The sequence below is a fragment of the Rhinatrema bivittatum genome, chromosome 1, assembly GCF_901001135.1.
Source record: "Rhinatrema bivittatum chromosome 1, aRhiBiv1.1, whole genome shotgun sequence".
Taxonomy (NCBI): Eukaryota; Metazoa; Chordata; class Amphibia; order Gymnophiona; family Rhinatrematidae; genus Rhinatrema; species Rhinatrema bivittatum.
Genome location: NC_042615.1, coordinates 153,211,875 through 153,500,232, shown reverse-complemented (window position 1 = coordinate 153,500,232; position 288,358 = coordinate 153,211,875). Strand labels below are relative to the sequence as shown.

Genomic DNA, 288,358 nt, shown 5'->3' with positions numbered 1-288,358 from the left:
TAATTAGGCAATCTTAGTTGGTATCTGCATAGACTGACAATGACCTCCTCATTTTTTTTCAACCTGAAACTAGTTTTGCCAGCACCATTATAGTTCACTTCTATTCTGGAAAGTGCAGAGAAAGAATGTGCTTCTGAAGCTGTCATTGCTGAAAGAAAAACTTCAAAAAGGGTTCAGAAAAAGGAAAGGGCTAGGAGAATTTGAAAGTGAAGTGGGCTCAGTTTGCTGTTTTCTTTTGTGACACACTGCGTTGCTGTGTGTGAAAAATCTTCTTTCTGTTTTGTTTAGAAATACAGAGTTACCCTGTGCTGTCTCATAAAATGAACAGAAGGAGGAAAGAAGTGCTTCAGATAGTTTGTCTGTGTCTTTGTGTACTGGGCAGTTTTCTTTTCAGAGTGAGATTTATTTTAACTGCAGTGGCAGTGTCTTTGAGCAATCAGTGCTGCTACACAAAACAGCTTCAGTGTTTTTTGCTCTCTGTCAGGCTGATGCAAGTTAAAGGGTGGGGGGCCCGCCGCCATTAACATGGTCAAACCTCAAACTAGAGACAAATCTCCACTCGGCAGGGCAAATTCAATTTTTTGTAAGCCAATATATACCTACCACCTATTAAATATTCGTGGAACAAAACTGCTGCTTATTTAAATCAAAAAACTATTTGAAAGAGAATGGTGGAAGTTTCATATATATGCTGACTTTAATATTTATTGGTACCATCCAGGTTATCCAGCGTTATTCTGCCTATAATCATTAACAAACCGACATCGTCTGTTAACATTTTTTAAACTGCAGTGCCACCAATAGAAAATGTTTTTGAAAATGTTTACCTTCAGCTTCTTATATAAGTATATAAAATCACCATTAAATGGACGGCATCAGAAAGTGAATTGGAAAATTGTATTATATGGATTAATTTTTGGACAAACATCTTCGATTTACTGATCAATATGACAGATTTTCCATAGCATACTTGGATGTATTGGTAAGAATACAAGGATCAGTCATTGTAACAACTATTAACTGTAAACCAATGGACAGGAATAATCATCTATGATATCATAGTCATCATCCTACCTGAAAGCCAATTTTTTCAGATATATCGTATCTGTCCCACAATGGATGAATTTGAATCACAAGTTCGCAGTCTGTTTTAAAGGTTCAAGGAGAGAGGATATCCACCTATAGTCATTAAGCATGCTTACAAATATGCCAAATACAGTGATAGTCAGGATTTATTGACATACAAACCAAAAAAAGACAATGAATGCTTGGTATGTGTATTGCAACAAAGCACCTTGACTTCAGTGATCATAGCATCAATGAGAAAACATTGGCAAGGGTTAGCTAGCATTACATGGCATTTTGAAGAATTTCCTTTGATAGCCAGATCATAGGGATCTAATATATGTGATGGAGTAGTATATTCATATCTCACTTCTAATATCATTAAGCCAACAGGCATTCATTACAGAGATACCAACAATGTAGCATATGTGAAAATATGGTTAAAGAAGAGGTTTGGATTGATCCTGTAACAGATTTTCTTCTGACCTGATAGCCTATTACCAACTGTGAATCAAAAAATGTCATCTATGTGTTAATATGTCCTTGTCCTAAAGTTTATGTGGGATGCACTAACTAAGCCATTAGATTACGAATGACCGAACATCGGTCACATTTCAAGATCGCGACTATCACGGATCCTGTAGTGGCACACTGCATGGAAAAGCAACACACATTCAGCGAATTACACTGGACAGTGATTGAAAAAGTCAAACAGACTATTCGGGGAGGCAACTACCAGGCGAGGTTAAATTACTGGGAACAATTTTGAATTTATATTTTACAAACGGAATCACCAAGAGGATTGAATGAAAAGCAGGACTGGTTTTCATTGGTTTAAATCTAGGTGATATGTGATTGTTTCTGAGTCATATGATAACATATTTAAATAGGGAAGGTTTGTTTGAAAGTGCCTTTCGCCATTTTGAATCACGGGAGATGTGCGAGCAAGATTGGGATAACACAGTCAATATACTGATAAGAAGGAAACATACAAGGACGAAGGAGTCTTTCCAAAACCTGGCCAAGTCATGATTATAATAAGCGGACATTTAGTTAAGCTTAGTAATAAAGCATATATCAAGAAGGGAAGTGATTCTTTTTTGTGGCATTTAACGGCGATTTTATATACTTATATAAGAAGCTGAATGCAAAAAGTTAAAGGTAAAAACTTTCAAAAAAAACTTTTGTATTGGTGGCGCTGCAATTTAAAAAAGTTTAATGGAGTATGGTGGTTTGTTAATGATTATAAGCAGAATAATGCTGGGTAACCTGGATGGTACCACCAAATATTAAAGTCAGCGTATATATGAAACTACCACCATTTTCTTTCAAATAATTTTTCAATGTAAATAAGCAGCAGTTTTGTTCCATGATTATTTAATAGGTGGTGGGTATATATTGATTTACAAGTCATTAACTTGGTGCCAGGACTCGATTTTTACGCTGGGTGGGATGGGGTTAGGGGCGCTGCACCTTAGGGACTGTTGCAGCATTTGTAAACATTTTTTGAAATGCTGCACGGTTATTGGTCCCTGAGGGCAGCACGGGGTTTTTTCCTCCGTGATATCGGGCTTCAGAGTTCAGTGCGGCAGAGACAGGCACTGGGCGGCACTCTTTTTTCTTCTCGTTTTCTCATTTGCAGGTGGTACAATTGTGTTGGGCCATTCAAAACAAGACAGGGAATCAGCTGAGTCAAGTGGTCCTGCTTCCCCAGCACAGTTCTCTGTCCTTAGCCGGTTGGTCCCGTTGGGCCAGTTGGAGATGCGTTGCCCAGAGCTACCAGCTGGTGACAGTGTGGTGGCTTCTTCCTTGCAGTCCAGTACCGGGCCTTCGGCCCATGAAGTGTCCGGTCCCAATGGGCTTTCGGGTGTGGTGAGTTTGGGGTTTTCTGAGGCAGAGGGGCTTTCGAGGGAGCCGGTTCCTCTGTGCGGGGAGTTGAGTGAGAGTGGCCCTGAGTCTCTTTGAGGCGGCTTTTCCTTTAGTTTCTGTAAAGAAGGTGCGCCTTAGTGGCGGCTCCAGCAGTGTTGAGGGGGAGGAGGCAGAGGAGGATTTTTCCCTCCATGCATCTTGCGGTGATTGGCTCCTCAGCATTTCGCCCCATGGGCTAGAGATTGCGAGCCTGCTCCCAGGGGGGGCTATGGGGATTGGGGCTGTGCCTCTCCCTGCCCCCACTGGTCTTGATCCTCCTTCTGTAGGTGGCTGGGCTGTGGATGATTCAGTTGGCCATATTGCAGTTCTGGGCCTTGGTCTTAGTGGCCTTCCTCCAGTGGGGTCCCTCTTGGTTCCTCCATCTCAGGCCCTGGTAAGGGTGTGATTGAGGGTGGGAAGGGCAAAGGAAAGGCCCCCCCCATGTAAAACCTGAGGGGGGCAAGTTCACCCCCCATGTTAAGGGATGGATTCAATTTTGAGGCAAGAACATTAAGAGGGCTAGGGTCCCCTCAGACCTGGGCTTGGGCGTCAGCAGTCGCCCCTCTAGGTCCGATGGTCCTGATCAGCTGGAGGTGGATAGACAGGAGGATTACTTTAGGGGTCAAGTTCACAGGAGGGGGGAGAGTTACCCAATGGTCAGGGTGTTTCCCATCCTTATCCTTCTGACTGGATGGATGTGTGGTTAGCAGCTCTCTCTTGATTGCCAACCTTTTCCCCGGTGGGTCTGTGGGCGGTCAGTGGTATGCCTTGGGGTACTGCTAAGAAGGGATTTTGGGGTTGGAGCGGGTTTGGTGGGTGGCCGGTTGAGTATGGGAGTGAGTATGCAGGTAGGATGCACTTGATCCAGGGTCGAGGCAGTTTAGGAAGACATTGGGCTTCCTGTTTTGGGAAGTGTGTGGCTTCATTGCGGGGCAGTTTAGTGGGCTCTGTTGATCCTGTTTCAGGTGCGGCTAGAGGGGACACATGGTCAGGGCATCGCAGCAGGAGGCTTGGAGAGTGCAGGGGTCACAAGGGGAGAGAGTGGAGCAGAATCAAAGGAGAAACCAGCTGTCAGGTCTGAGGAAGTTGCTTCAGGTGCCAGCAGGGGCAACCAAGATCAGGTGAGTCAGGTTCAGTTTCCGGGGACAGTACTGAAGGCAATGTGAAGAAGAGAAAGTGGTCTCAGAGTGAAAATTTTAGGTTAATGTGTTGAAGAATGACACTTAAAAGTATAAGAACTGCTGGGAACATGGATCTTTAGATCCAGCATAACCAAGGACAAGAGGAAAACTGTATATAAATATCTACAAGCTATAGAGTTGGAAATGAGAATCAATCTCTCAATTTTCTGCCTGAGAGGTTAACCAGTTTGCTGATCTGTATTAGCAGTATCTAGTGAATGAGTGAGGGGCTACCGGACTGTATATTGAGCCAAGTAAAGTGAAGACATTTGGGACTCAGACATAGTAACATTTCCCCTCAGAATCACTTCATAACTGAGACATCGCTACACAGCGCTCTGAATTTAAGACTTTATTCATTGTGTAAGCAGCACTACAGCTCTGGTACTGAGAGACCTGTGGCCATGTCCATGATATGGGAGCTGTATTTGAAGGAATAAGACACTGTGATTTGTTTCCTTCCAAGATCCTCACTGCTCTAGTTTTGCTGATCCCTCTGCATTAAGTAGTTAGGGCTTGCTGCAACTATTTTGTATTTTTTTCTCCCTAAAATAAGCAAGCTCAATTAGATGGCGAAGGCACGCACTGAGTACAATATTAGCACTTGCGGAAGATGGTGTAGCCAGTTACACTCTGTTATTTAATTTAAAGCATAGGGAAGAATTTTCTTTCTTCAGGAGAGGAACAGCGTCTGAGGACAGTGTGCTTCAAGGTTAGTGAATGCCAGAGGAAGCAAGAGGCAGTGGAGACAAAGGATATCCTCAGTAGTTCAGTAGCACCAGCTTTAACTGCTGTCCAAGTCACTGGAAGGAGAGGACCATGCTTCTGTCTGTAATAGATAATTGGGTGCACTCACAGGGATACAAAAGTGTAGAGAAAGAGAAAAAAAAAGACAGACGTTTCAGAGAAAGCAAACCTATAGGTAAACCACAGAAAGGGCAGAGAACAATTTAGTATTCTTACAGGGAGTACTTTCTTTTCATCAGGTGAACCTTGATAACACTGATTTCATCTGGAGGCAAATGAGAAGGAAAATAATATACAAGTATCATATTCTTGGGTTTACCTGATAAATCGTGTACTCTTGCACATATTGCAGTGAACTGTGAAGGATGGTTATTGAGTGAATAATATAGATATTAGATACTTCTCTGAGAGAGTTTATTGTACTGTTCCTGTTTGATGAGACGTGAAGACCCTGAGATTTCATATATAATCTGTACAATACCTAGAAACTTGTATGATCAGGATAGAACAAAATTGTTACAGGTAAATTGTTTTTTTGTTGTTTCCTTCTGTTTAATCTTTTTTTATTTTAAACAATAAATCTTGTTGTTTACCAGTGGAAACTAATCATCTATTTATTAATCCCTGCTCCCCCCCCCCCCCCATCCTCTGGGAGCATCACTGACTGGGTGGGGTTTCCTAAACACAAAATGACCTGATTGGGAAAAGGGCAGCATGTAGAACCTCTGTGGGTTGCAGCCTTGACTCCAGTACTATCCGCAAAGCCCATCACCACTAGGAATACTTTAACCACCACAGCGGAGAGAACAGTCACATTATACCGGTTGCCTCTTGGAAGCGATACACAGAAAAGATCAAAATTCCAGCCCAAGCTAAAGAGAAACTTTATTATTATTATTATTATGGGGGGGAAACCATAGACACAGACTGAATCGAGCAAGAAAGAAACTGAAGCTGTGTTCATATAGTGCAAGGGCAGGAGAAGACAGAGGCAGTGGAGGTGCAGCATTGGCAGTGAAGGGGTAAAGGCAGGAGGAGCGGAGCAGCCAAATTCAGCACAGCATTCCTCCCTGATTCCTGCTGAGCAGTGTCTGCTGAATCTCCAATAAGAAAATCCTGATTTAGGTGACTCATGGGAAGACTTCTCAGACTCTGAGGATATAAAACTTTTAGCTGCTCAGAAGGGTTTAGGAAGTCTAGTTATATTGGCTTGCTGTGCTCTAGTGTGCAGGTACAGGAGGGAGAAAGTGATACTTCTGGGGCAAAGAACACTCCTCAGGAAGAAGAGGTAATGGAGACTGTGAGAGGTGTCCCTGGCATTTTACCTGCAGGTCCACCCTCTGCCCCAGTTCCAGCAGCAGCCGCAGCATGCAAGGACCCAGAGAGGAAGAGGAGGTCCCCTAAGAAAAAAAAAAAGGCATGGAAGCTATTCAGAGTTAGAGAAGGCCTGGGTTTTTCAGAATGAATTCATTGCAGAAAATGATTGTTCTGGGTGACCAGCTCTTACAGATGGTGGAAAAAATGGGATTAAAGTGGCTGCTGAACCTGTTAGTCCCCAATTACAAAGTGTCATCCTTAACAACATTCAGTAGACAGGTTATCCCCGTCCTTCACATTCAGTGTCATGCTACATGCAGGCAAATCTAGCCAAGGTAGGGAAGAAAGGCAGCATCCATTTCACCAGCAACATCTGGACCGGCCAAAAACCTACACGTTGCTATTTGTACACTGGTAGCAGCTAGGTGAGGCAGGGGCTGGCAGCAGATTACAAGTGGGCTATGTAGTGGGTGATGGATATCAGCCACATCTTGACTATCTTAGGGGCCAGATGGAAGATGGTGGAGGGCTGACAGCTTTTTAGGGTGAGAGCCAATGGGGACTTAACCTGGGTCAGTTATGGGGTTCAGGATGGGAGTCCTAACCCTCAGACCAGTTGGGAACCTGAAACAAAGGGACACAGCAGAAAAGAAGACTGCTTCAGGTAGTCCCCAAATCCAAACCTCCAGGTCTGCAGCAACCTGAAAGCTGACTTGCCCTCTCACTATTGGATTTTCTACATGCAAACCTTGAATGACCAGGTTCTTTGTGACTATGATTTCTGACCTGCAATTCCAGCCTGCTTCTACTTTCTGTTTCAGCCTTGCAACATGGTTGCTAATTCAAGTTCCTGGCCTGCAGCCAAGTTCCAGATTCAGTTTCACTCCAGCTCATATTCCTGCCGATTTCAAAATCCAAATCTCAGCCTACCTAAGTGAAACTGACTCCTGGGTATTTCCTAGCTGTGCCTGACCCAGCCTGCATGCCAACTTCTGAGGCTTGGTCCCCACCTCAGCCCTATAAGCTCCCAAAGGGCGGGAACCTGACCAGAGCAGTTTGCAGTGACAGGCTGATGTATCTGTGTTTTTCATGACAGACAGTGATAAAAGTATGAAAAAGGCGGTGGAAGACGTGGACTATGAGGGAATTCATTGCTTTGCAGCACAAATATCAGTTACATACTGTTATGTTTAGGGAAGGATGTGGACCCCCGGGCTGAGATGAGCGATGTCTCCGCCCACAGGGAGGAGCCCTGAGAGCCTCACCACCAGCAGGCGCAGTCTCAGTGGCGTGGCACACGGCTAGAAACAGAACCTTTATTAATATAGGAAGGAAGGTAATGTCCACAGTGTTTGTAATAAAAAGCACAGTCCTGGGCAATGGGAGTTACCCAGAGTGACACAGTGGAGAAGATCTGGTAGTGGCCCATGGAGCGGGGTACGCCGGGATCCCCTCTGGCGAGAGTAGGCACCTCAGGATACAGATCTGGTAGTGGCCCGCGGAGCAGGGTATGCCGAGGAAGTCTGTACAGTAGATGTTGGTAGGTATGCCAAACTCGGGTGCAGTCCTGTGCAGATGATGAGTAGGTATCCTGTAGTGTAGATTTGAAGACAGGCTTTCACTGAAGAAGGGCGGTAGTGGCCCGAGGACTGGGGTATGCCATGTAGGCTCCTCAGTGTTGTCCAGAAAGGATGATGTCTGTAGAAGTACTCACAGTAAGTGGTTCCTGGAGCAGTAGATCAGAGAAGTAGATCAGTAGCAGAAAGGCAGGAAGGCCCTCCGAGGAGCGGATAGCCGTGAACGCAGGGGAGCCCCCAAAGAGCGGATACTCAGAGCGTCCAATTGCCAAGCTGTAGCAGGAACAGGAAGTCCTTGAATGAGCAGAGTACAGCAAGATGGAACTCCTTGCTAACTCGAGGAAGGCAAGGGCTGGCTCCATTAAATACGCTAGTGGGTTGACGTCATCGGGTGGGGGCACCCCCCGAGGTTCCCGCCATGACGTATTCAAATAAGGCCCTTGTGCGCACGCTTGTGCCTAGGTAACTCCAGGTCCAAGCTGGCAGCTCCCACGCTGTCCTGGGAACGCCATTGAGGTCGGTGTGAACTGGCAGACACCGCCATTCTTCCTGGATGAGATGGAGCAGAAAAAAAAGAGGTGAGCAAGCATGAGAGGTCGCAGCCGTCTGCGACTGACAGGCGTAACACATACTCTCTTGCAGAGCCCATAGAGGACATGGCCACAGATCCATTGGTATATTGGTAGGGACCTTCGTTTTCAGATTTTTTTTTATAACATTTTTATTGAAAGTTTTTCACCACATTGCATAGATGAGAAATAAAGTCTCTCATGGTATAAAACATGGTTAAGGTTTAACATATAAAACAAAACAGAAGATCTGGTCCCTCTTGGGACTGTTATAAAAATTTAACTAGCAATAGCAATTACAATGCTAGAAAAACATAGGACTGTAAAAGACCAACAGACCAGAATTCCAAAACTGAACCCTTCTCTTCCCCCTATCCCTTCCCTTTCCTTCCCTCCCTCCCACCCTAGTTCTAGTCCCCTATTCTCCTAAGTTACTCTTGGGTAGGCTTACTGAAGCTGTATGTTCAACGGTTACAGAATTATGTGTGAAGGTTACAGAGAGGTTACAGAATTGTGTTTGAAACTCTTAGCCATAATAGGGAATTTTTGATTTCAAAAGGTAAAAATTAAAATACTTTTAAGGGTGCTTCTGAAGGTTCTTGAGCTGGTCTTGTGAGACATGGCATCTGTTCTCAAATCCTTGAAGCTATAGTTTAGAGCTCCCAACCTGTTTTAAAATAAAAGACCCTGAATGTATGAATTATACAAATAGATTGATCAAATAGTAAATGGTTATGCTGCAGTAGGGTAGCCTGGATATTTCAGGTGCTAGATTTGAGGGATACTCCTTAAGGTTTCGGCAGTTAAAGAGTTTTTGAAAGGTAGCCAGATCTGTCATGTCTCCTCTTTTCGTTTAGAGGTAGATAATAGCACCGACATAAATTCCATGGTTAAAAGTTTAAGCATTTCCCTTCCCAAACTGGGGGTTGAGAGCCTATCCAGCAGGCTAAAATAGATTGTTTTGCTGATAAGTTTTGGGGGGGTTCGGGAGGGTGGAGGAAGGTAAGGGTTTAGTTTTAAAGGGTCGGGGTGGGTTTAGGGGTTGTTTTGGTGTGCCGGTTTTCCCGCCCTCCCCCCAAATAACTCCCGTTAGTGGACACTAACCCATTAACGATTTTTCACGATAAATCGGGGGAATTTCTATTGTATCGCGCTCTCTAACGATTTTTGACGATTTTTTTAAATCGTCAAAAAATGATTCACATCCCTGGTCTGGAGTCATCAGGCTTTCAGATGCCCAGCCTGTGGGCTCTCTCTATCTGTAGAGATGCTCCCAACGAGTGTAGCTCCAAATCCTCAGGGATCCATGTTTCCAGCTGGTGGCTAGTTTTATCTCTGTGATGGACTCAGGGAGACCCTTGAAGCGCAGATTGTTGCGCCGGGATCTATTCTCCAGATCATCAAGTTTTTTGTGTATGATTTAAATTGATTTTCCATGGTAGCTAACTGCCTTGCAGCTGAGTTAGCATCGTTTTCTAGGACAGTCTTCCTTCTATGGTGTCCAATCGGGGGTATAACTCATCCAGCGAACTTTGCAAAGTGGAAATCTGGGAGGATAAATTGTCAAATTTAACATTCAGAGCCGACACTACTACCAATGTGACTTTTTCAGTCAGAGCTGCAAGCATGGCCTGTGAAGGCCCTGCTTCCACGGCATCACCACTTTCTGCTGCAGATCTCTCTGTCACAGGCCTCATTTTATCCTTTTTCCCTCCCTTAAGAGGAAAAAAAGGTGATTTATACATGTATTTGCCTATTGACATATGCTTTATAGTTTCTTGAAGTTATCAGAATTAGATATGTATGGATGGCTTTGGTAAAAGCAGATTGTAGGCTGCAGGTGCTTGGAGCTCAGGAAGACACATCTTCTTTAGCTCATCACATAACGTGACCTCCCGTTTTCAGTTTTTTTATTTTTTTCTGGGAATTTCTCAGTGTTTATTGTAACAAACAAAAATGGGAGGAAATTGGTGGGATAAAGATGACTCATTGTTTTCCACTGATTTTCTCTCATTTTTGTTTTATAATTAACATTAAGAAATTACCTGGAAAAATGAAATAAAAACTGAAAATGAAAGTCCTACATAATGGGCACACTAGGCTGCCAGGTGTTTCTCTTGTTGCTGCTATTGTACTGCCCAGCCTGCTCCTCGTGCCTTGTCTCTCCTCTGGTTCAATGCCTTGCTGTTTTCTTGTACCACTTTTGGGTCCTGGTCTGCTCCTCCCACTTTCGCTCTCTCCAGCTTATACTGGGGTGTTTTGTACCCAATAAAAAAAATTAAAAAAAAAAGTTTCCCTTCTCACCCACCTCTTTCTTAGTCTAGTGCCTTGCTGTGTTATTCTGTCACTGTTACTGCCTGGCCTGTTCCTGGCCCTCTCATAGTTTCTTGGGGAACTCCTGCCACTGCTGGTAGCATTTTGTCCCTTCATGGTGCTTTGGGAGATTTATGCTAATATTGTTGGTCCCATTTATGATGCCTTTGGGTTTTGATTCCACTGTGCTATTTTGCATATTCCACATTCTGTCTTTTGGGGGTTTTGATGCTTCTGTTCTGTTTGTCAGAGCCCTGACTATATCTCAGGGGTTTTGATGACACGGTGTTGGTTGCCAAACCTCTCACTCTATGCCTTGGGGTTGTGATGCCACAGTGCTGTTTGCCATAAACCTCCCTTTAAGCCTTGGCTGTTCATGCCACTGCTGATATTGCTTTGTTGCTCTTGTGATGTTCATGTCACTATTATTGGTGCCCTTTGCCCCTCTCATGTTAGTTTGTTGTGTTCATGCAACTCTTGCTGCTACTTCACCCATCTTACTATACCTTGGGGTATTCATCTCACTGCTGCTTTACCCCTCTAATTGGGCTTAGGGATGTTCATGCCACTATTTCTGCTGCTTTACCCCTCACTGTGCCTAAAAATATCCATGCCATTGTTGAGATTGCTTTGGTGTTCTTTAAGTAACATTTGGTGTCCATGCCACAAATGTTGGTGCCCTTTGCCCCTCTGTAGGTGCCATGTGGTTTTCATGACACTAATGACTCTGTTTCACCTCTCTCATTGTGTCTTGGGGTTTTCATCACAATATTGCTTTTGCTTCACCCCTTTCACTGTTCCTTGGAGTGTTCATGCCACTGTAAATGTTGCTTTGTTGATCTTTAGGTGCCTTCTGTTGGTCATGACATTATTGTTGGTACCCTATGCCTTAAGTGTTTTGTAGTGTTCCTGCCACTATTGTTGGTGCCCTTTACCCCTTTGTAAGTGTCTAGAGGGGTTTATGCCATTGTTGGTGGTGTTAGCTCTTTTGGTGACTTGTGATATTCATGCCTTTGTTTGGGCTATGTTGCACCCCTCACAGAGCCTTGGGACATTGATGACACTCTTCTTGCTGCATTGCTTTGCTCCAGTGGTTTGTGGTTTTAAATATCAGCATTCATGGTGCTCTGAGCTTCTCTTGATGCCTTTGGATCATGGGTGTTTGTCTCTGCTCCATGCTTTTGGGCTATCCAAGCCACTCTTGGTACCACTTTGACACAGTCTTGGTGTCTTGGAGTAAATTTTCCTCAGCTGCTGATGTTTGCTGCATGTTTCACTGAACTTGAATAGAAAATACCAATCTTGGAGCCCAAAATGCATTGTTTCTCCCATTAACCGTAATGGGAAAAAATAAATCACAAGAATAAACATAAAAGTATTTATTTGAAATGAACAAAATGAATTATGGAAGCATATGAAATTAATTAATGAATGAAATAAAAAATCTTTTATCCACACAGCCATATTAATTACCCTAGAATTTCCCTTAGAAACAAATATGTTTATTTTAAACTAATACAGAACAGTGCAGTTGAGGATAATTTCAAAAGGTTTTACCCGGATAAATAATTTCTTAGTGTTCAGTCAGATGAAGCCAGAACAAGTGGGTTACATACCTTTACCAGCAGATGGAGATGGAATAAACTGATGTCACAGTATATATATCCCTGCAGTGACATCAGCCTGCCAGAAGTCTCCATCTCCAGCAGATGTTGGACGTGCATATCCCCATTGGGGATTGCTTCATTTTAAAGAAAAGGAGAATTAAGGAAATACATTTGCCCCACTCTCCTGCGGTGACACCAAATGGCCCTCCCACAGTTGAGAATTCCTGAGGTGATTTCTGTGGTCCCTCAGTCTAGTGCCTTGGTCTGTTAGCTGTTAGCTGTTAGATGTTAGCCAGATAAGGCTGAGTGCCAGTAAGTTTAAAAAAAAAAAAGATTATACAGAAACTTAGAAGGAGGTTTTTTGTTGTGCAGGGCTTCCTCCTCTCCCGGTCTCCATGCTCAGCGTGCTGGTCCAATGTTTGTCCCACTCTGTGGGAGGTCAAGAGACGTGAGCAGACTGGCTAGTTGAGCAGCCTCCTTAGGCTAGGCCCCGCTCCGAGACTTTTCACTGCATGCCAATTGGTAGGCTGCAATGGCATTTTGCGCACTTTCTGAGACTGCCCTCTACAAGATTGTTGGTCCAGTTTGTGCATCTAGCTGTGTATCCAGGTTGTGCACCCAGTTAAGTGCTGCCATAGTGGTCACACACTTACCTCTGTGCTTAAATTTTTTGTGCGCTTATTTTTTGGGTGCCTAGGTGTGTGTCCCTAAGTCTTGGAAGCATAATTATTGGGTGCCTAGGTTGAGCACATAAAAAAAAAAAAAAAGAGCTAGATCACACCTCTGGCCACCACTCAGTGCTCTTTTGGCCTAATGGTGCCTGTACCTAAGAAGCCTAAGCATCTTTCTCTTTGCACAGCTTGTCATATTCGGGTATCTCAGCCAGAGGTGCTCGCTAATTTGTACCAGTGCTGTTTGGAGGCTCAGGGAGAATTGTCTTCCTCTGATTTCACTAAGCCTGGTTCTTCCCAGCTGGATGCGGGTCTGGGTAAAGATGGCTCAGGTGGGGTGCCTGATTTTGGAACTCCCCTAACTGGTTCCTCAGCAGGGGAAGGTAGCTCAGTGAGTACACCTCAGGTACCTCCTGGTCTGGATACTTCTACTTTTTCATGGGTATAATTTTTCCAGGGATTGCAATCTTTTTTCAGGTACAGTCCTCAGCCCTGTCCAATGTTCTTAGAGCAGAGGCACAAGTAGGAACCTTGCCTGGAATGTCTGTTAAGCCCCAGAGTACTCCTAGAGCAGCAGCGGGGCCTCTGGATAGCGATCCAGATGCCACAGATGATGATGCCAATCCTGACTGTTGCGCCCGTTAGTCACAGATGGTTGCCCTCTCTCTGTCTCACCTCTTTTCTTTCTCTTTCCTCTCCTCTGGGCAAGATGGCTGCCTCCGCCTCTCCTCACCGACTTCTCCTGCGTCACTGGACCAGCATGGGCGATTGCGTTCGCCATTCTTACACATCATGGCGGGAACCTCGGGGGCATCCCCATCGCATGATGTCACTACCTCTGGGTACTTAGTCTCCGATCTCCAATCCAGCTACGAGTTAGCAAGGATTCCGCTCCAGCTAATTTTGACCACTCAGAGGAGTCCCGTTCTGAGTTCTCGCTCCTACAACCCTTCGGGGTTACGCTGGCTAATCTAGGGTGTTCTAGGTACCCACTCCTCGGGTGCCTTATTCGCTCCTACTCACCCTCCGGGGTTACGCTGTTCCAGCAAGGACGCTCAAGGCACCCGCTCCTTGGGGGTCTTGCTTCGCTCCTGCCTACTCTACAGCTACCAGCTTCATCAAGACCTAGGTACCCACTCCCTGGGGCCTTGCTCATGTCTATCTACTTCCTGGGTTGACCTGCTTCTACAGAGGACATCTTGGCTCCGACGCTCTGGGCCTTGCCTCAGTTCTACCTTTGCTCTGCGGAGGTCACCTCTCCTATAGCTACCAGCCTTCGTAAATACTTTCACTCTTCAGTCTCTCTGCCTTGTCTCACCACAGAATAGATTCTCGGCATACTCTGCTCCATGGATCACTACCGGATCCCTCACTTCCCAGCTTCTGGTTAGACCTCCTCTGTACTTGATACAACACATCTGAGACAAACTCCACCGGCTGAGGAACGCAGCCCACTCCTCAGGCATTGCCAACTGCTGTATAAAAAAGCTTCTATTCTCTCTGTGGTCATTACTGAAGAGTCAGCCTATTGCTATATTTTCCCCACGGGGCTCCTCCCCGTGGGAGGAGTCATCAATACAGCAACCAAGGGTCCACAAACATGTCAAACCCACAACATTGACTCTCTTGAGGATGATGAAATTCCCCCCAAAGTAGAACCCTATAGAACTATGTTATGGTTCTTTCATAGAGGTGAACTACTAGCTCTAATTTCCCAGACCTTGACAATGCTTGGAGTTCCTGGACAGATTCACTGTCTGAGCCAAAGAGAAATCCCATTTTGGTTTCCTTGCATAAAGCCTCTTGGTTTTTTCTCCATGATGGAGGCCATTCAAGAATTGTTTGATCTTGAGTGGGGTACCCCAGAGGCTAATTTCAAAGGGAGAAGAGTTTTGGAAGGCCTGTATCCTCTAAATCCAGTGGTAAGAGAGTGCTTACATTTTCCAAAGGTAGATGCACTTTTGTGTGCAGTCTCCAAGCGGACCATTATTCCTGTGGAAGGAGGAGCAGCCTTGAAGGATGCTCATGATAAAAAGATTGAGACTATCCTTAAGCAAGCATTTGAAACAGGTGTGATGACCTTGAAGAACACTTCTTGTTGTTCCTTGGTGGCTTGCTCTTGTTTGCTTCTCTCCCAGGAAGTTGATGACTCTGGGATGAACTCCAGGGCAGTTATGGAACCAGCTGCTGCCTTCTTGGCAGATGCGGGCTGTAATTTGGTCCGCACTTCAGCCACAGGGGTGGGTTTGGTAGTAGCGGCCAGGTGTTAGTTATGGTTGAGGAATTGGGCGGCCAATGCGACCTCCAAGGCTAAGCTCACCAAATTACCCTTTAACGGCTCACTTTTGTTTGGCAGCGAGTTGGAGAAACTGGCCAGTAAGTGGGGTGAATCTCTGGTTCCTCATTTGCTGGAGCATAAGAAGCAGGATAAGAAGCTTCTTTAACATCAGAGGTCATGCTAAAGGATCAAAGCATTTTCAACCCTATAGAGGAGCGACCTTTCAGAGGATTCGACCCTTCAGTCCTTTCATCCCTGTCAATCCAGAAGAGGCACTGGGTTGGGTAGTGGAACCTCTCGAGTCTCCCTATGAAGGTTTGCTGACCCACCTCCAGGAACAGAAGATAGGGAGATGCCTCTCTCTTTTTTATCAGAGGTAGGTAAAAATCACATTGAATCAGTGGGTTCTGGAGATGATATGAGAAGGATATGAGACGGAGCTTTGCAGTGTTCCTTGGGACGTGTCAATAGATTCTCCCTGCCACTCCCCACAGAAGAAGCAGGCAGTGGAGGGTACATTGTCAAGGCTCCTCACTGAGGGCTGTGGTCCCAATGCCCACATCTCAAGAAAATATGACGTGATATTCCATTTATTTTGCTGTGCCAAAGAAGGAGGGCTCTTTTCACCCAATTCTAGACCTCAAGAGCATTAACCATCATTTGTGAGTGAAGCATTTTTGCATGGAAACATTGTGTTTGGTGATAATGGCCATGCAGTTAGGGGAATTTCTGAATTCTCTGGATCTATCCGAGGCATATCTCCACATTCCCATCTGACTAGAACATCAACATGTCCTGTGGTTTGCAGTTCTGGGACACCATCTTCAGTTTCAGGTGCTGCCTTTTGGTCTGGCTATTGTTCCCAGAACCTTTCCCAAGGTAATGGTGGTAGCTGCAGCAGAGTTGAGAAAGGATGGAATCCTACTACACTCGTATTTGGATGACTGGCTGATTCATGCCAAGTCACTGAAAGAGAGCTGCCCGGTGACTCGTAAGGTGATTTCCCTGTTGCAGGAGCTCAGCTGGGTGGTGAACCTTGCCAAGAGCAGTCTTCAGCCTACTCAATCACTAGAATACCTGTGGGTTCGGTTCAACATGAAGCAGGGCAAGGTGTTCCTGCCAGAAGCTCGAATTCAGAAGTTACTAGCTCAACTCCATCTGTTGTTGAACACTCTGCCCCAACCGTATGGTCTTACCTGCAGGTCCTTGGCTTAATGGCAGTGACTTTGGAAGTAGTACCATAGGCAAGGGTGCATATGCATCCTCTTCAGTGCTCCCTGATTTCTTGATGAAATCCTCAGTCTCAGGATTATTCAATTTGGCTCCACCTGCCGATGGAGGTCTCCTGCCAACTGCAGTGGTGGCTGCAGGTGGATCATCTAAGAAAGGGAGTTTCCCTATCCCCACCAGACTAGCTAGTACTGATGATGGATGCGAGTCTCCTTGGTTGGGGACCTCACTGTCAGGAGATGATAGCGCAAGGGTGCTGGAACATCAATTGGCTGGAAACCAGGATGGTCCAGTTGGCATGTTTACAGTTCAGCGACAGGCTGCTGGGTCAATCAGTCTGAATAATGTCATCAATGCAATGACTGTGGCTTACATCAGTCAGCAGGAAGGTACCAAGAGCCAACAAATATCGCAGGAAAGAGATCAACTTATGGAATGGGCAGAGGTTCATCTCCAGATGATCTCAGCCTCGCACATTATTTATTTATTTATTTATTTGACATTTTTATATACCGAGGTTCTGGTAACAATGTTACAAATCACTTCGGTTTACATATAACATTAGGATGACTTAACATATGAGTCTTACATAGAACAGGAAAATGAACTTGGAGAAAATTGAATTAAATAAGACATATTAAGACAACAAATAAATAACAGCAATCTTATAGACAGGCAATTAGAATGAATCAGTCGAGTATCTAGTATTTGAAACTTAACAAGATGGATTTGCAATTAATTCTGGTATTAATGAATAAAATGGTATGAAATGAAATTGTCCAGGTGGGAGGGTATTGTGAAGATCAGCTCAGGCATAGGCTTGGGTGAAAAGCCAAGTTTTAAGTCTTTTTTTTAATGTGATGGGGCATTGTTCAAGCCTAAGATCAGATGGTAGAGAGTTCTAGAGGATAGGACCTGCTGTGGATAGGGCTCTTTTGTTAGACGAAATTTTGAGTGGAGGGGTTTTTAGAGAGCCTTTTTGCAGGCAAAGACAATGCAAGAGTAGACTTTCTCAGCAGGGAGATTCTGGCCCCAGGAGATTGGACATTGTCAGACAAGGCATTTCAGCTGATTCAGGATCTCTGGATTCTCCTGTTTCTAGAGCTGTTGGTGACTTTGTGCAATGTTAAATTTCCATGATTCTTCAGCCACAAAAGAGATCCAAAGTCATTGGGGATTGATGCCCTAGTGCAGGAGTGACCAGAAGACACATTTCTGTATGCCTTTCCTCCATGGTCCATGTTGGGCAGATTGATTTTAAAGATTGAATACCAAAGGGGGCAACAGGGAACTGTTCTTCACAAAAATCCAACTCAATTATGTCTTATGGTATGGCCCTTGAAAGGGCTCATATGCTGTACCATGGATACTCTGTGGCAGTGATTTCCACCTTGCCAGAAACTAGAAAATTCTCCACTTCCTTGGCCTATGTGCAAGTTTGGAGAGTGTTTGAGACCTGGTGTGAGGATCAAGGTACTCTTCCTTCCTTGGTCAAGATTCCGCTCATTTTGGAATTTTTCTAGGGTAGCTTGAATAAAGGTTTGGCTCTTAATTCCTTAAAGGTACAAGTAGCGGCTCTCATCTGTTTCAGGGGGTCAGGTAAGTGCTGGATCATTGTCGGCTCATCCTGATGTGGTCCATTTTCTGAAAGAAGTGAAACATCTTCAGCCTCTGTGGTTTCTGATACCCCTATGCAGTCTTAATTTGTTTTTGAAAGCTTTTGGCAGGCCCTACATTTAGACCGCTAAGTAGTCTGTCCTTGCGGTCGCTGACCTTGAAAATGGTTTTCCTTGTGGCAATTTTTTCTGAGCATAGGTTTTCTGAACTTGCTGGGAGCCATTTCTCCAGGTGACTCCAGGCATGGTACAGCTGCATATGTGCCTTCCTTTTTACCGAAGGTTGTCACCAAGTTTCACTTAAATCAGTCCATCTCCCTGCCATCTCTGGACAGAAAGAAAGATGTAGAGGGGTATCATTTGTTGCGACTCTTGGATGTCAAGAGACATATTGTCAGGTATCTAGATGTTACTGAGCCTTTGTGGAAGTTGGATCACCTGTTTGTCCTTCACGGTGGTACTAGTCAGGGAGAGCCAGCCTTGCAGGCTACGATAGCTTGTTGGATTAAGGAGGTAGTCATGGCTAATTATGTGGATGCTGGGAAGCTGTTGCCTAGTTAGGCTAGGGCTCATTCCACTAGGGCTCAGGCAGTGTCAAGGGTAGAAATTAGATTGTTGTTTCCCGTTGACATTGGCTGAGCTGTGATGTGGTCTTCCTTATACACCTTTTCCAGGTAATATCAACTGGATGTTCAGGCCCAGGAAGATGTGGCCTTTGTGTATGTGGTTTTGACTGGACTACAGGCAGCTTCCATCCTATTTGGGAGTAGTTTGGGTACATCCCACTTGTTCTGGATTCATCTGACTAGATACTAAGAAATGAGAAATTACTACTTACCTGATAATTTCCTATTCTTTTTTTTTATTATTATTTATTTATGACTTTTCTACCTCTTGAAAAACAAATTATTACAAAGAAAATAACAATAAGAAATACAATTCTAGTGGATTATACTAAATCTTAATACAACTTCAGCAAGGGGGCAAATACTTAGAGGAGCATTTAAAAAAATTTAAAGGAAAAAGCATTATCCTAATAAAAGAGCTGTTCTTATCTTACCTAAACTGGGTCCCTATGGTGCAGCATGAGTATAAAATGAATCTAAATAAATTCTCAGCTGTTCTGAAGAATATATAGGAATCATTCTCTTTCTTTATGATACACTTACATGGGTATTGCAATAGGAATGTGGCTCCCAAAGATATTGCTTCCTGTCTCATATTCAAAAACCCTTTTCGTCTTTCCTGAGTAACCTTTGAAATGTCAGGAATCATACCAATCTTACTACCATGAAATAAGGAATTTAGATGTTTAAAATAACAAGACATTAATTTACTAATGTCTTGTTCTGATATGAGCGATACCAACAAAGTAGAACATTCAATTATCTCAATTGCTGAGGATTCTAAAAATGTAGTTAGGTTCTGAAAATTGAGTGGTGGGGCTCCCATATCATTTAAACAATGTTGGGCATTATTAACAGACACAAAGTAAACCTTATTAATCAAAGGAAACTGTGATTTAGGTAATTGAAGTACCTCAGTAAGTTATCTTTTAAAGGTAACTATCGGCAGTTCTCCCAGTACATGTGGAAAATTTATCAACCTCAAGTTCAGGCGATGGTTCCAGTTTTCTAACATTTCTAAATGCCGAGATAGGGTTGCTCTGTCTTTGATTGTTGCCACTTGAAGCTCTTAATTTGAAGGATATCAGATTTGACTTTAGCAACAGATGTCTGAACCAATGATAAGGAATTCTCTTGAGGTTGAGTTTTATGATTCACTTGAGAGGTAAGTAAATCCATGATACTGTTACATTCTTTCACAGTCACAGAAAGCTCAGCTGTTAACTCCCACAGGGACTCCAAGGTTATGATTGCTGGCCTTGCTGGGACCTCAGGACACTCACCCAATGTTATGGGGTTAATTTCGGAGGACACTGGAACTGTTGAACCACCGGGAGTTGTAGTACCGCCCCCTGCTGATTCTCTTCCATTTCCTGGTTGTGCCGCCATCCTCCTGCAGTCCCATGCCGCTGACCTCATCAGTCTGCGACTCCTGCGGGGTGTCTGGGATCGGTACTCCTCTGGCTGCCGGCGGTCGAACGTTGGTGGGGCTGAGGGAAACCTCTGCCCAGGCGAAGTTGCCTCTCCTCCATGTGTGTTCGCAGCGGGGAGCACCTCCCCAAAATTTACAGCTCCCTGAGACAGGAAGATGGTTATCAAAGCTTGTTCAGAAAGTTGCGTAGGGATTGAGGGAAAAACCCTCACCTTCCCCTTTCATTTCGGCGGCATCAGGAAGCACAAAAAACAGATTTCTTTGAAGAGGTAAGGAGCAGCTCTGGTTCCGTGTTTCACTCAGGACACCATCTTGCCCCAATTTCCTTTTCTTTAGGACAGGCAGATGAATCCAGCTTCCCTCCCTAGGCTGCTGAATGATTGTGTATTGATTCTCCTGTGTGCTAAGGTGTTAGAGGGATTACTGGCAAGTGTTACTGCAGTACCTAGACTAATGTTATTACATTCTTGTCGGAGCTAATTGTTGCTTGTTGGCTGAGTACTGAAATGGTTATCTGTCTTTAATCTGCTAGTCTGTCCACAGTTGCTTTTGAAGAAAATACTGGCAAGTTGATATCACTGCAGGGATATAAATACCGTGATATCAATTTAGGTCATTTATTTATTTATTTATTTTATTTGTTTATCGAGTTTTATATACCGTCATTCGGTTTCGCCATCACAACGGTTTACAAAGTTTCGATGTTGAACAGAGTGATCAAACATTCATTTGCTTGTTAACATAGTTATTGGAGGCGTTATTAACATGGTTTGGTTGATATATTGCACAGGTTAAAATACGTGCTTTGGATTGGACCTGAATGTTTATATGTGGCTGTAGTGAGGGGGGTTAGAGCATAGAGTTATTGGGTGTTCTGGTAGGCTTTGGTGAACATCCAAGTTTTTAGTTCTTTTTTGAATGTTTTTAAGTTTTGTTGTGTTCTCAGTTCGGTTGGGAGGGTGTTCCAGAGTTCGGGGCTTTCTAGAGAAATGGCTCTCTTCCAAGTTGAAGTAAGTTTTTGGCGCGTAGGTGGAATTTTTAGTAGCCCTTTGTTAGCTGATCGGAGATTTCGGTTTGGTAAGTGAGGTTTTATGGAAGCACTTAGCCAGTTTGTATGTTTTTCATATATTATTTTGTGTATTATGGATAGTATTTTGTAGTCTATCCTGTATTTTATTGGGAGCCAATGTAGTGATATGAGAGTTGGAGTGATGTGGTCGTACTTTTTTGTTCCTGTGAGTATTCTGGTGGCTGTATTTTGAAGGATCTGGAGTGGTCGGAGGGTGATGAGAGGTAAGTTGAATAGCAGGGAGTCGCAGTAATATAGGTTGGAGAAGATGAGTAGTTGGAGGATTGTTCTGAAGTCGTTGTGGGAGAGGAAAGGTTTTAGGTGTCGTAGAGTTAGGAGATTTTTGTGGTGATGTGGTTCTTGAAGGATAGTCCTTGTCAATTATGACTCCGAGGTTGCGTGCATGGGTGACCGGGGAGATTGCTGTCTTTTGATTCATTATGTTGAGTGGTGGTAGGTGCGGAGGGTTGTTCTTTCTATCCAGCAGGATTATTTCTGTCTTATCAATGTTTAGGATAAGTTTTATGTTGGTTAGTAGTTGCTTTATTTTGGTGAGGTAATTGGTTGTTTTTTTAAGGTGTCTTTGATAGAGTTGTGTATTGGGATAAGTATTTGGATGTCATCAGCATATATGAAGTGGGTCAGTTTAAGGTTTCAGAGGAAGTGACATAATGGTAGGAGATAAATGTTGAAGAGTGTCGCTGATAAAGCGGATCCTTGAGGAACTCCATGTTTATTTTCTTTGAGAAGGTGTCGTTGATTGACACCTGGTAAGTCTTTTGTGATAGATAGGATGAGAACCATTGTAGGGTTTTTCCATTTGCATCAATTTCTGAGAGCCGGTCAATCAGTATTGAATGGTTTTCCGTGTCGAAGGCTGCTGATAGGTCTAGTAGGACTAGAAGGTAGCTTTGGCCATTGTCAAAGCCTTTGAGTACAGAGTCGTTTAGTGATAGGAGTAGTGATTCAGTGTTTAGTTGTTTCCTGAAGCCAAATTGTGTGGAGAGTAGGATGTTGTTCTTTTCCAGGTGGTCACTGAGTTGGGAATGGACGATTTTTTCAATAATTTTGGCAATGAATGGTAGGTTAGTTCATCTCTATTTACTGGTAGAGGTGCATGACCCACTTGTTCTGACTGTCCTAAAGAAAAGGAAATTATCAGGTAAGTAGTAATTTCTCAGTTATCTAGGTAAAATTGTGGATGGAAAATTGCCCTCTCCCTCTGTAGGTAAAAGTATCCATGCTGTGCATGCCCCATAGCAATTTAAAAGATAGCTCCCTAGAAGAACAATGGTTTTACTGACAGTTGAGCATGGATTATGATCCAAGAGGTGGTAGCTTAATATGGATAATTCTGGGTGAGATCTGAAGTCAATTAAAGAAGAAAACTAGATAGCTAATTAAAGATAAACCCATCTCTCTTAACTTTACTGCCTCAAAATTGTTACATGAAGGAGAAAAGCTGTCCAGCATTACTTCTATGGTGATGGCCAACTGGTTTGCATTTCTAGCTAAGTATTATACTATGGTTGTTGGGAAAATTTGATTGGTTTGCAGCACTGAAAGGGTTAAAAAGTTGCTTAAATAGTATATTTGAAATATTTTAACAAATATTTTGACTATAATTCTCTGAAGGCCATTCAGATTAATCTATAAATCTTGAGATCTATAGCTAGTGATAAAAGTATATTATTATAAGGTATAGGAATTAGATTATAGCTATACTTTGTCAGTTACAGCTATATTTTATGTCAAAGGGAAAAAATTATATTTTTTTGTTTGGAAAAATGTAAGGAATCATTCTTGTTTGCTTTTGCTCCTATGACTTCTTATCATCCATGCTTATTCAGTGATGAGTTCCAAAATACTAGGGTACAAATTATATTAACATGACAGACATTAAATTGATGGAGAGATGGTACTATCTGTTAGGACGGCATAGATTGAAGCAGGATAAAAGCTTTATAGGAAACAAACTGCACTCTGGAATCCTTATGGATAAAAGCAGAATACTTGTGGATATTCTGCACCCATCTGGCTAGGTTGAAGAAACAGACTGTAAAATGCTAACGGAGTTAAGACATGTTAATAAAATTGGCAATGCAATATGAATGGGAAATTTCAATTGCTAGACACCAAAAGTGCAGAAAAGAATTTAGTCCAAACCACGTAGTTCAAAAAGCTCTACAGAGCGTAAACAGTTTTTATTCTTGAACGGCAACTCCACTGATTCACAAAATACCAATTTAGACCGCGTCCCCCGACACGGTCCCGTGTTTCGCCTAGGGCTGCATCGGGGGGGAGCAACAATTTTTACATGGCACTGAATGCACAGCAGTTTCAAAATTGGCAGGGAGCCAATTTGAAACTGCTGTGCATTCAGTGCCATGTAAAAATTGTTGCTCCCCCCCGATGCAGCCCTAGGCGAAACACGGGACCGTGTCGGGGGACGCGGTCTAAATTGGTATTTTGTGAATCAGTGGAGTTGCCGTTCAAGAATAAAAACTGTTTACGCTCTGTAGAGCTTTTTGAACTACGTGGTTTGGACTAAATTCTTTTCTGCACTTTTGGTGTCTGGATATTATTGAAGTGCAGTATTCTTTGCTCTGTGGTGTTTTGGGTCTGGAAATTTCAATTGCTCCAATATTGATTGGTAAATGTCAGATTGAGGAAATGCTAGGGAGGTAAAGTTCCTAGATGCTATAAATGACTACTTCATGCAGCAGCTAGTTATGATACCAATGAGAGGAGGATCTATTTTAAATTTAGTTCTCAGTGTAACATAGGACCTGGTGTATGGGATGAAGGTGGTAGATTCATTTGACAATAGTGATCATAACATTTAGCTTAACAAAATTAGTCTATAATAAAATGAGGAAATTAGAAAGAAAGAGTAGTTGCCGAGGTTAAAAGTTTTCATGAGGCAAGGACATTATTTAAAAATAAATTTTATCTGGGTTTCTAAGATGGTACTTCAGCTGAAGATAACCTTTATTTCTGTTTCTTTTGGAATTTTAACAAACAAACAAACAATATATATATATATATATATATATATATATATATATATCACACACACCCACCCATCTCTCTTAACTATATATGATTTCCTTTTTATTTGACTAACAATACATTTTGAGTCCATTCAGAGGCATTAGTCAAATAACTCATGTTATTAGGATAAATGCCAACTTTTTGTTATGTCGGTGGTGGACCCTTGGGCCGAGGTGGGGTTGATGCAACCCGTAGGTAAGGACCTACGGGTCCCCACCGTCAGCAGGCGGAATGGGCTGATAGACAGAGGCCGCTGGAGCTTCAACTATACCAGCCCTTGTTCCCCGCGGTTTGAGCCTTTAGGTGCCGGGGCCAGCAGAACTTAGGTGGGCCTCTGTATGTAGTTGCAGTAGGAGTTGGTTCTGCCCAGAGACAGCAGATGCGAAATGGTACAGTCTTACTCCGGACTGGATAATTTCCTGAAACTCGGGCACCAATGGAATGAAGGCAGACAGGGGGCGCTCGAGCAGAAGCAGGCCATAGCCTGAAGAAACCATGTTCAGGGAGTAAGCTGGAGAGGCATCCAAGGGCAGGCTTGCTGGTGGCAATCCAAAGGCAGTGGCAAACAAGGCTGAGATCTGATCACGGAGATAGTCAAGATCTGATCACGGAGATAGTCAAGAGCATAGTCAAGCAACGCAGAGGTCTGATCAGGGAGATAGTCAAGAGCGTAGTCAAGCAAGGTGAAGGTCTGATCACAGAGATAGTCAAGAGCGTAGTCAAGCAAGGCGAAGGTCTGGATCTGGAGATAGGCAATGCGTAGTCGGACGAAGCAGAGGTCTGGGTCTGGAGATAGGCAGTAGCGTAGTCAGGCGAAGCAGAGGTCTGGTGTAGGATTCGTGGACCCTTGGGCCGATCGGAGCCAGAAGAGGAGCTGCTGTAGATGTTTGTAGCAGCGACCCCGACCGGGAGGCGGAGCTGACAGACTAGTGGCAGGCCGAAGGTGGAATCCTGGGAGCTCTATGCGACCAAGAGCTCTGGCGAGGAAGGCGGTGAAGGAGGCGCTGGCACTGTGTTGAGAGAACCTTCGCCCTGGAAGCCGATCCTCCCCCGAGAGGAGCTCGTAGGAGTTCGGCCGCTGGGACTTAGGAGATTCACCCTGGAAGCCGGAGTCCCCCCAGGAGGAGCCCGTAGGAACCCGGCCGCTGGGACTTAGGAGAGCCCACGGGGGCCTGGTCAGCTGCAGTCCAAGGTAGAGTGCTGAAGGGTCTTTGCTCGCCAATCCGGAGTCAGGAACCGATGGAACACTGTCAGCCAGTCCGAGGTCAGAAGCCAGAGAATCCACGTAAGCCGGCCCGGGGTCGGAAGCCAGAGAATCCACGTAAGCCGGTCTGGGGTCGGAAGCCAGAGAATCCACGTAAGCCGGTCTGGGGTCGGAAGCCAGGGGGTCAACGGAAGCCGGTCCGAGGTCAGAAGCCAGAAGAAATCCAATTACCAGTCCGGGGTCAGAAGCCAAGAAGAAACGTATGCCAAACCGGGTCAGGAACCAAAAGGAAGACGAGACAGCAGGAACGCAGCAACTGGAGACAGGAGCAAGCCTGGGAACCTCGTTGCAAGGCACTGGAGGAGCGCAGCTGCAGGGCTTAAGTAGCCCTGCAGCGTCTGACGTCACCGGAGGGAGAAGGCAAGTTTCCCGCGCCTGGCCCTTTAAATCTCGGGCCGAGATGCGCGCGTGCCCCTAGGGGGCGGAGCCAGCCGCGGCGAGACGCCGGCTGCTCCGGCGGTGCAGAGGCAGCGTGGCAGAAGCAGGGGCAGGCCCGGGAGCCGCGCGGGAAGGCCGGGAGCGCGGCGGCAAGAGCCCCCGGAGGCCCGGGGAGGGCCGAGGAGACCCGGAAGCCCGCGGAGGTAGGCAGAGCGGCCGGGGCCGACCCGGAGCCGCAACAGTACCCCCTCCCGTACGCCCCCTCCCCGGGGGTCGTGGCTTGGCCGGATGCTGGAGGTGGAAGTGGCGAAGAAGGTCCTTGTCCAGGATGTGGGACGAAGGCTCCCACGAATTCTCCTCCGGACCATAACCCTCCCAAGACAGTAGATACTCCCAGCGGTGGCGACGGCACCGGACATCCAAGACCTCCTTTACCGTGTAAGTGACATCCGGATCCGAGGAAACATTGGAGGGCGCTGGCGGAGCTGGCCGAAACCGAGAGAGCACCAGCGGCTTGAGGAGGGACACGTGGAAGACATCATGGATCTTAAGCAAGGAGGGCAGCCGCAATCTGTACGAAACCGCCCCTACGCGTTCTGCCACTGGGAAAGGTCCAATGTAACGTGGTGCTAACCTCATGGAGGGAGTCCGCAATTGAATGTGCTTCGTGCTTAGCCATACCCTCGTCCCGGGGAGGAACACCGGGGCGGGTCGTCGAGACCGGTCTGCATACGCCTTGAAGCAAGCTGCAGTTTTGCGGAGCTTCTCCTGCGTGGCACTCCAAAGGTGATGAAGCTGGTTGGCTGTTAGTTGTGCTGCGGGGGACGCGACTTGTACTGGTAACGGCAGTGGAGGTCTTGGGATCCTCCCATAAACTAGCTGAAAGGGAGACTGACTTGTAGTGGAGTGCTTGTGGCGGTTGTAAGAAAATTCCGCCCAGGGAAGGAGAGAGACCCAGTTGTCTTGGAGCTCATCCACAAAAGTTCGGAGGAAGGTTTTCAGCGTCCGGTTGGTCCGCTCCACTTGGCCGTTACCCTGGGGATGAAAAGCCGTGGTAAAATCCAACTGTATACCAAACTTCTTGCATAATGCCCGCCAGTACTTGGCCGTAAATTGAGGACCGCGATCCGACGCGATATGCGAGGGCAGCCCATGTAATCGGAAAATATGCTGGACGAATAGGTCAGCCAGCTCAGGAGCCGTGGGGAGCTTGGGCAAGGGGATGAAATGTGCCATCTTAGAAAAGCGGTCGACAGTGACCCAAATTACTGTCTTCCCCTCAGAGCGAGGCAACTCCACCACAAAGTCTGTGGAAAGGTGGGACCACGGTTCTGCGGGAATGGGGAGCGGCTGGAGTAGGCCCCACGGACGTCCCGGTGGGGGTTTTTGCTGAGCGCATGTGGGACAGGACTGAACGTAGTGCCGAACATCCTCCCTCACTCGTGGCCACCAGTAAAACTCAGTGAGCAATTCAAGGGTTCGGGAAATCCCAGGATGGCCTGCCGTCAGGGAGTCGTGTGCCCATGCGAGAACCTTCCTCCGTGAACGAACCGGGACCACCGTCCTCCCCGCGGGCCCTAAGTCTGTGGCTGCCAGTAGGACTTTGGCTGGATCCAAAATATACTGAGGGGTCTCTGTAGTGTCGTCAACTTCGGTGGTGCGGGATAGGGCATCCGCCCGTACATTCTTGGCTGCGGGTCGGTAGCGAAGCGAGAAGTCGAACCGACTAAAAAAGAGGGACCAGCGGGCCTGCCGGGGATTGAGCCTCTGAGCATGAGACAAGTACTGCAGATTCTTATGGTCGGTATATACAATGATCGGATGTTGGGCTCCCTCCAACCACTGACGCCACTCCTCGAACGCCAGTTTTATGGCCAACAGCTCTTTGTCGCCAATCCCGTAATTCCTTTCTGCCGGCGAAAACTTGCGGGAGAAGTATGAGCAAGGCCAGGTTTTGCCAGTGGGAGAGGTTTGGAGTAGCACTGCCCCTACCGCGACAGCAGAAGCATCTACCTCTACTATAAACTGGCGTTGGGGGGTTAGGATGCCGAAGACAAGTGTCTTGAAGGAAAGCCTCTTTGAGATCCTGGAAGGCCTGCGTCGCAGCAGGGGGCCAGCTTCGTGCATCTGCACCCTTCCGCGTGAGGGCCGTCAGAGGAGCTACCAGGCTGGAGTAATGCGGAATGAAGTGGCGGTAGAAATTAGCGAATCCTAAGAACCGCTGAAGCGCCTTTAGTCCCGATGGTTGTGGCCTTTAGTCCCGATGGATGTGGCCAACCCTTGATGGCGCTCACCTTGTCCGGATCCATTCGGAAGCCCGTCGAGGAGACAATATATCTTAGGAAGGGTAATGATTCTTGCTCAAACTGGCATTTTTCTAGTTTTGCGTACAAGTGGTTCTCCCTCAGCTTCAGCAGGACTTGCCGCACGTGTTCTCGATGTGTCTTAAGATCCTGGGAGTATATTAATACGTCGTCCAGGTATACGATCACTGAAGCGTATAAGAAGTCGCGGAGGACCTCGTTCATAAGGTTTTGGAATACCGCTGGGGCGTTACAGAGACCAAACGGCATAACAAGGTACTCGTAATGGCCGTCTCTGGTGTTAAACGCGGTCTTCCACTCATCCCCAGGGCGTATACGAACGAGATTGTAAGCACCTCGGAGGTCTAACTTGGTGAAGACACGGGCCCCTTGGAGGCGGTCCAGGAGCTCTGGAATCAGAGGCAACGGGTAACGGTCCCGGCGGGTGATTTGATTCAAGCCCCGGTAATCAATACAGGGGCGGAGGGACCCGTCTTTCTTTCCTACAAAGAAGAACCCGGCCCCGGCCGGAGATTTGGACGGTCTGATGAAACCTCGGTCCAGGTTCTCCTTAATATAGGCGGACATAGCTTGGGTCTCTGGCAAAGACAGAGGGTAGACTCTCCCACGGGGCGGAGTGGTTCCTGGTAGCAAGTTGATTGCACAATCAAAGGGTCGGTGCTCCGGGAGTAGCTCTGCTTTTTCCTTTGAGAAGACATCCTGGAAGGCATGGTATTGTGGAGGTACTGTTAATGGAGCTGTGCAGAGTGCGATAGGTCGCAGCGGGCGTGCAGGAAGGCAATGCCGACGGCACGCAGGACTCCAGGAAGTAATCTGAAGGGTACCCCAATCAATTACCGGAGAGTGTTTCCGAAGCTAGGGTAGGCCCAGGATGACCGGATGGATGGATTTTTCGAGAATAAGAAACGAGATTTCCTCCTGGTGGAGGGCTCCAACCTGGAGCTTCAGAGAACTGGTGCGAGTGGATATTAAACCAGGAAGTGGGCTCCCTTGAATGGAAGAAACCCGCACAGGTGGGTCTTGCGGGCGGACCTTGAGCTGTAGTTGTTCGACTAGGTCCCTGAGGATGAAGTTCCCCCCGGACCCAGAGTCGAGTAAAGCGAGGGTATCAAAGCCTCCCTCCGGAAGACAAAGTCGTACCGGGACGGTACATGGGGAGCTGGGTGAAATGTTGCCTAGAGTCAACTCCCCGCTGAGCTCTAGGTTCGGGCGTTTCCCGGACGCTCGGTACAGCGGGCCAAAAAGTGCCCCTGACCCCCACAGTAGAGACACAGCCCCTGGGCACGTCGGCGTCTACGTTCCTCGGAGGATAGAGGACCACGGCCCAACTGCATGGGTTCCTCTGTAGCCGGAGCTGTGGCTGCAGGGGGAGAGGACCGGACCTGAGGCGGGGTGAATCGCCGAGCGGAGGATCCCTGGACGGGCCTTCGCTCTCGGAAGCGGCGCTGGATACGCCGGTCCACCCGCCCAGCAAGTTCTATGAGTTCTTGTAAATCGTCTGGAAGGTCCCTTGCCGCAAGTTCATCCTGGAGCCGAGAAGACAGGCCCTCCAGGAAGATCCCATGCAAACTGTCCTCGCCCCAGGCCAGTTCCGTAGCCAGGGTCTGGAATTCCATCGCAAATTCCTCAAGGGGACGATTACCCTGCTTCAGCTGGAGGAGCTCCGAGGCGGCTGTGGAGGCACGGGACGGTTCGTCAAAGATCCTCCGGAATGCTTTGACAAATTGTACCAGGTTATTCAAGCGGGAATCTTGGCGCTCCCACAGGGAGGAAGCCCAAGTCAAAGGTTTCCCATCCAGAAGCGAAATAATGTAAGTCGTTTTCGCCCGGTCAGAGGAGAACTGTGCAGGCAGGAGGTCGAACCGAATGTAACAGTGGTTGAGGAACCCCCGGCATGTCTTCGGATTCCCCGAGTACCTCGGGGGCGCAGGCATCTGTACAGGAACAGGAGAGGTCGGGTTGACCATAGATATGGATGCTGCGGAGTGAGCTGCGGAGGTCCCATCTACGCGATCCGCCAGGCGTTGGACGGCTGACATCAGCGTATCCAGGCAGGACTGCTGTTGCTGTAGTTTTTGGGCTATGCCGGGAATGGCCTTTAGACCGGCAAGGTCCGCCGGGTCCATGGCCTTGCAATCTGTAGGATTCGTGGACCCTTGGGCCGATCGGAGCCAGAAGAGGAGCTGCTGTAGATGTTTGTAGCAGCGACCCCGACCGGGAGGCGGAGCTGACAGACTAGTGGCAGGCCGAAGGTGGAATCCTGGGAGCTCTATGCGACCAAGAGCTCTGGCGAGGAAGGCGGTGAAGGAGGCGCTGGCACTGTGTTGAGAGAACCTTCGCCCTGGAAGCCGATCCTCCCCCGAGAGGAGCTCGTAGGAGTTCGGCCGCTGGGACTTAGGAGATTCACCCTGGAAGCCGGAGTCCCCCCAGGAGGAGCCCGTAGGAACCCGGCCGCTGGGACTTAGGAGAGCCCACGGGGGCCTGGTCAGCTGCAGTCCAAGGTAGAGTGCTGAAGGGTCTTTGCTCGCCAATCCGGAGTCAGGAACCGATGGAACACTGTCAGCCAGTCCGAGGTCAGAAGCCAGAGAATCCACGTAAGCCGGCCCGGGGTCGGAAGCCAGAGAATCCACGTAAGCCGGTCTGGGGTCGGAAGCCAGAGAATCCACGTAAGCCGGTCTGGGGTCGGAAGCCAGGGGGTCAACGGAAGCCGGTCCGAGGTCAGAAGCCAGAAGAAATCCAATTACCAGTCCGGGGTCAGAAGCCAAGAAGAAACGTATGCCAAACCGGGTCAGGAACCAAAAGGAAGACGAGACAGCAGGAACGCAGCAACTGGAGACAGGAGCAAGCCTGGGAACCTCGTTGCAAGGCACTGGAGGAGCGCAGCTGCAGGGCTTAAGTAGCCCTGCAGCGTCTGACGTCACCGGAGGGAGAAGGCAAGTTTCCCGCGCCTGGCCCTTTAAATCTCGGGCCGAGATGCGCGCGTGCCCCTAGGGGGCGGAGCCAGCCGCGGCGAGACGCCGGCTGCTCCGGCGGTGCAGAGGCAGCGTGGCAGAAGCAGGGGCAGGCCCGGGAGCCGCGCGGGAAGGCCGGGAGCGCGGCGGCAAGAGCCCCCGGAGGCCCGGGGAGGGCCGAGGAGACCCGGAAGCCCGCGGAGGTAGGCAGAGCGGCCGGGGCCGACCCGGAGCCGCAACATCTGGATCTGGAGATAGGCAGTAGCATAGTCGGACAAAGCAGAGGTCTGGGTCTGGAGATAGGCAGTAATGTAGTCAGGCGAAGGAGAGGTCTGGGTCTGGAGATGATCAATGGCAAAGTCAGGCAAAGCAAAGTCAAAGTCCGTGTAGTCAATCCTAAGCATAAAACAGTGTAGGAATGAAGAGACAGGACCAGGAACAACGAGGAACAGGATTGCAGGGATGAGACGAATCTCTAGGAGGCAACGAGTACTCGACCAGCAAGGAGACCTGTTGCAAGGCAGCGCTAGGGAGTGGAGCCTGAGCTTAAATACTGTAGTTAGGTTGACGTCATCATCGGGGCTGCAACTAGGATCCTGCCGCAGTCCCTACTTAAGAATCAATGGTGTGCGCAAGCATGCCTAGGGAGGGACACAGCGCGAGTAGCAGCGTCTCTCTGCGGGCCACACGGAGAGGCCCGACCAGAAGTGGAAGCAGGACCATGAATGCCGGGGACTTTGGCAGAGCCAGAGGCACCGGGGGAGGCCTGAGGATGGAGCTGATGGCCCACTGCCGCCAGCGAGGAGGAACCAGAGGCTGGAGTCACTATAGAAATGTGAGGGGAACGAGCCGCGGGTCTGCTGCGGATGACACGCGTAACAGTACCCCCCCTTTTTGCCCCACTCTTGGAGGTCGGAGTTTGCCCAGATGGGCATGATGAAAGTTCAGGAGGAAGATTTTGTCCAGGATGTTTTGAGCTGGTTCCCAAGAATTTTCTTCGGGTCCATAACCCTCCCAAGAAAAGAGGCATTCCCACCGGCGGACATTGAGGACTTCATGTACCTTGTACATCGTATCAATTTCAGCTACAAGTGGAGGTGGTTCAGGAGCCTTTCAGGCAGGCCAGGATAAGACCACAGGTTTTAAAAGAGATACGTGAAACGTATTATGTATTCCCAGCATAGGAGGCAGCCAAAGCTGGTATGTAACTGGTCCAATGCGTTGGGTGACTGTAAAAAGTCCAATGTATCTTGGAGCGAACCTTTGAGAAGGTATTCTGAGTCGGATATACTGAGTACTTAACCAGACTTTCTGGCCAGGAAGGAATTCAGGAGCCGAGCATCGGTGACTGTCAGCAGTTCTCTTGGCCCTGGAAGCGGCTTGACGAAAGCGAAGATTCGTCTGTTCCCATAAAGTCTTAAGGGCATCCGCAGTAGCCTGCACCACAGGGGACGGTACTGACAAAGGTATGGGCAGCGCTGGTTGTGGTTGCTTTCCATAAACGATGGAGAACCGTGATGTGCCTGTAGCAGTGGCAATATGGGAGTTGTGAGAAAACTCCGCCCAAAGGAGAAGTTCAGACCAATTGTCTTGGCAGTCGTTGATATAATCACGCTGGAAGGCCTTCAAAGAGCGATTCATTCGCTTGGCTTGTCCTTTGGGTTGGGGGTGATATTAATACCAAATTTTCGGGCAAAGAGTACGCCAATATCTAGCAATAAACTGTGGACCTCTATCAGAGACAATGTCCTTGGGTAGGCCATGCATTCTGAAGATGTGGCGGAAAAATAGGCATGCCAGTTCTGGAGCAGATAGTAGACCCAGTAGAGGGACGAAATGGGCCATTTTTGAAAATCGCTCTATGGTTACCCATATCATGGTATGACCCTTAAATGGAGGCAAATCCATGATGAAATCCATAGACAGATGGGTCCACGGTTCCTCGGGAGCTGGAAGTGGTTGCAGCAGACCCCAAGGTTGACCGACCAGGGGCTTTTGCTATGCACAAGTGTTACAGGATTCGACATATGCTTTAGCATCAGAGACCATAGTAGGCCACCAGAAGAACCGCTGGAGCAGTGTCAAGGTTCGTGCTCGCCCTTGGTGACCAGAAAACTTAGAATTATGTGCCCAGCAGAGGACTCTTTCTCAGAGTTATTGCGGCATGACAGTCTTCCTAGCAGGGACTGGGTGAGTAGCAGACAGACAGATACAAGCTGGGTCTATTATATGACTGGGTTCTTCCGGAGTGTCTTCAGGCTCGAAAGAGTGTGATAGGGCATCTTCCCAGAGGTTTTTATCAGCTGGACGGTAATGAAGCTCAAAATTGAACTTGGAAAAGAACAGGGCCATTGGGCCTGATGGGCGTTGAGATGCTGGGCATGGCTCAAATGTTTCAGGTTCTTATGATCAGTGAACACGATAAACTTATGTTGCATACCCTCTAACCATGGGTGCCATTCTTCAAGGGCTAATTTTATGGCAAGAAACTCGTGATCTCCAATACTGTAGTTCTGTTCTGCAGATGAGAACTTGTGGGAGTAGAATGAACAGGGTACTGCAGCACCAGAAGCAGTGCATTGACTCAGGACTGCCCCAGCTCCAATAGTTGAGGTGTCCACTTCCACTTGAAAAGGACGGTTCGGGTCTGGGTGATATAGACAAGACCCCATCTGGAAGGCTTCTTTGAGATGGTGGACGGCTGCGATGGCTTCTGGAGTCCAATTTCGAGTATCTTAGCCCTTATGAGTTAATGCTGTCAGAGGAGCAGACAAAGTGGAATAGTGTGGGATGAAATGGCGATAGTAGATTAGAAATCCCAGGAAGTGCTGGAGGGCTTTAAGACCCACGGGTTGCAGCAAATCCTGGATTCCTTTCAACTTGGCAGGGTCCATAGAAAATCCTCATTGGGAGATAATGTATCCGAGGAAAGGCCGACTGGATTTCTCAAATAAGCATTTGTCCAATTTTGCAAATTAGTGATTCTCACATTGGCGTTGGAAGACGGTATGGACATCAGTATGGTGTGTGGCCAGATCCTTAGAAAAGACAAGGATATCGTCTAGATATGCCACAACCTTGGTATACAGCAAATCTCTGAAAATTTTGTTCATCATTCGTTGGAAAACTGCAGGTGCATTATAGAGGCCGAAAGGCATCAGCAGGTACTCGTAATGCCTGTCTCAGGTGTTAAAGGCAGTCTTCCAAATGTTGACGGGAATGATCCGTACCAAATTATACGCTCTGGGGCGGATTTTAAGAGCCCTGCTCGCGTAAATCCGCCCAGATTTACGCGAGCAGGGCCTTGCGCGCCGGTGCGCCTATGTTCCATAGGCCTACTGGCGCGTGCAGAGCCCCGGGACTCGCGTAAGTCCCGGGGATTTTCGAGGGGGGCATGTCGAGGGCGTGTCGGGGGCGTGTCAGATCGGCGCGGCGTTTCGGGGGCGGGACGCGGCGTTTCGGGGGCGGGTCCGGGGCATGGTTTCGGCCCGGGACGGTCCGGGGGCATGGCTGCGCCCTCCGGAACCGCCCCCAGGTCCCGTCTCGGCGCGCTAGAGGCCCGCTAGCACGCGGGGATTTACTTCTCCCTCCGGGAGGCGTAAATCCCCTGACAAAGGTGGGGGGGGTCTAGATAGGGCCGGGGGGGTGGGTTAGATAGAGGAAGGGAGGGGAAGGTGAGGGGAGGGCGAAAGCGAGTTCCCTCTGAGGCCGCTCCGATTTCGGAGCGGCCTCGGAGGGAACGGCGGCAGGCTGCGCGGCTCGGCACGCGCCGGCTACACGAAATCGGCAGCCTTGTGCGCGCCGATCCAGGATTTTAGTGGCTACGCGCGTATCTACTAAAATCCAGCGTACTTTTTGAAAATCTACCCCCTTGTGTAAATCCAATTTCGTGAATATAGATGCTTCCTGTGCAAGCGATCGAATAATTCTGAGATCAGTGGCAGAAGATACTTGTCTTTGCGGGTGATGGAGTTTAGGCCATGGTAGTCAATACATGGCCTGAGCGACCCATCTTTCTTGGTCACAAAAAAGAATTCTGCCCCAGCAGAAGTTGAGGGGCGGATGAATCCCTTTGCAAAGTTTTTTTGGATACTCTGTCATAGCCTTTGTCTCTGGCAGAGACAGAGGGTAGGTGCAATCTTAGGGAGTCGTGGTCCCAGGAAGAAGGTCAATGGGACAACTGAACCTTCGAAGAGGCGGAAGAAGGCCTGCTTATTGCTTGGAAAACACAACTTCGAAATCTGCGTAAGGAGCTGGTATACGTGAAGAGGTGGCAGCCAGAGGAACCACGGATGGCGGTACCACTTTCAGAAGACAGGTCTGGTGGCAGGCGGAACCCCGCTCCACCAGTTGCAACAAATCCCAGTTAAATTGGGGAGAGTGCCTTTGAAGCCAGGGGAGTCCGAGGAATACTGGATGGATGGATTTCTCCAATACTAACAGTTAGAGTTCTTCTCTATGCAGGGTGCCAGTGCGCAGCTGGACTGGTTCCGTGGTAAGGAAGATTTGACTGGGTAACTGTTCTCCATAAATAGATGCTCTACATAAGGAGGTCTCAAGTGGACACCAGGAGGTGGCTAGATCCTTGAGAATGAAATTACCTCCTGCTCTGGAATCCACCAGAGCAAGAACTGGAAAGGACCGGGAGTCCCAGATCAAGGTGACCGGTACAGACAATTGAGGGGCTGGAGAAGTTGCACCCAAGTTCAGGACCCCTATTGAACTTAGGCTGGGAAGTTTCCCGGATGAACAGGACAGGTCTGTAGATGGTGGCCAGGTGCTCCACAATACAGACACAGACCGGTTTGTCTCTGCCGGAGGCGCTCTTCCGGTGTCAGCTGCCCATGACCCAACTGCATGGGCTCTTCCATTTTAGCCAGAGTAGTGACCCTGCTCAGGGCAGGGCTGGTAGTTGGTGGCGAATGGGATCAAACCCGAGAGGGCGTCTTGGGCATCCGACTCTCCTGGTGACGATCTTGGAGATGGTGGTCAATTCAGCCTGTCAAGTCTATAAGGTCCTCGAGAGAGGAAGGGAGCTCCCTTGCAGCCAGCTCATCCTTCAGCTGTGTGGGACATAAAAACACATCTTCATCTCTTGCTGATCCCAGGACACAGTCAGATGGGAGCATCTCTGCACATCCTGGGTCCCTCAAGCTCAATCAGAGGTGACAGAGCTCTGCAGCTGCTCATCAGGCAAATATTTGTATGAGGGGAACATGGAGAAGAAGCAGCCTCCGAGAAGGTAGAACAGCCTGGGACCATAGGGAGATTGAGACTAAATGGAGAAGTGGGAAGAAATGGCCTCCAAGGAGGGGCATCAACCCATCAGATGTGGCCAGAGAAGGGATTGGGGATCATATTTTTGTAATGATCCAGTGGGTAGAGTTAGGGGCTGCTTTCTGGATGCAAGGGTTTCTTTTTTTATCTGGGCAGGAGAGAAGGGATGAATCACCTGCTCCTGGAGCAGGGATGGCATGGCTAGATTTAAGTCTGTTATCCCTGCACTTAGGTTTAACTGGCCAAGTTAGGCAGCTAGCACTGATGATTTGTCTTATTTGCCTTTTCCCCTCAACTCAACCCTGCTAAATTTAGCTGCCTAGTGAAATTAGACTGTTAAATTGAACTGCTCAGCCTTGCTCAGCTTTCAGAGAGACCCATTTACCCATCTAACTTTCAATATTAGGTAGCTAGCTAACCCTTTTGAAACTTGACCCTGTATAGCTCTGTGCAGTAAGAGGATAACTTTATAATATGCAAACGCATGCCCATATATGCATGTATAGGGGTTGTGTGCTCATGCTCATGTATTTTATATTATGCATGCAAATGTGCGCACACTGTATAAAATATGCTTAAATCCACCCAACAAAAGGGTTGCATATCTAAAAGATACACAACATGAATTTCCAACATAGCTGGATAAGAAGCATTTTATCCCTTATTTGGCTATATTGCTTACCTGGATAAGCAGCAATTTTTGAGACATATCCAGCACTTACCCAGAGAAGTAAAAATTTACCCAAATAAGTGGTGCAGTTCTCCTTTATGTGAGTATATGTACTCCTAATATTAATCACGTACATGTGGAGATTTAACTTGCACATTTTTCTTACCACTTATCGGCTTTTACGTGTATAAGCCATCATATTTTGTAACATGCACGTGTGAAGAAAATTACCAATTTTACCAATTAGTCCACCAGTTTGCTCAGTCTATCTCTAGGCATGAAGACGCCCCTGGTTCTTCAGCCTGCCCCCCCCCCCCAAGTTTACCCTGACCCCTCACCCAGTCAGTATTAGGCTATACAACATTTTTATTCTCACTTACCCCAGATAATTAGCAGGTATAAATATACTCAAGTAACATCCGTATGCACGCATCGCTTGAGCAGGTTATAAAACAGCAACATATAAGAGTGAATGTTGGCCCCGCCCCAGCACACTCCTTTTTAATATGAGCAAATGTATTTGTCCACCATTACTTGCACATGTATGTTTGAGGTTTATAAATTAGCATTTACGCAAACATTTGCTATTTGTGCATGCATTTGCTACTTTTTACGTGCGTGACTCTTTGAAAATTCACCTTTTGGTGTTCAAGGCTGCTCTGTTACAATGGCTATTCTGTCCAGTAGGGATTACCTCTGCAGGGCAGACATCTCCTGTCCATCTTGGGGTCAAGTTCTTCATCTCAGCAAGCTGCCCCTTACCTGCTGATCTTGATGCACAATGGATAAGAGCATAGTCCTTCTGTATTGCACAATATTAGCTTTGAAAGATGGAAAGTGAAGAGAAAACCTTGCAGAAATAGAAAAAAAATATACCTTAACTTTTTTTTATGTTTACTTCATAGCACTCCCAAAGCTTTATGATTGCTCCTTGAAATCTCCACACTGATATCTTATAACAGTTGACATAAGAGCTGCTGCATATAGCTTTATACTATTTCAGTTCGGGCCTGCAGTGATAGTGGACTATTGCAAATAGTCTAAACTTGGTAATATTTTGTGTATCCTTAAACATTTCATGCACTCTACTGTACAAACACCCTTGACTTGTGGGGAAGACTGTAGCTCACTTCTGCTTCAAGATATCTGTATGATTTAAGACTAATCAAATACTTGTCTACTACTTAGCTTTGCCAGGTTAAAATGTCACCCCTTATTGTATTACTTTTGAAACTGAAAGAATGCTTTACATTTCTTTTAGTTCAAATATTTATAATTTCATAACTCAGGAGTTGACAGAAACATTCTTCACATTCTGCATGAGAATAGTCACCATATTTCTGGAATGGGAAACTTTGTGGATGATGACCAATTAGGTGTACTCACTACTCAGCTCTGGTGGGGGAAGTAAGAGAGAGAGAGTGGCTAGAGAAGGCTGTGCAGGAAGGATGAATGTCTCTTTCTTACTTTTCAATATACCGTAGAGATGTGAATCGGAACCAGAATCGGATCCGATATCAGTTCCGATTCACATCTCTATAGATGTGAATCGGAACCAGAATTGGATCCGATATCAGTTCCGATTCACATCTCTAATATACCGTATTTATAAATGATCTAGAAAGAAATACAAGTGAGGTAATCACATTTGCAGATGATACAAAATTGTTCAGAGTAGTTAAATCACAAGCAGATTGTGATAAATTATAGGAAGACCTTCTAAGACTGGAAAATTGAGCATCCAAATGACAGATGAAATTTAATGTGGATAAGTGCAAGGTGATGCATATAGGGAAAAATAACCCATGCTATAGTTACACAATGTTGGATTCCATATTAGGAGCTACCATCCCAAGAAAGAGATCTGGGCATCATAATGGTTAACACATTGAAATCATTAGTTCAGTGTGCTGCGGCAGTCAAGAAAGCAAACAGATTGTTGGGAATTATTAGAAAGGGAATGGTGAATAAAACAGAAAATGTCATAATGCCTCTGTATCGCTCCATGGTGAGACCGCACTTTGAATACTGTGTACAATTCTGATCGCCGCATTTCAAAAAAGAAATAGTTGCGATGGAGAAGGTACAGAGAAGGGCGACCAAAATGATAAAGGGAATGGAACAGCTCTCCTAATAGGAAAGACTAAAGAGGTTAGGACTTTTCAGCTTGGAGAAGAAACGGCTGAGGGGGGATATGATAGAGGTGTTTAAAATCATGAGAGGTCTAGAATGGGTTAATGTGAAACAGTTATTTACTCTTTCGGATAATAGAAAAACTAGGGGGCACTCCATGAAGTTAGTATGGGGCACATTTAAAACTAATCGGAGAAAGTTCTTTTTCACTCAATGCACAATTAAACTATGGAATTTGTTGCCAGAGGATATGGTTCATGCAGTTAGTGTAGCTGTGTTTAAAAAAGGATTGGATACAGTAAGTTCTTGGAGGAGAATTTTTAAGTACCTGGTGGTCCAGTGGGGGTCCCGGGAGCGTTCTCCCACTCTCGGGCCGTCGGCTGCCAGTAAAGAAAATGGCGCCGATGGCCCTTTGCCCTTAGCTTGTGACAGGGTATCCGTGCCATTGGCCGTGCCATTGGCCGGCCCCTGTCACATGGTAGGAGCAATGGCACGGCCATGCCATTGGCCCAATGGCATGGATACCCTGTCACATGCTAAGAGCAAAGGGCCATCGGCGCCATTTTGTTTACTGGCAACCGACGGCCCGAGAGTAGGAGAACGCTCCCGGGACACCCACTGGACCACCAGGTACTTAAAAGTTTTTTGGGGGGGTTGGAGGGGTACGGAGGGTGGGGGGATGCTAAAGAACTAATTTTAAAGGCTCGGGCTGTGTTTTTGGGTTATCAATTGGACCGCGGGAAAAATAATTTCCCGATGGTCCACGAATCCAAAACCAGAACCGATTCCGGTTCCGATTCACATCTCTACTATGTAGAGAGTTTCCCGTTGAAAATTTGCTTGCGTCTGTCCCCTGTCCCTCTAAGGTGCTACATTATATGCAAATACATACAAGGCAGCTCATTAATATTTAAATGAATTACACTCAATTGTGTTCAGCTACACAATTTATGAGAACATCTGCAAGCTAACATGCCTGTCATTCTCTTGGATCAGACCCTCCAGGACATAAAGGGTCTGCTAGGGTCCAAGACCCCCAGTCCCCAGTCCACCCCTTCTGGTGCCTCCAGGAACTGAGAAGGGTCTCCATGACTCCCTTCCCCTGAGATTAGGCAACGGGCTCCATGTCTCAGTGTAATGTCTCCCCAGCACACGTTTAGACATTAGGAATATGCCTTGATGACCTCCTCTTGCTCTGAGATCAGGCATGGGGCACAGTACACTGATCTCCTCCTCCTCTCAAGATCATGTAAAGAGTGTCATACCCTGATGCGGCCTGTCCTTCCACCATCCCTTCCTATCCTATCCAAGGTTATAAAAGGATGTTAGGGCAAGAGATATCTCCACTCCTCTTTGCCCCATTTTCTCCAATGATGAAAATGGCACCAGCTTACCCAATATTCTCCTTTGCCTTGCCTCTTTCCTGGTTTTGGGGTGGATCTCCTTGTTCAACATTGAGGGAGGTGTTGGAACCTACATCAGGGCCTTTTACCATGGCTGGTAATCAAGATGGATATGTATTACTGGCACACAGTTCTACCAGTTTAATGTGCTTTAATGTGGTATGCACTAAAGGATATACAGCTTTTACTGACTAGTGTGCTAAAAGAACTGTTTAATATAATGCATTATAAATTCACATTAACATGTTTTTCTAATGTGATATAAAGCAGTATTTACTAAAGGGCATAAAGATTTTAGTAAATACTACATTAATATGATTTTGCTGTGGCTGGAAAAGCATCTATGTTACCAGCCAGGGTAATGCACGGCCAAATCCTCCATCACTAAAGGGCTGTTTGATGCCTGCCAAGCTTAAGAACATAAGAACATGCCATACTGGGTCAGACCAAGGGTCCATCAAGCAGTGGCGTAGCCAGAATTGATTTTTTGGGTGGGCACAAGGTTAACATGGGTGGGCTGTAGGCATGCAGGTCTACTAGTTGTTTTTTTACTGATAAATAATGCCAAATTATGCAGCATAGCATTCACATCTACGCCTAAGTATGAGGTTTACTTAATGATACAAACATAATTCCCGGTGATTTGTGGTACTTTAGCCTTCTTATTATTATGATTTTATACACGGCTCCTACCTGTCCATAAATTTTGAGAGAGCGGCTGTGTTGCTTATATTTAAATTGCTAACATCTCAAAATATAGATATATATTTTTACCTTTGTTGTCTGATCTTTGTATTTTTCTAATCAGTTGGTCCTGGTCTCTTTTTCCCATTTTTTCCCTTATAGCTCATTTCCTAATTCCTTTTCAGTGTCTTTCTTCTATTACTGTCTTCTTCCCTTCCACACACACACACACACACACACACACACACACACATACACGCTTTCTCTCACAGACTCCCTCTCACACACTCAAACTCTCACTCTCATATGCTCTCCCCCCCCCACAAGCTCACATTCTCTGCAGACACACATACAAGTTCTCACTTTCTCACCCCTCCCCAGGCTTATATTCTTATGCACACACAGACGCACATCCAGGCACCCATTCTCACCCACACACATAAACCCAGACTCCCATTCTCACCCACAAACCCATGCTCCCAGTCTCACCCACACATATTCAAGCTCCCATTCTCATCCATACATATACACATTTAAGGTCCTATTCTCACCCACACATACAAGCACCCATTCTTATCCACATATTCAAGCTTCCATTCTCACCCACCCACACAAACCCAGGCTCTCATTCTCACCCATATATACACACATTCAAGCTCCCATTCTCACCCACCCACAAACCCAGGCTCCCATTCTCAACCACACATACACACATTCGAGCTCCCATTCACCCACATATTCAAGCTTCCATTCTCACCCACATACACACCCAGGCTCCAGTTTTCACCCACACACACTCCCATTCTCATCCACACATACACATTCAAGCACGTGCACAGCTTCCGCTTTCTCCCCCAGAGCAGGAAGATCAGCTGCCTCTCCTGCTGCCACCGGACTCCTGCTATCTTCGGGCATCGGGCCGTATGGCCCGCCGAACTTCCTGTCGGGGGGGGGGGAGCGGAAGCGCAGTGCACAACGTCCGCTTCCTCCCTCCCCCCCCAAGCAGGAAGATCGGCGGGCCATACGGCCCGACGCCCGAAGATAGCAGGAGGCCGGTGGAGCAGGAGAGGCAGCTGATCTTCCTGCTTTGGGGGAGAAAGCGGAAGCTGTGCACGGCGCTTCCGCTCCCCCACCCCCAAACAGGAAGTTCGGCGGGCCGTTTGGCCCGAAGATAGCAGAACGGGTGGCAGCAGGAGAGGCAGCTGATCTTCCTGCATTGGGGGGAGGAAGCGGAAGCTGCGCGCGGCGCTTCCGCTCCCCCCCCCCCGAACAGGAAGACCGGTTGGCCATACGGCCGCAGCAGCGCTTCCCCATGTGTGCCGTGATGGCGCGCGAGGCCTGGGTTCTCTTGTTCGCTGTCGCGGGGATGGGATCCCGCGACAGCCTTGCAGTTCCGGTGCCAGTTGGGTGGGCCTGGGTCTAAGTTGGGTGGACACCTGCCCACCCAGGCCCACCCGTGGCTACGCCACTGCCATCAAGCCCAGCATCCTGTTTCCAACAGTGGCCTATCCAGGCCATAAGAACCTGGCAAGTACCCAAAAACCAAGTCTATTCTATGTTACCATTGCTAGTAATAGCAGTGGCTATTTTCTAAGTCAACTTAATTAATAGCAGGTAATGACTTCTCCTCCAAGAACTTATCCAATCCTTTTTTGAACACAGCTATACTAACTGCATTAACCACATCCTCTGGCAACAAATTCCAGAGTTTAATTGTGCATTGAGTAAGAAAGAACTTTCTCCGATTAGTTTTAAATGTACTACATGCTAACTTCATGGAGTGCCCCCTAGTCTTTCTATTAGCTGAAAGAGTAAATAACCGATTCACATCTACCCGTTCTAGACCTCTCATGATTTTAAACACCTGGTCCTTGGACCAGGGGATAGCAAATCAGGTATCCCACCTCTGGGGGAGCCCAGACATAGATCTGTTCATGCCCCCCCCCCCCCCCCTGCAACAGGAAGGTGCCTTGGTTCTGCTCCCTTTACAGGTCAGATGGCAGACCAGCCTTGGATGCCCTTTCCTGGCATTGGGACAAGGGTCTTCTGTACGTGTATCCTCCAATTCCCTTAATAATGAGGACTCTCATGAAGATTCTTAAGGATTATGAACCTCATAGCCCCTTATTGGCCAAGACAGGTCTGGTCCCCGTTGACCTGCAATAAAGATTGGCTGTTTGCTGACTCATCAAAAATTTACTCAAACCTTCTGAAATTGGTGGACATTTTGAACTGTGTAAGATCAAATATAGCCATAGAGAGGTCACATTCTGGCTTTCTCTATCTAACACTCTAAATTATGGATGTGAAAAAACAAAGCAAGACCAGAGCCTTGCAAAGAAGATTTATCGATTCTTCTTGGAAAGAAGATTTATTAATCGATTATATACAGCCTACATAGATGAGACATTCCTAATTGTGGAGGATTAAATCTAAGGCCATTAACATGACTGCACTAATATCACTGGGTAAAGGAACCCTCCCTGCCAGGGAGACGGGAATGCAAGTCATAAGGCCTAACAGGATATTTGGTATTCCTGGGGGGGAGCATTAACCCAGTGGCAGAGCAGCAACAGGAGCTTTGATTACCATCCCTTCAAGGAGGAGTGTGGATCCAGTAACAGAGTTATAGTGGTATTTTAGTCCCCCCTAGAGTGGTTGTACCCAGCAGCAGAGTTTTGGTTCTGTCTTGGAAGGGATTGGATCCAGTGGTGGAACAGTAGCAGAAGATTTGGTCCTGCCCCTTCAGGAGGTATGTGGACCGAGTGGCAGAGTGGTGGTGCTGTTTTAATCCTGTTGGGAAAAACATGGACACTGCAGAAGAGCAATAGCAGAGCTTTGGTTTCCCTAGCAGGGGCATAGAACAAGCTATAGGGTAGTGGTGAAGCCATCGTCTCATCCAATAGTGATGACAACAGTTAAGGATTGGTCTAGATCTAATAGAGATAAAAATTCCTCCATATGATTTGCAGTACCCACTGGTCCAATTGCACTACTGCACATGGGTGAGACTTTGTAAAGTGCAGTAGGAAGGAAATCAGTGGGGGTAGAAAGGTAGCTATAGTAAAATAAAAAAGAATATAAGATGTTTCCTCTTCAAATAGTGATGGCTTGTAGGGATTAAAAGCCAAGTTTCTTAATAGAGTTTCCCTTTCCTGGAGGCTCACCTAGCCAGTCAGGTTTTCAGGATATCCATAATGAATATGCAGGAGATAGATTTGCATACCCGGAAGATCCAGGATATGCAACTCTATCTCATGTATATTCATTGTCGGTATCCTGAAAATGCGACTGGATAGGTGTACTTCCAGGAGAGGATTGGCGAACACTGTCTTAATGTACTGTTTAATCTCTTGTGGAAACTTGTAGCTGTGCAATTTAAAGAAATTTGTAGTTGCTGACAGGCCTATTGACAGTCCCCTCTGTTTTCAACGTTTTCCTGAGGAGAAGAGAATGGAATCTGGATTTTTAGATTTAATTACTCAGCTTTCTAAATCTAAGTTGAAGACAAATTGCATATTGGTAGATCCCTGCCATTAAGGGCTTACAATCTAAGGCCTGATTGATCAAGCATTTTCCCATGGATACAGAATGGGAAAAAAATTCATGCAGGCAAAATTTAAAACAAGTGTGCATGTACCCATATACATGTGTCTCTGCACATGAGCGGAGATGTGCTTGAATTTTAAATCATGTGTGAACTTGCGCACATATGATTTAAAATACACCTCCACATGTAAGTATGCTCCTAGTTTTAAGAGGTTACTCAAGCAAACCTACTGTATCTTGCGTTGGACTTTGCCAACTTTAATGTGCATATATATGCGGATTTTAAAATGTCGTGCAAGAGACATTCCCAGTTTTTCAAATAAGTTCACCAGTTTGCTCATTCACTCTCGAGGCTATCCAAACCACTCTGCTTTTTTATACTTCCTCTGACTTAATACTAAGGGGTGTATACCATCCGGTCCAGGTGATTTACTACTCTTCAGTTTGTCAATCAGGTTTACCACATCTTCTAGGTTCACCGTGATTTGGTTCAGCCCATCTGAATCATTACTCATGAAAACCTACTCCAGTACGGGTACCTCCCCAACATCCTCTTCAGTAAACACCGAAGCAAAGAAATCATTTAATCTTTCCATGATGGCCTTATCTTCTCTAAGTGCCCCTTTAACCCCTCGATCATCTAACGGTCCAACTGACTCCCTCACAGGCTTTCTGCTTCGGATATATTTAAAACAGTTTTTACTGTGAGTTTGTGCCTCTACAGCCAACTTCTTTTCAAATTCTCTCTTAGCCTGTCTTATCAATGCCTTATATTTAACTTGCCAACGCTTAAACATTATCCTATTTTCTTCTGTTGGATCCTTCTTCCAATTTTTGAATGAAGATCTTTTGGCTAAAATAGCTTCTTTCACCTCCCTTTTTAACCATGCCGGTAATCGTTTGCCTTCTTTCCACCTTTCTTAATGTGTGGAATACATCTGGACTGTGCTTCTAGAATGGTATTTTTAACAATGGCCATGCCTCTTGCACACCTTTTACTTTTGTAGCTGCTCCTTTCAGTTTTTTTTCTAACAATTTTTCTCATTTTATCAAAGTTTCCCTTTTGAAAGTTTAGCATGAGAGCTGTGGATTTGCTTACTGTTCTCCCAGTCATTAATTCAAATTTGATCATATTATGATCACTGTTGCCAAGTGGCCCCACCACTGTTACCTCTCTCACCAAATCCTGTGCTCCACTGAGAATTAGATCTAAAATTGCTCCCTCTCTCGTCAGTTCCTGAACCAATTGCTCCATAAAGCTATCATTTATTCCATCCAGGAACTGTATCTCTCTAGCATGTCCCGATGATACATTTACCCAGTCAATATTGGGGTAATTGAAGTCTAACAAAACATGAAGCAAAAACCTTGCACTTCGGCGAATATCACAAAAACAACGTGCAAGGAAACAATTGAGTCCTCCTTAATATTCAAAAACTATTCAGCGTTTATTTTTCAACATTCTTCAATGGCAACTCCATTCATTCAAAATAATCAGTAAATGTCCCCCGACACGGTCCCGTGTTTCGCTGGTGGCTGCATCGGGAGGGACCATAGAGTAGTATAATCTACAATACAAGAGTATAACATAGATAGAACTAACAACATGCGGCTATACAATTTTAATAAAGTTATTCTCAACTGTACATTCCTTGTGTGTAAATCATGGAGCGCATCGGCCCTCACTGCTATCGACTATTTAAAGAAGCGGATTGGCGCCAAAACTGGTTCTATCACGAGAGACTCGAAACAGACCCCGGCCACCTGTCCCTCATCCAAACAGGTGCCATTCTATTTCTTTATTTAGCCCTCTGGGATGGACTGTGGCTAGTGTAAAAATCCATTTTTGCTCCCTTCTACCCAATATTTCAGCGTAATTACCTCCCCTCAACGGGGGTAAGATAACTTCAAGTACTGAAAAACAAAGTTCTGTAATGGTATGCCCGCACTGAGCCCAATGCGATACCAATGGTTCATCCATCCTCAGGAGACGGATGTTTGAACAATGTTCAATTATGCGGGTTTTTACCATCCTCGAGGTTTTCCCTACATACAGAAGTGGACACGGGCATTGTATCACATATACAACACCCTTAGTTGTACAGTCCGATACCCCTCGGAGTTTAAAAATGTGACCGGTATTCGGATGAGTAAAGGAATCAAATGTTGAAGTGTGGCTGCACATGGTGCAGTGACCACACGGACTATGCTGCCCACTCCTCCGAGTGTCTATCTCATTCCTGGCAAACCTGGCATGCACCAGCTGGTCTCGGAGGTTACTGCCCCTCCGAAACGTAAAACGAAGAGAACCCTGAAAAAGGGAGGACAATGATAAATTCTCCCAGTGTCTACGTATCATTGATGCTAAAGACTTACTAACTGTAGAGAACGGTAGAATACAGTTGAAACAGTTTTCATCTACCTCCAATGAGGGGAGAAAAAGCCAGTCACGATTCGTATACAGCGCCCGTTTAAAGGCTTTTCTCACTACCCGGGAGGGATAGCCTCTATCTAAAAACCTCTGAGACATTAACTGAGCTTGATGTAAAAAATCATTCCGAGATGAACACACTCGCTTCAGTCTTAAAAATTGTCCAGTAGGAATATTGTCCCTAAGGGGTTTAGGGTGACAGCTAGAATATGCTAGCAGAGTGTTTCGGTCAGTATCTTTCCTAAAGAGTGTCGTGACATACTGGCCCTGTTCCACTGAAATTAAAATATCAAGAAAAGCAATTTGAGATCGGTGAATACAGTAATTAAATTGAATGTGAGGGTTCAAAGAATTTAACAAATCATAAAAAACAAAAAATTGGATATCTGATCCTGTCCAGATGATAAGAATATCGTCAATGTACCAAAGCCACAACGACACACGTGAGAACCATTCTGAAGGGTATATTAAGGATGATTCAAAGCGGTCCATGTATAAACAGGCGAGGGAGGGGGCCATAGTGGCCCCCATCGCCGTCCCTTTAATCTGCTGATAATAATTTTGATCAAATAAAAAGAAATTTTTTGTCAATGCCAACTTTGAGAGTTGTAACAGGAATGAGGTAGACACCCGATGAGGGGCAGGTTGACGATTCAAAGTATCTTCTATCACTTGTAACGCCTCTGGTTGGGGAATGTTCGAATACAATGAGATAACATCAAGTGTAACAAAGAAAAAATCTCCAGAGGGAACAATTAACTACGAAAGTATCGAGATCAAGTGAGAAGTATCCCTGACATAAGATCGAATCTCAGCTACAAACGGTTTTAGAAAAACATCAATAAATTTAGATAAGGGTTCCAGCAAAGAATTAATGCCGGAAACAATAGGACGACCCGGGGGGCGTGTCAACATTTTGTGAATCTTAGGCAGGGTATAAAAAAGAGGCATCACCGGGGTTGTGTTCACAAGAAATTTAGCCTCCCGGTTCGTGATCATCTTACAGTCAGAAGCCTCTTGAACCAAATCTTTAATAATCTTTAACAGGTCTTTGGTAGGATCTTCTAACAGTAATTTATAAAATGAAGTGTCACCTAACTGGCGCAATACCTCTGCTTCATAATCAGATTTTTCCAACACCACAATCCCCCCTCCCTTATCGGCAGGTTTTATCACAATAGATGTATCTTTTGACAATGTTCTAACTGCAGCCGCCTCCTGTTTAGTCAGGTTATACTGTATAAATTGTTTACGAGAGGCAATGGCATGAGCGTCCTCACTTACCAGCCGCTCAAATGCCCCTAACAGGGGGTTAATAGGGCCCGGGGGGGGGGTCCACCTCGATTTCTTAGACACCACTGAAATGTCCATTGTAGGAGGGGAATCTGCAAAGAATAATTTTAATTTTAACACACGAAAAAAAACGGTGTAAATGCACCTGTAAATCAAATGGGTCACATTTAATCGTTGGTACGAAAGATAAACCCCTCTGTAGAGCCCCTTTCTCTACGTCAGTCAGGTCCCGTGCGGATAAGTTAAAGATGGTCTCTGAGGTTACTGCCATGGGTCTAAAGGGGGGCGTAATGTTCGAGACGGTTTCTGCCCCGGTTGAGGCAGGATATTGGTAGGCCGGGACCGTGTACTGCGGGTTTCTCTGGGGGCTTGACCGGAATCTAAAAAAGAGGCTGCTATAGAGGAGTAGCGCGAAGAGGCAGAGACCGTGTGGTCACTGCACCATGTGCAGCCACACTTCAACATTTGATTCCTTTACTCATCCGAGGGGTATCGGACTGTACAACTAAGGGTGTTGTATATGTGATACAATGCCCGTGTCCACTTCTGTATGTAGGGAAAACCTCGAGGATGGTAAAAACCCGCATAATTGAACATTGTTCAAACATCCGTCTTCTGAGGATGGATGAACCGTTGGTATCGCATTGGGCTCAGTGCGGGCATACCATTGCAGAACTTTGTTTTTCAGTACTTGAAGTTATCTTACCCCCGTTGAGTGGAGGTGATTACGCTGAAATATTGGGTAGAAGGGAGCAAAAATGGATTTTTACACTAGCCACAGTCCATCCCAGAGGGCTAAATAAAGAAATAGAATGGCACCTGTTTGGATGAGGGGCAGGTGGGCACGGTCTGTTTCGAGTCTCTCGCGATAGAACCAGTTTTGGCGCCAATCCGCTTCTTTAAATAGTCGATAGCAGTGAGGGCCGATGCGCTCCACGATTTACACACAAGGTATGTACAGTTGAGAATAACTTTATTAAAATTGTGTAGCCGCATGTTGTTAGTTCTACCTATGTTATACTCTTGTATTGTAGATTATACTACTCTATGATCCCTCCCGATGCAGCCACCAGCGAAACACGGGACCGTGTCGGGGGACATTTACTGATTATTTTGAATGAATGGAGTTGCCATTGAAGAATGTTGAAAAATAAACGCTGAATAGGTTTTGAATATTAAGGAGGACTCATTAATTGTTTCCTTGCACGTTGTTTTTGTGGTAATTGAAGTCTCCCATTATTACTGCACTACCAATTTGGTTAGCTTCCCTAATTTCTCTTAGCATTTCACTGTCAGTCTCACCATCTTGACCAGGTGGACGGTAGTATGCTCCTATCACTATAGTCTTCCCCGACACACAAGGGATTTCTACCCATAAAGATTCAATTGTGCATTTAGTCTCATGCAGGATGTTTATCCTGTTGGACTCTATGCCATCCCGGACATAAAGCGCCACACCGCCTCCCGGGTGCTCCTCTGTCATTGCGCTGCAGTCTCTTCACTATATACGTGTATATCTCTTGGCCCCGGCCCAGAATGCCCATGACCTACCCCCATTGTGTGCGAGGTTTATAAAATAGGTCAGACATGGGCATGTGCACATCCGCGATTTTTGGCACACGCATCTCTTTTAAAATTCACCTTATAATGTGTGAGACTTGGCACATCTGTCGAATGCATTCACGACAGACCTACATGGTATTTAAGCTTCCGCTCCATAGTTAATAAAAAGCTAACTCCACATCTACTTATGCATGTAAATGCTTTACTGTGGATAGGTTTGAAAGTCAGGCTCCCTAGGTATAAATAAAAAGTCAAAACAAAATGTTAGTGCATTTTAAACTGAAAAATAAATAGGAATGATTTTTGTAGAGTAAATGCTTGGAGGACAGCTATAAAAGAGAAAAGGGAAAGAAAAGAAGTATTCTGACTTTTAACCATGAAGTCTGATAGAAGAAAATGGAGAACACTATTATTGGCACTTAAACATATTCTGTTTCCATGGCAACCTGAATTGCAGCTTGCCTGGTATAATACATAACTTTAATGATTTCTGGCTAAAGACTGTTCCCTAAATACTGGATATGTCAATAGTCCAAGCCTCTTTTTTATGTGTGTAATATTAATCCTTGATGTAGTTGAAGAGCTTGTCTATGTGAAATAAAAATGTGTTCTTCAATTCATATAAAATTGAGCATATATGTTTTGTCTCCTTTCTATTTCTACCTATAACAAAGATATATTTTAGAAAGGAAAAATAAAATATTAGATATATAAATAATGATGACATAGATATGGTAATCTTAAACTATATGTGATGAATATAGAATGAATACAATATTTTTACGTTTGTGGCTTGTAATCAAATATTAGTTATTAGCCGCTAACAGATGGTTGCACCTGTCTACTCCATTCCTAGGTAAGCTAATACAATGCACTGGATTTTTCTATGGCAAGACTGTAGAAACAGACCTACAGGCCCATCTAGTGTGCCCAGCTCCATTTCTGCTGCAGTGCTATAGACCACAATTGATCTGTGGCTTTCCTCTCACTTTTTCATATCCAAGAAGCCACCATGCTTGTCCAGTGCTTTCTTGAATTTTGTCACTCTTATTGTCTCTATAACCTCCCCCAGTAGGCCATTCTAAGTATCCACCACCTTGTCCAGGAAGACATTTTTTCTGATGCTGTTCCTGAGTATGAAAACTTGGAATCTCAGACTGTGATCTCTTGTTTCTAGAGGAGAGTCTCCAAATCTAGTCCTTGTGGGTCACAAACCAGTCTGATTTCCAGGATTGCTATGATGAATATGCATGAAATAGATGTGCATACAATTGAAGCAGCACATGCAAATCTTTCTCATGCATATTCATTGTGAAAATCCTGGAAGCCAGATTGATTTATGTCACTTGAGGACCACATTTGGGGAATTCTGTAATGTAAGCCTCCTGGGGGTGGGGTGATCACTTATACAGCCTCCTGGGCCCCTCCTGCTGCTGTGTCATGCACAGTGGGGTTTCATTTGGGGCAATACCAGATGGACGTATCAGGGAGCCTGATGCTCTTCCCCAGAAGTATATATAAGGGGAAGGGGTTGCCCCAATAATGTTATTCCTCTACAGGGTTACTTAAAATTTGAGAAATCCCATCTTGTTTCTCCTGCTAGGTTGGAGGATCAGTAGTGGGTATACTTGTACCTGTCTCATGAACCAGATAACAGGTATTAATTAACACAGATTTTATTGTTTTCTATGGAACTGAGAATGACACTCCAGTAAAGAAAATAATTCCTACAAGATAGCAGGTATTATGAACAATAGCTACTTTTCTTTTGTATTAACAATTTTACAATAACCAATGGTTAACTCTTTTTGCTTCCATAGTTTCATCTAAAACTCCTGAGCAAAGATTTATCATTCATGTAAGTTCTCTGGTTTACTTTACCTTTATTATCTTTCAGTTATCACAGGATAAAGGAATGGACAGTAACCACCTTTCTTTCTTTTACTCTGTTATCAAAGACATTAACTTGGGAACACATTTTGAAGGACATACAATAGTTAAGTGCCCTCTAGGATTCTCAACTAGCAAAAATACAAACTAGATTTTTAATGTAATTATGAAGAAAGTAGGGAGTATACAATTGATTTTATAAGCCATCTGGGGACCAATAGCCTCACTACATCTTCCAGTTTCTTTCATTTCTTCACTTCATCCCCTCTTACATCTCACAGCTCCTCTCACCTACTTCAGCCCTTTTTATATCTCTCCAGCTGATTCTCGCTCACCCTCCAGCCTTCTTATAACCCCAACCTGATCCTTTTGTCATTCCCTTTCACTCATCCTATCCCCCTTATAACTTCTTACCTTCTGCCTTCCAAACTTTCTCTCACACATCCCCAGCCGCTCTCCAGCCTGACTGTAATCTGCTGTAAGCGGAAACATTAGTAATGAAAGTCAGCACAGAGCCTGTGAGCTAGTGCAAGCTCACAGGCCCTGCTGTGACCTCAAGGCCTTATTCCCCTCCTTGCACAATGCTTCATATTACCACAAAACCTCATGCAAGGGCAGCGCCACTGCAGGACCTGTGAGTGCGTGCTGGCTCACAGGCCCCATACTGACTCCACTACTATTGTTGCTACTGTTGGCACCTGAAGAGCACAGCCATTTGAGACACTTATGACTCCAGCTGATGGTTTTGTGACCCCATTTTGGATCCTGAACAACAATTTGGGAAGCCCAGCTGTAACCTATTATTTAAAACAGCCAATGTGATGCCAATTTTTTAAAAAAGGGGTATTCTGGGAAAGTACAGAAGACCAGTGAGCCTGGTGTTGCTGCTGGGTAAAATGGTAGAAGCCATTCATAAAAACAAAATCACTGGCCATATAGATAAACATGACTTAATGGAGAAGAGTCAACATGGTTTTAGTATGAAGAAGTCTTTGCTTAGAAACTTTTAGAATTCTTTGAAGATGTAAATAAATATGTAGATAAAGGTGATGAGGTTGATATAATGTATTTGCATTTTCAGAAGGCATTTGACAAAGTCACCCAGGAGAGACTCCTCCGAAAATTATAAAGTCATGGGACAGGAGGCAGTGTTCTATTGTGGGTTGGTAAGTGGTTAAAGGGCCAGAAACGGAGGAGAAAATTCATTAGTGGAGTACCACAGGGATCAGTACTAGGATCCATGCTTCTTAACCTATTTATAAATGATTTGGAAAAGAGAACAATGATTGAGTTGATCAAATTTGCAGATGACACAAAATTATTCAAATTTGTTAAACGGCAGTGGATTGCGAGGAACTACAGAAGGATTTTGTCACACTAGGGGGCTGGACAACTGAATGGCAGTTGAAATTTAATGTAGAAAAGTGCAAAGTGATGCACATGGGAAAAATAATCCCAATTATAGGTACGCAATGCTGAGTTCTGTATTGGGAGTCACTATCCAGGAAAAGGATTATGGGGTCTTTGTGGTCAATATGATGAATTCTTGGCTCAATACATAGCAGGGGTCAAAAAAGCAAATATAATATTAGAAATGATCAGAAAAGGAATGGAGAATGAAATGGAGAATATCTGCCTCTATATCAAGCCATTGAGCTACAGTACCTTGAGTATTGTATGAAGTTCTGGTCACTCCATCTCGAGAAAGACATACCGAAGCTAGAAAAGGTGCAGAGGAAGGCGATAAAAATGAAATGATAAAAGGGATGGATCATATCTCCTGTGATGACAGGCTATGCAGGCTAGGGCTCTACAGCTTGGAAAAGAGAGCCGAGAGGGGACATGATAGAAATTTATAAAATCATGAGTGGGGTTAGAATGATGGGTATTTACTCTTTCAAATAATACTAAAACAACAGGACACTGCATGAAATTAACATCCAGCATATTCAAAACAAATAGTAGAAAATGCACAGAGTGAAAATGTACTATCAAGGTATGGAATCTGTTTCCAGGGAACTTGACCAAGGCAACTAGCAAAGTGGGGTTTAAAAGTTTCCGGAGGAAAAGTCCTTAACACATTATTTTCCAGGTAGAAAGCTATTGCTATCCCTGGGATTGAGTAACAGGAACTGGATCTACTTTATGGGATCTGCAAGGTACTTGTCACTTGGATTGACCACTGTTGGAGACAGGATGCTGGGCTCGAGGGACCTTGATTTGAACCAACATGGCAATTCATATGTTCTTAAGTGAGAAATTTCAAACTAACTGCCTGATTCACTAAGGCTTTTCTCCCATTCTGTGTCTATTGGAAAATACCTTGATGAATCAGGTCCTTAGGGAGTTATTTACTAAACCATAGTATTTTCCCTGAAGGAGGAAATCCTGCAATATTTTCCCTGGCATTAAAATCCCACCTAGAAAAACACCATGAGCCCCATAAATTGAATGAGATGGGTGCCCCTTAAGCAAAGTGATCTAAGAAAGCGTGAGGAGTGGTCAAAGGTTTGGCAGATAGGATTCAATGTGAAGATGTACTGAGTTATGCATTTAAGATGCAGAATTCCAAAAGAGCTGTTCATGATAGGAGGGGGTGAGAGACTGATATGCCCAGATCAGGAGATAGACCTTGGTGTGATGGAGTCTGATGATCTGAAAATAGCGAAGCACTGTGATAAGGTAGTTACTAGGATCAGAAGGATTTTGGCTACATAGAGAAAAACATAATTAGGAGTACTGTGTTCAGTTCTGGAGGCCAAATCTCAAAAGCATAGAGTCTACAGTCGGGAGAATTGCTGGACCAGAGGCAGCATGGATTCACCAGGGGAAGATCCTGTCAGACAAATCTGATCGACTTTTTTGACTGGGTAACCAAGGAATTGGATCAAGGAAGAGCACTCGATGTCATCTACTTGGATTTCAGCAAAGCTTTTGATATGGTCCCGCATAGGAGACTGATGAATAAAATGAGAAGCTTAGGAGTGAGTGCCGAGGTGGTGGCCTGGATTGCAAACTGGTTGACGGACAGAAGGCAATGTGTGATGGTAAATGGAACTCTCTCTGAAGAGAGAGCGGTTTTAAGTGGTGTACCGCAAGGATCGGTGTTGGGACCTGTCCTGTTCAATATCTTTGTGAGCGACATTGCGGACGGGATAGAAAGTAAGATTTGTCTTTTTGCGGATGACACTAAGATTTGCAACAGAGTGGACACGCCGGAAGGAGTGGAGAGAACGAGACGAGATTTAAGGAAGCTGGAAGAGTGGTCAAAGTTATGGCAGCTGAGATTCAATGCCAAGAAGTACAGAGTCATGCATATGGGGTGTGGAAATCTGAATGAACTATATTCGATGGGGGAGAAAGCCTGATGTGCACGGAGCAGGAGAGACCTTGGGGTGATGGTATCTAATGATCTGAAGTCAATGAAACAATGTGACAAGGCGATAGCTAAAGCCAGAAGAATGCTGGGCTGCATAGAGAGAGGAATATCGAGTAAGAAAAGGGACGTGATTATCCCCTTGTATAGGTCCTTGGTGAGGCCTCACCTGGAGTTCTGTGTTCAGTTCTGGAGACCATATCTCCAAAGAGATAGAGACAAAATGGAGGCGGTCCAGAGAAGGGCGACCAAAAAGGTGGAGGGTCTTCATCAAATGACTTATGAGGAGAGATTGAAGAATCTAAATATGTACACCCTGGAGGAAAGGAGAAGCAAAGGTGATATGATACAGACTTTCAGATACTTGAAAGGTTTTAATGATCCAAAGACAACGACAAACCTTTTCTGTCGGAAAAAAATCAACAGAACCAGAGGTCATGATTTGAAGCTCCAGGGAGGAAGACTCAGAACCAATGTCAGTATTTCTTCACGGAGAGGGTGGTGGATGCCTGGAGTGCCCTTCTGGAGGAAGTGGTGAAGACCAGAACTGTGAAGGACTTCAAAGGGGCGTGGGATAAACACTGTGGATCCATAAAGTCTAGAGGACGTGAATGAAGAGTGGGTGGCTCGTGGGAATGATGGCTACTGCCTGGAGATAATACCCTTATTCAATAAACATACACACGGTTAATACGACTCGAACATTGCTCTAAGCTTTAACGGCAAGAGGAAATGTGGAAAAAAAGGATTTGCATTCACAAAAAAGCAGGAAGTAGCTTGCTTGTTACAGTGGTTTCTACCCCAAACCAAATAAGCCTGATACTTCACTTTCAATACATATCCAGCATAGCTCTCTGCTTCTACGGCAGGGGAGAAAGACCGATACTTCACGCATATCCAGCATAGCTCTCTGCTTCTACGGCAGGGGAGAAAGTCCGATACTTCACGCATATCCAGCATAGCTCCCTGCTTCAACGGCAGGGGAGAAAGACCGATACTTCACGCATATCCAGCATAGCTCCCTGTTTCAACGGCAGGGGAGAAAGACCGATACTTCATGCATATCCAGCATAGCTCTCTGCTTCAACGGCAGGGGAGAAAGTTTGCTATTTCACTTTCAATGTATATCCAGCATAACTCTCTGCTTCAATGGCAGGGGAGAAAGTTTGCTACTTCACTTTCAATGCATATCCAGCATAACTCTCTGCTTCAACGGCAGGGGGAAAATGAAGAAAAGTGGATCTATATACAGACAACAACCAACAAGGACTGTATTACATAGTCTGGGTAAACAAATAAGCATGGGTGTAGCTTGCTTATTTCGGCGGTTACTACCCCTAACTAATTAAGCTAGATATTTCACTTAGATGCAGTTCCAACACTGCTCTCTATAATAATGGAGGGGGTGGAAGGGAAATAGAACAAAAGTTTACTAAGAGCCAAGAGAAACAGATAAGTATGAGAAAAAAAATAAAAAAGTACAAAACTTGCTGGGCAGACTGGATGGGCCGGTTGGTCTTCTTCTGCCGTCATTTCTATGTTTCTATGAGAGATATTTTTGAAGGTGATCAGGACCATGGACAGATCCCTTGTGGATCTTGTTCCGTATGCCCACATTTATTTTATTTATTTTATTTAAAGGCTTTTTCTATGCCGACATTCGTAAGGCACATCATGCCGGCTTACATTGAATACCGTGCATCTCAACCCACATGGGTTGAGATGCACGGTATTCCAACATCCCAATTTAAATTGACCGTACAGATTACCTGAGTTGTTTACATGCAACACTAGTGGGGTGATATATGTTATAAAATGTCCGTGTGTTATGATATATGTTGGACAGACTAGCAGACCAGTTAGATTGCATATTATTGAATACCGTAGTCGGGTAAAAGCTTTGAAGGAACATGCTCCGCTAGTAGATCACTGGACTGAGTTTCAACATTCATTGGATGATATAAAATTCTTTGTTATTAAGAAATTACGTTTGAGGAAAGGTGAGGATTTATCTGCTACATTAAGAAAAATGGAATAGCGGTTTATTTTTAATTGGTCTACGTCTGCCCCTAAAGGACTCAATGGGCCCATTGAGTGGAACACTTTTTTCTAGGACTGAAGGATGTGTATGCTAATGTGGTAATGTTGGTGGGTGAAGTCCCGCTAATAGATTGTTGTTGATTGGAGCAGGGGAGGAATACAGATGTAAACAATCATGAGAAGATTCTTTGATTGGTTTAGGGATATAAGGATTAGGTGGGAACCAGTACCTGGTTACGCATTCTGGATGACGAATTGTGTGTCAGCTCGGGTAAACATGAGTACAAGAGGTTGGTAGTCAGCGTCGGATATGGTGCGATGGTGAAGGTAATAGATATCTTAATTTTGTTCTCATGTGTTTGTAGGTATTGAATTCAAAGTTACTGAAGAAATGAATGTGTAAGCTTGTTATGAAGTCCTGCGGATAGCTATTTAAATATTTGGATTATTCGAGTGGTGGATTATATTTGGTGAGATTATATTATGAGTATATTGGTAAGTTTTGGTCTCTGTGGACAGTGAGTTGTGTTTATTTAAGGTACAGGGTGACTTGTATTAGTGATTTAATATGTTTTTGATTAGAGAAAATTATTGGAAGAAATTGAAGTTTTGAAGAAAGCGCTGTTTTCTGGGTTAGTCCCTGAGGAAGCCCTCATGAAAGAGGGTGAAACAAGGATATATTTCTTGGACTTTGCTCATGATTGAAGATTATTTCAAGCTCCTGCATTGGAAATAAGAATAACAAGCGGTTGAACAATATCAAGTGGTTGAAATACTGCCTTCACTTGGTTTATGATTGAAGATCATTTTAAGAATTTATATTGAATTTAAATAATAGTGGATGAATAACAATATATATTGTAATTTCTGGGATATTGGGAAATTAGTATGGTATTAATTAAGAACAATTATATATAACTGATTATGATTTTACATGGTATGAATGATGAATGTATGGGGATGTAAGTGATAGATAGTTTTTAATTGTCTAGATAGTTGTGATATTTGGTGTTTGAATAAACATATATAAAATCAAATTGTACAGTATACAGTTCTTCTGTGTGTGATGCTTATACGATAGACAAAGAAGATTGTTTGAATATTTCCATTTGTGTTGTGATACTGAAGATATAAATTGTGAGCATACTAGGGGAAATTTTAGAGTACAAGGTGTGAGGCCATTCATATTGCAGCCTATATGCTCAACTGCCAGTCGCCCCTTCTCAACTGTGCAAGCACTCGATCACTGCTGTCTGAAAGCTGTGTGTGTGCATAATTAATGCACACACACTGCCTGCTCTGGGGTATGGATTGCTGTAGCAAGGGAGGGACCTCCAAGTGCAACAGCAACCCAGACACAGAGATTGACAGAGACTAACACAGCACATCACAGGTTTTAATAGCTCCCAGTGGGAGGATAGGAACTGGGCCATTTTGAAAATGAGCACATTGAAAATGTAGGGTACCTGCTCACACACAAAGTTTAGGGCAGGTGCACTGTTTTCCCCTCAGAAGATTTGCAAGCCTCTGCAGCATGGGGAGAAAAAGCCAGGCCCTGGGCCAATGGCCTGCAGATGTAACTGTACAAGCCACTTGTCATGGCAGTGATGCTTATCCTCCCCCTCAGCCACCTCTCATGTCCATGCCGTTTGCCACAAACACATAGCCAGAGATGGAAAATAGAAAGAAGCATCTCTCTTACCAATGAGCCAACCATCACCATACAGGCCATCCTCAAAATTTTAAAAGAGGCCCAATTGCCTAAGTATAAAGGAATCATGCATGGTTCCCGGGTACCTGGCCATCACATTGAGGATGTGCATTCGAGTGTCACAGACCACTTGCACATTGATGTAGTGGAAGAGCTTTCTGTTGTGGAACATCTCCCTGTCACGGGGTGGAATGATGGCCACGTGAGTGCAGTCGATAGCTCCCAGAACATTGGGAAAGTTTGCGAAGGCATAAAAGTAGCTCTTCAAGTTCATCAAGTCCTGCCTGTCCTGAGGAAATGCTATGTATAGATTAATGCAGTTAGAGACTGCTATGATGACTTGGGCTAGGCAGCCGGGAAAAAGTGCTTTGGGACATTCCCCCCATGACCCGTACTGTCATTTGGAAGGAACCGCTTGCCATGAAATGCAGGGTAGCCAACAGTTTGGTGAGGCTAGAAACAGCGAGGGACCTTTGTGTGACCGGATCCAAATCCCCTCCGATATCTCCATATAAATCCAGGATAGCCCAAGAGATGAGGAGATACCTGCAAAGCACATAGTCCACTGGCATGCTCAGGAAGGATGTTCATGGAGGAAAGATGCACTCCATATATCTCCTCCACCATGAGAACATAAGCACATAAGAAAATGCCATACTGGGTCAGACCAAGGGTCTATCAAGCCCAGCATCCTGTTTCCAACAGTGGCCAATCCAGGCCATAAGAACCTGGCAAGTACCCAAAAACTAAGTCTATTCCATGTAAAAAACTAAGTCTATTCCATATGTATCATATAAAGAGCAGGTAGTAAAATACTGCACAGAGCGGCAGTAGCCACAGAGGCATTCACGGAGCGGGATGCCAGTGGCCAGTGGTAGGTGTCCACCTTCACGGAGCGGAAGGATGGAGGGCTGTCATCTCCCAATTAAATAAATAATAAAAAAACCCAGGGATGGGATCCATCAGTTCTAGAGGACGCATATAAAGAGCAGGTAGTAAAACACTGCATGGAGCGGCAGTAGCCACAGAGGCATTAACGGAGCGGGATGCCAGTGGCCGGTGGTAGGTGTCCACCTTCACAGAGTAGAAGGATGAAGGGCATCCATCTCCCAATTAAAAAAAGAAAAGAAAAAAAGAAAAAAAAACAGGGATGGGTTCATGGGCTTATAGGTATTACCAATTATTAGGCTTTTCAATATTTGATGATAGTTAATGTGACTTTCAAGGCATTCTTCACTTTCGGTGCATGTCCGGCATGACTCCTTGCTTCAATGACAGGGGAAAAGAAAAACTGATACTTCACACATTTCCAGCATTGCCCTCTGCTTCATGGCAGAGAGCTATGCTGCCGCTTACCCAACTAATCAAACTTAATATTTCACTTGGAAGCAGCTCCAGCACTGCTCTCTACATTAATGGTGGGGGTGAAAAGGGAATTAGAACATAAGGTTACTAAGAGCCAAGAGAAACAGTTAAGTATGAGAACAAATGTGTGAAGCTTGCTGGGCAGACTGGATGGACCGGTTGGTCTTCTTCTGCCGTCATTTCTATGTTTCTATATGTTTCTATGTAACCATTGCTAATGGCAGTGGCTATTCTCTAAGTGAACTTAATAGCAGGTAATGGACCTCTCCTCCAAGAACTTATCCAGTCCTTTTTTAAACACAGCTATACTAACTGCACTAACCACATTCTCTGGCAACAATTCCAGAGTTTAATTGTGCGTTGAGTAAAAAAGAACTTTCTCCAATTAGTTTTAAATGTGCCCCATGCTAACTTCATGGAGTGACCCCTAGTCTTTCTACTATCCGAAAGAGTAAATAACCGATTCACATCTATCCGTTCTAGACCTCTCATGATTTTAAACACCTCTATCATATCCCCCCTCAGTCGTCTCTTCTCCAAGCTGAAAAGTCCTAACCTCTTTAGTCTTTCCTCATAGGGGAGTTGTTCCATTCCCCTTATCATTTTGGTAGCCCTTCACCATACCTTCTCCATCGCAATTATATCTTTTTTGAGATGCGGCGACCAGAATTGTACACAGTATTCAAGGTGCGGTCTCACCATGGAGCAATACAGAGGCATTATGACATTTTCCGTTTTATTCACCATTCCTTTTCTAATAATTCCCAACATTCTGTTTGCTTTTTTGACTGCTGCAGCACACTGCACCGACGATTTCAGTGTGTTATCCACTATGACACCTAGATCTCTTTCTTGGGTTGTAGCACCTAATATGGAACCCAACATTGTGTAATTATAGCATGGGTTATTTTTCCCTATATGCATCACCTTGCACTTATCCACATTAAATTTCATCTGCCATTTGGATGCCCAATTTTCCAGTCTCATAAGGTCTTCCTGCAGGGCTGCTTGCGTGTCAGAAGCTGCCCTGGGCCCCGACCCTGCGGGGCCTATGGTTCTGCCTGTGGTGCTGGGACTTCCCTAGGAGTGCTTGGAACTGCCCTTGCCGTTCCTGAGGTTGTTGTTCTGCTTGTTGTCGTCTGCAGCAAGCCTCCTGAAGCATCCAGTATGTCCCAACAATTAAACTTGCCACAAACATTATGGCTTTAGGAAGCTAGAGCGGGTAAGAACAGGTGTTTTATTGGGGTAGGAAGGCCTGGTAGGTGTGTCCATTATTCCTCTTTTTATCACGCGTGATAATGGCTGCGATAATACCCGCAATCCGCAATATTGGCCATGATCACTGTAAGCAAAAAAAAAAAAAAAGGTGTAGTTATTACCGGTGTGAAATCCTATGATAGTGTATGTTACTTTATCGCACGTCATGCTAGTAGTCCCTCATTTCCATCTTCTCCACCCAAAGTCCTTCCATTCGAATACAAATTTTTAATTTGCATACGCATTTTGCAACACGGTGTTTATCATGCGCGTTAGACTATTATTGTTGTTTTAGGGCCCAAACGTATGCAATAATGGCCTAATGTGAAATAATAAATGACCCTGTTAGAGAGGTGAATAAAAGCCACATATTTTGATGAATGAATAAGCTTTTGGGGTGAGGCTGGAGGTAGAGCATCCCCTAAAAATGGAGATTATAAGCATGCTTTATCTCCTGAGGGCTCTGGAAATCTTTTCTCTGGTTCACCTGAATACATTTTGGATAAGTTTATTTTCCCCTTTTGTGACATTGATATTTGTGAAACCCTAATATTTGGCCACTGTTTGCCAAGTAAATGTCCAGTCTTTCAGGGTGGAATCAAGCGTTTTGCATAGCATAGAAACATCGATATCTTAAGGACAAAAGTGTATGTTCTGCAAACCTCAGAACATAAGATCCACAGCTGACTATTAAAATGGAAGCAAAAATATCTTTGTTCTTCATGTTCAAAACATGGCCATTGTTTGCCATATTTAATTTTTTAAAAGAAATATATAGTTATGAGATGTCAATAACCTGTGATTTATTGCAGTCAGTGCAATCAATATGGTTCATATTGTTTTTTCTTGACATGCTGTTTTCCATTGCTTTCGGATTTCTCACATCTGCTGTAATGTTACAGAACAAAATGATTATGGGGGTAATCTGTTCTGACTGCCACATGTCAGTATGAAAAATAATTTTTCAAAGCAGTCTGGGTATTTTCTCCATCTGTGTGATTCTGTATTCCAGCTATCTATTTCTGATAGCCTACTGTGTCTACTGTTTATTTTAAAGCATTATATTAAGGCAGCTGCTGTAAAAGGGGTCAAAAGAGATACAAATTGTTTCCCATTTTGTATCTCTAACAAAAATACTCAGTGAGTTAGGTCTTATTTATATATTTCTTTTACATATCCAGACCCTATCTTCTGGAGCTCCTCGAAGAGGCTTATTTAGATTCCCACTACTGGCACTATGGTACATACCTCCTGTATAGAAGAAAGATACACACCAGGAAAAAATATAAGTTGGACACATAGATGCAGAACATAATTACAGATTATGAAAGGCTGTATCAGTCTCTGATTGTTTTAGCTCCATACAATGCAAAATCAAAGTCTATAAATATGTTGTTATTGTTTTAAATTATGAAACTTTGTATTTTCAGGTTTCAACTATTCCCATAAAGTGCTTGCAATTGAAAAATTACTTTTAGAACTTTTCTACTCTACTTTTTTTTTTTCCTTCCAGTAGCATTTTTTGTAATGGTTTTACAACTCTGCTCACACAAAGAGATACAGTGATATGGGTCTGACTATATGTATGAGATCACTTCAGTAACCTCTTTGATCATCCAAAAATGTGTCAGTATGAACCTACCTTAGAGAATGTATCACAGTATGTAACTGAAATATGCTAAATCTGAATTCCAAGAAAACCCTATTGCAAAAAAAAGAGTAGAATATTAGGTGAAACCAGCAGATATTAACCAGCTTTTATTAGGAACACCAGGACCTGGTTAAGTGGGAAATGCACAACCAGAAAAGATAAGATAGGAACAAGAGCCATTCCATACAACTAGAGCTCCCCTGCCATATAAATAACACTCCTTCCTCCTAGCTAAAATATTCATCCAGTTTCAGGGGCTACCCACTATTGCACTGAGGTCGCCGCAGGCCTCTATGCTCAGTTAGTGGTTCTGAAGGCTGTATGCCAGTCTCATCCCTTGAAGAACCAAGAGCATCATCCTCATTCACTTGTGTTTCTGGCAGAGTAAGCCAGTCCAAGGCTAAAAGAGAAATCTGTGTCTCAGTGACAACCATGTGCTCAGCATTAAGAACTTCCATAGTATCATGAGACACTCGAGGACCAATGGCATATCATTTATCAATGTAGCAACAGCAGATTTGTCAGTCTGTGGTCTGGACCTTGTATAACAGAAGTCCAATGATCTTGAATATGGAAGCAGGGACCCATCTTGGTCCAGCCACCATAACCTCTAGCAACAAAGGATCGTATATATAAATGATTGAAAGATAGATGAGCCCAGGGAGGAATCTAGCTCCTTTTCCTGCCTGAGTTGTAATTCTACAGTGAGGTCTGGATTGAAATGGTCTAAGCATGTCTTAAGGTGGCATCCTATAAGCAGTTCTGACCCCCAGAGTTGAACATCAGAGGGCGCTGGGGAGGCCATAAACACGAAGCAGGGCCACCTACCCCTTTGGGCTACCCAAGTTGTCTCATTCTGACCAAGTTACTTATGCTAGATGTCTAGTCTGGGTCTGGATTGGCAATGGGCCATCCTGGTAAAATGCTAGAGGTAGAAGTGTTCTCAACTAGAGTGCCTAATGCAAGATCAATATAATCTTGCATAGACTCAAGCTGTGGCAGTCCTGTTTTGGGGTAATCTTTTTATGGCCCTGATAAACAGTTTGCCTCCAATGTGATTTCTGAGGCAGGATTAATTTGGGCCTTCAAGTTTCTATTCTCTCTGCTCAAATCAGAACAGGCTCCACAGATCTAGACCCTGTGCCACACCCAATGCTTCTTCATAAACTCTCATCAAGGTATGATCTTGACTATGTCTGCATGTAGAGGCCTCCTCTCTAGGTGACTTCATGATGAATGGAGGCTGCAATGGTTCATGGGTGCCCAGGCCTTCTTTGGGAGATGGATCCCTCCCTGCCAACACCTCACCAGATTATCCACTTCAACTATGACAGCAGCACCTGCCCCACTGCTCCACTTTCCAGTTCCACAGTAAGATTTTAGGAAGTTGGGCCACCCCTTTCCCAGTACTTGCCACACTACTCTGGGTTGCTCTACTCCCACAATTGCTGGGGTCATATTCTTTGTGAAGACACTGGCTTTCTCTCTTCACCAGTTCCTGTTTCTGCTGCCACTTCTGGCACTGCACCTTTGGGCAATGCTACTTGTAACTCTGCAACCAGTCCAAAGGCTGATAGAGACAGCAACACCGACTGAACTTCTGGCTCATATGAAGTCTCCTGGCAGTGTACACTCTGGAACATAATATAATAGGAGTCCTGAACTCGATGGCATTCTGGGAACTCAACCTGTGCCACCATTACCCCAGCCTCAATGGGGTAATGGTGGCACAGCCCTAGTCAGATTCTATTCTCTCATGCAATAAATAATTTCCACAAAGAGGCTTGGTTAGGCCAATTCACCAAATAATTCTTTGAGGTCTTCTCCCTCTATGTCCCAGGGTCCAACAGTATGATCTCATTCTCTGGTCCCTCAAGCAAATCTTTGCATCCATACCTGAGATACTCCCTTACAGACCCTTTTACTTCATGCTGTTAGTAAGATCCATCCTCATTGACCATGAAGGCTGATGTCCTTTCAGCTTAAATCCTTTCTCCGTGGTAAAGCATGCTTCACTATACTAGTGATCTTCCTCACTACAGCCCAGCAGTGGAAATGGCAGCCATTTTTAACTTCTCTACAGGAACTCACAATCTTCTGCAGTCTGCAGACAGTGTGAGTTCGGCAAAATAACACCCTCTGGTGAGAATGTGCCAGAGTTAATTTACTCTAGCAGACGGCTTTATTAGAAGAGAGAAGACCTAAAAAGAGGACCTCTGAGGCCTGGGCTCCATGTCAGGGTCTGATCCTAGGCTGAGGTCCAGGCATTGGGTTCCAGCCTCTAGGCCAGGCTCCAGCATCTGACCTGGGTTTGAGCTGAGGCCCCTTTGTTGGGATCCAGCCTCTGGGTCAGGTTGTGGTGTTGGGCTAGCGCCCAGGCCCTGGTGTCAGAAGTTGGCATCAAGCCAGGGCTGGGCCTAGACCCAGGCATCAGGAACCGGTGTCAGGCCTGGGTCTGGGCCTGGGCCTGGGCCTAGGCCTTGGCCTAGGCTCAGGCATCAGGACTCAGTCTCCGGGCTGGGCCCCGATGTTGAGCCTGGGTCTGGGCAAGGCTCCAGTGACAGGCCTGGGCCTGGGCTCTGGCCTAGGCCCAGGCATTGGGACCCGGCAGCCGAGCCCTTGTGTCGGACCTGGCCCTTGGCCTAGGATCAGGTGTCAGTACCCAGCTGCCAGATCAGTCCCTGGTGTGGGCTCCAGCTTAGGCCAAGGGCCAGGAGTCAGGACCCAGTCTCTGGACTGGTCCTTGGCATTGGGCCCGGGCTCTGGCCTAGGACAAAACCCTGGTGTTGGGACCCAGTTGAGCAACACTTTGGATACCCAATGGATCAGGTAAGTAATTTTTCAGGGGGTTCTGAGCCTTTGCTCAGGTCTGTGCCAAGGCTCCAGTATCAGTCAGGGTCTAAGCTGAGACCCTGGCGTTGCACATGGGCCTAGGCCACAGTTCTTGCTTTGGACCTTGGTGAGGCCCCAGCTTTGGGCCAAGTTGCCAACGTCATAGATGGGCATAAGTCACAGCCCTTCTTTTGGGCCTCTGCCTACACCCTAGGTGAGGCCCTGGCCTCAGTCCTAGGCCCAACCGGGTTTTAAATTAATTCAACAAATAAGATTAGTTTAATTCGGGGGGTTCCTCATTTCATGGGCCACAAATGAAACAAATTTCCCCTTATTTTTTGCATTTTGCAAATTAATTTAAAATGAATGCTCATCCCTACTATGCTCCTCTAGCATATTATTCTCTGAAAGCTCACTGAGCCTCAGGGCTCAGACTGGAGGACAAGCAGCCTTAGAGATCCTCCTCTAAATTCTATACCAGACTCTTCCCTGTGCTTGTGGAAACACCTTTGTCGCTGACCCTTCGGTTAGCTACTAGATGGCCCTAGGACTCTTACCATCAGGAATAAAAATAAGTTAGTGGGATTTCCATTCTGTTTTTAGTCTCTCCAGTGAGCTGACTGTGATTGACTATCCCAAGGGCATAAGGTTAGGGGAATGCTGTTTCAACAAGCCTTCCCCTAACCAAGGCCTGCATCAGCTATGTCACAGATCAGATACTAAGGCCTATTAAGTACTCGCCATCGCTGTATTTGTAATTAGTTACTGAGTTACCTTTCTCCCTCTGCTTTTTCCATCTCCCTAGTTTATTGTAACTTTTGTTTCTTGCATCCTCTTCTGGTTAAGGTTAATGTTATAACACTTCTGTTCCTTGTAAACCAATATGATAAGATCTGTATCATGAATGTCGGTATAAAAAAGTATTAAATAAATAAATAAATGTTATGTTCATGGACCCTTGGGCCGGCTGAGACTGCAGGTGTCATGCTGTGGATACCCACAGTGGGCGTCGCAGCCGGGAGGCGGCACTGAGGAGAGACTTTGAAGACGGCTTCACCACTGGAAGCCTGAGGTCCCCCCAGGAGGAGCCCATAGGGACCCGGGCCTCTTGGTCTTAGGTGGATCCTATGCGACCAAGGATCAGAAGAGCAGCCTGTTGAGGTAATCCAACGATGAGATGGCGCCCAGGAGGTCAGGAGAGACTTCACCCTTGGAAGCCCGCGGTCCCCCTCGGAGGAGCCCGTGAGGACCCGAGCCGCTGGGGCTTAGGAGAACCCTCCGGGCAGGGATGAACAAGTACCTGCGGCAGTGGGAAGAGACGAAACTGAAGTCCAGGAACAAGGCAAGGTTGGGAGCCAGAAGTCAGATATCGGATGCCAAAACCAGGGACGGAAGCAGGAGCCGGAGTCGAAGAACAAAGCAAGATCAGGAGCCAGGAATCAGACATCAGGAACAAGCAGTAACCGGGAAGCAGGAAGCATAACTAGCTACTTCGAAGAGTCAACCTTGTTGCAAGGCACTGGCTAGCTGTGGCTGCCGGGTTTAAATAACCCGGCAGCGTCTGACGTCAGCAGGGAGGCGTCCTCTGTTTTCCTGCGCTGGCCCCTTTAAATAGAGAGCCCCTGCGCACGCACGAGCACCTAGGGGGCAGGGCCAGCAGCTGATCGCTGGCAGCGTCTCCCTTGCAGGGGGGACGCCGCAGTAGGCCGCGTCTCAGGCCTGGGCGGCCGTGTCTTGGGTTTGGCGGGCCGGAGGGGGCTCCCACGGACAGAGCGGACCAGGTGGTGAGTGGAGATCCCGGGGCATGACCTGGGATTGCAACACTAAAGGTATAGAGGTAGATCTTAAAAAAGTACGCGTGCTTACTTTTGTTCGCACATCAGGTGCAAACAAAAGTACGCTGGATTTTATAAGATACACGCGTAGCCGCGAGTATCTTACAAAATCCGGGGTCGGCGTGCGCAAGGGGGTGCACATTTGTGCAACTTGCACGCGCCAAGCCCTGTGCTCGCTGCCCATTCCCTCCGAGGCCGCTCCGAAACTGGACACAGGCTGTGGGCAAGAGACAGAACTTTGAACTCAGATAGGATCTTTTCGTGCTTTGGGGTTCCCCAATAGGATTTCCCCCTACAGTTTGGGGCTTGTACACTGATGAATATAAAGTGGCAAGTTCACCCTCAGGACTTGGAGAGAAGGGTACAAGCTAATCCTGAGAGACACTATGTAATTAGTTCAAATCTACAGTTTCAGTTGTGGGAAGTATGCTGCACTATGATAGATATTTTGGAGATAATCAGTAAATTTTATTTGAATACCCAGTCTGTGTTTAGCCTCTCTGTCCCTGAGGAAAATTCTGTACTAGAGAGATACACACACTTAAGGAGAAACACTCCATCACTTGGGCCAAAAAGGATTTTCTGTCCTCCAACAGCAAAAACTCCTCCTCCGCCCCCCTCCCCACCCCAGGATCTAAAATGAGAGGAAATAGTCTGGAAAGAGTCGCCCCGAAGAAGAAATATTTTTATGGCCCTAGAGGAAACAGCAAATCCCCTGGCAAAGGGTTACACCTTTATTATTCTCCTCTAGAACACCCATCCCTTTTGGGGAAGGAACGCCCTTTCACTCATCAGTCTCAGCACGTCCTCCAGCAACTCCCTCTTCTGGAAAATTCTCATCATAAAACATAGATCATAAGCCTGTGGCTATAGTGGCCTTATTTATTTCTCAAAGTTTTGAAGATTTACAAACAGTAAAGAAAGAAGAATGTACAAAGGAAAAAACTTAAAATTAGATTGAAACAAGTCCACATAATCCAAGTGCAGAGAGAATACTTAAAAAGAAACCAAATAAAGAAAAAGGATACAAATTCTCCAAACTCCACCATATTACATTCATAAAACCTTCTATCCAGATGACAACCTAAAGCAAAATATAATCTTCAACGTTTATCACTAAGATTTTCTGATTGAGAAAGGTTAAAAAATGTATACTTGTTCCTCTGACAATTGACTAGACACTTGCATGGGACCTTCAAGAAAAATGAGGCTCCCACTGCAAATACCTTGGCCTTATTATTAATTTATTTTTAAATTTAAAATATATATTACCCATGCAATCATCATTCCCTGGCAGGTTACAGTAAAACAATCATAAAATCATACTAATATTGACTCATTACAACAAATTACTCTCTATTCTAATTCTACATATGGGTTCTAAATCTGATTCTGAGTCAAATTCTCTCTGTTTATTAAACTCTATTATCATCTCCAAACACCAGTCTGAAGAATGTTTTTTTAATTTTCTTTCTGAAAATCTTCTTCCTAAGCTGCATAGTCCCTGCAGAATATCATCATTTTCTGATAATATAAGAAAATATTTTTATTCTTGAAATACAGCTTCATTACCAAGTTCTTGTCCATCTCTGAGCATTTGGACACAAGCAAAGTAGCTCTAGTTGTAGTCTCGTGCTATGAGGATTTAAAAAATACTGATACATCTAGACTAGACTAGACTAGACTGTCTGAAGTGAGAACAGTATCCAAAATCCTTTCATCCATATTTTCATTTCATATCCCAATAATTTGAATACTCCAATTGTAACTTCACTGGGAATTTTGAGCACTTCCTTCAATTGCCTTTTAAAATTATGTATGTTGCGTTGTTTTCTGTGCACTTCCCCAACGCCGACAGAAATTAACGCCTACCTTTGGGTAGGTGCTAATTTCTTAAAGTAAAATGTGTGGCTTGCCTGCACATTTTACTTACTGTATCTCGCGGGAATGACTAATAGCGCCCGCAAGATGCATTTGCATCTTGCGGGTGCTATTAGTCTCGGGGGTGGGGGGGGGGGTTGGACGTGCATTTTCGACGCGCTATTACCCCTTACTGAATAAGGGGTAATGCTAGCGCATCGAAAATGTGCGTCCAAATACAGGTTAACAGTGCGCTCCACCGGAGCACACTGTACTGTATCGGCCTGTTAATGGCTTTAACTTGGGAAAAAGCACAAACTTATGTCCTGGTGACCATATTCCAGACATCTTCCAGGGTGATATCTTTCTTGGGAGTCACAGGAGCCCCACACTATTGAATACCTATCATCTCAGGGAGTATAACATCTGCAGGTCTCTCTTCTCTGATTGGGTCCCCAGTAGGAGAAGAAAGACCCAAACTAACCTGTGTAGGATTATCATCAACATTTGGATTGTCCTGCTTGAAACCATCATCCATAGTCAACATAGATTTGGCATTTGCCAAGTCCTCTGCTGCTCATGGTATCAAGACAAGTGCAGCCAGTAACTCCCTCAGCTGTATTCTCACCCTTTCTCAGCTCAGCATCTATGATAACTTGACCACAAGAGAAGCAATTGCTCCCTGAATGCTGTAAAAATCTTATCTTTTTGCCGTTTTCATTTCTCTCAGTGCTGCTGTTATATACACACTCCTGTGCCTCCCAACATCGACGATGTTTCGGTGGTCTCACCCACCTTCCTCAGGGGATTCCTCTTTCAGTACTCGGCCGCACCCGACTCCTGTCCCCAGCACTAGTTCAAAGATGGCGCCAGGAGTGTGTATATAACAGCGGCACTGAGAGAAATGAAAACGGCAAAAAGATTAGATTTTTACAGCATTAATGCATTTACTGTGAAGAAGACCTAGAGCAGTAGAATTTTTGGGAAAGCAGTGGAGCACATCGGTGTTGGGCAATAGTTTGGATAACTATTGTGAGAGTGTTTTTAAAGAGTGGATCACGCGATGGGGTTTTAAAAAATGAAAAAATGAGAAGAATAAAATAGCACTTGTTGGGAAAAAGTAAATGAGGTAACTGCTTGTGCTATATACACAATACTGGTTGCAGCCCTATGTGGGCAAGAGCCAGGCGACTGTGAGAGCACATTTATTCTGATACAATTTCCCAAAGAATAAAATTCTTGAAAAGATATTGGTTAAAGAGAGTTCCTCTTAGTTTGGAGGGTGTTGGATTATTTGATTGATATGCGGAGGACTTAGAAGCCCTTTGGAATTTATATTTTGTGTGAGTTCAGTACAAAGATTTTCTCAAGTTCCAGGCCCTGAAAAAGGGGAGGGATGGGGGGGGGGGGGATGGTCTGGGTGCGAGGGGCAGGGTGGGATAGGACAGCGGCCATTAGCCACTATTCTGGGGAGGCATGCACCGGCAGTCGGCTGGCATGCATAACTTGCTTCTGCTCCAAAGGAGCAGTAAGTGATAAAATAAAAAAGTAGGGAAAGTTAGGTTAGGTTTAGGGGGTGGGGAGGAGAGGGGAAGGGAGGAAGTGTAGGTAGGGGGGGTGTAGGAAAGTTCCCTCCTAGTCTGGTCCTTAATTGGAGCAGACTGGGAGGAAACTGGGGAAGGCTCGATTGTGTCGCCGCATTATATTTTACAAAAATTTGCCCCCCTGTTCGCGCCACCCGAACATGCATGTGTGGACTCTATAACAGCGTACCATCAAGCTAGGGCGAGATAACATAGTAGAAATTTCATATTTGTGAGACTTTCCTCACTCCAAATGACATCAAATCTTCACTGAGGTATACTGTGCTATTCATATGTCTTAGTTTGCATGTAAAACTGGCCCCTAAACCCTAAACCACCACCACCTCACCTCGAGCTATTAGCTGGCCCTCCTAAAGGCATATAAATAGTTGAATACAGTAGGGATGTGAATCGTTTTAGGACGATTAAAATTATCGTCCGATAATTTTAATATCGTCTTAAACAGTTATGGAACACAATACAATAGAGATTCTATCGATTTATCGTTATAAATCGTTAGAATCGTGAGCCGGCACACTAAAACCCCCTAAAACCCACCCCCGACCCTTTAAATTAAATCCCCCCCCCTCCCGAACCCCCCCCCCCCATGACTTAAATAACCTGCGGGTCCAGCGGCGCTCCGGAACGGCAGCGGTCCGGAACGGGCTCCTGCTACTGAATCTTGTTGTCTTCAGCCGGCGCCATTTTCCAAAATGGCGCCGAAAAATGGCGGCGGCCATAGACGAACACGATTGGACGGCAGGAGGTCCTTCCGGACCCCCGCTGGACTTTTGGCAAGTCTTGTGGGGGTCAGGAGGCCCCCCCCAAGCTGGCCAAAAGTTCCTGGAGGTCCAGCGGGGGTCAGGGAGCGATTTCCCGCCGCGAATCGTTTTCGTACGGAAAATGGTGCCGGCAGGAGATCGACTGCAGGAGGTCGTTCAGCGAGGGTTCCGGCGCCTCGCTGAACGACCTCCTGCAGTCGATCTCCTGCCGGCGCCATTTTCCGTACGAAAACGATTCGCGGCGGGAAATCGCTCCCTAACCCCCGCTGGACCTCCAGGAACTTTTGGCCAGCTTGGGGGGGGCCTCCTGACCCCCACAAGACTTGCCAAAAGTCCAGCGGGGGTCCGGAAGGACCTCCTGCCGTCCAATCATGTTCGTCTATGGCCGCCGCCATTTTTCGGCGCCATTTTGGAAAATGGCGCCGGCTGAAGACAACAAGATTCAGTAGCAGGAGCCCGTTCCGGACCGCTGCCGATCCGGACCGCCGCTGGACTCGCAGGTTATTTAAGTCATTTGGGGGGGGGGTTCGGGAGGGTGGGGGATTTAATTTAAAGGGTCGGGGTGGGTTTTAGGGGGTTTTAATGTGCCGGTTTTGCGATTTTACGTTTTTTTTGATTTTTCACGATTTTTCACGATTTTTCACGATATTTTACCCCCCCAAATGGCAACAATACGATTCCCTCCCCCTCCCAGCCGAAATCGATCGTTAAGACGATCGAGGACACGATTCACATCCCTAGAATACAGTGACAGCCTCCCCAGAGGTGCTCTCTCTCTCTCTCCAAAATGCAATTTGCAATCTGCAATCTTTAACACAAATTGCGTTTCAGGCACATCACACAGCTGAACACCTGGAAAAAAGGTGTAGTTATTTCCAGCATTAAAACCATGTGGAAGTTCCCCTCATTTTCATTAATCCCATCCAAAACCCCTCACTTTCAAAAAATTAGCATTTGCGCTGTGTGATAGTACAATTATTGCATGCGTTAACACCATAACCCATTTTGATGAATGACCCTATAAGTTTGCACTGAGGCATTGGAGAGTGAAATGACTTGCCCAAGGTCACAAGGAACATCAGTGGGATTTGAACCCTGGCTTCCTAGCCCAGTGGTATACTCACTAGGCTACTCCCCACAAATTTAGATCTATTGTTATATACATGCATTTTTCTTTCTCTTTCTCTTTTGTGCTCCCAGTTGATCAGATACACTGGGTCTATAGATAATTACGAAAAAGAAACAGAGTAAGTCAGGCATAAAATGTATTTTTAACCTAGACTGAGTCATAAACAATTTTTGTTGTGTAAGTTACATTAGCAGCTGATTCTATCTGGGACATACGTAACAGGACCAAGTCAACTGATACAAAGCTAAAATCAGCACTTTCCTTGAAATTTGCTGAAACACTTTCCCATAGATATGTAGTTTATATGGTGCTTTTTAACAAACAGATATTTTCTCAGCAATTTGTAGGTTAGTGCATCATGGTTTCTGTGCGTTTTTTTCACAAATGTCCTTACTAATTTATGTTGTACTCCTTAAATTTCTTCTTGCTAAGTTCTAGGTTGACTCTGAAGCTTCTAGAGATATTTTGCTACATTCTCCCAAGACTTATAAATATATGCATGTGTGTGGGAGGGGATGGGGGAGCTGCTTCTGGTTGCTTACACTTCTGTCTATCCTATCTGTGAGAGATGGGTAGATTGGCAGATCTGGATGGAGATGTTAACTTTTGCTTGTTTAGTTTTTGGGTTTGAAATGGGTAATCACCAAATATTTTATTTGCTTCTTTTTGTGGAAGATGAAAATTCAAAATACAATTTTCTTTGGTATACCTTGTACCATTATCCATAGAAAAAGGAGATGGCAAGTAGAGGTTTACTGCTTTTTCTATAGGGCAGAGCTGGGCTTGGCAGGGTGAGCCTTCCAGGTTATTTACAGCAGGGGTTCCCAACCCTTTTGGGACCATGGATCCCTTTTCAACCTCCAAAATCTTTTGAGACCCCCCACATATTTCTCTTTAATTTTTATATTCGGTTATATACCATACATGGAAAAGTTATTAGTGTAATAACAAAGAAATAATGATATGCACGCCAGATTTATTCATATTATGTAAAACCTATTAAATAATACTTATTGACATAAACAGAATACATATAATTGCAGAGCATAGCAGTAAATGTGTGTAGTAATATTGAGTAACGTATGTAGAATAAATGCAGGAAATCACGGAGCTGGATCTGTCTGGTAGGCTGCAGTCCTAGTGGGAACGCAGATGCTCATGTAACTTGGTTTGTTTGGCAGGCTATGTAATCCTCATGTTGACTGGATTGGTGTGGCAGATTGTTAGTGGCAGGGTACTTTCAAGAAATGCTGCAGGGAGCTAGGAGGCCGGATGTTCAGGCAATGGCCACACTAGTGTTGATGGCTGTTTGGATTATTGTGGAGCTTTGTGAATTGCTGGATATGAACTGTATGGGGATCTCCGCAGGATAGTGGCAAACAAATGAGATGATAAAAACTGTTCTGGAAAAAGCTTGATCACACAGGTGATCACATTGTATGATGGCAGCTGAGACATCTCATCAGTGTGGATAGTAATAAATAAATAAATAAATAAATAAATAAATAAATAAATAGGAAATAGGTCTTTTATGCTGTCGTCTACAATGTTGCTAATAAGATGGCAGTCTCATTGCTTTCAAAGCCCAGTTATCTGGTTTGATTGATGATAGCCATAATTTTAGATCTGGTTCCATATGTGGTATACTCTGGTCCCTTAATTTCAGCAGTGTTTTCCTTCTAGAAAAATTGTGTCGCTACTCACATGTAGGATGCATTGTAGGTTTTGTTTTGAGGGATCACAAGGCAAATCAAGTCAGTGGAGAAAAAAGGTGCTACTACTCAATACACACAAGTACCTCCTGCTTTTCAGTACCTAAATTAAGGTTAGTGGAATCAATGATCAAGAAATTAAAACTTGTAGCAAGTCAGATGTTGTTAGCTGACCGAGCTAATGAGATGGCTGGTGCTGTTTCATTGACTTCAAATCCAGGATATCTTATTGGATTGCTGAAAGGATTAATCTTAAATCTGATTTCACATCCAGTCTACTCCGGTATTTTGATTTCAGCAAAACAAGTGCAGAAAATCCACTTTTACAGGATTATGTTGTGACAAAAGACATTAGGTACTTCACTGTCTTGTCAGATAATTCTGGGTATTCAGAATGAACATATTGCCAGAAGTCAGTCAGGTGGCTTTATCTGAAAATCAACTTTAAAGAGTTGTCACATGAAAATCCTGTTAGGATGTCTTACTCTTTTGATGTGAAATTTTTGGGTAGTTCACTATCAATGTTCTAATCTACTCTTTTTAAATTGGGGACAGGAAAGTACTTGCACAGCTGTACATGGAGGTCTTGCAGATGTTCTGTGATGTCATCTTTTACTTTTTCTGGAAGCTGCATTTCTGATGCTTTAAGAAAATCCAGAAGACTTGGGAATGATTCAAAGTTTGACTGAGCAAGATGATGAGACCATAGTTTTAATTTCTTGATCATTGTTTCCTCTTTGTCCTGGACCTGGAAGAGAGTCATGGCCTTTCCCTGCATGTTTATGTTGAGCTTATTTAGGTAATTGAAAACATCAGCCAATTAGGCTAATTTAGCTAATCAGGAGAAATCACTGACATAATCTGAATACTGAAACTTGAAGTCCAGTAGAAAAACTCTCACTTCATCATGCAGCTCAAACAGACATGTCAATACTTTCCCCCGAGTAAGCCAGTGGACTTCAGTATGCAGAAGTAGTTGTCAGTGTCACTAACCATCTCATCACACAGAGCAGCAAATATTCATGAATTCAAAGGATGGGCTTTGATGCAATTAACTTTTTCACAGATTCCTCCAAAACAGTCTTCAGGTCAGCAGGCATTTCTTTTGTAGCTAATGCCTCTCTGTGGATGCTACAATGTGTTGATTTGCCTGAAGAAGCCATAGCTATAATTCAGGCAACAACTCCAGTGTGTTGTCCTATCATAGCTGGAGCTTCATCTGTGCTAATTCCACCACATTTTGACCAATTGATTCCATTTTCTTGTGTGAAATTTTTCAGAACCTCAAAAATAGCCTCTGCTGATACATGGGTATAGGTATTGACTTGCAAAACAGAAAATCCTCCTGCATCTCTCTGTTTTATTCATACCTGATGAATGTGAGAAGATTTGAAAGATTTGCGATATCGGTTGAGTAATCCATTTGCAGGGCATAGTAATGACTTTTGTATATTCATGACATCAGCTGCTTTTTCACCTGGTCAGCCATTTCTCCTATCCTGCGTGAAACTTTGTTTGTCAGTGATATTAAATTTATTAGCTTGCAGGCCTTCTCGCCTAGCATGGTACACACCATTTTGTTTCCAGCCCATAGCAATAACTCCTCCCCAGTCGTATGAAGCTTTCCTATCTTTGCAATCAGTAAAGACACCCAATAAGATGCATCCACAGCCTTTGCAATGTCACTGCCTGTGTCCATACACAACATTTGTTTCTTGCTTTCATTGATTTCCTTCAGTTTGTTTTTGAAAAACTCAAGTGACTTGCTCACAAACTCAGCTTGTTTTGTTTCTAAATGACGACAAAGGTTAGATGGCTTCAAGCTTTCATTTGACAGAACTTTGTAGCACAAGACTCATAATGGTTGTGTCTCTTCTTCAGTACCAGTTAAAGTAAATCCCAATCCTAAATATGTGTCATGCTATTTTTCCATTTTTCGTCTGCCTTGCTTTTGCTGCAAAGTGTCATTTGACATTTCACTGTCACTTGGATCATTTTCACTAGTTTCCTCTTTAATGAGCCTGTTTTAATCCACCGATCCATATCTATTCCTTTCCTGATTACACTGTGTAGCTGCTGCTGCTGAAGCAATCTGAAATGCCAGAAAATAACTAAATATGTTTTCAAATCCTTCTGTATTTGACTTTTGTTTTTCTCTTTGTTTTGTGGTCCATTTTCAAAATCCCACAGCATTTATTAGCTTCACCTAACTGCAAAATCACATTCCTTTCCCTAGTCCTCCTACCCCTCCCTAGCATAATCACCTCTCTTTCCCTTTTCTTATTCCAGAGAGTGAGATTTACCACCCCAATGACAGGTCGATACAGTTATGCCGCGTTAGAAAGAGTGCGGCAGTGCCAGGCGCACCCTCGTTCCCCGCACGCACAGTTTTCTTCACCTACCGCTCGATATTCTCTTCAAATTGCATGCAAATGCATGCCGTGTCTGCGAAGCGTTAGGCGAAGGTTAGGCCCGCGCAACCCATTTTACTGTATAGAGCGCCTATACAGTATCCTGGGTGCGCGGGCCTAACGCTTCACGGCCACTCTGGTATCTGTCATTTCAAATGTCAAAGGTCATTTCAAATGACATTTGAAATGACAGGTACAAGGAAGTGGACAGTTATGTTCTCCGATGCTCGGCAAACTTTCCCCCAGCCCCCGCTCACCTGCCCTGGCCGCGTCCGGTCTCCGGTGCAGCCCCAGTCCTGTCCCCTCCTCCCGAAGCAAAAAAAAAACAAACCGAAAAAGTAGCAAGAGAGCGAGGGGAGAGACGGGCGATCCTAGGCTCGGGCCTGCTAGCCCCTTCTCCTCTACTCCCGAAGCAGGGCGCGAAAAGCAGCCTTGCTCCAGGAGGAGAGGGGGGCAGTTTAAAGCGACGAAGCGACTTACTTTTGCAGCCCCCCCGCCGGACATCGGCGACGACTGCGGCTCCTGCCTCCAGCCTCCAGCTGTCAGACAGACGCATCGCATGTGGGAAAACGGCTCCTATGCGTGCAATTGGCTGCTCAAGACGTGACGTCACGACGTTTGGCGTCACGGCATGTGACGCCAAATCCCACAAGAAAAATACTAGGGCCTTTTTTCTCTCACTACCATCTTAGGTCCTCCCCTTGCCCTCAGCTACATTCTAGATCTTTCCCTGCCCTCCCCCACCTCCATTCTAGGTCCTTTCCCAATAACAGATTTTACATAAACAAGGACATTCAAAGTCTAGCCTTCTGAGGTAAAAATATTGCTTCAATAACATGTTGGCTGTGATGCCAACCAGAAAACCCTACAAAATAGCTAAAAAGACACTTGGAATGCATATGATATTAGGCCTATTGTAATGAACGTTAAATGTGGTCTTGGCCTTCAGCAAGCTATGGTTACACTTAATTACAATATAGTAAACCTTCCATACCAAAACAACACTAACTACCACCATTCAAACAGTAAAAATCCTACCTATGAAAAATGCAACACCACAAATATTACACCAGGGTCTAACATACCAGTACACCTTATATACCTCCTATAAAGAAAACAGTACAAGTCAGGTTCCTATAGAGCCCTATACAGAAACTAAATGCCAGCAGAATACTTCATCTTGGTCACAGAGTCAGAACACAGATAGACCCTCTTACTAAGTACAGAATAAGACATCCAGAAAGTATAAATATATATGTGCAGACAAAAACTGAACTGGAAACCGCAACAAGCCAGACTATGTATCCAGTGCAATAACGGCAAAACAGAAACATTACCATTGCTCATAAACCAAATAATAAAATCAAGAAATATAAATTCTAATAGAAAACCTATCTTATAAAAATAAAATTTCAGAATAGCTGATGTACAGAATATCCTTAAAGTCTCAAAAATTTTTAAAATTTTCCAAAACACCAACACAATATTTCCCAACAGCAGATACCATCAAACACCACCAAATAATAAAAACTAATAAGGATACAAAAATTCCCCCACTCTGCATACCTGGGAATTTTTTATTATTTCCATTCACCTTGACATTTTCACTCTCAGTATCTCTCACCCCCTCCTCAAAGTCCCCAGCGGACTCATTCTTAGCTCTCATTCCCCCCAAGACCCTAAGACCCCAGCAGCCCCTGTCTGAGTGCCTCCCCTTCTGTCCTCTGTCCCTTTACTCTCCCTTTTGTCTTTTCCCATGTCAATTTTTCCTGCCTTTCCCCTTTGTGTCCCCATTGTTTTCCCTCCTGACATCACACAATGCCCTTCCCTTCTGCCCAGCTTCTCCCCACTCATTACCACTTGCTGAGTGCTGCCCCCTCTTGTTTTCTGTCCCAACCTCTCCCTCCTGCCCTCTCCCCATGGCCCCCTTCCAGCTTCAACAATACCTTCCCACGGCCTTCCCCCCTCCTCCCCTCTATGCCCCATAATGATTCCGCCCCCCCCCCCCCACACTTCTCACCATCCTGCCCTCAATCTATGGTCCCTTCCAGTGCTGGCCATCTTCCCCAATATTAAAATTTGGTAAAATTACATCCATAGCCCTTCTCCTCCATCCCTATTCTCACAGCAGGACTGGGCTTCTCTACCAGGCTTCTCCACATGGCACAATCTGTGTCTCTGTGGCAAACCCTGCACTTCACTCTTCTCAGTAGGGGTCCATCCAGGCAACAGCGGTCCACCCGCTCCTTCGAGCCTGAGCTGAAATGGATTGCAGTCAGTCCTTCTAGGGCAGCAGTGCATTGTTCCTCTTCATTGCCTTCACTTTTCGCCGTGCTCCTGTATGTTTGTCTTGATTAGACTTTAAGATCTGCTGTACGGCAAGTGACTCTTGTGTTTTTGTATAACGCTGAATATATCAAGTAGGACCGTAGACGTGCTAATATAGGGCAAACTAAAACTTCTAAGTATATAGGGGCAGATTTTAAAAGAGTTACGCGCCGAGCCTATTTTGCATAGGCCCAGCAACGCGCACAAAGCCCCGGGACGCGCGTATGTCCTGGGGCTTTGTGAAAGGGGTTGGGGCGGGACCGAGGCCTCCGGCACAGCAGCCGTGCCAGGGGATTGTGCGCCGGCAGCTGGCTGGCACGTGCAAGTTATGTCTGCCAGAGGCAGGCGTAATTTACAAAATAAAGGTGGGGGGATTTAGGTAGAGCTGGGGGGCGGATTAGATAGGGGAAGGGAAGGGAAGGGAGGGGAAGGTGGGGGGGGGGGCAAAGGAAAGTTCCCTTTGAGGCCGCTCCGATTTCGAAGCGGCCTCGGAGGGAATGGGAAAAGCCATCAGGGCTCCCCTAGGGCTCGGCGCGTGCAGGGTGCACTAGTGTGCACCCCCTTGTGCGCGCCGACCCCGGATTTTATAACATGCGTGCGGCTGCGTGCGCATGTTATAAAATCGGGCGTACATTTGTATGCACCGGGTAACACGCACAAATGTAGGCCGCGCGCGTAGGTTTAAAAATCTGGCCCATAATGTTTAGAAAATATTGATTTTGGATCAAAATCAATTGAACTTTGTCCAATTTATTAAGATTTGCTAATTTCTTTATTAATGGGTTTTTACCAACTAAACACAATGGATATTCTGCAAATATGTATCAGTTGTTTCAGGTGATACAATATAGTTAGAGGTCAATATTCAAAGCAAGTAAGTCAGATAACTTACAAGTTATCTATCTAAATAGCAAGTTTTTGAATACTGAGCCACTTATCTGGCTAGATTTTCTCCTGATAAATCATTATCCAGCTAAAATCTAGAAGCATCCTTGCATGTGCTGGTAGTGGTTAAGTACTTTCCTCACTCCCGGCATGGCTTTTTAGTGTTTGGGGGGGTTAGAATTGGGGGTTGGCATGGGACATTGGGACTATGAGTGGGTGAGAGGGTCTGGTGGTAGGGACACCGGATTTTAATATCTACCGGGAAAAGGAGTGAGGGGCCTGACCTGCAAACCCAGAACATTATATTCAAATTTAGGAGGAGTTTGGGGGTGAGAAGGTTCATGGACCCATTAGGGCCATATTTGAAATTTGGATGGGGGGAGGGAGGAAACTAGACCACAGACCCCCTTATACATTGTTTTTCTCTTTACTGCCATTATCTTGATATCTTTGAATATATTTGGTTAAGTAACAAGTTATTCGGCCATATTCAAACATAGCCTGTTAGGTTTTTTTGTATTTAATCTTTATTAACACATTTTTCATTCACTAATACAGAAGTCATCACTGAAGAAACAAGACAAAGGAATAATGCCAATGCAGGTCTATCAGTTTCCTGCCAATATCTTAACAAAACCTCCAATAAATCCATCTCTAACAGTTAGGTGTTTAAATTATCCAGTTCTATGTAGCTGGATAACTTTAGGCAAGTATATTCAATGGAATGTTTATCATGCTGAAAATGCGGTACACGTTATCCAGCTAACTATGGACAGATAACTTGTCTATTCATTGGCTTACTGAATATGAACCTCTTAGATGCACTTTTACAATTTCTAAATTAGTAACAGATCATTTAGTAGTAAACTTGCACATATCTCATCAGTATATATATAACCCCATCCCCAGGTGTGGACTGCTACCTGTTGAGGCTATAAAAATAATTGTTGTGCTCCTTGGGGCAGGACCTTCACAGGCTAGCTATGCATGGTCTCTTTGTTTCAGGCCCTGGATCCTTTATCGAGTGTGTGTGTGTGTGTGTGTTTGTGTGTGTATGTGTGTGTTTGTGCGTGTGCGTGATTCCCAAGGACCCAAGTGATAAAGGTGGCTGCTTGGGTCTTTGTCCCAATGTGTACTGGGTGTGCCAAATAAATGACTGGAGTCGCTGTGTTAGTCTCCAAAAACTATTCTTTACCGATGGTAATGTATGAAAATGCCACAAATCTTGATCCACAGCGGCATATGCAGTCCTTTGATCTTCTTTTCGAATCCCTGATGGAAGGGATCCCCTGAAACAGCTCTTTCTGAGCTTCAGCCAGGAAGGGGGAGGGGGGCAGTCAGAACCTCCTCCTGGATCTTGAAACTTAATTTCTTAAAAAACTGAGAATAACACTGGAGTGTATACTTACAGCAGGTCACCACTACTTCTGGGGCAGGTCTTCCCTAACCTGCCCAGGCCCAGACCCAGGGTTCCCCCTTCCCTGGGCCCAGGAACTGAACAGGATCCAGTAAGACTTCTACTAAGTAAATGTCCAAATTTTCCCAAAAAAAATGTTCCCAGAGGGAAAAATCCAGACCAGCCAGCTAGATCCCTCCTGACCCTGCTCAGGACCACCAAACAGGGCTTGTTTGGCTCCTCTGACTGGGCCTGCAAAATAACTAAAAATAAGCACGTATCTGCCTCTGAACTCTTGGTCAGCCTAAAAGGACTGCCTTCCGAGCTGAGGCACGGGAACTGTTATATACTCTTACAAGTGGGACGGCCATTCCAGACCCTGCAGAAGGAGGTGCTATATTCAAATAAAACCTCCCCATACTTCATTCTGCACTAGCTAGCTGATCTCTAACACCCAGGGTTTACTGGTAACCTGTAAAGGTGACCGGGTTACATACAAATCCTACCTGTTAACTAACCCCAGATCAGTTAGAATCAATTATCTGACATTTGCAACACTATTAGGAGGTATAATCTGTTTTGTTTTTTTTTACCTCACTGACAAACAGTGATTGAAGCAGGATGTGGCTTTCTTCCTCTTTGCTGCTGAACAGGATCTCAATGTCATGTACAGGGACTTCAGAGTCGGCTGTCTTTTGGCTGGTAACAGGATATAAAGCAAGAGAAGCAGGTTGGTCACAGGGAAGTTGAGAATATAAGATATGAGAATCAGATAGGAAGGAGATGGGTGATATTTAAAGAGAGGAGAAGAGATGTTTGGAAGGTAAGAAAGCTGTTTTATCTGTATTTGAGTCTTAAGTTATATTGTATGTGGTAATGTGTGTGTGTGTGTGTGTGCGTGTGTTATTGTGTGGTGGGGAAAGGGATGATCAAAATTTCAAAATAGAACTTGTATGTCTGTCTGTGTGCAAGAGACATACACAGGATATGCATATAAATATGTTCCAGATGGTGTGTGTGTGTGTATGAAAATATTGCTTTCTTCCTAAAGCTAGTGGGCTAAACCTATGACTATAACTCAAATATTATACAATTAGACATCAACTCTTCTATTGATAAATTATTATTAACTTTCTTCATTATCACTGTGAGAAGTGTAAACAAAAGAGCAGATGTAACAGAGAAAGGTAAAAACAATTTGCTTCTGCATTAATTTGCAGTTTTTATTTTTAAATTACATCACATGTCACAATCTGTGAGCTATACTCATGCAGCTCAAGCTTAAACTTACTAAATAAAAAAGGCAATGCGATGAGTAAGTGCACTTTATCCAGTAAAAAGAAATATAAAAATTGAGTGAAACTAAAAAAGCAGTTTATGAAATGATTGGGTAAAAAACCGTCTAAATCAAAAGTTATCCAAAACAAATCTAATAGAGATAGTGTCTGTCCAAAGCAAAAACTTAAAAAGCATGCAAGTGTTCAATACACATTTAGATGAAGAGATGTCAGTAAGCTGGAAATTTTAAACTCCTACGTTATGACCAAACACGGTCTATGGTGGAAAACCTGGGCTACTCAATCATTCATCCCAGTAGTCTAAAAAGTCTCCTAATATATAATTTTTCACATTTTTCTTTTGCAAATAAAATTATAAGTGTATATGCTGTGAACATTTAACCAGACACACATGTAAAAAGGTGAACAGGTATCTAACTATGGTGTTGCGTGGGCTAAACTCTATCCCACGTTGCCAAGGACAATATAAAAAAGCACATCAATAGCTGATGCTTCAGCAAATCCCTGCGTCGGGGTACACATTCTGCAAGCACTTATCTGACAAATATGCTTCTGTCCGGACCCAGGTGCCTCATCCATCTGTTCAATGGACAGATGAGATGTCTACTGTGATGAATGATTGAATAGCCTGGGTTGTCTACCACATACCTTATTTGGTCATAATGTAGGGCTTAAAAATTCCTGGCTTGCTGACATCCCTTCATCTAAATGTATTTTGAACACTTACATGCTTTTACATTTTTGCTTTAGACTATCTCTATTATATTTGTTTTGGATAGCTATGTGAGAGAGGTTTTCACTCTCAGTTGGTTTGATAAATCAAAAGTTAAACAAAATTATAGCAATACAAATATGAAAAAAGAAGAACAAATGACCATACATAAAGGATCATAAAAATGCATTAAAGTAAGGTCATAAACAAGCAAACGAAGTGCTACTTGAATCAAAAATTTCTTATGTGAAAATATTTGTGTAACAATATTAATGTTATATCCTAAAAGATATTACAGGGGTACTGACATCACTAGCTCTAGAAAGCTCTTAGGCTCATGATATTCCAAGTATAAAAGACCAGCGGAGCAGGTCAGTCCGGCGCTGCAGGTATAACATTGGAAAAACAGCGCGAAGAAGGTAGGCCAGGGATCGGGGGGGGGGGGGGGGGGGGGGGGGGAAGGTGGGGGATGAGCGACGAGAGGCATGTTGCATTACCTGGATGATTTTATGTTTATCAGTACCAGGGAGTCTCTCGGATGTCAGCAGTTGTTAGAGGGATTTTTGCAGGTGGCAGCACAGTTAGGGGTGCCGATAGCGATGGAAAAGACGGAGGGTCTTGCCACTCAAATCACTTTCTTGGGAATAGAATTGGATACGGTTGAAATGGTATCTAGGTTATCGGAGGACAAGGTTTGGCAGTTATGACAGTTAGTGCATGAGGCGAAGAAGGCGACCAAGTTGACACTTAGGAAGATGCAGTCATTGATCGGTTCTTTGAACTTCGCGTGTAGGGTGATTCCCATGGGGACAGCGTTCATTAGGCGTTTTATCAGCAGCCACTGCAGGGGTAAGGGTGGGTCACCATTTCATTCGTGTCACTAGGAGAATTAAGGAGAATTGGCAGTATGGGAGGGTTTTCTAGAAACATTTAACGGTGTGGAATTGATTCTGGGGAAGGAAATTTCGAATCAAGAATTGGAGCTATTCACGGACGCGGCAGTTCGGAATATATTTTCAGGGCAAATGGTGCGCACAGTCTTGGCCAGATGACTGGGTGCGGCAAGGCATGACACAAAACATTACATTTCTGGAGTTATTCCCGATAGTGGTGGCATTGATAATTTGGGGAGAACAGTTGGAAAACCAAAGAGTACTATGTCGGCACATTGGTCAAAGGTGTCAGAGCTTTTATGGGAATTGATGTGGCTAATCCTGGCAGCCAATATTAATATCAGGGCTAAACACGTACCGGGTGTACAAAATGTGGTGGCTGATACGTTGTCTCATTTTCAATAGAAGGTTTTCTGGCGGCGGGCACTGAGAGCTCAGAGCGAGGCGGAACCATTCCCAGAATATTTATGGAACCTGGGGAGGACGATGAATGGGCATTGATCCAGCATTCTGTGGCACCAGCCACTTGGACTGTTTATATAAAGGGAAGTAATGTGGTGATAAGTTTCCTCCAAATGTACGGGTGGCATGGTGGGCCAGTACAGGAGGGTAGTTTAGTTCAGTTCATCATGTGGGCAAAGCAAGCAAGTGAGAACTCAGGTGGCAGGATTCGCTTTCTTCCAGAAGGTGAGGGGTTGGGGAAACCCGATGAGTAGCTTTAGGGTGCAACATGTAGTTGGGGGATGGCAGAGAGGAAGAGGGGAGTTGCAGAGCGGTTGGGGATGCGGTGTCCGACAGGGTGTTCCTGGATCGTGGGCCACTCATACATTCACAGGGCGCAGACAAGAGCGCTGAAACACCCTTATGGAGAGCACCTCGATCTAGAGCGTGTGGGTTGGCAACTGGCATGGTTTAGTAAGAGGGGCATGGGTTGGGATGAACTCTTCCCCTTTCTGCAAGAGAGAGTAGACATGTGGGGAGCTCCCAACATTCTACTTATACATATGGGTGGTAATGATATAGGCTCCAAATCAATCTAATAACTTGTATGAAGAAAGATTGTCCCAAGTAATGATTAAGTGGCTGCGGGTGAGGTTAGGGTGGTCTGACGTTATAGTCTGTTTAAAAAATAAAGGGGAGGCACTGTGGAATAATGGAGTTAAGAAGTTGAACCAGCAGATGGGAAAGTGGATGGGGTGGGAAGGGGGAATGTTGGGTGAGGCATCAGTGGGCATAGGAAGTTGAGGCGGGAATGTTTAGTGGGGATAGGGTCCATTTGACGGATGTGGAGATGGACCTGCTTAATAATTCCCTGCAGGAAGGGTTGGAGAAGGAGATCAGCAGGTGGTAGGAGGCCGCAGTGGTGGAACAAGTCCACATAGGTCTTCTTGTCTGTGGCGGAAACCCGAGCCCAGGTTATATTGGAATGCCTTGGGGTATTGGAGTTGGGGGGGGGAGTGTCTCGTGTAGTTTGGGGGGGGGCTGCTACACTGGATGGCTGGTGAATTACGGGGCTAAAGTTCACGGTCAAAGCTTGCTCTCGCTAGTTTGAGGCAGAGTAGGTGGCATTGGGGGAGGGGCAGCGCTTAACCACTAGGGCAAGGTGGTGGAAGATAAAAAGGAGGGGGGGGGGGGGAAGGGGCGGAAAGAGAAGGGGCATGTTGTTTATGTTAATAAAGTTATTGATTGTAACGGCTCGGGTTAGGTTAATAAACTGCAGCCTATTTTCAATGCCAAATATGTATTATGTGTTTTTTTGGGGGAAAGGGAACGACGAGTCAAGCGCATGTATTGCCTCCACATGTTATAATATACTAGGAATGTGAATCGTGTGATCGATCGTCTTAACGATCGATTTTGGCTGGGGGGGAGGGAAATCTGATCGTCATGTTTTTTTTTAATTAAAAAATCGTAAATCGGGGGAGGGCGGGAAAACCGGCACACCAAAACAACACTAAAACCCACCCCGACCCTTTAAAACAAATCCCCCACCCTCCCGAACCCCCCAAAATTTTTTTAAATTACCTGGGGTCCAGTGGGGGGGTCCTGGCACAATCTCCCGCTCTCGGGCCACGGCTGCATTAATAGAAATGGCACTGGTGGCCCTTTGCCCTTACCATATGACAGGGCAAAGGTAGCGCCGGTGCCATTTTGGTTCCTGTCACCCGACGTCACGAGTGCAGGAGATCGCTCCCGGACACCCGCTGGACCCCTAGGGACTTTTGGCCAGCTTGGGGGGGGCCTCCTGACCCCCACAAGACGTCAAAAGTCCAGCGGGGGTCCGGGAGCGACCTCCTGCACTCGGGCCGTATTGCCAATATTCAAAATGGCGCCGGCACTACTTTTGCCCTCACTATCTCATACGGGTCGTATGAGATAGTGAGGGCCTCGGAGGGAACTTTCCTTCCATCCCCCCGCACTTTCCCCTCCCTTCCCCTACCTAACCCACCCTCCTGGCCCTATCTAAACCCTTCCCCTACCTTTATTCCAAAAGTTACTACTGCCTCCGGGCAGTAGTAACTTACGCGCGCCGGCTATCTTCTGGCGTGGCAGGCCCCGACACAGGCCGCTGTGTCGGGGCACTCGGCCACACCCCCGGACCGCCGCCACGCCCCCGACCGCCCCTTTTTGCAAGCCCCGGGACTTACGCGCGTCCCGGGGCTTGTGCGCGGCACCGAGCCTATGCAAAATAGGCTCGGCGCGCAGGTTTTTTTTTTAAGGGTTACGCTCTTAGGGGCGGATTTTAAAAGCCCTGCTCGCGTAAATCCAGGTGGATTTACGCGAGGGCCTTGCGCGCTGGTGCGCCTATGTTCCATAGGCTTACCGGCGCGCGCAGAGCCCCAGGACTCGCGTAAGTCTCGGGGTTTTTCGAGGGGGGCGTGTCGGGGGGCGTGTCAGATTGGCGCGACATTTTAGGGGTGGGACGTGGTGTTTCGGGGGTGGGCCCAGGGGCGTGGTTTCGGCCCGGGGCGGTCCAGGGGCGTGGCTGCGCCCTCCGGAACCACCCCCAGGTTGCGTCTCGGCGCGCTAGCGGCCCGCTGGCACGCGGGGATTTACTTCTCCTTCCGGGAGGCGTGAATCCCCCGACAAAGGTGGGGGGGGGGTCTAGATAGGGCCGGGGGAGTGGGTTAGATAGAGGAAGGGAGGGGAAGGTGAGGGGAGGGCGAAAGCGAGTTCTCTCCGAGGCCGCTCCGATTTCGGAGCAGCCTTGGAGGGAACGGCGGCAGGCTGCGCGGCTCGGCGCGCGCCGGCTACACGACATCGGCAGCCTTGCGCGCGCCGATCCTGGATTTTAGCTGATACGCACGGCTACGCGCGTATCTACTAAAATCAAGCGTACTTTTGTTTGCGCCTGGTGCGCCAACAAAAGTACGCGAAGGCGCACTTTCTTAAAATCTACCCCTTAAGCGCGTAACCCTTTTAAAATCCGGCCCTAAGTATAATTGATTAATAGCCATTAATGGACTACTCCTTCAAGAACTTATCCAAACCCTTTTTGAACGCAGCTACAATAACTGTACGAACCACATCCTCTGGCAACAAATTCTAGAGCTTTATTGTGCGTTGCGTGAAAAAGAATTTTCTCCGATTAGTCTTAAATGTGCTACTTGCTAACTTCATGGAATGCCACCTAGTCCTTCTATTATTTGAAAGTATAAATAACTGAGTCACATCTACTCATTCAAGACCTCTCATGATCTTAAAGCCCTCTATCATATCCCCCCTCAGCTGTCTCTTCTCCAAGCTGAACAGCCCTAACCTCTTCAGCCTTTACTCATAGGGGAGCTGTTCCATCCCCTTTATCATTTTGGTTGCCCTTCTCTGTACCTTCTCCATCGCAACTATATCTTTTTTGAGATGCAGCGACCAGAATTGTACACAGTATTCAAAGTGCGGTCTCACCATGGAGCGATACAGAGGCATTATGACATTTTCCGTTATATTAACCATTCCCTTCCTAATAATTCCTAACATTCTATTTGCTTTTTTGACTGTTTCAGCACACTGAGCCGACGATTTTAAAGTATTATCCACTATGATGCCTAGATCTTTTTCCTGGGTGGTAGCTCCTAATATGGAACCTAACATCGTGTAACTACAGCAAGGGTTATTTTTTACCTATATGCAACACCTTGCACTTGTCCACATTAAATTTCATCTGCCATTTGGATGCCCAATCTTCCAGTCTTGCAAGGTCCTCCTGTAATGTATCACAGTCTGCTTGTGATTTAACTACTCTGAATAATTTTGTATCATCTGCAAATTTGATAACCTCACTCGTCGTATTCCTTTCCAGATCATTTATATATATATTGAAAAGCACCGGTCCAAGTACAGATCCCTGAGGCACTCCACTGTTTACCCTTTTCCACTGAGAAAATTGACCATTTAATCCTACTCTCTGTTTCCTGTCTTTTAACCAGTTTGTAATCCACGAAAGGACATCGCTTCCTATCCCATGACTTTTTAGTTTTCTTAGAAGCCTCTCACGAGGGACTTTGTCAAATGCCTTCTGAAAATCCAAATACACTACATCTACCAGTTCACCTTTATCCACATGTTTATTAACCCCTTCTAAAAAATGAAGCAGATTTGTTAGGCTAGACTTCCCTTGGGTAAATTCATGTTGGCTGTGTCCCATTAAATCATGTCTTTCCATATGCTCTACGATTTTGATCTTAAGAATCATTTCCACTATTTTTCCCGGCACTGAAGTCAGGCTCACTGGTCTATAGTTACCCGGATTGCCCCTGGAGCCTTTTTTAAATATTGGCTTACATTGGCCACCCTCCAGTCTTCAGGTACAAGGGATGATTTTAATGATAGGTTACAAATTTTAACTAATAGATCAGACATTTCATTTTTTAGTTCCTTCAGAACCCTAGGATGCATACATCTGGTCCAGGTGATTTACTTTGTCAATCTGGCCTACTACATCTTCCAGGTTCACAGTGATTTCGTTCAGTTCATCTGACTCATCACCCCTGAAAACCATCTCTGGAACTGGTATCTCCCCAACATCCTCATTAGTAAACACGGAGGCAAAGAATTCATTTAGTCTTTCTGCAATGGCCTTATCTTCCCTAAGAGCCCTTTTAACCCCTCTGTCATCTAATTGTCCAACCGACTCCCTCACAGGTTTCTTGCTTTGGATATATTTTAAAAAGTTTTTATTATGAGTTTTTGCCTCTATGGCCAACTTCATTTCAAATTCTCTCTTCGCCTGTCTTATCAATGTTTTACACTTACCTTGACAATGCTTATGTTTTATCCTATTTTCTTCAGATGGATCCTTCTTCCAAGTTTTGAAGGATGTTTTTTTGGCTAAAATAGCCTCTTTCACCTCTCCTTTTAACCATGACGGTAATCGTTTTGCCTTCCTTCCACCTTTCTTAATGCGCAGAATACATATGGACTGCGCCTCTAGGATTACATTTTTAAACAATGTCCAAGCCTGTTGAACACTTTTAACCTTTGCAGCTGCACCTTTCAGTTTTTTTCTAATTTCCTCATTTTATCAAAGTTTCCCTTTTTAAAATTTAGTGTTAGAGCTGCAGATTTACTTATTGTCCCCCTTCCAGTTATTAGTGTAAATATGATCACGTTATTTATTTATTTATTTTTAATTTTATATACCGATGTTCCTGTATATGATATATATCGCACCAGTTTACATATAAACTGAACAATCGCCGTGAGGCAGATACAAAGAACATGAGGTAATGAACAAAAAAAGGCAACAAAGAACATTTGGTACAAAAGAAGAATACTGAGGTATAATAAACATAGGGCTATAAAGGATGAAACCTCAAAATAATACTGAGGTATAATATAAACATAGGGCTATATAGGATGAAACCTCAAAATGTCGGTATACAAAAACTTTCAAATAAATAAATAAATAAAATGCACTTGGGGGAATGCCATGCTAATGGGAAATACTGGAGTAGCTGATGGATAACCGGTAGAGCTGAATCAGCTAGCGGGCAGTAATAGTGGGAGGATAATCTCTCCACGAAGGCCTGGCTGAATAGCCATATTTCAGCTTCTTTTTAAAACCAGGGGGCAGGGTTCTTGGTGGAGGTCCGGAGGGAGGGAGTTCCAAAGGGGGGGACCAGCTGTGGACAGGGCACGCTTCCTTAATGAAGTTTTAGCAGGAGGGGTGTAAAGAGTGTCTTTGTATGCTCTTCTGATCGGTCTGTTTGAGATGTGTGGCCGTAGTTGGAAAGTTAGATTGAGGGGGGGCGATATTGTGAAGGGCTTTATGGATCATCATGAGGGCTTTGAAGAGAATCCTGAATTTGACTGGTAACCAGTGAAGGTTCTGCAGGATGGGGGTGATGTTATGATCACTGTTGCCAAGTGGCCCCACCACCGTTACATCTCTCACCAAATCTTGCGTTCCACTAAGAATTAAATCTAAAATAGCTCCCTATCTTGTTGGTTCCTGAACCAATTGCTCCATGAAGCAATCATTTATTACATCCAGGAACTTTATGTCTTTAGCAAGTCCTGATGTTACATTTACCCATTCAATATTGGGGTAATTGAAATCTCCCATTATTATTGCACTGCCAAATTGGTTTGCTTCCCTGATTTCTCTTAGCATTTCATCATCTGTCTGACCATTTTGTCCAGGTGGACTGTAGTATACTCCTATCACTATACTCTTACCCAACACACATGGGATTTCTACCCATATAGATTCTACTGAGCATTTACTCTCTTGTATGATCTTTATCCTGTTGGACTCTATACTCTCCCGGACATAAAGTGCCACACCCCCACCAAGTTGATCCTCCCTATCATTGCGATATAATTTGTACCCTGATATAGCACTGTCCCATTGGTTATCCTCCTTCCACCAAGTCTCTGTGATGCCAATTATGTCAATCTCATCATTTGCTGCTATACACTTTAACTCTCCCATCTTACTTCTTAAACTTCTGGCATTGGCATACAGACATTTCAAAGTGTGGTTTTTGCTTGTTTTAACAACCTGCTTTTAAGTTGTTTGGGATAATTCAGAAATCATTAGCTTTGGTGATTTTTTACATATAGGCATATGAATTATGTTTGCTTTTAATGGAACCTCTCTGTTGGGATGCCCTAACTCTCCTGTTTCATTAGTATCCTTCAAGGATACATTTCTCTGAACAATGCACTGCTGAGTGACTGTCGGCTTTCCCCCTTGTTCTAATTTAAAAGCTTCTCTATCTCCACGCCGCGACCGGAGACCTGTGCGACTGGCGCCGGAGCCCCACCGGGGGAAGGTCAGGTCAGTACACGGCCTCCCCACCCGGGGGACCCCAACGCCAGCCGCGTGCGCCGAGGCCCAAAGCCATAGGAGGAAACGCGGCGAAAAACGAATAAAACAAACCCGCGAAACGCGACAAGGCCCGCCCTCAACCAGAAGCCAGCCAACCAGCTACAGCCCGGCTGGGCTTTAAAGCTAGGCTGCAGGCGCCATTTCGCCCCTTGTCCACGCCGCGACCGGAGACCTGCGCGACCGGCGCCGGAGCCCCACCGGGGGAAGGTCAGGTCAGTACACGGCCTCCCCACCCGGGGGACCCCAACGCCAGCCGCGTGCGCCGAGGCCCAAAGCCATAGGAGGAAACGCGGCGAAAAACGAATAAAACAAACCCGCGAAACGCGACAAGGCCCGCCCTCAACCAGAAGCCAGCCAACCAGCTACAGCCCGGCTGGGCTTTAAAGCTAGGCTGCAGGCGCCATTTCGCCCCTTGTCCACGCCTGCATCCTAGAGTGCTTCACACAAAGGGCCTGCCCCTTTGTGTGCCCCTTCGTGCGCACCTGAATAGCAGCAGAACCACGATTCTCGTATTGGCAGCCATTATACTCCTCCTGCCCCACCATCCCACGATACTCCCTCAGCCCAGGTCGGCCTCCCTGCGCAGTCGGCGTCGGCCCCTGGAATCTCGCAACTAAGGGGCCATAGAAGCAACCGTCGCTACTTTCCATCAACTACCCCACCCTCTCCTTATAAGCGCTAACCCATTCCAGCTTCTATCCTTTACCCAGCCACTCCAGCATTCATCCAGTCACCCAGCATCCAGCCTCTCCAGCATCCAGCATTCATCCAGCCTCTCCAGCATCCAGCCTCTCCAGCATCCAGCATTCATCCAGTCACCCCAGCATCCAGCCTCTCCAGCATCCAGCATTCATCCAGCCTCTCCAGCATCCAGCCTCTCCAGCATCCAGCATTCATCCAGTCACCCCAGCATCCAGCCTCTCCAGCATCCAGCATTCATCCAGCCTCTCCAGCATCCAGCCTCTCCAGCATCCAGCATTCATCCAGCATCCAGCATTCATCCAGTCACCCCAGCATCCAGCCTCTCCAGCATCCAGCATTCATCCAGTCACCCCAGCATCCAGCCTCTCCAGCATCCAGCATTCATCCAGCCTCTCCAGCATCCAGCCTCTCCAGCATCCAGCATTCATCCAGCATCCAGCATTCATTCAGTCACCCCAGCATCCAGCCTCTCCAGCATCCAGCATTCATCCAGTCACCCCAGCATCCAGCATTCATTCAGTCACCCCAGCATCCAGCCTCTCCAGCATCCAGCATTCATTCAGTCACCCCAGCATCCAGCCTCGCCAGCATCCAGCATTCATCCAGTCACCCCAGCATCCAGCCTCTCCAGCATCCAGCATTCATCCAGTCACCCCAGCATCCAGCCTCTCCAGCATCCAGCATTCATTCAGTCACTCCAGCATCCAGCCTCTCCAGCATCCAGCATTCATCCAGTCACCCCAGCATCCAGCCTCTCCAGCATTCATCCAGCCTCTCCAGCATCCAGCATTCATTCAGTCACCCCAGCATCCAGCCTCTCCAGCATCCAGCATTCATCCAGTCACCCCAGCATCAAGCCTCTCCAGCATCCAGCATTCATCCAGCCTCTCCAGCATCCAGCATTCATTCAGTCACCCCAGCATCCAGCCTCTCCAGCATCCAGCATTCATTCAGTCACCCCAGCATCCAGCCTCTCCAGCATCCAGCATTCATCCAGCCACTCCAGCATCCAGCATCAACCTACATCCAAAAAAGACATTAACATGCTACAAACCTTCTCCATTCCGATTATCCCTCGCTCAATCCCCACCAGAGCTAACGCACCATTACTCAATCTACGCTCAAAGAGATCTCTGATTCCAATCATGATCTCCCCAATAACACAATTCCTAGGTCTATCCTTAATAACCTTAAGCCTTCTAAACTCACAGTCACTCTCAAAAAAATCTCACTTGCTCAACGACCATCTCCTAGACTCTCAACCGGACATTTGTGCCATTACCGAAACATGGCTGAAAAACACTGATACAGCCATAATCAACCAACTACCAATACAACAATATGACGTCTTCTCTATCCCCAGACCTAAAAAAAGAGGGGGTGGAATAATGTTAATCACAAAAAAAGAATTAAGACTAACTCAACAAGCCTTCAAATCTACGACTAAATTAGAAATCGGATTATTCAAATCCTCCCAACTCCAAATCTGCCTTATTTACGCCCCCCCAGGGCTCCTAGAAGCCGACCCCTCTCCACTCATCGAAATTATAGCCAAACATATCGACTCCATCTTACCCGCTATCATTTTAGGAGATTTCAACATCCATGTTGATTCTCCCTCCCCATCTTCCAATTGCGAAGCCCTACTTTCCTCCTTCCAGGCTATGGGATTCAATCAAATCATAAATAATCCCACCCACAAGGCAGGCCACACGCTTGACCTGATATTCACTAATGAAACCATCTCGCCCATCTCCCCACCTTCCTGCTCCCCCATCCCCTGGTCAGACCACTCGTTGATAGTTACAAAACTAGCCATTAATCAAAAACAGACCCCTGTTGCTTCCAAATCCTCCATCCAATTCAGGAAACCTTGTTCAATGGACGCACTCAACAACAGCCTTGCCAAAGACCTATCCAAACTGGACTTCACAGATGCTGATACCGCAATTAATTCCTGGCAAACAATCACACACGCAGTAGCAAACTCAATTTGCCCATTATCCTCAAAAATTATCAACCCAGCACGCTCGAACAAAAAACCCTGGTTCTCTACGGAATTAAGAAAACTCAAACAAGACCTACAACACAAGGAACTACGCTGGCGGAAAGACCCCTCCCCCACATCATTGGCTACTTACAAAACAGCAATGAGCTTCTACAGAACATCGATCACCCGCACCAAACGAGATTTTTATGCCAAAAAAATACACGGTTTCCTATACGACCCGAAAACGCTCTTCTCATATGTGGCAGCCCTCACCACTCCCACTTCCCCTACCTTCTCAGAAGAAGAAGCCCAAAACAAATCTACAGAGTTGGCGATTTTCTTTGACAACAAAGTCAAAAACCTACTTGGCCCACTGGCAACATCCAACAAATCATCAATAGCCTTACAACCCCCCAGCCAACTCCTAGCCAAAATCCATCCTCTACTATTCTTAAACAGACGCTAGTATCTCTTGAACCTACATCATCCCTGGAAATAGAATCGATTATCAAGAAAATGAAACCCTCATCTCACCCTCTAGACCAAATACCAACCAAACTTCTCCTCACCATTCCTAACACCATTGCCAGATCTCTGGCAGACATCATAAATTGTTCCCTCAATCAAGGATCTGTCCCTGACTCCTTAAAAATTGCTTCGCTGAAACCCTTACTAAAAAAACCCAATCTGGACCCAGCCAACCCAGCAAATTTCCGCCCCATCGCAAACCTACCTTTTATAGCTAAAATAATGGAAAAACTTGTCAACTTCCGTCTCACCGACTACTTGGACTCCCACAATATCTTATACCCTTCTCAATTCGGTTTCAGGAAACGCCTAAACACAGAATCCCTCCTTCTTTCTTTAACGGACACCATCCTGATGGGCCTTGACAAGGGACAATCTTACCTCCTAGCCCTACTCGATATTTCTGCGGCGTTTGACACGGTAAATCACGACATCCTCATCAGCCGTCTAATGGAAATAGGCATCTCTGGCTCTGCACTGCTCTGGTTTAAATCCTTTCTGAACAACAGGCACTACAAAGTTAAAATAAACGACAAAGAATCCCACCCCGTCCCATCAAAACAAGGAGTACCACAGGGCTCTTCTCTGTCCCCTACCCTGTTTAACATATACCTACTTCCTTTATGCCAGCTGCTCAATAGCCTCAACCTCACCCATTTTATATACGCAGACGATGTGCAAATCATAATCCCCATCTCGGACCCCATCTCCTCAACTCTAAATTTCTGGAACGACTGCCTACATGCCATCAACCAGCTTCTCACGAATCTCAACCTGGTCCTAAATACGTCCAAAACGGAACTCCTGGTTATCTCCCCTAGCGATAACCACCCCTTCACTAATAACACAATAACCCCACTAGCAAGCCATGTCAGAGACCTTGGGGCCACCCTTGACTCCAGAATGAATTTCAAAAAATTCATTAACGTTACAACTAAAGAATGTTTCTTCAAGCTACAGGTCCTGAAGCATCTAAGACCGCTCTTACACTTCCAGGATTTCCGTTCTGTGCTTCAGGCAATACTGTTTTCAAAGATTGACTATTGCAACGCTCTTCTACTCGGTCTCCCCGCCTCTTCGACCAAACCTCTACAGATGCTGCAAAACGCAGCAGCCAGGATCCTTACAAACACACGGCGCAAGGACCACATCACACCTATCCTAAAAATCTTACATTGGCTTCCTATTCAACATAGAATACTGTTCAAAGCTCTCACTATCATCCACAAATCGGTCTACCAACAATCCTCTCTCCAACTCACCTTCCCTCTGGAACTACTTACATCTTCAAGACCAATAAGAACTGCCTACAAAAGTAAGCTCAAGGCCCCTCCCAACAAATCATCAGTTCACAACTCCATCCACAAGCGAGCTTTTTCAACAGCAGGTCCCCTACATTGGAATTCGCTTCCTCAAGACTTACGCCAGGAACAATGCCATTTAACCTTCAGAAAAAAACTTAAAACCTGGCTGTTCACACAAGCCTATCGTTGAAGGATTCCATATTAACCAACTCTCTCTCACCCTCCAACCCACCCTTCTCCCTCCCCGCACTCCCAAACTTTTTTCACTTTTTTCCCTTTTCCACTCGCAACCTCAACCCACCCTTTTCCCTCACCCCCGCCATTCCCCCCATCTGACATAACATGTATATTCCAGCTGTATATATTCCATATATATATATTTCCATGTATATTTCCGCTGATTATAATCCATGTTTTCTGTATTATTAATTTATTGTTTTATGTTAATTTATAGTTTGTAATTTTGTTAACTTATTGTTCAATTACTTAATTCTGTCCTATCTTCCGACATCCATGTTTTTACTCTCCCTGTTTTAATGTAACTTCTCTTTTCCACTTATACGTTAATTGATTTTCCCCTTGTTCTAATGTAAACCGGTACGATAAGACCTGGTCTTGAGTGTCGGTATAGTAAAAAGAAGTTAAATAAAATAAAAAATAAAATCTCCTTTTTGAAAGTTAGTGCCAGCAGCTTGGTTCCACTCTGGTTAAGGTGGAGCCCATCCTTTCGGAAAAGTCTCCCCTTTCCCCAAAAGTTTCCCCAGTTCCTTACAAAGCTGAATCCCTCTTCCCTGCACCATCGTCTCATACACGCATTGAAACTCTGGAGCTCTGCCTGCCTCTGGGGACCTGCACGTGGAACAGGAAGCATTTCAGAGAATGCCACCCTGGAGGTTCTGGATTTCAGCTTCCTACCTAAAATCCTAAATTTGGCTTCCAGAACCTCTCTCCCACATTTTCCTATGTCATTGGTGCCCTCATGTACCATGACAGCTGGCTCCTCCCCAGCACTGTCTATAATCCTATCTAGGTGACGCGTGAGATCTGCCACCTTCGCACCAGGCAGGCAAGTTACCAGGCGGTCCTCACGTCCACCTGCCACCCTGCTATCTACATTTCTAATAATCGAATCACCAACTATGATGGCCGGCCTAACCCTTCCCTCCTGGGCAGTAGCCCTGGGAGATTTGTCCTCAATGCGAGAGGACAATATATCACCTGGAGAGCAGGTCCTTGCTACAGGATCACTTCCTGCTACAGCAGGGTGATGTTCTCCTACTGGGAGACCTTTCTGATCCAAGGCAGCACTGGGGCAATAAAAATCAATTGTATGTCTCAAACATTTTTCTATAGTCATATTAGACTAGAATCATTCACATATCTGTTCCTGCAGCCAATTGATTTTCAATGAGTACCAAATAATAAAACAGAAAACCACTTTGGCAGAAAAATCAGTCAAGCCCAGTATGGTTTTTGTATTATTGTAAAATAAGGTGGCTGTTTCTGGCATTCATAGTAACTGGATTCAGCAGAAAACTCCTCTCCAGAGTTATCCAGTTCATTGTAAAACCCGACACTAGCATTTCTGCAAAAAACGCCTTCTTCAGGGGAACTATTCCCAATATCAGATGTCTTTTAATATAAAAGGAAAAATTCAAATTGTAAATAGAATAAGTGTTTATCTAGGAAATCTGAACAATAAATTCATACTCTGAATACTCTATCAGAAAAAAGATGTCTCTCAGATGCCTTTTATCAGAAGTAGCTCACAACCCCATGTGACTTTATATATGACTCATACCTAGAAGCTCCAACCCTTAAAGCTGAATACCCAATCACAAAAATAAAATAAATTGACATCCTTGTTTAGTCAATCATGTTCTATGGTTTCTAAATTAGAAATCCATTTCTGTTCATGTTGTAAGAGAACCCTACCAAAACTGCCTCCTCACAGATTTGTGGATGGCTTCTCATGAACAGTGAAAGTTTATGATTCAAAAGTATGCTGTACTGCTGCACTGTTCCACCAGCGGTGCCTCAGTCCTATTGCAGTTAATGTAGCTGCAGTGCAAAGTCTGTATAGTTTTGCCCACATAAATAAAAGGACAGGAGCACCAAATTGCATGAACAACCCCATAAGAATTACATGTTCTTGAAACATGTAGTCTCTAAGAATGAAAAAGAGGGAAATGGTAATATTTCCTCATCAAACAATTCTGGGCAAACCATGTATTGACCAACATAGATGATGGTCTTTAATAAGAATCCCATCACTAGGCATCAATATTTGTGTATAACACGAGTGGACAGATTTGTTGTATCTTATAAGTAATCAGATAGAAACATAGTAGACACATATCGTTCCATGAGTTTGCTACAGGTTTCTGTGGTTTCAAGAGCAATTTGCGATTAGCCCATCTTGACTGGGTATATGCCCTTTTAAATCATTTTGCAAGGTATACCCTTTCTAAAAAACAATTTCTCATATTGCTGGTGTACTGCTTAAAATCATCTATAGTGGAGCACAATCTGCACAGCCTCAAAAATTGGCCAACAGGTAAATTCTTTTTTAATTTAAGAGGCTGATAGCTCCCTACTGCAGTAAGGTCTTTCTATCGGTAGGATTTCTGTAGATTGAAAATGGAAAAAAGCCATCTACCAATGAAACAGAAACATTTTAAAAAAATTAAAATAAAGAACTTGGTTTAAATGAACAACTGTTATTTATAAAATAATCAGGAAATAAGTCATACGAAATTTACAGAATAAACAAATTAACACATTTGTATAAATTTAATTAAATATAATGACACACCACAACTAAAAACATTTATAGCACAGCTCAAATGATTAAAAAAAAAAAATCAAGCCACCATCTAAATACAAAACCAAATCAAAATCTCACTGATGAGGGCCCAATACAGAAACAGAACATATAAACAAAAACACCACACAAACAACTCACAAAATAACAAAGACACAACAACATCTATATGTTTCTTCTTTACAAAAAAAATACAACATACAAAAAGACTGATGAGAATCAATAACCAAATATCAAAAAGGCCTCACACCCCCAAAAACCTGCTAGAACATAGATGATACAGGTGATAAATGGCAAATTAGCTTAAAGATCAATAACCTAAAAATAAAATAAGATATGGAGAAAATGTAAAAAAACACCCCTTCACATCCACAAACACTAATCATAACAGCAATAGGCCAAACAATGCAAGACCAAACAATGCAAGGCCAAAAGGTTTGAAGTCTGTAGCATAAAAATCAATGGGATATAAAAGACTTCAAAAAGTTCATCTTGGACTAATGAGCATCACTGAATTATGGGGAAACACAACTTTATCATTAGACTATGGTAGTTCAGCAGTCACATCACAAACCCATGTTTCACCTAATGGCTTTATCAGGAGTATTCACATGGCATGGTGGAACATCTGCATCACTTTTTTTTGTTAATGACTCTTACCAACATCATCAATAAAATATAATAAGCAAACCTTGTCACCATCTTGGAAGATATATATAGTTTGAGATGTGTTTGCCAAATTACCATCATCTAACAGTAAAGTTGCATTTCTTCAACCTCTACTAGGGGACAGCCTCACTGCCAACCTGCTTAGGATATCTAACTCTCCTCATCTCTGCCTTCTCTTCTACAGGTGATGGAGAATATTCACTCAAAACCTGGCTTATGATCCTGCTGGCACACACACAGACTGCAGCAGATGACTATTACAATAGAGCCCAATCTCAGAACAGGGCAGTAATTGAGATAACTTTTGGCATACTCAAAACACATTTCTGCTGCCTTAGCATAACATATCAGGGGGATGTCTTCTCTACAACTCACCAAATGTCAGTGTCATATTTCTAGCCTATTGCATGCTTCATGATCTGGCCACAACATGAAGACTATCTCCTCCAGAAGGTCAAGATGCTCATCTAGCAATGTTGTTGAGAAGAGGAGACAGAATTTGAACTAAGGAAGAATTGCAGGAGATACATCTTCAGACTCACCAATATACTGTAGAGGAAAGAAACACACTGATACAGAGACATTTTCAAAGTTTGATTTATTTATTTACAGCTGAAAGGTGATATTTGTGAAGTAGGGGATTAGGTACCTTGGATTTTCTAGGTCTGCTGCTTCTCCACAGAGATGTTTGGTCTCTACTGATAGTCAAAAAGCACCAAAGAGAGGGAAATAGAATACAATCCTATTACCAACCAATTTAAACAAGAGACAATATCATAGACAATCGCTCAAAAATTGTAATCTACTGTCTCTCGCCCGCTATTGGCTCAGGCAGTCGTCAGCCTTCTGATTAGTTTTTTTGTAATCATTTATTGTCTCTTGTCTTCTGCTACTAAGATAAATAAATAAATAGATTATTCAATTTTTTAACAAACCTTTATTAATGCATCTGTTAAAATAGTATCAATCTAATGTCTCTATCTTATAACCGGAATACTTAGCCAATTCAGATGCTCATCAGTCACTGGTTTTTGACTGGAACAAGTTCTCAAATTTTTCACCCAATTCTTGAATATTCACCCGACATAGGCCATGTTTCAACTATTATAGTCTTCTTCAGGGGAAATAATTATTAACCACCATTGGCACAATATTCTCTTGACCTAAAAACAAGAATATACAATAAAACTCACACACACTTTTCCAAAGGTGAGTCCATCTCATTCATAACAAATCTCTATCTCAAACCTCCAATTCTAGATTAACATTGTCCTAACACATGTCCAACCTCATTTGCAATAAATTGCTATATTAATTTCTACTTAGTATCATAGAAATAATCGCTTACCCAGACACTCAAATAATGTCTCTTCAAAGTCAATGCTGCAACGTGGCATCTCGGTGTATCAGCTCATTCAAAGTCCAAAAAGTCAAGTTTAAATATCCGTCCCTCTCTAACATCACCGGAAATGATCACTCCCTCCGCAAAACAGGGACTACAAAGCCCATAATTCAAATGTCAAGTCTAATTTAAAACGAAACACAACATCTCATCATTCAGAAAACAGACCAGTCTATTTCTTTATTTAACCCTTTTGGAGTCACTGTGTCAAAATATTGAATCCATTTTTGTTCCCTCTGTAACAAATAATTATCAATATCACCGCCCCGATTGCATGGTCTCGGTTTCTCAATCACTGCAAAAGTTAAATCCAAGAATACTTGACCTTTTTCTAAACATGTTGAATTAGGGGTGCCTCCAGTTTGTTTCTAACTATAGCACTTTGATGTTCTATCAAGCAGGTCTTCAAACTACGTTTTGTCTTTCCTATATATAGCAGCAGGCAAGGACACCAGATGTCATACACAACTCCTTAGAATCACAGCTAGTCAATGCCATCAGATTAAATTTGCCATTACCAAAAAACGGTAATCTGTCTCCTGAAAATGATTGAGTACCACAGAGCATTTCCCAAAGGCATAATGTCCCCGGTTAGGGGTCTCTCCATAACTCTGTCTGTTATCTTCATCTGCAAAATCAGAATGGATAATAATATCCCTTATTTTCTTTCCATGTTTCAATGCAAATTTAAGAATCTTTTGTAATCCTTCATGTAACTTTAGGATATGCCAAAATTTCTTGATACTCTTTTGTACTCTATAAATCTGTGAGGAGAAGGGTAAAACACATAGGGGCAGATTTTCAAAGGGGTACGCGCGTAAGATACATGCGTACCCCCCCAAAAACCTGCCCCAAGTTCCCCCTGCGTGTGCTGAGCCTATGTTGAATAGGCTCGGCGGCATGCGCAAGCCCCGGGATGTGCATAAATCCCAGGGCTTTCCTGGGGGGGCGTGTCGGGGGCAAGCCGGGGGGGGGGGGCGTGTTGGGGCGGTGCGTCATTCAGGGGCGGGGCCGCCGGTGTGGTTCAGGCCCAGGGGCATTTCGGGAGCATGGCTGAGGCCTTCGAAACAGCTCCTGGGCTGGGGAATTGTGTACCGGCCGTCCGGCGTGCGCGAGTTACGCCTCCCTCTGGCAAGTGTAACTTTTAAAACAAAGGTAGGGGGGTTTAGATAGGGCTGGGGGGTGGGTTAGGTAGGGGAAGGTGCGGGGGGTGGGAATTTTGGAGCAGCCTCGGAGGGAACGAAGGCAGGCTGCGCGGCTCGGTGTGCGCAGGCTGCCGATTTTGGGCAGCCTTGCACGCGTCGACCCCGGATTTTAAAGGATACGTGCAGCTACATGCGTATCTATTAAAATCCAGCGTACTTTTGTTTGCGCCTGGTGCGCGAACAAAAGTTCGTGCAGGCGTACTTTTATAAAATCTACCCCATACTGTTCTATCCAAATCATCTCCTTTTTGAGGGGGCATAAACAAAAAATCTCTATTTACCCAGCAGGCTCTTTTATAAGCTTTTTTTTATGATCTAAATAGGATACCCTCTTTGTACAAAAGATCTCATCATTTCTTGAGCTTTTAGCTTATATTCAAAAATGTCTGAGCACAGGCGTCTTAGCCTTAAGAATTGGCCAAAGGGTAAATTGGTACGCAGATGTAATGGATGACAACTATCATTTCTTAGAATTGTGTTCTTATCTGTTGGTTTCTGATAAATTGAGAAACTAAACCCCTCCTCTTTCAGAGATATCGAAATATCCAAATATGACACATTCCTCTTATGGGCGGATTTTAAAAGCCCTGCTCGCGTAAATCCGCCCGGATTTACGCGAGCAGGGCCTTGCGCGCTGGCACGCCTATTTTTCATAGGCCGCTGGCGTGCACAGAGCCCCGGGACGTGCGTAGGTCCCGGGGTTTTTCGAAGGGGGCGTGTCGGGGGCGTGTCGGGGGGATGGGACCCGATGACGTTGCGTTTCGGGGGCGGGATGCAGTGTTTCGGGGGCAGGACGGGGGCGTGGCGCCGACCCGGGGGCGTGGTCCAGGCCTCCAGACCAGCCCCCAGGTTGGAGGACGGCACGCCAGCAGTCCGCTGGCGTGCGTAGATTTACGTCTGCTTCTCGCAGACGTAAATCTAGGAACAAAGGTAAGGGGGGGTTTAGATAGGGCCGGGGGGGTGGGTTAGGTAGGGGAAGGGAGGGGAAGGTGAGGGGAGGGCGAAAGGAAGTTCCCTCCGAGGCCGCTCCGATTTCGGAGCGGCCTCGGAGGGAACGGAGGCAGGCTGCGTGGCTCGGCGCGCGCAGGCTGCCCAAAATCAGCAGCCTTGCGCGCGCCGATCCAGGATTTTAGAGGATACGCGCGGCTATGCACGTATCTTATAAAATCCAGCATACTTTTGTTTGCGCCTGCTGCGCAAACAAAAGTACGCGATCGCGCTTTTTAAAAAAATCTACCCCTTATTGAATACAAAGGTAAAATTCAAATTAGGATCACATCCATTCAGCCACTGCATACATTTTTCAAAGACATCGTCTTCTCCTTCCCACAGATTCAGGATGTCATCAATATATCGCTTCCACAATTTAATACAATCTCCTCAAAATCTCCCATATACAGGTTTGCGACATCCAGCGCCATTGTGGCGCCCATTGCCACTCCTTTCGTTTGAAGAAAAAATGTATTATTGAACTTGAAATAGTTATTGCATAAAGTAATCTGTGCTAATGTACTAATAAAAGATGGAATATGAGTAGTCTGTGATTCTTCGTGAATTCTAGCATTAACAATATTGAAAGCTTCTAATTGCGTAATATTTGTATAGAGCGCCACGACATCAATGGTGGCCAATGCTAAAGTCTTATTTGGGAACAAATGGTTACTCAAACTCTCTAATTTGGTTATCAAATCTCACACATAAGAATCTCACACATAAGAAGATAACTTCTTAACTGCAGGTGACAAAAATCTGTCAACAAATATTGATAATGGCTCCAGCAAGGAGCCTCTTGTAGATACAATTGGTCTCCCTGGGGGCTTCTCCAACAATTTGTGTACATTTGGCAACATGTACAAGACAGGTAATTTAGGATAATCAACAATCAAGAACCGTCTCTCTCTAGATGTAATCCAAGATCTTTCGTAGGCGTCATCTATTAACAAGTCTATCATCTTCTTTAATTCACTTGTGGGATCTTCCGAATGTTTTTTCTAATAAGTAATAAGTACCGTCATTAACTTGAGGCAATACCTCCTCACAATAGTCATTTTGATCCATGACGACCACAGCGCCACCTTTGTCCGCAGCTTTTAAATTGGACTTGATGTTTGAATTATGGGCTTTGTAGTCCCTGTTTTGCAGAGGGAGTGATCATTTCTGGTGACGTTAGAAAGGAACAGATAGTTAAAATTGACTTTTTGGACTTTGAATGAGCTGATACGCCGAGACGCCACGTTGCGGCATTGACTTTGAAGAGATGTTATTTGAGTGTCTGGGTAAGCAATTATTTCTATGATTCTAAGTAGATATTAATATAGCAATTTATTGCAAATGAGGTTGGACATGTGTTAGGACAATGTTTATCTAGAATTGGAGGTTTGAGATAGAGATTTGTTATGAGTGAGATGGACTCACCTTTGGAAAAGTGTGTGTGAGTTTGATTGTATATTCTGGTTTTTAGGTCAAGAGAATATTGTGCTGATGGTGGTTAATAATTATTTCCTCTGAAGAAGACTGTAATAGTTGAAACATGGCCCATGTTGGGTGAATATTCAAGAATTGGGTGAAAAATTTGAGAACTCATTCCAGTCAAAAACCAGTGACTGATGAGCGTCTGAATTGGCTAAGTATTCTGGTTACAAGATAGAGACATTAGGTTGATACTATTTTAACAGATGCGTTAATAAAGCTTTGTTAAATAATTGAATACTCTATTTCTTAGTAGCAGAAGACAAGAGACAATAAATGATTACAAAAAAACTGCTCAGAAGGCTGAAGACTGCCTGAGGCCCATAGCAAGCGAGAGACAGTAGATTACAATTTTTGAGCGATTGTCTATGATATTGTCTCTTGTTTAAATTGGTTGGTAATAGGATTGTATTCTATTTCCCTCTCTTTGGTGCTTTTTGACTATCAATATTGAGAGGAATTGGCTTCTGTTTTTTGTGATTTGGTGTCTACTGATTGCATCTTCAGAGATCACTGACACATATGACAGTAGCAATGGGTAATAGCTGCAGGAGGGCATCATAGGTAAGAGATGTTCAAATGGTGTGAAAGATGAGGCCATCCCTGTACTAGAAGAGACAGCTGGAGACATCGGGGGGGGGGGGGGGAGGAGGAGAGAGACCTTCCTCTAATATGGAGGCATGGGTGGATGAGGCATCTTTGGAAGTAGTGGAGCTGTAAGAGCAGAAGGTATCATTGAAGGTTTTGTACATGCAGGTGGAACTACAGCAGATAAAATCTGATATCAATTGCCTCTAGCTACTGAACAACTTTATAGTCTAGCATGTGCTAGGATATCTATGCTAACATAATGTACTTTTATCAAAGACCAACAAGCAAGAACAGAAAGGCTGACAGTAGGGTGAGGCCCATGACTGTAGGGCCTAGCTGCCTGTTTGACCATAGACTATCTGAAAATATGTAAATATATATGTAATCGCCTGATAAAATAATTGGGAGAAATTCTCTTTTATTTAAAGTTCATCCCTTCCATCTTTTGTGCGGGCTGTTCAAATTGCCTCATGCAGATGGTGAATTTGACCTGAGGAGGGAGGGAGGGACAGCATATTTCAAGCACCACTGTCCTTTGCTCATTATTCTATGGACAGGAAGGAGGTCCTCTCACCTTCCTCCATTATCTCTGACTCCATCCATAAAATCAGACTGGCTCAATAATGAACACTGGCACATTGTTTCAAATTCCAAAAAAGCAAAGCAAAACAAAACAAAATAAAACAAAATAAAAAAAACCCAAATGGCAACTTTTTTCTCTGGTATATAGAACCAGACAAGAACTATTACATGTATACAAGGATGTTTCAAAAGAAGATACTGAATGTCAGAAAAATCATGGGCTTCCATACGGTGAATATTACAATTGCAGCTGACAATAAGGAGTCAACATATTATCCATTACTGCCTTTTCTCTCCTTCATCCATTTGGAAGGGCTGATTCGTTCAAATTTACCCCATAACAAAATTCTTATCCAATGGGCACACAAATACATATGCTCAAAAAATTCCATGACAGCAGAATACACAACCACTTTCCCAAAGTACTGCTCACTTTTCACCATAGTCATTGACCTCTTTACCCAAATCTCCATATTGTCATTCTTCTGTGCTGGTTTCCCTGCACACAACACTAACAAGGATATCTTGGGGCAAAACCTCAGTGCTATTAATCTATTTTGCACCATCAATTCCCCTCTTTGAGCATCCTACTATGCACCTCTTTATTAGGTCCTTGGGATGAGGACAACACCACTCCATACTCCAGCCACTGACCTCTCCGCTTCACCTCTATGGCAAGCTTATCTGAGGGAGGAGGAAACCTCTCTTCTCCAACTTACTAGGTTCCCCGGACCCTACACAGCCAGATTCATTCAGGGCAATTAAGCATTGGGCTAACTCATCCCACTCCTCCACTTCTCCTTGTGAGCTATATAGAGGTTCCTCTGGGAGGGAAAAATTCTCCTTGCCACTCTGCTTCAGTCCAGCCATTAATGGGAACACACTATATTCCACTTCTTCTCAGACTTGGGCCACTCCCCTTGAGGGTCCCTAATTCCCACCCTATGTGTTAGAGGGCAGGGAAGGAAACGCCAAAATTCTGCCAAAACCTTCTCCTTATATACTGCCTACTTCTCTCTCAGAATCCAATCAAAAAAGAAAATCCCCAAACTGTTAAGGGAACATACACATTACTTTCCCGAAAGCACTTAAACAATTTACATCATGACTCATTCTCCTAAAATGCCATCCAGTGGTCATTTCATGGTACTATATAACTATTTAACACATTTATTAATCAGTAGGGATGTGAATCGTGTGCCCGGTCATTTTAATGATCGGGTTCGGCTGGGGGGGGGGGGGGAAATCTGATTGTTAGAGATGTGAATTGGGATCGGTTCCGATTCCAATTCACATCACTAATTTTTTTAGTGAGGCCCGTGCCAATAAAAAAACCCCACCCCGACCCTTTAAAATTACCCCCTTAGCCTCCCCCACTCTCCCGACCCCCTCCCCCAAAACTTTTTATACATACCTGGTGGTCTGGGGGAGCCGCGGTGAGCAATCTCCCATTCCCAGGCCATCAGCTGCGCTAAAAAAAAAATGGCGCCGATGGCCCTTTGCCCTTACCATATGACAGGGTATCCGTGCCATTGGCCGGTCCCTGTCACATGGTAGGAGCACTGGATGGCCATCGAGTGCTCCTACCATGTGACAGGGACCGGCCAATGGCACGGATACCCTGTCACATGGTAAGGGCAAAGGGCCATCGGCGCCATCTTTATGGGTGGCAGCCGATGGCCCGGGAGCGGGAGATCACTCCCCGCGCCTCCCCCGGACCACCAGGTAATTTTAAAAGGTTTTTTTGGGGGGGTCAGGAGGGTGGGGGAGGCTAAGGGGGTCGGTTTAAAGGATCAGGTAGGTTAATCGGGCCATCGGCGCCATTTATATTAGTGGCAGCCAAAATGGCGCCGATGGCCCGAGAGCGGGAGATCGCGCTGGGACCCCCCCACTGGACCACCAGGTAATTTAACATTTTGGGGGGGTTCGGGTAAGGGATTGGTTTTAAAGGGTCGGGGTGGGTTTAGGGGTTGTTTTAGTGTGCCAGTTTTCCTGCCCTCCCCCCAAATTATTCCCGTGCCCGATTTAACGATTTTTGACGATAAATCGGGGGAATTTGTATTGTATCGCGCACTCTAATGATTTTTGACGATTTAAAAAATATCGACAATTTTTTTAAATCATCAAAAAATGATTCACATCCCTATTAATCAGTCAAGAAATGATGATGGCAGGGTCTCCCCCTCCCCCTAGATGGTTTTGTATATTTTGACACAAAATAAAAGGGTTCAACTTTAGTGGGTTGCCACATATATTTATGGTTAGATAAAGAATAGGTCCTGTATACAAATACCGTAATGTTTTTCTTACAAAGACTGCTCACCATGTCTCACTTATGAGCGTGAGGTATCCTGCTCACCACCCCCTCTTACTGCAGTCTCTGATATGGTGCTCAGCACCATCCATTCTGCTTGGGTGAAGCTTAAGTGGATTGTGGGCCCCTCTGCCCTCCTTCTTGCATGTTTGTCCTTGACCTTGTGTCTAAGGTCCTGCCACTTGTGGCCGTGGTCTTGCATATTTCTGATGTTGTGGAAGACTGCATTAAGTTAATGGAGAATTTTCTCCCAGGTCTGTTCCTTTCCGTGGGATTCTGCTTTCCTGGCCTCCTTCCCATACAGGATGTTCTGGACCTTCATGACTTCCCTGATGGGAAGGTCCACCCTCCATGCCTGGAAGCTTGGCTTCCTAAGCAGGCATTTATTTCATCCAGGCATGGTTCAGTTAGGAAGATAATCAATCTGCACTTAATAATCCTATTCATGCACAATTGATTACATAACTATTTGTATACAAGGGCAAGTTTTATGCACAGAAATTTAATGCATACACTTTAAAAAAACACTTAGCAATTTTTAGCATAGAACCCATAAATGTGTACATTTATATGCTGTACATATATCCAGAGCCTCTTTTTATGTTTTATGTGCTTCTTTACAGTTCTTATAGTGCCTCTTTTTATGTTCTTATATTTGTGTGTAGAGTTGGCTAAAATGCTAAATATTTGATGTAAAGACTCCAAGGCATATGTGGATGATGAATTCATTACCTGAAGCATTTTCCTTTTATTTTATTGACCATAGCTCTTCAACTCAATAGCTGATATTTTATCGGAGACAGTAAAGGCCCTCTACCACAATACACTCTTCTTTGTAACTGTTCGCCCCCTTGCATATTAGAGGACTTCAGGATGTTTGTTTTCAGAGAATATCCTTTGTTCTTTGTAACTTGTATACTCCATTTTGGATTATTTATGTCAAGAAGAGAAGCTGCTCAGAGAACTGTCAGTTGTGACTTTGCTTCAGGTGATTTATTTATTTGTATTTTTATATTCCTCAAATCTCTGTGATTCAATGTGAATTAGAGATAATATACATAGTCATATAGAAAACAAATTAAAATAAAATATCATGCAATTCATACAGCAACAAGTAATAAAACATCATTATAAACATAAATAACATCATGTAAAATACCACTTTAAATTTGGAAAAATTATAAAAATAAATTTATAGGGGAAATACAAGTGCCTTAACCTAGACTAAAATTAGTCTAATTCTTTTCATAAAATACTCCCTTTATAATGAGACAAAGTCATAGATTCAAGTTATTCATTTAAAAACTTGATTAGAAAGGAAGGCTTTTACCTTATTCCTAAATCTTAAATAATCTAATTGTGTTTTCACTTCAAGTGGGATAGCATTCCATAACTGAGAACCCAACACTGATAACGATTTGGCCCTAAATCTTTGCAAAGGATATTCAGACACTGTAGGAATATCAATGCGCAACAACGAAGAAAAGCATAAAGTGCATGTTGGTTTATACATTGATAAGTTCACAGATAGTGATTTTTCTCACAGAATGCTTTAAAGATAAAAAAGTTAACTCTTTTTTTTTTTTAATCAGAAACGAATGCAGCTGCTTCAAGTGAGGTGTAATAATTCCCCAAGGAAATTTAAAAATCATTCTAACAGAAACATTTTGCACTAATTCATTATTTGTAACAGATATTTTTGTCCTTTTAAATATAGAGAATTACAATAATCTAGATGGGACTGGTCTACTTGTACTACTGCATGAAATTCCTGCAATGGGAGTAATTCTCTCAAACAAATTTACTGCACATAACTTAAAAAATGCTGAGTGAGCTACTTTTTTCACTTGAGTGTGAAAAGAACAATTGGCATCCGATAATTCTCTTTAATTCCTTGCTTTCACACAAGGGCTTATACTTATCTCACCCACCTTCACAACAAAGTTATTGTCTAACTTCTTTTCCAACCATAAAATAGTAGTCTCCCCACAATTAAAACTAACTCATTTCTACCCATCCAATTGTTAATGGATGTAATAAACACCACAGAAAACTTCTTTATGGGGAAAACACTCTCATGCTCACGCGGTATATAAAATTGTACTTCATCAGCATACATTTTATAAAATAAACCAAAGGAGGCAAAAACTCATCTAAAGGTTACAAAAAGATATTGAACAATACCACAGATAAAGATGATCACTGTGGAACATCTGACAGGTTATAATACCATTTAGAACCATCTCCATGTATACGTTGCATACAATGTTTCAAAAAGATTGAAACCAATGTAAGAGCGTGCTTTCAATGACTATCAATCTTAACCTCTCCATTAACCTAGCATGACAAATAGTATCAAAGGCCAATTATATATCAATATGCACAATTATTCCTGTTCTCTGTTTATCTAAACTCCAATAAATATCATCTAAAACAATAGTAACAGGGCTTCAGAATCCCTATCCTGCCTAAAGCCAAACTGATCTTTATTCAATAAATGGTAATCTTCTAAATAATCTTTTAGCTGTTCTAACATCCTTTTTCCAACAATTTGGCTAGAGAATACAAATTTGATATAGGCCAAAAATATGTTTATCAGCTCTAGAATCCTTGGTATCTTTTAAAATCTATCAATTAATTTATTTTTTTCAACTTTTGGGGTACTACTCCTTCTGATAAGGATATATTAATAATCAGACTGAGATAATCTGCAAATATATCTAAGGACTGCTCAATTAATAGAAAAGAACAAGGATCTAAACAATTGTTAGTTATTTTAATATTGGTGAAAAACAACTCAAGTTCATGCTTATTTATCAGCTGAAATGAATCCCATCTCATTCTTAACATGGTCAAGTCTACTACATCATCTACCTGTAATCTTTTATTATCTGAGTGCTTCAGTTGTTCTACCTTTTTTATGAAAAAGTTTTGCAAGTACCTCAAAGTTTGGAAATTTGCAAAACTGTGTTTAGAGGGGACAAGAATGGTATTAACAATTGAAAATAATTGCAATGGTTTATTAATATCATTTCTAAGGGGTCAATTTTAAAAGCAATGTTCATGCAAAAATGCCCACATATGCACCTACGTGGGCCACACACAAGCAACACAGATTTTAAAAACCGTGATTTATGCGCAAATATGTGTATATGCCCAAAATAAGGGGGCGGGATAGGGCAGGGTCAATACTTGCGTGCATAACTCTATGTTTTAAAACCAGAGGCCGCAGCATGTGTTGGCTTGTTAGCTGCATAACTTTACTGTTGCTCCTGATGAAGAGAAACTCTATAGATGTAGTGTTTTAGGGTTTACATGACAGGGTGAGGGGTCTGGGTCAACTGGGGAGTGTGGAGAATGAAGAACAGAGAGGTCTGGAAGACCTCAAGATTGGCCAAACTGGTAGACTAATTGAAAAAACTGGGATTGTCTCTGTGTGAGCATGTTTTAAAATCCGCTTACATTCGAGTGTAAAAGCCGGCAAAGACCTATCGAAGAAACATGTAGTAGGTTTGATCAAGTAATCTCTTAAAATTAGGAGCATACTTAATGTGGTAGGTGTATTTTAAAACATGCACACGTAAGTGTGCACATGATTTAAAATCCCAGCGTATCTCTGCTTGTGCGTTGATATGCATGGGTATGGGTATATGTGTGCTTGTTTTAAAATTAGCCTGTAAAGGTTGAAAATGTTGCTTTTTATTTTCTTGTAGCAAAGTTCTATAAATTGTAGAGATGTGCATCTGGTGTCTGATCATTTCCGCTTTCGGTTTCGTGTAGCCAATGCCACGGGAAACGTTCGTATTCCCGCGGATCGGCATTTTTTTTTCATATAGAATTGTTTTCGGTTTAGCGAATAAATAAGCATGAACTTGAGTAGTTTTTCACTAATATTAAAATAACTAGCGCGCACTAAAGTGCACGCTAATTCCCGTTAGTGCGCACTAACATAAACCCATTAGCTCGCACCCCGATCCTTATCGTTTAATTATTTACAATCCCCCACCCTCCTGACCCCCCCCAAAAAAAATTTGCCTAAAGTCCCTGGTGGTCCAGCGAGGGTCCCGGGAGTGATCTCCCACTCTCGGGCCATCGGCTGCCAGTAAACAAAATGGCGCCAGTGGCCCTTTACCCTTACCATGTGACGGGGCTATTGGTGCCATTGGCCAGTCCCTGTCACATGGTAGGAGCAATGGATGGCCGGCACATCTTAAAAAATGGGAACGCAGAACTATACCTCGAGCAACAAACTTTTTATCATTTGACACTTTTTAAGTTAAAAGCCGTCATAGTGAGGGCAAAGGCGATCGGCGCCATTTTGAGTATTGGCGGGACGGCGATTTAGAGTCTCAAAATGGCGGCAATCGGCGCCATTTTGAGTATTGGGATCAGACGGACGGCGTGAAAGGAGGTTGTTCCCAGACCCCCGCTGGACTTTTGGCAAGACTTGTGGGGGTCAGGAGGCCCCCCCAAGCTGGCCAAAAGTTCCGGTTGGGTCCAACGAGGGTCCCGGAGCGACCTCCTGCCACATGACCTGTCACGTGGTAGGAGCACAAGATGGCGCCGGTGACCATGTGACAGGGGCTGACCAATGGCACCAGCAGCCCCTGTGACACAGGCTATCGGCGCTGTGAGGAAACCACAAACGAGTGCATGGATGGCTTCCTGACTCCCTGCTGGACCACCAGGGAGTTTTGGTAAGTCTTGGGGGGGGGGGGGGTCAGGAGGGTGGGGGGTTGTAGTTAATTTAGTAGAAACGTATTTACAGATCGACAAATTATTGAACTCGCCATACGTTCGCATTGAATGGAATTGACCCCCCCACGAATATGTATCGCGTTCGCAACGAAAACTTTTTGCCTGCACATCTCTAGTAGACAAGATGTATTCCTCTATATGGAATACCAATAATTGTGGCTTGGCTGCACACACATCTCTGAGACTTTGGCAGCTGGCTTCTAGGTAGGAATTAACTTATCACTACCACCACACTGCAACTAACATCCTATTATTGTCTCCTTCATATCTAGGTGGGCTGATAGAATTGGGCCAAGAGGACCGCTAGAACCATGTCCTGTGAACTGCTCTACTGCCCAGCCCTAAGGCCTATCTAACTTTGCTCTTCTCTGCCTTCTCCCCTACATGTCATTTAGGCTATTCACATAGGGGCAGATTTTCAAAGACCTACGCGTGCCTGGCCTATTTTCAAAAGGCCCGGTGGCGCGCATAAAGCACCTGGACGTGCATATGCCCTGGGGCTTTTCTGAATGGATAGTCAGAGGGCGGGATGGGGGTGAGGCAGGCGGTCCAGGGGCATGGCTGGGCAGTCCGGGAGGCATGGCCGAGGACTCCAGCACAGGGTGATCGCGAGCTGGCAGTTGGCTGGCAGGCATAACTTCCAAAACAAAGGTATGGGGGAGGGGGGGGGGTTCTTTAGGGCTGGGGGCAGGACAGGGAGGGGAAGGGAGGGGAAGGTTGGGGGCAGGGAATGAGGAAAGCCAGCGGGGTTCCCCGAGGGCTCAGCACGCGCAATTTGCACTAGTGTGCACCCCTTTGTGCGTGCTGACCCCTGATTTTATAACATGCGTGCGGCTGCGCGCGCATGTTATAAAATCGAGCATACGTTTGTGCACTCCGGGTTGCACGCACAAATTTATGTCCTTGCATATGTTTTAAAATCTGCCCCTTAAAGCCTGGCTCATTATCCCACAGACTGCTGCAGAGGCTCACTACAACAGGGCCCACCGGCAGACCAGGCCTGCCAACAAGAGAACCCTTGGCCTACTCAAAACACGTTTCCACTGTCTGGGCCGATCTGGTGGATGCTTTCTTTTCAAATCCCTTAAGGTTTATGAGATCTTTCAGGCCTGCTGTATGCTACATAATCTGGCCAAAACCAGATGCATGCCTCCTCCAGAAGGACTGAAAGATAATCCAGATGAAGAGGAGGAGGAGGAAAAGAAAGATGAGTTGAATCAGGAGATACATCGCATGACTCAACGGCAGGCTATAGAGGAAAGGAACACCAATACAAAGACATTTTATAATGTAAATGTGCATTTATTTACAGATGTGCTCAATGTGATGACTAACAAATAACATAAAGCTATTGATTCCTTGGCTGCTTTCTTTTTTGGGGTGTAGGAAGCTCTGATGCCTTTGCTTGCCCAATTATGGTGATCCTGTGCAGCAGTGTCATGTTGAAGAACCTGGAGGCAGTAGTACATTATCATAACTGCTGGAGGGTCCTGCAGGGCTTTGAGTGAGAGAAGACAGGCTGACAGCTGTGGTGGGCTTTGTATCCTCAGCTACCTGTTCTCTCAGAAGAGGTAAGATCATCTCTCTCTGGGCATAGCAGTGCTGATGCTTCAGGCTCCATGGGTGGTAGTGGTGGTGGTGATGGCATTAGAGGAGGTGGTAGCAAAATGGGAGGTGGTGGAGGAATAGGTGGAGCAGACAATGGCTTAGGGGGAGCTCTAGCCTGGGGAGGGGCCATCCAGCCTGGTGATGCAGCAAAGGTTGGTAGTGGCTGCATCCAGTGGGGCAACACATAGAAGGAAGCTGGTGGAGGCTGCAGCTGCCAGAGGGGCATCGTCTGCAGTATCTAATGCCACACTGCAGTCTAGGCATCCTTTGCCTGAGGAATGTCCTGTAGCTCATGCTACATGCCCTGCATCTCCTTCCTTACAACATCCATGAGGCTCTGTATTTCCTTCCTCAGAGCACCCTGGAAGGCCATGCATCTTCATGCTGAGTTCCACAATCTCTTCCACCACCCTGGAATTGATATTATGAATTTGCCTCTCTACAGGAGTAACCTGCACCTCCTCTTTTGGAGGAGAGATGAACTGTTCCTCTGCTGAGCTGTTCTTTTGCTAGTCATCTGCAAGCTGCCTGAGATCGGATGACTGTGACAGAGGAGAGGCTGGCTGGATCTCCTCCTCCTCCTCCATGGGCTGTTGTTGCTCCTCTGTTTGTCCCTTTTCTGCCTCCATGTCCTGAATGCTAGCAGGCAGCAACCGTGAATGCTGCCTTCCCCGCCTGTGGTCATTTGATTCTGGTCCATCTGGCTTATTGCCAGACTGCTCCCCTGTAACATTACATTAAATATACATACAGTGTGGGTATTTCTCTGTACACTTAGTTAACCTTCCTTTCTGCCTACCAGAACAGCTCCATGATCTATAATATAGCACCTCCTGCAACACCACAAACTGTATTGAAAGCATTTCTGTGGTACAGATACATATCCTGGAAACACTTGTAAAGCATGAGCATGCAATGCCAGGGTGAGGACACAGTAAATGGTGTGGATCTTGAAAAGGGTTGCTTAATGGTTCTAGATACAGAGAATAAGATAGCAGTTAACATTCATTTACTGGTGGGGGGAAGGGGGAGGAGCAGCTAGGGTAGAAGTGTTACCTGTTTCAAATACCTGTCCAATGTTGTGGGTCTGGAGGTGACAGGAAAGCGGGTTCTAGTAGTTTCTGTGTGCATACATAATCTGCAGCAACAAGATACAGAAAAGGTTCCCGGTTACACAGTTATTTCAAAGCCATGAATCAGAGTGTTTTATTGGAGAGTTTGACAAAGGAGATGGAAAAGTCTCAGTGCTTACAAGAGCATTATGGTTAATACAATACTCAGATTTTTATCCTGTCCAGAAATCCCAGAAGGTCAGAAGGCCTAAAGGTGCTCATTGGCCCTCCCTGTGTGCCCAAGTGCCCAAGACCTTCACAGGATGAGGCTATGTTTATCAAAATTCGGTACAATACACATTAGAATTCACACCATACACACTTATTACCTGACTTTCTTATATACAACAGGGATGGGCATTTGGGAGAAACAAAATAGCAAATGAGAAAAAAATTTCCTATTTCATTTCAAATTCTTTTTAAAACACAAAGAGTTAAAATTCAGATTAAATTTTGTCGGAATCTATTGTCTTTTGAAAACCTATTTACAATATTTTTTAAAAAGTCACCAGTTGGGCCTAGGCCTGAGGCCAGCGCCATGCCTAGGGAGAAAGAAGGCCGAGACCCAAAGCAGGGGTCCCGGCCTATGCCTGAGTGTGATTCTGGCACCTAGGCCTATGCCAGAGTACGATGCTGGAGTCTTTGCCTAGCACCTGGCCAGATGCCGGGGCCTAGGCCAGATCCAAACAAAGGCCCAGGGCCAAGAAATTTCCTGATGACCCCCAGGCTTTGGATCCAGGCCTCCAAGCCTTGATCTTGCATAGGCCTAGGCCATGGTAGGATCCATACAACCTAGGCCCCTTAAAAGGCCCAGGCTTAGGTCAGGGCCTAGGCCTCATCTGCGGATCCCCCCCGGACCAGTAGTGGTGGCTGGGAAGGATTCTGGTCCTGGAATTTTTCCAGGTTGGAGACCCTTTTCTCCCCCCCCCCCCATTTTTTAGGACATGCTTTCAATGTTTGCTTTTTTTTTTAACTAAAGAAAAAAACCCCCATTAAACAAAACAAAAGTTTGGGGGAAAAAGTATCCCAAAAACAAAACGCAAAACAAAAAAAAAATTTCTCCCTTTCCACCCGTACTATACAATACTCATCTTGCTGGCATTCTGGATGGGAGGTGTCCAATCGGCCATCCCCTCGCACAGCAACATCTAAAATTATGCTCAGCACCATGCATTTACCGCCTGTGAAGCTGACCTGGCTGTCAGGCCTCTCGGCTCTCATCCTGACCTGCTTCCTTTCGACCAGATGTTGGAGGTCCCATCAGTGTGGCTCAGGTCTTTCACACTGCAAATAGATAGACTACATTCAGCCTGTGGTAGATCTTCTCCCATATCATCTCCTTCCCATAGGATCCCATTCTCCTGAACTGGGCACCATACAGGCGATGCTGGACCTTCAGGACCTGATGGGCAAGAAGGTTCACCTCCCTGGGTAGAAAGTTGGACTTCACAAGTAATCCAGTCCTTTGGGACATGGTGAGACTAGAAAGACATGCACAAGAGCCAACCCTTTATATCTGCATATAAGTGTAAATTGCACATATCTGTAGATATAAATCGGGAGTCACATATGCACGTAAATCCTACACAATTATATAATTAAAAGAGATGTGGTTGTTATTACCTGTGTATATAGCAGTAACATTTGTGTGTATACTCTTTGAAGCTGTGGTACACATGTATATTGTACACTGTTGGTATACAGTGCAGTATACTTCTGAGTGCAGTAGATCTACACAAGGGATAAGGATGTGATCCATCGGCTCAGGGAATTCAGTAGCCTGGCCAGTGTCTCTCCCTATTATTTGCTATGTGAGTAAGACCAGGACTGGACCTGAAACTCCTTGAATCCATAGAGCCAGCTACTATTACACCTCCACAAGGTATTTATAGGATGTTAGGATAGCACTAATTTAATAATCATCCAGCAGAGGTCTGGATGATTATTAAATTATGCTTGCCCACATTTCTTGTGAACCAGGGAAATAGACCTTATGGGGCAGATTTTCAAAGACCTACGCGTGTAAATCCAGGAGGATTTACGCGTGTAGGGGGGTTACGTGCGCCGGGCCTATTTTCAAAAGACCCGGCGGCGAGCGTAAAGCCCCGGGACGCCTTAAGCCCCGGGGCTTGAAAAAAGGGGTGGGGCATGGGCAGGGGCATGGCCAGAGGCCTCCACATGGCCGCTGTGCCGGGGGATCGCACGCCGGCAATCAGCCGGTGCGCGCAAGTTACGCCTGCCTCTGCGTGCACATGTTATACAATTGGGTGTACATTTGTGTGCGCCGGGTAGCGCGCACCCATGTACGCTGCGCGCGTACCTTTTAAAATCTGCCCCTAAATTTGGCAGTATGTGTCTCATAGTCTTTTATATGTGTCCTTTATTAGGGATGTGCAGAGCAAAATTTTATGTTCATATTTTTTATGTCCGAAAGGGGGTCCCACTTGCGGCCAATATGGACATAAAAAAAATCCAATGAGTTGGGTATATGTACATATGTGCAAAAAAAAAAATTTAAACCCCCTCACCCTCCTTAATCCCCCCCCAGACTTACCACAACTCCCTGGTGATGGAGCGAGGAGTGAGGACGTCATTTCTGCAATCCTTGGCGAGAAGCATGTGACGTCGGTGGCACGTCGAGTGACGCGGCGTCACGTGATTCCCGGCTCGTTCGCGCCGGACGGCTCGTTCGGCCCAAAAAGAACTTTTGGCCAGCTTGGGGGGGCCTCCTGACCCCCTCAAGCTGGCCAAAAGTTCTTTTTGGGCCGAACGAGCCGTCCGGCGCGAACGAGCCGGGAATCACGTGATGCCGACGTCACGTGATTCCCGGCAAATTCGCGCCGGACGGCTCGTTCGGCCCAAAAAGAACTTTTGGCCAGCTTGGGGGGGGGGCCTCCTGACCCCCTCAAGCTGGCCAAAAGTTCTTTTTGGGCCGAACGAGCCGTCCGGCGCGAACTTGCCGGGAATCACGTGACGTCGCGTCTGAGTGACGCGGCGCCACGTGATTCCCGGCTCGTTCGCGCCGGACGGCTCGTTCGGCCCAAAAAGAACTTTTGGCCAGCTTGGGGGGGCCTCCTGACCCCCCCAAGCTGGCCAAAAGTTCTTTTTGGGCCGAACGAGCCGTCCGGCGCGAACGAGCCGGGAATCACGTGACGCCGGCGTCACTCGACGTGCCGCCGACGTCACATGCTTCTCGCCAAGGATTGCAGAAATGGCGTCCTCACTCCTCGCTCCATCACCAGGGAGTTGTGGTAAGTCGGGGGGGGGGGGATTAAGGAGGGTGAGGGGGTTTATATTTTTATTTTGGCTCAACAATCGCGATTTCCCACATATCGAACATATCTATGTTCGATATGTGGGAAATCCGATCGTTTATGTCGAATCAATTTTTTAAGTAAAAAAAAAATATGAGTTGCGTTTTACTAATGCGGTCAATCCGAATGCACACCCCTATCCTTTATCTTACAATATATATGGCACAGATTTTCTATTCAGAATCTATAGTTTCTTCTACCCTTCCAACCATTTGTCCTCTTAATTCAGGATAAATGGGAAATAGCTGATGACAATAACACTTCAGACCAAGCTCCATTTGCTAGATAAGCTCTGATAAATTCCCTTAAATCATTTCAGTGTTCTAGTCCATTCCATTTACCAGTGATGGAAATGAGTGAGGAGGCCAGCTAATTTAATCACCAAGCAGTGATTGCTAGGGATGTGCAGACAAAAAGTTTATGTTCATAAGTCCATAAGTCGAAAGGGGGGGTCAATTTCGGTCAATATGGACATATGTAGAATTCCATAAGTTGAGTCTATGTCCATACGTGCACCGATTCCCTAAATAAAAATTTAAACCCCTCACCCTCCTTAATCCCCCCCCCAAGACTTACCAAAACTCCCTGGTGGTCCAGCGGAGAGTCAGGACGCCATTCCTGTATTCCTTTGCGAGGAGCCCCCCCAAGCTGGCCAAAAGTTCCGTTTGGGTCCAACGAGGGTCCCAGAGCGGACGCGCGGTGAATCACGTGACGTTGGCGTCACTCCGACGTGACGCCGACGTCACGTGCTTCTCGCAAAGGAATACAGGAATGGCGTCCTGACTCCCCGGGAGTTTTGGTAAGTCTTGGGGGGGGGGGGGGATTAAGGAGGGTGAGGGGTTTAAATTTTTATTTAGGATCAACGATCGCAATTTCCAACTTATTCAGCATAGCTATGTTGAATAAGTTGGAAATCCGATCGTTTTCGCCTCATCACTTTTTTAAGTTAAAAAAAAAAAAGTTGCGTTTTACATATGCGGTCAAAACGAATGCACACCCCTAGTGATTGCTGTCAGCTGGGAGCTATGGTCTAAGAGCTCTTAAAAAGCACATGATCCTGAACGTCTTATAGGCTAACAGTCTTTTAGTAGGCAGATGTCCTTTGAAAGGTAGGTGTTAGAGAGCTATATGTTTAGTCTTTGAAGGGATTTGCAGATGTGAGTTGAGATCCTTCAATAAAAAAGCAGGGCCTTATCTGTAAGGATAGCCAGTGTGAATATGGAGAGGAGCAGGCTGGTTGATGGTCATGAATCTGACACCTGTTTTAACACTTGTAGGCATTCCAACTCTCTAGTATTAGAAATATAACATTTCTTTTCTGTTGCACCTGAAGTCTCTGGTAGATCGAGGTTACTTAACAGGCCTGTCAGCAGCAGCCTGCTTCAGGTGAATGCAGCTTGTACCAGACAGTCTGTATCACATCTCTTCTCTGTTGTCAAGTATAGGGATTCAGAAAGGGTTATCTGATGCGTGCTCCTTATCTCCATATGCTGTGATTTTATTTAAGTGTATATATAACATATTAGAAACTTTGGGGTCAGTATTCAAACATTACCCAGATATCTAAGTTAGCCAAATAGACTTATCCAGCTAATTTAGATGGGATATTCAGCAGCAAGGCTATGTACCTAAAGATCCCAGTATTTGGTGCTACTTAGCCAGATATTCATATCCATCTAAGTTTAGACCTGCTATTAAACAGGTCTAACTTACCCCCTCATTTATCAAAATGTGCTAAGGTGTTATCGCATGCAAAAAGCACCGTTAATGCATGCGAACATGTCTTTAATGCATGCGATAGCACCATATTGTATGGTGTGATGCAAATCTGAAAAACAGGAGGAGTTAGGGGCAGGCTGGCTAGCCAGTCTGTGATGTACTATTGCACAGACTTAACTATACCTTTTTCATTAGCTTTAAGCTGTGCAATAGCTTGTGTTATGGGGCAGTAAGGTTTTATTGTATATTGTGATGTCTCCTGAAAGGCCTGTTTTAGTAGATTTAAAGGAGAGAGAGGGAGAGAGAAACTAGCTATGATGTCTTCTCCCTAGATAGGTATTTGTATCCCTATGGTAGGCCCACCTAGTAACTCGAGGTGAGGTTTAGGTATTAGTGTAGGGGGTTAGGGGTCACTTTGACATTCAACGTGAGACGAACGAACAGAACAGTGGTCTCCTGTGAAGATTTGATGGCCTTCGGAGTGAGGAAGCTCACCCAAAGATGAGATTTGTGCAATGTTTTCTCTACCTAGCTTGATGTTACCCAGGTAGAGAGTCCATCAAGCTAGGTTGAGAGAACATTGGCCGCGGACTTTACTGTATCGGCCCGTTAGTTGGATACGTGACTCATCTAGCTAAATGGTGGCCACTGATCATAGCTTGATATTCTGTGGCTGCCACTTAGCCAGATACGTTCTAATTATCCAGCTAAGTGGCAGCTGCTGAATATCAGGCTATGTTAGTGGGGTGGGGAGGGAGAGGGGGAGGGGGCAGTATGTGTAACTGGGTTGTGCTACTTATCTGCAAAACTTAGCTGAATAAATAGTGATTTCCAGACTTATCCGGTTAAGTTAACCAGATAAATTAGATCTGCTCCATAGCTGGGAAGGGTCTTGAACCTGACTTTTTTTTTCTGTTTCTTTTGTTTTCCTTTCCTTTTCTTTTTCCATTTACAAACCAAATTAAATAAAAAGAAAACAAAATTTAAAAATTCAGTTCATACCCCTCGTGCAGAACTGTCTCTTGGCACTGACACTTCTGTTAGTAATGCTGTCCATGCGTTCTTCACTGTGTGATCAAGCAGATGGTATCGTGGACAATGGTAGGAACATCACTAACTGTGAAGAATGACCAGTCTTCTTTCTGGCAATTTCTAACTCCCTAGTCAGATTAGGGAATAGTTCCAGACCATACTTCAGGTACATTTTCAAACTGAGCTGACTTTATTTACACTGAAAATGTTTATTCCAGCTCCATTTTACAGGAAACAGTGAAGGACGTTCTGTAAATCTGTATCAAGCAGTGAAGTGAGTGGCTTCCATATTTTAGAAGACACATCTTAGCATAGACTAAACTGATCTTTCATTCTTCCCACAGGAACATTGTAGAATTTTGAATGTTGGGCTGAGTCCCTGTCCCCAAGAGCAGATGTGCCCTTTTAATGCACATAACTCCTCTTTGCCCCAGTTCTCTGCTGGGGATTAAACCATGGATGGAAAAACTATCATTCACATATCTAGGATTTGTCTTAGGACAGGTCATTCAGAAGGAAGATTCTTCTTAAATGTCCAGCATAAACCTCTCTAGGAGCAATAGGATGATTAACTAGCAATGGAAATCGGATCACCTTTTCCATGCGATGTGTTTTGTACTCTGGTACAGCAGATTTTCTCTACACTTCTGCTTCTTTACTCTCTGCCTCACTTTCACTTCTGCTGACTTCTGACTCACTGAAAGCCAGAGTATGTTCAGATATATTATGGCTATAACATTAGAGCATCTTCAAACCCACAGGGTGTCCTATGTTATCATACAAAGGCCTTTCTCATAGGGATTGCCTAAATATCTAAGTAAGCGCTTCGTTTGCATGAAATTTTACAGAGCCCTCAAGAAACTATGCCAGGAGCTGCTCAAGATTGAACTAGTTTATGCAATTTGAGTGTGCATAGCCTTGTTAGCAGTCAGCAGAAGATCATTGCAGCTTAATTCAGTCATTAAAAAAAACGCCTCAAAAGGAGCAATCATCCTAAGGAGGACTGGATAGAATCACTTTTTGTCTATTTTTCAAGATGCCTGATAGTTTCTTATTGCTTGCTAAAATTTGCTTTGAGTTGTGTTTTGGATCTTTCCTATAATATTGGACTTGTAGGAATTAGTCCAAGTTATATAATCTGCCTGTGTTTTACCATGCAAAATTGTGTTTTGACTGTCTTTTTTCTTTAACAAGTTTTCACACTTGTACTTATATTATAAAAGCAATAAATATAAAGTAAAAAAGAAGCCATGCCAGCTTTCTCTGCTGCTTATTATTTACCTTTTGTTAAGGATAAATGTTCTATAACTGTAGAGAAACTGGGTCTGGAAATGTCTTTCACATGCTTAATTTAACACTAGAGTTAGATGTAGCTGAAAAAGACATTGAGAAGTGTCAAGATGGCTACTTGAGCTTTCACTTTGGGAGCCACTAATTTTCCTCATAATAGTAGGAGTGGCCAAGTCAGAGTCATCAAAAGTTTTGAACACTAATATCTTCTCAAGAATAAAATAAAAATCTAAATAAAATACAACAAGGTCACTGAGATTGTCTTAACTTTCAATATGAATTATTTATAAAAAATAAAAAAATGGTTTCCTTAGCTTTGGTGATGTAATTGCAGCCAGATGAATCGTGTAAAACATCACACATTAGAGAATCTTATATTACTCCTGAATAACCTGAAGCATTCTGTCAGCTCATGGAGCTCTGGGTGGGAGGTGAGAGAGGAATTTTATCAGTTTTCTGTGGTGACAAATGAATGCACTTCAAGCTGCAAATCTCCCTATAATTTCTTTTAATGGGTAGACATTGTTTTTAAGCTGAGTCCCCAGTTCTGGTGTCTACTGCTCAGCCAAAAGCATTTAATTTTTCTCAGCATACAGCACCTGTGAGATTTAGAGCTTCCTGACTCAGATGTAACTGATTATTACAATTTTGTTAACACCAAAATATGTACCCACTTAATTAAAGTCTCAAATTTTTTAATCTAAACGTTTTGATTTTAATCATAAAATCTGCAGATTATTGCTGTGCACAAATTACTTTATTTATTTTGGGCTTGATTCCTTCAGAATAAATTTGGTCTCCAAAGAGCAAATACTGAAAATACCTAAACATCTACAGTCATACAAGTGGATGTTGTACTTGTTGTACACCACACCGACCAGGGTTTTCCTGCATGAGTGGTTAGTAAGAATGAATAAATGTTTGTGAAACATAGATATATCAGAAATAGAACATAGACTACAGAATCATCATTGGAACAACAGTTTTGTTAAACAATTACAAAGTATCCTTTCTTGTGGACTGTGATTCAACTGTATCCCTTTTTTAATGAAGGTACATAAGAACATAAGAAATTGCCATGCTGGGTCAGACCAAGGGTCCATCAAGCCCAGCATCCTGTTTCCAACAGAGGCCAAAACCAGGCCACAAGAACCTGGCAATTACCCAAACACTAAGAAGATCCCATGCTACTGATGCAATTAATAGCAGGGGCTATTCCCTTAGGGCCTCATTTTCTAAAGTATCGCAGGCCTGCGATACTTTAGGGAATGAGGGGTGGGGGGCCGAAAAGGGGGGTGGGCCTATACTAGCCGGCAGCAATCGCACCGTCGCGGTGCGATCGCTGCCGGTTTCGCACCCAATAGCGCCACCATAGGAGGTGTAGCTATTGGGTGCGAACTTGGACGCGAAAAGGGCCTTACCTTTTCGTCGTCCGCGGCGTCTTCGCGGAGTCGGCCCCGGTGACGCCCCGACTCCTCCTCTTCCAGGGAGGCCGACTCCGCCCCCATTTTGGTATTGCGTGCGATCCTTATCGTGTGCGATCCGTTTAGAAAATAAGGCCCTAAGTAAACTTGATTAATAACAGTTAATGGAATTCTCCTCCAAGAACTTATCCAAACCTTTTTTGAACCCAGCTACACTAACTGCACTAACCACATTCTCTAGCAACAAATTCTAGAGCTTTATTGCGCATTGAGTGAAAAAGAATTTTCTCTGATTAGACTTAAATGTGCTACTTGCTAACTTCATGGAATGCCCCCTAGATCTTCTATTATTCGAAAGTGTAAATAATCGATTCACATCTACTTGTTCAAGACCTCTCATGATCTTAAAGAACTCTATCATATCCCCCCTTAGCCGTCTCTTTTCCAAGCTGAACAGCCCTAACCGCTGTGACTCATTTGCAATTCACAAAGTATCTTTCATGAAGTCCAGCTCTATTGTTTCATTGCAAGCACTCTGTATATATTTTGTCAATGTTTTATGTTGATATTTATATGTTATAAATGCATAACACTAAAGAGAGTTTAGAAGCAGTGTAATGATTGATTAGGGCAATTGATAAATATATATGTGTATTTTTGTGCCAGTTTTATTTTTTGAATAGTTTTGATAGTCTTTGCTATTGTGTAATAAAGCTTGCAAATTTAAGCATCTTTTAAAACATTAGTGGTGTTACTTACCCAATTTTAGCGTTCTCTGATGGTAATACCATTTTAGGTACCCACATATCATTTTTATTTTATTTAGGGGTAGATTTTAAAAGAAGCGTGATCAGCCTACTTTTGCTTGCGCATCAGACTCAAGCAAAAGTACGCTGGATTTTAGTAGATACGCGCGGAGCCGCGCGTAGCCACTAAAATCCTGGATTGGCGCGCGCAAGGCTATCGATTTTGTATAGCCTGCGCGCGCCGAGCCGCGCTGCCTCCACGCGTTCCCTCCAAGGCCGCTCCGAAATCGGAGCAGCCTCGGAGGGAACTTTCCTTTGCCCTCCCCTCACCTTCCCCTCCCTTCCCCTACCTAACCCACCCACCCGGCCCTGTCTACACCCCCCCCTTACCTTTGTCGGGGGATTTACGCCTCCCGGAGGGAGACGTAAATCCCCGCGCGCCAGCGGGCCTGCTGCGCGCCGGGCCGCGACCTGGGGGCGGGTACGGAGGGCGCAGCCACGCCCCCGGGCCGTAGCCACGCCCCGTACCCGCCCCCAAAACGCTGCCGACACGCCCCCGCAACGCCGCGCGCTCCGGCCCCGCCCCCCGACACGCCCCCCTCCGAGAACCCCGGGACGTACGCGAGTCCCGGGGCTCTGCGCGCGCCGGGAGGCCTAAGTAAAATAGGCTTCCCGGCGCGCAGGGCCCTGCTCGCGTAAATCCGCCCGGTTTTGGGCGGATTTACGCAAGCAGGGCTCTGAAAATCCGCCCCTTTAAGCGTAGATCCAATATACTATATATATATTTAGATATATATATCTTTGGGGTGTGAAGGAGGAGAAGTCATAATAGACACTCATAGAAACATGTCATCAGAAAAAGACCATATGGCCTATCTAGGTTGACTATTCCCTATCAACTACTTTGCTTTACAGTACCTATCGCTCTTTCAGAGACAGTCTGGAGCCAATGTAATAAACCGCGCTGATCCTACCATGGGTATTTACTCCAGTTTTAGCACAGTTTTTTTGGCACTAACTTTACTCAGGTATATAATATGGGTTGTAATGTTGAAAAGCCCCATGCTATGAAACCCACAGTGTGCTTAGTGTGGGTACATGCAAATCACATATTAAAGAGGGTATTATAAATTACAGGGAAATGTAGAGAACTACGTTAGCAGGCAGACATTAAAGCGCTTGCTTTTTACAGAGGAAGTTTAACGCCTGGGTCAGGGCAGGAGTAAAAGTTAAGTCACATTTCTGATAGGCAGTTTTGTGTATTGTGGTGGTGTATGTGAGTGATTTTCTGTGGCAAATGTGTATTATGAACATTTTATTTTTTTTTAATGCTTTGGTACATTTTGTGGGTGGGCCGAAGAATTAGAGCAGCAGAAGTGTTAGAGCAAAGAAGAGAGAGGATAAAGAAAAAGAAGACGATTTATTGCTGAAGGAGGGTCTGAGAGGACCAGGCTGTGCTGGCTCAGGCTGTTTGCAGAAGGTCATGCAGGCAGTGAATATTTTGCCTGAGGACAACACTGCTGGTGTTACTGGAGATGGATGTAATAAGGACATTTAGAATGAAATCCAGGGTAATTCTTTCTCTCTCTGAAGAATTCAGAGATGATATTGATTCTCTAACCAATCATGGACATGCCATGCTAGGCTTGGTCAAGCTTCTTGGTACCTTGCATTTTCTTGCCATTGGCTTTTTCCAGAATACAGTGTTTTTAGTGGCTGGTATGACCAATCAATGTTTTCAAGGCATTTCAGAAAGGTGCTTAGGTCCATGATGATATGGGTCAGGGAGTTGTTGTGCAGGAGGTGGATCTTTGGGCTGAGGTGGGGTTGATGCTACCATTAGGGGAGGCCCTATGGGTCCCCACCATCGATAGGCAGAGCTGGCTGATTGACGGAAGATGACTGGAGCTTCACCAATACCAGCCCTTATTCCCCGCGGGTGCCAGGGCCGGATGGAGATAGGTGGGCCTCCATTCGAGGTCTTCTGATAGATCAGGAGAGGGTCAGCCAGGGGTCAGCAATGGTAGTAATGGAGAGTCTGTACTGGACGAGGTGGAGTCCTGGAGACCCGGGCACCAAAAGGAACGAGAGTCAGACAGGGGGCCCTGGATAAAAGCAGGCTGAAGCCTGAAAGGCCAAGTCCAGGGTAGAGACTGTAGGGGCATTGTAGAAGAGGTTGAAGTCAGGGCAGTTGGCAAGCAAGAAGCAATGGCAAGGCAAGGTCAGGTCCAGGAGATGATCAGTAGCGTGGTCGGGCAAAGCAGAGGTCAGGTCCGGGAAATGATCAGTAGTGTGGTCGGGCAAAGCAGAGGTCACGTCCGGGAGATGATCAGTAGCATGGTCGGGCAAAGCAGAGATTAGGTCCAGGAGATGATGAGCAGCATGGTCAGGCAAAGCAGAGGTCGGGTCCGGGAGATGATCAGTAGCGTGGTCGGGCAAAGCAGAGATCAAGTCCGGGGGATGATCAGTAGTGTGGTCAGGCAAAGCAGAGGTTCAGGTCCGGGAGATGATCAGTAGCATGGTTGGGCAAAGCAGAAGTCAGGTCCAGGAGATGATCAATAGCGTGGTTGGGCAAAGCAGAGGTCGAGTCCAAGAGTCAGTCCGTAAATCAAGTAGAGTAAACACAAGGCATAGGACTAGGAGAAGTAACGAAACCAGGATCAGGAACAAGGAAAGAACAGGAACCAGGAACACGAGGAAATCCCCAGAGGAGGCATCGAAGTATACATCCAGCATGGAGACCTGTTGCAAAGGTAACTAACTGAGGCTGGGCCCAGCCTTATACACTGGAGCCCAGTGATGTCATCATCTGGGGCCACGGGTTGGTTTCCCGCCGCGGCCCCTTTACAAGGAAAGGAGATGCGCGTGCGCTCCTAGGGAGGAGCGCGGCACAGGACGGTGGCATCTCTCCGCGGACCATGCAGGGAGGCCTGCCACGGAGCATAGGTGTCCACCATGGACTCAGGAGTACCGGGGGTGGCCTGAGGTCGAAGATGGCGGCCCAAAGCTGCAAGAGAAGTGGAGCCAGATGCTGGAACAGGCAGAAGAGGGTAAGAGGGCCTGGCTGAGGGGGCCTGCCACGGCCGGCACACGCAACATCAAAGCATAAGCTAAATGTCAAAATGTAAGCTCTCTGGGGTGGGTGGGTACTGAAAATGGAATAGTGCACCTTTCTGGTGCATGATGCCATAAGCACGTACTATTCCACAATACAATCAATGATGCTGTCTGGGGTAGGTATATGCAAGTTCTCTAGGGGGTTATCAAAGGCAGAATAGTACATGTTTTTTGGTACATGGTACCAAATTGAATACTATTCTGTTATACATATAAGCTCTCTGGGGAAAGTGCTGAAAGCGTTAGCTGAAAATTAAACATGTTAGCTCTCTGGGATGGATACTGAAAACAGAATAGTGCACACTTTCTGGTTCATGGTGCCAAAAGCATGTATTATTCTGCTATAAAATCAGATGTTACCTCCTATCTCATGACTTTTTAATTTCCTGATGAGTCTTTCATGAAGATCTTTGCCAAATGTCTTCTGAAAATCCTTGTCTAAATTATTGCTAACCTGTTCAAAAAAATCTAACAGATTTGCAAGACAGACTACACTTTTTTTAAATCCATCTTGACTCTGCCCCATTTGTCTGTGTCTAACTAGATAGCCAGTAATTTTGTTCAAACAATTCTGAATCCTGTGCTTGGTGCAACCAATTGGTCACATGTAATAGTGTTAATACAATGGGAGCAATTCCCACAAGATATGAGAACTTTCACTGGTGACGTTTAAACAGATAGGGTCATTTATCAAAATGCGATAAGGCATTTTCGCATGCAAAAAGCGCTGTTAACGCATGTCATAGTACCATATTGTATGGTGCGATGCAAATCTGAAAAACAGGAGGAGTTGGGATTTACCATTTTGTGAAGCCCTATTGCATGGCTTTAACTACACCTGTTTCAGTAGTGTTAAACTGTGTGATAGCTTTATTGTGTTTAGGGATGTGTTCTCAAATGCCTATTTTAGTGAGAGAAAGAGAGAAAGAGACTAGCTGTAATGCCCTAACCCTAGATAGGTATTTATATCTCTATGGGAGGCCCACCTAGTAACTTGAGGTGAGGTTTAGGTATTAGTGTAGGGGTTAGGGGCCACTTTGACATTCAAAGTGAGACATACCACCAGAACAGTGCTTTCTTGTGAAGATTTGATGACCCTCGGAGTGAGTAAAATCACTCAGAAATGAGATTTGTGCAATGTTCTCTCAACCTAGCTTGATGTTACCCATGTAGAGAGTCCATCCAGCTAGGTTGAGAGAACATTGCACAAATCTAATACCTAAACCTCACCTTGAGTTACTAGGTGGGCCTCCCATAGAGATATAAATACCTATCTAGGGTTAGGGCATTATGGCTAGGTTCTCTCTCTCTCTCTCTCATCATAAACATGCCCCCTCCCCAGTGGTTGCATGAAGGAAATACCACATCCTGGCACTCACCATAAAACATGCCCCTTTTTCTATCGCAGGCAATATTTAGTGCATTTTGATAAATCCACGCCAGAGTTTGCCGATCAGCCAATTTCTACATCTTCATAGATTATGTACTAACATTGATGATTTTAAAAAACAAGTAGCAGATATGAAAATGAGATTTTTACAACGTGGATATCCTTGGTGGGTGATATCAAAATGAGTGTTATACACCAACAAACATCTTCTGTTTCAATACCAGGGGTCTGATCAGGACAATCGGTTGAAATATGTTATGTGATGTTCCAAGAGGTCACCTCAAATTATATTGTTTATTAGGAAAAATTGGCACATCTTACAGTGGCATGATATTTTTAAAGAGGACCCGTGTTTTTCATTTTCACAGAGTAGGAACATCAAAGAAAATGTCACTAAGGCATTATTGCCTAATTATAGTTCTGATCTTTTGACCAAGGGTCATTCAACTTGTGGAAATTGCTCCCATTGTATACCACTATTAAGTGTGATCAATGGGTTGCACCAAGCACAGGATTCAGAATTGATCTACAACATGAAACATCATGCGCATCCTTATTAGTGATATATGTTTTGATATGCCCATTTAATTTTCTATATGTGGGAAGTACAAAAAGACCTATAAGACAACAATTGAATGAACATCGGAGTTGCATAGCAACATTAAAAATGTCTGCCCCAGTGGAACAACATTGCATGGACAACAATCATTTGTTTAGTCAAATATGCTGGTTGGTTATAGATTGCGTTCCCATTCTTAGCTGTGATGGTGATTGGTTAGTGATCCTGAATGAATGTCAACAATATTGGGACTACACATTGAGAACTTGTTACGCTCGTTGGTTGCAGACGGCTGCAACCGCTGTTGTTCACCTCTTGCTTGACTACACTGACTACTCTGGGTCAACTTGTGGCCTCCGCCAGCTATCGCCAACCTACACGCCTTGGTTTCCGGGCCCCCCTGGATGGTATGGACACTGTCACATGGTAGGAGCACAAGATGGCGCCGGCCATCCATTGCTCCTATCATGTGACAGGGGCCGACCAATGGCACTGGTATCCCCTGTGACATAGTAAGGTCAAAGGCTATCGGCGCCATTTTGAATACCGGCAGCTGATGGCATGAGTGCAGTAGATGGCTCCCGGACCCCCGCTGGACCACCAGGGAGTTTTGGTAAGTCTTGGGTGGGGGGGGGAGTCAGGAGGGTGGGGGGTTATAGTTAATTAAATTTTAGCCGGTAAACGAATAAGAATGGAATGCAAGAACGGATCGGGGCCCTCCCTTGCCGAATGCAACGTATCTGCCCCCCCACGAATACAAATACCGAATGTAATGTATGTGGTCCCTCTGTACATCCCTAGAATTCTGCAAATTTTAGCTAGAAAAGGTCATTTCTGTGATTCTTCAGTGCAGACTGCAGTAAAATGATTCATGAATTGTCTTTCTGGTGATCTGAGCTTTTGGATTACATTCTTCTAAAACCTTGGGATTGAAATTGATTTAGTTTTTTTTGTTTTTTATTTTACTTAAACTAATGCACATCTATATATTTAACTTTAATAGTGTTTAACTCTCCTTTATTGGATTTGAAAGGAACAGCATCATTAGGCTGCCCTCTCTAATGAAATCATGCTCATGAATCAATTGGGTCTAAACTTATTATCCAGTTAGGTAGGTACTTTTGATTTGGCTGAACTATAAGCCACATTGAATTCCTATCAGGATAGGTCTTCCCAAACATGGTGTGCATAATGCAAAATGTAATAAAAAGCTATTCTCTGTCCTCTTTATGCAGCTGTGTACATAATTCCACAGACAAGTTCATTAATTATGCATCTTTCAGTTGGGTAGAATTCTTTCACTCATGAAAATAAAATACCTCTAATGCTTTTTCACAAAAGAAATGAATGATCCTGTCATTACTAACCTTCTGGGTATATTTGAAAATTGACTGGTTTTCAGTTAAACTGTTGTAATTTTATTTCAAAGTTTCAACTTCTAATTGCTTGGTATTATAAAGCTGTTCATGAGTACTTCACTATTACTATTTACCACCTAGAGATGTATAAAATGTGAAAATAATTAATTAAAATTAAGTTCTTAAGAATTGTTCTTAAGACTTGCCATACTGGGTCAGACTGATGGTCCATCAAGCCCAGTATCCTGTTTCCAACAGTGGCAAATCCAGGTCACAATTACTTAATAGGATCCCAAACATTAGATAGATCCCATGCTGCTAACCTCCAAGGATACGCAGTGGCTTTTCCCAGATATGTCTGGTTAATAACAGTTTATGGACTTCTACTCCAAGAACTTGTCCAAACCTTTTTTAAACTTATCCATGCTAACTGCCTTTATCTCATTCTCCAGCAATGAATTCCAGAGCTTAATTGTGCATGGAGTAAAAAAGAATTTTCTCTGATGAGTTTTAAATGAGTTACTTGCTAACTTCATGGAATATCTAATGGCGCTGTCCCCCCCCACACACACACCCTCTGGCCCATCCCTTTTAACAGATACAGCACTTCTGCGCATATCGGGGGCTATGCGTCTGGCTGTTTTTGTTCTAAACGGCGCGGTGCGCACAAGGCCCAGCCACACACATAACCCCTGATTTTTACGCTCGCAAGGCTTTAAAAATTCGGGTTTTAGTGCATATGCTACTAGAGCCTAGAGCACATGGTACATTATGCAAATCTGCCATTATTAAAGTAGCTACCTCACATGCACCTGCACATAAGAGCACTATTTACACAGTACTCAAATGTTTATATATCTGCCTGTTTGCTTGAAATTAAAAGCACAGTTAATTAAAAAAATGTATGGATTGATCTGCAATATCAGATTGAAATTATTGCAGGTAAGTACAAGCAGATGGTTAATGTATTTCAGGTTTCTTCATTTAAGATATTGCCTATTGCTTTGCAAATCAGTAAGTTAATGGTTTTACTGCTGACATTAAAATGAATGAGATACATCTTTGTCATGTATCCCCCTTAAAAAGGCACACTGTACAAAAGTGCCCTTTTCAACAAATGTAGAAATCAGAAGGCTTTTAAGTTATTACCATATGGCTGAGTTTTGCAAAATTATAACTTATAAAAGCATTTGAAAATTGATGTTTTTTAAAAGGTCTGTTAGGTACATACTGTAGGGCAGAATCACAGCTTTTTCTATACTTTGATTTAATATGTCATGCTTTGGTTTCCTATTTTCCTTCAGCACTGATATGACAGTACCAGAAGGAAAGAGTAATCTGTATGACACTTTAATTTTTTAAAGTGCGGTGGGTAATCATTAGTCTTAATACCCATCAGTGCGCACTATTTTGGCATCCCCTTTATTTCCAATGGGCCTATTTACTAAATATGGCCTGGATTCATCAAATTGCTATAAATATAGCAGAAATAGCACTGGTGCAAAAAGAATGGGCATGGTTAGACTAATTTCCTTTGTATCTATTTTTTAACATTTTAGCTGTTACTATTTTTGATTATATGTATTGTATTTCTTCTTATTTTATATGATTGTAAACCTTTGTGAAGGCCTTGCTGATGTAACAGTATATAAAAAATAATAAACCATAAACCATAAATCATTATCAAGTTGTGCATTGTGTCAGCATGTAGCACATCATTTTATGCGGTATGCATTGATTTGTGCATGGCATATTATTTTTTTTGTTGATATATCCCGACTTCATGCAGCTGCCTCTTTGAAGGTGTATCAGGTGTTAGAGAGAGGAAAGGAGAGTTGGTGAGTGGATTAATAAGAGTAGGAGCGGGAAATAAATGTTTTTAAATAAATAAATATAGATTTTTATTTCCTGAGTGCGTTTTCTGTTCTCATCTGTTTCCCTTTAGCTTGGTCTTTTGTCTTTTTGTGAGTGAAAGTTTTATTTTATTTGTCTGTGTATGTGTCTGGAGGAGGAATGGTGAGGTCTGGTGAGGCAGAGGAAGAGTGGTGAGTCATGATAGTGAGGCGGAGGAAGAGTGGTGAGGGAGGAGGAGTTGAGTGGTGAGGAAGAGTATTGAGGTACGGTGGTGTTGAGTGGAGAGGATGGAACATAAGAGGCAGGGGGAGAGAGGAGAGGTGAGAGGAAAGGAGGAGGGAGGACAAGGAAAGGAGTGCTAGGGAAGGAGGAGTATTTGGAGTAGGGACATGGTCAGGAGTAGAAAGAGGGAAGGTGGAAGGGATATGAAGGGGAAGTGCATAGGCAGGTGAGTCCAGTTGGAGGAAGACAAAAGGATAGGGAAAGACAGAGAGGGCAGAAGGGAGGGGAGTTGGTAGGGCAGATTCAGAAGGAGGAGAGGAAGGGAGGAGAGAAAGGAGTGGGAGCAAGAGTGGGGAAAGGGAGGACACATTTCCAAAAGTGGATGTGGTACCCCCTTCAGGCTGCTAGGCAGCAGGGTGCATTTGTCTTAGGGACTGAATTTCAGCCCAGAGGATAACAAGATGATCATTGCTAGGGTCTCGGAACATTATTCCATGCTCTTTGGCAACCATGTGGCCAAGACCTCGAGGGCAGCCAAGGGTCAGATCTGGTGCATCATCTCCCAGGCAATCTCAAGGCACAGCAACATGAGATGCAGTGGAGAGTAGGTAGCCCACAGGTACTGGAATATAAAGGCCCAGTTGAAGACCACGGTGGCGAACCGCAACAAGTACATCTGGCAGACTGGTGGAGGAGCCACTTGTACAATTGTGCTGATGCCCATGGAGGAGAAACTTGTCCAACACCTGGGACCAGATGTATTCAAGGGCATGACTGAGCGGCTGGACACCACACGAGCCGGAGCCGGTAAGTTCACCTCAACTGTAAATGTCAAGGTTTCTACTGTTGTGCATATTATTTGGCATAAGATGCTCACATTGATTGACATGAAAAGTGCACATCTCATGCCAAATGGTCCATGTGTGTATCTCTTGGCTTTGGTAGATATGTGTTCTGTGTTTCCACAGCTCTCGCCCAAGACTCTGCTCATCCCAGCCGTCCAGTCCCTGGGACCAGCAAGAAGCTCCAGGGACCAGCAATGAAAAACCAGGGACCAGCCGTGCAGCAGTACGTTTCCATGCCCCCTTGCTTATGTATGCTCAGACACAGTTCAGCGAGGTAGAGGAGGAGGAGGAGCAGCAGCAGCCTCCTGAGCTCAGCCAGATCCTGCAAACCTTTGGCTCAGCAAGCCCACTGAATGTGAGCTTAAATATTTCAAACTTCATGGAGGAACCCAACCTGCAGTGGCACACAGTTGAGCCTGCACAACTTCACTCCAGCACATTACGTGACCAGCATATGGCAGCAGATACCAAATCAGAGCCCTCATGCCACTTCTGGAGGCACAATCCTCCACATTGCCTACGACCCCAGCCTCAACACCAACTCTGGCACCACCACCGGCACTGACCGAGGCACCAATGCACGAGCAGCTGGAAAGGAGCCATGGTGTCCACCTCCATCACATATGGGCAGAGCTAGTGCACCTGAGGAGGGAAGCAGACCCAGGCCCTCTGTGACCAGATTGCAGCCCACACACAAGCTTTCACCACAGTGGCTACCTCATTAAATAACATCTCCAGCATCCTCACCCAGATTCTTCAAAGAATGTCAGAGCCTTCACCAGTGCCTTCTCTAGCATCCCAAGGCTCTATGCTATGCAGCAGTCCCCAGCCCGACAGATGACCCAGGCTAGGCCTCCCAAAGACATGCCACTTCCAAGTGGCAAGCCACAGCATGGCAAAGGGCCATGAAGGTTCACAACTGATGCTCTGTAATGTCTATAAACAAGACTTGTTGAACAAGCCTGGCTGGGCCTCTGTAGAGATTTCTTGTGCCAGTCAGATGGAAGAAGACTGCTGGGCCTATCCTCACTACAGAGTTCCTGTGCCAGCTAGATGGAAGAAGAATGCTGGGCCCGTCTTCACTACAGAGTTCCTGTGCCAGCTAGATGAAAGAAAAATACTGGGCCTGTCCTCACTACAGAGTTCCTGTGCCGGCTTGCTGAAGAGGATGGTCTACTGTCTGCCACTGTTGTCCTGCTGCCTAATTCTAAAGCCTTCCTCGATGCTCTGCCCATACTCCAGCCTCCTTGATGAAGTCTCCAGTCATGGTCCAGCTGCTGCCTCTTCTCTTCATGTCTCATCTCCTGCTCCTGATGCTGGTGTCTATCTGATTCATCTCATCCTGCTGCTGCCTCCATGCTGGTGTCTCATTACATCTAATCTCATCCTGCTGCTGCCTCCATGATGGTGTCTCATCTCATCTCATGCTGCTGCTGCTACCTCCATGCTGCGGTGTCTTTTCCTGGGGCTGCTACATCCATGCCGTGGTGTCTTCTCCTGAGACTCCTGCCTCCATGCTGCGTTGTCTTTGCCTGGTCCTCCCTTCCATGGAAGGGGATGAGGTAGTTGAGGTCTAACAGGCAAAGTAGCATTCTATGAGACTTTGCCAAAGCTAACTGCCACTGAGCATGTTGTCCTCAGCTTGTGAGGGTGCACATAGGGGATCTGGGGGTAGATCCAGAAGTATATCCTTTAGTATCCCATAGCGTAGAGTGAGATTATGAAATACACAGCAGAGCATCACTACATCTCCTACTTTGGGTGGAACATACATTAATGTTCTACCTGTTTCATCCAAACAGTAAAATCTACTTTTGAGAACTCCAAAGGTACGTTCTATGACACAGCGGGTAGAACTTAAGGCCTCGTTGTACCTTATTTCTGCTGGCATGTTGGGAATAGCAATGGGGTTGAGAAGCCATGTCTTGCAACCATATCCAGAATCTCCCACAGCAAAGACAGAATGGAGGCATTAATCACACCACAGTCACTTTGAGATCTGGTGGCCAAACCACAGCATGCTATAAGACAGTACAAGCTAGCCTCTAGCTTATCCTGAGCCTTAAAAGATTATTTCCCTACCCCAAGTGCATGCCACCTTTTTCTGGGACACTATATGACCAGTATAGCATTAGCTGAATCTAGATTAGATCTTCCTGACTAATAAACTGTGTCTAGGAGTTCCACTAAATGTGTGGCAGCCCCTCCCAACCAAACTAAGTCTACTTGTTCGCAGCAGTCATCAAACCCTGAAGCAGTATATCAGAGTTGCCATACATATCCTAGCAGAAAAACCTCTACCTCATGTTATGAATGTGTAAGTCCTAGGCTGTTCTGTAGTAGTTCCTCCAGAGATACAACATTGTCCGCCCTGACACAGGGAATATGCTAGCTCTCAAAATGCACAGGCCGCTGCTTCTGGTTTACCTGTGTGATGGGCAAGACAAACTGTGTCTGACATCCTGGCTGAGCCATCATTAACAGGCAACACCTGATCTGCGAGAACCAGCAGTGTGGACACTTAGATGTTGTGATTAACCAATGAGATTTCAACTGCTCCAAATAGGAAGATTGGAAAAGGCCACTTTTTAAAGTGACCCCATAGAAAGTGTTAGTGCCTGCTCACAAATCAAGCTTTATGGCAAGTGCATTGTTTGGCCTCACAAGATCAGCAGGCTTCTCGAGCATGGGGAGAGAAAGCCTGGCCCTGGTGCAATAGCATGCAGATCTAACTTCACAAGCCACTTGTCATGTCAGCGATGCAGTTACATCCTCCTTAGCCTCCCCCCCCCCATTTCCATGCTGTTAGCTGCAAACACATAGCCAGAAAAGGAATAGAGAATTAAGCATCTCTCTTACCTACCAGCCAACCGTCACCGTAGAGGCCATTCTCAAAATTTTCATACAGGCCTGATTGCCTAAGTATAAAGGAATCATGCGTGGCTCCCAGGTACCTGGCTACCACATTGAGGATGTACATTTGAAAATCACAAACCACTTGCAGGTTGATGGAGTGGACGAGCTTTCTGTTGGGGTGGGATGGGGTGGGATGATGGCTACGTGAGTGCAGTCAATAGTGCCCAGAACATTGGGAAAGTTTTCAATGGTATAAAAGCCTCTCTTTAATTCCATCAGATCCTACCTCTCCTGAGGAAATACCTTGTAGTGATTCATGTGGTCACATACAGCTGTTATGACCTGGTCCAGACAGCGGGAAAAAGTGGTTTGGGACATTCCCCCCACTACCCCTACCATCATTTAGAAGGAGCTGCTTGCCATGAAATGGAGGGTGGCCAATACTTTGGTGAGGCCTGGCATAGCATGGGACCTTTCTGTGACTGGATCCAGATCCCCTCGGATCTCTTCATATAATTCCAGGATAGTCCTAGAGCTGCTAACCACATAATCCTCTGGCATGCCCAGCAATGAGGCTCATGGAGGAAAGATGCATTCCCTGTGTCTCCTCCGCCATGGCCACCTGCATGCCAGGTGCTGCAGTGGGCTCTGACCCTCTCCCTGCAGGGCCAATGGCTCAGGCTCTGGTGAAGGGACTTTCTTAGGTGGGATTGGAACTTGGTGACAACTCTGGCACCTCCTTTAGTGGTGATAACAGCCCCAGCACAGTATACCCATCTCTCCCACACACACTTCTCTCCCCTTTGCCCAGCCCCTTGGTGGTCTCCCATCCAAGTACTAACTAACCAGGCCCAACGCTGCTTACCTTCCAAGATGAGACAAGATCAGCACATCTTCTCTCTCTCTCTCTCTCTCATATTTCTTGCTCGCCAGCATTCCCCTCTTTATTTTGCCTCCCCTCTTCCTCTTCCCTGCAAGCTGATTCTTTACTTACCAGCATAAACAGAAGCTTCCTTCTTCCTGCACAGCATTCCTGAGTCTCCTGCCTGCACACATCATATGGAATGGTGCAGGAGGAAGGGCACAGAGCACCCCCTTGAGCATGGTGCCCTATGCAGCTATACAGGTCATACATCCCAAAAGCTGGCCCCGCCTTTGATCCTGACACCTCAGTTAATTGTGCTCATCTCTGTTACTTGAGATTCTATGCTATCTGTTTTTAAAATTCCTTGGCCAAGCAATTCCTGTGCTGAATTTAACAGATAATTGCTAGAACTTTGTCTGTGACTTGAGATTCCAAATGTCAGGAGCCCAAGAAGAAATTCCAACAAATGTACTAGTGTAAGGAGTGGTGAGAATACTCTCACCACTCCAATCTTTTATGAAAGGTGGGGGAAGAGACGTGAAGTACAGAGAAAGATGGTTTGTGCTCCCACTATTCCAGTCTACCACAGGGAGTAGAAGGGTGTGAGATGTATACTGAATCACTTGCAACTCCTCTCTCCTAGTCAAGTGCATCAGATTAGGTTTCTTGGATGGGCCCCAGGTCAATGAAATAAAAAATAAGTAGATGCGGATATGCCAATGGCTGGATGTCCCTTATTGGTGGTACTGAAGTTTACAATAAAACAGCATGTCACGGGCAGCAGGAACTAAATAAGTCTATCACAATGTGTAAAAATGCAACAAGCATCAGATTTATCAGTAAAACATTATCTATAATCCAGCTGGATATAAAACATAAGAAGTGTTTTATATCAAAGAAGCATAGGTAGGGCATTTTATGTCAGAGAAGCATAGGTAGGGCATTGAGCTAATCCAAAGTTCTTCCCAGGATGGAAATAAACTTCTGACAAGGAATGCAGACCTCAAACACTCAAAAACAGTACTGCACAACAATCTACATTCAAAAGAAAGTAGTAGACAAAATAAAAATGTTCCCCGATACCTACTTTTCTCACAGGAAATCCCCAGAGTAAGGTACTTCAGAATCCCATCTTCCAGAGAAGACACTGGCATTTCTCTACAGATTACTGCACTAAAATGTTTGTATCTCAATTTCATATATCCTAAAAGGTAGTTATCAAGTTCATTCTTCCCTGGATTCTCTCTAGCCCTAAATTAGGCTTCCCAGACTACCTATATTATTATTTTGTACATATATTTTTCAAAGTTTTCACTAAATTCACTAATCTTGCCCAATAGTCTTCTTTCTGGGATTTATCTTAGCTCTTATAATATCTGTATACTTGAAGCCTCTACTGGCTAGCTGTCCACAGAGTCAATTAAATGTCTCAATATATTTGTATAACATTGGTCTACTCTAAACAAAAAATTAAGAGGAAGGGACTATGAAGCTGAGCAGGAGATGTGGATGGACAAACTGGATAGGCCAAAGGGCCATCTGACCTTTATCTGTTTTAAAATTCTGTGCTTCCAAATTTCTATGAAAAACACGTAGGACATAGTTTTACAATAGGTCATCATCACTTCTCTGAAATATTGATTCACTCTTAAAAGTACAGGCTTTAACACATGTCACAATTGTGCTGAGTCTATCATATTCATTCAGGGCCTGCTAAATTTCTTAGAAAGATCACATCTCCCCAGACTAGAAACCCCATTACAGGACTGCAAAAACAGCAACCACCCGAACAATCATTATCACCATACAATATATTATTATCCATAATACTGTCAGACTTTATTGAATGCTAGCACCCCCAATATGGACAAGATGTCAAACTAAGGGTCTAATTTGCTAAGCATTTGCCACATAGACTCAGAATAGGAGAAAAGCATTAGTAAATCAGGCCCTAACAAAGCATAACCTTCTTGAGACTGAGCAACATTTCATTCAGACTATCTTCCCAACGGGTTGTTAGGAAATGAGGCGGGGGGTATACTTTTGTGGTTTGGGGGTCAAATCTATGGGGACCTGAAGCATTGCCTCAGATTCAGTTCGGGTAAAATCCAAGCCCTTTTAATTAAGATGGGAGTTTTGCCAACTGATTTTGTTCCATCTTTAATTGTAACATGTAAGCCAAGAGATTCTAGTAGTGATGCCTGGGATCCTTTAGGATTCCTTATGTTAAGCACTATGAAGCCTATGCACTAAAACTTGGAGAATCTTCTCCACAAAGCATGTCAACACAGTGGCTGATCTCTTCGCTTCTCCAGAATGTCAAATACCCCAGACTATCACAATAAAGGTTTTGGACAGAGACCAATCCTTTGGAGGATGGACCTAGAAAACCAACCAACAACCACTACACATCCCTGGGCACTCCCATTGCAGGAAAGTTCCTAAATTTATGGTGAAGCCTAGTAGGATTTACACATGAATGCTGAGCAGCTTTAAGTGTACATGTTAGGCTTTAGTGAATAAGCCCCTATATGTTGACTAAGGCCTCCAATTCTCCAGAATTTCTGAACCACATGAAGAACTGTCTGGAGACATTTGGCCCAGTGAATTTTTCTCATGCTGCAGAAGAGATATTTGGACCAGTTAGTGGGGTCAGCTAGGTCAAGTGGAAATTTAATTCTGTACATCATTTTTGACCCCCATGTGCCCCAGAGGAGTAGATTGCCTCAACTGACAGCCCTAGCCTTAGCGTTGGCACAGGGGTACATGGTACATGGAACAGGGGCTGTCATTTATGTGTATCTATATAGTGCTATGTGTGCATGTCTAGTAGCACTTTAGAAAAGACAAGGAGTAGTATATAAGATTTCTGTAAATGTTTCAGAATGTGTTGTAATATACAATAAGATCCACCAGGTGGCTCTCTACAGAAGAAATAGAAAGATATATAGGTAGGGATAGCAACTTTTAACAGGCATACGAGCACGCATGTGCGCGCATTTGCCGGGTGCATTCAGAGCTACATTCATTTTATAACATGCACGCATGTTATAAAATAACCTGGACATGCGAACGTGTGCGCACAATTTTAAATGAACACGCACATGTGCATGCAAATGCCACTTCTACCGTGTAAGTAGGGGAATTTTTTAAGGGACGCAAACCAACACCATTTGCCATTCTCCCAGTTCATTCCCAGTTTGCCCAGTTAAGGGATAGGACTTCCAAACCCCCCAAATTTAATAGACACCCTTCCCCCCCATTAACCACAGCCCTTAAAAACCCTCTGACTAGCCTAGATGTTTTTGTTTTATTACTTACACGCCATCCATATCAGTAGTAAAGTTGCACAGCAAGGCACCCCGGCACACGCCTGTGTGCATAAGTATTTACACGTACATCTCTTAGCCTTCCCCTGATATGCCCTGCCCACCACGCCCATGCCCCACCCTTTTAAAGACTCTTTTCACTTGTGCATGCAGCGGGAGATACGCTCGGCGCGCGCCAGTACAACTTGTGCGTGTATCTCCAGGTCTTGGCCCAGGCAGGGCTTTTAAAATTCACCTTTAAGAGTTCAGTTCAGTATTGTCCTATAATTTAATTCAGTGCAGCAGGGACTTCAGCCAGAGACTCTAAATTGTTGCTAGTGAAGATAAAATTTGAAGTAATAGATGCAGCTGGCCTTGCTTCATCTCTTATTTTAAACTAGTGATTCTCAGGGATCTATAGACTGGAAAACTAAACTGCCAAAGACAGATAAGCTGCTATCCCAACTCTTGATCTCTCAGGCAGCTGCAGTAGTGCATCCAGACCACATCAAGGAGACCAGGGCTGCTGCTCAGTCTGAGAAAAACAGAAAGAAAACAGACTGAAACAATACGTAGGAAAAAGCAGTTTTAGAAGAACCAAAAATCCAGAGAAAGAATTCTGAGAGTAAGACAGGAGATACATCAAAAGGAATGGAGGATAAAATAAAACAAAACCAGAAACAGAGCACGAAAGAGAGAAATACAGCGTTCCTACGTAGGTGTTAATTTGTCTAGGTGGGATCATAAAACAAGATTCTATGGAGCTGTAAAATAAGGAAATGCTGTTTGGTTTGTTTCGTTTCAATTAGTGCACGCTATATCAAATGAATGGGCTCTAAATTAAAATAGCGTGCTCTAATTTGATTTAGTGGTTACTAAAATGAAATGGCAAAATGAAATGAAAAAAAAAAACCCCAACCCCTACCGAAATACAAAACCAATGAAAACCCCTTTGATATAAAATGAACTGTAAGAATAACTACTTTATTTCTGAAAAATAATGCTGGAAAACATATTAGCCTTATTGTTATTCCAATTAACCTATTCTTAGTCAGTAAAAACATCCTTTCAAGACTAATTCACCATCTAGGACAAACCAGGGCCAGCGGAAGCACTAGGCAGACCAGGCAGTCACCTAGAGCGCCCGAAGATGGTGGGGCAGTGTAGTCAGAGGTCAGGGCGGCTGTTTTGAACAGAGGGATGAGACACGGGGAGGAACGGCGATGGGGAGGATTGTGGTGTGTGGTATGTGGTGCTCGGTTTGGTGTGGGGGGGGGGGGGGGGGGGAGAGAGAGACATGACGTCACATGATGACCACATGGGGCGGCAGCAAACCCTTCCACTGGCACTGGGAAAAAGCCATAATGATTCCTGGAGAGAAAACAAAGCTTTTAAAATGTAAGGCTGAATTTTTTTTTTTTTTTTAAGGCAATTTACATCCATAGCCTGGAACATGTCAGAACCCTGAAAAATTCACAAAAGTTGCAAAATCACTTCCCCGAACCGGCCTGAAATGATAGGTGTGGTTAGCAGGAGGGACGTCCTCCTTCCCGACCCTCCCCCCCCCCCTAAAGAATGTATGGACCCTTTCAACATCAGAAGTCCCCTCCTCCCATCCCACTGTAGCTAAGACAAAAACCCTTCTGAGGGTTCTGAGTTGCCCCTTCCTCTGCAGCAAAGAAACCCCTCTCTGGCTCAGCTCACCCCAGGCCCTGTTCTCCACAGCAAGGCCAAATTCCCCACTGGGGCACCGTCCAGTGATGTAACCCCCTCCTGTGGCTCCTCACGATTCCTATCCCATTGGAAGGGCTGCTTAGCACTGTGAAGAAGCTCTTTCTTCACAGGCAGGAGGAACTGCGGGATCCGCCTGCTGACCTGGCAGCCCCAGTGCCAGTGACACTGTCTAGGGGGGCTTCATTACACGTCAAGCAGTGCTTTGCCTTTGCAATGGGGTCTGGGAGCAGTAGGGGGCTTGTGATGCTGGGATTTTTTATTATGGTAGGGGGCTCTGGGGGGGAGGAAATCTCCCTTGCTAATGTTTTGGCTTTATTATGCACCTCAAAAATGTAAAACTTCATCTGAAGCAAGTGTTACTTTTCTGGCCTTTAGTGAATCCATGGAAAATAATGAGTGTGGACCATAGCATGCTATTTCCCATGGGCTCAGAAAGCCTTATTTGCATAGAATGCTGCTCATTTAAATATGTCTACTAATTTTAGTGCAACCTCATTAACACCATGCAGGAGGGTCTTAACATGCATGCTAAGGCCTTACTGCACTGAATGCTAATTTTAAGGTGTTTAAAAGGACCTTAATATTGTGTTAAACTTTATTACACAGACCGTTTCCTTCCATTACTTTAGTATATTTTGTCTTGGTAAACAGCAGTAAATAATTCAACAAATTACTCTTTCTGCAGTCTTAAAATACAAGAGATATATATCAAGTCATTTAATCATTAGTAGTTCAGATTTCTGAATGCTTGATAAAGAAAATAATAGCAATGTCTCAGTCAGAGTAAAATCATTTTTCTTTTTTCTTAGAATTTTGGCCAGATTATGGGGGTCTGTGCAATAAACCTCAGGTTATTGAAAAGCCTCTTAACAAGTGATGCAAAAAAAAAATTAGCAAGTTTGTGATAATTTCAGAAATAGCAGACATATAATACATTAACCTATTCTTAGTCAGTAAAAACATCCTTTCAAGACTAATTCACCATCTAGGACAAACCAGGGCCAGCGGAAGCACTAGGCAGACCAGGCAGTCACCTAGAGCGCCCGAAGATGGTGGGGCAGTGTAGTCAGAGGTCAGGGCGGCTGTTTTGAACAGAGGGATGAGACACGGGGAGGAACGGCGATGGGGAGGATTGTGGTGTGTGGTATGTGGTGCTCGGTTTGGTGTGGGGGGGGGGGGGGGAGAGAGAGACATGACGTCACATGATGACCACATGGGGCGGCAGCAAACCCTTCCACTGGCACTGGGAAAAAGCCATAATGATTCCTGGAGAGAAAACAAAGCTTTTAAAATGTAAGGCTGAATTTTTTTTTTTTTTTAAGGCAATTTACATCCATAGCCTGGAACATGTCAGAACCCTGAAAAATTCACAAAAGTTGCAAAATCACTTCCCCGAACCGGCCTGAAATGATAGGTGTGGTTAGCAGGAGGGACGTCCTCCTTCCCGACCCTCCCCCCCCCCCTAAAGAATGTATGGACCCTTTCCACATCAGAAGTCCCCCTCCTCCCATCCCACTGTAGCTAAGACAAAAAACCCTTCTGAGGGTTCTGAGTTGCCCCTTCCTCTGCAGCAAAGAAACCCCTCTCTGGCTCAGCTCACCCCAGGCCCTGTTCTCCACAGCAAGGCCAAATTCCCCACTGGGGCACCGTCCAGTGATGTAACCCCCTCCTGTGGCTCCTCACGATTCCTATCCCATTGGAAGGGCTGCTTAGCACTGTGAAGAAGCTCTTTCTTCACAGGCAGGAGGAACTGCGGGATCCGCCTGCTGACCTGGCAGCCCCAGTGCCAGTGACACTGTCTAGGGGGGCTTCATTACACGTCAAGCAGTGCTTTGCCTTTGCAATGGGGTCTGGGAGCAGTAGGGGGCTTGTGATGCTGGGATTTTTTATTATGGTAGGGGGCTCTGGGGGGGAGGAAATCTCCCTTGCTAATGTTTTGGCTTTATTATGCACCTCAAAAATGTAAAACTTCATCTGAAGCAAGTGTTACTTTTCTGGCCTTTAGTGAATCCATGGAAAATAATGAGTGTGGACCATAGCATGCTATTTCCCATGGGCTCAGAAAGCCTTATTTGCATAGAATGCTGCTCATTTAAATATGTCTACTAATTTTAGTGCAACCTCATTAACACCATGCAGGAGGGTCTTAACATGCATGCTAAGGCCTTACTGCACTGAATGCTAATTTTAAGGTGTTTAAAAGGACCTTAATATTGTGTTAAACTTTATTACACAGACCGTTTCCTTCCATTACTTTAGTATATTTTGTCTTGGTAAACAGCAGTAAATAATTCAACAAATTACTCTTTCTGCAGTCTTAAAATACAAGAGATGTATATCAAGTCATTTAATCATTAGTAGTTCAGATTTCTGAATGCTTGATAAAGAAAATAATAGCAATGTCTCAGTCAGAGTAAAATCATTTTTCTTTTTTCTTAGAATTTTGGCCAGATTATGGGGGTCTGTGCAATAAACCTCAGGTTATTGAAAAGCCTCTTAACAAGTGATGCAAAAAAAAAATTAGCAAGTTTGTGATAATTTCAGAAATAGCAGACATATAATACATTGGCTAAATAGTATGAACTTGCAACTTTCTGAGGGCATGCTAAACTGAGAATGCTCAGTTTTCTTTTCCTTTTGGTTCCTGCTGCTAGTTTTCAAGGAGTACACAACTACGTGGCTGCTTGACAATGCAGAGGAAGGAAGTGAGAGAGCTAGAAAACTCCAGGTGAGGAAAACAAAGGAGAGCGGAGAGTTCTAGGAGAGGAGAAAACTGACAAGTTTAGAACCCTCTGTCTTATGTATCAGTGCAGATTTCAGAGAGCATTGTGAGAGGATTTAGTTGGGCACTGAAGGAAGTATGGTGCAAGGGGGAGATCCAGGGAAGAATCTGATGCCTGTAAGGGCAAAAAAAATAAAAAGGCACTGGCTGGCCTTGAACTAGTGATGGCTGGGATAAGGGCTTAGAGCTGCGTCCAAGAGCCACTTGATAGTTCTAAGCAGCAAGAATGTAACAAACCAGACGGGTTTCCTTACAGCCTGAAGCCTGGACTTGCACCTCTGCCTCTGAGGAACAAAATTAGTCCTTAGGAGTCACAAAAGGGATTGCTGGGATCATATCATATTCCAGGTAATTTGAGGGCTAAAAAGCGTGGATTGGAGCACTTAGGGGCAGGTCCAGACTTTGGCATAGGCAACATAAGCAGGTACCTAAGGTGCCAAGGTGCCCAAAAGCGGGGACTCCTCCTGCCATGCTACATTTTCTAGGGTCGAAACCCTCCATCCTCAGTCCTCTGCCTTATGGGCACTATAATCATAAATCCAACCCTGCTTAGGGGAGATCTGTGAATAGAGAATTTAGAAGTAGTGGCTTGTGCCTTTATATATTCCCACAAGTTTAATAAAGGACATCTCTTTAGTTTCTTTTGAGCCTCTGCCTTGATAAAGCTCTGGTTGAAAGCTGGCATGAAACTGGCTTATTGTCAGAAGACCGTAATAACTTGAATGTAAACCTAAATCAGAAGAGCACTGGCATCTGACGATTCCCCTTTTTACAACCACGCTGCGGCTGCTGTAGGCACCACACAGTTTGCTCCTGCCTCAAAATTTACACTGCACTCAAAGGAAAGCAACTGGTCAACTGAAAAAAAAAGCTTTTGAAGCTCAGATTATTGTACAAGCTCAAGCCTCTGAAAGCCTCAGTGGCCTTTGGCTACACTTACAATCAGGTGTATCCAGTAACGAGCGGTAGGAAGAGCTGCGTTAGTGCCTGCGGCACCTGCGGTTACCGCACGCACAGTGCAGCTCACCTACCGCTCGATCCTGAACACTAATTTTATGTAAATGTAAACCGTGTCTAAGAAGGGCCCGTGAAGCCTTAGGCCCGCGCAACCCATTTTACTGGATAGAGCGCCTATACAGTATCCTGGGTGCGCGGGCCTAACGCTTCACGCCACGCTGGTATCTGTCATTTCAAATGACATTTGAAATGACAGATACCAGGAAGTCGGGACTGCCAATCCCCCCTCCCCTCCTCCCGAAGCAGGGCGCGAAAAGCAGCCTTGCTCCGGGAGGAGGGGAGACTGACAGCGGCGAAGCAAAAAAAAAAAAAGCGAAAAAAAACCAAAAGCAAAAGCAAAAAGTAAGTCGCTTCGCCGCTGTCACTTCTCCCCTCCTCCTGGAGCAGGGCGCGAAAAGCAGCCTTGCTCCGGGAGGAGGGGAGACTGACAGCGGCGAAGCAAAAAAAAAAAAAAGCGAAAAAAAACAAAAGCAAAAGCAAAAAGTAACTTACTTTTGCATCCCCGATCTGACTTCTCCTGCCTAAACTTACTTTTTTGCAGCCTTCCGGCCATCTGAAGAAGGTATGGTGGCTCCCCTCTGCCTCCCGGGGAAGATGGATGCCAGCACGGGGGAAAGCGGCCCCTGTGCATTCAATTGGCTGCTCAAGACGTGATGTCACATGCCGTGACGCCAAACGTCGTGACGTCACGTCTTGAGCAGCCAATTGAATGCACAGGGGCCGCTTTCCCCCGTGCTGGCATCCATCTTCCCCGGGGAGGGGAAGATACCTTCTTCAGATGGACCGGACGGCTGAAAAAAAAGTAAGTTTAGGCAGGAGAAGTCCGATCGGGGATGCAAAAGTAAGTTGCTTCGCCGTGAAGCGGCGAAGCGACTTACTATTTGCTTTTGCTTTTGGTTTTTTTCGCTTTTTTTTTTTGCTTCGCCGCTGTCAGTCTCCCCTCCTCCCGGAGCAAGGCTGCTTTTCGCGCCCTGCTCCGGGAGGAGGGGAGAAGTGACAGCAGCGAAGCGACTTACTTTTTGCTTTTGGTTTTTTTCGCTTTTTTTTGCTTCGGGAGGAGGGAGAGGACTGGGGCTGCCCCGGAGACCGGCACCCATGATTGCAGCCGGGGCAGGTGAGCGGGGGCCGGGGGAAAGCTTGCCACCTACCCTTACCCCTGCCTCTACCGCAGGGTCAGGGTAGGCGGTAAGTTAGCAGGTTAAACGCGTGACAAAACGGCAGGGAAAGATAGCGATAGTCGGGGCTCGGGTTACGGGATGCTAGGGAATAGCTAATTCGCTCGTTTGCATGCAATATCCATGCCGCGTGCGGAAGGGGTTGGCCGGGGATTTTAGGACGCGGTAGGAGTAGGTTAAAGTGGATTCGGGATCGCAGGAAGGGATAATGCGGCCGGAAAGTGAGTAAAACGCGACTTAGGAGCAGGGTAAACGCGGCCGCACTTTACAGGATAGACCTGAATGTAAGTAACAGCAAAGACCTTTGTCCACTGGGAACCTATTGCTTGGAAATACAATTGAATACCGCGGGGACAGTGCTTGCAAATATATCTCATGCATATTCATGTTCTCCAAACCCTGATTTTTTTCTAACCTTGATTATTGTAACGTGCTCTTTCTTGGTCTGGCTGCGAGCTCATTGAGAATATTACAACTATTACAGAATGCGACTGCCTGAGTTCTAACCGGCAGAAAAAAATTGATCATATAACCCCTACTTTGATTGGCTTACACTGGCTCCCAATTAAATTCAGAATCGACTATAAAAATCTTATGTTTATTGTATAAATCAATTAATAACAAAAAAATAGAATAGTTAACGCCTCCTTACATTTACATATCCCAGAAAGGGATTTAAGATCTGCTAATAAAGGCTTGCTATCTGTTCCATTGGTCAAATCTGCACATTTGACTGAGGTGAGAGAAAGAGCTATCTTGATTGCAGGCCCTAAACTGTGGATCTCTCTCCCTACTGAGCTGAGATTGCAAAAGGATTTCCTGATATTCAAGAAGAACTTAAAAGACCTGGCTGTTCAAGCAAGCATAGGAGAGTTGACTAACGAAACCTTATTTAAGGCTCACGGTTTACGCTGAAGCAAAGTATAAGATGACTTTCTTAATTGTTTGTTTTAGAAGCTTTTAAAAATTTTTTTAGAATTTTAATTTTTTAATTGCATTAATATTTGTGTGTAGCTGTTCCAGTTTTATCTGTTTAGCTGTTTATTTTATAACTGTAAACCGTTATGATTGAATACAAAAGGATGGCATAGAAATGTAATAATAAATAAATTATGGATATGCTGAAAAACCAGACCTAGTTGCAGCACTTGACTGGAGTTGCCTACCCCTGTTATAGGGGTCAAGTCTGGTTTTCAAACTCTCATTTAGATGGGGGGGGGGGGGGGGGGGGGGGGGGGGGGAGAGTGCAGCAGTGATTGTAAAAGCAGCTTTCAGTCTTATCGAGCTCGGCACACCTTTATCTACTATCTAAAGTATGACACTCAACTCACAAAGGAGGTCTTTCTTTTCTCATTTTATGTCTCCAATTTCTTTCTTACTAACTTGCTCACATTACTCCCTGTCTTGGCATTTCCTGCACTGCACTATCTATTTTCCCTGCTTTCTGTCTCACCCCATCAGTTACCAATTCACTCACAAATTAAACTAAACTTTGCTTAAATTACATGCATTACATTCATTGTATACAACTACCACTTATTTAATCCATGGCTCGTATAAATTATGCAGGTATCTCCCAGTGTACAGTCACATCACATATAAATGTTACTGTCTTACTAAGTGCACAGATAGAAACTGACTAGCACTTTCCCACTCTTGTTCATATATTCAGTTACTATGCAGTAAAATTGAGCTAGGAACTTCTGGATATATTTTTCCACAGATCTAAGATCCTTAGAAAAAGTCTATCCTACTGCCTGAAGTCAGCTGCCGAAAAAGTTATCCACATCTTTACATTTTGTCACACTAGTATCTTCAATGGACTCCTGGTCGAGCATCATAATTATATTTAAAACAGTTAAAATAACTTTTGCCATTTGATATAGGTTTTCGAATAAAATTATTATAAATTACAATCATTTTAAACAGAACAAAAATACATCTTTGAGTTTTCAGATTTCTTATTCTTCATCATTTAAGAATAATCAACAGTTTCCCCCAAATAATTCCCATGAAAAAAATTAGACACCTAATTACTGATAATTACTGTATGTTTACATAAATGTTGTCTTTTACCATCCAAGAAAAATGCCATTCAAAGACTCTGCTGAATTAATTCTTTCCTTCAGAGATAGTATAAAAAAAAGACTACAAAATTGAACTCAGTTTTAAAATTGGTGCCTGTTCCTTTTGCTAAGTTATTTTGTCTTTCTTTGTGTGTGTCATTTCCCTGCACTTGGGTGGCTATAAAAGCACACAATAGGTCTTTAAAATTTAATTGGCGATATCATTTTGCAGGTTTTAGTTTAAAGGTAACCATAGTACTCTTGTATTCATTATTAATTGCAGAGCTGCGCTGCACAGGAGGTTCTCCCCGAGCTCTCCCTTCCTTCTCTTTTGACATTTGGTTCCCTATGGGTACTGCTGCCTCCACCAATAGCTCTGATATTATTACACCGAGTGTCAAAAATTGGCAAATAAGGTTACAGCCTAAGCCAGAACAATGTAAGCCATTTTGTTTTTTTCTCAATGGATGGGACAATGATTAAACAAGAGGTGAAGGCTGAAGGGGAACGGCAGCAGAGGAAAGTTCGCTTTCGGATCGCCTCCTCGCACAGCGGGAGAGTGCTGAAGGAGGTGTACGCCGACGGAGACGCTGCAGACTCCTTGGATTCGGAATGTGCCAGCAGCTCTGAGACCGATCAGACCAGCAGGCAGAGCGAGGCGGAAGGGTATCACAACGGGTGCTTAGAATCGGAGTACGACGAAAGTGAAAACGAGCCAGATGAGTTGCTGGTGCTAGCCAGAGCTACCAAGGACAGGGGTTTTGGCACGAAACGAATCACCATTCTCAGCAAAAATGGGACTGTCCGAGGGGTCAAACACAAAGTTAGTGCTGGCCAAGCACTTTTTGACAATTTGGCAAAAGTGTTCCAGGTAAGCAATTTAAGTAATTATAAATAAAAAAAAAAAAGAGATTCTTTTTGCTCGCTTCCTACCATTTAACCTTTTATCTCTTGCTATGGATTTTAATATCTAATGATGGTACACAGCTTTGGGTAGTCTTTTCTGGAAAAAAAAACAATAAATGGAATGAATTTAAATCATGAGTCAACTCATAGAGGACTTACCCCTATGGAAGAGAGCCATTGCTCATAGTGGCACAGCATGTGACACTTCCACATTGGTAAAATAGAACCTTTCCTTGAGGGTTCTGATTCCCAGGGAAATTAGAAACTTTTCATTGGGCTGGCAGTTTCCTCCTGTTCTTTTGGGCTTGCTGGACTGCATTTGCTATGAGCCCAAAAGTTTGCAGCTACCCTGGGATTTTTTTCCCCCCTTTTTTAAATATCTGCTCACAACTCCCTCATTACAGCAACAGTCCTCTGCCAGGGGTCAAGCACCAGGCCTTCTTCTAGAACCTTGCAATTGTGGGCCCTGAATCCAGCCCCTACTTATTGATGTTATATGATGACGGGAACTCCCCTCTCCCACCTGGGCTGTGAACAAACACTGCCTGGGCAACATCCCTAGCCCCCAACTTGCCTAAAGAGCAGAGTGCTACTCTGGGAACCGAGCCAAGTCCTGCACAGCACATGGCAGTACGCAGCATTGCCTCTGGCCCACAGGGCTGGCCCAAAATGGCAAATCTTGACTGGTTTGCAAAGTGGTAGAAGTAGGACAAGAAGGCAGTATTGATTTTTTAGCTTCATTTTCTAGCTAGGAGTAGAATTACAGGACAGAAATGGTCACTCTTACCACTTTAGTTCCTTTAATATCACACGAAAGTGTCTTCTGGAAAAGAATATTTGTGCATAGGTACATCCTTGGATTTTACTTAATTCTTACCAAATTAAAAAAAAATGATGGTGGGGGTCACAGCTTGATAGTAGAAGCACATTTGGAAGTTTAATAGTTAAATAACAATATAACTCATTTGTTGTCTTTGATACGTATTTAACCAAAAGTTGTCCTTAATTTTTCTCATACCGGAAACATTCCTCTGATGTGATCCTGTTGTGTGTACAACTAAGAGTCATATTGCTTTACCTTTTAGCTTCCTTATGATATTATACAAGAAATGCTAAAAAAAAATAAATAAAAAATCATTAAGCAATTGTTGTGGCAGCAGGTGAAACTGCTGGATAGTTGCTTGCATCTGAAGTTACATATGTGCAGAGGCAAAAAGAGACTGCTAATGCTTTCATTGTGATAAAGCCGTAGACAAACCTACATGATTCTGAATGCTTCTATGGTTAGACGATGCCTGCAGGATCTCAATACCTGCAGCCTAATGGTGGAATGTTTCATATCTTATTGTATCCTTAAAACATTCAATTATAATTACAATTGCAGTTGTATCAGCTATTCCCTACCCTCTATACTACACCTCCTCATTATAGATACAGACAAAACTGTTATTGTCATGTCCCACACACAGCAGTTTTCAAATTGTGTATTTTATTTGGAAGAAGATTACAGAAAAACTCATAAAGATTACCAGTGGGGATCCTACAAATAATCAACAGTCAAAGTACATGGGGACATGTGTTACTGACAGTAACTTGATTTATCAGACTACCGACAGGATACTATGGACAATTGTGGTATATTTAATAAATATAACCCTACTGCAGAGTCAATGGGTCTGATTTTCTAAGGCTTTTCGACTACTCTGTGTCTATGTAAAAAACTTAGTAAACCAAGCCCAGTGCTTTCTTTTTCTTTAGAAGCAGACATCCTAGTGTCAAGTTAACCAAATTAGATACTGGTATCTTTTGTTAGTATTTACTATTACCACTATTACTACAACTAATAATACTTCTTTAGTGCTACCTGATGTACACAGCACTGTAGAAAACCACACATGAGAGAGTTCCTGATCAGTAGACCTTACACTCTAATGAAGATAAACAAACTGGGCAAAATAGACTTTGGGAATTTTATTTATTAAGACAGTGGTTAAACTTAAGAAGGCTGTAAGCAGGATAATCAGGTGATAATTGGGTTAAGATTTAAAAACAGCCTGAAAAAGGTGGGTTTTTAGACTGGATCTGAAGTCAGCAAGAGAGGGAGCATCATGCACCAACCCAGGAAGACTATTCCATGCATACATCACAACCAGGTGGAAAGCACAGTGGCAAATGAGAAGGGCATAGATAGGAGTGATGTGCCTGATGAGCGGAGTTCACCAGGAGTTGTGAAGGGACAGATAAGAGAGGGGAGGCAGTGAAAAGGTGCAGAGTGAAGGCTCTTGTAGGTGAGTAAGAGGAGCTTGAACTGTATGCAGAAATGGATTGGGAGCCAATGTAGTGACTTGAGAAGTGGGATTATATGGGTGTAGTGACTTTGGTGAATGATAAATCATGTAGCTGAATTTAGGACAGATTGCAGTGGAGAGAGATGAGTCATTGGGAGACTCTTGAGGAGCAGTTTGTAGTAGTCTAAGCAGAAGGTGATGAGAGAGTGGATAAGGGTTCTGGTTTGTGTTCAGAAAGGAAGGGGCAGATTTTGGTGATGTTGTAAAGAGACGACCCATATTAGCAATGTTTTGGATATGAGTAGAGAAAGAAATTATACCTATCAAGCACTGTGCAAAACATTTGAAAGTCCTTATGAAATGAATTATTACTGTTACTGTTTGTGATAGAAGGAAAGAGAGGTTTACAAGTGTTAACAATAACCATAGTTAAAAAGCCCAATGTATTAAAGTGCACTATATTAAGGGGAACATTTTCAAAGGGATTTAGCCTCCTAAGTAAAGATTTAGCCAACTAGATCAAAGTCTTCCAAATTTTATTGGGCTGAGAGTCTAAATTCTGAGCAGGCCCAGGGTGAGGTTAGGTTAGCTGGAGAAAGTAAGGTTTGAGAAAGTTAGGCAGCTTGCACTGATTTTCAGTATTGGCTGCCGGATAGCTGCAAAAGCAGGCCTACATCTGCTTGGGCACTCTGCCTTTCGCTCAACTGTAATTTAAAAAAAAAAAAAAGTATTCACTGCTCGATCTCCTCTCCCATCCTGCTGTCAAAAATGAAAAGATTTCTGCCAGGAATCTCCTTCCTTCCTGGTGAAAAGAGGATAAAGTAGGGGCTGGAGATCACTGCTCCCTCCTGTCCAAAAAATATTTTGTAGATTAGACTTGTAAATACTTTTCCCTCTGTAAAGTTGCCTGGACTGTTGCCTAGGGTTGGCTCCCCAAAAGGAGTTTAAGGATGGTTTCCTTGGATTAATTCTCAGTCTGTGGTACCCTGGAGAATTATCCATTCACACAGAGGTCTGCTTTAATCAGTATATGTTTCACCCCTTGGACTGCTACATCATCTGATTGACCACTTACTACATTAGAGCCCTAAAATCCAAGTCAAGGCTATACTCCTATCACCAGTTACATCCATTATATTAGACTGTGTAGATGCCTGTTTCTTAGTTGCCTGTTGCTCCCTGGAGAGTTATCCAGGGAACTCTCCAGGAGTAGTAAATGTTTCATCCCCTGGTCTGCTACAACATCTGACTGACCACTCACCACATTAGAACCCTAAAGTCAAAGGAGTAGATTTTCAAAGGGCCACGTGAGTAAACCCCGGTATGCGCATTAAGTGCTGGGCCTCTTTGAAGGGTCGGGTCGGGGTGGGCTGGCTGGGACAGCATCATTGATCGCTGTCCTGGAGCCTTGTGCGTTGGCTGGCTGCCGGTGTGTGCAACCTACTTCAGGTCGGGCCCTGAAGTAAGTTGGAAAACAACAACAAAAAAAGCAAAAAGGTAGGATTTAGGGGATGGGGAAGAGAGAGGAAGGGGAAGGGAGGTTAGGGTAGAGGGTAGGGAAGTTCCCTCCAGTCAGCTCCTTAATTGGAGTGGTCTGGGAGGGAATTGGGGAAGGCAGGGAAGCGTCACTGAGTGGAAATTGCATTAGTACCCCCCCCCCTCCTCCTTGTGTGCGTGGATTATAAAATCCAGCATACATGTGAATACGGCCTCCAGATTTTATAACATGCACACGCTTACCTTTGAAAATCTACCCTAAAGTCAAGGTGATATCCCTAACACTAGTTACATCCATTACATTGTGCTGTGTGGATGCCTGTTTCTCCGGTTGCCTGTTTTCCTAGGTGCATCTACCTGTTTCAATTATGGGGTATATATATATACCCATTCACACCATTTCCTGAATCTTCATTGTATCAGTATTCAGCCCTTCTACTATCAGTGAAAATCAATGGCAAAAGACATGGGCATAATGGACTGTGGTGTGAACACATTACCATTGACTGAGGATATAGTATCCAGTGTATTGGCACAACTGAAAGTAAGCAAGACTTTGGAACTGGATGGGACACATCCCAGAAATCATGAACTATAACAGGTTCTAACTGTATCCCTTGCATCTCTGATCAGCTTTTCATTTGAAACAAGAGGTATTCTAAGAGATTGGAAAAGAGTAGATGTACTGAACCTCAAGGGTGAGAACAAGGAGGAAGTAGAAAACTACAGACCTAATAGTTTACCATCAGTGGTGGGGAAGGTAATGGAAGCACTACTGAATGATAGAATAGTGTATTACCTTGAATCCAGGATCACAGGCAACATGGTTTCATAATGGTAAAATCTTTCGAAACTTACTTGATTTCTTTGAAGTGATTAGAGTAGTAAATTGAAAGGGTGCATTAGATGTGGTTTATCTGAATATCAGTAAAGTCTTTGACACTGTTCTGCATTAAAACTAACTTGCCTGGGAGTTGAAAGAAAAATTACAAACTAGTTAAAAAGTTGACTGAGGAACAGGATTCAGAATGTGGTAATCAATGCAGTCCATGTTAATGAAGGGAAATTGAGCAGCTTTGTGTAATGAGGATCAGTGCTAAACCCAGTCTTCTTCAATGTTTTTACAAATGACATTGGGGAAGGGTTAGAAGGGAAAATATGCCTATTTGCAGATGATATAAACATTTACAACAGAGCAGAAATGCTAGAGGAAGTACATAAGATGAATGATGAATGTAAAAGCTGAAAAATAGTGAAAGATATGCCAACTATGTTTAAATCCAAAAATTACAAAATTATGCTTTTGGGATACAGAAATCCAAGGACAAAATATTTTTTTAGAGGGGAAGAATTAGCGGTCACTGAATAAGAAAGAGACCTTAGGATCATCATCTCTGATGACCTCAATATAGTCAATCAGTGTGACAGGCAGGGTCAGTGGAAGCACTAGGCAGACCATACAGCCACCTAGGGCGCCACAGGTTTGGGGCATCCGCCTAGTGCTTCCTCCAGTCCTGATAGGTCGTATTGCTTTTGCTCCTTTAGGCCACTGCTCTGACTCCATTGAAAGGAGAAGGCCCAGCCAACATTGCCCGAAGGCAGGGCCGGTGCGTCCCAACAGGCGAACTAGGTGGTCACCAGGGCGCCAGCCATTAGAGGGCTGCAAAGAGCAGCCATGCAGGGCTATGAGTGGAGCATATCCTGCTCGCAGCTGAGAGGATTAGAAACTCAGCGGGCTGCAAGTGGCAGAGACTCGGCGGGCCACGAGCAGTGCCAATCCTGCTCGCGACCAAGAGTAACAGAGTCTTTGTATGTGTGAGCGTGTGTGAGTGAGAGAGATTGTATGTGATAGAGAGGGAAAGAGCCTGTGTAAGGGAGCATGTGTGAATGAGACAAGGAACCTAAGGGCGTGTAAGAGAGGGGGCCTGTCAGAGTGAATGATGTTAGGGCCAGAGCTGGGGCCTGGACCGGGGGGGGGGGGGGGGGGCAGGAGGGCAGGCGTAAGGCAGAAGGTTCACCAGGGCGCCTAATACCCTTGCATCAGCCCTGCCCAAAGGAGCAGAAGCAGCAGCAGCAGCAGCAGCAGCAGCAGCAGGCTGTGCAACCAAAGAAAGAAGCAGCAAAGGGTAGAAGAAAGGAGGTGGAGCATCAATGATGACCACGCGATCCTGAGAAGCAGCAGGAGTGTTGGCTAGGCCCAAAGGGCTAAAAAGAGGAAGGAAGCAGTACAGCAGGCTAGCATCCGTGGGGCTGGCCACCACACAGAAGAAGCAGCAGTAGCAGCAGCATCAGTTAGGTCCGAACGGCCCAAAGAAAATAGGCCTCAGGAAGCAGAATGTGTTGGCTGGGCTGCGCAGCCTGAGAAACAGAAGTGGTAACATCATTAGCCAAGCGCACAGCTGAAGGCAGGAACTGCATTGCCCTCACTGGAGCAACAGAGATGTCCCATAGCGGAAGGTACCCAAGGAGGAGGCTACTGCTGCTTGTTCTGGAAGGGGAAAAGAGTAAGCATGTGTGTGAATGAGTGCGTGTGTGTGTGTGTAGGCATGTGTTTGTGAATGAGCATCTTTGTGTCTGTGTATGTGTGAGTGCAATTGTGAAAGAATGTGTGTGAGTCCAATGAGCATCTGTGTGTTTGTGAACAAGTGTGTGAATAAATATATGCATGTGAATATGTATGTGAATGAGTATCTATGGGTGTGTGTGTGAATGTGTGTGTGTATATGTGTGTTTGTGTGTATGTGTCAAATGTGCATGTGTGAGCATGTGTGTGAATGAGTATATGTGTGTCTGGGCATGTGTGTGAATGAGTATATGTGTGTCTGTGAGCATGTGTGTGAATGAGTATATATGTGTCTGTGAGCATGTGTGTGAATGAGTATATGTGTGTCTGGGCATGTGTGTGAATGAATATATGTGTGTCTGTGAGCATGTGTGTGAATGAGTATATGTGTGTCTGGGCATGTGTGTGAATGAGTATATGTGTGTCTGTGAGCATGTGTGTGAATGAGTATATGTGTGTCTGGGCATGTGTATGAATGAGTATATGTGTGTCTGTGAGCATGTGTGTGAATGAGTATATGTGTGCCTGGACATGTGTGTGTACGAATAAGCAGCAGAATGGAGTGGGCTACTGCGGTCATGGCCATACCAACTTTTTATCCCACTTGCATCAGCAAGTAGAGCATTTGGGGAGGCAGGGTCGGCAGTTGGTTTATTTGGGCCCTCCAACCAAAAAGTTGTTTTGTTTCCTCTGAATGTACATGTGTGTTTATGTGAGTTTGAGTGTGCATGAGTGTTAGGAAGTATGTGTATATGAGAGAGAGGAGAACGTTTATGGCCTTTCCCCCCACTAATCCATGATAATTGCAGAGTGTCTGGAAATCTAAATTTCCCAGATATGGCGTGGGGGATTTTTTATTCTTATTAGTTTTAATGGTTAGATGTTATTTGATGTCTGCTTTTTAAAGCATTTTATTGCTGTTTGGAAAAGTTTAAAATATTTATATATGAGTTTTTAATTATTGGATGTTCTACTCATCAGTTTTCAAATATTTATTTTTATCAGTATGGTTCCACTACTATGATTAATGTTTTATATTCCTTGATTTATTCTTTGATGTTTCATGAGGAATGGTAATAGTCCTGTTTTTCCATTGTTGCAATGCATATTGAATCTTTCGTCCTGTAGTTTCCAGTTTAGGTTTTGTTTGTACTTTATCGTCTCCTTATTCTGTATTTGGTGAGGGTCTGTGTTTTGCATGTGTGATGGAGGTAAAATATTCTGCTAGCGCATACTTTCTGTGTGGGGCTCTATAGCAACCTGGCTTGTTCTCTTTTCTTAATAGGAGGCGTATTGGTGTTTTAGGGCTTTGGGTAATATTTGCAGTATTGCCTTTTCAAAGGTAGGGCTGTTATTGTTTATAGCTAGTGTTATTTTGGTATGAGAGGTTTATTATATTATAATTGTAATTCAGGTTACTCACGGCTTTCTGAGAGTAATAGGCCTAATACCACATTGGTTCAAAGCATCCTTTCTGTACCACAGTACTGCATGCAAATATAATATACATGATGTAAGAGCTAGCTTTACCTCAGAATGTCCTTTTCAATAAAATTTGTTTTTGTACATGAATAATTTTTTATTGTGTGTCTTGGAGTTGGGGGGTGGGGGTGGGGGGGAGCAGGTGCGGCAAAGCTGTAAGATTCACCTAGGGCACCTAATACCCTTGCATGTGTTCTGAAGACAAGACAATCACGAAAGCATAAAGAGAATTATCACTAACAGAAAGAAAGAAGTATTATTATTAGGGATGTGCAGTTTCAAAAAAAAATTGTTTCTCATTTGTTCATTGCATGGACACCTTGATTTGTTTCATTAGTTTTGTAATGAAAAATAAATTCTCTAATTCATTCCATTTGTTTTTTTATTTTAAATTGAAGTCAATGGTGGAAAGCCCCATTGACTTCACTATAAAAGAAAAATGGTCTTGGGCCTAGGCTGGGTCCTGTTACTGAGACCCAAAGCCGACATCAGGCCTGGCCTAAGGCCATGTCCCATTGTCAAGGCCCCGGCTTGGACCTGGGCCTATGCCGAACCCAGCAGCAGGGTATGTCATGTCATGATTCCAGGTCTGATCACCGAGGCTCAGACATAGACTTGAGGTCTAGGCCTCGGTCTGACACCAGTGCCAGGCCAATGCTGAATCTAGTCACCAAGATTAGGGACTGGGCCTGGGCTCTAGGCCTGATACTGGGGCCTAGCCCAAGGCTGGGTCTTTTTGAGGCCCAGGCATGGGTGCAACACTGGGACCTGGCTTAGGCCAGGTCTCATCACAGAGGCCCAGGCCTAAGCCTAGGTCTGATGCTAGGGTCCAGCCTAAGGCTGGATCCTGGAAGTTAGGCCTAGGCCCAGGGGCTTGGGTAAGGCTGGGTCCCTTGCTAAAGCCTGCACCTGGACCTAGGCTGAGGCCTGATGCTGAGGCCTGGTCACGAAGGCCCAGGCCTGGGCTTGGATTGACACCAAGGCCTGGGCCTAGGTCTGATGTAGATGCCTGACCTGAGGCCTGGTCCCATTTATTGGTGTCCAGAACTAGATCCAAGAACAATGCTGGGACCCAGCAATGCCTAGTGCTAATTTTGGACCTAGACTGAGGCATAGGCCTGGGCTTGTTACTAGGGCCCAGCCAAGGCTGGTACACATTGCTGAGACCTAGGCCTAGGCCAAAGCCCAGAGCCGAGACCTAGGCTAAGGCCTAGATCTGTGCCTGAGACCTAGGCCCTGAGGCCTGGGAGCAGGCCTTCTGGTGACTTATTTTCTTTATCCAGTGACTTAAAATGATGTCCTCCATCCAGAGAATGTCTCACAGTGACATTAAACTGGAGCTTTCTTTCAGGGTGAATGGCATCATTTTGTTATATGGACGGAAAGAGAATGAGGGGAAAAAGTGAATGAGGGAATGTGAGGGGATAGGAGAAATTAAGGGGTGAATTTAAAAAGAGTTGCTTGAGTTAAAAGGCTCACATCTGTGAATATATAGACCAAGCACGAGTAACTCTTATTTTAAAGCCTGCAAATTAAGTGCATAAATGTGCATGTGCAAGCAACAGAACACGCAAAAAATGGGGAGGCTTTGGGGCGAATCGGAGCGTTCCGAGGCGGGGCCAACATTTCCGTGCGTAAATACCTATTTTAAAACCAGTGAACACAGCACACGTTGGGCTGTTACCTGTGTATATTTACATCTGCTTTGGTTCAGGTGTAAGTATGAAAAAATCTTGTAGCCAAAAATTGACTGGGTGAGGAATCTAGGTAAACTGGGAGGAGTGCAGGCTGAAGAACCAGAGGCATCTTGATGACCTAGATATAGACTGGGCAAACTGATGGACTAAGTGGTCAAGCTGGTTATTTCCTTCTTGCGCACATGTTTTAAAATTTGCTCACTTGCATGTATAAAAACCGCCAAGTCCTAAGGAAAGATTTATGAAGAATGTTTCCTCATATAACTGCTTAAAATTAGGAGCATACACATGCACGTTAGGTGTATTTTAATCATACACACCAACTTGTGCAGATGATTTATTATTCCATCGTTTTATGCTCGCACCCACATAGATACATGTATGGGTGCACGTGTGCTCGTTTTAAAGTTATCGTCCCAATGAAAGATATTGAGTGAGGGGGATCTTGGGGCTGAATAGAAGAGTGACAGAGGGGAAGAATGAGTGAGAGAAAAAAGGGACAGAGAGATTGTGGAGGCATGGGAGCGAGGGCCATTTTGAAAGTGAGGGAGGATATGGCGGAGAGATTGAGGAGATTGGAGTGGGTGCGGAGAGTGAAAGAGTGGATCACCATGGGTGCAAATGGAATGAGGAGATTGGAAGGGGATGTAGGATGTGAATGAGAGCTTTGGAAAGCTATTGGATTGTGTGGGAATCAAAGAGGCTTTGGAAAGGGCAGAAGGGAGAGGGGATGGGGTGAGATTGGAGGCCCATCTCAATCTTCCCTCCTCCTCCTCCACCATCCCCAGTTCTCTTTCTCTTCTTCATCCTGATTTTTCCTCCTTCTCTTTCACCCCATCCACAATACTCCCTCTCTTCCCACCTCCTCTTTCCATTCCTTTTCCCTCCCCTCCCCTCATTCCCTTTCCTTATCCTCTCTCATTCCACCATCTTCTCTTCCCTCTGTGCCCCTAGCCTCCTCCATCCTTTATCCCTCTACCCCTCCTGACTGATTCCTTCTTCATTTTCATTCTTTTCCATCTCCTTTTCCTCATCTCCTCTCTTCTCTCTTCCCATTCCAAAATCCCTTCTCCTTCTTCCTCTCCATCCCTTTACCCCTAATATAGAACCAAATAAATTAACTGGACGTAGATATGTCAGAAAACAACTATTTCTATAAAGTAGAAAAGTGTAAATATATGTAAATTTGCCATATAATTGCCACATTATTTTGAAAAATCTGCCACAGAATATCATAACCTTTTTGCAGAATCTTGAAAAGATGCAGGAAACCAAGGGCTCTTATGATAAGGTTTACAACCTACACAGCAGCAGCCATGCTAAAGAAATAGCAGGCATGGTTAGCCAGGGACACACAAGGCACACAAGAGAAACCCCCAGGGAACTGAACCAACAGAAACAGAAGTGGTAATACTGCTTTAAGAACAGAGAAGGCTCTGGGGAATGGAATCTGATGAATAGGGAGGGCAAGGACTCCAGGCCCACTCCTTAAGCAGGAAACAAAAAAGGAGTGGGAGGATAAGAAAGGGATCAGAGATGGGATTCAACAGGTAGAACCCAAGTGAGAAATATGAGGAAATGTACACTGAGGAGGATTCTGGATCCAGAGCCCTATGTCCCATTGAAACTCGGAAGGATAGGACAGAGAGTCTTGACAGGAGGTACTGAGTGTGGAAGTGGGATAAAGGAGAGAAGGAATGGGTGATTTTATATTTGGAGGTTTAGCATATGTAGCCTGGCTCGATTACACTTAGGAACCAATGAACCTTGTTTATAAGCCATTCTGACTGAGTTAGATTTTGTTTTGGATTGCTTAACCCATTTGTACAGATCATTGTAAATGACTCTCGCCCTTTTTCTCCTTTTGAGAGAGAAAGAAGCTGTTGTAGAAAGGTTGATGTTTCATCTGAGACAGCTTTGCCAGATAGGGAAGATAAAATTTAGTTCCTAGCCTGTTACTTGAGATCACACTCATGTGAATGGTTCAACACAGGCCTTATTCTTAGACAGCAGGATTAACACAAACAGTGCACAGGTTATTTTCACCTTCAAGGACGAAAACAAACTATACACTCCTGCTGAGCTTAGAGCGTCCACAGTTCCTAGTAAGAAGTCCAAAGAACCAAGGCAGAATCCGTTCATATTACTCACACCAGGTCTGGTTTTAAGATCAAGGTATCCAGGTACACTTCCATGTATAATTCAACAGATGCATGCAGTACTTCAGGGCAGCTTACTTCAAGGGTCACAGATCTCCTCATCTGGGCTTAATACAGTACGGCTAAGCAGCCCTCAAGTTTCTGGTAACAAGATGTTGTTCCCATCAAGGCCCAATTCCCTTCCTCCAGGGTGCAACCACTGATCCTTGCAACAGGTTCAATATCAAGTCTTTTCCCTTATATTGTGCTGACTCTGCAGTGCTATTGTGTGACTCTGGAAGTGGAGTTTCAGTTTCTTACCCAATAAACCCCTGGTTCAAGACCCCCCAGAGCCTTTTTGCCCTTGTAGAGGAAGAAGAACAGTTCAAGTAAGGTCTGTGGCAGCACAGTAAGCAGGAACGAGCATACTAGATAGACCAAGTAGTCCTTTTCTTCTCTGTGCTCATGGAGGATTTATCATGTGCAGAATATGTTCCATTGGCTTCAATGTGGAGGAATAGCCTGGTGGTTAGAGCAGTGGGCTACAAACCATGGAAATCAGCATTCAAATCCCACTGCTACTCTTTGTAACACTGGGCCAGTCACTTTACTCTCCATTACCTCAGTATAAACTTAAGCCTGCTTTACAAATCATTTTCCTCATAGACACAGAATGAGAAAAAAGTTTTAGTAAATAACCCACTTAGATTGTAAGCCCTATGGGGATAGGGAAATACCCATAATACTTGAATGTAATTTGCTTTGAAAAGCTGAATATTTATTTATTTTATTTATTTATTTAAAAACGTTTCTATACCGTCGTTAAATTAGGTCCCATCACAACGGTTTACAATAAGGCACAAATATTAATGTTGGAAAAAATAATGAATTCTATCCACTAAACAGGTGCCAACAATTTACGGTAACATAGTTTTTTAAAATTACTCATAGGTGGGTGTGATGCATCATGTCCATTTTTATCAGTGACAGATTTAAAATAGAGAACTTATAGTATCTTATTCTTTGGTGGTGAGCGAAAATGTATAAAAATAAAAATACATACCTGTGTAGATTGGGGTAGTGTGCGTGGGTGTTCTGCAGATCGCCTCCCATTTTCCTGAGGGTTTCCTGAGGATTCAAGATGGCCACTGCTGAGAAGTTCACGTGAGCCACGGCATTTATTCTCTTTTACTTCGGAGTTGCATTTACCGTACTAATGCCACATTTGGCCCAAAAATATAGGGCAAAAGAAAGCCTGCAGTCCTTCCAGATTTGCCTGTTTGAGTCCTATGGATGCTCATGTCTAGTGCAGGGTTCAGTCGGGAGCATTGTCCTTGGGGGGAAGAGGCTCATGGGGTGTTGCCTGCCTCTCCCCTGGACTTGTCGACCTCTCTTTCCCCGATTGTTAGGGTTCCACCAGTGACCCCATTTGCTTTCAGAGACCAGTACGCCCTGTTGTGAGGGGCTTGTGCTGGAGATGTCGCAGCCCCATGGCCCTTTGCAGGGTCAGGACGCCCTGAAGATGCTGGAAAAGATGCTGAAGATGGCTTCATTGGGGGTAATGCTGGCTCACCAATAGATGGAGGTTTCTCAATCACGGTTGAACTTGTGTCTACCCCTACTGCAAGTCCTTTGAACAATTTCTCTGTTTCTGCCCTGGTAAAATCTCAACTGATTACTCTAAATTCTATTTAGGAGGTTATAGTTGTTGTGTTTCCCGGTCGTGGCAGGCCCGCGACTGGCTCTACTCATCCCCGACGACCGTGTTCCAGACCTGGCCCTTCCGCTTTGGCAGCGGTAGGCAGTCGCCTATGCGCTCGTGCTCCTGCTAGGCTCCCAGACTCTTCTGGCAGCTCTGGGGCCTCCTCCGGTCCCAGTCGGGTCTCCCCACGTGCGTCGAGGGGAGACGCTGCCATCACCTAGTTCCAGTCTGTTTGCTTTAAGTGTGTGCGCACGCACTTTCACTGACTTTAAAGGGAACTTTTTTTTAAGCATGTGCACCTTGCATGCGCCGAGCCCTAGTGAACTCTCCTTTCGCTCCCCCCACCTTCCCCTCCCTTCCCCTCCCTTCCCCTATCTAACCCACCCCCCAGCCCTACCTAAATCCCCCCTCCTTACCTTTGTTCTCTAAGTTATGCCTGCCCGAGGGGGGGGGGGTTTAAAGGGTTGCGAGCATATATTACGAGTGTAACCCTTTGAAAATCTACCCCAATATGTATATTTTCTTTCTTCTTTTCTTTCCTATGTCAAGATTTTGTTGTATTTAATGTAAAATGCATAAATAAAAATTTTTAAAAAAGCAGAATATAAATATTAAAAAACCATCTCTATTGCATCCTTTCTATAATGAAACAATTGAAAGTTGATATTGTAATGATTATTTGATAGAAAAAAAATATCCAGTCAACTGCTGGATTATGTCATTTGATTTTAGTAATAAAATATATCATTTCCAGTAAGATGTATTGTTAAAATAACTAACTGATGAATAGTTATTTTCTTTTGGTAGCAGAGGCAGAGCAGAACCTCATAATGGAAAGTATCATTCTTGTAAGTATGGAAGATCATTTTTCAGTCCCTTCTAAAGAACTTTTTGAAAATTTAAAAATACACTGAATAATAACATACTAAACATAGTAACATAATAATGATGGCAGAAAAGGACTAAATGATCCATCCAGTCTGCCCCGCAAGCTTCATATGATAGTATTTGCTGCACCAGGTGACCTCCATGTTTCTCTTAAAGGTAGCATGGCAGACCTTTCCAGTCTGACCACCAGATGTCACTGTCCCTGTCATTAGAACACACTTTGTAAAGAGCATTCCATACCCCCCCAGTCCATCCAACCAGCCTGAAGACTATTTAGCCTGAAGACTATTTAGCCCAGCCATTATAGAACACTGGGGGTTCAGTTTGAGGAAGCAGTCAAGGAGTACATTTGCATTTTTTCCACACTCTGGTGGGGCCTCCCAATTTCACCAAAAGGAGTTTATTTTAGAAGTGACTCCTCCCAGTGCACTCCATGCCTGAGGGTCCTTCTTATAATTTGCAGAGAGATAGACTTTAAAGCCTGATATCCTTTATGGGAAAAAGGGCTCTCACCAGGGGATCAAAAACCTGTGAACCTACTCTAAACTCTAGGTGGGCAAGCACGGGTGATGGATCCTGTTGAAGAGACAGGTATATTTTAAAAGCATTGCTCGCGCAAAAATGTCCCCATACACACGTATGTGGGCCACGTGCGAGCAACACATATTTTAAGAAGCCGGGAAGTATGCATCAAGAATAAGGAGGCAGAAAAGGGGCGGGGAATGGGCATTCTGGGGTGGGGCCAAGACTTACGAAGTAACTCTCAAATTTTGCATGGCTGACCATGGCAACACATGCTATGTTACCTGTGTAACTTTACTACTGGTCCTGATGAGGTGAAAATCTGGAAAATTTGGCCCAGAATGATCCTGAACACTGGGGGGGGGGGGGAGAGACAATCTAACACTTTATATATTTCCCACTGTAAGAGGGGAGCTTTCAATTCAGGATGGGTTGGGGGGGGGGCAGTGTTACATTGGTCTGCCAAGGGTGCAAGGGTCTGTAGACCTTTGTAACACTGCCCCCCAAAAAAACTCACCCTGAGTTGAAAATGCCCCTCTTACATTGGAAGATATATAGAGTGTCAGATTATCTCCCTAACAGTGTGTCTCTCCACCCCTCCCCCCCCTCGGCCACTTGTGAGCACACATGTAAAGGCTCCACACATACACACAGTAGGGATATTTTAAATGAAACTCATGTACATGCATGCACAATATAAAATTAAGTGTATTTTTGCTCCTGTGCCCAATAAATGTGTTTATGGGCAAACACACGTTCCTTTTAAAATTTACTTGAGTGAAGGCAGAAGAGATATCCAGTTTAAGCTTTAAAGTATTTTTTGGACTTAAGAAGAGTGGGAAGGATTTTGGATCCCCCTTCCCCACTGGGATTTCAGAGCTGAGAACTAGTCTGATCCCAAAGACGTTTCCTTAAGAGAAGTCCCCCAGAAAAATCAGGGCCGGATTTTAAATGCCCTGCGCCCGTAAATCCGGCCGGATTTACACGCGCAGGGCCCTCGCGCGCCAGCGCGCCTATTTTGCATAGGCCGCCGGCGCGCGCACAGCACCGGGATGCGCGTAAGTCCCAGGGCTTAGTAAAAGGGGAGGGGAGGGGGCGTGTCCGGGGGTATTTCCGGGGTCAGGGGGTGCTTTGGGGCGGGACCGGGGGCATGGCGCTGGCCCGGGGGCGTGGTCGAGGCCTCCGGACCAGCCCCTGGGTCGGGTGATGGCGCACCAGCAGCCCACTGGCGCGCGCAGATTTACGTCTGCTTTCAGCAGGCGTAAATCTGCCAACAAAAGGTAGGGGGGGTTTAGATAGGGCCGGGGGGGTGGGTTAGGTAGGGGAAGGGAGGGGAAGGTGCGGGAGGGTGGAAAGAAAGTTCCCTCCGAGGCCGCTCCAATTTCGGAGCGTCCTCGGAGGGAACAGGCAGGCGCGCCAGGCTCGGCGCGTGCAGGTTGCACAAATGTGCACCCCCTTGCGCGCGCCGACCCCATATCTTATAAAATCCAGCGTACTTTGTTCGCGTCTGGTGCGCGAACAAAAGTACGCCCTTGCACAAATTTATAAAATCTACCCCTCAATGAATAAAGGATGAAAGAATTACTAAGGAAGGAAGAACAAGAACAGGAGACCAGGACAGGCTGGGTATTCGAGTAAATGATATTAACAAGTTGGATTTTTTCTGTAAAGTTGGGGACACCTCCACTAGGATTCCTGCACAGTCGCTGGGAGAGTTTGTACAATTAAGATCACCATGGGCTCTACCCAGAAGTGTGGTAAAAGAACACCTACCTACCCAGAATTATACCTGTACCCACAGTCAGATGTAAATTCACACTTTTGGATAATGGATTTTAATTTATGAATATTAATCAGTACATTTTTATTTAACACCCAGACCTGGTCCTGCCTGAGTTATTACAGCCTATACATTTACATTTATTAAAATTCATGAATTGCCTAACACTAGCAATAGGTCTAGGCAATGTTTAAAAGAACATACATACAATTAAACAAAACATAAGAAACATAAAATAAATATAATAAAAATACAAAAATAAAATAACTATAATAAAAATTCAGAAGTAATAAAAATAGGGTGGGTTAGCTGTATAAAATCATACTAAATAAGAAAATTAAATCAGGTTATAAAAACTTAAAAATAGGCCAATTTAAACAAAAAATTCTTTAAAAGTCCTCTAAAAGTTCTGACCGAGTCACACAGATGACGTTCTGTTGGGAAAGAATCCCAGCCTCCCAGCTCTTGCGAGGCACCAAATGACTACTTACACACTGAGGGTTTTTTCTCATTATCTGGGCCACAAGTGAGAGCTTACCCCCATAAAAAGAATCCCCTCCCCCCAAGGGATTGGGAGTCAAGCATGGGTGATGAGCCTTCTTGAAAATTCAGACAGTGCTGATATGTTTTGCTTATGGACGGCCTTAGAAGCAATTCCGTTTTTTTTTCCTTATGTCTGCACATCAGTATCCCAGACTGTAAAAAAAATCAGGGCTCATATTGGTTGTCTCTGAATCCAGTTCCTAAACATAGTACTCCTGGTGAGGCCTCACCAAGGACCTGTACAAAGGCATTATTACTAGGGGTGTGCATTCGTTTGCAACGTATTGGCAATCCTCAAAGTATAGGGCCATTTTCATTGTATTCGTGGGGAAGCGAAATGTATCGCGATTCCCACGAATACAACGAATCTTCACTGAATTATTTGGCCATCTAAAGGAACAAATTTAAACAAAACCCCCACCCTCCTGACCCACCCAAGACTTGCCAAAAGTCCCTGGTGGTCCAGCGGGGGTCCGGGAGCGATCTCCTGCACTCAGGCCATCGGCTGCCAGTATTCAGAATGCCATTTCTTTATCTGTCTTTATCTGTCTTTATATCTTGCACCTTGTCACCTTTCAATTTCACTATACCACTTTGGGCCTTCCTTCTTTCTTTGATATATCTGAAAAATATTTTGTCATCTCTCTTTACGGCTTTGGCAAACATTTCTTTTGCTTGACCTTTTGCTTTCCTGATTTCTTTCTTCATCTCCTTCAGTTTCTCCCTCAATTTCCTTGTGTTCCTCTTTTTGGGATCCTTTACATTTCCTAAACACTTTTCTTTTTGCTTTTCTTTTTTCAGCCACCTCCTTTGAGAACCAAATCAGTTTCTTTTTCCATGTACATTTGTTACTTTTCCAACATATAGTTTTGTTGCCTTTGTAATACTCCTTTTAATTTGGCCACCTGATGTTCCACCTCACCCATTTTCTCCCAGTCTTCTAGTTCTTCCTCCATGTTCATCCTGTCAAAGTCTGTATTTTTGAAATTCAGAACTCGGGTCTTCATGTGACTTCTCTGTTTCTTATTTGGATATCAAACCATATCATCTGATGATCACTAGTGTTCAGGAGGGCACCTGTCCTGACATTATTTATTTATTTATTTATTTCGGATTTTTATATACCGACATTCTCAATACAAGTATCGAATCAGGTCGGTTTACATTAGGGATGTGCAGAGCAAAATTTTATGTTCATATTTTTTATGTCCGAAAGGGGGTCCCACTTGCGGCCAATATGGACATAAAAAAAATCCAATGAGTTGGGTATATGTACATATGTGCAAAAAAAAAATTTAAACCCCCTCACCCTCCTTAATCCCCCCCCCAGACTTACCACAACTCCCTGGTGATCGAGCGAGGAGTGAGGACGTCATTTCTGCAATCCTTGGCGAGAAGCATGTGACGTCGGTGGCACGTCGAGTGACGCGGCGTCACGTGATTCCCGACTCGTTCGCGCCGGACGGCTCGTTCGGCCCAAAAAGAACTTTTGGCCAGCTTGGGGGGGTCAGGAGGCCCCCCAAGCTTGCCAAACTTGCCGGGAATCACGTGACGTCGCGTCTGAGTGACGCGGCGCCACGTGATTCCCGGCTCGTTCGCGCCGGACGGCTCGTTCGGCCCAAAAAGAACTTTTGGCCAGCTTGGGGGGGCCTCCTGACCCCCTCAAGCTGGCCAAAAGTTCTTTTTGGGCCGAACGAGCCGTCTGGCGCGAACGAGCCGGGAATCACGTGACGCCGGCGTCACTCGACGTGCCGCCGATGTCACATGCTTCTCGCCAAGGATTGCAGAAATGGCGTCCTCACTTCTCGCTCCATCACCAGGGAGTTGTGGTAAGTCGGGGGGGGGATTAAGGAGGGTGAGGGGGTTTATATTTTTATTTTGGCTCAACAATCGCGATTTCCAACATATCGAACATATCTATGTTCGATATGTGGGAAATCCGATCGTTTATGTCGAATCAATTTTTTAAGTAAAAAAAAAATATGAGTTGCGTTTTACTAATGCGGTCAATCCGAATGCACACCCCTAGTTTACATAGAACATTAACTGTCGCAATAAAGGCGTTACATTAAACAGCGTTTCTTAACATATATTTTCTTAACATATCACATATAAATATAACTATAAATACAACTTAAATATAAGTATAAATACAGTTTAACTTAAATATAAATACAACTTGAATATTACATAAACAATAATAATACTGATGATAATAATAACTCATCAACAGGACGAAGATCAATATCAGGAAAGTTTAAAGCGTGAATAAATATCTTGAATAATTGGAGGGACAGTCTAAATTGTGATGTGAGGGTACATATACCTTGTTGAAATGCAAAAACCGAGTTATGCATGAATTAAAGAAGACTGATGAATCAGAGAAGTAGTCTTAAACAGGTGAGTTGTTCAGGTCTGGCGTGGTTGGTTCTTGAGGGGAATATGGGTGATCGATGATCTGATGTTGGACTATTTTCCTCTTTGACCGGTGTCTGAGTGATCTTGTGACTCTGAATAAGCTTGCCTGAAAAGCCACGTTTTTAGGTTTTTCTTAAAAGTTAGATGACAGGTCTCTTGGCGTAGATCCGGCGGTAATGAGTTCCAGAGGGTGGGCCCAGCTGTGGAGAGTGCTCGTTTTGTTAGTGTAGATTTGATCGGGGGAGCATATAAGGAACCTTTGTAGTTGTATCTGATGGGTCTTTGTGATGTGTGAGGGCGGATTTGTGTGATTAGATTTAGGTGAGCGATGCCCATGATATCCTTGTGGATCATTGATAATGTCTTGTAGGAGATTCTAGCTTTTATAGGAAGCCAGTGGAGGCTGTGAAGAATAGGTGTTATGTGGGCTCTTTTATTTGTGTTAGTGAGTAGCCTCGCTGCGGCATTCTGCACCATCTGTAATGGTCTTGTGGATAAGGCTGGAAGACCTAGCAGTAGAGAGTTGCAGTAATCCATTAGAGCCATTATCCCAATTAGTGAGCTCTAGGTTGAGTATAACACTCTCCCTTGTGGGTTCCATTACTATTTGTTTGAGCAGAGCCCCTTGAAGGTTTTCCACTATCTTTCTACTACTTGCAGATTTGGCAGAAGGGATATTCCAATCTACATCCAGCAGACTAAAATCTCCAATGATTAACACTTCTTCCTTCTTTCCCACCTTTGGATGTCTTTCACCAGATCTTGATCCAGGACTTAAGTTTGGCTTGGAGGCCTGTAGACCATGCTAGTATAAATGGAAAAAACATCATCTTGTTTTAGGATAGTCCATAATGCTTCCTCCCTACCCTACATCCTTTGCATTTTGGTTGCATTGATATTGTTTTTGACATAAAGTGCTATTCTTTCCCCTTTTCTGTCCTCTCTGTCCTTCCTTAACAAATTATAGCCCAGGATGGCTGTGTCCCAGTTATGAGACTCTGTGAATCATGTCTCCATAATGGCAACAATGTCCAAGTCTGCCTCCACCATTAGGGCCTACAGATCTGAGATTTTATTGTCCAGGCTACGAGCATTTGTGGTCATAACTTTCCAGATTTCATACTTTGGTTTGTTTATCTTCATAGTCACCTTTTCTGCTCCTTTGCTTAAGCATGGAAAGTAGAGCTGATTGATTTTGTTATTATCTTTCGCTTCCTATATTGCTTGAGGGTGGCTTTCCATTTTCATTGGCCACCTTCTGCCACCCCCATCTTGTAATTTAAATGCCACAGAGATCAATATTCAAAGAGTTGGTCTGGCTAATTTTAGGCGCTAAATGGAGAAAACTCGAGATTTGAATATTTCCCCTCTGCTCTTCAGCTAAATTTTATCTGGGCAACTCGTTGCCCACACAAAATTAACCCAGGTAAAATGAGTATTCCCAGAGTTGTCCAAAGTTAGCTTGGTAAGTCTGGTCAGACAAATACCCATCTTAAAGTTATCTGAATAACGTTATCTGGGTATATTCAGTGGAACACATATTTGGGGCTGTTATAGAGGCTATGACGGTAACTTTAAAACAGCTGTGTGGGCGTACATGAATGTGCATATGCTAGCTCATGCCCAGGGAAGCAGCCATTTTATAACATGCGCGTGTATATGTGTGCATTTTATAAAATTGGTTGGGCGCACCGTTTTATATGAATGCGCACATATGCCACTTCTACCGCATAAGTACGGGGGATTTTAATATTCCCACACGCAGATGCAATTACCAGTTAAACCAGTTCATTCCCACTTTGCCCAGTTACAGGACAGGACTTCATAACCCCCCTAGTTAACTAAGCACTCTTTTACCCAACCTACCCCAACACTTAAGACTCACTGACTAGCCTAGTTTTTTTTGTTTTATAACTTACATGCCATCTATAGCAGAAGTAAAGTCACAGATAGGGTACCCCGGCGTCACATGCTTGTGCGTGTAAATACTTATGTGCTGGTTTCCATTTAAATTCCCAGAATGCTCATGACTTGCCCAGACCATGCCCACACCCCACCCATTTTTTTGATTTTTTTCTTTTGTCTGCATACCAGGAGATACTCTTGTCCATGGAAGCTTCTTAAAATACACACACTGGTCCGAGAGATGCACGTATCTCCCTGATTTGGCGCATGTAGGGCTTTTAAAATCTACCCCTATGGTGTTAGGAAAAGGATAGATGGCACATACCTAAATCTCAAAGACAAATTGAAAGTAATTGGATTGTCTTCTCAGGCTTTTCAGTTTTCTAGAAGAACTAGATAGAACTGGTTTTTTTCCTCATTGTTATTCGGAATAGCTAGGGAATCTCTTGCAATATGTATTAGGGACAATGAGGATATCAAGAACATTATGGAAACTGAGGGACACGAACACAAAATAGCCTTATTTGCAGGCAATCCCCTTTTATATATACATAAGCAAGTATCTAACCTCTCTTAAAGTACTAATGAGTGTTTTGAAAAGATTTGGGAAGGTCTTGGGGTACGAAATCGGAAATCTTGCTTCTCAACTCTGGAGCTAGAACAAGAGGCATGATTAACACAGTCTGTACATTCAGGTGATGCCAGGGACTCCTGCAATATCTGAGGGTTAATATAGTTTAGGATTTAGGTGGTTTCTTTTCCTTTAATTATTCTCCTCTACTTTCAAAAATTAAACAAGATTTTAGGGTCTGGCTGCACTGGCAGATGTCGTAGTTGGAAAGGATTGTAACAATCAGAATGAATATTCTCCCCAGAGTAAATTTTTTACTCATGAGATTACCAGTTTGTGTCCCTAAGAATTTCATTGTTGACATGAATAAGAGCATTGGCAAATTTATCTGAAACTGAATGAAATCCAGTGTAGCAAGTGATACATTCAAATGTAACAAGCAGGAGGGAGGTCTGGCAGTTCCAGATTTCAAATATTATTGGGCTATTTGAAAGGGAATTTTGGATTGGTGCTAAGAGGTGCAAGAGAAACAGGTTAGTAGGGAAAAAGTGGTATTATGCATAAGAGATTTTATTCAACTGCTTTGATTTCCCAGGAGTTTTGCAAAATTAGTCTCTGATCACCCTTAAATAGCAATGGGACTACAACCATGGAAGAGAATTGTTATCAAATTAATTTTTATTTCTTTTCTACTCCTTTAACGCCTCTGTGGGGAAACTCATATCTGCTTGAAGTCTTTTCTACCTCAACTTTTGACATGAGTAGGGCAAGTATTGCTAGAGCAGGCCAAGTATTCCATAATGGCTTGGTCTTAGGCTATCAAAGCTGAAGGAAAAATAGGGCCTTCCTAACATTTAGATATTTAAATGCTTGCAATTAAAGGGGTTGTTGTTTAAACCTCCTTTCAGAGAAAATTGTGGTAGAGTGCTTACGACATTTAAGCACGTTTTTAAAAAGTATTCCCTGTAGTAAAGGTCGTATATCTACACTATACATTTTATTGCAAGCATCCCTGGGAAAGAGACTCTGGACATGCAATTCCAGAAGAAGAGTGGATGGAAGTTTATAAAAGACTGTGAAGACGTAATGCCATCAGCGTAAAAGTGCAAGAGATTAATTATAATTTGGTATATGGATGGTACTATAAGCCAATGAAACTTAGAAAGATGGATATTAAAGATTTAGATTCTTTTTGGAATAAGTGTAGAGAAAAAGAGTCCTTTCATATGTGATGGCAATGCCCAGTAATTCAAACTTCCTGGGTTGAAGTGATATCTTGGATCCACCACCTGACAAGTACCTTGGGCAGACTCTGTGGTAATTTTATTGGGTTCACTGGAAGGGCAGATTAATTTTAAATTAAAGAAGGATATATCCTTAATAAATCACATTAGTGGCAACTAAACAGGTTATTGTAAGTCAATGGAATAGCCCTACTAAACCCTCATAGAACGCTCGGAGTCAACTTTTATGGAAAAATTGACACAGGTTTAAAAATATAAGTATCCAAATGTGTCAGAGATATGGAACCCATTCATTTCTTGGAACACTAGTCAGGGGTTCTGAGAACAACCTCTCCAGCCCAAAGAACCAATTCCATGTATTTATAACATGATCTTAGTTCTTCTCCAAGTAACATAATGTGATGCTTGTGCATTTCTCTTTTTTTTCCCCCTAATCTCGTTTATATATCAATAAGCTTTCTTCCTACTAATGTGGGGGTGGGGGTTCAGATATAAGATTCTCCTTGTATGAAGACTGTCATACTTATTGTTGCTAATCAACAAAGGAAAATCCACTAATGGTGTTATAAATATGTGTTTTTCATGAGGCAAAACCTGAACCAGTCATACAAAAATTGTGTTAAATGTCCATCATAATGGGTAGCCTGATCTGGCAAGCAACAATGAGAGAATGTATCGGTTCCCCCTCTATTATGGGTAACCACCATATTGTGCAGATGAGTAAACCATACATGTGTCCACTGTTCCAATCACCTGGTCTGTTTATAATTTCTTCAAAAATGAAAGTGCTACTCAATATTTATCCTGAGGTGTAACTTAAATCCATAAACACAGAATAAATCACTTGTATTTCAAAAATCTCAATGATTTAGTGAACATCATCCAGTTCAGCAGTCTTTACATAATTATGGTCACATCACAAACCCGACATAGCACCATATTTTGAGCATCAGGGTGTTTGATGGTGGCTCATGTTTGTTTTGTTAATATTTATTAGAGATGTGTATTGTGTGATCGATCGTCTTAACAATCGATTTAGGCTGGGGGGGGGAATCTAATCGTTGCGGTTTTGTTTCTGTAAATATCGTGTAAATCGTAAATCGGGGAGGGAGGGAAAACCGGCACACTAAAACATCCCTAAAACCCACCCCAACCCTTTAAAATAAATCCCCCACCCTCCCGAACCCCCCCCAAATGTCTTAAATTACCTGGGGTCCAGTGGGGGGGGTCCCGTTGTGATCTTCCACTCTCGCGCCACGGGTGCGTTGATAGAAAAATGGCGCCGGCGTCATTTTGGTTCCTATCCCCCGACGTCATGAGCGTAGGAGATCGCTCCCGGACCCCCGCTGGACCCCCAGGGACTTTTGGCCAGCTTGGGGGGGCCTCCTGACCTCCACAAGACTTGCCAAAAGTCCAGCGGGGGTCCGGGAACGACCTCCTGCACTCGAATCGTGTTGCCGTACGGCCGGCGCCATTTTGCCGTACGGCAATGGAATAGCCCTACTAAGCCGTACGGCAATATGGCGCCGGCCGTACGGCAACACGATTCGAGTGCAGGAGGTCGTTCCCGGACCCCCGCTGGACTTTTGGCAAGTCTTGTGGGGGTCAGGAGGCCCCCCCAAACTGGCCAAAAGTCCCTGGGGGTCCAGCGGGGGTCCGGGAGCGATCTCCTACGCTCATGACGTCGGGGGATAGGAACCAAAATGGCGCCGGCGCTACCTTTGCCCTGTCATATGACAGGGCAAAGGTAGCGCTGGCGCCATTTTTCTATCAACGCACCTGTGGCCCGAGAGTGGAAGATCACAACGGGACCCCCCCACTGGACCCCAGGTAATTTAAGACATTTGGGGGGGGGGGGTTCGGGAGGGTGGGGGATTTATTTTAAAGGGTCGGAGTGGGTTTTAGGGATGTTTTAGTGTGCCGGTTTTCCCACCCTCCCCCTTCCCCTCCCCCTTCCCCTGATTTACGATTTTTGACGATAAATCGGGGGAATTCCTATTAAATATCGACTAACGATTTTTGACGATTTAAAATATATCGGACGATATTTTAAATCGTCAAAAAACGATTCACATCCCTAATATTTATTGTTGCTACATTTATGATGCAGCAGTGATGACTAGCACCTTGATAAACCTATATCTTAAATCCACCACTCCAGGTGATACTATATGAATATAAATCCAAAAAAGATACCGGACTGCTACAATCACCTAACAACCCATATGTGAATATGAATTAAACAAAATTCTTCAACTATTTATTTTGTTATAAGCTATTCACTCTTTTGCTAACCTTTTACTAAATTATTTCAAAATTGAAGCCATTTTTGGCACTTCAATACATTTTATAAGAAAGGGGTTGTTGGTTTCATCTAAACGCACTTGTTCCACAGCAATGAGCTTGCAATGAGCTTGCTCCACGGCAATGAACCAAACTGAAGTGCATAAAATTTGGTGACAATTTTTTTAAGTATCTTAAAATTGTTTTTTCGTATATTTTTTCAAATATTTTAAAGTGAATGGTGTATAAATTTGGTTATAATATAACCTTTGCAATGAATGACTTTAAATTAAACTTTCCCTTTCTAGCACAAGATGTTGTGCATCCTGGCTGCGCTGGTGCCACGACGGGGCCTACTCACCTCGGGCTTCCCTCCACGGGCTCTGTTCTGTCTTCCCTAGCTGCAGCAGCCAGCTCTCGGCGTCCCCAGCGCCTGTCCCGAACGCCTTCGGCTTCACAGGCTTTACAACGGAGCTCCCGCAGGGGTTCCGTGTCCTCAGTGTCCTCGGCCCCGCCCCAGGTGCATGTGCAGCCTATGCTACCTCATTTAAAGGGCCCAGGGCAGGAACCTTGGCCCGGACGCCTCCTGATGACGTCACGTAGGCACAGTTTATAAGGCGAGGCCCTTCCCTCAGTTCCTCGCCTTGGCAAATGGGTCATCACACTTGTGTGAAGCTAGTTGCCATCCTGTGTTCCTGCTTTCCTTGTTCCTGTGCTTATTCCAGTGTTCCTGCATTCCTGTGATTGTTCCCAGTGCTTCTGCGTTCCTGTGTTCCTGTGGTTCCTCCTGTGTCCCAGCGTCTGTTCCTGATTCCTGTTCCACATTCCGCTACCCAGGTTGTACCTCCTCAGACTGATACATGGTACTGACCTCGACTGTCTCTGACCACGCTTGGACTGATACCCAGTACTGACCTCTGCTTGCCTCTGACTATGTTTGGACTGCTGCCTGGAACTGACCTCTGCTTGCCACTGACCACACTCGAACTGATACCTGGAACTGACCTCTGCTTGCCACTGACCACGCTCAAACTGATACCTGGAACTGACCTCTGCTTGCCACTGACCACGTTCAAACTGATACCTGGAACTGACCCTTGCTTTGGCTGACCATCCTCGGACGGATACCCTGGCTTTGACACTTGCACTCCATTCAGACACTCTCTTTGCTACTCCTGTGACCACCAGGTCTGCCTGCTCTGACATTGCCCGCGGCCTTCCTCAGGCTAGACCACTAAGTGCTGCCTATCCTACCCGGAGGACCTTCAGTTCCTGCCTTGTACCCATGGTCTCCCTTACTCTTGATTCCAGTCTAGCTCGCCTGTTCATTGACAGCCGTGCACCTCTACTCTTGGTGGGCACACCTTTCCGTCATCTCTCCAGGAGACCCCCAGAGGCCCACCTAAGCCCAGGCAGTCTGGGATTCCAAGGGCTCAATCCGCGGAGCCCCCGGACCGTTATTGGTGAAGCTCCAGTCAGCCTCTGTCTCCTTGTGTGCTCCGCCTCCTGGCGGCAGGCGCCCTCTGGGATCCCTCAGAGGGCTGTACCAATCCTGCGCCAGGCCAAGGGTCCACCTCCAGCGCAACACAAGAAACAAAATAAACAATTTACTGCCCTCCCCAATGTGGCCGCATTTCAGACAGAAAGTCCTTCCTCAGGGGATATCAAATTTTCTTCTAGTCGGAAGGTCTTTTGCATGAAATGAATTATCTCGTGCCTTTCTTGCATTAATCTGAACTGATGTTTGACCGCCTCCGCCATTCACTTACTCTTACTTGGTGACATCACCATTTATATATGTCACCAAAAACTTCTGAACCAACCAATAAGAAACAGGAGGATTTGAATAGTCAATCTGCTCCTATTAGAATACAAAGATGTGTCCCTTCATCTAAGGCTTATAATACTGATGTTAAATTCAATTCCTCATTCATCCCTTAAGCCTTACGGTATCGAAGTGTTGAGCATGTAAATCCAAAAGGCTTAGCAATAATTCAAGCAGGCCTCCGTATTGCCTCCCTGAGATGACCTCTGTATTTGTTCAATAATGGTCCATTTTACATCTATAAAACTGTGTACCATAGATGATGTTAATTTATCCGTGTTGAACCTGGATTTGTGTTCTACCAGTCTCACTCTTATTGATCGTGTTGTGCGTCGTCCCACATAAAGTTTGGGACACAGCCAGAGTATGGCATTTATGACATTAGCAGAAAGAGAAATGGTGTAAGTTTTTATAACTATTTTATATCCCATAGTAGGCTCTTGCCATTCCTTTTCTGTTATGGTATATTGATACCACTTACATTTTCTGCATTCAAAATGCCCCTGTTGACTATTGGGAAAAATGATTTTCTGCAATTGCACATGAACAACTTTATCCCAAATATTGAGACCTCTAGTGATAGCTATCAAAGGTGGCTCCCTAAATATCTCATGTAACGCCAACATTTGCCAATGTCTTTTAATTGGGGCAGCTATGGTTTTACTGCTGTAGTCTGTTTTAATACACAATTCATAAGGGATTGCTCCTTCCTTGGTTTATATTGCAATAATTGTTGCCTATCACTGTATTTGGCACATTTATATGCTCTCTGTACGGCTTTATTAGGATACCGTCTCTCATGGAATCTCTCCTTCAATATCTCAGCCTCTTTCTCAAATTCAAATGTGTTGGAACATATCCTTCTAATCCAAAAAAATTGATTGACAGTTGATAAGGCACACTGATGCCCACCCCAGGCCAGACAGAGAAGGGCTACCAAAATGATAAGGGGAATGGAACAGCTCCCCTATGAGGAAAGACTAAAGAGGTTAGGACTTTTCAGCTTGGAGAAGAGAAGGCTGAGGGGGGATATGATAGAGATGTTTAAAATCATGAGAGGTCTAGAACGGGTAGATGTGAATCGGTTATTTACTCTTTCGGATAGTAGAAAGACTAGGGGGCACTCCATAAAGTTAGCATGGGGCACATTTAAAACTAATCGGAGAAAGTTCTTTTTTACTCAACGCACAATTAAACTCTGGAATTTGTTGCCATAGGATGTGGTTAGTGCAGTTAGTATAGCTGTGTTTAAAAAAGGATTGGATAAGTTCTTGGAGAAGTCCATTACCTGCTATTAAGTTCACTTAGAGAATAGCCACTGCCATTAGCAATGGTAACATGGAATGGACTTAGTTTTTGGTACTTGCCAGGTTCTTATGGCCTGGATTGGCCACTGTTGGAAACAGGATGCTGGGCTTGATGGACCCTTGGTCTGACCCAGTATAGCATTTTCTTATGTTCTTATGTTCTTATGCAGTTACCTGCCATGCCCCTCCCAATAGCCCTGGCTCTCCTCTTTTTCCACACCCTGCCCAGCTTCCATCTGACTGAACTCCCTCTCTCCCCTATATTTCCAATCTAGAAAGCCTGAGAGAGGGTCGCATCTCAAAATTCTTGTTTTTCAGTCATATGGCAACAACACATTTTCTGGTGTGCTATCAACATTTGAGGATTATAAGGGAAAATAAAGAAATTCTGGCAGTTCCAAAGGCCAAACTTTTCAGTGCTTCTTTAGCGTTGGAGTATTTCTGAAGCACTGGAGACAGGCAGATATGGTTGCTTTTACAAAAGTATCAAGTTAAGAAGGATGAGATTTATAGGTCATTTAGTCTGAAATCTGTGGTGAGTAAATTAATGGAATCACTTAGGGGTGTGCATCCGTTTTCAACGTATTTGTAATCCGCAACTTATTTTGTCTTTTCTGTTAAATACGTGGGGAGGCGAAACGCATCGTGACTCCCCACGTATTTAACAGATTTCTGTTTTATTCGGCCTCCTAAATAAAAATTTAAACCCCCCACCCTCCTGACCCCCCCAAGACTTACCAAAACTCCCTGGTGGTCCCGCAGGGAGTCCAGAAGCCATCCCTGCATTCTCACACCCTCGTTTGCCGGTTTCATCATGGCGCCGATAGCCTGTGTCACAGGGGCTACCGGTGCCATTGGTCAGCCCCTGTCACATGGTCACCGGTGCCATCTTGTGCTCCTACCATGTGACAGGGGCTGACCAATGGCACCGGTTGCCCCTGTGACATAGTATGGGCAAAGGCGATCTGCGCCATTTTGAGTATTGGCATCGGCCGGCCGGCGTGCAGGAGGTCGCTCCCGGACCCCCGCTGGACTTTTGGCAAGTTTTGTGGGGGTCAGGAGGCCCCCCCAAGCTGGCCAAAAGTCCCTGTGGGTCCAACGGGTCCCAAAGCGACCTCCTGCACACCGGCCCTCCGATGCCAGGACTCAAAATGGCGCCGATAGCTTTTGCCCATACTATGTCACAGGGGCTACCGGTGCCATTGGTCAGCCCCTGACACATGGTAGGAGCACAAGATGGCGCCGGTGACCATGTGACAGGGGCTGACCAATGGCACCGGTAGCCCCTGTGACACAGGCTATCGGCGCCATGATGAAACCAGCAAACGAGGGTGTGAGAATGCAGGGATGGCTTCTGGACTCCCCGCTGGACCACCTGGGAGTTTTGGTAAGTCTTGTGGGGGTCGGGGGGGGGGGGGGTGTTGTAGTTAATTTTAATTTTAGCTAGGACACGAATTTAACTCGCCGTATTAACGCATCGGGGCACCATACGGCCGAATGTAATGCATTTGCGCCCCGACAAATCCAAATCACGAATGCAACGAAAACTTTTTGGCTGCACATCCCTAGAATCACTACTAAAACAGGGGATAGTGTAGTTTCTGGAATCCAATGGATTACAAGATCCTAGGCAGCAGAGTTTTACCAGAGGTAGGTCTTGTCAGATGAATCTGATCAATTTTTTGGAATATGTGGCCTGAGAGTTGGATCAGTGGAGAACATTAAATATAGTGTACTTGGATTTCAATAAGGCCTTTGACATGGGTTCTGCATAGGTGACATAAATAAACTGAGAATCTTTGGTATGGGCCCTAAAATGACTGATTGGATTAGAAACTGTTTGAGTGGGATGTGAGAAAGAGTAGTGCTAAATAGAGTCTACTCCAAGGATAGGGGAATTATTAGTGGTGCGCCACAGGGATTGGTCCTTAGATCAGTTCTTCCCAACAGTTTGTAAGCAATTATTCTAGAAGGTCTATCAGGAAAGGTTTGTCTTTTTGTGGTTGATAGCAAAATGTGCAACAGGGTAGAGACCCAGGAAGGTATAGAAAACATAATGCGGGATCTAGTGAAGCTTGAGGAATGGTCTATAGTCTGGCAGCTAAGATTTAATGCTAACAAATGTAAGGTCATATATTTGGGTTGCAAAACCCAATCGATGGTACAGTATAGGGGTGAAATTCTTCGAAGTATGGATTGTGAAACAAAGGCAAGATCATGGCATGACCATATTTGATGATCTCAAAGTGGCCAAATAGGTGGATAAGTCAGTAGAAAAAAATAGAGATGATATTGCCTCTGTATAAGTCTCTGAGGATACCACATTTGGAATATTGCATTCAATTCTGGAAGCTGTACCTTCACAAGGATATAAACTGGTTGGAATTAGTCTAGAGGGTTGCTACTAAAATGCTCAGAGGCCAATATTCAGCATTACCTTGCAGCATAAATAGGGAATAATCTGGCTAAGTGGTGGCTGCTGACTATCTGGTTACATTCAACAGTCACCACTTAGGGCCTCATTTACCAATATCGCATTGGTAACGCATTAAGGGGCGTTTCCCATGCAAATGAGGCTTTTTTCATGCAGCGGGAAAACTTTGCATGCCATGATGTTTTCGCCATTCGCGAAAATTGCGAAGTTTCCCCGGTGCGTGATAAAACACCCAAAGAATCAATGCACGATATTTCCTGTGTCAGTATCTGAGAGAGGTTTATTGTGGTTCACAATGTTGAGAGAGAGAGAGAACCTTGCTATAGTGTCTCTTCCCTAGACAGGTATTTGTATCCCTATGAGAGGCCCACCTAGTAACTCGAGGTGGGGATTAGGTATTAGTGTAGGGGGTTGGGGGCCACTTTCACATTCAACGTGAGACATATGAACAGAACAGTGGTCTCTTGTGAAGATTTGATGGCCTTTGGAGTGGGGAAACTCACTCCAAGATGAGATTTGGACGATGTTCTCTCCACCTAGCTTGTTGTTGCCCAGGTAGAGTGTCCATCAAGCTAGGTGGAGAGAACATTGCCCAAATCTCATCTTGGAGTGAGTTTCCTCACTCCGAAGGCCATCAAATCTTCACAAGAGACCACTGTTCTGTTCGTACGTCTCACGTTGAATGTGAAAGTGGCCCCCAACCCCCTACACTAATACCTAATCCCCACCTCGAGTTACTAGGTGGGCCTCTCATAGGGATACAAATACCTGTCTAGGGAAGAGACACTATAGCAAGGCGCTCTCTCTCTCTCTCTCTCTCTCTCTCTCTCTCTCTCTCTCTCTCTCTCTCTCTCTCTCTCTCTCTCTCTCTCTCTCTCTCTCTCTCTCTCTCTCTCTCTCTCTCTCTCTCTCTCAATGTACCACAAATGAAAGGGTTGTAGCTATTAGCCATGCTAACACTGCAGCTGTTTCGCCGCACACGATAACTCTTTCTTACTTTACATATGCTCCGCCCCTGAATACAAAATTAGAAATTCACAAATCGCGTTAACGGCTGTTAGCGCGATTTGCGGAATTATCTCCTGCGGTAACTCCTTGGAAAATGACCCCCTTAGTCAGAAGTAAGCTGTGTGTGCTGGCCAACTGCCAGCATACGATGCCCTGCACAGTGGCAAATGGCCTCTATGCCAGGAGCCTCTGACCCTGCCCCTTTAGTAAAGCTCTGGAACTTACACGCGTCCCGGGGCTTTATGCGCATCGCCGGGCCTTTTGAAAATAGGCCCGGCTCACGTAACTCTTTGAAAATCCGGCCCTATGTGTGTAAATGTAAACCATGTCCCAACTCTACCCCCAGGAATGCCTCTGCTTAGACAGGAAAATCTTACGCATGAACATGACATATGCGCATCAGTTTACCCACATAATGGGCAGGCTTCTTTGTAAAAGGTCACTTTTGCAGATAAATTACTGTTTAACCCACAGAAGTCTCTTTGAAAATTACCCCTTCATGGTTATGTTTCTGGTTACATGGTATGGTCATGGAAAAGAATTTCACCAGTAATACTGTTAATGGATTCCAGGCTGTGAAGTAGACTTTGTTGCTTTATGTTCAGGAACTTTTTGTTGGATGAGGACTGTGCTGGCAAAATGAGTTCAAAATGAACCCATAGGCCTTTGGGTCTTTAACCTTTGACAACAAGGGCAAGCTCTTATTCTGGCCCTTTGGCGTGAGGTCATATTCATTTATGGAGATCTTATGGGATTTCCACTAGAAATTTTGGCCTAGTTTTAGGACAAAGTAGTAAAGGAGTAGAGGAATATATCATCTTGCCACAGCAACTCCACTGGAGGTTGCTACAATGGTAGATTCCTGCCTGCATATTAGCAGATGAGTCCTGAAGTTCAACGTAGCATTTTGAGTTGAGAGTTGTATGAGAAGGACTGATTTTTTTTAATAGTTACCCTATCCTTATTTGGTTTTGGTTCAAAAGCTTTGTTGAGTAGGCTATGAAATAAGAAATATGCATTTTGTGACTCATACCCTTTGGTTAGATAATGGATCTCATTGTTTTTAGTGTTTTGGGATATATGGGGATTTTATTTGAGAAGAAGATTTTTTGGTCCAATCTTCTTACCTGGGAAAGAGGTGTGGGAAAAAAGAAGTGTTTTTCCCTGGTTTCAGTATTTTTGGATCTTTCAGATTGAAAACTCTCCATGCCATCTAGGAGAACTGTGAGAAAAAGAACTGGAGATCAATTGGAATCCAGAGCTGAGAGGAGAGAGGAGGATAGTGAGACCCTATATTAGAACTTCAGCTGGGAGAGCAGGAGTTTTTGGAGAAATCAGGATTAAGCAGTGGACCCTAGGCATCATGTAAGGGGGATCCTTAAAGGATAGGAGATCACAATTCAGTGCTCCCCAGGTAGTTTATATTCCACTCATAGGAACCCTGGGGAAAATATCAAGGGATTACAGACACAGATCAAGTTGGATTTAATTTATGGCAGTAATTATGGATGTAGTAAGAAGAAAATGTGTTTGGTGTCAATTGATTACCATTGAACAAGTCAATCAGTAAACTTTAATTTTTGGAACATTCTAGTGTCCAGCCTGTTTATTGGTGCTGGGAATTACCAAAACACAGAAGTTAGGCCTTGAGTTGTCACCCACAGAAGGAGACATTCTATGCCTTAGACCCTAGTGGTCTATACTCTCCCCATTCAGAGAATCCATGGCAGGGTTTAGTAGGACTTTGCAAGGTCTAAGACCTGGGACTGAGTGTGACTCCTGCTCTCATAGCAACCGCTAGAAGATGGGCTGCAGATTTAAAGTAGCCCTAGTAAAACAAAAAAAAATCAACCTACTTGTTTTTGGAAGGTCATGCACAAAAAATGATGCAGTCACAACATAAATGTAAGACCACAGGTCTCATTGATCAATGAGTGTAAACTCATTATATTAAAATGTGTGATATCCAGAGACACATAAATTGTACCTGCAAACATGCGCAAAGTCTGCAAGTTTCTGGCTTTCCCATAATGTTTGTTGCTTTCCTCAGTTTTCTTGCTTGATAATCTGTCTTTACTTCCATTTTTTTGTTTTAACAAATTTTGACATTTCATTAGACATCTGCTTTGCTGTGCCTCAAAGGCAGGCAGAAAACTGAAGCAATTTAGACTTTCATCAGCTGTGTGCAGCAAACACAAAAATAAGAAAGTAGGAGGAGGTGTTAAAGAGTGTCAGGGAGAAAGAGGAGATAAAATATTTCATCTAACATCCCTTTCTAGGTTTAAAACTTAAACTAAAATGTTAGCAATTTCCATTAACTTTTAACTGATGTAAAACACCTATTCAATATAATTAAAAGAACTGATATATTAAAATGTACACGTGACATTATAGTGAATTGGGCAATTTTTTCTAATGTTAGTTTTCTTTTTTTCCTAAAAGCTCACAATGAGCTCACAATGAGCTTTTAGGTCCTGAATAACTTCAATCCTAAAATAGCTGGCAAATGATAGTAGTGAAATCACTCCACAATTTATCTGGAAAACTGGACATTTTCAGCATCTTTAATAGTAGCAGATTTAAAACAAATTAAAGAATGTATGTTTTTATAGGCAATGCACAATTAAGCTATGGAATTTGTTGCCAGAGAATGTGGTTAAGGCTAATATTATAGAAGTCGATAATCAAGGAATTTGTCTAGCTAACTTTTGCAGTTAGTAAGACAAAACTCGAGATTTGAAGCTTTTCCCAGGACCACCCAGTAAAATTTTGTCTGGGCTACCATTGCATGCAAAAAATTTACTCGGTTAAAAAGAGGCTGTGTTGGGGATGTTTCAGGGGCACGGTTGTGCTTGGTCTGGACAGCTCTGATATTCAGGACTGCCCTAAGTTAGCTGGGTACATTTGGTCAAATACCTGTCTTAAAGTTCTCCAGGTAACTTTATCCAGATATATTCAGCCAAACATGTATCTAAGTTTCACTGATTATCTGGTGAATGCTATCCAGGTAAATGAACCCATATTAGTTTTCCCTGCTTGCTGGCTTATTCAATTATGGCTTTGTAGTTGAGTTTACAAAAGGTCTGAACAAATTTCTGGAGGACAGGGCCATATAATATTAGCCAGTTAGACTTGGGTGTCTGTCACTTACTTCTGGGGTAAGTAATTTGGAAATGTTAGGAGCTGCTATCTGTTGGGAGTAGCAATCAGATAGGAGTTAGCAATCTGTTGGGAGTTAACTATCTGTTGTTATTTACAAGAGTTGTGGGTGGATCCTTGGAACATGGGAGATGACTATGCCCCAGGGGAAGATCCTGAGAGGGACTACCGGTCAGGCTCAGAGTTAGGAGACAGACACACACTAGTTCTTTTATTAGACAGTATACTGAACCACCAGAGGTGGCAGTAGTGAGCTGGAATGCCCGGCTGGGCTGCAGTCCCTCAGAATGGAACAGCGATCCCTGGAGGCTGAGCTGTAGAGAAACTGAAATATAGTGAGTAGGCAGGGTATGCAGAGTTCATGTACTGAACCTGATGGTAACACTCACACAATGTCTCATAGAAGCCCAGGAGCTGGAATGTATAGGCCCTTGAGGAGCGAGTACCTGGTTCCAGGGAAAGCTCTGAGAGAGCAACGGTAACTCACTGATATAGTTGGCAGTGATGACTTCCAGGCAGAACAGAATACGGAGCAAGTCTGGGAACAAGGGCCCTCGAGGAGCGAATACCGGTTCCAGACTGTCACCTGAAAAACAAAGGAGAGAGCGAGGCCCCCGAGGAGCGGGTACCCATGGTAAGTCTGAGGAGGCAGAGTAGCTTAGGTAGAGTAACTTGAACCCTTGCTTACTCCATCTGTTAGCAAATTCTAAGACCTTATATATCCGTCGCGGGTGACATCATCTCAGGGGGACGCCACTGAGATTCGCGCCATCGCCGGTACTTCAATCGGGGCCGAGCGCATGCCCCTAGGCCTCCAGGAAACCTGGCAGGTTGCAGCGTCTAGCCGGTCCGGGGATGCCGGAGGACTTCGGCAGGAGGATGCTGCGGCAGCCAATCTTCCCGCGGTCAAAGAGGGAGGCGCCAAAGAGGTAAGGAGGGCAGAGAGAGGTGGTCGGGAACCGACGGACCCAAAAAGGAAAGCACTATAATAATAATATATTAGTTATACCCCCGACCAATCAGTCCCAATGGATTGCATTAAGTAGTTTATAACAGATTAAAATTGAATTACAAAAAATTACAATTCATAAATATACAAAATTCAACATTTACAAAATATATACAAAACAAAAAAAAATTAAAAATCAACATATGCTGAATAGTAATAATAATAATTTCTACACACAGATGAAACTCAACCCTTATTATGTGATTATTTATTTATTTATTTATTTATTTATATTCCACCAGGGAAGAAACCAGTGTTGGCCTAATAAATTATACAAACTTAATTTAACTTAAATTACTAAACATCCCAATCACCGATCTCCAGTAATTGAGTCAAATTTCACACATACATTAACCATTTCTTCCCCACTCCACAAAACTGTCAAATGCACAAGATTTCTGTACCCAGGACTGGCCAAATTTTCTATTTATTCAATCCCTATCCAACCCTAGGATAATTTAATCTAATATTGGGTTAAAAAAATCCAAATAAACTAAACCCAATACCTCCTAAAGCACTCCTTAAGGAGCTCCCTAAAGGCAACTACTTTTGGGTCACCCATTTGGAGGCAATCCACCCCTGCAGCAGGCCACCATTTGAGGTCAACTTGTGATGATGGTGGCAGAAGGGAACAGAATCAGGCATTGCTGGCCACAGCCCAAACAGTGGTAGTCAGCACTGGACATCCTTCAGCAGGGAGAGGAGTTCAATGGCAAAGGTCTTCTCCTCCAACATGGCCTTTCCATCTCTTGCTGTCTTCTCTCCTCACTCAGTAGGCTGATTACTTCCAAGTAACCTGATCTGGTTACTGTTGGAGACAAGCTGCTGGGCTTGATGGACCATTGATCTGATCTACATTTCTTATGCTCTTAAAAATATCTGAAGATTTCCAGTGTGCCAGGAGAGAAACTAGGAATTTATATGACAGAGTGGATGAGATTATAAAAATAATTGTCCTTGTTAGTGTCTATATATACACTAACAACGCTGCCAAAAATGTGCTCATACTAAAACTCCACAAAACAAAAATATAGCAGATTTTCAATGTCTCTTATAAAAAAAAAAAGATTTAATTTTTTAGGGAGGTCTGCCTTTGAATAAGAAAAAATAAAAACATTTATCCAGCTTATAAAAAAGATACTGACTAATTTCTTAATTTTCTCCCTCCAAGACAAGCATTTTCAAAATGCCATTTACTTGTGTGCCCAATAAATGAAAATTTATAGACTATTACCCAGCATGTTTCAGCTCCAAAGAAAACCTGCATTAGAGGTAAAATCATCTCCAAAAGTGCTGAGTTAAAAGAAATAGTAAAACTATTATAATATTTGTTTATTGTGCTATCCTGAAGCTCTTCGTAGCTGGTCACTGATAGACTTTACAATTCATACGGTCCAGGAGCTCACCCAATAAATGAAAGTCATGAGTCAGGGATGTGAATTTATTTGCAATGAATGCAAAAGCACAACAAATGAGGCAATTTTCGGTTTGTACAAATGAAACAAACTAGAAATAAACCAGACAAAAATACACAAAATTAATTTATATTAAAAAAAAATAAATTCAGATCTCCAGAGCAACTAGACCTCAGCCTAGTCCCATTGTCAGGGTCCAGACTTCGAACTAGGCCTAGACCCAAGTCTGGGTCCCGGCCCGAGGCTGGGTCTCAGCCCTGTTCACCAAGACCTAGGTCTAGGAATGGGTCTAAAGTCAAGGACTGGCCAAAGCCAAGTTCTAGTCAGCTAGGCCCAAGGCTTAGGCTCAGTTCTAACACTTTAGCCCGGCCAAGATGAGATACTATCTCTGAAGCCCCAGCATCAGCCTAAACCTGATGCTGGGGCAGGCCCAAGTCTGGGTCTTGATCACCGAGGCCCATGCCTAGCCCAAAGCATAAGCCCAAGGCTCAGGCCCGGATTCAACTCCAGGGCCCCGCCAAGACCTGGTTCTGGTCACCAAGGCCTGGGCTTGGCCATGGACAAAGGCTTGATGCCAGTGCCCAGTCTGAGGCTGAGTACCTGTCACCAATGCCCAATCTAGGCCTGGATCTAAAGCCAGTGTCCAGCTGAGGCCAGGTCCTGGTCACCGAGGTCCAAACCTAGAGCCTAGACCTTGCCTGGTACTGTCGCTGGGGCCCAACTATGGCTAGGTCCCATTCCCAGGGCCTGGACCTAACTAGAACCAGGCCCATGGTGCCATTTTGTTATATGGCTGTACAACAAAATGGCATTGTCCACCTTGGAAGAAGGCACCAGAGTAACACCAATGCAGTGCGTTCTCCGGATAAAGGATGTCATTTGTAGTCACCAGATGAAGCAAAGATGTTGTTGGAAGGCCTGCTCCCGGGCCTAGGCCTAACCAAGAACCGGCCTTGGGACAAGCCCCAGCATTGTGCCTAGGTGCAGGTCCAATGATTTGTGCAAAGAAGTTGTGGAATATAAGATTTGAATAAATTAAATAAGGCATAGGCCTCAGCAACTGGGACCTAGCCTCAACTAGGTGCCAGCAAGAGGCCTGGACATAAATCCAGGCTCAGGTCTTGGTGACTGTCATCTAACCTCAGCCGGGCTCTGGCATAAGTCTCAGGCCTCAGCGACTGGGACCCAGCCTTAGCTGGGACCCAGCATTGGACCTAGGCCTAGTCTTTGGGCTTAGGCCTGGGCATCTCTTTTTCTTTTACAGTGAAGTCAATGAGCCCTCTCCCCACTGACTTCAATGTAAAATGAAGAGAAAATAGATTGAAAAAACAAACATTTTTTTATTACAAAACTAATGAAACAAATTTGAGGCACCCATGAAATGATCCAATAAGCCAAAACAAAATTTTCAAGACTGTACATCCCTACCATGCACCTTTCTTTTTAGCTTTTACAATCTCTTCTCCCATTTATACAGTGGAAGCATCTGGGAATTTTTTTATGTATTTTCATGACATTTCAAGATCTTATATAAGGAGAAGGTGGTGTGAAGGTTATAAGAAGAGCGGCACAAAAAAATAAAGATACAGGGAAAATAGATGGGCATGGAAGAAATAAATAATGGCAACAAGAAGAATAAATCATCCTGGGAACACTTATGCCTCATTATAAGTATGTGGTAAGTAACGCAGCAGAATTCACAGATTTTGTAGTAATTCAACAGAGGTTGCAACATGAATGCTTCTGCTAAGATCTCTTGAATTAGAATAAGACCACCAACTTATTTCACATGCATCACCTTATTAAGTCCCTGTTGAGCTGAGGATGAGGTGAAGAGAAGGAGATGCACAGGTAAGATTCTGGAACCCTCTTTTATATACTTACAAACTGTTAAGCCCGTAACAACGAGCTACATTAAAACATTTTTTTTTTGGTTTGGTTATCGGAAACGGCACTCTTCCTCATTTCTTCTCCCTCACTCCCCCTTCCCCTCTCTCATTCACCTTGGTCACTCATCCTCCTTCCCCTCAGTCACTCACCCCCCTTCCTCCACTCACCTCCCTTCCCTCCCCTGCCCCCCACTCAAACTCCTTTCCCTCAGTCTTATTCACCCTCTTTCTCCCACTGCCTCCCTCCCCTTTCACTGAAACCCCCTTCCTTCACTCTCACCTCCGCTTCCCTCATTCTCACTCCCTCCCCTCCTCAGTCACTCCCCACCATCTCCCAATCCCATCCCTCACTCTCATCCCCTCCCGTCCCCTCTCAGTCACTATGCTATGTGACTCACTCCTTCCCTTGTGGCACGGCAGTCTGTTACTCTTGGCCCTTATTGTAAACTTTTTGTTTCTAATTTTCTTCCCCTCTGCCACTGATGCAGAGAGCAGTGCTGGAGCTGCATCAAAGTAAAGGCTTGCTTTGCTCTCTTTCTGGGAGACCTGTGCCTTTAAGAAATCCGCTCAGGGACTTGAGAGGGAGGAGGGAGCAGGGCTCTGGCTTTCACTTTTGTTGCTCTGCTTTGTGGGGAGTGGGGGTGGAGGGATGCCCATGTAAACTCTTCCCCTGGTGGCTGAGACCCCCCCCCCCCGGGTTGATAGCACTGCTCCCCCTCCCCCCTCCTGCAGTTGCTGAATGTTTAGTTGGCTTTTCCTTATCTGCGGGACTCAGGGGGCAGGGGGCGGGCTGACTCAGATCTTCTCCATTGGTTCTGTTGTCTTCGCTGTGCTCCTGCTGCAGCTACTTCTAATCTGTTCAGCTGGAGGCTGGAGGTAAGGAGCAAGGCCCCTTCACAGCACATGGGTCTCTGCATTTGCTGGCGACTCTTCTTTCCTCCTCCTGTCCCTGTTCGTGACGGTCCCTCCCTATTCCTCCCCCCCAGCGGTGGAGGAGGGACGGGCTCAGGCTGTTAACATATTGGAGCGGCAGCTCCCTGCCCTTTCCTCCTCCCCTCTGTCGCTCAGAGTTCTCTGTGCCGCACATGCGCTGTAGAGCTGCTCTCTACTCCGCATTTGCGGCACGTCGGTCAAGCTTCATTTATCTAGTTAGAAAAATGCAAACAGTTAATTACCTTTTTCTCTTCCACCATAATTCTCATTCAAGATGTGATTTGTGATGTCCTGACAGTACGAAATGGCAGTTATAAACAAACGAATAAAAACGAATAAAAATAATAAATGAACATTTATAATGAATATTTGTGATGAGCCATAATAGGCTCTTTCATTACATATTAGCAGGCATCTAGTTACTGAATCTGCAATTACTGAGGAAGCATTGATGTAACTAACAATGGTGTGCCACTCCTATGCACAGTCAGGAAATTAAAGCTTTTTCAAAGATAAATAACATGCATTTGTAAATAGAATCAAGTGGAGCTGCCTTGAAGCAACAATTCTGGACTCTAAATTACTACTCATACAAATGAGTGCATTGTAAACACAACTGTAGGAACAGCACAAGTCTTTGTTAACTGTTGAATATTTTTAAACTAAGACAAACGTGTTAAAGTTCCTTTTCTTACCTGTCCCTCTATTCCATATTTTGACTTCTCAATCCATTGCCCAAATGGTCAGGCAATGGCTATGTTGGTATTGGTAGCTATTTAGACTATTTCAAAGCTTCTGATTAAACATGTCTAAAATATTATCGCCCACAGTCTACCGGAAGAAAAATTCTTTTTCCCCGCTCAAACCCCGCCCTAACTCTACCCCTTTCCCTAATTTTAATCTTACTGCTGCGATGCCGTAGTTATCGTGTGCAGTAGGGCGTTATCGTAATAGGGCCACATCACATTTTAAAGAATGACCCTGAATATTTGCAAATAGCGTGCACTAAATACAAAGAGCATGCACTATTTACATTTACTGTGTGCTATTTAAAAATAGGAAAAAAATGAAATACATTTAAAAAATATTAAAATGAAACATAGAAAGGAATCCTCCTCAAAACAAAATGACTAAAATCAGCCTACACATCCCTAGTAAGTGGTGATGCTTTGTGACTGGCAGTTAGAATATGTTCGTAGCAATATTGATAGAATAACTGGCCAGAGTGGATGAGCTGCTTGGTGGTTTTTTTTCCTGATATCATTCTACTGTGTTACTATGTAATTACAATCACTTATGCACCCATTTGAAACTCATTATTGTACATTGTTCCGTGTGTGCCCCATGCTAATCTTCAATCACTCTTTCCACTTTACTTACCATCCCATCAATTATGATCAGCTAACACATTAATCTTTCCCTTATCATCTTATCCATTTGGCCCATCTCAATTTTTTTTTCCTTTTCTGGTCTCATCCCCATCCTAAGGACTCAGTTTCCTTTCAGCACTCAACCTAAGCCTTGCCACTTCATTATCACACTTTGACAGATTAGCTAAACTACATATTCTGCCTCCTGATGCTTTCCTTCTGAATCATTCTAGTCTAATTTTTAACTATGTCTTGTTTCCTGGTAACTTTCCTTCTAATGTATTGTACTTATTTATGATATGAATTTAGAATTAAATGTGCTTAATAAATGCATAATAGAAAAAAATAAAAGGCACTGCTGATCTTGGTCTCAAGGAGCAAAGTGAAGTTTTGGAAGTCATTTCTACACAACCAGAGATGCTTTGCAATCTTAGGACAGGATATACTAAGCACTGTTCCCATAGAGACCAAGGGGACAATTTTCAATAAGCTTTATTGAGCTGCAATTTAGTTGACTAAATTTACGTACATTTTCATTCACAATTTAGCTGGCTAATTTTCCTAAAATTAACCAACTGTAAAGTAGCCAGTTTGATTTAGGATAGCTATCTTGACATAGAGGGGAACATTCTTTAGGAGTGGTAGAAGGTTTTTTTCAGCAACTCTGTCCATCTCAGGATTTAGCTATGGAGACCAGGGAGGCCTTGTCAGCAACAGTGGTCTTGCAGCAGTAATGGCGGGATCTCTTATCCTCCAGTCCCACGGTTTAAGTGAAAGGGGAATTGAGGTCCAGACTGGCCTTCCTCCTGAGGCCCAGTTGAGCCCCTGTCCTACAGTATGTTATTTTTTCTCGCTTCTACTCTTCATGCTTGATAGCAGCATGCTAATATTTCTCTGCCTGGAAGGCTCCTCCTTCAATGCAAAGACACAGAGCAAAGAGATGGTGCTCTTATGATTTCTGTTCTAGTGAGGATCCTAATTGTCAGGGCACAAGTTTCACTTCATCCACTACGTCCTCTTCCACCAAAAGCCAAACTGAAAACAGTTCATTCAGTGTACCTCCCGAAAGCTTTTTTGTGGGCTATGCCAGGAAAAGCATGGGGGTTCCATGCCACAAAGAATCTGTGGAATTGCTGTTACCTGCCCAGAACTGAAAGAATGGCCTGATAGAGGTTTTTAGGCAGCAGTGGCAATTACAAGAAAATTCAGAAAGGGGCTTGTGAGCTGATGTGTACTCCCAGGTCCTGCAGTGATCCTTCATCCTCCTCCTGTAGGGCGTTCTGATACCAAGGAAACTCTGTGAGGAATGGGGTGACTACAGGGCCTGTCAGTATGCACTGAAGACCTCCACTGGACCTGCAGAAAAAATAATGCCCCACATCCCAAGCCGCCATCTTTTAAAGGGACCATGCAGGCTCAGACTACCAGCCCCATATGGCCAAATCCCTATAGGTCTTTGAAGATCTCCACTCCCTCCACCCCAGCAGTACTTCACAGTAGGAAAAGTTTAAAAAATAAAAATCAAGTGGTCCTGGTGCTGAGCCTGGCCCCGCCCCCAGTAGCCAAGTCTCACCTTGTTTGTAGCCCAAACATTTCCCCCTGCCCCTGGTCTCCCATTTCCCCTTCCCAGGTCCTCTAAAAACCTATAGTAAATCTCTGCTAAGCCAGCAATGACTGTAGCACTCCCTAGGGCTCTGGCCCTAGCCATACCATTTTCTAAATGGTGCCAGCCAGACTCATGTGCACATTTGGCCCTTTCAGATGATAGATCCCCAGCGATTTCAAAACCTTTGGCTGGCCCTTTAAAGAAAGAACCTTGGAGAATCGGGATACATATTAGCATTCCGATGCTCCCAGGGGGAAGTTAATTACATCTTTTGAGGTGCAGTTAACTTTAATGAAATAATGTGACTTGTGAACTTTAAGGCAAACTGCATTATTTGATTTCTAAATATTTTCCATTATATCATAAAGGAAGGGTGAGTTAGGGGATCACAGTAACACCACTGGGGTTAGCCACTTTAAGAAAATTATGCGCCGCTCCACTGCCACCAATGAGGCTTCTCCCGTTGTCAGTGGCCCTTCCTCGTTCTGATGCCTATGAGTGGAAAAAGCAGCAAGGCCCCGCCAGAATCATCAGTGTGGCCAGTGAGCCGCACTGCTTTTACACTTACTGAGGTCCCCACATGGGGGCGCTATGATGCCTTCCGGTAGTGGCGCCTATGGCCGTGGCCATGCTACGGCTCTGGTTTTAGTCTTCACTTGCTCTAGTTCCACAAGTCTGATGGCGGACTCTCCCTGCATGTCCAACACCTCCTATGATGCCTCATCTGCCTGCAGCTCTACCATCTCCAAGGATGCCTCCTCCATCCATGCATCCACTGCCTCAGAGGAAAGCTCTCCCCCCCCCCCCCCCCGATGTCACAGTTGTCTCCACCTGTTTCTGCTGGTATGGGGATGGCCTCACCTTGAACAAACTCGGAAGAGAAGCAGCATACCTGTGCTGCTAGGCCTTCATCCTTTGCCCCCCCCCAAAAAAAAAATGTCAGGTCTCAGGATCAGGGCTTAATTTGTGGGCAAAGGGGGTGGAACTCAATTCTGGCACTTCTTTTCAGGTTTAAGAGGCAGAGCAGTAGGGGTGTTCTGCTCCATCACTCCCCTCTTGTCCCCCATCCCCCCCCCTCTTGTATTGCAGGGAACAGAAAGGAAGAGTTATACTGAAGCAGACACTGCAGAGCAAAGAAGAGACACAAAGAAAAGTTTGAATTAGTGCAGGTTTGAAAGTTCTAGGCAGAATTGCCACTTGTCAAGCTTCAACCCTGGGTTTGATGCATAGCTCTGTTGCTCTCAAACTTATGCTAACTCGTCCCTTTTTGTGTCTGCTACCCAGGGATTAATTTCTGGTAGAACAAACCAGAACGGCGTTCTGCCACCTTATTTCTGGGAGCTGAGAAAGCAGAGCAGAGCCCGCAGTATATATCGGTTCTGGCTCCCCTGAGGAAACAGAACAGGGCCAGTCACTGCATAGATTATGGCCCCCCGGCCCTTGCAGGAAGCAAAGAACAGAGTGTGTTGAAGCTGCTTACCCTGAGACAAGGCTAGTCACATTGCTTTGATTTGGGTATATATGTATGTGTGTGTGTGTGTCTGTCTGTATGTGTCTGTGTGAGACAGAGAGATTACACCTGATTTTGGTCCTGCCTCTCTACACAGATGAAATCTGATCCTGATCCCACCCAACTCACCCATCCACAGGTCAGCTTCCTTTCCATCTACAAAATAAGCCCTGCTGAAGAGCCTCTCTCATCTCTGGTGCCCTCCTGCAGCTATCACCCCTTGCCATAGCCTTATGTACCTGTGACATCTTATTTATTTATAAATGTTTATATACCGACATTCGTGGGAACATCACGCCGGTTTACAAATAACTAAAAAAGAATGGAAAAATACAATGAACAGGGAAAAAGGGGATAGAGGAGCAGGCTAGAAGTGAGGAGATAGGGTAGCAGTGGGAAAATAAAGAATAAGAGAGAGAACAGATAGGAGCAATGCCATTAAGAGATACAGGTGGTGAATAACCTTATTATGGGAACAAAAATAAACCATGGGATATGTACAATAATAATATCTGAAGGCACTGTTGGTAGTGAATGAATACCAGTGGAGAAGCACTAGACTTGGGCAGTCCAAGGTACCTGATCAGCCTCCCTCCCCTCAAAGGAGAGAATGACGCAGGAAAAAGTAATGGATATACAATGCATAATTATCACCTTTCAACTATAAATAAATGCACCTTCACCTTTACAAATTTCTTTGCATCAGAGTATTTCTTTCTTCTACAGCCTGCTGATGAGTCTGGTGAAGTATCCCCTGTAATTTCTCCTCACTCAGGTTGTGTCCCTCTTTCTCCTCTTCATCATTGGGCCCTGTAAGATGAGCATTTTGTCCCTCAGGAGGAGGCAGGCCTCAGCTTTTGCCAAGGTTATGGAGCATGCAGCAGACAGAAAAGAAGTTACAGACCTTTGCTGGGTTGTAGGGAAGACATCCTGCTGATCTGTCGAGGCAGCGGACACATGTTTGAGTAGGCCAAAAGTTCACTCAGTGACTGCTCTGGTCAGCCAGTTGATTCTGTTGTAGTGGACATCTGCTGCTGTTTGTGGATATGCCAGCGGGATCGTGAACCAAGTTTTGAGTGGATATCCTCTCTCACCTAGAGAAGAGAAGGCAGAGGAGAGTGAGATATCCCTAGCTGTTAGGCAGCGAGGCTGTCCACTGGTAGCAAACCTTCTGATGCAAAGGCCACCTGGAAACAGAGGGTGAAAACAGAGCAGAGGTTAGTTTCTGTGTCATTGTAGGGAGTAGAGCGTACCTACCTAGAATCCAACCTAAATTGATGAGACCATCATGAAAGCGGTCGTGAATGTCTGACGGTGAGAGGATGTGGGCATTGTGTCAGGACCCTGGAAACCTGGGCACGATGTCCATGACGATCCCCTTGGCATTGCAGACCACCTGCATGTTGAGGGAGTGGAAGCATTTGCAGTTGCGGAAAGTGACCTTGCTGTCTGCAGATAGCCTTATAGAGATCTATCTGAGTGCAACAAATAGCTCCCAGAAATGAGTCATAATTACTTGTTATTGCTGCTATCTGCTCTGAGGGAAAGATACATATATATAATATATATACTGCTGTGTTTTCCTGAAAAAATGCAGCCACAAACTGATGTATGCATATTGAGGGAGATGACTGACTTATTGCAACTGTGACCCCTAGAGGTGCCTGGAAGGTTCGGGTACCTAAAAAAGCAAGGGCCAGCGTGAACTGGAGATGTACTGTAAAGGCGTGGCCTCGCTGAGTGGAAGGACACAGGTCCTGCTCTCACTGCTGCAAATAGCATGGTTTCCTTGTTGAACTGGAATCTTCACAAGATTTTGCATCTCAGACAAATCCAGAAACTGTGCCTTGATCTTGTATTCACTCTGTAAGTGGTACCTCCTCCTCCTCCTCCTCTGATCTCTCTCCCTCTTCAATACCACTCACACATCTACCTCACTTAGCCCCAGTCAGCCCCAGTGACCCTCACGTGTAAGGCTGGCTTTGCATTCTTACCAAACTTTTCAGTTGCTAGGAGATTTTTTAACCTTTTTGGATACTTCCCAGTTGTTTAAACATTCCCCCTGGTTTTGAGATTGGCTAAGCTCCTCTTTATAAACTTGGCTGAGCACAAGGAAGGTGTGCTTGGATGTAGTTTTTGGTTTGAGATGGAAGGTTCTGTTCTTAATGGATCCCAGTAGGCCCGCTGCCTGCATCAGTGGAGTAAACAATTCGATTTTTTTACTTTTGAGAGAGCTGGTTTGTTTTCTGACCTTCTCCCAGTTCGGCAGGAAACCCCCCTGAGGGGACATGTTTGATTGCTGTTTGCTCTGCTGCCAGTCAAGATGCAGTCCGCAGTTGCCCAGGTTGTCTGGGTGCTACTTTGCCCTGCATCTAGCAAAAGTGGGTACTGTAGTAACTTAGAAGGAGAAGGTATAAGAACTTATTTTTTTGTAGAAGTTTTTGTGTCAACTTTTTAAAGAAGGGCGTTGTTTTTCCACCACCATCTCCCTGCCTATAATTTTAAGAAGATAGTTTTTTTCTTTCCCATCTCTGGAAAGTAGCTTTGGAGACTTGGATACTTATTCAGAGGCTGAGCCTGGAGGGATACATTTTGGGTCTTGGAGCTATCAGCTTGTTTTTATCTTTTGATGATTTCATTTTTTTGCTTGGAATCCATTTTTGTAAGTTGCAGAAAACTATTTTTTGTTGAACATCACTTCAAGTCTCTGCTTTTTTTTTTTTTTTTTACACCCTAAGAACCAGCCTGCTGCACTGAAGAGATCTGCCTAAGTGAGTAGAAGTGGAAAAGAGACTGGCTGTGAGACACTGTACAAGGTACCTATCCCCAGGAGCTTAGGGCTCCGTGAATAGGCACCTTGTCCTCTCCCCTTCGGTTGAACCCTGGCCCCCTTGATGGCTTACTGCAGTGTTGTGGATGGTGCAAGCGAGAGAGAAAAGAAATCTGGGAGACAGTGGCTCCAGGAACATCTACTGTGACCCCCTATGTTAGGGATGTTTAAACCAATGCAGTGCCATCCACTGAAAGGTTCACCAAAAGAATGGAAGCAAACCTGAGATTAGACAAGATATAATGGCAAAAAATAAGTTACATGAGACACCAAACAAACTTATAGCAAGGACAATTCCCCAGTTAATTCCCCCACACTCCTCTCCTGCTATTCCTTGCAAGCTATCCTTTCTACTCATTGGTAGAAGCCAGTATGCCGAACACTAGGTTGAAAGAGAAGATAAAAGTTAGAATTTGGCATGTTTAATAGCAGGTGTAAAAGCATTCATGCATTCTTGATGATGTTTGCACATACATTCATGATAAAACACCAAAGCACATGCGAACATCCAAACCATGCTCCGACACACCTCAAACATGACCACTTTGCTTTTGTTTACTTTCACACATGAACACGTGAGTATGCGTGTTCTGCTTTTAAAATTGCTTGTGCCCGTGTACATCGAATGTACAGGTGTACAAGGTGTTTTTAAGTGTAAACCCCCCTTTGAAAATGCATGCCTCTTTGTACCTGAGGCAATGGAGTGTGACGTGACTTCTCAAGGTCACAAGCTGAGTCAGTGGGAAAAGCAGGATTCTCTCCGTGGTTTCCCTGGTTCTCAGCCTGCTGCTCTAATCACTTAGGCTGTGTCGCACTCCATTTTCTGGCCCCGTTAACCTTTCACAACCCTATCCTTTTACTTTACAACTCTTTGCAGCTTTGAAAACAAATACCGATATTGTAATCCAGCCTTCAATTTACTTGTATATTCAGGTACATCCTTAGCTCATTTTTCACAAACCTGTTAAAAGGGGCATATCTCCTGAAACATAGTCACAAATATACTTTATAAGTCTAACAAAACAGTATTACTTAAAAATTAAGTAATTTATTTATTTATTTAAAAGTTTTTGTATACCGCTTATACATGGTTGTGGTTTAAGCGGTTTACAAACTGAAATCAGAAATCACATTCATAAAAGTCAATGTAAAACACCAAAATAAAATGTAATGCATACAATCAAGTCAAAAATATAATAGAAATGGGTTAAAAGGCTTAAAATTAGAGATAATTATGGTATAAAGCAAAGAAATATATAAAACAGAGAGGGGGAGTGATATTGTTAATCTGTGTATGTTAAGTTAAATGCAATACAACAGAGAGATACATTTTCAGATTTTCTTACATTTATTTGGATTAGATATGATTCTGAGGGTAGTTGGGAGAGAATTCCAAAGTAAAGGACCTGCCACTGAGAAAGCACGTTTCCTAGTCATTTCTAGTCTCGCAATTTTAACTGTTGGGACCTCGAGGAGATTTTTATCTAATGATCATAAATGCCACTAGGACTGATAAAGACGAAGAGTAGTACATAACCAAATAGTTGAAGGATTGTGGATTAAATTAAATATTCGTGAAGATATAACAAAATAAATTAAATATAGTGAAGATATAACAAAATAAGTGATATATGATCTTTTAGTCTAGAACCTGTTAAGAGGTGGGCAGCAGAATTTTGGATGTTGGAAAGGGCGGAGTGTTCAGTCTGGAAGACCATTATATAAAGAGTTACAGTAATCCAGACCAGAGAGAATGAGTGCTTCTTTTTATCCTTTATTTCTATACATCTAGATGGACTAACATTACTTTATTTATTGACATCAGAATTCCTTGAGTTTTTCTCTGTGGCATAGATTCCCAAACCTGTCCTGGGGGACCCCCAGCCACTTGTGTTTTCAGGATATCCATAATGAATATGCTTGTGGTAAAATTTGCATACAATGGAGGCAGTGCATGTACATTTATCTCATGCATATTCATTGTGAATGTCCTGAAAATCTGACTGGCTGGGGGTCTTTCAGGACAGTTTTGGGAACCATGGCTCTATGAGGTAGATATTCAAAGATGAACAGCTAAGTAAGTTAGCCGGGTAAAACTTATCTGACTAACTTACAAAGGATATTGAGCAGCACAGCTATGCCATTGAATATCCCCAAATACATTGCTGGTTAGTCAGGTAAGTCTTACCCAGCTAACTTTAGACCTAATATTTAGCAGGTCTAACTTATCTCTTATCTTTGAATAGCACTACTTATCCAGTTAACAGGGTCATTAATCATTTCACGTTAGGGTGTTAACACTAATGTGAAATTATAAATTACCCTGTATTAAAGCCCTAATGCATGTGGTAAATAGTACTCTCTACCTAACTGCAATCAAGCTAGGTAGAGAGGTCATTGTACAAATCAACTCCTTTTTTTATCTTTCATCACTCCAAATGACAGAAAATCTTCACTGATGGCACCTTTGCTGTTCATACTTCTGCCTGTATATGTAAAACTGCCCCCCAAAACCTACCCTACCACTCAAACCTCACTCCGATGTAATAGTGCCCCCCTTACAATGGTATAAATAGTAGAGTGACATATTGGTCACAGGGAAATTAGCCTAACCATGCCCCCCCTTTTTTTTTTTATCGCATTTTGCATTTTTTTTATAGCATTTTGATGAATCTAGGACTCAATTAGCTGATCAAGTAGCTACTCCCTAGAATGCCCATATCCCACCCACAACTTATCCGACTAACTACTTATCCAACAAGCACTTATCCAACTAAGTGGTGGCCACTGAATGGTACCAAATATTTAGCCACCACCACTTAGCCAAATAAATCCATACTTATCTGGCTAAATAGTGCTGAATTATCGCCCTCTCTATGATTACAAACAGGCACCTCCGGGGCATGATACACTGGGAGCTTGGTCACAGCCACAAAGGTTTTGTGTCACAAAGCCATTAAAAAAAGAGTACAATATTGTCATAGTTTCAGTGATGATCATCACATAACACCCTATGCTGACACTTCACTTGGCAAAGTAGAGCTCTTCAATGACTTAAATTTAATCATATATTTTATTTTATTTAATATTCTTTAACCATGAAAAGTTTGATAAGACACAAATCTCATTTTCATTTCTGTTCAAGGGGAACATTTGTACTTTTTACCATTTATATTTTCTATCTTTCCATATGACAAATAAATTATCACCCTCCAACACTACATCTGCTATGGCAATATGATACAATACAATGAACTCAGATAACACATAGCATGCTAACATGACTGCCAGAGAGACTGCCACTGCTGGCATCATTTTTTCAAATTCCTCATCTTTTATGCTGTATTCAAGCTTTGAATTCTTGTCACATTTGGACTGCATTTACCAGTAAGGGTACCAAAATCAACTATTAGCTCTATCTATGTTATTCAAGTGGGGCTTCTGTGCTCATGCTTCCCTGTACCTTCTGTAATACCATTTGTGGTAAATTATGTTGAAATATACAACAACTAAGATTGTTAAAATATACAAACTATAAGATAAAGCCTTCAAGAGGGTGCAATTTATTGTAAGACCACCTGTGGCACTGTTCTGTTTTAGGGGTTGAATTATTGGGCCTTAGTTACCTTCTATTCAGTTACAGTTCTCACTGATCTTTTTCTGAGGAGATTCTAGTCTACTCACTCCTTCTCAAAAGCTATAAAAAGATGAAAAGCCCTGTATACAAAATACAGTTCTATTTTAAATTCCTACTGCATATTATTCTTGAGAATGCTGACATATGCCTACTCTAATAGATTACAGGCTTTCTTTACTTCAGGTTATTTTTCCTTCTCTTTACTCCATGTCTGCTGGTTCCAGTTAGCAGCTGTTACTTTTACCAGCTTGCGGGTCGCCTCCACGAGCCACTGTACTCCTCTTCATGGCAGCAAGAATGCCGCCAGCATGCTCGCCCCAGGATTCCCCATAGGTGCGTGGTGCCCATTTGCTCTTAAAGGCCCTGCGGCGGGAACCCCTGCAACCAGTGCTCAGAGATGATATCATGTGGCTGGGTAGTTAAACCTCAATCGCAATGAACAGACACCTCAGTAGCGAGTTGCCTACATCGTGTGTGTAGCATGAGTTGCTGCTTCTTCCAGCTTCCTGTTCCTGTGCCTGCCTCATTTCTCCAACCCAGCCTGCCTTGTCTTATCCTGCCCTTGCATTCCTTCCTGCACTTCCATGTCGTTCCTTCTGCTTGTCTCCTCCGCCTGCTCTCAGACTAACTTCTGGATCTGACCTTTGCCTGGACTTTGACCATTCTTGCCTGCAGCCTGCCTCAGACCGTTGCTTGGACACTGACCCTTCTAGTCTGCCACCTGCCTCCAACCCTAGCTGATACTGGACCTACACTCTTGCCTCATCCTTAGAGACTCTTGCCTAGGACCTCCTGGTCACCGGAACCCAAAGGCTCTTCCCAGCATACATCTGCCCACTGTTTGCAAGGACCTTGTAGGTTGGCAAGGACTTTGTAGGTTGAGCCAACCATACCACAACCCAAGGGTTCACAAATCTTATAGCAGCTTTGACTAATGAACTATTTCTATCATCCAGTGCTGGATGCATTCCAATTAACTCATTTTTCCTGAGAGTTTGTCATCTGTCTTAACCCTCTTTCATTTGACTGGATCAACAGAAACTAACCCTGACTGGCTAGTGTATTTAACTTCTGCTGCAGGCTGAGCTTTTGGCTGAAGCAACAATTTGGATTTTTTTCCCTAGCTTTGGTGTCCAGTTCTAGCTCTTGTTTGTTCTTGGCCTGTAAGTACCTGTCTGTTTCTCGTTCTCTCCTGGACATTTTTCCTGCTGTGATCCTGGCTTTAGTGCTATTCCTGATCCATCTATTCCTGTGGCCTGCCTTGGATATGATGCTAGCTTCAATCTCATCCAGAACTTGACTTTGCATTCCGAAATATCTTGTCATACTTAGGCACTATTCTCATCTAGTCTGCTGTTTCAGAACTGTCTGTTTTCATGTTGACTCCCTATACTTCAGCCCTAAGCATAACAGCTCAGGGAGGTTATCATTCACGCTCAGAATCAGAGCTGGTGCTGCTTGTTTTGCCACCTTGTGTGAAAGATTGCTAAGCTGCCCCCTCCAGCAATGGTTGTAGTGCTGGCAACAGAAGTCACAATGTATGGTGCTTGTGAGGCAACACATGCTCACAGGCTCCGCAGTTGTCCTATCTCAGCCCTCCTGCATGGGTTTCCTAATTGAACAGGTAGCCCATGCATGTGGCAGGAGCTGGACCCTTGAGGGACCTGTAAGTGACTGGTAAATGACTGCAGCTACCAAAAGAGAAGTTGATGAGCAGAATGGGACTGCTTTCCAAGCTGCTGCCCTGATTGGAACACTTGGCCATGATGGCTCAAGATAAGCAGGTGCCCTGAGCCACTTGCCCAGGCCTGGAGCAACTAGAGAGGGAGACACTTCAAACCAATATGGATATAGTAATTTATATAAAGTAGCATGGAAATTCCTCCTCTCTTCTTTTCCTTTCTCTTATCCCATTTCCTCCTCTCATCTACTCTTTTGACTGTCTCTTTCACTTCCTTTCCTCCCCTTTGCTCTACCCCTCCTCTTGTCCTCTCTCCTCTTCTCAATACAGCCTGGGTTTATCCTGGTAATGGCCATTCCCCAGACCTATTGGTATCCTTCTAGGACTATGGTGACAGTAGCACCCCAGATGATTTTGGTATTTTGATTGAGAGATTTCCATTTTTGATTGAGAAAAGGTGTTTATCACACTCCTCTTCTTTTGGAAACTGGGCAGTGTGTCTGATCTCTCTCAGTGATAGACTTTTTTCACTGACAGGTCCAAATAAAGGGTTCAAGCTTAGAGAAAGGAGAATGAAGATCGAGTTGGAGACCCACTACTGAATCTCCCCCTTGGGACACAGATACAGACTGGGTGAAAGGAAAATAACTGTAGTCTCAAGTAGGACTATTCTATTTTCAAGGGCATCCTGTGCAAAGGAAAGGAAGAATGGCAGTCTATGCCAGTCACTGCTGACCTCCCTGGTGTTCCTGGGATGGCGCGGGTGCTGTCGACTGCCATCTTGCTTCTGGAGACACTTAGGTGCGCGCACGTGTGTGCGCATGGGCTACCTATATACATGTCATGGCAGGAACCTCGGGGGCGTCCCCTCCGCATGACATCATCTCGCTACCTGTACTTAAAGAGACTGGCCCAATGTTCCTACGAGTTAGCAAGGAGTTCTTCTCGTTGTTGAATCCGCTTCTCCTTGGATTTCCAGTTCCTGTTCCTGTCTCGGTGTGTGAACGCTCTGAGTACCCGCTCCCTGGGGGCTCTTCCGCGTTCCTAGGCTATCTGTTCCTCGGAGGGCCTTCCTACCTTGATCTCTGGGAACCATTCCTCGTGAATACCACTTTGCTTCATCTCTGCCAAGCCTTGCTGGAATTCCCTGTGGTGTACCCTGTGCCTCGGGCCACTACCGTGTCCTCACCAGCAGGATTCGCTATACCTTACCCTGCACTGCAGGATATTTATTTATTTTATTTATTTCAGGTTTTTTTATACTGGCATTCATGAAGAGCTCACATCATGTCGGTTTACATAGAACAGGGGTGCAATGGATATAACAACGATAACAACAATGAAGATATTGTTTCTTCATCCTCAAGCACCTTCTGAGCTCTAGGACCTCAGACTACCTCAACACAATCATCACCGTACAGTCATCTTCGGCATACCCCATGCTGCGGGCCACTACCAGATCTGCATACCTGAAGTATTTGCTACACTACTGAGAAAGACTGTCTGGCGTACCCTGCTCTGTGGGCCACTACTGGATTGTCACATCTGAGGTATTACCCTGGGAATACCCTCAGCTCGAGAACTGTACTTTGACTGCATTACCCGCTCCATGGGTTCTGCTCAAGAATTGCACCTTTAACTGCATTCCCCGCTCCATGGTTTATGCTCTCTCTCTCCTCCCTAATAAAGTCTATCTTACAGCTGTGTCCTAGCTACTTAGACCGCGCCTGCTGGCGGTGAGGCCCACAGGGCTCCTCCTTGCAGGTGTAGACATCTCTCACCTCGGCCCAGGGTTCACATCCATACCAAAACATAACAGGAACATCAGATTGTAGATTTGAGATTCATAGTTTTGGAGAAAGTAGTGCCATTGGTTAGACTGAGAGATTTCAATAGATATTTAATACAGAAAGAACAATCGTATATTTTTAAATGGAGGACTGTCATTCCAGAAGGTAAATTAAGGAGGTAGATTGGAGTGCCGTTTTTTAACCTTTTCTCAAGCCTTTTTAAGGTCTGCTGAGCCTTGATTACTGGCAAGTCCCTCGGTAAGTGGGATGCTTTGTTTAAAGCTTCAAAGGTTATGTGTAACTGTGGCGCTTAATGGTGTATTAGATTTAGGAGTTGACCACCGTTTGATCGTCTGTTTCTGCAGTTGTTTTGCTTAATCAAAGTGATTAGAAACTTTTGGTCAATTGTATGTTAACAACTATTTATTTATATAAGGTTTGTGTAATGCCCCTTTGACTGCTTACCTTGCACGGCATTCCTGGGTCCATGACCAACCTGGCAGGAGCCCCCTAGGGCAGACTCCGTTGGTTCTCACATTCTTGGTGTCTGGTGCCCTCATCTATGGAAGAAGGCGTTAGTGTGTGGGATTTCCCTGCCTTCACCTCAGGAAAACAAATGGGATTGTGAACAAGGCTAGCAGTATGTACAAATATATACAGGTTTATTAGACTATACAAGTATATACATTTCTACATGACTAGGTACCTTGCTAATTCAATGTGAAGCAACACACATCTACTTGTGGTTTGTAGTCTCAGTCTATACAACTATATACGTTTCTACAAGGTAGCAAAAACTTTTAATATTTGGCAATTTGTGGCTGTTGGTCCCCACAGTATACCACTCTATAGAATAGAAGGGACCTCTTGTGTTCATGCTTACTCAAGAATTATTATTATCCTCCCCCTTTTATCCCATCTTACCTATGTAAACAGATGCAACTGGGATTGTAAGCAGTGTTGGCCTGGTGGGTCTGCTATATCTAAACCATCTCCTTCTACGCCACTGAAAGGTCTGTGACAATGCTGGGGTCTGTGCCCTCCTGGGGGATCTGACTCTGCCTCTCAGTCTGTTGCTGGGGTCCATGCCCTCCTGGGGGATCAGACTCCACCTCCCAGACTTCTGCTGGTATCCATGCCCTCCTAGGGGACCTGACCACCTCCCAGGCTGCCACTGGGGTTCTCACCCTCCTGGGGGACCTGGCCCCACCTCCAGGTCTGCCACTGGGGTTCCCACCTTCCTGTGGACCCCGATTCTACCTCCAGGTCTGCCACTGGGGTTTCTGCTCTCCTGGGGGACCTGACTCTACCTCCAGATCTGTTACTGGGGTTACCACCTTCCTGGAGGCCCTGGCTCCACCTTCTGGTATGCCGCTGGGGTCCACACCCTCCTGGGGGACTCGACTCCACCTTTAGGTCTGCCACTGGGGTTCCTGCCTTCCTGGGGGCCCCAATTCCACCTCCCATTTTGCCAGTGGGGTCCCTGACCTCCTGGGAGACCTGACTCCACCTCCCAAACTGCTGCTGGGGTCCCCTTGCTCAAAGGAGGACCACTTGATCTCCATATCTGCTGCTGGGGTCCCCTTACTGAAGGGGAGGGGCACTCCACTTCCAGGCCTGTTACTGTTCTTTAGTTCTCCTCCCTCGGTAAGAAAGTTTTCCTTGGCATGGGTTTATAGTCCCACTAAGCCCATGGATATTTTAGTATTCAGTGGTTCTGGCCCTTCACAGTCTCAGCATTTAGTGAGTTTAGCTCTGCTAAGTTCATGGCTAGTCATATGCTGTTACCAAGCTTGGAAAAGTCACCTTCTCTCAGCCTGGCTTTTCCTTTATTTGCTGTCTGACCCTGTGTGGGTCACCTCTCAGTCAAAAGGCAAAGACCCAGGCAGGACCACAGAGAGAGACCATGCACACACCCCTCTATCCTGCCCAACCTTTCCCCCTGTTGTCTGGGATCTAGGTACCCATGTGTCTGAATACCCTTGTTAATCAGGGTGAAAATCATTTTGCTTTCTAGGACTGATTTCCAGTACATTTCTCTAATAAATCTCTTTCCCAGTCATAGTTCTATAATTTAGGAGTTTGAATCCTCTGATGTTTTAGTGATACTTCCTACAAAATTAACAGCAAATGTCTTGGGGGCTGTGACATGCAAATCCCCTACCTGAATATCTGACTAATCTATTCAATGGCCAGTTAAGTACCTTCACACTAAGGGTTTGATAATATTTTCAATTTCATTCTGTGTTTCCTGGGCTGGCAGCTCATGTTACACAGCTGCATTGTTCTTCCCTTTTTTTGTCTCCTATAGTTTGCTTAAATGGTAGCATGTGTGGGGGTTTCATTTGTATTTGGGGTATCATTTGGGTTTCAGTGTCTGTTTTCTTTAAGGTCCATAATCACAGAGTTTTTGAAATGGGGTGATGGAAAGCAGTGTTAGAAGGCTGTTTCCTATTCAGGTTCTCCTAGCTAGAATGTTTAGTGAGCGTTTCAACATCAGTTTTCTTTCATGTCCACTTGTAGAATGAATAGGACAAGAGGGGTGTGTTCTTACACAGTAAAGTCTAAGATTTATGGATCTTTTAATTGGGCAAGGGAAATTTAAATTTCCATCATGTTTCTTAGCCCTTTAATTGCCTTTTTATGCCAGGCCGGTTGGTTTGCACATCATTGGAGAAAGGAGGTAAGTAATGGATTATACAGTTTCTAAAGATATTCTAAGTTTTTACTATATATGTTTGTTATTTTTCTATACTTTTGTAAAATACATGATAACTCCCCTGACGCAGGCACAGTTGTGCTGAAACGCTGCAGTGCTGGGAATTTGGGAATCCTTTGAAGGGATCTGTGAGATCGTGACTGACAATTGATTATGGCTTCCTGAAATTGGGATGAGAAACAGACTGGGAGACATCTGAGAGTGAGAAGGATAATGCAAGGAGTCCTCTCACAGATAAGGTGAACAGGAGTTCTTTGAAGGTGTTTTTGAGTATGTGACTGATTATTGATAAGTTACATCATTAACATGAAGACATTCAATATGCCATTTCAGGTTCTTTTGGGAACAATAGGAGTTTTTTGCAAGCCCTTTTGAGAACATGATTGACAGTTGATAAGTTGCATCATTATTATGAAGAAATTCAATACACCATCAAAGAAAATGAGGGGTCCACTATGATTATCAAAGAAATTGACACATCAGCGAAAGAACTTTTAGTTTCACAACTGTGGATATTTTATGTCTCTGGACTGTTCTTTAGTAATTTATAGAACTATCTACATTGTTTTCACATTCCTAGTTAATTTTCCAGTAATATGATTAATTTTAAAGGGGAATGATGCATAATATGGTAGAGGTATAAGGGAATGTGAGAGGAGGGTTAGAAAGTCTGAAATTGTAATTGCTTTGTAGTGATATTTTGATGTCTATTTATAACAAGATAAATACTTTGTTAGATCATTTATTATAATGCTGTAAAATGGAGTCAGAATATATTTTGAGTGTAACAAATATGTAAAAATATGTAAAGAATATTCAATGATAGTGTCTAATGACCTGAAGTTGGCAAAGCAATGCGACAGGGTGATAGCTAAAGCCAGAAGAATGCTGGGCTATATATAGAGAGGAATATCTAGTAAGAAAACGGAAGTGATAATTCCCTTGTACAGGTCCTTGGTGAGGCCTCACCTGGAGTACAGTTCTGGAGACCGTATCTCAAAAGGGACAGAGACAAGATGGAGGCGGTCCAGAGAAGGGCAACCAAAATGGTGGGTGGTCTCCATCAAATGACTTATGAGGAGAGGTTGAAGAACCTAAATATGTATACCCTGGAGGAGAGGAAGAGCAGGAGTGATATAATACAGACCTTCAGATACTTAAAAGGTGTAAATGATTCATGGTCAACAACAGACTTTTTCCATTGGAAACAATTTGGTAGAACTAGGGGTCATGATTTGAAACTCCAGGGAGGAAGACTTAGAACCAATGTCAGAGAATATTTCTTCTCAGAGAGGGTGGTGGATGCCTGGAATGACCTTCCGGAGGAAGTGGTGAAGACTAAAACTGTGCATGGGATGAACTCTGTAGATCACTGAATGCTAGAGGATGAGAATGAATGAAAAAAAGCATGGGGGTAGGGGGCCTGGGGGTAACCTGCATGGAGCAGCAGTTACTACTCTTAACAGAATCATGAAGTAACTTGCATAGAGCGGCATTTACTACCATGGGAAGCTTGCTGGGCAGACTGGATGGACCATTTGGTCTTTTTCTAATGTCATTCCTATGTTACTATGTTACCATATAATTATAGATTTTTTAGAGTTATAATAATAGATTGTTCTTTCTTTAGTTTTGTGTTAAAATAAAATTTACAGATTCATTAAAGTCCAAATTGATGAGTGTACATCTGTGTAGGTAGATACCCTTATTACAGACCTCTAGGAAAAGCCCATGGTGATTTTAAATGTGCTTTCTCTTAGGGATGTGAATCGTTTTAGGACGATTAAAATTATCGTCCGATAATTTTAATATCGTCTTAAACCGTTATGGAACACAATACAATAGAGATTCTAACGATTTATCGTTATAAATCGTTAGAATCGTGAGCCGGCACACTAAAACCCCCTAAAACCCACCCCCGACCCTTTAAATTAAATCCCCCACCCTCCCGAACCCCCCCCCCCCAATGACTTAAATAACTTGCGGGTCCAGCGGCGGTCCGGAACGGCAGCGGTCCGGAACGGGCTCCTGCTACTGCGCCGGAACCCTCGCTGAACGACCTCCTGCAGTCGATCTCCTGCAGTCGATCTCCTGCCGGCGCCATTTTCCGTACGAAAACGATTCGCGGCGGGAAATCGCTCCCTGACCCCCGCTGGACCTCCAGGAACTTTTGGCCAGCTTGGGGGGGGCCTCCTGACCCCCACAAGACTTGCCAAAAGTCCAGCGGGGGTCCGGAAGGACCTCCTGCCGTCCAATCGTGTTCGTCTATGGCCGCCGCCATTTTTCGGCGCCATTTTGGAAAATGGCGCCGGCTGAAGACAACAAGATTCAGTAGCAGGAGCCCGTTCCGGACCGCTGCCGTTCCGGACCGCCGCTGGACCCGCAGGTTATTTAAGTCATTTGGGGGGGGGGGGTACGGGAGGGTGGGGGATTTAATTTAAAGGGTCGGGGGTGGGTTTTAGGGGGTTTTAAATCTTCTTTTCATAGTTTATTAGATGTGCCCTCTGTTAAGCTCATTAGACTGTCAGTCATGAGCAATTTGGAATTGCTGGTCCACTCCTATGAAATGCTCTCCCAGAGGATCTCAAGGATGAATCCTCTTTTTTATAATTCAGAAAGATGCTTAAAGCTCACCTATTTTTACGAGCTTTTAACGATTAACCTTCAGAACCTGTTATACACTAAAGGCCTGATTTTTAATCCCCTGCGCACGGGGAAAATGGGGGTTACACTCATGTCTGGGCCTTGCACGTGCTGCTCGCATTTTAGAAGAGGCTCAGCCACATGTGTAATCCCCGTTATGTGTACAAGAGCCAGGCCTCTTCCAAGAGGCGGTCCCGGGAGGGTGGGGAGGGACGGTCCAGGGGGCGGGGTGGGGCGGAGCTGGAGGCTGCCGGTACAGCTGGCATAAGATTGAAAACAAGAAAACAACTAAAAGGTAAGGCCTTCAAAAGGGTTGTGGAAGAGAGGGGAAGAGGGAGGGAGGGTAGGTAGGGGGCTAGAAAAGTTCCCTCCCAGTCCGCTCCCTAATTGGAGTGGAGTGGGAGGGAACTGGGGGAGGCCCGATCATGTCACCATGAGTAAACTGGGAAAATCTACCCCCCCTGCATGCACACGCGTATTTTTTAAAAATCTACCCGTAAGTACTGTCAGGACCGTATTTTTAATTTGGTGTATGAATGGATAGTGGCAGTTAATTTTTAAGGGATTTCATTATATTGGATGAGCATTTTAGCATTTGGTTTATATTACAATAGTTTTGCAGTGTGCTAATGTTTTAGGATCATATGTTTTCTATTTGTTTGATTTTGGTTATGTTTATTTGGATATGTTTGTTTATTCTTTGATTTATTGTCATAATTTATGATTGTAAGCCTGTTACCCACTGAGAACTGGTGACAGTACGAGATACAAATATAAATAAATAAATACATTGTAAGAGGCAAAAATTACAATTCAAGGAAATATCAATTATGAAAAAGAATTCTCTATCCATATAGCATAATGCGAAGTCATACCAGCATAATATAATTTAATTATCAAAAAGAATAATCTGTTCATATATCATAAAGCGATTTCATACCAGTATTATATGATTTAATTTAATTATCAAAAAGAATGCTCTGTCCATATAGCATAACAAGAAATCATACCAGCATAATCTAATTTAATTTAATTACCAAAAATAATGCTCTGTAAATATAGCCTAACAAGAAGTCATGCCTGCCTAATCTAATTTAATTTAATTATCAAAAAGAATACTCTGCCCATATAGCATAACGAGAAGTCATACCAGGTTAATATAGTTTTAGGATCCTTCATTTTTAGTTTAAACCAATTTTTACCCATAAATTCCAACATTTTTCCAAAGCTGATGTGGCACCCCTATGGGTTGACCACTAGATGTTACCTAGTCCTGGTAGAAAAACAACTAGCTAGAGGGAATATCATTTTACAGCTCCTCCTCTATGAAGTAGATGAATTACTTGACCCTGCTATAACTAGGGGACTACAGCTAGATTCAGGAGGAGTTGAGGAGAGATGAGCCCTATTGGATTGGATCTCCAGCTTCACCCCAGATACATTTGGGAAAAAACACCTACCTGCACACTCCCTGTCAGGATAGGTTCAGATATAGAGAAATCAAGGGAGTTTATGAGGATTTGGACTGTGCTAAGTATTATTTTGCCTGTGTTGCAGCCTGGAGCTCTGAGTAAAGATTACCCCCTCTGGATTCAGAGGACAGATCACCAAGTCCAGTTAGTGTTCTTCAAAAGTTAAGGAAGGGCTGCAGGGACAGTGGTCCCAGAAGATATTAGAACAGTTAGTGAGATACCTTGTTTTTGGCAAAGGGGAAGTGTTGTTTACCCTCTCTTTCTTTTGTTGAGACTTAACACCTTCCCTTCTGGAAGGCTCAGAAGAAGAAAAACTACCAATAAGAGGCTGAAGAGCATCAAGGAAGACCCTTTACACTAGGATCCTTGAATGGGACACAGGTGCAGATTGGGTCACTGTGTGACGTTCGCTGGATCCAGGTAGGACTGTGAGAATTCAAAGGAAACCTATTGCAGTCTGGGATCTTGCAGGAGTAGGGAGTCTACTATGGATGTGAATCATTTTTTGACGATTTAAAATATCGTCCGATATATTTTAAATCGTCAAAAATCGTTAGAAGCGCGATACAATAGGAATTCCCCCGATTTATCGTCAAAAATCGTAAATCGGGGGAAGGGGGAGGGGAAGGGGGAGGGCGGAAAAACCGGCATACTAAAACAACCCTAAAACCCACCCCGACCCTTTAAAATAAATCCTCCACCCTCCCGAACCCCCCCAAAATGCCTTAAATTACCTGGGGTCCAGAGCGGGGGTCCCGGTGTGATCTTTTACTCTCGGGCCTGCGGTGCGTTGTAGAAATGTTTTTGTCCCCCGACATCAGGAGCGTAGGAGATCGCTCCTGGACCCCCGCTGGACCCCCAGGGACTTTTGGCCAGCTTGGGGGGGCCTCCTGACCCCCACAAGACTTGCCAAAAGTCCAGCGGGGGTCCGGGAGCGACCTCCTGCACTCGAATCGTTTTGCCGTACAAAATGGCGCCGGCCATACAGCGTATGGCCGGCGCCAGTTTGTATGGCAAAATGACATCAGGAGCGTAGGAGATCGCTCCCGGACCCCCGCTGGACCCCCAGGGACTTTTGACCAGCTTGGGGGGGCCTCCTGACCCCCACAAGACTTGCCAAAAGTCCAGCGGGGGTCCGGGAACGACCTCCTGCAGTCAAATCGTGTTGCCGTACGGCCGGCGCCATTTTGCGCAAAATGGCGCCGGCCGTACGGCAAAACGATTCAAGTGCAGGAGGTCGCTCCTGGACCCCTGCACACCACCCACCATGCCGGCCAGCCAGTGCTCCTACCATGTGACAGGGGCCGGCCAATGGCACGGGTACCCTGTCATATGGTAAGGGCAAAGGGCCATCGGCGCCATCTTTATGAGTGGCAGCCGATGATCTGAGAACGGGAGATCGCTCCCGGGACCACCACTAGACCACCAGGTAATTTTAAAATGTTTTGGGGGGGATCGGGAGGGTGGGGGAAGTTAAGGGGTCGTTTTTAAAGGGTCGGGTGGGGTTTTTTTTTATCGGGCCATTGGCGCCATTTTTGAGTGGCAGCCAAAATGGGCGCCATGGACCGAGAGCAGGAGATCGGTCCCCGCGCCCCCACTGGACCACCAGGTACTCGTAAAAGGCTTTGGGGGGGTTCGGGAGGGTGGGGGAAGGTAAGGGATTCATTTTATTGGGTCGGGGTGGGTTTAGGGGCTTTTTTGGTGTGCCGGTTTTCCCCGCCCTCCCCCGATTTACGACGATAAATCGGGGGAATTTCTATTGTATCACGACTCAACGATTTTTGACGATTTAAAATATATCTGACGATTGTTTTAAATCGTCAAAAAATGATTCACATCCCTATTATTTAGTGTGTTTGTGCTTTTAATAGTAAGGTAGCGAATAAACAAGTTAGACCGTTTGTATTTTTAAATAGTCAGTCAGTAAGGCAGCTAGTAAGCAGTAGTTAGTGTGTTTATTTTTAAAAGTCTGTAAGGCAGCTAGTAAGCAGAACTGAGTGTTTGTATTAAAAAAAAAGTAGCCAGAAGCTAGAATTAAGCTAGGAGCAGTGTATACCTAAGTAAAAAAGCTAGGAGCAGTGTATACCTAAGTAAAAAGGTTGAAAAGTTCAGTTCAGTTACTCACCTTGGAAAGGTGTTGAGGTAGTGTGATTTGGTTTGAATAGGTACCAACAATTGTTAATCAAGAGAGCAGTGAGTCACTCTAGCTGACTAACTGAAGTTAGACTGTTTGTATTCCAGTCTTTGTGTCCTTCATGTTCAGAGTTCCATGCCAACATTTATTATTATTGTGCCATAATCTAAGCGGAAAAATGCCTCATTCCCTCTGTGCAGGGTGCAACCCTGATTCTACTGCAACAGTATAAAACTTTTCTTTCAGCTAGCACTGAAAGCCATCAGGATTTATCTTCTCTTCAAAAAGGCTATTTTGCTCAGTGTATTCATGCAACTCTTAATAAAGGCCAGTGTCCACACCAGTTGAATTGTTTCATCTTGCTGACTTTGACATTATGGCAAGATTTTATTACACTGACATATATCATGGATGATAACACTTGACACTGAAACAGATATCAGTTTGCCGTTTGATTCAGATAGTATAAAGTTTTACTATCCCTACCATGATCTCAACTTCACAATAAATCTACATAGAATTACAGATTTTACAAAACTGTCTAAGAGTTAGTTCACAGTTTAAATCACTTTCTGTCTTTCTTCTTTGTATTCCCATAAATGTAGTCTTCAGTAGGGGTGTGCATTCGTTTTGAACTTAAATGGAAAAATGCAACTTATTTTTTTTTTTAACTTAAAAAAATGATGAGGCGTAAACGATCGGATTTCCAACGTATTCAACATAGCTATATTGAATACGTTGGAAATCGCGATTGTTGATCTAAATAAAAATTTAAACCCCTCACCCTCCTTAATCCCCCCCCCCCAAGACTTACCAAAACCGGCACATTAAAACCCCCTAAAACCCACCCCCGACCCTTTAAATTAAATCCCCCACCCTCCCGAACCCCCCCCAAATGACTTAAATAACCTGCGGGTCCAGCGGCGGTCCGGAACGGCAGCGGTCCGGAACGGGCTCCTGCTCCTCAATCTTGTTGTCTTCAGCCGGCGCCATTTTCCAAAATGGCGGCGAAAAATGGCGGCGGCCATAGACGAACACGATTGGATGGCAGGAGGTCCTTCCGGCCCCCCGCTGGACTTTTGGCAAGTCTCGTGTGGGTCAGGAGGCCCCCCACAAGCTGGCCAAAAGTTCCTGGAGGTCCAGCGGGGGTCAGGGAGTGATTTCCCGCCGCGAATCGTTTTCGTACGGAAAATGGCGCCGGCAGGAGATCGACTGCAGGAGGTTGTTCAGCGAGGCGCCGGAACCCTCGCTGAACGACCTCCTGCAGTCGATCTCCTGCCGGCGCCATTTTCCGTACGAAAATGATTCGCGGCGGGAAATCGCTCCCTGACCCCCGCTGGACCTCCAGGAACTTTTGGCCAGCTTGTGGGGGGCCTCCTGACCCCCACAAGACTTGCCAAAAGTCCAGCGGGGGTCCGGAAGGACATCCTGCCGTCCAATCGTGTTCGTCTATGGCCGCCGCCATTTTTCGCCGCCATTTTTGGAAAATGGTGCCGGCTGAAGACAACAAGATTGAGGAGCAGGAGCCCGTTCCGGACCGCTGCCGTTCCGGACCGCCGCTGGACCCGCAGGTTATTTAAGTCATTTGGGGGGGGGGTTCGGGAGGGTGGGGGATTTAATTTATAGGGTCGGGGGTGGGTTTTAGGGGGTAATGTGCCGGTTTTGCGATTTTTCGATTTTTCGATTTTTTCACGATTTTTCACGATTTTTCACGATATTTTACCCCCCCAAATGGCAACAATACGATTCCCTCCCCCTCCCAGCCGAAATCGATCGTTAAGACGATCGAGGACACGATTCACATCCCTAATATTTTGCTTCTGTTCCTTTGTAGAAATTAAATAAACATTAAACAAAACATAAAACCAAAAACTTAAAAAAATCCAAAATGGGACCTCCCTGGGCTTCCACACTTCTTCACCCTCCCCAAAATAGTTCCAGTGCCAGGAATTATCCAGCTCTTACTTACCCCATTCAAGGGGTTCCAGAGGGGTAGGAGTATGTCCACTCACCTCTTGTCCCTCAGGAATTCTTCAGACTGCCTAGGTTGGTCTTTTCTCTTTTTTTTTTTTAAACGAAATGTAAGTAAACCAACAAAATGTTGTTGATTTTTCTTTTATTTCCATTTGAAAACATTATGAAATAAAATAGGAAATGTTGACATTGCTGATTTCATTTCAAACAAATGCATGTCCTTACTGATAACGTCACCTGCAGATTTTTTCTTCTTCAACTCCTTCTCACAGTTTCACTCATATTCTGTGCTGGAGCATGTCCAGTTGCCTTAGACTGGACCAAATTTACCTTCCACATGGGGATGACTGGATTATGCCAAAGAGGTTTAGTAAAAGTGAGTTACAAACACATTCACAAGTCTATTTTAAAAGTGTTGCTCATGCAGTCTATTTTAAAAGTGTTGCTTATGCAGATTTTAAAAAGTCACAAAGGGACATTGCTAGTAAGCATCAAAGAAGATGGCATCCTGATCTATCAGCACTTCAAGACTCTCACTACTTTAACCATATTGCAGTAGTTTATCCCTGTGATACCGTTGGAGTGGTCTAAGACTAGGGAAAGCTGGAGAACAGACCAGTCTGGAGTCTGTTCTGCTTTTCATCAGGTTTATTGAAAAAGTCCAACAAGACAGAAGTAAAATGGCTGCTTACCTCAGCAGACTCACAATGCAAGAACACTTTCAAAAGGACACAGCATTACAGCTTCCTTCTTTTCCCTGGGGCCTGTCTAACTCTCTCATGGCCTCACCTTTGTATCCCTTGTCTCAGGGAAATGCCCCCACCCGAGGATCCCTTTCCTGCCTGCCTGTCTTAAGGTGGACCAGGCCAGATAGCTGGAGCCAGTCCGTTAAGGCAGTCTGCGGCTCTCTGTCATATACTCTATCACAGGCAGCCTGAGGCTCTCTGTCATATACTCTATCACATTCCCTCCCCCTCGGCTCAATCTTCCTTAGTTGAGCACCTGCCTGTTCAAGGGAGACTTCCCTAGAAAGGAAGTCTGCATTTATATTTGCCTTCCCTGCTCTGTGTCGAACTTTAAAGTCAAAGGGTTGCAGTGCCAGAAACCACCTCATTACTTGTCCATTGTACTCCTTATTCTGAGAGACCCAGACAAGAGGCTGGTGATCTGTTACCAGCGTGAACTTGCGGCCCAGCAGATAATAACGAAAAGCTCCAAGGCCCATTTGACAGCTAATGTCTCTTTTTCTATTGTTGAATAGTGTCTCTCTCGAGGTAGTAGCTTCCTGCTAATGAAGGCTACTGGATGTTCTTCGTCTTCTTTCTCTTGTGTGAGGATAGCTCCTAGCCCCACCTCTGATGTGTCTGTCTGTACTATAAAGGGCTTAGTAAAGTCTGGATTTAGCAGAACAGGTGTTATTAATCTGTTGCAAGGAGTTAGCACTCTGATATTATTTAGGAGAGTTGTGGGTGGATCCTTGGATCGGTGGCAGATGACCATGCCCCCGGGGGGGTGATCCCGAGAGGGACCACCGGTCAGGCTCAGAGTTAGGAGACAGACACACACTAGTTCTTTTATTAGACAGTATTATGAACCACCAGAGGTGGCAGTAGTGAGCTGGAATGCCCGGCTGGGCTGTAGTCCCTCAGATACTGGAACAGCGATCCCTGGAGGCTGAGCTGTAGAGAAACTGAAATATAATGAGTAGGCAGGGTATGCAGAGTTCATGGATAGAATCTGATGGTAACACTCACACAATGTCTCATAGAAGCCCAGGAGCTGGAATGAAGTAGGCCCTCGAGGAGCGAGTACCTGGTTCCATGGAAAGCTCTGAGAGTGTGATAGTAACTCACAGATGTAGTAGGCAGCGATGACTTCCAGGCAGAAGTGAATTCCGAAGAAGTCTGGGAACGAGGACCCTCGAGGAGCGAGTGCCGGTTCCAGACTTCAACCTACAAAAAAGAGAGAGAGCGAGGCCCCCGAGGAGCGGGTACCCCTGGTAAGTCCAAGGAGGCAGAGTAGCTTGGAAAGATGTAGCGAGTTCGTTGCAATTCCCTGCTAGCTCGAGTTGTTAGCAATTCAAAGACCTTTAAATATCTGAAGCAGATGATATCATCTCAGGGGGACACCCCTGAGGTTCGCGCCACTTCTGGTACTTGAGGCAGGGCCGCGCTGCGGCTCTGCCTCAAGACTGCCTCAAGACTGTGGAAAATGCCTGGATTTATGTGAGGATGCCAATTCAGAACTTCGTGCTGTAACATCCAAGATAGCAGTGCTTCAATGAGACATTGAAGACCTCTCCAATTGTAACAGGAAGAATAATTTGAGGATCCAGGTCATCTCTGAGGGGAAAGAAGCTATAAATATTCTTTCCTATTTAAAAAAAATCATCCCCATGTGCCTCCAAATTAGATTCGAGCCTCCGCTTGAGATTGAGCATGCACACAGGGTGCCTTCTTGATCTCTTTCTCATTCTAAATACCTTTGATTAGTTATTCTTAAGGTCCTACAATACCAGCAAGCTTTAAATATATTGCCTACAGCCAAGGTTAAGTGGCCAATACATTTTGAATTGATGTGGATGATCTTTGTACCTGATCTTGCTCAATCCCTGGCTCACTGCAAAAAAAACAGATTCTTGCGCTATGACCATGACTAAGGGGGTCATTTTTCAAAGTGATCACACGCGAAAAGGGACTTTTCGCACGCAAAAAGTCCCTTTTTGTGTGCGATCACTAAAAAGGAGCGGCATCAAGACCGGAACAGGAGGAGTCGGGGCGGCACCGGGACAGATGCAGCGAAGATATGGCGGACAGTGAAAAGGTAAGAACCCTTTTTGCTGTGTATTTTGCGCCCAATAGCGCCACCTTTTATGATGGCGCTATTGGGTGTGAAAGCCGGCAGCGATCGCACCGCAGAGGTGTAATCGCTGCCGGCTTTCGCAGGCCCACCCCCCGCTTCGCCACCCGCCCCCCCTGTACCACGTGATTCATGACGCCTCAGTGTCTTAGAAAATCTAGGCCAAAGAAAGATCAATGCGAAATATGGCCTTCTATACTCATCCCGCAGGAGAGTTACCCACAAGAACGTGACCATAACTTATGACTCACCGAATGATCTACAGTCATTTTTGGATTCTTTGAAATCTTCTTCCGATATGGATACTTTAATTTTTGTGACTCCACATATGGAAACTTCTTATTGCTCGGCTGAAATACTTTCTCCCACCAGTGAACAGAAAACCCGCTCCTGAACCTAGTGGATGAGTTCATTTTAATTTTTTTAGTTTGTGGCCAATTGCCCAAGTTTTGTTATACCAGAAGTATTTTCAGCTTATGTGGCATATCTATAGCACTGTCTGAATGCACTAGATAGTGTTTATACAGTTTTTTCTTTATTGATTATCCATTAACAATATTTTTCAGGAAGACTACTGTGTAACCACAAGATCTGAATGTTAACTGGAGTTTATGAGCTGCCTATTACTTCAACTCACAGAGCCCTTTTCCTTCCCCTTGGTGTATTATTTTCTTTTTTACATGCACCTCATATGTTTTGTTTTTCCTTTTCCTTTTTTTTCCAGTTCTTTTCAGAAGTAATGTACTTTACTTATCAAGATCTATATTTCTTAAAGGGCATTTTATCATTTTGTGTCTTTTCTGATGTCACTCATTTAACTCTGATGGAGTGTGTGAATATTCTCTCTCTTTTTCTCAGTTTCATGGCTACTGACCTTAAAGTTTATTCCTTAAACTTCAATGGTTTAAATCACTATATAAATGAAAAAAGGTGTTATCCAGTTTTAAACCCCTGCATCAGACTTAGACTTTTTACTAGAGATCCATTTGTCATATACCGAATTTCTGAAAATAAAAAAGGATTGGGTTAGGCAAGTGGCTTATACTTTGACGTATCATAAAAAAAGGGGGGTAGCTATTGTGATTAATAAATGGCTTCCATTCTCTATACTATAACAAGAGGAGGACCCAGATGGCAGATGGATTGCAGTCAAGGTTATGATTCATGATGTACCTCTCCTACTCCTTAACGTTTATGTTCCGAGCATGAATGTTTCTCACTTTTTTTTCAGCCCATCTCTGCAATTCTGTTTAAACATGCAGATATCCCAGCCATTATCGGGGGTGATTTTAGCCAACCATTAGATCTAATAATGGACTGGCAAGCTTCCTGTCCAGGTAGAACTTCTCCCTCCCATACTGCGATACATATTATAACTAATCATTGAAAGGCTGATCCTTCGTGGATTCTACAGCTGACCAATAAGGAGTTTACCTTTAACTCCTTTCCTCACCAACCATACACCAGTTGTTGGATTTTCTACTTTCCTTAGCAATTCAGTTCATTTTTGCAAATTGGAAAATTGTAGCCTTGTTAAATGTATAGTTTTGGTGGAATTCTGTTTGTTTATACTATAAATATGAAAGGGCAGTGGCCATCCACTTCAGCAGACTCTTCACTGGCTATTGGTCTGAAAGCCAGTTGATCATTTTGATTGATTTACTATGACTTATGTAAACATTTTCTTATCTGATTTGTGCTTTATCTGAACCTATAACACGTCTTTAATTTGAACCCTACATTTTCTTCTTTTCTTTCTGCTCTTGATGCTGTTTATTTTTACTTTCTTAGCAAATGCCTTCAATTGCTAATGGTTGATATCCAAATTTGTTGTTCATTATATGTCTATCTCCTGAAGTTTGTTATTTGTGCATCTGTTTATTAAAGAAAAAGATTTGAACTGACAAAATAAGTCATAAAATACGCATGTATTTACCCGTGCATGCATGAGGAATAAATGGTTGGGGCATGGGTTTTCTGGGGTGGGGCCAAGACTTACATATATAACTCAAAATTTTAAAAATGAAATCCACAGCATGCATACACTAGTTTTCTGTGAAACTTTATTACTGCTCCTGATGAAGAGCAAGTCTGTAGATACCAAGTTTTAGGGGTTATAGGAAAGGGTGAGGGGTTTGGGTCAACTGGCAGCATGCAAGATGAAGAACCAGATGGGACTGAAAGACCTCGCTATCAATTAAACAAACTGGTGGACTAATTGGAAAACTGGGAATGTGCCTTGTTTGAGCATGTTTTAAAATTCGCTGACATACGCGCGTAAAAGCCAACATGGTCTTATGGAAGACACACGCATGCTAGCTGCGTTCAAGTAACCTCTTATAATTAAGAGCATACTTACACACAGTTTGTGCATTTAAAAACATACTTGCGTAAGTGCATGCACGATTAAAAATCCTCACTCTCTCACCTATATGCGCATGTATGGGTGCACATGCACTCATTTTAAAATTGACCTCACAATTTTGTTTCAAATCTCAGTGCATTATTCTCTGTCAAAATTTTGCCTGCACTGAAAGCAAGTGAAAAAGATCCATAAGCACTTTGTTCCTGCAGCAATTTCCATAGTGCATTTTCTGCTGCTTTCCTTGTTCCTCCTGCCTTGATGACATCATTTCTGGGCTGGCCGAGGTGAAATGCCAGCCCGAAGAAAGGGGCTTCATCCCTTGGTGAATCTATTGCTGAAGGTAAATATTAAGTAAGATTACTGAGATGACGGAACCTTGTGACATCCCCACTGGAATAGCCACAAGTCAGAGTGGGCATCCTCATTGGATATGAACTGCTGTCTACCAGATAGGAAAAAGTTAAGCCATTTCAGTACAATGTTTCTGATATCAATCTGTCTTAAACAGTAGACCATTATGGTGTGACTGATCATTTTGAATGCTGTTGAAAGGCTTAGCAATTCTATCATCAAATTCCTTCCTTTATCTATGTCTAAAGAAAGGTCATCTAGGGGAAGTAGAGAGGGCATCCAAGCAAAACTTAAAGGAGAATAGCCACTGCTATTAATTGCATCAGTGGTATGGGATCTTCTTAGTGTTTGGGTAATTGCCAGGTTCTTGTGGCCTGGTTTGGCCTCTGTTAGAAACAGGATGCTGGGCTTGATGGACCCTTGGTCTGACCCAGCATGGCAATTTCTTATGTTCTTATGTTCTTATATCCTAAGGACAACTAATCTTTTTGTTAGGAATGTAAATGAAGGGAAGAGGGAAAAAGGCCATTATGGATTTCTAAAGAAGGAGCTGAAATGGTAAAGGAGAGCAGCTTAGCATTTATAAACTACAAGAGATCTCTGAAAGAGGAAGACAGGCAACAATATCTGGACATTTTAAGAGAAGCTGGGAAAGTATTCAGGAATGCAAAAATTCAAATAGAAAAATAAAATAAGAAATACGGTAAAACAGGGGGACAAGACATGTTTAAATATGTTAGTGACAGAAGGAAGTGTAAAAGTGGCATTGTGAAACTCAAAGGTGAAAGGGAGGAATATGTAGAGTCTAATGATGAAAAAGCAAAATTGCTTAACAAATATTTCTTTTCGGTGTTCACTGTAGAAGAGCCTGGAGCAGGATTACATAAAACATAAGAACATAAGAACATAAGAAAATGCCATACTGGGTCAGACCAAGGGTCCATCAAGCCCAGCATCCTGTTTCCAACAGTGGCCAATCCAGGCCACAAGAACCTGGCAAGTACCCAAAAACTAAGTCTATTCCATGTAACCATTGCTAATGGCAGTGGCTATTCTCTAAGGGGCGGATTTTAAAAGGCGCGCGAATAGCCTACTTTTGTTTGCGCTGCAGGCGCAAACAAAAGTACGCTGGATTTTAGTAGATACGCGCGGAGCCGCGCGTATCTGCTAAAAACCTGGATCGGCGCGCGCAAGGCTATGGATTTTGTATAGCCGGCGCGCGCCGAGCCGCGCAGCCTACCCCCGTTCCCTCCAAGGCCGCTCCGAAATCGGAGCGGCCTCGGAGGGAACTTTCCTTTGCCCTCCCCTCACCTTCCCCTCCCTTCCCCTACCTAACCCACCCGCCCGGCCCTGTCTAAACCCCCCCCTTACCTTTGTCGGGGGATTTACGCCTCCCAGAGGGAGGCGTAAATCCCCGCGCGCCAGCGGGCCTCCTGCGCGCCGGGCCGCGACCTGGGGGCGGGTACGGAGGGCGCAGCCATGCCCCCGGACCGCCCCAGGCCGTAGCCACGCCCCCGTACCCGCCCCCAAAACGCTGCCGACACGCCCCCGAAACACCACGACGACCGGGCCCGCCCCCGACACGCCCCCTGACACGCCCACCTCGGAGAACCCCGGGACTTACGCGAGTCCCGGGGCTCTGCACGCGCCGGGAGGCCTATGTAAAATAGGCTTCCAGGCGCGCAGGGCCCTGCTCGCGTAAATCCGCCCGGTTTTGGGCGGATTTACGCGAGCAGGGCTCTGAAAATCCGCCCCTAAGTGAACTTAATAGCAGGTAATGGACTTCTCCTCCAAGAACTTATCCAATCCTTTTTTAAACAAGGCTATACCAACTGCACGAACCACATTCTCTGGCAACAAATTCCAGAGTTTAATTGTGCGTTGAGTAAAAAAGAACTTTCTCCGATTAGTTTTAAATGTGCCCCATGCTAACTTCATGGAGTGCCCCCTAGTCTTTCTATTATCCAAAAGAGTAAATAACCGATTCACATCTACCCATTCTAGACCTCTCATGATTTTAAACACCTCTATCATATCCCCCCTCAGTCGTCTCTTCTCCAAGCTGAAAAGTCCTAACCTCTTTAGTCTTTCCTCATAGGGGAGTTGTTCCATTCCCTTTATCATTTTGGTAGCCCTTCTCTGTACCTTCTCCATCGCAATTATATCTTTTTTGAGATGCGGCGACCAGAATTGTACACAGTATTCAAGGTGCGGTCTCACCATGGAGCGATACAGAGGCATTATGACAAACAAATAAGATTCAAAGTGAGGAGTAGTATATAGAGCCTAGCAAATGTCAAACCTTCGTTTTTGACAGGTGGCCATGCCCACTTCTGGTTCAATTCCCACCCCTTTCCCACCCTCAGATAATAAGTGTTCACTTCTGGGTTATGCCCCGCCCATAGGTCCTACTTCTTAGTCAATCAGCATTCATTTCTAGGGTAAGCCCTGTCCCTTTCTCTGCCTTAGCCCTGCCCCTTTGACATTTGGTCTAGCTCTGCCCAAGCCTCACCCCTTTTTTGCCCATGCAGCAGCCATCTTGGTGGCCTGGGGGCCAACATACTAGATAACATCATGGCTAACAGGGGTCAACCATCTTGAATGACATCACCAGAAATGACATTACTGCTAAAATGGGAGGTGACATGTTTGGTGAATGACAACACAGCAGTGCTCCTCCTCACCATACATAGGGGCAGGTCTAGGCACACCTTTCAGGAACAGTAGGGGGAGTAGAAAAATTCAGGGCTAAATGCAGTTCTTGAGGGGTAATAATGATGATAATAATAAATGGAGTATTGCATTTCTGATATTTAAAGGCGAACCACCACATTTTTTTTAATTCACAGGTTTAATATGTAACATAGAAACATAGAAATGATGGCAAAAGAAGACCAAATGGTCCATCCAGTCTGCCCAGCAAGCTTTGCACTTTTTTTTTTCTCATACTTCTGTTACTCTTGGCTCTTAGTAACCTTTTGGTTCTATTTCCCTTCCACCCCCACCATTAATGTAGAGAGCAGTGTTGGAACTGCATCTAAGTGAATATCTAGCTTAGTTAAGGGTAGTAACCACCGCAATAAGCAAGTTACACCCATGCTTGTTTACCCAGACTATGTAATTCAGTCCTTGTTGGTTGTTGTCTGTATATAGATCCACTTTTCTTCATTCCCCCTGCTGTTGAAGCAGAGAGTTATGCTGGATATGCATTGAAAGTGAAGTATCAGACTTTCTCCCCTGCCATTGAAGCAGCGAGCTATGCTGGATACGCGTGAAGTATCAGTCTTTCTCCCCTGCTGTTGAAGCAGAGAGCTATGCTGGATATGTATTGAAAGTGAAGTATCAGGCTTATTTAGTTTGGGGTAGTAACTGCCGTAACAAGCAAGCTACTCCCTGCTTTTTTGTGACTGCAAATCCTTTTTTCCACATTTCCTCTTGCTGTTGAAGCTTAGAGCAATGTTGGAGTCGCATTAACTGTGTGTATGTTTATTGAATAAGGGTATTATCTCCAGGTAGTAGCCATCATTCCCGCAAGCCACCCACTCTTCATTCACATCCTCTAGACTTTATGGATCCACAGTGTTTATCCCACGCCCCTTTGAAGTCCTTCACAGTTCTGGTCTTCACCATTTCCTCTGGAAGGGCATTCCAGGCATCCACCACCCTCTCCGTGAAGAAATACTTCCTGACATTGGTTCTGAGTCTTCCTCCCTGGAGCTTCAAATCGTGACCCCTGGTTCTGCTGATTTTTTTTCCGACAGAAAAGGTTTGTCATTGTCTATGGATCGTTAAAACCTTTCAAGTATCTGAAAGTCTGTATGATATCACCTCTGCTCCTCCTTTCTTCCAGAATTAGGAGCTTCCCCTTACTATTCACAATGCAAAAAAGAATATTCTCATTAACAGTGAAACAAAACCACAGCCTGCATTCCCATAGCTCTGTAACACTGCACAGAATATTCAAATTCAGGTGTCTTCCCTGCATACTTTGTTTTAAATCTAGAAATCCCCTTGTCTACAGATTATGTTTTTTAGAATATGTGGAAGTCATTTATTTTGATCCTACATCCAAATGATAATAATTTGAATAATACATTTCTTAACAAGATATTTAAAGGCAAACCACCACATTTATTTTTAAATTCACAGGTTTGACATGTAACCACAGAGCAGAATTAAGGGCTTCCCCTTACTATTCACTATTCATGCAAAAAAGAATATTCTCATTAACAGTGACATAATACCACAGCCTGCACCCCCACAGCTCTGTAACCCTGCATACTTTCTTGTTTTACATCTAAAAAAGGGGGAGTAGACACACTGCCATCCATCCCTCCTTGCAGGATTAAGGTGAAAAAAGGGGCAAGGCTCACCCTGGAAGTGAACAGTGATTGGCTGGGAGGTGGGATCTGTGGGCAGGGCTTAACCCTGAAGTGAATGCTGATTGGCTAAGGGTGGGGAAAGGGGTGGGGCTTAAACCAGAAGTGGGCATGGTCACCTGTCTAACAAAGCTTTGAAGTTTGCTAGGCCCTATAAACTACTGTGAAGTAAACCTCAATTGATTTTCAGAACAGTGTGCTTGTGAGAAGATAACTTAAAGTAAATAAGGCCATGGGCCAAATGGGATACATCTGAGGATTCTAAGGAAAAATAGAGATGTTCTGACAGCTCCACTGGCTGACCTTTTCATTGCTTCCTTAAAGTCTGGAATAGTTATGGAAGACTGGAAAAGGGCAGATGTGGCTCCTATTCATAAAAGTGTAATAAAGGAGGAGGTGGGAACTATAGGCCAGTTAGTCTGACCTCTGTGGTGAGCAAACTAATGGAATCACTGCTAAAACAGAGGATAATGCAATTCTTGAAATCCAATGGCTTACAAGAACCGAGTGTTAAAAATTGTCAGATGAATCTTATCAATTTCTTTGATTCTGTGACCAAAGATTTCCATCAAGGGAGAACGCTAGACTTGGATTTCACTTAGGCCTTTGACACAATTCTACACAGAAGACTTATAAAGAAATTGTGTGCCCTTGGTATGGATCCTAGAGTGTCTGACTGGGTTAGAAACTAGCTGAGTGGGAGGCGACAAAGGGTAGTGGTAAATGGATTTTTTTCTGAGGAGTGGATTGTTACTAGTGGTGTGTCTCAGCGACCAGTAATGTTTGTGAGTGACATAACAGAAAGGTTGTTGGGAAAAGTTGTTGATGATAGTAAATCTGTAACAGGGTGGACAGCCAGGAAGGAGTGGAAAACATGAGGAGGGATCTAGCGAAGCTCAAGGAATGGTCTAAGGTCTGGCAGCTAAGATTTAATGCTAAAAAATGAAGAGTAATGCATTTAGGTCACAAAAACCCAAGGGAAAAGAACACTATTGGAGGTGAAATTCTTCTAAGCACAAAGGAAGAACACGATCTGAGGGTAATTGTATCTGATGATCTCAAGATGGCTAAACAGGTGGCAAAGCGACAGTAAAAGCTAAAAAGATACTTAGTTGCATAGGGAGAGGAATGGCCAGCAGAAAAAGGGAGTTGATAATATTGCCCCTGTATAGGTCCCTGGTGAGACCTCACTTGGAATACTGCGTACAATTCTGGAGACTGCACCATCAAAAGGAGATAAACAGAATGGAGTCGGTTCAGGGGATGCCTACTAAAATGGTTGGTGGTCTTCATTCTGAAGCATATGGGGATAGACTTAAAGATCTAAACATGTATACCCTAGAGGAAAGGAGATATTGGGGGGGGAGGGGGTATTATAGAGAGATTCAAATATCTCAAAGGTTTCCATGCACAGGAGGTGAGCCTTTGTCAATGGAAAGGAGGACCTAGAAAGAAGGATGATGAGATGAGGGCGAAAGAGGTAGATTTAGGAGTAATCTTAGGAAATATTTCTTTATCGAGAGAGTGGTGGATACATGAAACAGTCTCCCAGTGGAGGTGGCAGAGATAAAAACAATATCTAGATTCAAGAAAGCATGGGATAAATACAGGAGATCTCTAAGTAAGTGATGAGAATTATAATGCTAAATTAATTGGAGGGATGGGCAGACTGGATGGGCCTATATGGTCTTTTTCTGCCTCATGTTTCTATGTTTCTATCCATCAGAGCAATCAGTGCTGTCTGTGTCCCATGTCTTTCCTTGAACCTGGAATACAAGCTATCCCAAAGCTGATAAATAAATGTGTCATTGTAACATTTGAATAACAGCAAACATGTTGAAGTTGAACTATTCTAAATCGAGATTTTGGAGGTAGGCAGATCAGGAAACAATTTTTGACTGATTTTACAGTACTTGAGGGCTTAAAAGTCTTTTTGAAACCACATATGTGTGGACCAGGAGTAAACCTAGATATCAGGATTATAGTGAAGCTACATATTAGTCATATTTGTAGGATATGTTTGCACAATTAAAACTTACACGCTATGGGGCAGATTTTTAAAAAATACGCGAGCGCGTACTTTTGTTCGCGCACCAGGCGCGAACAAAAGTATGCTGGATTTTATAAGATACGCGCGCAGCTGCGCGTATCTTATAAAATCCGGGGTCGGCGCACGCAAGGGGGTGCACATTTGTGCAACCTGCGCACGCCGAGCCCAGCGCGAGCTGCATGTTCCCTCCGAGGCCGCTACGATTTCGGAGTGGCCTCGGAGGGAACTTTTCTTCGCCTTCCCCCCACCTTCCCCCCACCTTCCCCCCACCTTCCCCTACCTAACCCACCCCCCCCGGCCCTATCTAAACCCCCCCCTTATCTTTGCGTGCGTCGCCAGCAGCCCTGTTCCGTCCTCCGGTCCCGGGGGCGTGGTCCGGAGGCCTCGACCACCCCGGGCCCGCCCCCGAAAAGCCAGGGCACGCCCCCGAAATGCCGCGTCGTTTTGGGGACGCCCCTGGACACGCCCCCTCCCGCCCCTTTTCGAAAGCCCCGGGACTTACGCGCGTCCCGGGGCTTTACGCGCGCCGGCGGCCTATGCAAAATAGGCGCGCCGGTGCGCGAGGGCCCTGCGCGCGTAAATCCGGAAGGATTTATGCGCGCGGCCCTTTTAAAATCCGCCCCTATTTGAAATCTTTCTTGGAGTGGGATGATGTAAAACATGTTACTTATGTTCTCATTACTACACACTTCAATAACACACTGCTGGTGCATATTTCTAAGAAGTTCCTGTATTGTCTCCAGCTTGTACAAATGATACTAATCTGGAAAACTCTTCATTGACTCACTGTAGAATAATTCGAATATGTTTCAAAATTTGGAATTTCATGTAAAAATCTTTCTGAGGCAAGGAACACTGAAAGATTATCTTTTACCCTACAGATCTTTCCAGTCCTTTAGGCCATCATCTCAGGGAATATTGCTTCAAGAACCTGCCATCAACATAGCTAGGCTAAGACTAACTTATTCTGCAGCCTGCAGAATAGTTGGTCCTTGTCTTTGGAAAAAAAATATTCTTAGATTTAAGGAGATCTTAGAATTACCCAAGCTTCAGGAAAGAGCTGAAGACTTTGCTTGTCAACTAAACTTTTCCCCAGGTATCCGATGAGAGTAGGGGAGTAACATTTATGAAATGGTTCATTTCAATGTATGAGTGGTGAAGCTGGCTAGAATTATAGTATTGCTTGTTTTTATGCCCTATATAAACACAAAGGAGGCTCTGCAGGGGATCGAATGGCATTAATTCAATTGTATACCAGAGTGACCAAGCTAGGATTGTGTTCTCCTGCCATTATATACCTTGCTTTAGCCTAACAGAAGGCAGAGGTAAGGGGCAGGGGTAGGGGACAGAAATTGTGGATGTAGGTGCCACTTAGTTTTTTCATGTGTGTTTCGTGGTTTTGTGCCCTGTTGCTGGTAGTGTTGTAGGACAAATGGACATTTTCAGGTATTCTGAGATGAGGGTAGATGCTTGGCTTGTGTTTTCTAGCCTTTATGGGGACATTTAATACGATGAATGATTATAGGGGTATTTTTTGTAACTGCCCACACACGTAAAGTCTGCAAGTACCTTTTAACCATGGGTACACTCATTTTCAAAGTGAAATTAAGGGCTAGATTTTCAGAAGTACGCATGGGTGCGCGCAAGTTAGAAAATCAGGGGGTTGGCGCGCGCAAGGGGAACTTCCCTACCCCCCACCCCACTTCCCTTCCCTTCCCCTACCTCCCCCGCCCTTTCCCCCCTACTTTTTTTTTATTGTTTTTCTGTTATTAAACTTACTTTAGCACTAGGGCTGAAGTAAGTTGTGCACACCGGCCAACTGCTGGAGCGCGATCCCCGGCACAGCATCAAATGGCTGCTGTGCTGGCAGCCTTTGACCCTGCCCCGCCCCCTCCCTGCCCCTTTTTGCAAGCCCTGGGACTTACACGCCTCCCGGAGCTTTACGCTCATCGCCGGGCCTTTTTAAAATAGGCCCGGTGCACATAGGTCCGGATTTACGCACGTAACATTTTGAAACTCCGTCCCTAATTGTATACTTTCACTTTGAAAATGACTTCAGAAATCTACTTGCATCCATTTACACCTACTAATCTGTGTGGATAGATTTCCTGAGAAAAACTGCATGCAATTTCTTTTGAAAATGCAAAATTACACATGTAAGTGCAAGCCCCTCCCCATGCCCACCCCAAGAAACTTCTCATTTTGGAAAACTTTGTATATGCAGTGCATGCAGAAAGTTCCCCATACATAAATATATCCACCCTTAGCATAGACAATTTTCAAAAAGCCTATTTCCATGGGTAAAGAACTATTCTGCCCATTGAAATGCCTTTGAAGATTACCATCCATATATATTATTTTGGTGAGGTCGGGAGAAGCCTTAGAGATGGGAGATTTGTTTATATTGTATTTTTGCATGTTGATATTTTGTTGTTTGGGGGGGATTGTTTCTGCTATATTTTTATATGTATATAGTATATTGTTATATTTTGGTTATGTTGTCTTCACTGTCACTGAATTGTTTTGTTCATATTACTTATTAGAATTCCACTTTTTGGAAGTATTTATATTCTATACTAAGCTTAGAGAATCATGGAGGCATATAATAAAATAAATACATAAATAAAGGGAAATACACACATCTTTCCTTTTGAAATTTGGTGCAAAGTCCATGGGTAAAAAACACCTGTATACTTTGCACCAAGCTGGCCATTTTGAAAATTGTCCCTATATTGGTTAAGGCTTATACTATTTCTCTTGCGTCAGCTTTCAGCTACTTTTTGGTGAATTTTTGCTGGCTTGTTGTTTCCATTGTCAGCTACTCCCTTTGTTTGCTTCCTCGCTTTCTCTTTAGATGTTAAAGATGGTCATTTTAGGTAGATAGGCATAAGTTGAAAAAAAGTTTTAAAATACTTGCTATCTTACATGTTTTTTCTTCTTTTGCAGTCACAGCAGGACATGCCACGCTTGAGGCTATAGAAGTAGGAGAAGGAGAAAGACCCCCCGATTCCCCAGTTCCAGCAAACCAAGAGAAAGAGGAGAAGCGTTCAGTCACAATCCACTCATATCACCATCTCCATAGTCTCCCAGGAAGGGGCAGAGAATCTAGTTTTCTACAATAATTTTCATTTTCCTTTAAATAAAATTTGTGTATTATATATATGTCTAGTGTGTGGTGAGTGTTCTTGTTCCCACCAAGGCTACATTTTTAATGAATAGGCTGCTATTTAGCATGCTTTCTAAAAGGCGTTAGCAAGGAATCTAAATGTTAGCAGCGCTTAGTGGCATACCCTCAGAAAATTGTAACATTTGTAAATTAATATTGAATAAAAACTTTTAAAAGGCTACACAAATCTTAGCGTTTCAGTTTCGAGCTTTATGGGTGGACTTTGTCCTTGAAAACCAAATTTAAAATCCTAGGGGAATCTGAGTAACTTTCCTGGTTTTCCCATCCACATTTTGGCTGGTCTTTCTATAATGCTGTGGAAGCTGCTGTCACCTATGTGTTCACGTGGAATACAGAAAGAAAAAGAGATCCAATGAAAATGAAAGATCAAAGCAAAATGAACAAACATAAAGACTAAAAATACTAACACATGATAATCAAATAAATATGTAATTCTTAAAGAATAATTACAAAATACAATGTAAACATTTAATGCTGATCCATTCGTCATCTTCCAGTGTTTCATATGAATTGTTTCCCAATTCCATCACAGGCATGATAGCACTTTCTGTGATTGTGCTTATAAAACAGATTGGAATCGTGTTTATTATATCAAGCTGAATTGATGGCATAGAGTACAACTAATAAAATAGATATGTGCCAGTCAAGGAAATTACATAATACAGGGAATAAACTGATTTTGTAAAAAGATTTTCAATGAATTTATATGAAACAAATCCAGAGGCAGACCAACCACAACAAAAGGATAAAATGTGAAGAGCAGAGGTACAAAGAAAAAGGATATAAATGCAAACATTTCATAGGCATCACTACAATAATTTTTTATGTTCACATCTAAATACAGAAAACAAATGGACAAAAACAACCTAAATATGAAATAACCACATAATTAAAAATCACCCAACATGGACATGTTTTGGCAAAAACACTGCTTCAGGGTTGTAAACTCACATAATTTTGATATTTTAATTGTTCCTTTAAAATGTAATTAAAATTAATAAATCATATTTTAATATTCATATTTTAATGACCATGTTCAATATTTTGATTATTTCATATTTAGGTGGTCTTTGTCCATTTGAATATGAACAAAATAAATTGACGTGGTGACACCTGTATGATATTTACATTTTTTCCTTTTCCCTTTGCATTTCTGCTCTTTTCGTTTTTTCCTTTTATTCAGTGAATTAATTACATAGTCTCAGAGAGGCCCATTTCAAAGGCCATGTCCGGCTAAGTTTAAGACTTAGCTAGATAAAAAATGGGTTTTAAAATTCCCTCTAGTTTCACCACCTCTGACTTATCTGGCTAAGTAGTTAGCCAGTAAAAATCCTAGCTGGATAAGTCAGGAGTAGACCAGGGCACTGTTATCTAACTAACACTGTTTTCTAGCTAACTTACAGCCCGATCCAGTAAAGTCCATGGGAGAGCGGACTAACGCCCGCTCTCCCGGCGCGCGCACCGGCCCCTCGCCGGTGCGCGCGATCCAGTATTTAAATTAGGCGACGCGGTGCAAATGAGGAAAAGGAGGCGCTAGGGACACTAGCGCGTCCCTAGCGCCTCCTTTTGGCCTGGAGCGGTGGCTGTCAGCGGGTTTGACAGCCGACGCTCAATTTTGCCGGCATCGGTTCTCGAGCCCGCTGACAGCCACGGGCTCGGAAACCGGACGCCGGCAAAATTGAGCGTCCGGTTTTCGGCCCGACAGCCACGGGCCGAATTCAAAATTTTTATTTTTTTTTTTTTTACTTTTTTATACTTTTGGGGACATCCGACTTAATATCGCTATGATATTAAGTCGGAGGGTGCACAGAAAAGCAGTTTTTACTGCTTTTCTGTGCACTTCCCTGGCGCCGGAAGAAATTAGCGCCGACCTTTGGGCGGCGCTAATTTCTTAGAGTAAAATGTGCGGCTTGGCTGCACATTTTACTTACTGGATCGCTCGGGAATACCTAATAGGGCCATCAACATGCATTTGCATGTTGAGGGCGCTATTAGGTGCCGCGGGTGGGCCGCGTGTTTTCCTCCCCTTACTGAATAAGGGGTAAGGGAAAACACGCGTCCAGAGCAGGGTGACAGTGCGCTCCGACGGAGCACACTTTACTGGATCGACCTGTTACAGGGTCATTCATCAAAGTGTGTCAGGCTGTTATCGTGGGCTTTAGAGCCCTAATGCCTCTGTTATTTATTGCATCATGAGATGCAAATGCAAATTTTTGAAATTTATTCAAAGGGGAGGAGTTTGGACGGGTTTTATGAAAATGAGGGGTATTAACGCAGGGTGTGATAGCATAATGCATGTTTTTAATGCTGGAAATAACTACACCTTTTTTTCTGGTGTGATATGCCCAAAATGGAATTTGTGATTTATGTTTTGGGCAGACAGAGAGAAAGAGAGAGAGAGGAGAGAGAGAGAGAACCTCTGGCATAATGCACCTAATTGTCATCTATATTAGAGATGTGATCGTTTTTTGCGATCGTTTCGGGGCTTCATTTCGGGGCCCCCGCAGGAAATTTTGTTTTTCCCACGGTTCGGGTTTTTTTTTTTCAGGGGCCTCGATTTTTGGGTTAGTGTGCACTAACTCGATAGTGCATGCTAACTCCCGATAGAGCGCACTAACAGGTCAAAGTTAGCGTGCATTAACATGAGTTAGCGTGCACTAACCCAAAAAACAAATGTTTCTGAAATTTCGGAAAAATTCCATTTGTTTTTCGGTTCCCCTGAACCATAATGAATTAGGCAATTTTGTTAAAATTGCCTAATTCCGGAAAAACGAATGCACATCTCTAATCTATATATACCACTATAGGAAGGTAATCAAATTACTTGAGGTGAGGTTTGGTGGTGGACTAGGGTTTTGAGGCCAATTTATTCATGCACAATGAGACATGAATAGCACAGTACACATCAATGAAGACTGGATGTGATTTGGAATGAGGAAAGATACAAAAAGATGAGATTTCTACAATGTTCTCTCGCCCTAGATTCATAGTACCCAGGTAGAGATGCATCAAGCTAGGGCAAGAGAACATTATAGAAATCTCATCTTTGTGTATCTTTCCTCATTCCAAATCACACCCAGTCTTCACTGATATGTACTGCGCTGTTCATATGTCTCACTGTGCATGTAAAACTGGCCCTAAAGCCCTAGTCTACTACCAAAACCTCACCTCTATTTACTAGAGATGTGAATCGTGTGATCGATTGTCTTAACGATCGATTTCGGCTGGGGGGGGGAGGGAATCTTATCGTCGCGGTTTTGTTTTTTAAAATATCGTGTAAATCGTAAATCGGGGGAGGGCGGGAAAACCGGCAGACTAAAACATCCCTAAAACCCACCCCGACCCTTTAAAATAAATCCCCCACCCTCCCGAACCCCCCCAAAATGCCTTAAATTACCTGGGGTCCAGAGGGAGTGTCCCGGTGTGATCTTTTACTCTCGGACCTCCGGTGCGTTGTAGAAATGGCTCCGGCGCTACCTTTGCCCTGTCATATGACAGCAGGGCAAAGGTAGCGCCGGCGCCATTTTGTTTTTTTGTCCCCCGACGTCAGGAGCGTAGGAGATCGCTCCTGGACCCCCGCTGGACCCTCAGGGACTTTTGGCCAGCTTGGGGGGGCCTCCTGACCCCCACAAGACTTGCCAAAAGTCCAGCGGGGGTCTGGGAATGACCTCCTAAACTCGAATCGTTTTGCCGTACAGCAAAATGGCGCCGACCATGCCGTACGGTCGGCGCCATTTTGCTGTACGGCAAAACGATTCGAGTTTAGGAGGTCGTTCCCGGACCCCCGCTGGACTTTTGGGAAGTCTTGGGGGGTCAGGAGGCCCCCCCAAGCTGGCCAAAAGTCCCTGGGGGTCCAGCGGGGGTCCGGGAGCGATCTCCTGGACGCGTGACGTCGGGAGCTAGGAATCAAAATGGCGCCGGCGCTACCTTTGCCCTGTCCCATGATAAGGGCAAAGGGCCACCGGCGCTATTTCTCTTCACAGCAGCCGTGGGCAGAGAGCGGGACATCGCGCCGGGATCATCGCGCCGGGACCCCAGGTCATTTAAAACATTTTGGGGGGGTTCGGGAGGGTGGGGGTTTGTTTTAAAGGTTCGGGGTGGGTATTAGGGTTTTTTTGGTGTGCCGGTTTTCCCACCCCCTATTTAACGATACAATACAAATGCCCCTGATGATAAATCGTGGGCATTTGTATTGTATCGTGCACTCTAACGATTTTGGATGATTTTAAAATTATCTGAAGATAATTTTAATCGTTAAACGATTCACATCCCTACTATTTACTAGATTACCCTCCTATAGTGGTATAAATAGTTGACTACTATGAGAGCCTTATAAAGAGTCAGTGTCTCTTTCTCACACACAATAAATTGTGATAAAATACCTATGTGAAGTCCTAAAATAGCACACAGTGTGGTAACTTTAAAATTATCATAGCCACACCCCTTTTCCTTATCATAGGCATTATTCATGTGAAATTTATAGCATTTTGATGAATCTAGGCCTTAGCTAATATTAAGCATTAACTGCTAAGTTGGCTGGATAACTCCAGGACTATATAATTTAATATGCAACTGGCTATATTAAGTATATAGCTATTTAGATATATTATTAAACAAAAACCTTCCAGGCCTTCAGGCCAAATCCCAAAACAATTTTAAGGTATGTGCGGGCCAGTGCCCGATCCCCTCTAACTCCAGAGAAAGAAAGTACAGAGTAATGCAGATGAGAATGAATTTACTCAATCCTACATTTAAGAGCGGACGTTCAAAAAAAAACTGAAGACCTGGCTCTTCTCAAGAGCATTTATGTAAAGTCCCTTTTACCTGACCCTACATTATAGTACTTAGGTTCGGACGTGTTTAACTGCTCGAAGTTCCCCTTACTCCTTATCATGTATTCCATGTTTGATTCTCATGTTTACCTTTTCGCTATTCCCCTTTATCCCCTCTTGTAATCCATGTTCAATTCTATTCTTGTTCAATTTTTGTTCAATTTTCTGTTCATATTGTTTGCTGTAATTTCCAACTGTTGGTTCTCTGTAAACCGAAGCGATATGTACTTGTACATGATCTTCGGTATAAAAAAGTTTTTAAATAAATAAATAAAATAGTAACTCAATAATATACCTCGACTTGACCAACATTACTTAAATAATGATTTTATTTATGAAATTGTAACCAAACTTTATTGGCACCTGTTAGAATGTACGATATCCTAGATTTACTAACCTTAGTCTATGTGCCTATTTGTAAACCGTTGCGATGGTATATAACTTAGCGACGGTATAGAAAAGTTCTTAAATAAATAAATTAAATTAAAAAGAAATAAAAAAGGATGCAGATCATAGCAACCCCAAACTGGCCCCTCTCCCTCTATGATATTTAATGCCCTGAGTCCCCTCCTGCTTCCACTGCACCCTCCCTTTCATCCCAACCACAACCTGCATCTCATCCTTCCTATTCCACTAACCCCCCTGGACCCTTCAAAGACCAGCTGGGAGCATGGTACATACAGTCTTGCTCTGGCTGCTAATTTTGCTCTAGCAATGCTGAAACTTACAGCCATAATGCTGCTATCAGAGTTGCTCTGACAGTAACATTGTTAGTGTACACGTCCAGTGAGGCTGTCAGAGCAACTCTGAAAGAGTCTGAGAGTGAGTAAGACTCTACCATGCTCCTGGCTGGCATATGGGGGGAGTGGTCTGAGAGCGGGTGGGGAGAGTGGGGTGGGGCAGAAATAGGCCTGAACATTTGCATTAAATATTGTGGAGGAAGGAGGCCATCTTGGCTCCTAATAGCCTGCATCTTTTTAAACATTGTTGGGTTCTAGGGGGCATTGGGAGGGTTATTGTATGCTAGCTGCACATACCTTAAAGTATTTTAGGAGAGTGAGGGTCTGGGCGATCAGGCCTGAAAGCCTGTAAGGTGCTTTTTTTTTTTAGTTACCTAGTTATATTTTGAATAGCCAGGTAGAATTAACCTTATCTGGGTGAACTTACTTGGATACCTTTAAAACTACCCAACAATATTCAGAATATATCTGGTTAGGTTTAAAGTTGTCAAGGCGAGGTTACCTGCATAACTTTAGATGAGTATGTTCAGCAGGAGACTTGTCCCGATGAATATCTATAAGAAGTTATCTAACTTTAGCTGGATAACTTGTCTGCTCGCTGCTTTTCTGAATATTGATCTCATAGCTCTGTTAAGATTATGCCAAGTATTTCCTAAGCAAAGCAGCAGCTAATCTATTCTCTTTTATTCACATGACCAATAATATATTTTATAGTGCAGTGCAAGTGATATTTCTGTTGTGGTGCATCATATCGCATTTATGTACTTTGAACGAATTTTAGTGCAGCTATGAAAAAGCAAGGCAGCATTTTTAGACTCTCTCAAAGTTTAAAACCTCATCACAATTAACTTTTCACTATAATTTTTATTAGCTACAGTCTTGAACTTTGTTTCCATGAGATCTCTCTAGAGAGTAATAGCTGAGCTTGTATTTCTTGTCCAACATGGCCTTGCTGCCTCAGCTCAAACCTCTTACTTGTTTCTAGTTAAGTATCTTGACTTTCTGTCTTTACCATATTGTAAGCTCCAAAGTGTGATGGCTGCCTATTATGTGTCTTGGTATCATGCTGCATACATCTGGTATGTGCTCTACAAATGATTATAATAAATAATAATAATAATCAGTTTTGGTGGCTTGGCAATTAATAGTTTTCCATCTGAGTCGTAGCTTGGTGCTAGAAGAGTCGTGTTGGAGGTAGTGTCTATTGGTTGAAGCATTAAACCAATTTCACCCTACTCAGAAAATGTTAAAGATTCTAGATACTTTTTTATGTTCATGTTGCATTCTGATATTCATTAGTGTCAGGAACAATGTTAACTTATTCAAAAAAGGTTTGTTCAACAGCCTGGGAAAAGTTTGAAGCTTTGTCAAATTAGTTTGACAAACATTTTGAAGCAAGTATTTTAGAATGTTTTATATTTTTGAGTAATCTAAAACAGATTTCATCAAATTGGAAGATCATCTTTGAATTTTCAAAATTCTGAATTCATTTTTTCATATTTCTTTTTATTTCTTTTGAAATTTTCCAAATTTTCTGGTAATATTTTGATACAATTTCCCAGTGGAGCTGTGAAAGAAAGATTGAATTTGCCTGGTTTAGGTTCAATCTATAAAGTGTTCACACATCTATAGTCATTAATAAGCAGAAATTTCCCCAATAATTGATGCAGTCACCTGATGCTCAGTGTTTTCAGAATATTCATTTTCTCATTCATTACCTTTGATTTACCCTCATTGCTATATTATTGGTTCTTCAAGAACTGGACCTGATTAGTAATGTTATATCATTTACTATTATGTATCCTGTCTGTGATTCTTATGCACTGCATTAACAGTTAGCTTAACTCAGTGCCTACTTACAGACAGACCACTTCTTCAACTCCAGCTTTATTAACATGCAAAACAATTAACAGAGTCTTTCTGTGAATAAACTGAAGACAAGAGCTGCCAGCGCAGTCAGGGTCACTGAAATAAGGCCATTGTTAAAATAAAAATAATTATGCAGGGTTGGCTAGGTTAGCTGCTCATTCTTATAGGCTTGACCATTACTGACCGGAGATGAGGGGGATCCACGAGGTAAGAAAACTCCCAGGCAACCCTGCTTTCTCTCACAGTTAACCCTTTAGAGCCAGCCGCACTGAATATAACAGAAATTGTGAATGAGCAGGCTGACCACCAGTTGCCAGTATATTTATTTATTTATTTATTTATTTGTTTGTTTGTTTAAAGGCTTTTATATACCGATGTTCATGTAATAGTACATATCGCGTTGGTTTACAGAGAACCAGAGTGAGAATTACAACGAACATAAGGGATACATCGAACATAGCGTACAAAATAAGGATAAAAGAAAACCAAAGTTAGCATTACATTAAACATAAGAACAAGCATTGTATCAAAACATAAGAATATAAGATTTCACTTGAAGACTAGTGGACAATTGGGCATTTGCCACAGAAGTTCTAACCCGAGACCAAAGGTCCGATAGTAATCTAACACAAGATAAAGTAATGAATGAATAACTGAGGGTAGCAATCAATGCTGTGGTATTTGGGTTGTAAAGCCTTTAAGTAAAGGCCTTTGTGAAAAGCCAAGTCTTAAGCTTTTTCTTAAACGTCCACAGACAGGGTTCTAGGCGAAGGTCCATAGGGAGAGCGTTCCAGTGTGTGGGACCGACTGTCAAGAAGGCGCGTTTCTTGAGCAATGACTTAGCGGGGGGTGCATAAAGGGTGCCTAAGTACCTTGTTCTGATAGGTCTGGATACTGAGTGATGACGAAGAGGGCAGTTTAATTCGAGCGAGGTTTGGGAGTGAATGGTCTTGTGGATCATGGTTAGAACTTTGTACAGAATTCTAAATTTAATGGGGAGCCAATGTAGGTTCTTAAGAATAGGTGTGATATGTTCTCCACTGCTGGAATTGGTTAAGATCCTGGCGGCGGAATTCTGTAACATTTGTGGTGGTCTGGTGGTGATAGCTGGAAGGCCGATTAGCAGGGAGTTGCAGTAATCTATTTTTGAGAGTAAGATTGCTTGGAGAACTGTTCAAAAGTCTTGAAAATGAAGGAGAGGTCTCAGCTTTTTTAAAATATGAAGTTTATGAAAACATTCCTTTGTTGTATTATTGACGAATTTTTTTAGGTTCAGCCGGTTGTCAATAATTACGCCAAGGTCTCTTACATGTGTGGTGGAGGTCGTTTGAGGTGAGGTGAGGTGAGGTTGTTGACCACCTGAGCATTGTCATCATGAGTGATAAGCAGGAGTTCAGTTTTTGAAGCATTGAGTACTAAGTTAAGACTGGTGAGGAGAATGTTTATGGACTGTAGACAGCTATTCCAGAAGTTGAGGGTATTAGAGATTGATTCTGTGACTGATATTAGAATCTGGACGTCATCAGCATAGATGAAGTGCGTAACCTTTAGATTAGTGAGAAGTTGACAGAGGGGGAAAAGATAAATGTTAAATAAGGTGGGGGAGAGAGAGGATCCTTGAGGGACTCCGAGTGTGGACTTGACAAGGTGAGAATCTTTGTTGTTTATTCTAACCTTGAAGTTCCTGTTGTCGAGGAATGACTTGAACCAGTCAAGGGCTGTTCCTGCTATACCGATGTCTGAAAGGCGGTTGATGAGGATGGAGTGCTTCACCGTGTCGAAAGCCGCTGATATATCGAGAAGTGGTAGAAGGTAGGGGGTCTTTTTTTCAAGGCCTGTGAGGACACTGTCTGTCAGCGAGATTAGAAGGGATTCCGTATTGAGATATTTGCGGAATCCGAATTGGGCTGGAGCTAGAATCTTGTGTTCCTCTAGGTATTCTGAGAGTTGTTTGTTAACTATTTTCTCCATGAGTTTGGCGACAAAAGGTAGGTTAGCAATGGGGCGAAAATTAGCCGGGTCCATTGGGTTCAGGTTGGGTTTCTTGAGTAGTGGTTTGAGGGTGGCTAGTTTAAGAGCGTCCGGTACTAATCCTTGCGCTAGCGAGCAATTGATAATCTCTGCTAGTGGCTTAGAGATGGTGTTTGGGATGGTGAGCAGTAGTTTAGAAGGAATGGAGTCCATCAGATGAGTGGAAGATTTCATCTTTTTGAGAATAGTTTCAATTTCGAGCGAGGTGGTGGGTTCGAAAGATTCTAGGTTTACTTTCTAGCCTAAGGGGGAAGTGTAGGGTGAAGGTGGTTCTGTATTTGAGGATGCCAGAGGGGCTATTAGATTGAGGATTTTATTTTTGAAAAATTGTGCAAGTTCTGAGCACCTAGATTGGGCTTGGTCGTCGGGGATGACTGAAGAAGTGGGTTTTGTGAGCTCTGTGATGTAGGAGAACAATGCTTTGGCATCAAAGAAGAAATTGTGAATTTTGCGGGCATAAAAGTCTTTTTTTGTATGAAGGATGATGTTTCTGTAGCTGTGCATGAAGGTTTTGTACTCAGTGTAGAAGTGGAGGGTCTCTTTCACCATAAGTGTTCTTTGTGTCTTAGTTCTTGTTTGAGTTTTTTCAATTCCTGTGTAAACCAAGGTTTTTTGTTCTTAATGGAAGGGTCTAGCTCTTTTGTTTTTAAGGGGCATATTTTACCTGCTACCTTGTTTGTGATGTTAAGCCAAGAGGCGAGGGCTGCATCTGCATCAGAGAGATCAAGGTTAGCAAGTTCCGTTGATAGATGGGAGCTGAGGTCGTCCATGGTGCAGGAGTTCCTGTAATGGATTGTAGTTTTGGGGAAGGGGAGAGCTGGGTTTTCCTTGATGTAGAGGTCAGTTGTGATCATCTGGTGGTCTGACCATGGAATAGGGGAGCAATGAGGCGGGGAGGTTTGGGTAAGGCCTGAATTTATGAATATGAGATCCAAGATATGACCAGCTTTGTGTGTGGGACTGTTAACGATTTGAGTGAAGCCCATAGCCTTGAAGGAAGATAGCAGAGCTTTGCAGTTGGTGGAGTGGGGGATCGCGTCAACGTGGAGGTTAAAGTCTCCCATGATGATGGCTGGGGTGTCGTTTTTGATGTATTTGGCAATGAGCTCAATGAGGAGAGAAGGGTCCGAGCCTAGAAGACCAGGTGGAGTGTAAATTAAGCAGATTTGGAGCTGTTTAGAGTTGAATAGAGCGAATTCGAGTCTGGAAGTATGTTTTGTGTTCTGTAAGGTTAATCTTAGCTCTTTTTTAGCTGCTAAGATAAGTCCCCCACCTCTTTTTTTAAGTCTAGGAATTGAGAAAATATCATACAGTTGAAGGGGTAATTGATTGACTAATGCTATGTCTGTCGGTTTCAGCCAGGTTTCTGTGATAGTACAGATGTCTGGTTGTGAGTCCAGGAGATAGTCATTGACTATATGCGTTTTTTTGTGAGGGATTGGGCGTTGAAGAGAGTTAATGAAAAGATGGAAAGCCCAAGGAATTGAGTGAATGGGGAGGTAATTATGGGGATCAGTCACTTAAGCTGGAGAATGGTGGGGTTGCTGAGATTTAAGCAGTTATTGTAGAGGTTTTTGATGGTAGGGATAGGGTAAGAGAGCATGTTTGAAGAGCAGTGAAAATATTGAGGCTAAAGCGAGTTGAAGATGGATGGAAGAGGCTTCAGGAAGCGAGAACTGCTGGCTGAGGAAGCTGAAGCACTTGGTGGCTACACGAAGGGGCACACAAAGGGGCGTGCCCCTTTGTCATGCTCCTTCGGCACGCGGCGCTGCAGAAGTGTGCCCGGGCATCGTCAGGATGTGGCTCTGGAGTCTAGTGTGTGGCTCGGGGGCGCAGGGAGGGTCAGAGGGCGGCGCAGAGCATCGGCGTGGTCTTACTTTTCTTGTTCTTGCTCTTTTTCTTCCCTCTGTCAGTTTGGTGGGTAGGGTAGGAGGTTTTCGTGTGTTCTCAGTGGTTTCCTTTTTATTTTTTTACACTTTCTCTTTCTCTCACTCGCGCGTTCCTCTCACTTCTTCCGGACTTCTTGGCTCCTTCACTTCCGGTGGAGGTGCAGGATGGCACCGAGATGGGTCTTCAGCGCGTGCTGAGGAGCGGGTTGGTGGTCGGCTGGATCGGGTCGGTGGTCGGTGCAGAGAAAGGACAGGCCACAGAAGTGTGCCCGGATTTAAATGGCCGCGCGGGCCCACCTCCCAGGCATTGTCAGGATGCAGCTCCGGAGTCTGATGTGTGGCTCGGGGGCGCAGGGAGGGTTGGAGGGCGGCGCAGAGCGTCGGCACGGTCTTACTTTTCTTGTTCTTTTCTTTTTCTTCCCTCTGTCAGTTTGGTGGGTCGGGTAGGTGGTTTTCGTGTGTTCTTGGTGGTTTCCTTTTTATTTTTTTACACTTTCTCTTTCTCTCACTCGCGCGTTCCTCTCACTTCTTCCGGACTTCTTGGCTCCTTCACTTCCGGTGGAGGTGCAGGGTGGCACCGGGACGGGTCTTCAGCACGTGCTGAGGAGGGGGTCGGTGGTCGGCTGGATTGGGTCGGTGGTCGGCGCAGAGAGAGCACAGAAGTTATGCAAAGTAAAGCATACACACAGCATTAGGAACAGAAACAGACAAACTGCTGTGGAAGTAGGACACTTTGAGAAGAGAACATCAGTGAATAAACAGGAAATCTCCTGCAGAGACGCTTAAAAAGTGATCACTGCACTGGTGCAACAGTTTTGCTGCTTTCACTCCTGTTTATTCATGCCTTGTTCATATCCTTCTGTATTCCTGTTTCCGGTCTGTTCATGTTTTATTAATTAATTTATCATTTACATTTTTTAAACCTCCCCTCCAAAAAAGGCTCTGGGCATATACATAAAACGTTATAAATAATACAAAATATAAAATTTGTGCCACATAAAATCCTAGACAAAAACAGAAGTACATAAGTATAAAAACATGTATTGTTTTCCTGTCCTTCTCTGCTAGTTTTTATCTAATCCTTTCAGACTAATTTCATGGTTCAGCCTGATGAGGCTCTGACTTTGTTCTGCTTTGCACAATCCAAATTGATTGCCCTCAGGTTTGAGTCTTGCTTTCTTTGTCTTTTTGCAACTGTCTTGTACTCAAGTTAGACTAACTTTGCTCCTGGCATTAGCCTTTAAAGATCTTGAAGCTTTAACAAGATGCACAATCTATTTTGTTTAAATTCCCAAGGTATTACCTTTTTAGTTCCTCAGCTATTATTAGGGGAAGAATGTATCAGAAAATGTGCTGTTGTATCATAGTTGAAATTGAGTAGTAAAACTGCTGATCCAGGAAGCTAGACCACATTTGACTCAATTTAGGACCAGATTTTTAATTGAACAAAATATGAGCTCAAAGGATTTTATCTGTGTCATGGCCCTCTCTGCTGAAGACAGGGAGGAGGTATTGCGCCTGGGCAGAGGCGTACCTCAGAGAGGCCAGGCACTCTGGAGCAGGTGTTCTTCTCTTGGAAGCAGCCACCATTCCCTGTGAATTGGGGCCTTGGGTACAGGTGGCCACCAGGATTTCACAGGTAGAAACTGAAAACAGGTAGGAAGCGGGAATTCAGAATGGAGGAGGAATCACAAATGGAACCAAGGAGCAGGAACCAAGAGACAACAAGAAACAGGCCAGGTGAACAGTGTTTTCAAGGAGCAAACTCTAGGATGACTGTTGGATCAGCAAAGGTGTGTCAGGTTAGGGTTCCTTATATCCAGTCTTTAAATTGGGACACACCTGATACTGGTCCAATGGGGAGCATCTGGCCATGGGTTCAATCCCTACTACCCATACAAACCATCCCCACCTCCCAATAGCTCCTCACTTTTATTTTGTTTCAGGTATTCTAAGTAAAATCGGGTCATTAGTTCATTGGCATGGACATTTTGAGCTGGTTTCCAATTGTGGGCTTCTGGGTCATACCCTTTCTAGGACACAAAATAATGCACGCATGTTCTGATAAATCTGGCATCCATGATTTGGCAGACAAGAAATTCCTGGTGCCCTTTCACTTTGATTGGTGATAGAGAATGGGGCTGCCTTCCTGGAAAAGGATTAGGTATAACTTCAGGACGGCCGCATGGAAGACCAGGTAAACATGCAAATTGACTGGAAGCTGTATTCTGAATGCCCCTTGATTTATTTGTTCCTGTATAAGAAATGGCGCTATAAACTTCTGCTCATGCTTACTCGATGGTCTCTTGCACCTTACATGTCTTGTGGAGACCCAGGCCTTGTCTCTTATTATGAACTGTAGGGCTTCCTGGTGTCGTCTGTTGGTACATTTCTCTGAAACTGTTTAGCAAGCCAATTCACATTGTACTTCATGTGTACCTCTGTTAAGGTATTTACCTACTGAACTGCTGCAGGGACCCTGGACTGCTGAGCCTCCCCCAAGAATGGATGCCATAACCTGCAAAGAAGGGGAGACCTTAATTGCTAAGTGCTTGGAGTTATTATATGCAAACTTTTCCATAGGAGCAGATTCCCAATTCTTCTAGTGAAAATTACAGATACAGTGGAGATACTGCTCCTGTCTGATATAGCTGTTTGTCCTTCCCATCAGATTGCGAGTGGTACCCTGAGGACAAATGGAATTAGACAACCAAAGGTTTAGATATCTTCCACCAGAAGCATGCACAAACTGTGAGCCTTAGTCAGAGATGATATGAGATTGCAGGCTGTACACACACCCAACCTCTGCCATTTCATAGGAAGATGAAGTGGCTATTAAATGGGGCATTCTGATGAATGAATCTGCTACCATCAGAATAGTGGTCTTTCCATGTGAAGATGGTAAATACTAATTCCCATGGTCATGAGGATACTGGTAATGACAATAGTAAACCATGAGAATGGTAAAGTGGTACCTTGCTATGGGCATATACTTCATAAGAAGTGACATACTCTGTTACAACTCGGCCCCATCCTGGCCACAAGAATTCATGTATAACTAGTTACTTAGTCTTGCAGCAAACAGGATGATCTGCCAGTGGAGAGTAATGAAAACTTCAAGGACCTCCACATGTGAAGTGCTTTGGGTATGTAGAATCAATCCTTTTTATAAAGGAAAGTTTTCCACTGGCTCCAGACAGTATCATTGTCTCCCTTTTGTAGTTCCTTCAGCCAGACCTTTGCAAATTCATCTTGGTGCAGGTTTCCACATATTACCTCCATAAGGTCAAGATTCCTGGTTGCAAGGATAAAGTTCTCCAGTTGGAGGATTATCCCATGAGTTTCCAGTTCTGCAGGTTCTTCTCCTTCCCTCTGGGAAATATCATCTGCCTTATTGTTCATGGAGCCTGGTGTAATTGTCCTGGCTGCTATTTGATCTTCCTGCCTGCATGGGGCCCCTAGTGGGCTGCAGTCTGACCTGGCAAGCTTGCTTCGAAGATACATGAGGCAGCACTGACATGCCTTAAAAGATGGCCTCACTCACAGCTCTCTATCTTGTTGAATCTTCCTTGCTCCCTGCTGTGGCCACCCTAGTGCTTTACCCTGCCTGTGTGGCCTTCTAGATTCCTCCCTGCCTGAATTATTGTTTCCATCTTTGGCCTTCTGGTGTCATGTCTGTCTGTTCCCTACCTTGCCTTGCACCCTGTTTCAATTTTGCCCTGCTCTGGCCTTGCACTCTGCTAGTTTAACCTTATTTATTTATTTATTTATTTAACGTCTCTTTTATACCGATATCCGTTCGCACATCGCATCGGTTCACAATAAACAAAAACTTTTGGGCGGTGCCCTTACATGTAACAGATAACTTAGTGAACTAGGAAAAATACAATTAACTTTTGGGAGGAGCCCTTACATATAACAAACATCAATGGGTATATGCAAAGCAATAGAACTGCAACTATAACTATATACATGAGTGCACAGTACAAAATCAGCGGACATAAGGCGTTCATAACAAAATGACATTGTAAAATTCACAGGGGGGTTTTATGTAATAGGGGGTGACATGTGGTAGGCTTGTTGAAAGAGCCAGGTTTTAAGTTTCTTTTTGAAAGTGGGGGTATATGTCTCCATGCGAATATCATGGGGCAGGGAGTTCCATATGGTGGGGCCGGCAAGAGAAAAGGCTCTGTTTATAGTAGAGGAGAGTTTAAAAGATTTGATAGATTGGGCACGAGGTGTTCCTTGGAGGGCTGGGCGGGTAGGTCTCTTGGAGGTGCGAGGTAGGAGGGGGGGATTAAGCCAGTTGAGGTTGGAATTTAATAGACTCTTGTGTATGATAGATAGAGTTTTATATAGAATTCGTGACTGTATAGGGAGCCAGTGTAGTTCGATAAGTGTGGGAGTGATGTGATCTCTTTTCTTTGTGTTTGACAGTATCCGAGCGGCGGCATTTTGTAGGAGTTGTAATGGCTTAGTGTGTGTTGCGGGAATGCCAAAGAAGAGTGCATTGCAATAGTCAATTTTCGATAAAATAATAGACTGGAGTACTGTGCGGAAATCAGTGAAGTGTAGTAGGGGTTTCATCTACTTGTTGCCTTTCCTTTTGGTGCTCTCCTTATTATATGTCTTGTGGGTACCCTTCTGTACCCTGTAGCCTATGTTGCCATTGTGGGTGCCCTCTTATATCCCTGCCTCAAGTCTATCTCTGCTAAGTCCTTTCAGCCACCAGAACCTGTAGGCTCAACCCTATACTTCCCTGTCCTGGACTCCTGAGCTGTTCTTGTCCTAGGGATTACCTAAAACCAGCCTATGCAGCTATGACACCTGGTTGGTACGTTAATATGAAATAGAACTGAGAGAAGGAAAGAGACCACTGCACTTGCAAAGAATTCATGTTGCGTGTGCTCTTAAGTAATTCTATATTTTTTAGGTTCATGAATATTTGAAATTAATGATGGACCTCTTCCAGAAGGTGATGGCATTCCTCAAAGACATTTTTTTATAGCCAGGAGTTCCTTGTCATAGACACAATAGTTCTTCTCCACTACTGTAAGCTTATGAGAGTAGAAGGCACAAGGTTGGAAGAGGTTTTTAGGTTCCCGTCTTTGAAATAGTATAGCTCCAATAGCTTCCCTAGATGCATCTGCCTCTACAATAAATGATTGCTGTGGATCTGTGTGTACCAGGATTCAGGCCATCATAAAGGTCTTCTCCAAATGATCACAAGCCAGTTGTTGCTCATGGGTCCACTTAAGACGTTCCCTCCTTAAAGGTCTCCATCAGTTCAGCCACTAATTTGGAGAAACCCAGGGCAAAAAATCAGTAAAATCTGTGAAACCCAGGAAGCTTTGCATTTTCTTAGTATTATTTTTGGGACAGGCCATTGGGCCACTGTGTTGATTTTATAGCGGTCCATCTTTTCCATCAGGAGAAATTTTGTGCCCTAGGAATTCCAAAATTTGCTTGTGAAATTGACATTGCTCAAGCTTGGCATACAATTTGTGTTTCCAGAGATGGTCCAGGACTTGACAGATCATGCTTTGCCAAGACATTGATAAGACAAGCTAAGAGAGAATTTGAAAAGAAGTTGGCAGTAGAGGTTAAAAGTTGGCAGTAGAGGTTAAAACTCATAATAAAAACTTTTAAAAATATATCCAAAGCAGAAAGCCTGCAAGCGAGTTGGTTGGACCATTAGATGATTGTGGGGTTAAAGGGGCACTTAGGGAAGAGAAGGCCTTCATGGAAAGATTAAACAAATTCTTTACTTTGGTGTTTACTAAAGAGGATGTTGGGAAGATAACTGTTCCGGTGACACTTTTCAAGGGTGATGATTCAGATGAACTGAACCAAATCACGTTGAACCTGGAAGATGTGGTAGGCCAGATTTGCAAACTGAAGAGTAGTAAATCGCCTCTACTGGATGATATACACTCCAGTGTTCTGAAAGAACTAAAAAATGAAATTTCAGACCTATTTCAATTAATTTGTAACCTATCATTAAAATCATCCATTGTACCTAAAGACAGGAAGATGGCCAATGTAACCCCAATATTTAAAAAGGGCTCCAGGGTTGATCTGGGAAACTATAGACCGGTGAGCCTGACCGTGCTGGGAAAAATCTTGGAAACTGTTATAAAGAATTAAATCGCAAAACACAGCCAGCATGGATTTACCTAAGGGAAGTCTTACCTCACAAATCTACATTTTTTTGAAGGGGTGAATGAACATGTGGACAAAGGTGAACCAATAAATAGGGTGTATTTGGATTTTCAGAAGGTGTTCGACAAAGTCCCTCATGAGAGGCTTCTAAGAAAACTAAAAAGTCATGGGATAGGAGCCGATGTCCTTTTGTGGATTGCAAACTGGTTAAAAGACTGGGAACAGAGAGTAGGATTAAATGGTCTGTTTTCAAAGTGGAAAAGTTAAACTGTGGAGTGGCTCAGGGATCTGTAGTTGAATCGGTGCTTTTTAATATATTTATAAATGATCTAGAAAGGGGCTTGATGAGTGACATGATCAAATTTGCGGATGACAGAAAATTATGCAGAGTAGTTAAATCTCAAGCGGAATGTGATAAATTGCAGGAGGACCTTATGAGACTGAAAGATTGGGAGTCCAAATGGCAGACAAAATTTAATGTGGACAAGTATAAGGTGATGCACATAGAGAAAAATAACTCTTGCTATAGTTACACAATGTTAGGTTCTATCTTAGAAACTGCCACCCAGGAAAAAGATCTTGGTGACATAGTGGATAATACATTGAAATTTTCAACTCAGTGTGCTTGAGGCAGTCAAAAAAGCAAACAGAATGTTAGGAATTATTAGGAAGGGAATGGCAAATAAAACATTGGACGTCATAATGCCTTTGTATCACTCCATGTTGAGACTGCACCTTGAATACAGTGAAATTCCGGTCACCATATCTCAAAAATGATATAGTTGCACTGGGAAAAGTGCAGAGAAGGGCAACCAAAATGATAAGAGGCAAGGAATGGCTCCCCTATGAGAAAAAGCTAAAGAAGATAGGGCTGTTCAGTTTGGAGAAGAGACGAGTGAGGGGGAATATGATAGAAGTATATAGAATCATGAAAGGACTTAAACAGGTTAATGTAATTTGGTTAGTTACTCTCTCAGTTAATAGGACTAGAAAGCACTCCATGAAGTTAGCAAGTAACTCATTTAAAACAAATCAAAGCAAATTTGTTTTCACTCAGCACATAGTTAAGCTCTGGAATTCATTGCCAGAAGATGTGATATGGCAGTTAGTTCGGTTTAAAAAAGGTTTGGATAAATTCCTAGAGAAAAAATCCATAAATTTCTATTAATTTATAAGCAATAGTAGCTTGAGATCTATTTAATGTTAGGGTACTTGCCAGGTACCTGGGACTTGGATTGGCTACTGTTGGAAACAAGATGCTGGGCTTGATGGACCTTTGGTCTGACCCAGTATGGCATGTCTTATGTTTTTATATAGTCTCCTAGTTTCATCAGGCAACTACTTTTATTATCCTGAAAAGAGTGCAGGTATAGGGATAGAGTTAGGGAGGAGAAAAAAACCTTAGTTATTTTGTACTGATTTTCAGTATTAGGAACTTAGTTTACTGTCCTAAAAGCAGGCATAAATGTGCATTTGTATGCTGCACAAGGGTTCATGAGTATATTCATTTTGAAAATTATGGTTGAAGTCTGTGTCTACTTTGCTTTAAAGTTGTGCTTTAATGGACAGTGTATCAAAGAGTGTTAATGACTCATGTTAATGACTTGCAAACAAGCTTTGCTTTAATATATGAGCATAAAAGTTTGCACATTAACATGGATGCTGCCCCAAGAACAGAGGTGAAGTTGATTTTTTTTCCATTAACTGATCTGTGTTAATTTTTGCACATTTTAACGTGTGCTGCTTTTCTATGTGGTAATAGGTTTTGAATTATTTTGCATCTCATTAACTCATTAGCATTGGCTTTTGCATTAAATCTTTCAGAAGCTAATTTATGTGTGCTTTTAACGCATGCTAATGCTTGCGAAAGTATTAGCATACTTTCGTAGATTGGCCGTTATGTGTTGACTTAGTAATTTCAAACATCAGACTCTTATGGAAATGTGAAACTAATAGTTACCTTTTCTACAAAGCACAGCTACTATAGGCAGTACTGGAAAAGAATTAAGAGAAGAAATTATGATCAAATAATTGCAAAAGATCATGTAACTATAGCATAGTTGACAATACAAATTGCAGTCATAGCTTTTGCAACTAAAATAGTACAGAATCAGTCACATAAACTGTTGACAATAATCACATGGCCAAGTTAGAAAAGACCTACAACATGAAAGCATACTAGCATCGACACAAATATACTATGCAAGAAAATGAAAAATGTACTCACAGAGAGGAAAAAAGGACAAGCTATAGTCCTTCACCTTGAGCACTTGGTGATAGAATCGCCACGAGGCTGCCCTTGTACCTAATAAGGGGGCAAGTTTGATGGGAGTCTGCTGCTCAGACTACACGGTGCATCGAGAGAGGGATGTGGGGAGATAGGAGGTGATGCCCTTTCACTGTGGTGCATCTTTGGAGGGGAATTCCCCATCCCACATCTCTAGGATGTACCTGAATTACTAATAATGCTGTATGCCACCTTTAACCATATTTTGGAAAGGTGGGCTAAATATCCAAAACAGCATTTTTATTATTAAATATTAATAAGAATACTAGCAATAATTTATTTTCATTTATACTTTAAATGGAAGATTATTATTATTATTATTAATAAGGGGATATCTACAAAGTAAATCTGGCTCTGCACAGTAATATGCTACAAGATTGTAGCCTTTTACTCCAGAAAACCTTCATGTCACAATATGGACTGGATTTTTCAACCTATGCGCGCGGCCTACATTTGTGCGCGCTACCTGGCACGCAGAAATGTACGCCCAATTTTATAACAGGTGCGTGCAGCCACGATCATGTTATAAAATCAGGGGTCAGCGCTGCAAGGGGGTGCACATTAATATACCTTGTGTGCGCCAAGCCCTTGGGGAGACCAGATGGATTTCCCCATTCCCCCCCCACCTTCCCCTCCCTTCCCCTACCTGTTCTGCTCCCCAACCCGAACAAAAAACCCCCCGGTACCTTTATTTCTGAAGTTACACGCGCCGGCCGAGTGTCAGTGGAAAGGCCTATGACCACGCCCATGCTCCACCCCCAGACCGCCCCACCCTGCCCACACCCCGCCCCTGGACCGGCCATTTTTTCAAGCCCCGGGACTTACAAGCATCATGGGGCTTTACGCGAACTGCCAGGCCTTTTGGGGCAAATTTTAAAAGACTACGTGCGTAAATCCTAGTAGATTTACATGCGTAGGGGGGTTACGCGCGATGGGCCTATTTTCAAAAGGCCCGGCAGCACGCGTAAAGCCCCGGGACGTGTGTAAATCCTGGGACTTGAAATGATAGAATCACCACACTTGGCGGGCGGTCCGGGGGCGTGGTGTGGGCGTGGCCAGTGGCCTCTCCACTGACGCTGGGCTGGGGGTTTTTTGGTTCGGTTTGGGGGGCGGGACAGGTGGGGGAAGGGAGGGGAAGGTGGTGGGGGGGAACGGGGAAAGCCAGCTGGTCTCTCCGAGGGCTCGGCTTGTGTAAGGTGCATTAATGGGCTCCCCCTTGTGCACGCTGACCCCTGATTTTATAATATGCGCGCACGTTATAAAATCGGGCGTACATTTGTGTGCGCTGGGTAGCGTGCACAAATGTAGGCCGTGCATGAAGGTTTAAAAATCCGGCCCTTTGAAAATAGGCCCGGCGCGCGTAACCCCCCCCCCCCCCACACACACACACACGTGTAAATCCACCTGGATTTACACGCATAGGCTTTTAAAATCTGCCCCTATGTGACTAGTACTCCTGAAATTCTAGTTACAAATATAAAAAGAATTAGTCAAAGCAGACTGTCTCACTCTAATACAACCTTAATTTCCCTGTATTAGATTACACTGTACACAGTGTAAGAGTGTGGTTGGAATTCATTCCCCACAGACCTTAAGGCTGAAACTTCTATTGTTAGATTGAGAAAACAACTGAAAGCTTTTATCTTTGTGCAGGCCTTTGCTGTTTTAAATTGAAATTGTGGGCACCACCTCAGATATGCAACCGATGCTATTGGTAACTCTATGAGGCAGTCTAAGATTGAATCTAAATCTGAAATTGAATGAGGTTTGCTTTATGATGTGGTTTTATGCTAGTTGACATTTTAGCATTTTTTATGTGATGCTTTGCTGTGGGCATGGGTTTATAATATTTGCTGCCAGGTTTTTAATATATTGGAGCTATGTCAGCAAATTGTGTTATGTTATGGATATTGTTTGATATTATGATGTTTTGTGTTTGATCTATATTTATACTTTTATGAGTATAATACTGTTACCTGCCTAAAATAGGAGACAGAGCGAGATATATGTTAAATTAAATAAATAAATAAATAAATAGAAGAGACAAGAATGTATCATTCAGTCTATTGATCTGACTTGCTGACAGCCCCTCCTTGCACCCGGTGGTGCTCTCTAATAATTATCCTAATGACCGTGGGTTTACCAGTCCAAACATTCTGTAGTACAGGAACTGTCCATCTGAGGCATGGAATATGAATTGTGTTCAATAACTCATGTAATTACTGATATTCCCTGCGATGGGAATCTTCAAAATCATAAGCATCAAACACACATTAATGAAATATTTCTGTTAAATATTTATATTAAATATATCATGCTGTGTCATGTACATATTTTTTCCACAGCTATCAACAAGTCTAGAATATGGTCGAATAGTAATCTATACCACCAGCCTTCGGGTAGTAAGAAACACATTTGAAAGATGTGAGATGGTGAGAAAGATCTTCCAAAATCACAGAGTAAAATTTGAAGAAAAAAACATTGCTTTGAACATCGACTATGGAAAGGAGCTAGATGACAGATGTAGGATGGTATGTGAAGTCCCATCACTACCTGTTGTGTTTATTGATGGCCATTATCTTGGGGTAAGTAAAGTACTGTATATACACATTTCCAGTTACTGTAATTTAATGTGCGATAAAGCATAGGTATACCTTTATCCTCTGAAGGAATTAACGTGCCTTAGATCCACCAAAGTGTTTATTATCTTTGACAGCTTAAAATAAAGGAAAACATGGAATAAGTTTCAGCCTGTCACAAATTTTATAATGCTGCATTCCTTGTGAGGTGCAGTCATGTGCCAAACAGGTTTTTGAAATGTGCTCTACAGATCTCTTGCTCTTGAAGATAAACATATATATAATGGCAATTTGAAAACTAAGGAGGTAATGTTCAAAATGTCTTATGCATGTAAATGGACTTTACTCACGGAAATGGATTTTTGAAAATGATAAAATATGATGTTTTAAACAAATAAATCATTTTGAAAATTACCTCCTTTGAATCTATCCTTGTTTATAAAAGAGATTGGCACATTGACACATTTCTCTTCCTAACGACAGCATATGCTGTCAGATTTGCTTTTATTTTACATTAAGTCCCGTTTCTCTTTTATAAACAGGTGTCTCTTTTCCCATAATGCATCTGAGAGATAAGAAACGTAGAAAGTAAGGTAAATAACGGAAGAACCATATATTTGTGAAAGTAAATACATTCACTGCCGCAGTCAAAAATACCATTATTCAACGTTAATAACTTTACCTGTACAGTTTTGAGGTGTTCGAGGCTGGGATTAATTTTGAGGGATGAAACAATGTGAGTAGTTTTGGATTTTCAAAATTAAGCACATTTTTTACTGGTTAAACTACTCACAGTAAAAGCAGACACAAATTCATATAGATACTTTTTCTTTAGGAAATAATCAAAGCAAAACAACTTGTGTACTTGTGTCGTTTTGCTTTGATTAATGCTGCAAGCCCTACGAGTAAAAGTAATTCCTACTTAGTTTGCATCAACATGGATAGTTTTGATTATTGCCTTAAATAACACTTCCACACCTAATCACAATAACAATTTAAAGCAACCAGGGAGTGGGACTGCTTGGCCCTTCATCTCCCCCTTTCCCTTCCCTTTGTCAAGCTACCAACCGTTTCCATTTTCCATCCCCCATATATTAAACCATCACCTCAGTGGGAACTTTGGTAACATCAATAAATAAGAGGGCAGCCAATAGGAATACATATTCATTCCTAGTTGACCTTAACTGACCTGAAAAGTGTTAAATTGTATCATTTTCTGTAAGTGCGCATTAACAATGGGTAGTGCGCACTAACTCCCATTAGTGCGCACTAACCCGATTAAAGATTTTTTTACGATAAATCGGTGGAATTTCTATTGTATCGCACTTTTTAACGATTAATGACGATATTAAAAATATCGGACGATAATTTAAATCATTAAAAAATGATTCACATCCCTAGTACCCTGGCGAACCCAGTGCCTATAAATTTAATAAACTTTTGCCTATTAATAAAAATTAACATTTTGCAAGTGTTGGTATAATTAAGGGCATCTTCAAAGCTGTGTTACATAAGAAATGCCAAGTTGGGTCAGACCAAAGTCCATTGAGCTCAGCATTCTGTCTACAATAGTGGCCAGGTCAGGTCACAAGAATCTATCAGATTCCCAATAGTTGATCTATTTCTTGTATCACACTCCCAGGAATAAGATCTGGCTTTCAGAAGTTTACCTGGCTAATACCTGTTTATGGGTTTTTCCTTCAGGAACTTCCCCAATCCTCTTTTGAACCCCACTATGTTAGTTGCCATGACCACGTCCTCTGGCAACAGAGTCCCTAGCTTGATTGTGCACTGAGTGAAAAAAAAATACTTCTTATGATTTGTTTTAAATCTGCTGGTTGCTAGTTTCATTGAGTGTCCCCTAGTCCAGTGTTTCACAAGCCCACTTCTGGAGGTACACCTAGCCACTAGGGTTTTAGGGATTTCCACAATCATTATGCATGAGATAGATTTGCATATCCTAGGTCTCCAATATATGCAAATCTATCTCATGCATATTCATTATGGATATCCTGAACATCCATCCAGTTAGGTGAGCTCCCAGGGGAGGGTTGGGAACACTGCCTAATCCTAAAGTTGTTTGAAAAGATAAATAACCTGTTCCACCACACTCATGATTTTTTAAATTTCAATCATATCCCCTCTCATCTATTTTCTAAGCTTAAGAACCCTAATCTGTTTAGCCTTTCTCCATGAGGAGGTTTTTCCCTCCCCTTGTATCATTTTTGTTGCCCTTCTCTGTACTTTTTCTATGTCTGCCATGTCTTTTTTGAGGTGGGCCAACCAGAACTGCACATAATACTCAAGGTGTGGTCACACCATGGATCTAGAGAAAGGCATTATGATATTCTCAGTTTTGTTCTCTGTTCCTTTCTAAATAATTCCTAAATTATATTTGTCTTTTTGGTCACTGTAGCATACTGAGTTGTAGTGAATTCAGCAGACTGGAACCAGACATTGCATGTCTCACTATCTGGTACTTTTAATCCCAAGTTGCATCTGCTGTGTTTCTTTGCCTTATAATAACTTTTCAACTCCTAACTTCTACTTTGCCTGTCATCTTTATTTTTCTAACCCTGAAGAGCTTATAATGTATTCAGTCTCTAGCTACATTGCATTACAGATTTTAACACTAAGATTATAGAGGCACTTTTATGTTCTTGATCACACAGTTGTCATGCTGGAACTGCTGGTACCCTAACACATTAGGACCAGCAATGTGTGCTGCTTTTAATGGCCCCACTCACTTTAATCTGTAGCTGGGATAAGCACTGAAGGGCATGCACATAGATAGCCTTTCTAGGCGCTACATATTACAGCTGATCCAATTGTAACAAACATTTCTTCCTGTTCCAGCTATATGTCAGAAAGTCTAGAACATTCAAGGAATCAAGTGTTAAAGGGTCTTACCCTGTAGCCATCCATCACCATGCCTCCTGTCCTTAAAATTCAAAAAAATAGCCAAGTGCCACAGGATATAGGCACCTTGGGTGGCCCCCAGAAACCTCGCCACCAAATGTGTGTACATCATGTTACGTGTCCTGTCTGCTGTAGGCCCACGTCCAGGTCTACTCACCCCAGGAACCCAGCTGCCAGTCTTGGATCACATTCGCTCGCGGCAGAAGGCAGCCACCTCCACCCTCGAGCACTTGCAGCCTCCTCTGCCGCTTCCAACTCCTCTACAGTTTCTCCCTGTGCCCAGCAGGCCTCCCCCTGTGGGCCGTGGAGAGACACTACCATCCTGCCTCCTCCGGGTGCCGGCTTAGGTGCTCATGTGACTCCTGTTCTTTTAAAGGGGCCGCAGCGGGAAAACAGCCCGCAGCCCCAGATGATGACATCATTGTGCTTTAGTATATAAGGCAGGGCCCAGTCACTTGTTCCTGGCCTTGGCAACAGATCTCCACGATTGCTCATATGCTCATTGCCCATCGTTTCTGGTTCCTGCTCCTGACTTTGTTCCTGGTTCCTGTTCTTGATTTCTCCTTCATCTCCTCCTTGTTCCCTTGGCCTGATCTTCTGGTTTTGACCCCTGCTTCATTGGACTACGCTTGGACTGATCTTCTGGCTTTGACCATTGCTTGCTTCCTGGTATCTTGCTTGCTCAGCCACCTGCCCCGACTTCAGCTTGCCGTGTTCTTGCCTATGCTATCCCTTGGACTTGGTCTTTCAGGCTTCAGCCTACCACTACCTGGGTACCTCCTGTCTTGCCCTGTTTCTGTCGGCATCCAGGTCTCTGGATCCCTTCCTCGTCTGGACCAACCTCGGTCCTCTAATACCTCTGCTGGTCCTCGGCGAACCCTTGCCTTCCATCAACTGGGAGTCGTCACACAGAGGCCCGCCTAAGACCAGCCGGCCCCAGCATCCAAGGGCTCAACCTGCAGGGAACGAGGGCTGGTATTGGTGAAGCTCCAGTTGGCTTCCATCTCCTAGTCAGCTCAACCTCCCAACGTGGGGACCGATAGCAATGTCAACCCCACCTCGGGCCAAGGGTCCATCACCAGTGCAACACATCACACACAATTTGCTTGTTGAGAAAGTGGAAGAGCACAATTGTGGTTACAGTGGGAGTCTTCCCTTTCACAGAGTGGAATGAGAGCCACATGTGTGCAGTCTATGGCACCTAAAATATTAGGGAACTGAGTTACAGCATAGAAATTTCATCTTCAAGGTCTGCAGGTCATACCTATGTGAGGGAAATCTGATATGATTACAAACATAGAAGCACAAGGCTCAGAGCACTTGGTGCAAAGACCTAGAAAAGTTTGTTTGTGACATGCCTCCTAAAATGCTGACAGTTCTTTGCAAAGAGCCAGAAGCCATGAAATGCAGAGAGAGCTCAACAGTTTCACAAGGCCTGAAATGGCATGGGCCCTGACTGTGGCCTTCTGATCACCTCCTCCTCAGGAAGACCAAGGAATGTACTACAGACACAATGGGCCAGATTTTAAAACTTATGTGCGGGCGTAGATTTGTGCGCGCAACTGGTGCACACAAATCTACACCCGATTTTATAACATGCGCGCGCAGCCGTGCGCATGTTATAAAATCCGGGGTCGGCGCGCGCAAGGGGATGCACACATGTGCACCTTGCGTGCGCCGAGCCCAAGGGGAGCCCTGATGGCTTTCCCCATCCCCCCCAAGGCCGCTCCAAAATCGGAGCGGCCTTGGAGGGAACTTTTATTTGGATCCCCCCACCTTTCTCTCCCTTCCCCTATCTAACCCACCCCCCTGCCCTACCTAAATCCCCCTCCCCTACCTTATTTGATGGAGTTACGCCTGCTTCTGGCAGGTGTAACTTGCGTGCACCGGCTGGCTGCTGGCATGCGAGCCTCCAGCAAGGCCACTGTGCCGGAGGACTTGGAACCGCCCCTGGCCCCGCCTCCACACCCCCGGCCCCGGCCTGCCCCCGCACTGCCGCCACGCCACAGGCCATGCCTTGATCTGCCTGTTTTCGAAAGCCCCGGGACATACGTGTGTCCCAAGGCTTGCGCGCGCCGCCGAGCCTATGCAAAATAGGCTCGGCGCGTGCAGGGGTAGGTTTTTGGGGGTAAGCGCATATCTTATGCATGTAACCCTTTGAAAATCTACCCCAATATATTTGGTTCTGCTGGGCCAGATGTTGCCTTCTATCTGGTAAGAGATCCCCAGCCCCTTGCGGGCCTATCTACCATAGTTGCACATCCACCTCCTGCCAGGACTCTGATATAGGCGGCATTTCAGCTGGCATCTCGCTGGTGCTGGTTTGCTTCCCTCAGCTGCAATGTAGCCAGAAGAAGACTATAGAGTCCAAACATTTTGCCAGGAAGTATCTAGGTCAGCAAGGAATGTCTTTTTATTGGTCTACAGCTTGGTAGGTGGGTCAGAAGAGTATGAACCAAAATTTATCATGAGAAAAAAAGCTATTTTCATGCAATATTTTATGTCTTTACCCAATAATAACAACTTCTCAGTTGTTATTTTTTTGGAAACTCTGTGATATAGTCTGTTCTAATGCATGATGATATGCTGTGAGAAGCAGTAAATCTCTCTCATTAGCATAAAAATTTGTGAAACAATTGTTAACGAGTGATGCAGTATTTTATCACACAATGGGATACATTTTCGTGTGAAATCAGGAATTTAATGCAGATTAAAGGTGTTTATGATGCGAAAAATCCATATTGAAGCTTAGTGAATGAGCCTCTTCGATTGTAAGCCCTGTGGAGACAGAGAAATGCCTACAGTACCTGAATGTAATCTGCTTTGAAGTTCCTGAAAGGTACAATATAAATAAATTTATTTATACACATATCTAACTCTCTCACATCCACTTGAACACTTATATATGACTCTGACTCTAAGGACCACAATCACTACGTCTACACCGTTCACATTTATATTTAAAAGAAAATACACCTTGCAGTATATTCATATAACATTTAGCATTTTAACTGTTTTCAGGATTCTGAAATAAAAATGTTTGCAATGTTTCTCGGTGGGATTTCCTCACTCTCTCAACTTCTCTTTAGGTATCTATAGAAAACGAGAGCCTCCTGGGATGACAGGAGCTGTAGACTTTCCTCTAACTCGTTCTCCTGACAGAGAACCAGCATGAATGCTGTAGCTGAAAGGAAAATAAAGTCATTAAAAAATCATCCAGACTTCAACGATAATGAAAAGCTAGAAGTTAGGCAGCACATATAAGTCTACAGGCAAAAGAACTATCTTATCCAGACTGGAGGAGTAAGGCCTATTAAACAGAGATGGAAATAGACTACAATTTAAAAAAGAAACACTAGTGAGGGGAAAATGAAAAAAGTGCTGCAAAAAAGTGCTTGCAATAGCAACACATAAACACCTTCATAGAGAGGGTAATTTTATAACTGTGCTGATAGGATAAAAATCTGCATATAGGGGCAGATTTTCAGAGCCCTGCTCGCGTAAATCCGCCCAAAACCAGGCGGATTTACGCGAGCAGGGCCCTGCGCGCCGGGAAGCCTATTTTACATAGGCCTCCCGGCGCGCGCAGAGCCCCGGGACTCGCGTAAGTCCCGGGGTTCTCCGAGGGGGGCGTGTCGGGGGGGCGGGCCCGGTCGTCGCGGCGTTTCAGGGGCGTGTCGGCAGCGTTTTGGGGGCGGGTACGGGGGCGTGGCTACGGCCCGGGGCGGTCCGGGGCGTGGCCGCGCCCTCCGTACCCGCCCCCAGGTCGCGGCCCGGCGCGCAGGAGGCACGCTGGCGCGCGGGGATTTACGCCTCCCAGAGGGAGGCGTAAATCCCCCGACAAAGGTAAGGGGGGGGTTTAGACAGGGCCGGGCGGGGGGGGTTAGGTAGGGGAAGGGAGGGGAAGGTGAGGGGAGGGCAAAGGAAAGTTCCCTCCGAGGCCGCTCCGATTTCGGAGCGGCCTTGGAGGGAACGGGGGTAGGCTGCGCGGCTTGGCACGCGCCGGCTATACAAAATCCATAGCCTTGCGCGCGCCGATCCAGGATTTTAGCAGATACGCGCGGCTCCGCGCGTATCTACTAAAATCCAGCGTACTTTTGTTTGCGCCTGGAGCGCAAACAAAAGTAGGCTATTCGCGCGCCTTTTAAAATCCGCCCCATAACTTGTACATTGAGACTTTAGCTAGCATTTCCATAGTAAATTTATGCGCATACATTCACTTTGAAAATGCTTGGGTAATTGGCTCAGTATGCACATAGATTAACTCATATAATGGAACATTTCCTCTTAGGAGGGTGTAACGTAGGCAGGTTAATTTATCTACAAAGTTATTCAAATCAAAAAGTACGGAGTACGCATAAGGAGACCCACTTTCAAACCCATCTGCTGTACAGCATTAGCACTCATAAGTGAATGCGGGGAGATTAATGCTAGTGTTTTATAAATTGTGTGGTGGAAGCTGCAATGTTTTATAAATACCATATATTTTTGCTCCGAAAGTCTGCATGTAGGCTTTAGTACACGTGTATATTTCCAATGCAAGAAAATGCGTACTTTTTCTACCCTTTTATCAACATACATGAGTATATTTCACATGCAAAATAATTGTCACACTGTACAAATAATCCTCCAGAATTCAAAGCAGAGGCAAGTAGTTTATGAAGTATGTGCGAGTACTTGGAATTACCAGTTTGCTGATATCTCCACCAGTTCATCCAGTCTTTCTCCAGTTCACCTACACCCTCTATCACTTCAACCTGAACTCCCATCGGTTCACCCAGGCCTCCCACTCAAAAACTGCTGATGACAGACAAGTGCAACTTCTCTAGTTTTTGGGTACTTGCCAGGTTCTTATGGCCTGGATTGGCCACTGTTGGAAACAGGATGCTGGGCTTGATAGACCCTTGGTCTGACCCAGTATGGCATTTTCTTATGTTCTTACGTCTATTAACAGATGTAAAAGTGTCCAGACAAGTCTGGTAATGTATACTTGTATATAGTGTAGAAAATATCACCAACTGCATGTATTTCTGAAACCCACCCTGGAATGCCCCTGGACCAACCCATTTTGTAAAATACATGCTTGAAAGTGAAAATACATACGTATTTCCAATGTTTATAAAATAGCATGTATGTGCATATATGCTACTGATGCACATATGTTATTTTTACGCATATATTCCCTTTGAAAATTTACTCCATAAGTTCCAGCTCTGCCCCAACTTTTCCCACCAGAACTCTTCCCTGAAGTTCACATAAAAGTATGCACATAGCCAGGTACACACATACATTTATGCTCTCAGAGTTTGTCTATTTTATAAGAGCCATTTACACCTATAAAACCAGGTTCTATTTATTTATAAGTATTTGGTATTTTGCCTTTCCCTAAATGTAGGCCCAAGGCAGATTACATAAAGCAACAGCATATTGCGTACATAAGTAATGAATATGTATAGATACAATATAACAAAGAGGTCAATATTCAAAGCCATTTAGCTAGATAACTCACAAGTTATCCAGTTAAATGACAACCTTTTGAATATTTGGCCACTTATCCATCTAATTATAGCTGGATAGGTCATTATCTGGCAATAATTTAGTTAGATTGAAAAAGGAGCATTCTGGTGGCGATCCAGGGCATGCCAAATTTATCTGGCTAATTTAGCTGAATTTCAGTTATATCTTTAGACTTTCTTCAGAGCAGGCCTAAACTGCTCTGGCCTTATGTGGCCAGATAACTAAGAGGCCGATACAGTACTGTAATGGAGCGCATTCAGTAAGGGGTAATAGCGCGTCGAAAACGCGCGTCCAACACCCCTGAAACTAATAGCGCCTGCAACATGCAAATGCATGTTGATGGACCTATTAGTTATTCCCGTGCAATTCACTAAGTAAAATGTGCAGCCAAGCCGAACATTTTACTTTCAGAAATTAGCGCCTACCCAAAGGTAGGCGTTAATTTCTGCCGGCACCAGGAAAGTGCACAGAAAAGCAGTAAAAACTGCTTTTCTGTGCACCCTCCGACTTAATATCATGGCGATATTGTCGGAGGTCCCAAATCGGCCCACGGCTCGCCGGTTGAAAACCGGATGCTCAATTTTGCCGGTGTCCGGTTTCCGAACCCGTGGATGTCAGCGGGTTTGAGAACCGCCGCTGGCAAAATTGACCGTCGGCTGTCAAACTCGCTGACAGCCGCTGCTCCTGTCCAAAAAGAGGTGCTAGGGATACGCTAGTGTGCCTAGTGCCTCTTGTTACTGCGGGCCCTAATTTAAATATTTTGTTTTAGTGAAATCGCACGCACAGGAGAGCGGACACTTGCCCGCTCTCCTGCGACCTTTACTGTATCGGCCTACAACTGTTTAACCAGATATCTTCAAAGTAGCACTCCTTTGTATAAAAAATTAAATAAACACACTGTCTTGGGCCTCTCAGCCCAATTCCCATGTCCTAGACTCACTGGCCAGGACACCCCCAACACCTTGAAATGTCTTAATTAAATAAATATTGGTGCCCGCTGGGCCAGGCCATCCAGCCCTCCTTCCTCCCTCCTCCCTCCTCACTAAATATGCAAGACATATGGCCTCCTCACCCCTCCTACCCAAGTCACCACCCTCCCCTGAAGCCCGCCCACCACTCAGTACCTGAATTGCAGGTAGTAATGCTGGAAGTGTTCTTTATCTTTTACTTTTTGCAGGTAGTACTGTTGGAAGTATACTTTATCAATGTACATGTTCAGCCTAGAGATGAGACTGAAGAACCTAAATATGTATATTTAGTGGAGGAGAGGAGAGAAAGGGGTGATATGATACCAGATTTTTAAATAATTGAAAGGTATTAATAATGCACAGGAATCAAACCTTTTTCGATGGAAATAAAATTGTAGAACAAGGGGTCTTAATATGAAGCGCCAAGAGGTTGAGTCAGGACCAATGTCAAGAAATATTTCTTCATGGAAAGAGTGGTGGATGCATGAAATGTACTTCCAGCAGAGACAGTGAGGACAAGGATGATAAAAGAATTCAAAAGGGCTTGTGATAAGCACAGAAGATTCCTAGAGAATAAATGATGGAGACAAAGGAAAGAGTAATCTGTGTTGACTAAGGTAACTTGCACAGAGCAATAACTACCTTACGAATAAAATAAAAATTAAAAAAGCTTGCTTGACAGACTGGACAGACTACAGAACTAGCCACTCAATAAGACTAATAATTTGGGTCAGGGGTTTCCAAATTCGATCCTCAAGGGCCTCAATCAGGTCAGGTTTTCAAGATTTCCTTAATGAATAAACTTGAGATTTGTTTGCATACAATGGAAGCAGGGCATGCAAATAGATCTCATGCATATTGATTGTTTATACCCTGAAAACCTGACTGGCTTGGGGCAACCAGGTTTGGAGATCGCTGGTATAGGTTAAGCAATAGAGGTGAAGTATAATTTAAGGCTTGACCATGGGCTCCAAATTTAGACCAGGGCTACAAATAAAAGAACTGAACTATTTTGCATGCTTATGCTAAACAGCTTATTACTATTCATGTGGTTTACCACAAATCACATCAAGCCACATAATTTGAATTAACCCATGAGCTAATGTAGAAACTTAGCAATATCGTGGAAGGTGCCAAGGCAAAAGGTGCTATGAAAAATCCTGAGCTGGTGTCTTGCTTGTGGAGCCACAGAGTGACTTAAGTAGAGATAAACTCAGACAGATGTTAGCCTGATATGTGGCTCTGCCCTTGAGGGTATGGATTGGTCCCCATGGTTCCGACTGAATTGCTGGGAAAACCTCAGTGCTCTGGTAACTTAACAGTTAAAGGCTGAAATGATGAGGAGAGACCATTGAATACACATACACATGTATCTGTTCCTGTAATAGAAGAGTACTATGGAAGTCTTGTAAAGTACAGTGAAGTTTGTCTGACTGTGTCAAGTATGTAGAATTTTTATATAACTAGATTGATTGACCTAAACTGGATTTTGAACTTTTGCCTTATCTGTATGCTGTATAGTCTTACCCTACAGAAATGTAAATCATGTTATAACAAAACTCCTGCATATATTTTCAATTTGGAATTAATTCCTATATTGCTTGCAGGGAAATCCTCACCCTGACAAAATGTATAATTAAGTGATTGTGTTAACCCACCAACAGAATTGGGAAGCTTCTGGAATGCCAACCATCCCTCAACTCCTGACAGAAGTGAGAAGTAATCAGTGGCAGGTTAACTACCGACTGACAGATCAAGGGCCCTCATGGCCTGATCCCTCTTCCGGACCCTCTCTTTCCTGTCATTGTGGCCTACCATTTTCAAAGCCGTCCTGTAAATCAGGGGGTTGGGGGGGGGGGGGGGGGGGGGCAGGACAAAGCTTTACTCTATCATGCCCCATGCCTGTATGTCAGGTCAGTCACTTTTACTTTCCATTTCTACAAGGCAGAGCCACACTCTTTCCTGCCTCTCTCATTTTCAGGATGGTTTTGGGAGGAGAAGAGTGGTGGATTCCTCATAGCAGGAGGGAAAGAAGCTGGGGGGGGGGGGGGGCGGAGGACAGAACTGGGCCATGAGGGCCTTCCATCTTGTAGTAAGAAAGAAGTGAAGAGAAGGGGGAGGGCCAACCTTCTAGAAGCCTCATTTCTATCAGAGAGATGGAGAGAGGTGACCTGTGGGGGGATTCTCATATGTTGGGGTGGAGAGAGGGATGGTTCACTGGGAAAAGCTAACTTATCTACATGGGGTGGGGTGGGATCCAAGTCCCCATCATGGCTGGAATTAACTGCCACCAGTAATGTGAATGTGCTATTTCTGTCTGTACAATGTCTCTGTTACATCTGGTTTTAGTGCCAAATTTACTAAAGGCTTTATATTCTTTAGTAAATCAGACTAATGCTCATGTTAAAATTGGATATTAACCCCTGATTTTAACATGGCTAAGATCCTTATGTCTTTTTGCTTTGGAAGGTCAAAAATTTGAAAAGATGACAATATGAAATTCTTAGAAATCAAGCTACTGTTTAATACATGCTTAAGGCTAACATTTCCTGCTGATCGCCAGAGGCTCACAGCAATATCAATAATGCAGGCTAGAAACAAAGCAGCAGTACCAGCTAGATTGCTCAAAATATCATCTTGCCTGTTTCTTGGATTTATTGTGTCATCTTTAGTGTTGTTATTAGGTCTGTGTTCTTTTTCTGTCCTAATATATAATATATTCTTGCTATATTTTGAACTTCTTGGAATAAGAAACATGCACATTTTTATGTAATAACCCTTGTTTTCAACTATTTTCTTCCCTAAATCAGCTCCATAGCACTTTTGACTATTTTACATTGTGAAGCGTGAAGGACATTCCGATGATAATCAACAGGGCAGGGCAATGCCCCAGTTTAATTAACTTCAAAGTTGTTAGAATATTTAAGTAGGGGAAGCTTTCAGAGATGTTAAACAGTAATATTTCTACAATAATTAAAAAATCAAAATGAATAAAGGAGATTTTAATTTGGTTAGCAATGACAAAATAATGACAATCTAAAAAAACATGTTTTCATACTAGTTTTGTTCAAAAGGAAACTCTATTTTCATAGTGAAATTAGGCTTTTTATTTAATTATGTTAAAACACTTACCTGGCAACATTTTTTCCAATACAAACTTACTATCTCCTGCTGCAGAACACAGTCATTTTGTTTCAGCAGCAAAACGAGCAGGTCAAGATGTTGACTCAGTCTCACCCTGCTTATGGAAGTAGACAACCTGATGCTTAACTGGTGCTTACAAGAGATGGGCATACACTCAAGAGGAGGAAGACAGTTTTCAGCATGTCATAGTTAAAAACCTCTTTGCATCTAAAAGATATTGTTCCAGCCAACTGCATAATAACTTCAGTTGAGAAACAGAGCTTTTCTTTTAACAGTAGATTTGTAGGAGGTATAAGGAGCAGCAGAATCCATTCTGCTCAGGGGCTCATGCCAAAACACGTTCCTTATCCACACATAAGCATCTGTTAAAAAAATGGAACAGAAGATGTTGGAGATAAAGAATATTGCCATGAAAGTTGTCCACTGAAATTACCACTGGGCCATACAATTACTCTTGGGTCTTCTTTTTTGCAGCTTGCCCTTGCTGCAGGATCCTTTCTGGTCTGGAGATCAGGAGTTCCTTTCTTAGCCTTAGGACTTCATGCCTACATTGGAGCTTCACCCTGGCAATGAGTATTACAATAGGGATCACTTAGAACAATGAATAAAGATGAGAAAAAATTTTGTATACTACAGAGGCAGCACATACTAATCTATCTGATGCCCTGTCACTGTGGATATCCTGAAAAACAGGCACGGTTTTGTGGCTCTTGAGGAATGGAGTTGACCTCCCCTGACCTAGAATATGCTTCCTTACGTGGAGCTTACTCACTGATTCCATGTGTGGTTGGTCTGGATTTTGTTTATCTTCAACCACAGACAAGTTTGAGTACATTTAGCTTCTTTACCATCTATTTTCAGGTAGAACCTTTTATATCCTTGGTCAAGGATACCTCCTAAGAGACAACCTTCTCCAACTCTTCTCCCTCACCCTCCTAGGGTTGCCAATTGGCTCCAGATTTTCAGGATAGGTTGGTCAAGTCCTGATTTCGCCCTGCTATCTGCATTGATTTGTAGTTTATTTAAAATAATGTATTTTCTGCTCTCATAGCAGTTTGTTTGAGATAGAGTACGTGGAGAACATACATAATCAAAATAAAAAATTACAGCAAAGGACAGTAACACATAATTCAAAACAATGCTTGCCCTGTAATTTGCCCTAAGCTCATGGTTCCTGGTTGAATGCCAATGCAAATATATATGTTTTGGGTTCTTTTTTAAATGATCCCAAGCATTCTATCATCCAAAGTTGTTCCGTAAGTGAGTTCCAGAGTAGAGATCCAGCAACTGATAAGGTTCTCTCTTTAGTGACATTGGATGCACCAGTTTGGTATATGTGACTTCCAGGAGATTTTTATTTGATGATCTTAATAAACATACGGATTTGCAGTTCTGATGCTCATACAGATTTTTCTTAGAAAAGCAATACTAGAAGTTCCTGCAGGCAAAAGGGAGAAACAAAGACTGGATTAATCTGTCTTGAAAATCTGCAGCCGGTTGGCAGTCCTACTTCCCTCTTTCCTAGTAACTTTCTAACAGTGGTCTCTGCATATCCCCTATTGGCAGAAGTAATATACTGTACATCCAGGGGTGGGAGGATGGGGAGTGCACAGGACTGTACTGCTCTTCATGTTAAACTAGAGAATATCTTGGATTTTGGCTTTGCCAAGGCAAAGGAGCCTTATATATCGAAGTATTAGTAAAGTATAAGATCTTTTTAAAAAATCCATACACGCATAACACAATAAAGTAAAAATTCTACTGTATTTTTGGTGCTGTGCTCTGCTGCAGGAGGGGAATCATAGCCAATGTATTCAAAATGAAACTCTGGAGTCAAACAGTAAAAATGTCCCAGATGTGTGTCATTATAGTCCAGGTCACCTAGCCAAGACATAGGGTATAATAAAATTTAAAATATTAGGATGTTTTTTGCTTTTGAATTTACTTCATGCCATTTGTTGTAACTTTACTGTGGTTTCAAATCACTGTTTGACATAGAATGCATTCCATTACTGTCAGAATGTACTCGAAATACTGTGTGGGGATTTCACCTAGTTCATTTAAATCCATCATTTTCTCCATCAAAACATTCAGTACATCATATTTCTGTAACTCTACTGCTGACATACAAATAGGACATTTGTTCTTGAACCATTTACTGTAATAAGAGGGAGGACATCTTCGTAATCAAGCTGGTTGTTAGCCTCAAAAAGAAATGGCTAAGTAAAAAATCATAGATATTTTTATGGGAACTATGGTTGATTTGTAAATCTAACTGGAAAGCCTGCTGCTAGGTACCTATTCCAGAACTCAGAAATTTCATTTTATAGCAAACAAATTCATCGTAATAACATTTTTGTTCTTAAACAGGGATTGTATTATGAACAGAGAGAAAAGAGATGTTTATCTCTCTCCCAAGTGATATTATTTCTTTTTCAAAATCTTTATTGCCAAATGCACTTTGCTAGAGAGCTTTTTCCATTCGGTATCAGATGAGCGACACAGTTCTTTTTTTTCCCCACTGTTCATAACCCCCTGTTCAAGAACAAAAAAGTTTATTTTTATTGTGATAAGAACATTCTGTGAGGTAGAAAAGGAACTTGGTAACAGTCTTCTCAACTATTTGCCTTGTACATTTTGAAACTGTATTGGTCTGAATCTATTTCCATCTTGCAGGCTTTTGGTATCCTGCTTAGGTCCAGAATCATCCAGGTCTTTTCCCATCCACACACAATGGGGGAAAATTCATAGTGAATCAGGCTCTTACTGAGAGTTGGATTTCAAAAATTACTGTTCCATCCTTTGTGGAGCATTTTGTTTTCAGAGCAAATCATTAATAATTGTATCATTCTAACACTTAATTTGGGGTTTTCTTTTGCTTTTCAAACAGGGAGCGGAGAAAATTTTGTCAATGAATGAATCAGGGGAGCTTCAGGATCTCTTAACAAAAATTGAGGTAATTGTGCATCCAGAAAAGAACTTTATTAAGCCCTAGTTCTCATACACAGATTTGCATTTGGCTTTTCAGTAGGCATGATAGAATTAAGACAGATTACATTTCAAATCCTTTGACGGCATTAGGTTTCACATTAGTTCTAATAATTTGGACCACTTTTGACTTGAGCTAGATATGGGTCAGATCAGGGCCGGTGCAAGGGGATTTGGCGCCCTAGGCGAGCCTTCTCCCTTGCGCCCTCCCCCCCCCGGTCTCGGCCCCGACCCTTACCTCATTCTCGATCACGCCCGCTGACTGGGGTTTTCTGGGTCGCAAGCAGGTTGGGCACTGCTTGCGGCCTGCCAAACTCCACTACTCTTTGCCACCACTTGCGGCTCCATATGGCTCGCACCCAGTGGCGTACCAAGGGTCTCCGGTGCCCGGGGGCCAATGCATTTGTGTGCCTCTCCAGCATCCCCCCTTAATCCTTCTTGTACTAATGCTTAAGGTCACAGAAAATCAGTAGTGTCTCCAGACAGAAGAATTGGGGGGGGGGGGGGGGGGCGCCAAAATGACATTTCTTCATCTCACCCACCTCTATAGCATGGATCCTGCTTTAAAATTGGTTATTAAAAAAAAGTGTTAATAAAAAAGTCCAAAGGGTCCTCTGCGTTATTTTAAAAAGCTGGCCAGTTTCACACTATAAAATTATGTTGATAGCCTCAGTCAACTGATTCTATGTGGCTATGAGAGTGAAGTCTGGAATTTATAGGAAGGAACAGAATGTCAATATAAATCCTGCACCTCCAGTTCTGTAACTCTGTGCATCCACTGAAATTCCCCCAAACAATGGAGCTTGGATGTTTCCCTTACAGCTCATCATACTGAAAGATATTTTCAAATTCTGTTGTCACTTCACAGTAACAGCAGCACAAACAGCTTCCACTGCCAGGCACATTGTGAACTAACACAAAACACCACAAAAAAGACACTCAAAATCTATACTGCAATCCCATCATAACATAACAGTAATAACACCAAGGACTCAAACAACAATAACCCTACCTGTGAATAAGCAAGGGTAAATATTACACTGGGTCCTAGAATACCAATACTCCACCTACTGAGGAAACAAAACAAACCCGATTGCTATAGATCCCTATGCTAGCAGAATCTCTCATCATGGTCACACACACAGAGCAGAGACAGACCCTCACCAAATACAGAATACAAAATAAAGGAGCACAAATTAGAAAAAACTGAAATGGAAACCCCAAGAAGCCAGACTCTGTGTATTAACAATGGAAAAACAGAACCACCATTCTTCATAAAACAAATAAAATCAAGAAACATAAAGCATCAGTTATAATAGTAAAACCATACTAATAAAATAATATTTTAAAACTACTGATAAATAGAATTTCTATTAATTAAAATCATATACATTTTTTACAATTTCCTAAAACCAATAAAATATTTCAAAACAGCACATATATCAAATAACACACAATAATTAAAACTAATAAGGATTTTAAAAAGCCCCTGCTGTACATACATGGGAGCTCTTGATTGAGGTTATCCTCTCTCTCTCACACATACTCACATGTCCATTCTCTCTCACACATACACTGTCACATACATACACATTCATGCTCTTATACCCAACCATAACCTCTCGCTCTCACAGACACTGACACACTCAGGCTCTAAGGCACTCTCTCCCCCTCCACACCCCTCCCCCCCCCACAAACTCTTACTCCCCTGGATTTTCTCATACACACTCATGCTCTCACTGGCTCCCTCACATACACACAAACACACACTCCCAGGCAAGCTTCCAATCGTTCTCACACAAACACACACACACACACAGGCAAGCTCCCAGTCATTCTCACACTGACCCCCAGGCGGGCTCCCATTCATTTTCACACCACTCCCTCCCCATCCCCCAGGCATGCACACATTCATTCTCACACCCAGACCCCCAGGCAGGCACCAATTTATTCTCACACACACACACACATACAGCACAAACAGGCAGGCATCTATTCTCACACATACAAACCCCAGGAAGACACCCATTCATTCTCATACACAGACACACCCTCAGGCAGGCACCCATGCATTCACACACATACACCGCCAGGCAAACTCCCATTCATACACATGCACACACTAAAGGCAGAGACCCCCCTCTCTTTCTTTTGCCAGCAACCTCAGAGCCTCTCTCATTCCTCTGCTGCCACTGTCACTGTTGCTGTATGGCTATTGCGGAGGTGCTGATTGCTACTATTGGCACTGAAGCCCATTCTGCTGCCTCCTCTGTGCAGGCCTCATGGTACATTGTGAGATCCGCATAGAGAAAGTGCTACTCTTGCACATTCCCAAAGATTACATGTTCCAATCAGTAAAAAATAATTTATTTTTTTTTACATTTGCTGTATGATCTTAGTTTTCTAATCAGTTGGTCACAGGCTTTTTTTTTTTCCACCTTCCCTTTCTTATTTTTTTGCCAATTCCTTTTATAACATATTTCTTTTCTCTCCATCTGTCTTCTTCCCTCAAACACACAGTCAGGTTCTCATTCTCACATGCTTTCTCTCTCTCTCACACACACACATACACAGGCACTCACTCTCACATGCTCTCTCTCATACAATCATGTATACACCGTCTCTCTCTTGCACATGCTGTCTGACTCTGGCACACAGGCTCTCTCTCACTCCCACATGCTGTCTTGCTCAAGCACAGGCTCTCATTGTCACATGCTCTCTCTCATACAATCATTCATGCACACAGTCTCTCACTGGCACATGCTGTCTGACTCTGGCACACAGGCTCTCTCTCACTCCCACATGTTGTCTTGCTCAAGCACAGGCTCTCACTGTCACATGCTGTCTCTCTCACACACACACAGAGGCTCTCACATGCTGTCTCTGCAAACATTCAGGTCCTCACTCCCACACACAGTCTCTCAACTCATCTCATACACGCACACATACACACTGTACAAACCCTCAGTCTCTCTCTCACCTCTGGGCCTCCTCTTCACGGCCGCTGCAGGATGGGCTCTGCAGCGGCCCCGGACTTCTCGAGCCGCGCTGCTCCTCTTCTGTACGCGGCTGATGCTCCTCCTCTTTCCTGCCCGCGCGGCTCCGGCAACATTTTTCTTCCGGGGCCGCGCGGGCAGGAAGGAGGAGAAGCTCCTGCATTGGCTGATGCACCTCCTCCTTCCTGCCCGCGCGGCTCCGGCAACATTTTTCTTCCGGGGCCGCGCGGGCAGGAAGGAGCTGGAGCACCAGCATGTTTAGACGCGATTGTTTTCTTCCGGCCGTGGTGACTTGAGCTCCACCACGGCCCCGCCGATCTTCTTGCTGTGTGTATTCGGCACACAGCATAGCAGTAGTTCACCGCTCAGCCGCTATTGGGATGACGTCCACCGGCGGCCATTGGCCATCAGCGGCTCGGCGCCCCCTAATGCTCAGCGCCCTAGGCGATCGCCTAGTTCGCCTAGTGCTTCCGCCGGCCCTGGGTCAGATTAGAGGCTACTAACCAGACCATAAGCTGAAAAAGGAAGAAAAAAGGAAGGGGGTCTCAGGAAGTAAGATGACGAAAAGAAGGGGGGGGGGGGTAATGGTGAGAAGGAGGCCTTTATCTAATTTCACTTTTTCTGAATTCCTAGTTGTCAGATATGTATGGCATGGAGATTGTAAAATAGAGGGCAGAGGTAGCCCCCTAAGGAATGAGAAGGCAGAAAAAGAAATCCTAGTACTTTCCGGTGTGTGAATACATTGGACATTTGTTTTTGAGCAAATGAGTGTTTGCAAGCATGTCTGACAGGGAAATGGTGAAATATCTTTGGTGCCTGTTCCTTCTGTGTACTCTGAAAATCTTTGTCTTCAGTCTGTGACATATATATATATATATATATATATATATATATTTGTGGGTGTACTTAGAATAGCTGCTTTTAGGACAGGTGCTATTCAATATTTTCTCCTACTTATTTCCCACAGACCTAAATGAAATTATATGAATCTAGATGCTTCTGTGCTAACTCTCATCAGATCTTCAGTAAATTATGAATACTGCATGAACAGTAGACACAGGGAATTAAAAAAAATAAAAGCAGAATATGCAACCATCATAAAAGGTGTACACCTACCCATTATAAGATGTAAAGTTAAGCTGGGTAAAAAAGACATGAATAAAACAAAACAATGAAGCAATAGCAAAAAGAAACAAGATAGTACTGTAACTGTTGAGCCATTTTTTCTCTACAAAATATTTTTTTTTTCCCCTGATGCTTCTGCGGCTTTAACCTGTCATTAATATGTTTGACCACTGGATGCCACTGTTCAATCATGCACGGGGCAGAGAGAGAGAATTTTTAAGGCAGAAGAAAAGGGAGAAATGCTCATGTTTCACGTGGGCATGGGTGTTGTAGGATGCTGAATGAAATCCTTCATCTTTTAGTGAAGCGATGTTAATAAGATGCTAATGAACCTAGGATTCCATCCCCTGACTTTCTTGCTTCTGTGTTTGTACAGAGGGTACAGCACCCACACGCGTGTGCTGCCTGTGGGGGCTTCGGCTTTCTTCCATGTTCAGTGTGCCATGGGAGCAAGATGTCAGTGTTCCGGAACTGCTTCACAGACTCTTTCAAAGCCCTGAAGTGCACGGCCTGCAACGAGAATGGTTTACAGCGTTGTAAAAACTGTGCAGGCTAAGAAGTGCAGCTGTCTTGAATACAACCTCATTTTATGGTACTGCAGCAGTTTGTTATATGCTTTTTTTTTTTAAGTGTTAGTTCTGTTTATAGGATTTAATCAATAAAATGAATTTATAATAAGCGCTCTGCAGGACAATTACTGATGTACTTTCAGCAAGGAAGTTTGATGGTCGATATCCAAATGAACACAGTGCAAATCTATATATATAATGGGAGAGTACACAATTGGAAAAGAATAGTATTGTCTGAAACATTTGGGGACCACAATGGCTTCAGGTGCACCAGCAGCAACATAATAGAACAGTAAGAGACGTACACCTTCATTAGCACACCAGGGGTATGTTTTATAAGTTTCAATATAAATTCAATTTTATTTTTACCCACTGTAACACCTTTTATTAAATGCATCTTTAACTCAGTATGCATATTAGGACACTGAATACAACTGTGAGAATATTGAAGACTTTGAGACAAAAGATCCAAAACCTTTGTTACCTTGATCTTATTTAATCCTTGCTCTTCTGAGATTAAGTTGACAAGTTTTACAATGCGTTATATGGTTCCACAGAAACATCACATCTTTGGTGTGCCCTTATGATCCTGAATGGTATACCATTACCAAAAAGCAATTACTAAAACAGAGAATAATTCAATTGTTTTAAAAAGGACTTTTAAGAATTTTGAGAATATATAGATCACACCAATTATTCATGATCAGCTGTATGGAGGCCCAGTGTTTTTATATTTTAAGTCTAGTCTTTTGCAATCTAGATCAGAGATTGAGGCTAGAAATCATGATATGAATTGGAGAAATAGATTTTTTATCCTTATGGAAGGATTAAATCCTTTTATCAAGTAAAGACAAAGGTTGACTTCAATTTTGTGCCAGGGTTTTGCCCGTTGAAAGTACTGGGATATTTTCATTGCTTATCTGGGGCAATGTTTTCATTAGAGGAAAAGTTTAATAAATATGTCCTATTTGTATAAAAAAAGAAATGTAGCTAGAAGAACAAATGAAAAAATATGGATTCTCAGTTTTTGAAGCAGTCAAAAAATAAAGACAGAAATGATAAGTTGATTGAAGAAACTGATATTGGTATTTTTTAAAAAAAAAGAACCCATCCTTAAGTCAATTTATTTCCAAGTCAAAATAGACCTGACTAGCAAAGGTTTTAAAAATCTCTTCCATGTCTACAATATAAATTGATAATTTAGATCCAAAAGGGTCAAAGTAGACAGAATCGATAAGCATCAGCAGTAACACCAGGAGTAGTAGGCTAGGTACTAGTAGCATGTCATTTCCTCATCAGCAACAGTGCGATGACATGAGCAGCAATACTGATAGAAACAGTACTAGTATCATCATCATCATTCTCATCACTACTGTATTATTGCATTGCCAACAACATTACCATGATCAACATAAAAGTTCACTTTATCAATTGAAGATCCTGAAAAACTTTGTCATTACCTAGAATATTGAGAAAAGATGGTAGATGACTGTGATTATTATGAGCTTTTACTTTCAAATGCATTTTTATTGAGTATGAATGAGAATAAATACCAACAATGGTTATACCAGTACAAAACAAAGAGTGAAACAGGCAACAACAGGCAGTTATACCAACAAAGTGTCAAAAAGAACACTCATTTTGTATCCCCATCACAAAAACCACTCCTGCCCACCCATCCCCCCCTTCCCCTTCGAAACCCCAATCCCCCATGGCCTATAGGTCCGCAAAAAGATCCGACCTAGGTAGATGACGAGCGATGTAGTATCCTCATCTCACCAAGTCATTAACTGTTAAGTATCAAACTCCTGGGTCTATGCTTAGAAGTATACTATTAAATACTTGTAATAGACATCATTACTTCCATTAAATATAGATGCTAGTTAAAGTGGACAACATAAGCTGCCCATTTTTCCATTGTGCATAAAGCTAGTTAGATTGTACTTTTACCAGTTCAGTGCACAAATATTCTGTCTCTAAGATCATATATTGATCTTCAATTACATTAGAGGCTGAATAAAATAAATGTACTTTGCCAGTCGCCAGAATTGTCATCCTTAAGATCTTCTTCTTGTGTAAGCCTGCTGAGACTTGCCTTGTGGAGTAAAACACAATTCTTGTTTGGCTATTACTTGGCTTTCATCAGAAAAGAATTCCCCTTGGGCCTAGTCCTAGGCCCATGGCCAGGGCCTAATCTAGGGAATAGACTGAGGCCCAAAGCAGAGTCCGTAGCCTACGCCCAAGCATGATGTCAGCATCTCAGCCTAGACCCAGGCCTGATGCCGGGGCATTGCTATCACCCAAGCGAAAACACAAACCCCCCCCGAAGAATTTTACCAGGATCGGGAAATTTCCCAACCCCCACTTACCTGAACCATCAAGGATCAAATGCCGTGACTAGGCCCAAGCCCAATGCTGAGGTCTGGCCTGGAGGCCAGATCCCAATACCTGGGCTTTGACCTAGGCCAGTGCCCAAATCCAGGCCTGACGCTGGGGTGCAAAATGGTGCTTTCCACTGAGGAGGATGCGCTAGAGTTAATTTTCTCCAGTGCGTCCCTAGCGGATGGCATCATTTGAAGAAAGAAGATAGGAGAAAGAAGCACAAAGAAAGAAAACTCCGAGGAGGCCTAGACTCCGGCCTCTGGTCCTGGGCCTCGGCCCTGGTGACCAGGAATATGGCCTCTGGGTCTGGACCCAGTGTCGGGCCTGGGTTTGGACCAAGGCCCAGGCATCAGGACCCAGCCTTCAAGATGGACCCCAGTGTCAAGCCTGGATTCTGGATCTGGCCTAGGTCTAGCAGTTGAAATGTGTACATTAAGTTTGGTAATGAATGCATGTATACCATTTACTAACTTGTGTGCAAACTTCCAAACTCCATCCTAGAAAAACCCTAATCTACTCCTTTTTTTCCTTTCACATTTATGTATGATACTGCTCCTGCACGCATATTTCTAGCTCTTGCAAAGCACTATTTACATGTGCACATGCTACTTATGTGCCTAATATCCAATTTTAAACCAATAAACAATTTGAAAATGTACTCCACAGAATAGATTTTATGTAGAAGATAACAGAAGACAGCAGCATTGTCTGAATTATTAAGAAGACATAAGTGAAAAAGCAGAGGATGGCTTCTATGGCCAAGTCCCAAAGCAAAGAATGTCAAGCAGTAGGGATGTGCATTTGTTTGCAATGAAATAGGAAATAAAGATGATATTTCCTATTTCGTTGCATTTCTGGGGCTGACAAAATGAAAGGAAAACCCACGAAATTTCATGGAGATTTCCTATCGTTTTTTTGGGGGGGATAAAAGGCACATTTAAAAAAAACAAAACCCAAACCCACCCCAACCCTTCAAATTTAATTAATTACAACTCCCCACCATCCCGACCCCCCAAAACTTGCCCAACCCCCCCCCAAGACTTGCCGAAAGTCCCTGGTGGTCCAGCGGGGGTCCCAGTAGCGATCTCCCCCACTTGGTCCATCGGCTGCCAGTAATCAAAATGGCGCCGGTGGCCCTTTGCCCTTACCATGTGACAAGGGCTACCAGTGCCATGTGCTAGAGTTAATTTTCTCCAGTGCATCCCCAGCAGATGTCACAAGGTAAGGGCAAAGGGCCACCGGCGCCATTTTGATTACTGGCAGCCAATGGCCCAAGAGGGAGGATTGCTCCCAGGACCCCTGCTGGACCACCATGGACTTTCAGTAAGTCTTGGGGGAGGTCGGGAGGGTGGGGGGATTATACTTAAATAGGGATGTGCGAAGCGGAGTTTCCCGAAATTTTGAGAAAATTTGTTTTTTGGGGTGGCCGAAAAAATCGACCCGAACCGCGTGAAAATGAAATTTCCCGTGGCAGGCCGATAACAAAGGACAAACCCAAAGGTTCTGCTGAATCACATCTCTATCAAGCAGCATTATCTGAATTATTAAGAAGGCTCCTCACCCAGTAAAAATGTTAATAGCAATCATTTATGAGTTTGACAATTGCTTGATTTTGATTGATTGATATTACCACCCTTATCATAAGGCTTCAGGGTAAATGCACGCAGCAGCAGTTACTACCCTTGAGAGAAACATGGGGATATCCTGCATGGAACGGCAGATACTACCATAAGAAGCTTGCAGGGCAGACTGGATGGGTCATCTGGTTCTTTTCTGCTATCATTACTATGTATACATCTATGTATTTAAAAAATAGTTGGACCTCAAACTTCAGCTATTCCTTCATGCATCCAAAAGCTGAAGACAGAAATGGTAAGTTTCATGAGCTGAAAAAAGTATTTTAACTGAACCTGATTCCACCTTCCCTACTGTTTCTTTTTTTCAATCCAATAGTCTTGGTGTTTCAAGAATTATCTCTGGTAGAAGATATGAGAAATCAGGTCCTATTCAAAGCATTTTCATATTAAAGGGAGAAGGGCTGAAACTGAACAGATATCAGTCAATATTAGCATTACAAGCAAAGGAAAAATTCTTAAGAACATTTGGCATTAAATAGGATCAGAAGACAAAAGGAAAAGTGTTCTTGGTGTAGGTATGAAGACAGAAGAATGCCATCTCCTCATCTGCAGTAATGGTACCAGGAGCCAAGGAGGCTAAGAGTAATACTAGGCTAATATCATCATCACCAGTTATACCACTCTAGGTCTTCATCACCATCATCATCATCATCATATTTATCATTATTGCAGGTTTATTACATTGCTGTTATGATCAATTATAATGTCTCATGAGCACTGATATAATCAGAGTGAACTTTACAAATTAAGGGGGTCATTTTCTAAAGGGATCACGCAAAAGGTCTCTTTTTGCGTGCGATACCTAGATCGGGGCAGAGTCGGGGCGGAGTCTGCACCGGAAGGGGAGGAGTCGGGGCAGTATCGGGGTGGACTCCACAATGCCTTCGCTGACGGCGAAAAGGTAGGACACCTTATCGCTGCCAGTAGCGCACCCAATAGCACCACCTTTTACAATGGTGCTATTGGGTGCGAAAGCAGGCCTGCCCCCCGCTTCGCCCCCCCGCTCCCCGTTGCCGCCGGATTTTCTAAGGTCTGCCACCTTAGAAAATCCGGGCCTAAGTTGTCCCAAAGTGCTTTCTAATGCAATGACACAGCTAATATTTTTTTGCTCCCTAATAAGCCACAGGTGCTAAGTTCTTCTTGCTTTGAGCTTCTGCTATGGAATACCTAATCATATAAGTAGGGATTCTGATTTTAGGTGTTTATAAATTGTAAATGTTGGTGTTTATTTGCCAAATAAGTAGGGGTTCTTTGAAAATACAAAATATCAGTATTTGTTGGTGTTTTCACAGTGCAGGTACTATTGCCGGATACATTTTCTGTTTGAATCAAATATACACATTTGTGCAGCTCTGGGGTAATTAGTAGGGGTTGAACCCCCCAAAACTTTGTTGCATTTTATATATTGTTCCAGGGGTGAGTCATTTCGGGTCCACCCCGGATCATTGTTTTTTTGTTGTTGTTTTCATTTTCTTGAAAAAAAAAACAAAAAACATCCAGAGCTACCCCAACCCTTCCCCTTTATTTGCACATAAGCATACATTCACCCATATCTGATATGTACAAGTTAGAAAATATATTGTAGATCTTTGTGTGGCCATGTATATGCGTACATGCGGCTGTATGGAGTTGTTTTAAAGTTACCCTTATGCCTTTATACCTGAAAGAGAAGAGGATGAAGTGACTTGCTCAAGGTCACATGAAGTGCTATTGGAAGAACCAGGGTTTGGAGTTGAGCTTTCCTGGTCCTTAGCCTACTGTTTTAACCATCAGAACTCTAGCAACAGTTGCATCTCACTATCATGATTATCATATTTATGATAAAGGTTTGCACATAGAATCCAAAGGAGAATAGCAAGACAAAGGAGAGGATAATAAGATTCTTGAAGCAGCTTGTAGTGGCTTAACAGCATGGAGACTGGGAAATCTTTTTTTTAACTGTTCATTGTGGGGATAGTTCAGTAAGACCTCACATTGCTGCCAGTAGTAATATGACTGTGTTTCTTGCTTCTGCAGTTTTTACCGTCTTCAGGAGGGACAAGTTTTCTGCTTGTGCCAGATTAAAATTATGTTTGCTATTGTGTTAGTAATGATGGCGATGGCCATGGGAATGGAGAGGCATGTGGGTGCTTCCCTTTGTATTTATACTCACACTGCCACTATAGATCAGAAAATAAAAAAACAAGAACAATTGTTGTGTATGATTTTAGATGTTTCTCTCCACTTCCTTGAACACTACACTAATTGCTATAGCCATACTTTTTGTTGTTGCTACACACATACAGTCCAATATAAGATGAACAAGATCACTAGTAATCTGTCTGGGAGTGAGGCACTCTTTGTGAATATACTGGCACTGGTTTTCTGGGTAAAATATTACTTGTTCTCTGACTAGCTACACATTCAGTGCCAGCCCTACTCCTCTACTCATTCATAGGTGATGCTTGTGATATTAGTTTTGCCATTTGTCATTGTCTTTTTTCTCAAATGTTATTTCATGTTCAAATATTGTAATCCACTGAGAGAAAGAATTCCTTGGCTTGGAGGAATATAAATATTAATAACATAAATAAACAAACAAACAAATAAATAAATATTAAATCTAAATGTTTCTAAAAAAAAAAAAAATTAATTCATATTCTAGCTACATAAGTTAGAGGAGAATGAACTGCTCTAGTACCAGTAGAATTGCTAAGAAGAATGACATGCAAATAATGCTTTTATCTAGCCATATGTAGAATGCATTGCCTTTTAATGTGATGAATGGGAGAAAATCTGGTATTGTCTTGTTTGTAAGTATGTATTCTTCCTTCCACTCTTGTTGTTGCAGCATGAACAACTTTAAATTTATGCTTCATTTGTGTTTTCCTTTTATTTCCTTTTTGCCCAATTTGCATTGCAGGACTGGGCTACAGACAGGCTAACTGATTGGTATAGCTATTTCCTTTCTGCTGGGACATGCAGTCAATGCCAGAAGTACCTCAATAAGACAGAAGCTGAAGAAAGCAATTAGTCATTCTGAACTGGGACATTGCTTTAATGGGATCAGGCTGGCACTGCCTGCCTTACTAATACAGGGATGCTTACTGGACAATGGTATACTGCATAGCCTGGTCTGAATGATGGTAGACTGTATCAGTGACTTACGGTTGCAGCTCTCCTGCTGATGAAAAGAGCACACACTATTTCGGCATACCCCACTCATCTACAAGTAAAAACTTAATCACTGCATTAGCTATTGAATAACTCTTATAATAGAAAACTATACCAGAAAAAAACTGGGATCATGACTCTAACAGATTTGTAGAGATTGAAGAAGTTGTGGTCCCCTGGCACATTTCCATTCCAACCAGTAAAAAGCTTGATGTTAGAAAAGCAGACGTGGTAAAGAAGAAAAACACAGGAACAACATTGCTATGCTAATAGACACGTCAGTATGAAGTGACTATTCTATACAACATATGGAGGAGAAAAGATCCTCATGTACTCAGGGGTGCAATCAGAGACCAAGAAAATATGGTGAAAAGATATAGAAACAGTCCCAATTGCATTGGGCACCAAGGGCCTGATTAAAAAGATATTTCAGGAGCAAATGAATATGTTGCCTATACATAATACATCCTTTGAACTACAGAAGGATGCACTCTTTAGCACAATACAAGAATTACAAGGAGAGTTAGCAGTATCTTTGAGAGACTGAGATCTTTCTCAACATATATTAACTTAGGAAAGAGGTTCACTCCTGTCAATGTAAGCGTAATGAATGGAGATACTGCACTGGAGTGAGCTACTAGATCAGATCCTCTCTATGTTGTGAGGCTATTAAAGCTCAATCATCCAGACTCCATCTTCTCTATTTTTCTTTTAGTCTTGTAAAATGCTTATTTTATTTTTTTATGCCATCTTTTACTATCATTATTTTGCCATTTCTATATTTTTCTGCCTGCTTTCAATAACTCCAATAAATAAGATTGGCAATGTCTTGTGTTGGTTTGGCCACAGAAACAGGAACATGGAGCTGCTGGTTTGATTCTTTTATTTAGTGCTTAGTGATTAAACTACTTTTTTTTTTTTTTTTTTTTTTATTAAATATTCCACGTTTTGGCACTTCAAAGCGGATTACATTCAGGTACTATAGGTATTTCCCTATCCCCAGAGGGTTTATAATCTAAAAGGTGAATTTTAAAAGCCCGATGTGCGCATCAATTAGAGGATGTGTGAATAAGTCGGACTGGCGTGCACCAAGTGGATTTTAAAAGCTGCCCGGATTCACGCGTATCTCCCACAGAGCGCACATCTCGGAGCTTCTCAAAAAGGGGTGGGGGGGAGGGGTATGGGCATGGTCTGGGTGAGGCATAGGAAATACATGGGCAGTTCGAGACTTTAATCAGAAATGTGTGTGTAAATACTTACATGATCTGATGCACGCCAAGGTACCCTGCTGTGGAACTCTACTTCTGTTATAGATGGCATGTATGTAAAAAACAAAAACCCCAAAACTGAGTGAAAAGGGTCTGGGGCAACTGGGGAATGTACAGGCTATCAAACCAGGGGGTTTGGAGGATTTAGTTGGTAATTGGGCAAATTGGGGAGGAACTGGTAAAACAGGCAGTGGTGTCAGCGAGCATCCCTTTTACAATGTCTCCACTTACGTGGTAGAAGCGGCACAATTGTGTGAGTGGCCAGGCTATTTTATAACATGCATGCATATATGTGCGTATGTTTTAAAATAGCCTCGTCCATGGGTGCAGGCTGATGAATGCATGCACATGTGCGGCCGCTTGCTGGTTTGAAATTTACCGTTCCTGTTTGTACCTGAGGCACGGAGGGCGTACTCCTTTAAGTGTCCTTATAAATAGTTTCCTTGTGTTTTCAGACTCCTTTAAACCCAAATGCTACTGTAGTAGCTGTATTTATTTTCCCTCCAATGATTTTGTTGAATTTGATTGCATTATGATCACTGTTGCCAAGTGGTATCACTACCATTACTTCTTGCATCAGATCCTGTGCTCCTCTGAGAACTAGATCTAAAATAGTTTCTCTTCTCATCAGTTCTAAGACCAATTGCTCCGTGAAGTAGTCATTTATGGTACCAAGCAAACAGGTAAGTGCTCACTCTGTATGAACAACATCCCCATTTTCTGCACAGATCAAAACTTGATAATAATACTAGTGTACATATGAGGACTTCAGAAGAATGTTAGAATAAAGAAAAAACTAGGGGCAGTCAGAGATCAAGATTTTTGGAGAGTGGGACCAAAATTTTGACCTGCTCTATTTCCTTACCAGGACAAGCCTGATCAAGATGCTAGAGGTATGATCTGAGGAAGATGGAGCAGCCCTGAACTGCTGGGAGAAGAGGCTTGTAAAATGGAACATGAAGGTGGGATTGTGGATACTGAGGAAGCTGTCCAATGATGAAAAGATTTTGGTCAGGGCCATCAAAAAGGGGGGGGGGGAGGGCAACATCATTGTCAGGGCTATAGGACTGTGGTGAGCCAATATGCCTTTCCTCAGGATAGGACCTCAAGATCCTATGCTGCTACTGCTCCTAAAACAGCAATACAGCCTTAGGATTTCCCACAGCCACTAGTATGCAGCCGCATCATGAGAGTGGGACCTCAGCTGGTTTCCTCATCAGAGCCCCCCATCCCTGCAGCTGACTATAGCTTTGGCTGCACAACCACCCAGGGTCCTGCTTGTCTGAGGCATCAGTTATCCAAATGACAGCCCAAATTTCTGATCCTGGTGTTCAGGAGTTAAGCTTTTCATGTGATGCAGTATGCTGCACAGATATGACCCCCTTCCAGCAGCACTGGCCAGAATCTTCATCAGGGCAGCTTTTGTTCTTCATCTGGACCTCTAAGATGGATCATGTGAAGCATGATGATTTGTTCAGGGATCACCAAAATTGGGATAAAGGGAGTACCTACCTGATCTCACTACCATGCATTAGAGTTTCTATTTTTGTGTCTTCATCAGAATTGCCCTGACTTTTTCTCTCTTCTCAGTTTGGAGGAGACTGGGCTAAAACAAGTGGGAAAGATCACTGTCCTACCTCTGAACATCTCCTCTGTGGTATAAAGAGGTGGAACTGTTTGTGAAGGAATTCAGACTACATGTCACAATGGCATTATGAAAACAAAGAATCATCTACAAGATGATCCTTGAAAAGGAAATTATAGAACCTATGAGCAACCTACCAGCAGCCACCTGCTTTCTACGCTTCCTCATATCCAAGATGTCCTCAACCTGATACGTTATATCCTCTTCAGCAGCCAGAGGTTGGGGGTCAGCCATTTCTTAGAGAATTCAGAGAGGATGAGTGGCTTTAACAGTGAAATGTGGAAGGCGTTATGGATCTTTAGCGATGTGGGTAGATGAAGGCTATAAGTGACCGGGTCCAGCCGGCGAAGTTCGGGGAAAGGCCCAATGTATCTGGCAGCAAAGCGAGCTGAAGGCAGTTTCAAATGAATAAAGCGGGTGCTGAGCCACACTTTGTCTCCAGGGTTCAACTGAGGAGCTGCCCGATGATGGACATCGCAGAACTTCTTTGCTTTCTGACCAGCTTGCTGTAGAAGTTGTTTGGTATGTTTCCAAATTTGGTGTAACTCTCATGCAGAAGCCTGTGCCGCTGGAGAAGACACAGACAGGGGTACTGGAAGAGGAGGCAGAGGCTGGTGTCTGTATACTATTTTGAAGGGCGAAGATCTAGTAGAAGCAGACTGGTGGGAGTTTAAGGCAAACTCGGCCCAGGTAGTAAATCGGACCAGTCATTCTGCCGAGAGTTCACATATGCCCAGAGAAACTGCTTTAGGGTTCGGTTCGTCCTCTCAGTCTGTCCATTGGCCTGTGGATGGTAGGCTGATGTGCGGTTCAAGGATATGTCAATTTTTTGCATAATGACCTCCAGAATTTCGTTGTGAATTGAACCCCTCGATCTGAGAGTATATGTCTCGGGAGTCCGTGGAGGCAAAAGACGTGGTGAATGAACAATTTTGCTAACTCCAGGGCTGAATGTAGACCAGGTAACTCCACGAAATAAGCCATCTTCGAAAAGTGGTCCACGGTGACCCAAATGGTGTTGTTGGTCCCTTGCCACTGGATGCGGGTAAATCCACAATGAAATCCATGGCTATGTCTGTCTATGGCTCACTAGGTGCAGGAAGAGGTTGAAGGAGCCCCCGAAGGTGGCCTGCCAGCGACTTCTGCGGGGTGCAAGTAGGGCATGATTCTACATATGCTTGAGCGTCTTTTTTCATGGTTGGCCACCAGTAGAATCTCTGAAGAATGGAAAGAGTTCTAGCTTGTCTGGGGTAGCCTGTGAGCAAAGAATCATGTGCCTAGTGGAGGATTTTCCTTCTGAGTAGTCGGGGAACCACCATCTTCCCAGATGGCACTATGTGTGGCTGAGAGGAGACCCTTGTTGGATCGATGATGTGCCGTGGAACATCTGGAGCATCTTCCATGGTGAACAAACGGGAGAGTGCATTGGCTCGGGTGTTCTTATTGGCTGGCCGGTATAGCAAGAGAAAATTGAACCAGGTAAAAAACAGAGACCAGCAGGCCTGCCTGTGATTAAGGCGCTGAGCATGGTATAAATATTCGAGGTTTTTGTGGTCAGTGTATACCATGATTTGGTGCTGCGCTCCCTCGAGCCAGGGACACCACTCCTCGAAGGCCAGTTTGATCGCCAAAAATTCCTTGTTCCCAATTCCATAATTACACTCCGCTGGAGAGAAGCATCGAGAGAAAAATGAGCATGGGTGCAAGGTGTGATTGGCTGAATGCTGGCTGAGGACTGCACCAACACCGACATCTTAAGCGTCCACTTCGACGATGGAGGGTCTTCGGGGATCTGGGTGACATAAGCATGGTTCTGTTAGGAATGCCTCCTTGAGTTCTTGGAAGGTGGTCATGGCTTCAGATGACCACCGGGAGGGATTGGCCCTTTCAAGTCATAGCTGTAAGTAGAGCGGTCAGTGTTGAATAATGGTGGATGAACGACCTGTAGTAGTTAGTAAAACCAAGGAATCTTCGAATCGCCTTAAGACCCATTGGTTGAGGTCAATCCCGAATACTCTTAGTCTTTTGTGGATCCATCTGAAACCCCTGGCTTGAGACCACAAGGCCCAGGAAAGAGACAGATTTCTGGTGAAAGGAGCATTTCTCCCTTAAGCATTGTAGAACATTGGCAACGTCCAAGTGGTGGCTCTGAAGGTCTTGTGAAAATACCAGGATGTCATCCAGGTAAACCACGACACAACTGTAGAGCATGTCTCTGAAGATTTCATTCATCATATTCTGAAATACCGCCGGGACATTGCAGAGGGCAAACGACATTACCAAATATTCAAAATGGCCATCGTGGGTGTTAAATGCAGTTTTCCATTTGTCACCCCGGCATATCCTGACCAAGTTATACGCTCCTCTGAGGTCCAATCTGGTAAATATCTTGGCTCCTTGGAGCCTGTCAAAAAGTTCAGAGATTAATGGCAAAGGGTAGCGATCCTTCTGGGCAATCTCATTTAAGCTGCAGTAATCTATGCACGGCCAGAGACTTAGAAGGCCGAA

General features: G+C 43.9%; 1 protein-coding gene across 1 annotated transcript; it reads left to right on the top strand.

The window, feature by feature from the left end:
• Positions 1 to 151,650: 151,650 nt before the first annotated feature.
• GRXCR1 (glutaredoxin and cysteine rich domain containing 1) lies at positions 151,651 to 275,802 on the top strand. Its single transcript, XM_029584255.1, has 4 exons — positions 151,651 to 152,058; positions 255,306 to 255,545; positions 270,978 to 271,043; positions 275,573 to 275,802. Exons 1-4 carry the CDS (start codon positions 151,651 to 151,653, stop codon positions 275,750 to 275,752), a joined length of 894 nt encoding a protein of 297 aa, XP_029440115.1. The 3' UTR covers positions 275,753 to 275,802.
• Positions 275,803 to 288,358: the final 12,556 nt, after the last annotated feature.

Bases quoted from the DNA above. Each gene is read 5' to 3' on its own strand.
- GRXCR1 (XM_029584255.1), top strand. From the start codon at position 151,651: ATGGATGGGACAATGATTAAACAAGAGGTGAAGGCTGAAGGGGAACGG. The intron at 152,059-255,305 runs GTAAGCAATTTA...TTTTTTCCACAG, and splicing joins ATTTGGCAAAAGTGTTCCAG to CTATCAACAAGTCTAGAATA. The intron at 271,044-275,572 runs GTAATTGTGCAT...GTGTTTGTACAG, and splicing joins ATCTCTTAACAAAAATTGAG to AGGGTACAGCACCCACACGC.